This window comes from Pagrus pagrus, assembly GCF_965226575.1.
Source record: "Pagrus pagrus genome assembly, chromosome: 3".
Classification (NCBI taxonomy): domain Eukaryota; kingdom Metazoa; phylum Chordata; class Actinopteri; order Spariformes; family Sparidae; genus Pagrus; species Pagrus pagrus.
The window spans coordinates 17,385,151-17,636,531 of NC_140187.1; the positions used below are offsets into that span (position 1 = coordinate 17,385,151).

A 251,381-nucleotide genomic window follows, 5' to 3' on the forward strand; every position below is an offset into this window, starting at 1 on the left:
TCAGAGGTCAGCTTACGACAAGTGAGATCCCATAATGGTGAAGTAACTGGTTAAGCTTGTAGGTACGTACACAGTGTAACATGCTGTCGGAGTCGGGATCACTGTGATGTGTGATGTGCTATTAATAAGTCTCTACCAAACATGTTATCAAACCCTGAGTCAGACTGATGCTGAGTAACACACGCGATAATAATTATAAGTAAAACAAATGGTGTGTAATGTTTAAGACCTTTGAACAAACACATGACACACTGAGGTGTGATATAATCTCTGTGCAGTCACAGTTCACTGGATGAGAGTAAACTGACTGTTGTAGGTGGTCCAAACAGACTTACTCCCTGCTGCTGAGGGCAGGAGGTGAGGTTAAGCTCCCAGACTTAACGTGACAACAGGTGCCCGCTGTTTCACCTTCTAAGAGGGTTATGTCCAATCAAATCAAGACAGAGATTACAACTGTTTGGGTCGAGGGCTCAACAGCAGTCTGGCTCTGATTATAGAACAAAACCGTAACTTTGATTTATTTGAAATGACACATGACTTTTTGAACCGAGAGGCTCATTTACTTGACCATGACCCACTGTCATTTTTCAGCAGTTTGAACATTATCTGTCGTTTTGACTTAGCAATCCAAACAACGCTCCACTAGCTAACTCTTGGCACAGATTTAAGATGTTTCATTATTTTAAGACCTTTTTTCCAAAACACGTATTACAAGCCAATCTTTCTGATCTTTTTCGAACCCCAACCAGGTTTTTGTGGAACATTTGCACAGCGTTAACAACATAAGATATAAAATGTAAACTTTTTTTTTTTTAATTTGCAACATAAATAAGTGCTAAGTTTCAACACATCTGTCTGTGGTTTGCAGAAACGTACACTGCCAACATTTATTCTGGTGATTATGTTGAGAAACAGACGCTGCAGACCAAATTCAGCACCATGGAGAGCACCTGGAGGCCTGTGAGGTCTGGTTCAGGAGCTTTTGTTTCAGTTGATAATATGTGAGAGTTTCTCTGAGCTCAGACATCAGTTTAAGACGTGTTTGTATGAGCAGCAGCATGAGCAGCCAATCCTGTTCCTGTATGAAACTGCAGCACACACACTGAGGGCAGACTGTGACGATCTTGTATCCACTAGTTAAATAGTTCAAATATTAAAGGGTAACTCCACCAATTTTACACATTAAAGTGCATTCACAGGTCTTGGGGAGTACTCTGAGGAAGCTGCATGTACTTAATCTGATAAAGTGCCTCCAGTGATGTCACTCAATGGCTAAATTGCATTGTGGGTAATGTAGGCAGCAGGTTTGGAAAAGGAAGAAGACTGTGTGAAATATAAAAGGTGATATCTCTGGTTCTGCTAGCCCAGTGGACTGTGGTGGACGCATGTGGGCTCCCTGCTGTGTTTACTTGACCTGCTGCACTGTGCGGGTGGAGGTCACGTGTGGGTGGAGGTCGTGACATCGTTCAGGAGATCCAATCAAATGATGAGTGTGCGGTTTGTATCCTCGTGCGTAACGGTGAGGCTGGTGCAACGACCCGGAAGCAGGTAATACATCCCTTGCTCAAGGATACTTCAGCAGGATGAGAGTGGAGGACTTTCCTCGGTGTTTTATTCGCCGTCGATAGTTAATTAAAGCGTTGAGGGAGGCGGCGCAGGGAGAGGGGAGACCGGATGATATTGTCCGTCAGCCGACATGCGGGCAGCTTATCGGCACGTCCCAGACAGTACAGGCTCCTCACAACTTTGATGTACGATGCAATTACTAAACTAATAAAAGCCTCAAGTCGAAACACGGTTGCTGTGGTGGAGGAGGAGGTGGAGGGTGGAGGGGTGGCGCATCAGCCCGCCTGCTGCCTTGACAACATTATCGGCTCCTAATCAGCGGTCTGAGGTGGACGGCGGCTCCGCTGCTGCTTTATAGTCAGCAGCAAACTTTGTCTTCAGAGGTGAAGAGTTTATTCTGCTCCTTCACTTGTTCACTTCACCTCAGTGCGAGGGTATGAAGACAGTTCAGGAAATATAAAAAGAAGGAAAAAAATCCCATCGTCAATCACACTTACATAAAAAGTGTTTTATCTTTTACTTTTTATCTCATTTCTGACTTTTAATCTCAGAATTTTGACTTTTTTACTCATAATTTTGGTGTTTTATCTCATTTTTTTACTTTTTATCACAAATCTTTGACTTAATGATGCACAATTATGTCTTCTTATCTCATAACGTCCACGTTAAATTTTCATTTTTTGACTTTTTTATCTCATATTTTTTATTTTTGTCACATAGCTTCAACAATTTATCTCATTTTTTGAATTCTTATCTCATGATTATGCGTTTTTATCTAATATTTTCCACTTTTTAACTAATAATTATGGCTTTCATCTCATAATTTCAACTTTCTAACCCATAATTTCATCTTTCCAATTTATAATTTCGACCTTTTCACTAATTTCTTGACTTTTAATCTTTATCCATTTCTTAAATGGCAGAAATGTGCTTCCACATAAGAAATAATCTCAGGGGCCCACGTGGAAAAGTTGCGGGAGAGTGGCATGACGTCATTGGTCAAAGTGATCAATTGTTCAGCCAATCATAGACGAATGCGCAAAGTTAGCAGATTTTGAGTACAGAGAGCGACTCATTGACATGTGTCGCTCTGCTCTGAGTTGTCCTGCAGCAGCTTCACTCTCTGGACTCACAAACACACATGACTCCAGCAACTAACTGTGTGTTTGTGTTGTGTTGCGCTGCGGGCAGTGCGGAAGCCTTCATCAAATATCTGCAGTCTCATTATCGCCCACAGAGCCATTTCAGGGAAGTCATGAGTCCCCCTTCATCCTCTGCTTCTTATTTCACCCTCTATGCTACAAAATGATCTCACTGTGCAGGACGTGATCACATTTCAATCCCTGTAAGGACGCACGGCTCCAGATGTTTGCGTGTGTGTGTGTGCAGCACGGAGACTGGAGCACACATACAAACCATGAAGCGTGCACACAATAACGCAGCGTCAGCGTTCAAATTCAACAACTTTAGAGCAGCCGACGTGTGAGAAGTGTGTGTGTGGCACAGGACGACCGAAGTTCACTATTTGATTTTTCAGCATTTTGCACAAATGAATGTGATTGTTCTGCTCAGCTCAGCTCTGCGGGCGACACACCTGTCCGTGCTGCTCCTCTCGGCTGAATGAAAAAACCTTCCTTCGTCTCCAGGAGTCGTTTTCTGCCGACTTCAAGCTTTTCATTAAAGCTTTGTGGTGAAAGCTGGCGGCTCGTTCCCGGGAATAAAAAGCTTCGTGATTGTTGCAGCAGAGAAGCGACTGAGGGGGTTTTCCCTTTTCAGAGACGGAGCGGAGGATGGAGGCTGGAGGGTGACGCTCTCCCTCCCCCCCTCTCTCTCTCCCTCCCTCTCTGTCTGTCTGCATGTCTCTCTCTCACTCGCTCTACTATCAAATACAGTAAGCTACGTGCTGGCAGTGCCGCGGCTGGAGACGGTGCACCGGGGTCCAGCAGTCCTGCGCGCTGCTGCCTGGGACTGGATTTTACTGTACAGATATATTTTTATAAGCGGAGCTGAAGATGTTGGGGGACTGGAGCGTCCTGTTCTCGCACATGTGCAGCACCAGCCTCCTGCTGCTCTGGATCCTCGTCGGCCTGAATGTGGTGGAGGTGGCGGGGTCCCAGCAAGGGATCCCTCTGTCAGTGTGAGTGAGAAGCAGCTGTGCAACTTTTTTCTTTTTAGTAATATGTTGATCTCTCTGCAGCATTTTTTAGGTTTAGGTTTGTTTTTGTTTTTTTGAGAGAGATCTGGGATCTTTTTTAATGCATCTGACTCTTGTCTTGGTTAAGTTGAACACCATGTGCGGTTTAATTTAACCTCACAGGTCATATTACAGGTTTATTAGGTTTAACTCATCACTTAGTGGTGTAAAGTGATAGGCCTATTATTGTGGGAGGAAACAAGCAATTACAGATGGGATTTTGGTGAATAAGCAACATGATTTTCTTTTTTTTTAATTCACAGAAGATGGAAAAAATGTCAAAAGAGCATGCAGACTACATCTTAACTCTGTATCCCTTTGTTGTCTTATTTTGCTTTACGGTTTCATTAAATACAATCAGTGAATTGACAATAATAAATGTTTGTGTTATTATGAATAAGTCAGAAATGATAAGTGTTACCATCCATGAATAGTTTTGCTAAAAACAAGGCTGAAATGTTCTTATCTCATAGACTTTAGGGGCACATGTTTAGACCTTTTATCTTTTATCTTTTTTATCATTACATTTAATTCAAATTGATAAAGTGACGACCAGTTTTTTATTTACGTGTATATGATATCAGTAAATTGCCACAGTTGGAGTCACGTCTGCAGGCCTTTACAGGTGAAATCTAAATGCCAGTTCTTTACATAAAAGAGCAGCAAGCTGAACGCATAAATCATGTTTTTCTTTTCATTCAGTTTGTTTCTGCAGCAGGTCAGGAGTGTTGAGAAATTGCATATCATTTGTTTCCTCGTTCCACCTCCATCAATTTTAAAACAAAATTGTGGAAAATCCAAAATAAAAGTAAAAGATGTAATTGCAGATTTCGAAAGTTAATCTCACAGCGATAACATTCGTGTCAGAATGACATTTCTTCTAAATCAACATAAATTTCAAGTTCAGGTGTCAAAAATGTTTTTCTGTGCACCTTTAAAACAAGACGTTTTCTTGTAAGTTCATTTAATGGTCTGTTTGGTTTATAAAACACAATATTACATCACAAATCTATCAGATGTAGCAAACCAGTAGAAACTAGCATAAGATCAAGTGAAATGAAATGATTCCTGTACAGTTTTCCTGAATCCTCCGAACAGGCCACAGTCTTAAAGGACGGTCACATTCAACTTTGTTTTACATTTCAGGTACAGTTTTTGTCTGCCACGCTGAGTCAGATTCATTTACAGTTTAATAGGAGAAGCTCCAGTAACTACAGTATAGATCATCAAAATTGCAAGCAATCATCCGTCAGGAGAGTGAAGGTCAGGGTCGGCGGGCCTGGACGATTATCTTTTGACTGATCGTGTCAGAAATAAAGCTTTAAAAAATGACAGCTGAGGAGAGATGGAAGGAGGCGGGAGAGGTGAGGAGAGGACAGGGAGCACTCAGTGAGGAGAGGGTCAAACTCAAGCTCACATCATTTGTTATAAATAGTTTTAAATAGGTTCTTATTTGAATTTGGTTATTTTCATTTATTTAAATCGATCGCCCACCTTTCCATGTATTTCTTTTCTAAAAACTGCCTTTTTGTGTTCTAGCGTGAAGCTCTGGGCCTCCGCATTTGGTGGAGAAATTAAATCCATCTCTGCAAAATATTCTGGATCCCAACTACTGCAAAAGGTATTCTTCTTATTTCCCAGTCGTGTGCGAACGCAGATGCAGTTTCCCTTTGTCTGATGGCCATGTAGTTACACACATTGTACGCTGTAATGCTGTATTCCCTCTCTAATGGCTGCAGAGACATTTTGGTGTCTCAGCTGAATGCTGATGCGTTATTTTAGAGGAGACTCAGGTGTGTTTGGCACAGAAAGGGTTCTGTGTGTGTGTGTGTGTGTGTGTGTGTGTGTGTGTGTGTGTGTGTGTGTGTGTGTGTGTGTGTGTGTGTGTGCGCGCGCTGGCAAGAGCGTGTGTGTGCATGTGTGTTTGTACTCGACACGGCCCATTAACCACGGCTCTGATTCCTCTCCCATCTCATCTCTTCAGTTAACTCTCTGGAGTCAAGAGTTTCAACCTCTGGATATGAATGCGACAAGGAGACAAATTGAATTACAGCGTGGTGGGGTTCGATAGTGAGCGAGGGGGGTTATGATATGACGAACAAGTGAAATCAGCAGAGAGTGAACGATGACACAGCGCTGTAGATTTTACTTTCTGACTATTTAAAGGCAAACGTGTTCACAGAGTCAGGAGGATGGATGGCGAACTGTCCGCCAGCATGCTTATAATGTGTTTTAAATCTCATGTTTAATGTGTATGTATAGATGTGTGCAGTTACATTCATGTCTTTTGGCATTTTAAAAGGCATTTAATCCTAAAGAAGAAATCCACCCTGCTTTCATCCTTAGATGTAGTGAAAAGAAAGACAGGCTAAATGATTAAAAGGTGGACGCAAGCTGCACAAGTCATCATTCAAAATTATTATTACATTTAAGAAGCTCTACATTTCACTCACTGGGACAGTTTTACAGAAGGTATGTACTTATTACTTAGATCATGTTAACAGAAAAGGGAGATGGCTGGTTGCTCTATGTAACACAGCGTAGATGAAAATTGTGTTATGTGCTCTTGGAAAATGGGAATAAGGAAACTAAAGACAATCCAGGTACTCCAAAGTATCTGAACAAGGAAGAAAATATTTAAAAACCTCAGTGGCTAAATCATTTAAAGGGCAATCAATTAAAAAGCCAACGTGTTTCGACCATTAGGTCTTTATCAGGGCTCCAAACAACAGAAAACACGATGTGGCCCCACTTATATAATAGCAACAGCCAATATAGAGGCATTCACATGACCCACATGATGACATACTGTACCAGGTGAAGATCAGATGACACGAAAATGTACATGCTTACAACGTACAAAAAATAGACACCCAAATATGTAATGATACCCCAAAAGGCTGTAAAAAAAAAAAGGGCGAAGCCTATACAGAAAAAATGATTACAGAAAACATGTCAAATCTATGTCCTCATCTAAACCCAAAACGTGTTTTTATTGCTGCATCACTACATCGAAAATGAGTTAAACGATCTGGAAAAGTTGCACATTATTCCATCCACAGCTCCTCAAAATGCAGCCCGACATATTAAGTTTAATTTGAAAGTTTAAAGGGGATTTGCACTAGAATTCAGATTAAGTGGGGACATCAAAAGATCTGTGCGCTAAACCCGGATGAAGGGTTATATCCTTGCATATCTGTCTATTTACAGTAGCAGGTTAGCAGAACTTAGTTTGCAGCCAGAGGCAATAACGTCTTCTTAAGGTACAGTAATGGACTGCAGAGCCTCAGGTCTCTTCACTGTCTGCTCAGCGCTAAAAACAACTTTTTGTACTTCAGGCTGAACATCGTGCTTGTCTTTGTTTGGTCTTTAATATTGAGAGTTTACAGTAAAAAGAGTGTTTTGAAGAACACACAGTTACCCTGCAGTAAATATAAACCTAAATTGCAGGGGCGTCACTTTGTGTTAAAAAGCGGTGGGCGCAGAAGGGCTCAGATGGAAAAACATTTTGAAATGGTGTTCAACAAATGATTTTAGGCAATGCAACGGGGCGAAAAAAAAGGGAGGAGATGAAATGATTTATGTTTGCAAACCTAAGGCTTGTCTAGCCAGCTAATCAGTCCATCTAACGTATTTTATGCTGCTTTGACAGCATGTTGATCAAATTATGAATTACTTTTATAGTGTACTGTACATTTTAGTTCCTGGAGTAAAATGTTCTCATAATCTTTCACCAGAATATTCAGCAGCAAAGCGTTCTCATTTGTTCGTCAACATTTCTTAGTGCACACACTGTTTATATTTAATGAAATATGACATAAGTAATGGGGAAAAAACTGTCCATATCAAGAAGTGGTGGGATACGTCCTCAACGTCCCCAGTGTGAATGACACAGGCTAAAATGTTGAGTTTTAGTTTTCTTTTTCTTTTGGTTGCAGCTGTTTGCACAGTGACTCAGTTCCTCGTGTGGTGTTAAATTGAGCTGCATTGTGCTGAAAGGTGTTTTAAACACTGTGTGTTAGTCACATTTATATGTGTATCGTTCTAGGCACCTTTTAATGATTCATTTTAAGTCAAGAACACGACAATCAACACTTCTCTGACCACTGAGTAATACTGTTACAGGACTGCACTACAGTGGACAGTATCTTTCTGGTCACTTAGTTAACATGACATCCATTTTACTCATGTACAATATAAATCCTGTTTAGTCCATTTTTAACATGAGATACTCTTTATTTATTACCTGAACTTAATCCTCTGCATTTGACCCATCCTCACTATTCTAGGAGCTGTGGGCTATCACAGCACCGCGTCCAGGGACCAACTCGAGCTCTGAGGCCAGCACTACAATCAAGGTCAACAGCAGGCTTAACCCTAAAACTACGGCTGCATGTCTGTGGGAGGAAAGCGGAGGAGCCAGAAGTCCACGCAAACATGGGGAAAGCGTTCAAACTGCAATCAAGAGGCGGCTCCAGGCTCCAGGGCCTGCTTGCACCGAGGTGACACTTCTTTAATATAAAACATACAACTTCAAACGTGCGGTGGAAGCTGGAGCCTTCCATTTGTTGCCATGTGTGCATTTTGTCTTTGTGCAAAAACATTTTTCGCTGGATGCCCTGCAGATTTGTTCCTATTCTGTTTTTGTGTGCATGTAAGCACTTTGCTCGTGTTCCTGTTCATGGAGGCATGTCAGGAGAGAGCTGCGCCGAGCCAGTCAGCACAAAGCAGTGAGCTGTGAGGGAACTGACGGGTCGTTAGGGGCTGGTCATTAAGGCTGATCATTAGATGCTTTTATGGTGAATTACCCGATTTTTACTAAGATTTCTGCAAAAGTGGGGGGGAAACACGGGGCTCTATGGGCTCCCGGCAGGCAGGCCTCACTCCTGCACTGGTCATTACTCTAATCAATAATCATGATCAGTGCCTTTGATGGATGGGGCTTTACCTCCTCATGATGACTGGAGGAGTGTGAGGGAAGGGGAGTGAGGGGGGGACTGGGGGACACGGGGTGCTGAGGCGAGGAGGACAGGCGTGAAATGAACTGTTCTGCTCCACTGCGAGCCCACACTCTTCCTTTCAGTAGGTAATTTGTCGCCTCATGTACTGGAGTGTGTGTGTTTTTGTGTCCGCACAATGTGTAATATGTTTGAATGTGTGCTGCGAGCCCTGCGTGGCTCTTGTTTATTTTTAGATAAGGTTATTGGAAGTGTGTGTGACGTGGCTGACTGGACAGCGTGAGAGGATCAGGTTTTTATTTTTATTTGACAGGTGTGTGTGCGTGTTTGTGTGTGCGAGTCAGGTGTGGGATTATGTAATGTTATATTCCTCCGAGCTGTGGCGGTGCTTTGTTCTGTACCACTGGAGGTCCGGTGCATCCAGCAGCATCAGCATTATGTGAGGTGTAGTTCATTACCCAGAATCACCCGAGCTTGACACGTTATTATCTTTCTCCTGTGCTTTGACTCCATTTCAATTACCCTCTTACCATGCATAGCCTTCAGATCCAGCCCCGCCCCTCCCCACCGGCCACCCAACATGGCCATCTCCAGCCAATCAGAGAGGAAGAGGCAGCATGTGCAGCCAATGACTGAGACAGGATAAAGACTATCAATCATTCTGTGTTGCAGCGAGGGTTTTATCAAGCGTTCATCTGAGTCTGGCTGCATGCAGCTTGTCAGCCAACATGTTGACGGCTTATAAGCCTTGTTTAACAATTCCCCACCTCTCCGGGGTGAGACGCAGAGGAACTACAGTGCTCTAAAACGTTGCAGAACTCACATGCACACAGAAGAAGATGATTATCTTAATGTTTTAATGGGTTAATCAACTGCAGGAGCTCCATTAGTGTGCATTATGTTTTCCTACAGTCAGTGCCGTGTGATTTGTAGTTGTTCACGCTGTAAACGTTTGTTTATTTTCAGAAATATAAAGAATTTGAAAAGTCGGTCAGAGTGGAAGAAATTGATGGTGTGAAACTGGTGAAAAACCTGGCGGTGAAGATGGAGGAAGTCTTCCGGAAAAAAGCAGAGGCCACCAGGGTAGGTTTGAAAGCAGCCTTTTATTCTGTATTTATTTACGCATTCATTTATTTTTATTATTCTATTTCAGGGGAAAGAACATTTTATTTCTTCCAGCTAAAGGAAGGATCTTTGAAGGTTTTGAAATGCACTAATAGCATTCAACTTGTGTTTTTTGTATTTCATGGTGTGCTGTTTGGCACACTGCCCAGAGGAAACAGCCTCCTTCGAGTCTCCAGCACATCTGGTTATCTGGCACCAGTGATTGGTTTAATTATGATGGACAGTCATTTTATCAGACATCTGATCAAAACAGGCCAACAGCACTGGATCTAATTCATCTTTATGTTATTATTTGGATCAAAAGACTGCAGGCGTAAAACCCCTGAGAATCAACGAAGGCTGGAATATTTAATAAAAAAGGACGTAACGTTTTTTTGAGTTTGCAATTTTTTAAAATGATTTTGCTTTTATTTTGATGTCACAGATCTCTTTTTACAAGAGAGACCTGACAGAGAATGGCAGCAACACAGAGTCACAACAGTAAATTAACAGAAGAAACACAATGAAATGATCAGATAAAACCTTTGCACACAGACAACCTGGACTCAATGGATTTTACCACAGCTTTATAATTGTTCAGTGGGAGGGGGATTAAGATTTTAATAGAAAAACATAATTATATAATTTTAAGATATTAGAGGGTTTGGTGTTGCATTTTTTCTTAAAGGCTCCAAAGAAAATATTAATAGATATGCAGGAAGAGTTGTTTTTATTTAATGTTTTTTTAATTCAAGCAGAACCCTCTCCGCTCCACTACAGGCCTAATTTTCCTACAGTCCCTGAATGGAGCTGATGATTCTGGAGATAAAGCAGAATATTGTGCTGCGTTCAAAGATCAGATCTGTGCTCAGTGTTGATGTTAAAAGCTCCGTCATGAACACTGTCTCGCGTGTAAATATTACAGTCTGTCTGCGACCTCAGGAGCCTGCGACCATTTTAATGATGCAGCTCGCAGGGACTGCTGGGAAATGATAACGTTTATCTCCCCCTTACCTGATCGCACGTGCGCAATAAATGACACTTATATAGGGATATTAAAGTGTTGCTGTTTTTTTTAATTATACGCAGTCTCATATTTAAACCTGACCCGTCACACGTGTGATTAATCCCAATCTAATGACGTCATCACGCTTCCCTCCAAATTGAGTTTGCAAACGAGGCAGTGACCTCAGTGAAGCGCTGAAGGTGAGCTGTGTGACCGCTGCAGGTGCATTTCATAAGAAGCAACATTATGGACGAGAGAATTCAAACGTTATATTTATTTCATCATGTTTTTATTGTTATTATAATTATTATTTGCGGAGTGCTGACGACACGAAAACTCACCGTGAGGTCAATTGAATGTGTCCACCACCGCTCAGCAGTTATTTTGACACATGTGACAGATGTTAATTACCTGCGAGAGGGGGACCGGAACGTTTAGGTGGCGTTTCCCCCGGAAACACAGAGCCAAGCACATTTTACAGGAGCCAGTTATTATTACAGAAGCTATCGCTGCTTTGGTACACGGCGTGAAATCCCGCTTCAACCTGCCTCCATCAATCATTTTTACAGCGGCACTCTACAGTGCAGTGCCCTATATTTTATGCATATTATTTGGCCTTTAAAACAGTATAAGGATTGTCAAACTAGGAGAGACTGATTGTGAGTTTACTCTTAAAAAAAAAAAAAAAGAAAGAAGAAGAAGAAGAAGCTGGACATCGATTCCATCCAAGATTAATCTAAAGCCTGGAAACGGTGCTCGATCATGTTCGTCCGCAGAATGACATTTGTTGAGATTTGGAAAACAGCGAGGATGACAAATACAGAGCGCAGCAGAGGGTAACAGAAAACTTGTGGAGGTCCTGGAGAATTACGTGTATCACCTAATGTAAACACGCGTGTACGTTATGTAGGAATCGGGTGATTTTTTTGTGCGTAATAGTTATTTTCTTAACCAACTTCTGTTTCCTCTCAGCGGCTGGTGGAGGCAGCAGAGGAAGCGCACCATCAGCACGAAGAGAATCCAGACCTGCAGGTGAGGCTTGAAGGAAAGAAAAGAAAAGAAAAGAAAAGAAAAGAAAAGCGGAACGTAATAATTAAAAAAAGAAACGGTGCGTCATGGTGTGAGACCTGGGTGAATCACTTTTAGCTGGACTGTGGAGGAGGAGCGGCTGCAAGGTGAGAGAAGGGTACCAGGCCCTAAAGTCTTTAATTGCACCGGCAGCGTCCTTCAGGTCACACTGACGTCCTGCCAGCCTCCTGATACATCATGCCTCTCTGATAAGCACTGCAGCGCCATGTGCCATAACTCACACTGGCTGTTTTTTTAAGTGTAATCGCGGCTCACATGCAGGTCTGTGCAGCTGCTGCAGGACAGTAGGCTGATGACTGTAGTACAGTGTTACAGCCAGTGTTGCATGCAGAGTTGAAGGCTGCTGCAGGCTGTGATGGTTGAATGTGTGTGTTTAAGTGTGAGCGGTTTAGTGTTGGAGTCCGTGTGGTCACACAGGCTGGAGCAGAGAGACGAATGGGAGACAGAAGTCGGCCTGCAGTTCGTCTACTTTTAATTATATTTCACAGGATATGCTCGCTGCTCTGACTCTCCAGGACATTATTTAGCGGCTCTCATTGCGGATTTCCACCGAGCCTCCTCAGAGTCTGCAGAGGGAATGCAGTATTTCTCTCTCTCTCTCCCTCTCTCCCTCTCTCTCTCTCTCCCTCTCTGTCCAGTGGACAAAGATAAATGAAACTCTTTTGCGCGGCGCATTGTTTCACTTTCATGGCTCGAGATTGGAAAACCCAGTCGAGCAACAAAACACTGAAATAACGGCGGCACTTTACAGTTAATAGAAGCATTTACATCATGTGAATACATTTCAGTCACCTTGTTCCCTGGACGTTTCTCTGCTGTTCACACAGCCATAACAAGACAGGTGGACTGGACCTTTAAAGCAAAAACAAGTCGTATTTTATGCTAATAATAAGGAGACGCGTCTTTGTTTTAATGCTATCCTTACAATAAATCAGTTTGCTTACAAAAGCACAATTTACTGAAGGATTTATGCAGTTCTGTTTTATAACATGTTTCTATTCTATTAAATTTGGCCTGTTGTTACTATATGAAAACAATTTTTCATTTTTTTTTGTCTTTGACTTTCAGTCCATGGATGGACTCCACAAATCTAAAACAAAAACACCAGTATTAATTCAATTCTTTATAATATTTTTGTTTGCAGAAATCCATCTGTGAACATAATTTCATGGCTTTCTTTTTATATTTTGCCAAAGACAAATATCTGTGTATGTTGCATTTTAATAGCGTCATCACAACCATTAATGTGTTTTTATAGATCATATAAAAAATGAAAAAAACAAACAAATCTTATATACATTTGTTAAGCTCGAGCTCTTTAACAGCACACAGCACAGGCCTCTCACGCGCACGTTTCATCTTAAAGGCCATAAAAAATAATAAGGAAAATTCAATATCCACCTGCGATAATGATGTGATGTCATGATATTACTCCTCGTGGCATCATTTAGCCAACCTCGCCTCCCCTGACACCGCACATTTTTCACGCACCATTTCACTGACCACAATGAGATAAGCCGGCTGCTCTTATCTCAGCTGCTTCGTGTCAGGACAGTCGGGGGGGAGGGTTTGCATTGACCCCCGCGGTTCAAGGGTGTGCAGCTCAGGCCTGGTGATGGAGCAACACAAAGTTGGCTGTTACTTGATTAATTTAATTTAATTTAATTTAATCTAATGTGCCTTTAGTTTTGTGATGGCTTGGAGAGTGTTTGCGTTGAACTTACAACATTGATGTGGGCCTATAAAGCCTTCTGACAGATTTAGAAAATCAGGAACTTGCACAAACTCTTTTATTCCCACTGTAGCATCCATTTTAAATAGACTGTCACTACTTTTTAATGCAGCGTTGTACACCTGCTATTATTTATTTCAAACTCAAAGATGATTTAAGAAAGGAAAAGGGAAGAGACAAAAAGCAGAACAAACAACAAATGAAAAGCAGTTAAACAGGGTGTGATTCTTTCATTAGTTTATGTTTTTATGTTGGTTTTCAGCCCGAACACAGGACAATTTTCTGACATTATGTGATAGATAATCCAGTTTTTTCATCTTGAATCTTGAAGAACACTTCAGAAATTGGAATTTGAACATGAAAATCTTAACTCACATTTTAAATAAATGACGAGGCACACCAGCAGGCTGACATTTCTGCTTTTGTGGTTGCCCCTGAAACATTTGAAGCATAAGTAAAAAGCAAAACGTTGTGTACTTAAGGAATCATTGTTTTCTGTGTTTAATATTTTTTGTTTGAGAAGAAAAAATTAAAGAGAGTGAGAAGGATGTTGGAAAATATTAAAATTCATATTTTTAATCAGCTGCTGCTTACATGCAGGTTTTTAAACATAAATATTTGAGTTGAAAATACCACTGACACAAATGCTACAGAGTATTTAATGTGTTTTCCTCATATATTAATGTAACTGAACATCTTGAACAACGTGATCAGGGAAGCTTCAGATCAATTAGTTTGGATCCTATTAAGAAGTTAGAGTTAGAAAACAGCTACAGTGTGAGTCAGCGCCTGTTAAACCTTCAGCGTACAGAATAAAGCTTATTGAGACCCAGCATCTGCAGACATGTGACTGTGGTTACAGTAGGGCCCAGCAGCCTGTAATGGAGGGCACATCTCTGCAGTGGGGCCTCCAGCTAACTGCAGCGGTGTAAGAGTCAGCGGGGCGTCTCGGAGAGCTGCAGTGTCCCATGGCCTGCTCTACAGTAATAACCCTGGTGGTTAACGTGCCTCTCTACAGCACTATCAGTTCTGCTGAGGGTGCACGTTTCTCTCCCCTGCTGCTCCCCTCTCCGCAGCCCGTCTCCCCCCTCGTCCTCCTCCTCCTCCTCCTCCTCCTCCTCCTCCTCCTCCTCCCCCCCTCACCCCGCCGCAGCTCGTCAGAGAGCTGCTCAGGCGTGGTATGAGCTGTCAGGGGCTGCTTGATGGTGATGCCCGCGCGGCCTCCCCCGAGTGTGATGCTGTAGAGTCCATCACCCATCTCTCCCTCCCTCCATCTCTCCCTCCATCTCAGCCGCTCTTTCCCTCTCAGTGCAGACAATAAGGACCAGAGGCCACAGAGAGGCCGCTCAGACAGGATGAGCTAGTCTTTTCCTCCGCTGCAGCAGGCAGTGAAGGACAGGACAGACAAACTGTTGGCTTTCACTTCAGGGAGGCCCGACTTTTCACTGGCAGTCACAGGAGCGCAGGTCCTTCTTAGAATTTTTGCTGACGCACTGGTAAATTTTAAAACACTGAATAAAGAGTGTCAAATGCTTATGTAATATTTTATACACTGTGACAAGCCATCCTATAATTTGTATTTTTACCCAAATTTATCATCCCTTTCTTTTGTTTTATTGTGAAACTTTATTTTCTATCCCTTCATTTTGAAGGGATTTACTTCTCTGTTTTTTAGGATTTCAGATTTGATAGCTTGTAATGCTAGGACAACAGATTGAGACTTATCACCTGTTATTGTGCATTTTCCTAAATAATGTGCGTTAGAAAGGCACTTTGAAATAAAGGTTCACATTTCATGTGCACATTGAAACAGTTTTTGGTTGTTGTAGTTGTTCCTCCTCTTCTTATAGAGTGAACTGAGTCCTACAATCCTGTACTTAAAAACAATCCTTCATTTAAAAGCCTGAAATAGGGTCTGTGGTTACCACAGGCTTAAGATATTGTCACACTTCGTAAAGTAAATTTGAATTAAAAAGATTTTTAAGTGTCGTAAAAACAGCAGTTTGCTAACAACTGGCTAAATAAGACTACAGCAGTTGTCAGGAGCATTAAACGTCATCACACCGGACACGGAAACTCATCTACTGCGTCTTTACAGGCGGACCTCAGTCTAACTCTAACTTTTCAAAGTATAGAGTGATCAGTTTATAGTGAAGTGTAGTAGGAAGCTCAGTGGTGATGTTGAAGTCATGCGACTGTGATGTAGTTTTTAGTTTTTAGTCAAACATTAGCTTTTTACTTCTGGTGGGTTCATTTATGCTTCAAAAAGCACAAAAGTGTTTTTTCATATGTGAAGATTATCTTGCTGAACAGAACGTGTAAGTATCATAAACTTGTGCTCTCCACAGAGCTTTTCTGTAATAATCCAAAATCCAATCCAAAGGGAAAAATCTAACAGGCTTTGTTTTTGTGATTGAGAGCCAGGGCGATGCTAACTTCCGGGTTAGCCTACAAAAATACATCACCCCCTGCAGCACTGCAGCACATTGTGACTCCAACATAAGAGATCAGTCCTGGACTCCATCTTTGTGCTAGTAAGCCTCTGCTGCAGCAACAGTATCAGGAGAAAATAAATCAGTCCATCAATTTTGTACTAAAAAGACTGTAAATGGAAGACACTCATTTGATTTGACTGATTCAGACAGCTCAGATTTAGCTTCGACTGAACTTAAGAGAGAGGACGGCGGACTTTCCCCCCCATCTCTGACATTGAAAAAAAACTGTTATAAAGAGACATATGGGCATATTTATATTGTTTCAAGATAGGCTTCATATCAACATTGCTATTTTAGCTGTGCGATAAAAGAATAACACGGTTCACAACTGCACATTTACGTCTCTGCGGGCTGCAGTTAACATTTGCTGTGTTCGTTCTTCTCCACAGTATGAGTACTTCAACGCTGTGCTGATCAATGAAGTGGACGAGCAGGGCAATAACGTGGAGCTGGGAGGGGAGTTCCTCCTGGAGCCCAACGACCATTTCAATAACCTGTCAGTCAACCTGAGCCTCAGCGTGGTGCAGGTGCCCACCAACATGTACAACAAAGGTGAGAGCTCAGCCAGGATTGTGCGAGTGTTATTGTGAGCTGATGAACGGCGGTGAAAGTGAGGAATGGTGGCTCACGCTGGGAGAAGTGGAGTTAAGGGGATCGATAACAGTCCAGACGTAAACAGAGAGCAACTGCAGACCTCTCAAAGAGACTGGAGAGAGTGCAGATGGAAAAGATGTTTGTCATATGCTGGCTGTTCACTCGCTTCTTGTTTTATAACGGAGAGTGTCACCTCACCCTGTGTATGGCCTCGGCTGCTTTTGTTTGGCTATAATGGACTCCCCATAACTCTCTGTTCACGGCACAAAGGGAGGCTCGTCCAGCAGGAGGAGGGCAGGGGAGGATTTAGTCACAGGCTTTGTGTCTCCTTCAGGGGGGTCAATAAGGGACAAAGGTCAACCGCTCGCTCGGTAATGGTGACCAGAATGATTACCATTATCACCATTTAATTCACTTCTCTGTTTGTGTGTGTGTGTTTGCCCTCTTCCTCTTCAGATCCTGACATCGTGAACGGAGTTTACTGGTCCGAGGCTCTCAATAAAGTGTTTGTAGATAATTTCGAAAGAGATCCGACGCTGATCTGGCAGTACTTTGGGAGCGCCAAGGGTTTCTTCAGGCAGTACCCTGGTGAGTGCGGTCTGTCCGTGTGTGTGTGTGTGTGTGTGTGTGTGTGTGTGTGTGTGTGTGTGTGGGACAAGAAAGGCTGGTCTCAAGGGAGCCATCAGCCGTCAGCGCAGAGGGAAAAAAAACAGATCAGAACAAATGATTTAGAATTACTAAAAGGGTAATTTGGCTAATGTTGTAATTTTACAGACCATCAGAGAGGATGCATATATACAGGCTGTAATTAATCAGAATTTGTCGGAGTGGGTCCACAGTCGTACCGAGGAACAGTGCACGGCTGCTGTCTCCAACTGAAGTTATCAGACTGTTACAGTGATATAAAACAGGCGGTGGGCTCACTGCAGTGCTGGAGCGAAGCCGCAGAGATGAGATACAACTGATGATAATGTAACACAGATATAAACTCTGTATGTTTTATGTATTTGGAGCCATTCATATAAAATAGGTTTTTTACAATACACTTTTACTAATATATTTATCATTTATCTGGAAATCACACTTGACTGAACTCCTCTTGGTTTCTTATTTTGGTCATACTCCAAAGAGTGAGAAAATAAATAATAAAGATGTAGACCTCAATATGTAGTTTATATCCTAGACAGTGGTGGAAAGTACATTCACTCACTTCCTTTTCTCAAGTACAATTTTGAGTTTTTTCACTTTATGCTTCTCTACACTTTTATTCCATTAAATTGTTTAAATTGTTTTACCCCATTACATTTATTTTCCTTACATATACCTTTTAGATTAGGATTGCACATACAAAACATATTAGTATACGTCTATAAAATATGATGTATTTTGATAGATTTAGTCCCGGAAAACCTGTTTTTACCTTAAAATGTTAATTGTTCATGACAAAATAGGCAACAATCACATTTAAAGTTTGAAAAAAAACAAGTAACATTTTTTTTAATCAAGGGTTTAACAGTGTAATCTACTTCACCAGAACTGTGTTTGTGTGCTTTGATTTTTTAATTGAGGATGCTGGCAAAATGAGCCAACAACCTACCAGCTGTCATCACATTTTGTATTCAATGTTCCCTCACACTGATTGGTTGTCAGAACCAGGGAGAAGACCAGAGATAAAACAAAAAAATACAGACATCTCTGACATGAACTTCGTCTTCATGTAGATCCACCTCGCTGAAAAATGTTTTTCAAGGCCTCTGACGCATCAAATCACACACTGATAATAATATGATAATGCAGCACTGACAAAGACTGTTTTTGATTTACCTGAGTGAAATTTTAGATCCAAGTCGTTTACTCTATATATAGTATGTTATAGCATCGTAAACTTTCTCCTAATCGAGCGTCTGATCTGTTCCCCAGGAGTGAAGTGGCACCCAGATGAACATGGTGTCATCGGCTTTGACTGTAGAAACAGGAAGTGGTAAGCCTCTACATACAATAAAGATTGTTAATTAAGTCCCCAAGGTATCAAAATGTGTAATTGAATCTTTTGTCTCTCAGGTACATTCAGGCAGCAACGTCTCCGAAGGATGTTGTAATCTTAGTGGATGTTAGTGGAAGCATGAAGGGACTGAGGCTGACCATCGCCAGGCAGACTGTCTCCTCCATATTAGACACACTTGGTGATGACGACTTCTTCAACATCCTCGCAGTAAGTTTTCGTTGAACCGACCTGTCACCTTTTTCTCAGTTTGTTTCTGTAAATGTTTGTCTGTGTTCGTTTATACGCATCTCTCTGTCCTGTTTCTCTGTAATCTTCGTTTCAACATTTTCATTAATTTCTCAGGGAATAATGCATCAGTGTTGATGAAAATAAATCAGGCGTATATTGGAGACTCGTCCAGTATAAATGAGTGAAGGAGATTCTAATGAAAATCTGTATCTAGGAAATTTAAATATGTTTTCATAGCGGATAGTCTTTTTTTCAGCTGCTTTACATAAAAAACTGGGATACTGGATTGGGCTTTATTGAATTAATGGTAACTGTTGGTCCTTGGCGGAGGTATGCAATCTACTGAGTGCTATTCTACTTAAAAAGTGGTATTAAGGGAAAATAACTGTTCTAGTGGTAAGGCCTTATATAGCACATACTGAGCAAAGCATTTTAGGATCTTAATTCAATTATCAGTAAGCAGTAATGAGGAGGTTATGGACGGAGCACATGTTAATGGTGCAGTAGTTAGACATTAATAACTGCTTTATAATGACTAATAAAGACCCAGCATGTTACTGCATGGTAGTAGGCGACTAGTTAAAGGTTAATATGTGTTACCTAACGTAAAGTGTAACATAAATGTTATTTGTGTCTCCTCAGTACAACCAGGAGATCCACTACGTGGAGCCCTGTTTGAATGGCACGCTGGTCCGAGCCGACAGAACCAACAAAGACGTGAGTCTCCATGTGATGAATGTCTGTGGATCGCATCAGGTTGAATTTTTGTGATTAATGTTTAAAACCTTTCTTTTCCACTTCTGTCGTTATCTGTTAGCATTTCCGCGAACATCTGGACAAGCTGTTTGCCAAAGGGATCGGGCTGCTGGGTGAAGCTCTGGCTGAAGCGTTCACAATCCTGAGCGATGTGAGTTCCAGTGCTGCAGAGCTCTTTACACGAGCCTCGTCTGTATCTGTCACTGTCATCTTCATAGGGACGCTTTGCAAACATCAGTCTTCTCATGTATCATGAAGCAGATCAACTAAATTCTGTTTTACTGTTTACTGATTATGTGACAATGCTGCTGAGTATTCACGAGTTTCCTCAAAATGATTTATTTATTGATTGATTCATTTGACGTTTAAATAATGAATTTGTGCTCGACTATCGTAGATGCACTTTATTTTCATTTTAATTGACAGACTCCACTTGACCAGAACATTAAGAAAACTTTCATTTTACAAGCCACATTTGTTTTCGGTGACAGAAAGTGTTGGAGTACAACGCTCTGCATGTTCTCTGCTAATCATAAAAAGTCTCACACTCCAGTCGAATATATTTGAGCATTTGGGGGGTGTGTCGCCTGTCGAAACGCTCCAGTGCTATCCCTGTTCCGCCCTCCAAACACAGACACATCTATTCTGAAGCGTGATTAATGGCTCTAATTAATGTCAATGATTAATAACGTGGCTGATTGGAACACAAAGCAGATAAGGCCAGGAGCCACGCCGCACTCCTTTTATCTCCCTGTTTTCAGGCGAGCTTTGGCTGCGCCGCTGAAGCTGAGGGACGGCAGCTTTTACCTCTGCATTTGTCAGATTAATTAAAGCCCTGCAATGAATATGGTAATCGGGTAGCCAGTAGCCCACTCTTGAAATTCATTGTTACACCACTGGCCAGTGAATAAAGTCAGAATGTCTGCCTATCATCGAGGAAATCAAAAAGAAACACTTAAAGAGCACTGCAGCATTTTCACAGCCGGTCTTGCTCAGCCGAAGGAGAGCAGTGTCACAAAAAAACACAGTGTCCTCTCACAGGCCGACACGAAAGAAGAGTCACATATCTATACATATATAAATCACAACATTTAAGCCATCCCCTTGTTGGATGATCATTGATTTACCTCCCAAACAAAAGTGTTGGATTGATTAGATTTTATCATCATCAATTACCTAATTATCAAGGCTATTGATTATGTCTTTTATCATTAACATTTATATTCACTAATTCTTATTCACTTAAATTACTGAGACAAATAGCTTAATAAACCTTCAGACAAAAGGATAGCAGCACAGAATGCATGAACATCTGCAGTAATGACTTTTGACACTTCCACTCTCTTCCTGAAGATCCTCCTCTGTCCAAGAAAGAGATATTTTGATTAAAACAACATGATTTATTAAAATATGCAGGTTTAAGATGAACCATAGGATGTTGACATCAGCAATGAAAGCATGTATGGTTGTGTAGGGTATGTGGGTGCTGAGGAGGTGTTGAACGGTGCAGAGGAATAGAAACAGATGCAGGGTGGACGCCAGCTGCAGAGAGAGAGAGAAGAGCATATGAGCCACCGTTTACAGTCCAGGTGAACTGCATGAGCTGTGACCCTCCACTGTCAGCCAGTCGCCTCCTGGCGAGGACAGCCCACTGACCGTGGGAGGGAGGTCACACACTGATGTGACTTCTCACAGGCGTAAATTCACAATTGTCTGAATCCATTCTGAATCACTGTCACACTGTCATGGCTTACTGAGACGCTGAAATAGAGCAGAGCCATCGTTCCTGTCATTACTATCACCTGTGCTTTTCCTACGAGGACAAGTCCAAATGTCTAACAAACAACACATCATGCACAGTACAGAAAACAACAATGGTTTCAGTGGACGTGATGTTCACTAATTCATCAAAGCTATTTTATTATGTATGAAAGACTTTCTGTGAAAGTTCTTGTTGCTGAATTGGCTTCAGTTTTATGAATTCTTTAAAAGAGGGATTAACAGGATCAGACACAAGTCTCTGGGCTTTTTGTTTAACCTGCATTTTATATACACATCCCAGTTGTTTCTGCTCTTTCCCTGGCCATGTTTTTAATTCTGGGCAGTCTGCTTTTGTCCTTCACACTAATACCAAGTACATACAGTATATTAAAAGTTATAACACTTTTAACAAGACTTCTGTAAACAGTCTCTAAATTGTTCTTACTTTCATCACATGAATCCAGTTTGCTTTGGTGGTCTGTGTCAGAGATACGCCTCACCCCCTGTGAGGAACTCTTAATCCACCTGTTTAACATGAGTGTTGGTGTTAATGTCACAAAGCCTTTTGATCAGAGTGAATTTCTGGATACAATTAAAGCTTCTTCTGTTTCCTGTCCTATAATGTCACAACTTCATGGTCACTGATGCTTTCAGACAGCAGTGTATCAGTCAGAAATGAGTGAAGATTAATGTGTCTTTGACAACATCATGTTGTTTAATGTGCAACCCTCACAAACTTATAAAACGCAGCAGCAGATGTCAGAAGCTAGCATTTATATTACATTACAAACAAATGTGTGAACAGGACGTGATATTTTCTGTCATGTTTGTGTGTGTGTGTGTGTGTGTGTGTGTGTGTGTGTGTGTGTGTGTGTGTGTGTGTGTGTGTGTGCGAGAGCTCTGAAGGCCTTCTGATGCTCAGCTTGTGTGATCTGAGAGCATCGTTGCTCAGCAGGTTTTTATCCTGTGATCGTGTCACTTTGTGCTCCTCTTTCTGTCCACATTCACTGTTACAGGTCAATAAACCGCTTAATTACTGCGATGCATCTTCTGGCTTCTGAATAAAGTGTACCACTCTCCTCAGATTTACTTACTAAGACATTAATCTGTAGTTTATTGACTGATGGCTGCACAGCTGCCTTTATATCTTCATGTTCAGTGGAAACAGACATTTTTGGCTGTGTTTGTTTAATGTTTAAACAACAACTTTTTAATCTTCGTCTTCATGTGTTTTCTCTCTTTCTGCAGTTTAATCAAACTGGACGTGGCAGTGTGTGCAGCCAGGCCATAATGCTGGTGACCGACGGGGCGACTGCAATGTATGACGACGTCTTTGAAAAGTACAATTGGCCAGAAAGAAAGGTGAGTCTCTCTCTCTTCTCTTTCTCCTCGGTTCCACACGGTGTCTAATTTTAATGTTACATGTCCTTTTTTCTGAAGTTTCTGCTCGCTCTGCACTTTCATTCCAGCGGGGATAGATTTACATTTTAATACTTCATGTCAGGTGGAGCGCCGGTCTTGACGTTTTGAGGAATTGATTTCCTACTTCATTACCACTCATCAATCTCTGATATAAAATCCATGTCAATATGATGTTTTTCAACATGTTGACACATTACAGGGGGGTATTTTCTCCCCATGAGGATTAAAACATGGGAAATTAACTGTTCGAGGGCAGAGAGTGTACAAGCAGCTCGGTCTCAGAGGCTCTGGTCCTCGTCGCTGTCTTCACACTTCTTCCTGGAAGATCAAATCTTTTGTTCGCTTCCCTTTGAAAAACCTAAATGCAATTGAAATGAAATGGACTGCGGTGCCACTCACAAAGCAATAAAAACAACAGCTCAAGGGCTTTTGCTCAGTCCTCTCAAGCATATGTGTGTTGGCAGTGTTTGGCAGTGTGCAGGGCAGTATTTGGCAGGCTACCCACCCCCCCCGAATACACCCTCAGGGCTGTTATATGGCAGCCATTCAGTGTTTTCTATAGGCTTTATGCTTAGCAAAGCATCTGGAGCCAATGAGCCGTGCAGGTTTGGCAAAGTGTCACACAGCGTTCTTTAAAAGGACAGTGGGACATGCCCTCGTGCCCAACCCCCCACAGAAGAAAATAAACTGAATTTAACTGCATATAGAGCAAAGTGAAATAAAAAAAAAATCACAGCTCACTGTAAAAAAAAACGTGCAAAGACGGACTGAAAAAAGGGTGAAGAATAAAGCGAAGGAGCTGAAGAGAAGCTTAAAGCTCAGTGTTTTCTCATGAGGATGTAAAAACATGCAGCGACTTCTTGCACCAGAGCAGATAGAATCAGGACAGGAAGATAAAGCACCGAGGAGACGAATCACTTTGCATGTTTTTTTAATCCCTCCATCTATGTGTCCTCTGCACAGGTGCGAATATTCCCCTACCTGATTGGACGAGAGTCTGCATTTGCTGATAACCTCAAATGGATGGCCTGTGCCAACAAAGGTTTGGGACTTTTTTGATAAACACTTCTCAAGACAGCTTCCTATCAGAGTGTCGAGAACGCTCCGACGTGGCGTTTCTGTGGCGCGATATGAGGTTGAGGATGTGTGGGTGTCTGTGTGGTTTGGTCGTGTGTGTGTGTGTGTGACGTGTGTTTCCATGTGTGTATGTGCTGGCTCAGACTCTTTCTGCCAAGAGGCAATGAAGTGGCACTTGGGGGGGGTCAGAGGTCAATCCGCTCTAATCCCTCTTCCTGTCAGAGTGTCTCCCCCTTGGCTGCTCGCTGCTGATGGCTCCCACGTGTCAACGCTCCGGATGAGTGCCCTCTGGAAGGGAAAGTCGCAGCCAGGAAAACAGATCACAGAGCGACTGTGGGGAGACGAGCCCCAAACATCCTTCCCTATACAAACCCCCGCTGTGGGGTAACCTTACATGTCCAGTATGAAGCATTGTCAGCAACAGCAGGAGCTGACAGCAAGTCAAATGGCTCCTGTGTCGCTCTAAGCTGAGCCACTGGAAGCCTGTTTCCACTGTGGTTCACTAAAGCCAGGGACATTAGCAGGCATGGAAAGTAACTAAGTACATTAGTGCATGTAAGCAGGAAACAATGTACTTTGTCTCTATTATTTTACAGCCATCATGTCTGGTTATTATATGGATTAAACTGGATTATATCAAAGACTTGAGTTCCCAACTGTATGTACTGCAGCTGGTTAGAGCTCCATTGTGGAACTTTAAAGCTGTTAAAGGATCTTCAAATTATTCTGAGAGTGTATTGTTTGCAGAAAAATAAATCAATCCTATAGAAAATTGCTGCTATCTATGCTTTAAAGGAACTGTTCACACAAAAATTAAAACTCAGTCATTATCTGTCTATTTATCCATGAAATAGTCCACAAAACACATCTGGAGCTTCACAGCAAAACACTGTCGCAGCTGAAGTAGCTGGGGACTTGTTTTAAAACGTAAAAAACAACCCCTCAAAAAACATAAATGGCTCCATACAGCTCATCCAGTGTAATCCACATCTCCAGAAACCCGAAATCCCAAATGGACTTGAAAATACATTATTTACACCCTCAATGCACGGTTGAGTTCGCACTAGTTCTTTTAGCTTTTAGCAGCTACAGTAAAGATTTCAGCTTTAAAAATGGTGCAAGTCACATCTCTTCAAATTAATTTGGGTTCTTGGGCTTCTGGAGACTTGGATTATACTGGACACGCTGCATGGAGGCATTTCATGTTTTTGTTGTTGTTTTGGGTTATTAAATTACATTTTAAAACAAATCTCCATCTGCTACAGTTGTTTAAGGGAATGCTGCAACTCTGTTTTACTGTGAAGCTCCAGAAATGTTTTGTGGAATATGAAACTTCACCCAACTTTGCATTGGCATGAGGACGTGTAGATAATGACTGAATTTTCATGTTTGGGTGAAATGTTCCTTTAAGTTTTAGATGCAGCATTTTACATCAGCTGGTCTGAAACGTCTTCCACCGCTGGATATCAGTTTTTGATATTTTGGTGTGTAGTAAATGATGATGATGCATTACTCTGTGGAGGATGTGCCTCATGATAGGTTAATATGTGTGTGTTTTTAATTGCAGGATATTTCAGTCAGATCTCCACCTTGGCAGACGTTCAGGAGAACGTGATGAGGTATCTCCACGTCATGAGCCGCCCGAAGGTCATTGATCACGAGCACGACACAGTGTGGACTGAAGCCTACGTGGACAGTGCTGTAAGTACGATTTTCTTCATGACTTCCTGTGATTGTCCAAGTTATTAGTCCTCATCCCCAGTTTACATTTGTATATGAATGAGAGTGCATGCTTATATGTATAGTGCAGTAGCATGCTTTCAACAGAGGCTGGACAAAATAACAGGAATCTCTCATATATAATGCAATACAGTTCATTGTATTGTATCACAAAGATGTCCTGCATTACATCATATTGCAAGACCTTCATGTTATTTTGTCCATCTTTGTACTGTACAGTTAGTGTACATGTGTGTGCGTCTGCTTTCTCATCATTTTTCTTCATGCTGCTGGAATGATTCTTCATTATGAGCTTCATTAATCTGCATGGATCTTCCCCCCGCGACGTACATCTGCGTCCACAAATTCGATGCACAATGTGAAGGCTTTAACTCACGGATGATTCAATCTTTATGCGTCTCTTCTTTCATTTCAGCTGTCGCAGGCTTATAAGGTAAATATCAACATGTGAGCTTATCTTTCATCATTTATATAAAAAAAACATGATTTATTTATTTGTTTTCTTAATATAAGAGAATCAACCGCATGCTGTAGGAAGTAGTTCTGAACAAGCATCAGAAAGAAGATCATGGGAGGTAATTCAAGGTTTCCACTGGGACTCAGTGAACGTGAGTCATATCGTATAAAGCGGAGGTGACTTGTGAGGTTAAATAGCTGCTCATTGTTCCTACTTTTCTACATAATGCTTTAATATTTCCTTGGAAGTCTGAAGTGAGGAGAGGCTCGTCTCTCTGAGGGGCAGGAGGAGCAGAGGAGCATTTATTGTAGTACTTTTCACACACACACACACACACACACACACACACACACACACACACACACACACACACACACACAGAAGGGTTGGGAGATTGTCCTCTGGAGTGTGTGCTCTTGTAGCTCAGCCTCAGACACACCATTCATCATTCTGTGGATCATTGCATTTTATCTCCTAAAGCCCATAATAAAACTGACATTGGAGGGGCGATCAAGAAAGGGAGAGAGAGAAAAGGAGAACGAGAGAGAGAGAGAGCGGTGGAGGTGGTTAGACGTTTACCTGAATCTGTGTGTATGTGTGTGTGTGTGTGTGTGTGTGTGTGTGTGTGTGTGTGGACTGAAGCAGTCCAGTTTCCACTTCCATTGTGTGTTGTGATGAATTTAAGGACCCACCATTCTTCATGTTGTCAAGCTGGCCAGTACACACTGCAGCTCACAGCTCGTTTGCCTCATATGCATGCACATACACAAATGAACATCAACCACACACGCACACACACACTCACACTCAGCTGTGTCGATTCACGAGGTGAGGGAATAGCAGACCTACTTTAACGGCGCTCATGTGCTTAATTATGTCAGCTTTCATCCTGCTGAGCTGACCTCGTCTCCTCCTCGGAGGGCGTCAGACTCACACGGTTCAGGTTTGACAACAGGAAGGCTTCGAGCAGGATCCTGTGTCATTCTGCAGGAATTCATTTGGACGCTGCGTTTAAACATTTTGCGCAAGTAATAAATGTTGAATCTGTGTTCAGTAATACTCAATAATGAGTTACTCGAGCCAATGAGACTTTTTTATGTGTTATTTACTTACATTTGTAGCCACCTTTGGCTCATTAATGTCACTTCCTGAAGCCGTTATTCCCCACTCAATAAGTCACGCTCCTCTCTTTTCTATCTGGAAATTTTAATTGAATATCATGTCAGTTAGGCTGTCTGTTTACTGGTAATTGGCTGCTGAAGCTGTTCATTACTGTTAATTAATTTCCATGCCTGCTGTTTTGATTTTGATTTTACATTCACATATGATTTTGTTGAACAGTTTAGAGGTTTTGTTAAATGAAATGATTAATAGCATCACTTTGGAATTTCAATTTGTCTGAACAGTAAATACACTTGCAGGGTAATGTATTGCACGAGTTAGTGTGTCGGCTAACGTTCAGAATTTCTTGGTAATCTCATATCCTGAATAAAATTGTTTAAATGTTTGTCTTTTTCTCCACAATTTCTTATTTTTGTTTACAAACCTGATCACCGAACACGCTGACGCTCCTCTCATGGGGGATGATTCAGCTGAAATATCAGCATTCAACTGTTAGAAATTGCTTCTTTTCAGATGAAAGAGAAAGCCGGCCCAAGTCTGATGACCACAGTTGCCATGCCTGTGTTCAGCACAAAGAATGAAACGGTGAGTGACTGAGTGACAGTGATGAAGTAACTACAGTAAATACAGTTTTTGACATTCTTGTACTTTACTTGAGCACTTCCATTTTTTGCTGCTTTATACTTATTTGACGGCTATAGTTACTTTTCACTCCTCAGGTTGATATTTTACATTATAGAAAAATGTTATCAGCTGTTTTCAGGGCCAAAGAGCAGGATTAGTTTAGTGTTTTACAACCAGATTAATCAACACACAACCTGTATCGGTTGTAGTGGAACAGGTAGATCCGAAAGTTGATGCCAAACAGGGATTGCTGGCAGGTAGAGGTGGTAAGCTCGAGCGCAGGCAGGTGGCTCCCAGGCTGGCGCAGGTGGAGACTCCCAGTTACGCAGGTGGCTGGCTCAGGGGTTATGTGGGGTGGCAGGGGTGCAGGAGGTGGGGTGGCGAGTGGTAGAGGAGCTGGTCCACAGGAATGGTCCGGTCACATAATCTGGCACCGTGCAGAGGGAAGGTCTGGATATAAGAGCAGGTGCTGATTATATCCAACGCGCTGCAGGTGTGTGGACTGGCACAGCTCCGACCAGCAGCAAAGCCACGCCCAGCCTCACCAAGCACCTCTGAAGCACAGAAACACACCACAAAACAGGCCACCACACAGTCCAATCATAACAACGACCAATCGTTAAGAAGGGTCAAAAGCAGCTTTATTTCTTAAAGGTGCAATATGTAGGAATTTTGGTATAAACATTCACAAATTAACTAAATTATAAACAAAATGTGAACGAAAAATGTGAAGCAACAAATTTGACGTTATATCAAACATGTATGTATCGTATTGCAGAGATTTTTCTAATAAAGTTAAAGTTAGCATGCTAACCAGCTAGCCACAGCCCGCTCCTGTCTTGTTATACCTCCGAGCTCCAAGTCTGGATCGCTAGTTGCATGGCTAACAGAGCTAACTAGTTAACATCCACTACAGTTACTCTGGTGAAATGCTACCAGCTCTTTATTAGGAGTGACCTAAGCAGGAAGCCAATTCTTACATATTGCACCTTTAAGGAAACTTAAGCAAACAAAATTCCCGTTGTGTGTTTTTGATAACTTTTAAAGTGCAGCGATAGAAAGCATCCGAATTGGAAACATTACAAACTGCCATGGTTTGTGCGTGGCCCAGGACATGAAGGCTCTGCAGCGAGACGTAAATATGACCAGAACATACAGTACTCAGTATGCATCAGTGATGTGGGTGAGGTTTCTGCACAGAGCCCAAAAGATACTAAAAGACAACACCCACCCCAGCCACAGTCTGTTCACCCTGCTGCTGCCAGACTACGGCGCTCAGACTGTGAGAGTCCTGAACTCATCTTCAGCGCTCCACCATGAATAACAGTTTTGCCTGTGTAGAATAAAAAGACTACTACTTGCATTTTTATCGTGTAACCCTGTGTTTTTCAAGATCCATGCATTATTCCCTGAAAAATTAACGAAAATGCAGAAAAATCCCCTATGTTAAAGAAAGTAAGGAAAACATTCCTGGATCAGTCCTATTATCAGGATCTCCACTAAAAGTTAATGGGGTCTATTTTGGGCTGAGACCCATCCTCCATCCAAGGTTCATGGAAATCTGTTTGGTAGTCTGTGCAATCTTGCTCACAATCCAAAAAAACAACAAACAGACAAGGATGAAAACATAACCTCCTTGGCATTGGTAATATATAATTGATTGGGCCATTTTTTTATATTTAACACATGCTTTTATTTGATACTTCAAAGACATTTTAATGATAATACTTTAAATTACGTTGGAATTTGAATTCAGCACTTTTAATTGTATTGGAGTACTTCTTCCACCACTGCTGACTGACCGAATATTCATGCAGTTTTCCTCTAAAGTTTTGTGTGTTTTGAATCTTTTCATGCAGAAGAACCAGGGTATTCTGTTGGGGGTCGTAGGAACAGACATCCCTCTGCAGGAGCTGATGAAGCTCATCCCTAAACATATGGTACAGTCAGCTGTTCTTGTACTTTTGCTTTGCATAAACTAATTTACTATTATGTTATTTTTTTAAATGACTTCCTCATGTTTCTCATCTTGTGTCTCTAGTTAGGAATCCACGGGTACGCGTTCGCTATCACGAACAACGGCTACATCCTGACACACCCGGACCTCAGACCTTTGGTAACCCAGTTTCTTAACATTGCTTTAACACCAAACTGTCTCACTGCATTCCCTGATTTTACCCTGTTTTCTTTCTTTCTTTCTTTTTGTTTTGTCCGTGCAATTATATGCTTAACCGAAATGATGAACTGAACGCCTCCGTTAACGAGTGCACACAGAGACAAATGTGTTATCTGGTTGGGAGGCTTTGTGGGCTCGTATAGTCTGTAATCCCCACCTTTTCCTTTGATGTATGCATGCAGGGATAAAGGCCACTCATAGGGCTGGCTGGCCTGAGATTTCCCAGAGGTAACTTAACACTCGCTGGCAGAGACCACAGCCGCTCGCCCTGGGACCGCTGGTTCCTCAGGAGCTATGGCTGTGCTAGTGGATCTGTGTGTGCCAGTGTTAGTGCTATTCCTCTCTGTGCAACTGTGTGTGTGTGTTAGTCTGTGTTGGTTTTTCGTGATCTTTGTGGCTAAAACTGTGCTGTGGTTGTAGTCATTGACTTTCTTGTTTCTTGTCGAGTTTGACATGTAAAGTTAAGTGCATTGTTGTTGACTTTTTATGAGCGTGGATATCCTATCAATCATATTAATTATTTTTAATTTACCTGACAGTGTTAATTTCACAGACGACTTGTTAAATTATTAAACAGCAAAGTAACTCCTCCAAAACAACGCTTGATGAATAAGCGCATACAGCATCATTCTAGCACTGAAAGACAAAAGACAGATCCCTACATTGATTTATTTCTTTAATATCAAGCTCATAAATTTGAAAAACTATGTGTCACATGCAGATTTCACAGTTGGGTGAGGCTAGATTAGCAGACATGTTTAGGCCATTAAGTCAAAATGTACAGCATTACACAAAAGGGAGCACTGAATTGTGTATATTGTGTTCCTGTGTGCAGTATCAGGACGGTCAGAAGAGGAGGAAGCCCAACTACAGCAGCGTGGATCTCTCTGAGGTGGAGTGGGAAGACAAAGATGATATCGTACGTGTTCAACCGCTAAAATCCAGTGTTATAAAAGATATCATCCTTCATTACAAATGTATTGTGCATAATATGAAGCACTAGGGGCATGTCCAACTCCCTTTTGCTACTTAAACAGTGGATAATCTAGTGAGCGAGGTGCACGGCGCAAAGGAGTTGTATTATGCTCTTAACTAGTCACGGGTGTGTTTGGGGCATAACGTAAATTAAACCGATCCGAGTGTCATCTCCCATTCCCTTTAAGAGCCAAATTAATTCAGAGTTTCCTCTATCCTGTCGGGTTTATCTCTAAAGCTTCTAGTTTTGCTGATTAAATGTATTTGTTACAGTGACTTTACCGCCTGCAGGGAGACATTTTAAATCATTAAATCAGAGTGTACCCGCATTGTGAACCTGGCTGTGTCGGCACATCTCACTATCTGATTAATGCACATTTTAAATAACAAAGAAAAATACTTACATTGACTTTAGACCAGCTTTTTGTTGGTCTATGGTGCAGTTGCTCTCTGCTGCATAAAGATAGCGATGCGCCATCAGTGCGCCTGACCACACCACATTTTAAGAACAACACACCCAGGGGCGCACAGGAGGAAGCAAGTACATTTGCTATTTACACGACGAGGGCGATGGGCGTGAAAATAGCAACTGCCTCGGTTTGAAACTAGCACTGACACTTGCTCTGCGCTGCTTTCGGATTATCAGAGACTTATCAGAAGAATTATCAAGTATTATCAAGGTATGACTCTGTTTTCAATAAAATGGCCGCCACTTACAGGCTGCTAGATCAGTGACCCAGCCTTGACTACTCTGCTCTGTGTGCCTCTTTGTGTGCTTTATCTTTCAGCTGCGTAACGCTATGGTGAACAGGAGGACAGGGACTTTCTCTATGGAGGTGAAGAAGACTGTGGATAGAGGGGTGAGGCTGCAGATAAACATGTTTAGTGTCTCCGTATCAGATGAGGGTTGTTCTATCTCTGTTGTCTCTCGACTAAAGGAGCAAATCTCACCTGCACTTCTTCTGCTTCTCCTTCAGAGACGTGTCCTGAAGATGCACAATGACTATTACTACACTGACATTAAAGGGACACCATTCAGGTGAAGGAAGGGTTTTATTACATTCCCATAACGACTTTCTTCCAGTTTATGTCTTGGTTGCACTTAATGTTTACTTTCTTCTTTGTCTGTATCTCCAGTGTCGGAGTGGCTCTCTCCAGAGGTCATGGAAAGTACTTCTTCAGAGGAAATGTGTCAGTTGAAGCTGGTATGTCCCTCCAACTCTGCCTTTTACTCTATTAACAAAAGCCTCCATACAGTGAGACGCATGTCACTCTGACCTGCCTGTTTAGGAGACCTTATTGTATCGGTCTTCCCAGGCTGTCATTGCTGAAGCGTTACTGACTTGTGTTTTTCAGGGCTCCGTGATCTGGAACAGCCAGATGTCGCCCTGGCAGATGAATGGTAACGCCGGGGTTATGGAAGTGGGCATTCATGCGTTATGTAGGTTATCCCTCTGTGTTCATCGGGGATGTGGAGGCCTGTGATGTAACAGTGTTGGCTCTGTTTTGGACCACAGGACTTACTGCAACACGGAGGAACAGCACGAGCACCGTCACCTGACCCAGATTCAAGCCATCAAGCTCTTCATGACGGGCCGCAGGCCACACCTCAAATGTAAGAGACACTTGAGACAGATGAAATGACTACAGGGAGATTGTTATAAAACAGGTGGATGTTTTGGGTCATAAAGGTCTGTATTTGTTAAACTGGTCTGCAACGCTGTGCAGGTGATAGAGAGCTGATCCAGGAGGTGTTATTTGATGCAGTGGTCACGGCTCCACTGGAGGCCTACTGGACTGGACTGGCCCTCAACAAGTCAGAGTAAGAACATTTTGACCACTTTATAGGCTACAGTTACAACCTCGAATGTATTCTGATTAATAATTGTGATCTATAAAGCCTTATTTAACAAATCCATTAATTACAATCCCTTTATAAAGTATGCCTTTATAGAAAGTGGCAGCCACGTTTTATAAAGAAACACTAAAACTATATCTCTTTACCATGAATGATAGGTTTTGTAGGTTTTCAAGTTAAACGATACTCACTAGCTCACATGTACTTGAAAGCAGTGTTGGTCACTGTAATTGGATTTTTAAGTCGAAATGGTCTGTATTTGTTAAACGGGTCTTTTTAAAAGACATGATTACCATTAGCATTCCTTCTTAAAGCAATTTCCGGGCAATATATGAGTTCTACAGGCCTCGCTCTGTGCAAAAAAGCATTTCACAGTTCAGCTGAAGCTAATGTGATCATCAGTCTAAGTTACCAAATCAAGTATGTATCATCCAAAGTCAGTCTTTGTACTAACCCAGACACACTTTGTGGGTTTTTTTTTTTTTTGGTGCAGTCGTGCAGGAAAGAAGGAAAAGGAGAAGCTTTAGAGTCTGTAACTTTGAAGGACAGTCACTTTATTTCTTTAAATCAAACTACTGAAGCCTCATATTGGCTTCAGCTGAACTTTAAAAGTTAATTTCTGCACAAAATGAGGACTGTGTATTTTGTCCCCTATCACTTACAATAGAATTATGTTAGAGAGGAACCATCGAAGTGACCAAAAGCTGTTTTAATGCACACACGCACATTTGGACATCGAAACATGGAAACCGAACTTATCATCAAACTCTCCTATTACAATGCCTTGATGTACATTTTGTATAAGATCTGTCCTAGGATACATGTCATGTCAATGTGTATGTGTAACTTTGCAACTCAATGGTGTCTGGAGTCTGGAATGAGACTCAACAATCAACTATGCTACAAATTGGACCTTTTCACTAACATGCAAACCCTTAATATATGTTAACAAGAGACATTTGTTAATGTTACTTAATGGGTATTATTATATCAATTAACTGTTAGTTAATGACTATTACTGGATTAACCAATATTGTACCCTTATTATTTATTTATTTATTTAGTGTTTATTTGTGTGTGGATAAGTATGTAGTATAAACTGATGCCACACTCCACGTCATCTACTGTATAGCCTAAGCTAATTTGCATTCCTGTCCTTATGTGGTTCTTTAAAATGTGTAAAACCTAATAACAAATAGACAATACGAACACAAACGCAACAATAAATACGTACAAGAAAATAAAGACAGAGGAATGTAAACCCCAACTGTAAAACAATACAATAAAACCCTGTAAAACAAGAAGCACTGTTTTTGTTAAGTGTGACTAATCCAAAGGCCCAAAGTGATGTTCTGCTTATTGACTAATACAGCTATAAAGCTAAATAACCATGAAAAATAACAAATTAATAATATAATGTGAATAAATAAAAAGCACACTAGTTTGAGAAGATGTTACTTATCATATAATATAATTCTCTGAAGGTGGTATTTTTACATTATACCTCCAAAATAAAAGCTATATCAGCAACCAAAACTTCCCTCTATACACTATTCAATTTAATGATAAGCAACCTAGTCACACTGCATTTATAACATTATATATTGAATATGTATGTCCTACATCATATATGTAAAAGTACAGATGTGTTTATGTGGCCCTGCTCTGCATCACATCGACAGGAACTCAGACAAAGGAGTGGAGATTGCCTTCCTGGGTACACGCACCGGCCTGTCGAGAACCAACCTGTTTGTGCCCGCCGATCAGCTCTCCAATCAGTGAGTGCCGCTGCTCAACATCTCCGTAATCATTACTTACAGCTCAAGGTGCCGCTGTGATTGTGCTTGATGAATCTGATCCTCAACTCAGCTTCGCTGTGTGTGCGTCCTCAGAGACTTCCTGACAGCGGAGGACAAGGAGGGTGTGTTTAATGCCGATCACTTCCCTCTGTGGTACAAGAGAGCGGCAGAGCAGGTCCCCGGCACATTTGTCTACTCCATCCCCTTCAGCACAGGTATGCAGAACAAAAACCACATACAGTATGAGACCACAGCAAGCGTGCAGTACAGAATAAAAGTTCCCTGAGCCTGCACAAAGCTACTGATCGGCTGCTGCTAAATTATCTGCATTGTACATTATACAAGTCACTCTCAATATACTTTCAATTATCGAGTGCAGCATTATATAGGGTACTTTCAGGAAATCCATCTGGTTTCCTTAGTCACTCAGCATTTTAACATCTTAATCAGTCTTTTTCTATATCCCTCTTTCTGTTATGGATTGTGGCTTTTACTGGTTTCCACTGATAGGATCCGCAGCACAGCTCACCACCCTCACAGCTTTCCTGCAGTTAATGTGGCCCACGTTCAGTCTGCTGTTCGGGCGAGGGAGAATTCAGCGTCACTGTACAGGACATTTACCACCTTTCCTCTGTTAATGATGACTGCGTCCACTCAGGCTTTGCCATCATAACGTGAAATGTCCAATCACAGCACCCATTACAGAATTATTAGAGTCATCTGGCTGTAGAAAACCCTCGGACTGGACTCCATTAGTGTGAAGTAATGGACTGGTACTGCGGTTTCTTTTGAGGCTGCTGAGTAAATGGTGCCATCTAGTGAGCAGTAAGTGAAATCTGAACAAATCACTTCAAGTTTATTCTCTGCTTTTCCTCTCTAGCTTTAGAAAATAAGAGTGTGGTTTTGGCCAGCACTGCAATTCAGCTCCTCGATGACAGAAAGTCTCCAATTGTTGCAGGTAAAACCTCTAAACCGTCCGTCTTATAGTTACTTTTGGATACTGTGCCGTCTCTTATGTGCTTGGTTTTGTGCTCAGCTGTTGGGATCCAGATGAAGCTCGAGTTCTTTCAGAGGAAGTTCTGGACCGCCTGCAGACAGGTAACGACACAACAACTTCTGCAATATGTTTCACGATAAATGAGCTCCCTGATGAGGTGTGAAACTAAGCTACTCATGTTTTGTGCACAGTGTACGGCCCTGGATGGAAAATGTAGCATTAGCTGTGATAACGAGGTAAGAACAGTCACATGACTCTGGGTTTTTATTTTTTTCTCAGGTTGTTTTGTTAAAATTATCTGTTTATTCTCCTGACAGGACATTAACTGTTATCTCATTGACAACAATGGCTTCATTCTCGTCACAGAGGAGCAATCTCAGGTACTGTGTACTTATTTGTTTGTGTATACTTGTTTACATCTATGGACAAAATAATGGAAACATCTAAAAACATGTCTCACTTTACCAAAACTACTGAATTCTCTGAAGTGTGTGTAGAGCAGGACTGGACTGTTCTTTGACAAGGAAAGTAGATAGTAATAGTATAATTTAAGTGGTTACACACCGTTTGCACTACAGCATACATCTAACCCTGTAAAATGTCAGTTGACTTTTCAGACAAACATTAAATGTTATACTTTCCACTAAACAAAATTTCTTATTTAGACATTTTTAGCCAGTTGTCAGAACATGATTTTAATACCCTTCCTTTCCAGTAAATAACATGTATCTCTAAATTTGGTGATATGATTTTTTTCTGATAATGTGACAGAACAATTGTTCTTTCATGAGTTGAGAAATTCTCCTACTTCTTGAAATAAAACCTCCAATCCAGACAAAAGAAAATATCAGAAAACAAGGAAGGAAATACTGAGTAGTAAACTAAAGCTAAACTAAACTAAAGAAGTTAAATCGAAAGACACTGTCTGTCTCTGTAAGTGAGCTGCAGCTCGCTGCTGCTGCTTATCTGACAACACAGGTTTTTTTTTTTATTCTTTAAATTAAAAAAAAAAAAAATCTTTTTTTAGCCTACAACTCCAGTTACAAAATTAGATGAAGTCATTTTGGATTTTTCTGTTATTTTGTCCACCCAGTGTGTGTGTGTGTGTGTGTGTGTGTGTGTGTGTGTGTGTGTGTTAAGCTGTGTGCCTGTGTGCTTTGACGTAACTCCTCTCTCAGACAGGGCTCTTCTTTGGAGAGGTGGAGGGTGCTGTTATGAACAAACTTCTACAAATGGGGTCCTTCAAAAGGTGGGTGACGGGGTGTATCATTTCTCGGAGCTTGGACTGAAACATTAAACCTGACATTAAAAGCTTGTTGTAATAATGTCATATTTATGGTTGATTGCAACTTCTTCTGTTGTTCGTGTTTCAGGATCACACTGTATGATTACCAGGCCCTTTGCAAAGAGTACGCTGGGAGCAGCGACAGCGCTCGCACTTTATCAGACGTAAGTGACAACACATGAGCTGCTATATTTAGAGATGGAGACATTGAATAGTTTGAATCTGTGGTAGACTACTGTACGTCTACATTTGAATGACCCGAGTTAAAATCAGCAGCATAGATACCTCTCTCTGGGTTTGTGGTTAACACTGTTTGCATGCTGGTGGAACATTAGTTTACTCTAGAGCGGTCTCAAAATAAACAATGACATTTAAACCGCAGTAAACAATATTTCATTTCTGCCCCCAGAATGTAAAAGTATATGATTTTCTCTCTTTCAGCCCTTCACTGTTGTCAAGTGGCTCCTGACTGAACTCGTCATGTAAGAATAACACAAAAACATTTTAAAAAAATGTGTATTATATGGACTAATAAATGATAACTCTTTTTAACAAAAGTATATTAATTAGTATTACTATTACTTGATAACCCACATTTACATATTACATCCTTCAGCTATCTATAATATTGATAACTGAACATGTTAACCAGGAACAAGACACACAGGTTCATGGTTACATACTGCTTAAAACTTTTGGTTGATGTGCTTAATTCCCTTTTGTAAAGACAGAGTTTATTATTAGCTAATGCCTTAACTCATATTCATTTGTTCAACTGTCGCCGGAAATTCTCTTTTTAATATGCCGTTTGTGTTTTTCTCTTCAGCTTTCTGCTCGAATTTAACCTGTACAGCTGGTGGAATATCGACCTCTCAGTTAAAGGTAACTATAGTTTGTATATTTATATGTACATTACAGGCATGTACGAGTGTGTGAGCAAGTATGACATATGTGTACACAGGAAACCAATTTCTGCAGTTCAGTTAAACATGTTTTGTCACACATTCAGCTCAGAGGTCTCGGGGTAAACACATGATGGTGCCGTGTGATACAGAATACCCTGCCTTTGTCTCCGAACGCACCATCAAAGAAACAACAGGCAACATCGACTGTGAGGGCTGTTTCAGGTACTGTATCAGGTGCTTTAGGCCACCTTAAAGTACTTAATCACCCCCTTTGGTAATAATATATATATCCTTATCAATAGTAAATGTTCAGTAAATGTTCATCTCTGTTTGGGCTGCAGATCTTTTGTCATACAGCAGATTCCCAGTAGCAACCTCTTCATGGTGGTCGTGGACAATAAGTGTGACTGCAGCAGTGCTCCTCCAGTAACAATGGATCCTATCGAGATCATGTATATCCTTTCTAGATGAAACACAGATGTTTGATATGTAGAAACTTGGGAGCATCATAATAATATTTATAAATTACTATGAGAATGATTTTAAGTTGCACCACTTAAGTTTCACATCAGGCTAAAGGAGTTAATGTTGGTGACGCTCTGAACTTGATAGTGCATTTTCATCCTTGACGCCTTTGAACACAACGAGTCACTTAAATGTGACAGACTGAAGTTTCAGAAGGACAGGAAGAAGCCTGAGTCATGTCATCCTTTCCACCCTGAGGTATGAGAGTGTGTGTCTGCATGTACAGTTTTATACAGTGAAGTTGATACTTGAGCACAGGAACAGCCCAGTTTACAAATAGTGATTTAGAGATGCTCAAAGGCAGATTTTAACCCTTGGAGAGAGCCTCTCCGCCTGCTTCCAGTCTGTATGCTTAGCTAAGCTAATAAGCTGCAGTAGCTTCACATTAACTGTACAGGCTTCAGAGTGGTTACTCTTCTCATCTAGCTCTTGGCAAGGAAGCGACTAGGCATGTTAAAAATATGTTGAATAAAATGTTGAATAACAACTTCTGTCTTATTTTTGTAGTTTTGGCCACCATTACTATTGTTAATAATATGATAGTTCTCATCAATTTGAAATACTCAACATCAACTAACATCATTTGGCTCAACTGTTGGCTTGTTTACAACTTTTCTGAATATTTGACTGCTCATGTGTCTTACCCCTTCTTACTAAAGTGGTGATGCTGTTATGTTCCCAGATCTCACCCGTGTCCAATGGCTTGCTGGTTGGTTGGCTGGTTGGTTGGTTAACTGGTTAGTTGGTTGATTGACTGGCGAGCTGGCAGGCTGGTTGGTTGGTTGGTTGGTTGGTTGGTTGGTTGGTTGGTTGGCAGGCAGGTTGGCTGGTTGGCTGACTGGCTGGCTAGTTGGTTGGTTGGTTGGTTGGTTGGTTGGTCAGTCAGCTGGATTACACACAAACTAGTGAATGTATTTCCATGAAACTTGGATGGGTCTCAACCCAGAATAGAATAGACCCCATTAACTTTTGGTGCAGATCCGGTAGTCCAGAGTCCAGGTTTCTTTAACACTGCAAGATTATAAAAATAATTATTATATATATATATAATAATATTTTGTTAACTACTATCTATAAGTGAGTACATTTTGATGTGGATAAGGGAGCTGTTGGGCTTGGAGGAGGTTTGCGCTCTACTGAGTGCCATTGGAACTGTGTTATAATGATTGATCAATATGATGGCCAAAACTACAAGAATAAGACCCAATGTGTTCAACAACAGCAGCAGTTCATATCAATAAGCATCCATTACTGTCTTTCCCAGATAAAACAAGAGTATATTATCCACCCTGTTAATATTTAATATCATGCTCCATATGTATCACAAATTACTTTGTCCTCCACAGGAAAATGCCATGGAGTGCGGTTCAGCAACACGCCTCTCCAGCGCTCTAACAGCAGCTCTGCTCCCTCTGATAGCAGCGACCATCAGCAGGTGACCTTTAGCAGGAGAGCTGGACGTCAGTAAGGACTAAATCAACAGAAGGATGCTTACAGTATAAACACATAGAGAACATGGCCAAATGAATTTGCTCATACCTCTGCAACAGGCAGCGCTCTACTAAGAAAAAATCTTTACCTGTAGTACTGAGGCTCACATCCATTAAAGCAGAAAACATGAACAATGTGGTGCAGCTAAAGAAAATGAGAGAAATGGGAGTGTTCAGTGACTTTGCTCAGAGCATCACATCACTGACAGTTTGCCATATTGTCCTGAATGTGTGCTGAATTTAAGAGAAAGAAATGCAGTACGTCAGCAGTAAAAACAGATGCCTGCAGTAGGAGAACAGGTATTTCTTGTAAAAGTATAAAACAGGTCCTTTGTGCAAAGGATGATCATAAGAAAACAAATATGTTTGTTTCTTTGTTGTTAGGAAAAAATGAAGGCTAATATAAAAGTCTGCGGAATGTAAAATGCACTTTTGTCGTATGTGGAAAAAAAATGCAGAGCGGTCTATATTTTAAGTAAATTAGAAGTAAATTGCTAAAAACGATTGACAGTGCCGTCATATTTTTCTTTCTTCAAATAGTTTAAGTTTATTTTGTAACTAAAACTGTTTTTTCATGTTAATATGTGTCATGTAAAATACAAGAGAGACAACAGAACATTAAAACTTGCTTTATTCTGCCAGTTTTTAAGACATTTCAGACAAGCTAAAGATGCATGATGAAGAAGATGATACATTGATATATTCAGTCATAATTTGTCAAGGTGACCTCATACTCTGAACCACATGTTTAAGAAAGCTGATGAATAAATACAAAGAAATATTTTCCTTCCTTTATTTAACAGTTGTGTTATTTTGAGTGTGTGTGTGTGTGTGTGTGTGTGTGTGTGTGTGTGTGTGTGTGTGTGTGTGTGTGTGTGTGTGTGTGTCGATGTGGTGGTGATGCTAGTTTGTGTATGGAACATTAATGGGGCGAACAAATTAAATACATAATGATAAATGTTTTATACAGCATATAAAAATACAAAGCAATTCAAAGTAAGGTAATACTGGGAGACTGATGGCTAAAAAATACGGTTTATGTACAGTAGTAACAAGTTGGAAATGTATGTGGGTTTATTTAATATAGTCACAAAAGTCTCAAGCAAAAAAAAAGCATGTTACATAAAATATGATCGACAGATAAGAAGCAGGTTAGAACCCATACTGTGTTTTGTGTGTGACAAACCACAACTTAAAAATGGGACCTGGCGGCAAAACTTTGATAAAGGTTTGTTTTAATCTCACAGTTTATTTGACAACACTAGATTATTAAAAGGTTTACATTTCTAACAGTTCTTCAGGCTGTTTGCTTTCTCTTTCTGTACACAGAATAAAACAGTCTGAGTCTCAGTGTGCCTGCACGGTGCTGTAACTCATGTTCTTCAGGGCTGGTGCAGCCGGCTGCTCAGGGATGGTGTCATAAAAATGGTATGTTTCACGCTGGGGAAAAAAACAAACAACTGTAGCAACTATTAATAAATGGCAACTATTTAAAGGTGCACTATGTAGTTTTGGGGAAGAACTTTTGATCAGAAGAGAACGATCTTCACTGACTGATATTTTTGTCTAAACAAACTAAGTAAACAAATTCTTTGTTTTCATGACTGAATACACTGACCCTAAAGGACAACACAGTTTCATACTGTTTTACTTTGTTTATTTTTGGCCGACCCTGCCACCTTTCTAGCGTCAAACAGTGTTCTGAGGACCTTATTTTCCTCTGAGAACAGCTTGATTATTCAGTTATGGAAAAAATAAATATTTCTCATTTCGTATTATTATTATTATTTCATTGATATTATAAATATTTAAATTCTGAGTTTGAATTTATTCTCCAAAGACTACATAGTGTCCCTTTAATTTTTGTCCCACATGTCAGACTTACATTCTCATGTCGAGGCTCCCGCTTTTTTACTTGTGCATAAACTGCTGCTGAGAAAGACACACACAGTTAAATAATACTTTCCCATGAATGGAGTCTAATTGCAAAATCTGTAGAGAGAAAACGTGAATCTGAATAATGTGTCTTGGAGAGCGTTAGACTTTTAAATCAATCAAAAAAAAAATAAACCAGCAGTTAAGAGAACAAGATGGTAGAGAATGTCATGTGCTGCTCAACAACTTTGTTGTTGAACATTGTGGGCTATCATCTACACAATAGGATATTCAATTTCACAAATGCATAAGCATCTTCATATCCATCGCACACTATCAGAGTAACCAATCAACAACCATCACTTCAGTGTTTACTTGACATTCGGGATAATAACTTAACTCTCATAAACATATTAAATATTTTATTAAATTGTATCAACATTTATCAAATCAACATTTTCTAATCAGTTGGTGCAAATCATTGATTCATTACCTGATGGTAGTTTGACTGGGACTGTTGACTGGGCAGTAGAGGTGAAATCACCAGTATGATTTGACCTACCAGCAGACCAACCGGATGGACCTGTTGAAGTACATTTCAACACACCATCTGTTCTCATACAACATGTTTTCTCGTGTGAAAATGAGTGATAGACACAAGCGAAGGAGGTTATTTTTATCTCAGTGCAGTGGTGGTCTACCACTCGCGTGGTTTACTTTCTGTTTAAGATGCAGGTCCTGCGGGCTGTTAGTTCTTTTAGTAGCTGTGAGCATGAAGTCTGTTCAACTGCAAAAAATGTGAGGCTGCTTCAAGATCCAAGCTAAAATATGTGTATAGAACGACCATTTGGCCAGTGTCAGGTCAGGCATCAGCGTTCATCTCCCACAGTTATTTTACTGATACAATGATGTCAACAATGTTACTGCCACAGCTCCTTTCACCAACCTCATCCCCTTATGCTATACTGTATTTTTAGCATTGTTGATTTAACTAATATTTAATAATGTTGGATTCTTTGACGGCTCCCTCAGAGAGCACAACTCTTTTGCTAAATCTAACTGTAGCTACAACTAATTTCTGTAAATGGCCAACTCCTTTTTAAGTGTCTGACTGAAGACGTAGCTTTTATATCCTTTTCAGTACTGTTGAACCGGCTCAAACTGAGTTAATCTCAAGATCCAATGTGAAAGATGATTGTGAAAATGCAACTTCTACAGTTTACATACAATTAATTTTCAGACAAAGTGTTAAATGGCTTTTAGATTTTCTTCATAAAATTTTACACTACAGTTTGTGTGAACACCTGAATAAAAATAGATATTTGAATTTATTAGACACAGTTCTCACCAGCTCTTTTTCGGCTACAGCAAATTGCAGAAATGAGCAAGATGATGCCCACAGCTACTCCACAACCAGCCGTCACTGCTGCAAACTTCAATAGCGACAGTTCTGCTTTGAAACAACAGAAGTCATAAGCAACTGTCAGTTTTCCCTGCACAACTTTAACAAAAAGCAGACATGTCATGTACATGAATAGAGTATTTCAGCCACCAGTACGAGTGCATATCTAATATATAAAAAGGTAACAACTGCCTCGTTTCATCACCAGATTCTGGATTCATAGGTTTCATACTGGTATCTATTTCTTGAAGGCACAAAAAACCTGTTAACATTAAAACTACATACCGTCTTCCTTTGTACTAGGAGTACAAATATTAGGCAGCACATTGTTGTCTTGTGCTGCTTAAAAACTGTACTTCAACATGTGGGCTACCATCTGCACAGGAACAGGAACAGGAAGTCTAACTTCCCATACACATAAGTGTATGAACCAACTGTATATCTATCACATATGATCAGAGTAATTAATCAGCTAATATCACATAAGTATGTTATTTGACTGACATTCAGAATAATCTCTTTTTGAATTCATATCAAATGTTTTACTATATTTTACTAATTAAAATGTTCTAATCAGTCAGTTTGAATCATTAAGAAACTGAATAATTACATCACCTGGTGTTGGATTCACTGGTGTTGAATTCACTGGAGTTGGATTCACTGGTGCTGGATTCACTGGTGCTGGATTCACTGGTGTTGAATTCACTGGAGTTGGATTCACTGGTGCTGGATTCACTGGTGCTGGATTCACTGGTGTTGGATTCACTGGTGTTGGATTCACTGGTGTTGGGGAAGTAGAGGTGTATCCGCTGGGATGACCTGACGTATCAACAGGCCAACCTGAGGGAACAGCACAAGTACATTTTAACATACTGAACACACTGAAACATCTGGGGGAAAAAACCCACTTAAAATATCTCTTTTTATTACCTGATGTTAGTTTAACAGGAGTGGAAGCACCAGTGTCAACAGTAGTCCGACCTGGAGAATAAGAAAAAGACAGACCTTTAAAAAATTAAGTGCTTCATAATAATGTTCTGGACATAAAACTACCTTAATATATGAAATGTCCTACCTGTGGTCATTCTTGATATTGGTGTTGTCTGGATCATGCTTAACTCTTTCTCCACAATAGCTACATTAAGAGAACATGAATTATGGATGATACATTTCCCATGTGTACAAATGAATAAATATTTATGTAGCCAATATGGGCATCTGTTTATGGAGATGTTTCACAGTTAAACTTTTCACATTAAATTTAAGACAGACGCACTGTATAATGTACTGTAAGTAATATACGCATATGCTTAATACATTTATGTGTTTCATTGGATGTATTTTGTCACATTCATTTAAGTTATCATAGAATGTCTATTCATATCTTCTCTGACTTACCAGTCAAGCTGTATCGATCACTACGAGGAGACAAAGAGTTGGGTTCACTTTCAAAACTGTAATCACAGCTGGCATCACTTTGCTGAACTGATCGTAGACGTCTCAGCAAATCATCAGTTGTGACAGTAAACTGGCAGAACCACTGATTGTTTTTTGTGTCTCTTTTACTCCCGATGGTTGCTGTTGAAACTGGATCACTTGCTTCTCCAAAGTACAGGTTACATCTTGTGTCATTATTAGCAGATCCAGGCAGAGTGCAAATAAAGAGAACGTATTCACCAGGAAAGGGTTGAAGACTCAGTTGTGGTTTTTGATCTATAAGAGATTAATAAAAAGTCTCTTTCAAATAGTGTTGACAATTAAAGTCCAACTGTTATAAAATGCAACAAATATCATGTTTAACAAATAAAATAATAATTATGTGTCATCTGATGTGAGTCTGTAATTTGTAATACAATTAAAGTTTCATCATTAATCAGAGTAACAAATATTCTGACATTTAAACAATTATAATAATCAAACTAATAAAAAGCATAGCTGTATCACTTTCACCCACAGGTGGTTTTTAATGGAACTGGAGGTTGTTGAATCAGTGTTTGTCTCTTTATTTTGGTTTGTAACCCATTAAAGCAAGTTCACACCAAATATTGCACCAGTATGTAACATGACACAATAATATCAGTAGGAACAGTCACTCACTTTGAGTTTGGATGGTGATGGAGGCCATGTCACTGTTTGGAGATGCAGAGCTTTTCCCTCTGAGCTTTATCATATAAAAACAGTTGACTTTAACCTCAGCAGGTGAACTTTGACTTGACATCTTCAGCAGCTCAGTTCCTGTCAGTGTCTTCACACAAGAGAATTGTCTGACAGTTCTTCCACTTAAAGTGTAGAAATAACACTGAGACATGGAAACAGATGATGGCGTCTGACAGTTCAGTGTGACTGAGTCTGTCTTTGTGATCACCCGTGGATTCACTGTCAGTTTAGGTGGAAGCGATTCTGAAAAAGTATATGTTGGATTGAATTAATGAAAATTGTATTTGTTTAAGGTAACTGTGATGATGAATTCATAACAGTAGAGGATGCCCGGAGGCTGAGGATTCAATTATGAACATTTTTATCTACAGTATTTCCAAAACATTTCTGATGACAAGTTATAGCAGCAGAGGATGCCCATTGAAAATCATCTAACACTTTCTCTGAAGACCTGAGCCACTTTGCTGTTTGTGCTCATACTGTAGAAAGATATCCTAAAAATAGTCCATAGCAGTCATGCGTACTCACTTCGTATGATGATGGAGACTGGGTTACTGTCTGGAGAAGTTTTCTCTCCAAGCGTTACAGTGTTAAAACATTTGACTTCAACCTCAACAGGGGAACGTTGACTTGACATCTCCAGCAGTTCCACTCCTGTGAGTGTCCTCAGACAAGAGGAGCCTCTGACAATTCCTCCACTTAAAGTGCGGAAATAACACTGAGACACAGAAACAGATGGTGGAGCCTGACAGTTCAGTATAACTGAGTCTGTCTCTGTGATCACCAGTCGATTCACTGTCAGTTCAGGTGGAAGAAGAGCTGAAAATTTAGAGGTGAACATACAATTTATCATATACTTAATTGCTGCATTATTATGTTAATATTCCTATTGAGAAGTTGTGATTTGTCAAGAAGTAAAAGAAAATATACTGAATAACCAAACTTTGTGGAAAAAAATATATTCAAATTAAATACAGAGTAACATGAACTTCCTGTACAGTGTTAACAGAACAGTGTGACATGAAAGATAACACAGAGACTGACCTTGTGCTTCAATCTCATGAAAGGAATCTGTTGGAAATACAATTTGTTAACAATCGATATAATATTAATTCATTAATAACTTTAACAAAATGAAGAGAAAGACTGAAACTCCACCAATTGTATAATTCTGACAATCAGAGATAGAAGTCTCGATCAACATACTTCATTGATCCCAATGAGAGATTTAGCTTTGGCCTCTGCAGTTCTACAATAAGTTTACAAATAAACAGCACAGAGAATAACAACACATATAATATAACATCACCAACCATGACAAAGATGACAGAAGAGTCGTACATAACATGCTGATACTGGTTATACATTATTGTCATGTTGATGATGTTTAAAAGTACAAGAGGTTTAACTTACACATGAGCAGGAGAAACAACAGGCGTCCAGACATGATGAAGCTGAATACTGAGATGGTCCAGAATCCTCTGAAGAAGATACATGTGTCTGGGCTGCTGACCACACTTGTGTACTCGCTCTCAGAGCAAACCACAGCTAGCATCAGACGTGAATTATATTAATAAACAGGCCACAGAAAAACACACACGACATCCTTTGTAAAGTACCTAGTGTAGCCTGTGTGTTTTATAAGATCGAGAGGCTGACCTTTGAAAACTATGATTAGATGTCTTCATAAATTCATTGTTGTGTTTCTCACACATACAGCCGCTCTGTTTCAGCCTTGTCTTTTATAGGAAAGACAACGTTTTAGTTTATATACATTTTTGAAAACCGCTTACATTTGCAGTTTCTCTGTCAGCTCTAAGGAAACATGCAGTTATGACGACACATTGTGCTCTTCCATCTAGCTAATAAATCTACTGTCAGGCTGTGGGTAAAGAAAAGCTCGGGGACAACTTCCCCTCAGTAACTCTGTCACTTTACTGTCCACTTCTTTGTTGGACAGCTGAACACTCGGCAAGGTGATGCATCGCTTCACAATCTCTCATATCACTCCACCAATCTTAACCATCCTTAACATCCAAGGCAAAGTGCATCATATTATGTAGTTCCTGATTTTCACTTAGAGAACAGAATACAATATAATAGGTAAAATAACCATGAAGGAAATTAAGAATAAATGAATAAATCTCCTAATAGTATCTTACAATAGTTTAGAGTGATCATTAAAATGTTATTTTAAGAATAGTTATTGATTTAGTCTCTTTGATGGGTTCCCATCTTCATTGTATCATTATGTGTTAAATGTGTTGAAGTTGGTTTTCACTGTGTACAAGTGTGAGTCACTTCTCTTCTATAAATAAATGAGAACCTAAACTTCAAATTTTAACATGAATCAACTTTATTTATTAGTTGTGTATAATGTTTTTTATTATTTACAGCATTGCAACACATACAGTAATACATGTTTTATTCAGGACAAACTTCTGTTTCTATCAATTAAATAGAGTTCAATTAAACAGTTACACCAATCTAATGTCTGCTCTACGAGATAAAGTAAATATCAATGAACTCGTACATAAGAGAGCAAAGCGAAATAGCTGCAGGAAAAACATTTGTGTTGCAAATTAACATGTACACTACAGAAAAAGAAAACACTACAAGTGCTGTACACTGTATCTCTCAGGGCTGATGTAGCTGACTTCTCTGCTGCTGCTGTCACTCTGAAAAGAAACAAACACACGACTTAACTGATGTCAGCGAGGCGTAAATGTTTGAATTATCAAAATATAGACGTTGCACTTGCTCAGTTTCTGTCACATGTAGGGTTAATGGTACAAGACTTTCACAGTATGATAACCATCTCATAAAATATCACTGTTACACTGTATGTGTACTGGAGGGGTTTTTGGTTGAACAAACACTTATTTCATTAAATGTTATGTCCTGACAAACATGGAACTTGCATTAACTTTAAATGTAATGGCATGGACTGTGTTATGTGTTCAAATACTGGACACTTTTATGCATTTCAGCTGAAACTGCAACACCAAGTGGTGAATCAACCTGTTGACTCTACATTCAGGAAGAGAAAAGCAGCTCACCAGTGTTGTGCTCATAGGTGACGATACTGTAGGTTTCACCATAACCACCCTGCAAACCATTTGATAAAATGATAGAGGGAAGAGAGATCAGCCTCAACTAAGACTGAATAATCCCTGCAACACATTTTAGCAGAAGCAGCCGTTTTAAAATCACATTTTTTAACTGTTGAAACTTACCAGATATTTCCTGTAACCTAAAACAGAAACCAAAGCACAACTTAACACACTGTAGAAACAGTCATGTATGAGTAACACTGTCACATTAGCAAGATCATTGTAGATTCTGCACATAAGCAACATACCTTTTGATTCACCAGTGACGTTTGCTTTTGGTCTGAGTTGAAAAAATAGAAAAACAGGTTTTGTAAAGAGTGTATCTTCATGTCTTCAACATTTCCACATACGGTATTACTGTCCCCAGATATTTCTGGATGACATGACTGAAAAGTATGAATCTCCTGCTGGGACAATATGAGCTGGATCCTGTCTGACCTGAGAGTTTGTCACTATTATTCTGCCAAGTCACTCATGTCAAAACCACCTTGCAGCTTGTTCCAGCACCTCAAACCTCCTCACTCTTAAGCTTTTTGTTGAAGTTTTAGTCAAATTGATGAATTTAGAAAGATCTAGTGTGATGAAAGTTAACAATGAAATATTGTTTTTCTTACCTTTTGAAATCACATTTTCCTAGAAAACGTAGAGAAAGAAAAAAAAGATTAACCAGTATTGTTACCAGGATGCATCAATAATCCCTAAATAAATGGCGATACTGGATGAAGCAGTTATTCTTTTCTAAACTACTGTAATTGAAATGCATGTAAATATTTCCAACACCTACAGCTGGGTCCAGAATAAACAATTAAATAAACTTTATTGAGGATAACATTATTTCATTCTTACCAAACCTGCTTTGGATAACGAGAAGTACCAATCCAAGCAAGACGAAGCCCACAGTCAGAACTACTGCGATCATCAACATCATCTTACCTGCATCAAGAGAAGAGTATGGAAGCAAGTGAGAATTTAGTTTTTTTCTGGTGCTCCGTTTTCTAGGTTATATTTTTTTTTTCATGTGTGTAAAAAAAGAGTGAAAAAAAAATCACAAATAAACTTTTTTTTTCATGTGTCGAGTCGAATGAAAAAATAACTTTGAAGAAGAAAGAAAAATGCTTTTCTGTGTGTGTGAAACCCAGTGAAAAAAACTTTTTCAGATTAGTGCCAAGTATGATATATTCCTCGCCAAAATAAACATGACAGTCATGATACATAACCTGCTAATATATACTGTAATAGATGCATCCTGTGTTATTTTTTTTTTTTTCACTCCGTTATGCACATGAAAAAATATATATATTTTAGGACTTAGAAAATGAAGCACCAGAAAAAGTCAGGGCTTCCACAGAAGAGGCCATTAACATCTATCTAGTGTTAACATAACAAATTAAAGACGTGCAAAAAATCTGTCTACAATCACAGCAGTGCAGCGCAAACCCAGATACAAGACTACAAATCTTGGTTCCTGCTAAATCTACCTGTCATTTGATCACCAGATTCTGGATTCACAGGTTTCATACTGTTACATACTGTCGCCTTTTGTACTAGGAGTACAAATAGGCAGCACATTGTTGTCTTGTCCTGCTTAAAAACTTTACTTCCACAATGCAGGCTACCGTCTGCACAACAGGAGGTCTAACTTCAAATACACATACAGTAAGCACCTGCATCCATCACACACTATCAGAGTAACTAATCAGCAACCATGTAGGATGTACTGTGACTGACATTCAGGATAATCTCTTTTTAGATTCATATCAAATGTTTTACTATATTGTACAAATCAAAATGTTCTAATCAGTCAGTTTGAATCATTAAGAAACTGAAAATTACATCACCTGGTGCTGGATTCACTGTTGTTGGATTCACTGGTGCTGGATTCACTGGTGCTGGATTCACTGGTGTTGGATTCACTGGTGCTGGATTCACTGGTGTTGGATTCACTGGTGTTGGATTCATTGGTGTTGGGGAAGTAGAGGTGGATCCGCTGGTATGACCTGACGTATCAACAGGCCAACCTGATGGAACAGCACAAGTACATTTCAACATACTGAACACACTGAAACATCTGGGAAAAAACAAAAAATACTTTAAATATCTCCTCTTTTATTACCTGATGTTAGTTTAACAGAAGTGGAAGCACCAGTGTTACCAACAGTCCGAACTGGAGAATAAGAAAAAGACAGACCTTTAAAAAAATGTTCAAACTAATTGATACTGAAGTGCTTCATAATAATGTTCTGGACTTAAAATTATCTTGATATATGAAATGTCTTACCTGTGGTCATTCTTGATGTTGGTGTTGTCCGGATCATGTTCAACTCTTTCTCCACAATATCTACATTAAGAGAACATGAACTATGGATGTTACATTTCCCATGTATACAAATGAATAAATATTTATGTAGACAACTGTATGGGTATCTGTTTATGGAGATGTTTCACAGTTAAACTTTTCACATTAAATTTAAGACAGACTAAAAGGTGCAGTCGTCCTATAATGCTGTGTAAGTCTAATATACGCATATGCTTAATACATTTATCAGTTTCATTGGATGTATTTTGTCACATTCATTAAAGTCAATGTAGAATGTCTATTCATATTTTCTCTGACTTACCAGTCAAGCTGTATCGATCACTACGAGGAGACAAAGAGTTGGGTTCACTTCCCAAACTGTAATCACAGCTGGCATCACTTTGTTGAACTGAACGTAGACGTCTCAGCAAATCATCAGTTGTGACAGTAAACTGGCAGAACCACTGATTGTTTTTTGTGTCTCTTTTACTCCCGATGGTTTTTGTTGCAACTGGATCACTGGCTTCTCCAAAGTACAGGTTACATCTTGTGTCATGATTCGCAGATCCAGGCAGACAGCAAGTAAAGAGAACGAATTCACCAGGAAAGTGTTGAAGACTCAGCTGTGGTTTTTGATCTATAAAAGAGATTAATAAAAAGTCAGAATAATGTGCTATTCTACTATCATGTACACTTCAAAACAGCTCTTTCAAACATTGCTGACATTTAATGAAGTCCTACTGTTATAAAATGCAACAAACATCATGTTTAACAAATAAAATAATAATTCTGTGTCATCTGATGTGAGTCTGTAATTTGTAATACAAAGAAAGCGCAATCATTAATCAAAGTAACAAATATTCTGACATTAAAAAAAAATAATCAAACTAATAAAAAGCACAGCTGTATCACCTTCACCCACAGGTGGTTTGTTGATGGAACTGGAGGTTGTTGAATCAGTGTTTCTCTCTTTATTTTGGTTTGTAACACCTGAAGACAAGTCCACACATAAAATACTGCACCAGTTTGTTACATGACACAATAATATCAGTAGGAACCATCACTCACTTTGACTTTGGATGGTGATGGAGGCCATGTCACTGTTTGGAGATGCAGAGTTTTTCTCTCCAAGCTTTATCATATAAAAACAGTTGACTTTAACCTCAGCAGGTGATCTCTGATTTGACATCTTCAGCAGCTCAGTTCCTGTCAGTGTCTTCAGACAAGAGAATTCTTTGACATTTACTCCACGTAGAATGTAGAAATAACACTGAGACATGGAAACAGATGATGGAGTCTGACAGTTCAGTGTGACTGAGTCTGTCTCTGTGATCACCGGTGGATTCACTGTCAGTTTAGGTGGAAGAGATTCTGAAAAAGTATATGTTGGATTGAATTAATGAAAATTGCATTTGTTTAAGATAACTGTTATGATGAATTCATAACAGTAGAGGATGCCCAGAGGCTGAGGATTCAATTATGAACAGTTTTATTTATTTCCAAAACATTTCTAATGTCAAGTTATAGCAGCAGAGGATGCCCATTGAAGATCATCTAACACTTTCTCTGAAGACCTGAGCCACTTTGTTGTTTGTGCTCATACTGTAGAAAGATATCCTAAAAATAGTCCATAGCAGTCATGCGTACTCACTTCGTATGATGATGGAGACGGGGTTACTGTCTGGAGAAGTTTTCTCTCCAAGCGTTACAGTGTAATAACATTTGACTTCAACCTCAACAGGGGAACGTTGACTTGACATCTCCAGCAGTTCCACTCCTGTGAGTGTCCTCATACAAAAGGAGCCTCTGACAGTTCTTCCACGTAAAGTGCGGAAACCACACTGAGACACAGAAACAGATGATGGAGCATGACAGTTCAGTATAACTGAGTCTGTCTCTGTGATCACCAGTCGATTCACTGTCAGTTCAGGTGGAAGAAGAGCTGAAAATTTAGAGGTGCACACACAATTTATCAAATACTTAATTGCTGCATGATTATGTTCATATTCCTATTCAGAAGTTGTGCTTTATTTATAAGTAAAGCAAAATATATTGAATAACCAAACTTTGTGGGGAAAAAAATATATATTCAATTTAAATACAGAGTAACATGAACTTCCTGTACAGTGTTAACAGAACAGTGTGACATGAAAGATAACACAGAGACTGACCTTGTGCTTCAATCTCATGAAAGGAATCTGTTGGAAATACAATGTGTTAACAATCCATATAATAATTCATTTATAACGATAAGATAAGAAAAAGACTGAAACTTCACCAATTGTGTAATTCTGACAATCAGAGATGGAAGTCTCCATCAACATATACTTCATTGATCCCAATGAGACAATTAGCTTCGGCCTCTGCAGTTCCACAATGAGTTTACAAATAAACAGCACAGAGCAACAACAACACAGACAATAACAACACGTATAATATAACATCACCAACCATGAAAAAGATTAAAGAGTTGTATATAACATGCTGATACTGGTTATACATTGTCATGTTAATGATGTTTAAAAGTGTAAGAGGTTTAACTTACACATGAGCAGGAGAAACAACAGGCGTCCAGACATGATGAAGCTGAATACTGAGACTGTCCAGAATCCTCTGAAGAAGATACATGTGTCTGGGCTGCTGACCACACTTGTGTACTCGCTCTCAGAGCAAACCACAGCTAGCGTCAGACGTGAATTATATTAATAGACACGCCACAGAAACACACATACAACAGCCTCTGTAAAGTACTTAGTGTAGCCTGTGTGTTTTATAAGATCGAGAGGCTGACCTTTGAAAACTATGATTAGATGTCTTCATAAATTTATTGTTGTGTTTCTCACACATACAGCCGCTCTGTTTCAGCCTTGTCCTTTTCAGTAAAGACAACGTTTTAGTTTCTATACATTTTTGAAAACCGCTTACATTTGCAGTTTCTCTGTCAGCTCTAAGGAAACATGCAGTTATGACAACGACACATTGTGCTCTTCCATCTAGTTGATAAATCTACTCTCAGGCTGCGGGTAAAGAAAAGCTCGAGGACAACTTCCCCTCAGTAACTCCGTCACTTTACTGTCCACTTCTTTTGTTGGACAGCTGAACACTCAGCAAGGTGATGCATCACTTCACAATCTCTCATATCACTCCACCAATCTTAACCATCCTTAACATCCAAGGCAAAGTGCATCACATTATGTAGTTCCTGATTTTCACTTGGAGAAGAGAATACAATAGGTAAAATAACCATCAAGGAAATTAAGAATAAATTAATAAATCTCCTAGTATCTTACAATAGTTTAAGGTGATCATTAAAATGTTATTTTATAAATATAGTCATTATTGATTTAGTCTCTTTGATGGGTTCCCATCTTCATTGTATCATTATGTGTTTAATGCGTTGAAGTTAGTTTTCACTGTGTACATGTGTGAGTCACTTCTCTTCTATAAATAAACAAGAACCTAAACTTCAAATGTGAACATAAGTCAACTTTATTTATTAGTTGTGTAAAATGTTTTTTATTATTTACAGCATTGCAACACATACAGTAATACATGTTATATTCAGGCCGAACTTCTGTTTCTATCAGTTCAATAGAGTTCAGTTAAACAGTTACACCATGCTAATGTCTGCTCTAAGAGATAAAGATGTAAATAATGTATCAATGAACTCGTACATAAGAGGGCAAAGCGAAATAGCTGCAGGTAAAACATTTCTGTTGCAAATTAACTTGTACAGAAAAAGAAAACACTACAAGTGCTGTACACTGTATCTCTCAGGGCTGAAGTAGCTGACGTCTCTGCTGCTGCTGTCACTCTGAAAAGAAACAAACACACGACTTAACTGATGTCAGCGAGGTGTAACTGTTCGAATTATCAAAATATAGACATTGCACATGCTCAGTTTCTGTCACATGTAGGGTTAATGGTACAAGACTTTCACAGTATGATAACCATCTCATAAAATATCACTGTTACACTGTACAGTATGTGTACTGGAGGAGTTTTTGGTTAAACAAACACTTATTTCATTAAATGTTATGTCCTGACAAACATGGAACTAGCATTAACTTTAAATGTAATAGCATGGTCTGTGTTATGTGGTCAAGTACTGGACACTTTTATGCATTTCAGCTGAAACTGCAACACCAAGTGGTGAATCAACCTGTTGATTCTACATTCAGGAAGAGAAAAGCAGCTCACCAGTGTTGTGTTTATAGGTGACGATAGTGTAGGTTTCACCATAACCACCCTGCAAACCATTTGATAAAATGGTAGAGGGAAGAGAGATCAGCCTCAGCTAAGACAGAATAATCACTGCAACACATTTTAGCAGAAGCAGCAGTTTTAAAATCACAATTTTTTTAACTTACCAGATATTTCCTGTAACCTAAAACAGAAACCAAAGCACAACTTAACACACTGTAGAAACACTCATGTATGAATAACACTTTATCATTATTTCATTAAATGTTATGTCCTGACAAACATGGAACTTGCATTAACTTTAAATGTAATGGCATGGTCTGTGTTATGTGTTCAAGTACTGGACACGTTTACGCATTTCAGGAGAAACTGCAACACCAAGTGGTGAATGAATCTGTTGATTCTACATTCAGGAAGAGAAAAGCAGCTCACCAGTGTTGTGCTCATAGGTGACGATACTGTAGGTTTCACCATAACCATCCTGCAAAACAGTTGACAAAATGGTAGAGGGAAGAGAGATCAGCCTCAACTAAGACTGAATAATCACTGCAACACATTTTAGTAGAAGCAGCAGTTTTAAAATCACATTTTTTAACTGTTGAAACTTACCAGATATTTCCTGTAACCTAAAACAGAAACCAAAGTGCAACTTAACACACTGTAGAAACATTCATGTATGAGAAACACTGTCACATTAGCAAGATCATACCTTTTGATTCACCAGTGACGTTTGCTTTTGGTCTGAGTTGAAAAAATAGAAAGACAGGTTTTGTAAAGAGTGTATCTTCATGTCTTCAACATTTCCACATACGGTATTACTGTCCCCAAATATTTCTGGATGACATGACTGAAAAGTATGAATCTTCTGCTGGGACAATATGAGCTGGATCCTGTCTGACCTGAGAGTTTGTCACTATTATTCTGCCAAGTCACTTATGTCAAAACCACCTTGCAGCTTGTTCCAGCACCTCAAACCTCCTCACTCTTAAGCTTTTTGTTGAAGTTTTAGTCAAATTGATGAATTTAGAAAGAACTAGTGTGATGAAAGTTAACAGTGAAAAAGATTTTTCTTACCTTTTGAAATCACATTTTCCTAGAAAACATAGAGAAAGAAAAAAAAGATTAACCAGTATTGTTATCAGGATGCATCAATAATCCCCAAATAAATAGTGATACTGGATGAAGCAGTTATTCTTTTCTAAACTACTGTAATTGAAATGCATATAAATATTTCCAACACCTACAGCTGGGTCCAGAATAAACAATCAAATAAACTTTATTGAGGATAAAAATTTTTAATTCTTACCAAACCTGCTTTGGATAACGAGAAGTGCCAATCCAAGCAAGACGACGCCCACAGTCAGAACTATTACTATCATCAACATCATCTTACCTGCATTAAGAGAAGAGGCCATTAACAACTGTGTTTACATAGCAAATTAAAGACATGCACAGTCTACAGCAGTGCAGAGAAAACACAGATACAAGACTACAAATCTTGATTCCTGCTAAACCTACCTGGTTTTTCATCACCAGATGCTGGATTCCTAAGAGTTGTGTCAGCAGAGGTCAAAGTGCCTGCAGCTGTGAGAGTTATGGAAGACACAAAAACATTAACATTTAAAATGAAAATTATTCCATCATTTCCTGAGTGTCACTTGATGTACCGACAGTCTGACCTGCTGAATGAAGTAAAGCACACTTCAATATATTAAATAAAAATATTTACATTTTATGATTAACTCTTGATATCAGTGTTACCTGATGTGGATTTCACAAGGGTTACAGGAGTGGACGCATCAGGATTGGTAAAAGTCAGCTCTGTTATTTAAAAGCCAAAAGAAAAAAAAATCAACATAAGTCTTATGCTGTAATTTTTTTTAGATTGCTCTTTTCAGATGTGCAGCATGACGTACTTGTAGTCGTAGTGAATGTTGGCATCGTCTGGTTCATGCTTGATTCTAGTTCCACAATATCTACGATAGGAGAAGATTGATTTAGACATGTAGGTTTCATGTTTGCACAAATCAATATTTGGTCAATATTTAATCACAGCTCAATTAATTTAATTAATTTACACTGTAGAAACAAACAAAAATGAATACATAAAATGTAAAAATAAATCGTAGCGCGTGACTTACTAGTCAAGTTGTATGGATCACTACGAGGAGACAAAGAGTTGGGTTCACTTCCCAAACTGTAATCACAGCTCGCATCATTTTGTTGAACTGAATGTAGACCACTCAGCAAATCATCTATTGTAACAGTAAACTGGCAGAACCACTGATTGTTTTTTGTGGTCCTTTTAATCCTGATGGTTGTTGTTGAAACTGGATCACTGGCTTCTCCAAAGTACAGGTTGCATCTTGTATCATTATTAGCAACTCCAGGCAGAGAGCAAGTAAAGACAAAGTGGTCACCATGAAAGTGCTGAAGAGTCATATGTGGTTTGTGATCTATAAAAGAGATTCATAAAAAGTCTCATAATGTGCTATTCTTCTATCAAGTACACTTCAGAAGTCCTACTTTTATAAAATGCACAAACATCATGTAAGTACAATAATTAATTGTGTCATCTGATGTGAGTCTGTTATTTGTAACACAAAGAAAGTGTAATCATTTATCATTGACCAGAGTAACATTGAAAATCTAATACTCTCAATACTGGACCTCCATGTCGAGAGCCACTTTGACATCCTAATATGAGATGAAAGTAGCAGTGTTCACTCACTGTTTATGGTGATGGAGGCTGTGTCACTGTGTGAAGATGGAGAATCTAACCCTTCAGTCTTCACAATATAAAAACACGTCAGTTTAACCTCAGCAGGTGAACTTTGACTTGACATCTTCAGCAGCTCAGTTCCTGTCAGTGTCTTCAGACAAGAGAATTCTTTGACACTGACTCCGCTTAAAATGAAGAAATAACACTGAGACACAGATGGAGGAGTCTGACAGTTCAGTGTGACTGAGTCTGTCTCTATCATCACCGGTGGATTCACTGTCAGTTTAGGTGGAAGAAGAGCTGAAAATTTAGAGTATATACATATGTTAATATTACATACTTAATAGTTGTAGAAAAGAAATACTAAATTAATAACAGACTAATTATTTTCCTATACAGTGATATCAGCACAGCCGGGCATTGAAAGATAACAGATCAGACTGACCTTGTGCTTGAATCTTGTGAAAGGAACCTGTTGAAAATATGTGTTGAAAATAGACGCGATATTAATTATTCAATAATTTAACAACAAAATGTAGTGTAAGACTGAAAATCCACTCAGTGTTTTATCCTGTCAATCAGTGGTGAAAGTCCAAATGAAGAAATACTTACAAATAAACAACATAGAGCAACAACACAGGCAATAACAACACAGATAACATCAACTCACCAACCACAAAAGAGGGAAACATAAGTGAGGTGTTGTAAAAAAAAAAAAATGCTGATACACATGGCTGACATTACATAACAATGGCATGTTTGTTGTGTCTGAAATTGGCTTGATAAATAATGAAACAAAAAAGGTTTAACTTACACATTATGATGACAAACAACAGGTGTCCAGCCATAATAAAGCTGAATACTGAGACTGTCCAGAATCCTCTGAAGAAGTATGTGTGTGTCTGACTTTGACATACTATAAATGCTCTTTTTCACTTGTGAACTTTCTCAGTAAAACCACAGCTAGCGTCACAAATGAATTACATTAATAGACAGGCCACAGACACACTTGACCTCCGTTTTAAAATACTTGTATTGGTGTTTTATTTAGATAGAAACAACAATTTGAGAGGCTGACCTATGAAAGATAATTAAGTTTGTTCATTATTTCTGTTGCTTTTGTTGTAATGAAAGCACCAGAAACATTTGTTGTTTGAATCTCTTGAAAGGAACCTGTTGAAAAAAAAGTGTTAACAAGATAAATGGACATAATGATAATTCCAGCAAAATGCAGAAAGACACGTCACATAAAATCAACCATGAAAAACAAACAATAATTGCTGACATTACTTATTACAGTATTGTCATGTTTACAAGTGTGAACCTGCAGTGGTTTGTAATAGCCTACATTAATTAGTCCATATCAATACTGATCATTTACTTCGAATGATGATGGAGGATGTGTCACTGTCTGGAGACGGAGACATTTGAAGGTAAAAACATTTCACTTTAACCTCAGCAGGTGAACTCTGATGTGAGATTTTCAGCAGCTCAGTTCCTGTCAGTGTCTTCAGACAAGAGAAGCTTTTGGCTGGTTCTCCACTTACAATGCGGAAATAACACTGAGACACAGAAACAGATGATGGAGTCTGACAGTTCAGTGTGACTGAGTCTGACTCCGTGATCACCGGTCGATTCACTGTCAGTGTCGGTGGACGAAGAGCTGAAAATTTAGAGGTACACATATTACATGCTTTATAGTTGCATTAATATAATATTCCTAATGAGAATTGTGATTTTATTTTGCAGGTAAAGAAAAACAACATAACCAGACATATCTAATAGATCAGAGACCAACCTTTTGTTTGAATCTCTTGAAAGGAACCTGTTGAAAAAAAAGTGTTAACAAGATAAATGGACATAATGATAATTCAGCAAAACGCAGAAAGACGCATAACATAAAACCAACCATGAAAAACAAACAATAATTGCTGACATTACTTATTACAGTATTGTCATGTTTACAAGTGTGAACCTGCAGTGGTTTGTAATAGCCTACATTAATTATGAAAAAATATATATATATATATATCTATATATATATATAGATATATATATATAGATATATATTTTATAAGAGGCATACTTACACATGATGATAAACAACAGGCATCCAGCCATGATGGAGATGAATACAGAGACTGTACAGCAGCTCCAAAGAAGACTGACTACATGGACTTTGAAGCACTAACGTAAGAGTCATTGTGAACTTGCTGTCATAAAAACCACAGCTAGCATAAGGGTGAATCACATTAACACAGGCCACAGAAATACACCCACTTGTCATCCTTTTTAAAGTACATTGTACATGTGTTTTAATTTAGACTGAATCACAGCCCAGTCTCCAGGTTATAATATTACCAGTTTATGTTTCTGCAAACCACAGATACATCCAAGGTTGACATTTGTACCAAACGTGGCCTATCATGCTGACACTGTATGCATATTAGCCACCACAGCAAGAGGTGGAAGGCATGATGGTGGTGTTATTACAGCCAACAAGGCTGCCAAACGACTGGTCTTAGTTCAAGTCACACCACTGGATATGTTTAAGGACACCTGGGACATTTCCAGCCGTTTATGTGGAAACCAAAAGGAGATATTTTTCACAGGAAGTTGGAGGATGTCTGTCCGTGACAGGCACTGAAGCCAAACCATGATTTTTTCAAAACCCTAACCAAATGTTTTATGTGCTTGTTATGACCAGTATCTAGGGGAAACCCTGGACATTAAAACGAGACTCCCTTTTCCCATCTCCCAAGCACCAGCAGCAGCAAAGTCTTTTAAAGGTTTCATTTAAAAAAAAAAAAATAGGGTTAGTGTTAACAAAAATAATGTTGCTTTGCTTTGTTTTGTTTTGCAGACAGATGTCATATATGTGTGTGTGTGTGTGTGTGTGTGTGTGTGTAAAATACACACTTGAGTATAAGTTATTTTGAACTGCTCACATTTGTGGTCATGTTCATGGTCTCATTGAACATGTACTTATGACAACAAATTACGTTGCATAAAGCTGTGTGTTCTTCCACCTCATTGGTTAAATGTCACATTGACTGTTTGGATATGTATACATTTGATAATATTTCCATGCACTCAGTTGTGATTGATTTATCTCTTACGGTTTCCCCTTTTCATTGTATGGATCTGTGTTAAAGTATGTGTTGTAGTTGGTTTTGTATGTTTTCTGTGAGATCACTCCTCTTACGTAAAGCACATAGATATAAACATGTCTTGTGTTTAAAGCACCATATAAAGAAATGTGAATCTGTACTTCAACCTTTGGAATTAATGGGAATTTCTATTGTTGTGTATAATGTTTTATTTAAAGCATGGTGACACATGACAAGCATCAATCAAGTTCAATCAAACCATTACACGATTCTAATGTCTGCCTTTGGGCAATAAAGATGTAGATAGCTTAAACATCATATAATATGTATGTAAAATAGCAAAATGAAAAAGATGCAGAGGAAACAAGGCTATTTCAAATTTACTTCAGAGTGCTGCACACTGCATCTCTGGGCTGATGTAGTTGACTTCTCTGGGCTGTTGTCACTCTGTGAAAAGAAGGAAATACAAATGACTTGGCCTCCCTTAGTGACATGCAGAATTATGAATTCATCAAGACAAATTTTTAGTTTCTGTCACATGTAACAATATTAACTTTCTCAGAGAATACACACATTTTCATGACTGTAGCTCTGATGGCATGTTATTCCTGTTCAAATTCTGACCACTTTAAAGCATTTTAGCAGAAATAGCACCACCAAGTGGTAAATCCTGATGTTACATTCAGGATGAGAAAAGCAGCTCACCAGTGGTGCATTCATAGGTGACAATACTGTAGGTTTCATCATAACCACCCTGCAAATGACAGAGTGAACGGAGCGTGAGAGCAGCCTAACCTAAGACAGAATCATCACTGCAAAACCCAGGAGTTTTGAATTCACCACTCGTTCACTGTTGACACTTACCAGATATTTCCTGTAATCTGAAACAGACCAAAGCACAACTTAATACACTATAACAAAAAACTCTGAAACAATGTAGAAATACCACTGTCATATTGATTGGCATGATCATTGTTGTTAATAAAAGAAATTAGCCACATACCTTTTGATTTGCCAGTAACGTTTGCTTTTGGTCTAAACAGTAAAAATAGATAAACAGGTTTTATAAAGTGTGTGTCTTCAGTACAGATGAAAGAAGAAGCATAGTACACATTTCTGATTGTCAAGTTTGCATGTTAACATTTGAGAAATAAGATTTCTTACCTCTTGGAAGCACATTTTTCTAGAAAATGCAAAAAAATAATAATTATCAACCAATTATCAACTGATATCAGGAAGCTAAAACACAGGTACTGGATGTGCTACCAGATATGTTAGCTGCCTTTCATGAAAAAATGCAAAGAGACATATTTCCTACAACTGCAGCTGAGTTTCAGAATGAAAACTCAAACACTCTAATGAGGTTAATATTCTTTAATTCTTACCGATCCTGCTTTGAGTGAAGAGAAGTATCAATCCAAGCAAGACGACACCCACAGTCACAACTGCTCCAATCATCGATATCATCTTATCTGCATTAAGAGAAAAGGCTGTTAAAAAGTGTCTGTCTACAGTGTAAACATAAACTATTGAAGACATGCACAGTTTATCTCTACCACCACACTAGTGCAGCAGCAGTAGGATTAAGTACAAGGTCGAGAGCATTTATAAACATTCCCAAAGAAACATTTCAGTGTTTCGTTGCATTAATTAAAAATGAGGTCTACCTGTTATTTCGTCACTAATTGCTGGTTTCACAGGAGTTGTGTCAGCAGAGGTGAAAATACCTTCAGCAGTGAGAGTGTTACCAGGATCTGAAGACAGAAAAACATTAATATTAGAAAAGACAAATATCCCAACATTTTCTGAAAAGTCAATGTGAGTCATCGAGAACTTAAGTAATTATTTTACCTGTTGTTGGTTTTACCGATTTGAGAGAAGTAGAGACAGAACTACCAGTGTCACTTCTACCAACATGCCGACCTGCTGGAACAACAAACACACATTCGAAATACTGGATAAACTGAAACATGTACAATTTGTGATTACAGTAACTAATGTCAAACTTAATGTATCTGTTATTTTGCTACCTGATGTTGGTTTAACAGGAGTGAAACCAGCAGGCCTGCCAACAGTCAGATCTGGTCAATACAAAGACAGACAAATTAACTAACACTGAAGTGCTATGCTACTAACAATGTTCTGGACTGACACCTTGATTTATAAAATGTCCTACCCGCGGTCATCCCAAATGTTGGTATTCGCTGGGTCATTCTAGACTCACTCTCTACAATATCTACGGTAAGAGAAGATGGATTTAGGGAGAAATTTCTGCTATGTGTACAAATAAATATGTATGTAAACAGTTGTATGGGACATCATTGGTTTTTGTGTTTATGTATTTATGATCTGTGTTTTTTTAGAATCAACCCTGGTCTATTATAAGCATGTGTAAGGTCACGGTGAGCATACTTAAATGATTTTGATTCTGAAATCACAATTTAACCCTTAAAATGACAAGAAATTAAACAGACTTAATGTGCAGTTCTCCTATAATGTATGTCTAATTTAGGCATTCACAATCGACTTCAATAATGCATTTATAAGTTTCAGTGGATGTGTTGTGACATTCACAGTACAAAGTCATTGTATGTGCATTAATATTTTCTCTGACTTACCAGTCAAGCTGTATCGATCACTACGAGGAGACAAAGAGTTGGGTTCACTTCTCAAACTGTAATCACAGCTGGCATCACTTTGTTGGACTGAACGTAGACGACTCAGCAAATCATCAGTTGTGACAGTAAACTGGCAGAACCGCCAATTGTTTTTGGAGGTTCTTTTACTCCTGATGGTTGTTGAAACTGGATCACTGGCTTCTCCAAAGTACAGGTTGCATCTTGTGTCATGATTAGCAGATCCAGGCAGAGTGCAAATAAAGAGAAAATCTTCACCAGGAAAGTGCTGAAGACTGATCTGTGGTTTTTGATCTACAAAAAGATTGACAAAAAGTCATTATACACAATGTTACATTTTGTAGGACCTATACTGTTGCATTGTTGCACCAATTTCAAACAGTGCTCACATTCACAGAAGTACTACTGTCACACCTCAGTCATCATGTTTTACAATTAACATTCAACTTTATGATTCATTACGATATTTGTGTCATCTTAGTTGGCTGTGAATCACACTGTTATAAAAAAATTACCAGAATAAAGAGAAATCTGACAACAGAAAAGCAATTCATTAAAAATAACAAAAACACTGTAAAAATGGTAATGGAAGTTGTTGAATCTTTGTTTTTCTCCTTTTGTAGTCCTTGCAAAATACCTGAAATATGGGACCACTTACACTTTATGACATAAGACAGAATGAGAAAAGCAGTGACTCACCGTATATGGTGATTGTGGATGTGTCACTGTGTGGAGACGGAGATTGTAATGCGTCAAGCTCTACAGTATAATAACATTTCACTTTAACCTCAGCAGGTGAACTCTGACTTGCTGCCAACAGCAGATCAGTTCCTGTCACCGTCCTCAGACATGAGAAGCCTCTGATAATTTTTTGCCCTTCTCGTGTCATCGTGTAGATATAACACTGAGACACAGAAACAGATGATGGAGCCTGACAGTTCAGTGTGACTGAGTCTGCTGCTGTGATCACCAGTGGATTCACTGTCAGGTTAGGTGGAAGAAGAGCTGAAAATTAAGCATATGTTGGATTAAAAATAGCTAAATATGTGATTTATTTTAAAACATTTTCATGTTCAACTCATAATGGCACTTCTACTGCAGACAAGACCCCCATGCTAAGAGCACACTTTGCAGTGGTACTCATAAGGAGGCAAGATATTAAAATACAGTGCATAGCAGCATTGTTCACTCACTGTGTACGGTGATGGAAGTTGTGTGACTGTGTGGAGACTCTACATACTCAACAGTGTAGAAACATTCCACTTTGACCTCAGCAGGTGAACGCTGATGTGAGATCTGCAGAAGTTCAGTGGCTGTCAGTGTCTTCAGACAAGAGAAGACTCTGACAATTGATCCGATGTAGAAACTACACTGAGACACAGAAACAGATGATGGAGTCTGACAGTTCAGTGTGACTGAGTCTTCCTCTGTGATCACCACTTGAGTCACTGTCAGTGTAGGTGAAGGAAGAGCTGAAAATTTAGAGGTAAACATATATCAAACTGTAGATACTGTGATAAAAGAATAACCTGAACGTGAAAATTGAAGTTAAACTCGGAGACTGACCTTGTGCTTCAATTTCACAAAAGGAAACTGTTGGGAGTAAAAAAACAAGATGTAAATAGTAAATACTGTAGTTAGCATTTAATGTTAATGTTGCATTTCTCTACAAAATTATGTTAAAAGTGCTATACAACATACTGAGACCAGTACATAATGGGATAACATTTTATATTAAACTGGCATCTCCAAATAAAATGAACCTGTATTGGTGTAACTGCCTACATTCATATTGAAAGGAAGAGAAGAGAGGTTGAACTTACACATGAGGACGACTAACAGCAGGTGTCCAGCCATGATGAAGCTGAAGCTGAGATGTCCGAGACGATGTGTGTTTCACTAGATGGACTTTGACATACAGAGGTGACGTTTTGCAGCACAGGAAAACCACAGCAAGCATCAGACGAGACACTGGACAGGCCACAGTGTGTGTGTTCCTGTGTGTTTAGATCAAATCTACCTCAGTGTTGCTGGTTCAGAGAAATTCAAGTTTGTTCATCATTTCTGTTGCTTTCTTCCTGTTTTTGCTATCGTGTGCTTGACTTGTTGCTTTTTCGTAAATGGCAGGACTAACGGTCTATCTATGTCACATAAAGCAAAAATCCGACCTTTATTATTCTAAGTTGTCTCGTTAGTTTAGTTGAATTAACTTTATGTTACATTTAAAACCACTTGACTTGACAGAGATAGTAAAATTAGGGTCGATCTTAAAGGTCCATTGTCCTTTTGAAAAGAAAAGGCATTAAAGGCATTATGAGCTGTTATGGGCCACTTTTTTGTCAATAACAACACATTTCTCATAAGTCAGACCAACTTTTAATCCAACTGGGTCTCCAATCTACACAATCTGCAATTATTTTGAAGAAAGACATGCAACAATTCTGACCGCTCGTTCAGTAGCATGTTTATTCTGCAGCTCTTTCTAAATCTAGATATCTTTATTTAGTTTTTTCCACCCATACAGGTTTTGCTGTCCAGTGTTTGTACAAGGCCAAACTGAGTGTGACAATAAGGCTGAAAGGCCCTGTGATGTGAGAGACCAATGATTTCCTGTTTGTACCAAATATATTCATATGAACTGCAAAACGAGTTTACTTCTGATAGTATATTTAACAGTGTTGTCTGTTGAATAAAAAACTGACTGTAGCTTCAGCAAGAAGCAAGAGCAACATAATTATTCAATGTCGCACAACTATTTCTATATGTACATAGCTGTGGATATATTTTTGTTTTTATACACTGACCAGATGTTATAATGTTGCAATTTTACAATGCTGCTGAACGGGATTGCTGAAAAAACAAAATGTTGTGTTCTTTTATACAATGAAAATAAAGTGCCTATTCTATAAAACAGTTGTCTAATCAATATGCTCTGTATATGTGTGATGAACAATCATCTAAAACTCAAACAATTGTCTCTTCTTCTGTCTTTTGTTACAGACACTCTATTTGGAAATGTGCTATGTGTTGTTAAGACCTGCTATTAATTATTTGTTAGCTCACCACAGGGTGGCTGCGGTTAACTGTGACGTCACTAATTCAGTGTGGGGGCCATCTTTGGGCCAACTTGGACTGCTTAAGTTCTTCCTTCAGTCCACGTGGAGGGACCACAGATAGATGGAATAAATAAACATCTGACTGTTGCAGAAAATCACAGGATTTTGATCAGTAGATCAATTTTGAACTGATGAAAACTTTTACAGTTTCATCAAGGAAGAAATACAGTTGATTTAAGATATCTCTGTCTTATTACAAGACAGTTCAGTGTGTTAAGAAAACACAAAATCTGACTTCAGCACTCAGTGAAGAAAAAAAAAAGAATGCACAAATAAAATGCTCCACAGGTGAAGTAAGATTATGAATATTTACAGCGATTCAGATATTTCCTGCAAAGGAATTACTTTTGTCAGCCAACAGGTGGAGCTGCTGAACTGTGCAGCACTCTGGTGGTTGTGGAAGGACAAAGACAAACAAATTCACTCTGTCTCATTTCATTTTCAATGCTGCCGTTACTGCACTTGTTGGTCAGGTCTCAACCTGGGCTGCAGCTAGGCCACGGTGATGTGTTGCTGTACAGGGAGTTTTCCAGTCTGTCTATCTTCTTATTCAGGATTACTGGACACGCTGTAAGTTTTAATCGAGGCTGTCAACATACTGTAGTTTGTATAATTCTAATCTGATATTTTTTCAGCTTTATCGCTGAAACAAAGACTATATTTCTCCCCTTGATCTAACGGTCTAATGGACCGTGCTGATACCAATACATGATTGGATAATCTGGCACACTTAAGTGAAACTGTTTTAGTATGTAACTACTTAGATTTGCTGACAGACAATGACAATATGTTTAATTTACATGTAAACATGATGGTGACTAATAGCACTATACTAATGTGTCTGACTAGATAGACTTTGACACAGTGGTGACATTTTGCTGAACTTGCTCTCAGAAAAACCATAGCAAGCATCAGATGTGAACCACAGTGACAGACGGGCCACAGAAACACTCTTAACACCATTTAGAAAGCCTCAGTATGTGTGGTACTGTATATTTAGGTCCAGTCTACCACAGTGTTTGCTAACTGGTTCAGAATATTTAGTTCGTTAATTATTTCTGTATCTTTCTTACGGTCGTTTCTGTGGTTTGCTTTACTTTTCTAAAACATCACATGAAGCAAAAAACAACCTTTATTACTGAGTGTTTTTAAACAACCACTGACACTGACACTGACTCTAGTTTTTACTCGCTAATTATAGGGATACATGACATTAATTATATTATTTAGAATATTTCTGCTGGTAACATACATTTGTGAACACAGACCAAACTACAGTTTAATACATCAAAATTAATATCAAAACACCCTTACTTATATGACTGAGCAGGGTCCAGTTAAGTCACTTCTGGTATAATTGTAGGCATTTCACACAGACTTAGATGGACAAATATTAAAATGACGTGCAAAACAGCTGATAATAACAAACGAGTAACGTTAGCATAACGTTACAACAGCTAGCAACTTTACCTGCAAACAAAATAGCATTGTTAGCATTGGCTATGTTCTGAAGTTAACAGCTAACTACGTTCCTGGCAGGTCAACAGATTTAAAACAGTGTTTGGTTGAAGATGTTTGGTGGATAAGGTCAACAACAAAAAAGTTTGACTTACTTCATGATGACTGCAGCAGCAGCGGCTCAGTCTCCGTCTCAAACGGTGTGTTTACTTTGAAAATCCTGGTGATTATCTCTCTCAGTTGTGGGAAAGTGGCGGAAATATCACTGTATGACAGTTATGAATGATCTAAATGATCAGAGGCTATTTGTTGTTAGGTTGTATTTATTTCATTTCGCTCTCCTTAAACTGACAGCTGCGGCCAACACGCTTCAAAACGCCCAACTTTTACTTTGAAGGCTGTTTCTGACACTCGACTTCCTTTTTCAATGTTCATTGTACAAGTTGGATAAAGGAACAAGCTGCAATACACGTCTTAAGACAATGAAATAGGAAATACCCCCAAAAATGGGATGTTTCATTATACAACGTAAAAAATGGAGACTCATTATACTTCATGCACGGACCACCCACCCCTGTGTTACAGTATATCTGATTTGATCTGAAACATTTTAGCTGTTTAAATGTAAATTAACACATAAGCTTTTTTGTTTATTTAGTTTAATTTTGAACAGGGTACCTGTATCTTTTTAATAAAATATGCTTTAACGTGGTAATTATTTCTTTGATCGTGATTACTAGAACTTATAATGACTATAAATTCCTGGTACAAAGTGTTTGCTTGAACCAGTTGGAAAGACTAATTTCTTGTACTTTCCCCTGAATAAATTTGGTAGTGTGTTAAAATTTCACATCACATTTACATTGTCAACTTGCATTTAGCATTTTTTTTTACACACTAGCTTGAAATATTTTTTCTCTCAGGAGATTAAGTTAACCATATCATTTTTCTCCCTAGGATAATCTTGCTGCAGTTCAACTGAATTGCATTTATGTTTTCAAAAATAGATCACAACAAAAAACTTCTTGCTACTCATGCTACAGGAAAACCAGCAGGCTGCAATTGTGTTTAGCTGAATTGTGTGAAATTGTTATCATATCAGTAGCGTTTAGCGTTACTAATCAAAGATTTAGCGTTTTACGCACTGTCAGCTATCAACAACTACAGCCCGGGTCCACAAATATTCCCACAGCACTTAATAAACCTGCAGCTAACGTAGCACCGCAAACACAACTAGCAAAACTAGCATCACACAGCTAACGTTAGCTTACCGGGATAATAGACGGAGGAACAGGGGGACTCTCACAGTTACATGTTGCCTATTCTTTGGTTACCTTCTGGGTTGTTTAGTTAGCGTGTAGATACATTAAATTTTACTAACTCAACTTTTTCACGCTACTAATCCATGTTTATCCTTCTGGTCACCATCACACAAGAGTAGGACTCCTCTTGCTCTCATGCAGGTGCGTCGTGATCTGTCAATCAAGTTCAGTTGGAGGCGGGACTTAATCAAACTGTGTCTCTGAGTGGCTGATTCTTCTCTACTATTTCAAATGAAGACAGTGAGGTGATTATATGCAGTTTTAACCCTTTATTGACACTGAGTTGCATAAACTCACTGCATGACAAACACATCTATCATTTATTTTCCTTTTCTTCAACATTAGCTACATCGTCTACATATAGGAACAAAGACTTTGACCTGGCTGTTAAAGCAACAGGAGGGGGGCCAGGACAGTACCGTGTGGCACTCCACAATGAATGGACAAAGGCTCAGAGCACGCAGCAAGTTATTTTTTTTTCAGGTTAACACCAGACAACACATATTACCTACATCAACGTCCTTCCTTCCTTCCCTCCTAAATGATAAGATACAAATTAAAAGCTTTAAAATTCCACAAGACTTAAAAACAGCAGTTTAAACAAAGCTGTCTGCTTTCTGTTTCTCTTCACAGTATAAAAAAGTTTGTCTCAGTGTAGCTGCACGGTGCTGTACATGATGTCCTTCAGGGTTGATGGAGGTGGTTTTTTTGTCGCATGTGGAAAAAAAATGCAGAGCGGTCTATATTTTTGGCAGTAAATTGCTAAAATCGATTGAGAGTGCCGTCATAGTTTTCCCTCTTCAAATAGTTTAAGTTTATTTTGTAACTAAAAATGTTTTTTCATGTTAATATGTGTCATGTTAAATACAAGAAAGACAACAGAACATTAAAACTTGCTTTATTCTGCCAGTTTTTAAGACATTTCAGACAAGCTTAAGATGCATGATGAAGAAGATGATACATTGATATATTCAGTCATAATTTGTCAAGGTGACCTCATACTCTGAACCACATGTTTAAGAAAGCTGATGAATAAATACAAAGAAATATTTTCCTTCCTTTATTTAACAGTTGTGTTATTTTGAGTGTGTGTGTGTATGTGTATGTGTGTGTGTGTGTGTGTGTGTGTGTGTCAATGTGGTGGTGATGCTAGTTTGTGTAGTATCTGACATGGAGCATTAATGGGGCGAATGAGGCTACATCACACAACTAACAAATGAAATATATAATCATAAATGTTTTATACAGCATATACAAATACAAAGCAATTCAAAGTAAGGTAATATTGGGAGACTGAGGGCTAAAAATACGGTTTATGTACAGTAGTAACAAGTTGGAAATGTATGTGGATTTATTTAATATAGTCACAAAAGTCTCAAGCAAAAAAAAAAGCATGTTACATAAAATATGATCGACAGATAAGAAGTAGGTTAGAACCCATACTGTGTTTTGTATGTGATAAACCACAACTTAAAAATGGGACCTGGCGGCAAAACTTTGATAAAGGTTTGTTTTAATCTCACAGTTTATTAGGCAACACTAGATTATTAAAAGGTTTACATTTCTAACAGTTCTTCAGGCTGTTTGCTTTCTCTTTCTGTACACAAGATAAAACAGTTTGAGTCTCAGTGTGCCTGCACGGTGCTGTAAATCATGTTCTTCAGGGCTGGTGCAGCCGGCTGCTCAGGGATGGTGTCATAAAAATGGTATGTTTCCCACTGGGGAAAAAAACAAACAACTGTAGCATCTATTAATGAATGGCAACTATTTAAAGGTGCACTATGTAGTTATGAGGAAGAAATTTTGATCAGAAGAGAACAATCTTCACTGACTGATATTTTTGTCTAAACAAACTAAGTAAAAAAATTCTTTGTTTTCATGACTGAATACATTGACCTTAAAGGAAAATACAGTTCCACACTGTTTCACTTTTTCTATATGTGGCGGACCCTGCCACCTTTCTAGCTTCAAACAGTGTTCTGAGGACCCTATTTTCCTCTGAGAACAGCTTGATTATTTCTCATTTTGTATTATTATGTCAGACTTACATTCTCATGTCGAGGCTCCCGCTTTTTCACTTGGGCATAAACTGCTGCTGAGAAAGACACACACAGTTAAATAATACTTTCCCATAAACAGAGTCTAATAACAAAATCTGTAGAGATAAAACATGAATCTGAATAATGTGTCTTGAATAGCGTTAGACTTTTAAATCAATCTTTAAGCAAAAGAATGTCATGTGCTGCTCAACAACTTTATTGTTGAACATTGTGGGCTATCATCTACACAATAGGATATTCAACTTCACAAATGCATAAGCATCTTCATATCCATCGCACACTATCAGAGTAACTAATCAACAACCATCACTTCAGTGTTTACTTTGACATTTGGATAGTAACTTCTCATAAACATATTTTAAACAATATTTTATATTGATCATATATTTATCAACATTTATCTAATGAACATTTTCTAATCAATCGGTGTAAATCATTGATTCATTACCTGATGGTAGTTTGACTGGTGTTAACTGGGCAGTAGAGGTGAAATCACCAGTATGATTTGACCTACCAGCAGACCAACCTGATGGACCTGTTGAAGTACATTTCAACACACCATCTGTTCTCATACAATATGTTTTCACATGGGAAAGTGAGTGATAGACACAAGCGAAGGAGGTTATTTTTATCTCAGTGCAGTGGTGGTCTACCACTCGCGTGGTTTACTTTCCGTTTAAGATGCAGGTCCTGCGGGCTGTTAGTTCTTTTAGTAGCTGTGAGCAAAAAGTCTGTTCAACTGAAAAAAATGTGAGGCTGCTTCAAGATCCAAGCTAAAATATGTGTATAGAACAACCGTTTGGCCCATCTTAACCTAAATAAAGAACAGTGTCAGGTCAGGCATCAGTGTTCATCTTCCACAGTTATTTTACTGACACACTGATGTCAACAACGTTACGTTACATTGTTGATTTTACTTATATTTAATAATGTTGGATTCTTCGACAGCTCCCTCAGAGAGCACATCCCTTTTACTAAATCTAACTGTACAGCTAATTTCTGTAAATGGCCAATTCCTTTACAAGTGTCTGACTGAAGACAAAGCTTTTGTATCCTTTTCAGTAGTTGTTGAACTCAAACTGAGTTAATCTCAAGATCCAATGTGAAAGATGATTGTGAAAATGCAACTTCTACAGTTTACATACAATTAATTTTCAGACAAAGTGTTAAAAGGCTTTTAGATTTTCTTCATAAAATTTTTCACAACAGTTTGTGTGAACACCTATATAAAATATATATATATAAATATAGATTTTGAATTTATTAGACACAGTTCTCACCAGCTCTTTTTCGGTTACAGCAAATTGCAGAAATGAGCAAGATGATGCCCACAGCTACTCCACAACCAGCCGTCACTGCTGCAAACTTCAATAGCGACAGTTCTGCTTTGAAACAACAGAAGCCATAAGCAACTGTCAGTTTTCCCTGCACAACTTTAACAAAAAGCAGACATGTCATGTACATGAATATTCAGCCACCAGTACGAATGCATAGCTATTATATATAAAGGTAACAACTACCTCGTTTCATCACCAGATTCTGGATTCATAGGTTTCATACTGGTATCTATTTCTTGAAGGCACAAAAAACCTGTTAACATTAAAACTACATACCGTCTTCTCTTGTACTAGGAGTACAAATACTAGGCAGCACATTGTTGTCTTGTGCTGCTTAAAAACTTAACTTCAACAATGTGGGCTACCATCTGGACAGGAACAAGAAGTATAAGTTCCCATACATAAAAGTGTGTGCACCAACTGTATATCCATCACATATGATCAGAGTAACAACTAAAATTACATCAGTACATACTGTGACTGACATTCAGGATAATCTCTTTTTGAATTCATATCAAATGTTTTACTATATTTTACTAATCAAAATGTTCTAATCAGTCAGTTTGAATCATTAAGAAACTGAATAATTACATCACCTGGTGTTGGATTCACTGGTGTTGGATTCACTGGTGCTGAATTCACTGGAGTTGGATTCACTGGTGCTGGATTCACTGGTGTTGGATTCACTGGTGCTGGATTCACTGGTGCTGGATTCACTGGTGTTGGATTCACTGGTGCTGGATTCACTGGTGTTGAATTCACTGGTGTTGGATTCACTGGTGTTGGATTCACTGGTGCTGGATTCACTGGTGCTGGATTCACTGGTGTTGAGGAAGTAGAGGTGGATCCACTGGTATGACCTGGCGTATCAACAGGCCAACCTGATGGAACAACACAAGTACATTTCAACATACTGAACACACTGAAACATCTGGGGGGAAAAACCCACTTAAAATATCTCTTCTTTTATTACCTGATGTTAGTTTAACAGGAGTGGAAACACCAGTATCAACAGTAGTCCGACCTGGAGAATAAGAAAAAGACAGACCTTTAAAAAATGAAGTGCTTCGTGATGATGTTCTGGACTTCTACCTTAATATATAAAATGTCTTACCTGTGGTCATTCTTACTGTTGGTGTTGTCTGGATCATGCTTGACTCTTTCTCCACAATATCTACATTAAGAGAACATGAACTATGGATGATACATTTCCCATGTGTACAAATGAATAAATATTTATGGAGCCAACTTTATGGGTATCTGTTTATGGAGATGTTTCACAGTTAAACTTTTCACATTAAATTAAAGACAGACTCAAAGGTGCAATCGTCCTATAATGTAGTGTAAGTCTAACATAGACATATGATTAATACATTTATCAGTTTCATTCGATGTATTTTGTCACATTCATTAAAGTCAATTTAGAATGTCTATTCATATTTTCTCTGACTTACCAGTCAAGCTGTATCGATCACTACGAGGAGACAAAGAGTTGGGTTCACTTCCCAAACTGTAATCACAGCTGGCATCACTTTGTTGAACTGATCGTAGACGTCTCAGCAAATCATCAGTTGTGACAGTAAACTGGCAGAACCACTGATTGTTTTTTGTGTCTCTTTTACTCCCGATGGTTTTTGTTGCAACTGGATCACTGGCTTCTCCAAAGTACAGGTTACATCTTGTGTCATGATTCGCAGATCCAGGCAGAGTGCAAGTAAAGAGAACATCTTCACCAGGAAAGTGTTGAAGACTCAGCTGTGGTTTTTGATCTATAAAAGAGATTAATAAAAAGTCAGAATAATGTGCTATTCTTCTATCATGTACACTTCAAAACAGCTCTTTCAAACATTGCTGACATTTAATGAAGTCCTACTGTTATAAAATGCAACAAACATCATGTTTAACAAATAAAATAATAATTCTGTGTCATCTGATGTGAGTCTGTAATTTGTAATACAAAGAAAGCGCAATCATTAATCAAAGTAACACATATTCTGACATAAAAAAAAAAGAATAATCAAACTAATAAAAAGCATAGCTGTATCACCTTCACCCACAGGTGGTTTGTTGATGGAACTGGAGGTTGTTGAATCAGTGTTTCTCTCTTTATTTTGGTTTGTAACACCTGAAGACAAGTCCACACATAAAATACTGCACCAGTTTGTTACATGACACAATAATATCAGTAGGAACCATCACTCACTTTGACTTTGGATGGTGATGGAGGCCATGTCACTGTTTGGAGATGCAGAGTTTTTCTCTCCAAGCTTTATCGTATAAAAACAGTTGACTTTAACCTCAGCAGGTGATCTTTGATTTGACATCTTCAGCAGCTCAGTTCCTGTCAGTGTCTTCAGACAAGAGAATTCTTTGACATTTACTCCACGTAGAATGTAGAAATAACACTGAGACACAGATGGAGGAGTCTGACAGTTCAGTGTGACTGAGTCTGTCTCTGTGATCACCGGTGGATTCACTGTCAGTGTCGGTGGAAGCGATTCTGAAAAAGTATATGTTGGATTAAATTAATGAAAATTGCATTTGTTTAAGATAACTGTTATGATGAATTCATAACAGTAGAGGATGCCCGGAGGCTGAGGATTCAATTATGAACATTTTTATCTATTTCCAAAACATTTCTGATGTCAAGTTATAGCAGCAGAGGATGCCCATTGAAGATCATCTAACATTTTCTCTGAAGACCTGAGCCACTTTGCTGTTTGTGCTCATACTGTAGGAAGATATCCTAATAATAATCCATAGCAGTCATGTGTACTCACTTCGTATGATGATGAAGACTGGGTTACTGTCTGGAGAAGTTTTCTCTCCAAGCGTTACAGTGTAAAAACATTTGACTTCAACCTCAACAGGGGAACGTTGACTTGACATCTCCAGCAGGTCCACTCCTGTCAGTGTCCTCATACAAGAGGAACCTCTGACAGTTCTTCCACGTAAAGTGCGGAAACCACACTGAGACACAGAAACAGATGATGGAGCATGACAGTTCAGTATAACTGAGTCTGTCTCTGTGATCACCAGTCGATTCACTGTCAGTTCAGGTGGAAGAAGAGCTGAAAATTTAGAGGTGCACACACAATTTATCAAATACTTAATTGCTGCATGATTATGTTCATATTCCTATTCAGAAGTTGTGCTTTATTTATAAGTAAAGCAAAATATATTGAATAACCAAACTTTGTGGGAAAAAAGTATATATTCAATTTAAATACAGAGTAACATGAACTTCCTGTACAGTGTTAACAGAACAGTGTGACATGAAAGATAACACACAGACTGACCTTGTGCTTCAATCTCATGAAAGGAATCTGTTGGAAATACAATGTGTTAACAATCCATATAATAATTCATTTATAACGATAAGATAAGAAAAAGACTGAAACTTCACCAATTGTGTAATTCTGACATTCAGAGATGGAAGTCTCCATCAACATATACTTCATTGATCCCAATGAGACAATTAGCTTCGGCCTCTGCAGTTCCACAATGAGTTTACAAATAAACAGCACAGAGCAACAACAACACAGACAATAACAACACGTATAATATAACATCACCAACCATGAAAAAGATTAAAGAGCTGTATATAACATGCTGATACTGGTTATACATTGTCATGTTAATGATGTTTAAAAGTATAAGAGGTTTAACTTACACATGAGGAGGAGAAACAACAGGCGTCCAGACATGATGAAGCTGAATACTGAGACTGTCCAGAATCCTCTGAAGAAGATACATGTGTCTAGGCTGCTGACCACACTTGTGTACTCACAGACGTGACAGACATCAGACGTGAATTATATTAATAGACAGGCCACAGAAACACACATACAACAGCCTCTGTAAAGTACTTAGTGTAGCCTGTGTGTTTTATAAGATCGAGAGGCTGACCTTTGAAAACTATGATTAGATGTCTTCATAAATTTATTGTTGTGTTTCTCACACATACAGCCGCTCTGTTTCAGCCTTGTCCTTTTCAGTAAAGACAACGTTTTAGTTTCTATACATTTTTGAAAACCGCTTACATTTGCAGTTTCTCTGTCAGTTCTAAGGAAACATGCGGTTATGACAACGACACATTGTGCTCTTCCATCTAGTTAATAAATCTACAGTCAGGCTGCGGGTAAAGAAAAGCTCGAGGACAACTTCCCCTCAGTAACTCCGTCACTTTACTGTCCACTTCTTTTGTTGGACAGCTGAACACTCAGCAAGGTGATGCATCACTTCACAATCTCTCATATCACTCCACCAATCTTAACCATCCTTAACATCCAAGGCAAAGTGCATCACATTATGTAGTTCCTGATTTTCACTTGGAGAAGAGAATACAATATAATATAATAGGTAAAATAACCATGAAGGAAATTAAGAATAAATTAATAAATCTTCTAGTATCTTACAATAGTTTAAGGTGATCATTAAAATGTTATTTTATAAATATAGTCATTATTGATTTAGTCTCTTTGATGGGTTCCCATCTTCATTGTATCATTATGTGTTTAATGCGTTGAAGTTGGTTTTCACTGTGTACAAGTGTGAGTTACTTCTCTTCTATAAATAAACAAGAACCTAAACTTCAAATGTGAACATAAGTCAACTTTATTTATTAGTTGTGTATAATGTATTATTTACAGCATTGCAACACATACAGTAATACATGTTATATTCAGGCCGAACTTCTGTTTCTATCAGTTCAATAGAGTTCAGTTAAACAGTTACACCATTCTAATGTCTGCTCTACGAGATAAAGATGTACATAATGTAAATATCAATGAACTCGTACATAAGAGGGCAAAGCGAAATAGCTGCAGGTAAAACATTTGTGTTGCAAATTAACTTGTACAGAAAAAGAAAACACTACAAGTGCTGTACACTGTATCTCTCAGGGCTGAAGTAGCTGACGTCTCTTATTTCATAAAATGTTATGTCCTGACAAACATGGAACTTGCATTAACTTTAAATGTAATGGCATGGTCTGTGTTATGTGGTCAAGTACTGGACACTTTTATGCATTTCAGGAGAAACTGCAACACCAAGTGGTGAATCAACCTGTTGATTCTACATTCAGGAAGAGAAAAGCAGCTCACCAGTGCTGCGTTCACAGGTGACGATAGTGTAGGTTTCACCATAACCACCCTGCAAACCATTTGATAAAATGGTAGAGAGAAGAGAGATCAGCCTCAGCTAAGACAGAATAATCACTGCAACACATTTTAGCAGAAGCAGCAGTTTTAAAATCACAATTTTTTAACTGTTGAAACTTACCAGATATTTCCTGTAACCTAAAACAGAAACCAAAGCACAACTTAACACACTGTAGAAACACTCATGTATGAATAACACTTTATCATTATTTCATTAAATGTTATGTCCTGACAAACATGGAACTTGCATTAACTTTAAATGTAATGGCATGGACTGTGTGATGTGTTCAAGTACTGGACACTTTTATGCATTTCAGGAGAAACTGCAACACCAAGTGGTGAATCAACCTGTTGATTCTACATTCAGGAAGAGAAAAGCAGCTCACCAGTGCTGCGTTCACAGGTGACGATAGTGTAGGTTTCACCATAACCACCCTGCAAATTATTTGATAAAATGGTAGAGGGAAGAGAGATCAGCCTCAACTAAGACAGAATAATCCCTGCAACACATTTTAGTAGAAGCAGCAGTTTTAAAATCACAATTTTTTAACTGTTGAAACTTACCAGATATTTCCTGTAACCTAAAACAGAAACCAAAGCACAACTTAACACAGTGTATAAACATTCATGTATGAGTAACACTGTCACATAAGCAAGATCATTGTAGTTTCTGCGCATAAGCAACATACCTTTTGATTCACCAGTGACGTTTGCTTTTGGTCTGAGTTGAAAAAATAGAAAGACAGGTTTTGTAAAGAGTGTATCTTCATGTCTTCAACATTTCCACATACGGTATTACTGTCCCCAAATATTTCTGGATGACATGACTGAAAAGTGTGAATCTTCTGCTGGGACAATATGAGCTGGATCCTGTCTGACCTGAGAGTTTGTCACTATTATTCTGCCAAGTCACTCATGTCAAAACCACCCTGAGCTTGCTTCAGCACCTCAAACCTCCTCCCTCTTAAGCTTTTTGTTGAAGTTTTTGTCAAATTGATGAATTGAGGAAATGACGAACTAGTGTGATGAAAGTTAACAGTGAAAAAAGATTTTTCTTACCTTTTGAAATCACATTTTCCTAGAAAACGTAGAGAGAGAAATAAAAGATTAACCAGTATTGTTATCAGGATGCATCAATCAATAATCCCCCCAAAATAGCGATACTGGATGAAGCAGTTATTCTTTTAAACTACTGTAATTGAAATACATGTACATATTTTCAACACCTAGAGCTGGGTTCTTGAATAAACAATCAAATACAGTTTGAGGATAATATTTTTTAATTCTTACCAAACCTGCTTTGGATAACGAGAAGTGCCAATCCAAGCAAGACGACGCCCACAGTCAGAACTATTACAATCATCAACATCATCTTACCTGCATTAAGAGAAGAGTCCATTAACAACTGTGTTAACATAACAAATTAAAGACATGCAAAGTCTACAGCAGTGCAGAGCAAATACAGATACAACACTACAAATCTTGATTCCTGCTAAACCTACCTGGTTTTTCATCACCAGATGTTGGATTCCTAAGAGTTGTGTCAGCAGAGGTCAAAGTGCCTGCAGCTGTGAGAGTTATGGAAGACACAAAAACATTAACATTTAAAATGAAAATTATTCCATCATTTCCTGAGTGTCACTTGATGTACCAACAGTCTGACCTGGTGAATGAAGTAAAGCACACTTCAATATATTAAATAAAAACATTTACATTTTATGATTAACTCTTAATATCAGTGTTACCTGATGTGGATTTCACAAGAGTTACAGGAGTGGAAGCATCAGGATTGGTAAAAGTCAACTCTGTTATTTAAAAGCCAAAAAATAATAATAATAATAATAACATAAGTCTTATGCAATGATTTTTTTTTTTAGATTGCTCTTTTCGGATGTGCAGCATGACGTACTTGTAGTCGTGGTGAATGTTGGCATCGTCTGGTTCATGCTTGATTCCACAATATCTACGATAGGAGAAGATTGATTTAGACATGTAGGTTTCATGTGTGCACAGATCAATATTTGGTGAATATTTAATCACAGCTCAATTAATTTAATTAATTTACACCGTAGAAATAAACAAAAATAAATACATAGAATGTAAAGATAAATAGTAGCATGTGACTTACTAGTCAAGCTGTATGGATCACTACAAGCAGACAAAGAGTTGGGTTCACTTCCCAAACTGTAATCACAGCTGGCATCACTTTGTTGAACTGAATGTAGACGACTCAGCAAATCATCTATTGTAACAGTAAACTGGCAGAACTACTGATTGTTTTTTGTGGTCCTTTTAATCCTGATGGTTGTTGTTAGAACTGGATCATTGGCTTCTCCAAAGTACAGGTTGCATCTTGTATCATTATTAGCAACTCCAGGCAGAGAGCAAGTAAAGACAAAGTCGTCACCATAAAAGTGCTGAAGAGTCATATGTGGTTTGTGATCTATAAAAGAGATTCATAAAAAGTCAGAATAATGTGCTATTCTTCTATCAAGTACACTTCAGAAGTCCTACTTTTATAAAATGCACAAACATCATGTAAGTAAAATAATTCTGTGTGTCATCTGATGTGAGTCTGTTATTTGTAACACAAAGAAAGTGTAATCATTTATCATTGACCAGAGTGACAATTGAAAATCTAATACTCTCAATACTGGACCTCCATGTCGAGAGCCACTCTGACATCCTAATATTAGATGAAAGTAGCAGTGTTCACTCACTGTTTATGGTGATAGAGGCTGTGTCACTGTGTGAAGATGGAGAATCTAACCCTTCAGTCTTCACAATATAAAAACATGTCAGTTTAACCTCAGCAGGTGAACTTTGACTTGACATCTTCAGCAGCTCAGTTCCTGTCAGTGTCTTCAGGCAAGACAATTCTCTGACACTGACTCCACTTAAAATGAAGAAATAACACTGAGACACAGAAACAGATAGAGGAGTCTGACAGTTCAGTGTGACTGAGTCTGTCTCTATCATCACCGGTGGATTCACTGTCAGTTTAGGTGGAAGAAGAGCTGTTGTAATGAAAGCACCATAAACAGATAATTGTATACAACTGCTGTTTCAGCTGTTTTCCATATTAGTGGATATTCAAACTGGTACCTAATACCTTGTACAAAAAGGGAGGGGGGTGAATGGAAAACTCAATTTATTTAAACCTAGCCCTTTGGTGGTGGAGTCCAAACCTTTCAACACTGGAGTGGGGGCTATACCCTCTTCATACTTTCTCAAATCTTCTGCATTATGGTCCCTTAGGACTTAGACTTCTGCTGACCGAGCCAGCTAACTTCTGGTTTAGCCATCCACTAACTTGAATAGATATGAAGTAATTAAATTGTGTGGCTCAGCTAGACTTTCCAAATGGATTAGTGCAGGGTGATATGGCCTTACAATAATATTGCAGTTTCTATAGGCTGTATATCGCGATACACGATATACATCTCAACATTTTGAAAACGCCTAAAAAGCACTTCATAAATGCTTGTACTACGTGATAAAATGAGACATCACAATATTTTTGACAAAATACCTCAATAACATTATTGTGACAATATTGTAGGGATGACTCATGAAGCTCAGCATAAGTTTAATCAGGAAAACTATCTTTTCATTCACCTCTCTCCCTGCTCTCTCCATTCAACTGACCATGGGCGTTTCTTCATGTACTCTCTCTCCATTTAACCAACCAGATTCTGCCAACACTATCAGCCATTCATGTCTCTGCTGTCAAACTTAAAACCGCTCTCCTCTCTGCTGTCAGCTGTCATTTCAGGCATCTGTGCGTGTGTACATGTATATTTTTATACCAGACTTAAGAACATTAGGATTCAAAGGGTACAATTAAAAGCATTCATAAAAATTCCCAGCATAGCAGTTTAGCACTCTGATGCACTAGCTAAAATTAGGTTTACCTGTTATTTCGTCTGCAGGTGCTGGATTAAAGCTATCTGCAGCAGTGAGAGTTGTACCATTTATCACATTTGTCACAAAAACATTAACATTACAAATGACAAATATTCCAACATTTTCTAAAAGATTAAAAGTAGAATGATACATATTGAAGTGATATGTGGTGATTCTGTGGTTTGTTTTTTAGAAGTGTGCCATGTAATACCTGTGGTCATAATAAATGTTGGCATTGTATGGATCATCCTTGATTTTCTTTCTACAATATCTACATTAAACGGTATACTATGCAGGATTTGCCTAAAAAAAAACAATGTACAGACTCTCCAGCAATAATCACTTACAGTATGACACACTTAGCCTGCGGCAATGTCTGTAACTTTGGAGACCCTGCTCTCCGTCAGTATTTTTTTAGTAGTATTTTGCTTTGTTTGGGACATTTCTGGGCATCAAATTTTGGCAAGTGGCGTGTAACCCCCAGTCAATAACAGCTCCAGAGTCTGAGGGCATTACTTTATAAAAACATCACTGTCCCCAATCTCTTTCCTCTGTTCTTAGTCTGTTATGAATGTAAAACAAAGCCGCTGAGTTAAATATACACATATACAGCAGAGAGAAAAACATCGGACAGGACGAAGTATATACTTCAACATGCGGACATGTTTGTGCTCTCTCTTTGAATGGTGTTTACCCACAGCGATAACAAATCCTGCATAGTAGACTATGAAAAATAATCGCTAGATTTAGACCTGTAATTTTTAGGTACATACAAATGAATCAAGACTTTCTGTGTTTAACTACAGCCCCATTTTATTCTTCAGTTGATTTTTTCATTTGTATTGTTTTTGATGTGATGATTGGTGTGAGGATTTGATGTCTGAAATTGTAATCAAATGAAATTAAAATTGCAGCCAGTCAAATTATATTGTATTGTTCTTATATTTACAGAATAAACATGACTAACATCCTGCTGTCACAATTAAATTTGACCGAGTTGACTACTATGAAGTCTGAATTTGTGTAGCTGTAGTTAATAATTGTGTTTTGTCTGATGTGAGTTTCTAATATGTTATACAATAATTAAATAATATGTCATCAAATCAGTCAGTCATTGCTAGAATAACAAAGAATTAATCCCTAAACAAATCTGATGCCCATTCTTAATCTCCCAACACTTCTTTTGAAGAATTGGCCCCAATGTTTACAGCCACTTTTTTGCCGATACTCTAGAAAGATGTCCTAACATTAGTCCATATCAATACTGATCACTTACTTCGAATGATGATGGAGGATGTGTTGCTGTCTGGAGATGGAGACATTTGAAGGTAAAAACATTTTATTTTAACCTCAGCAGGTGACTTCTGATGCGAGATTTTCAGCAGCTCAGTTCCTGTCAGTGTCTTCAGACAAGAGAAGCTTTTAGCTGGTTCTCCACTTACAATGCGGAAATAACACCGAGATACAGAAACAGATGATGGAGTCTGACAGTTCAGTGTGACTGAGTCTGACTCCATGATCACCGGTCGATTCACTGTCAGTGTCGGTGGACGAAGAGCTGAAAATTTAGAGGTACACATATTACATGCTTTATAGTTGCATTAATATAATATTCCTAATGAGAATTGTGATTTTATTTTGCAGGTAAAGAAAAACAACATAACCAGACATATCTAATAGATCAGAGACCAACCTTTTGTTTGAATCTCATGAAAGGAACCTGTTGAAAAAAAAAGTGTTCACAAGATAAATGGACATAGAAAGACACGTCACATAAAATCAACCATGAAAAAGCAATAATAATGGCTGACATTACTTATTACAGTATTGTCATGTTTACAAGTGTGAACCTGCAGTGGTTTGTAATAGCCTACATTAATGATGTAAATATATACAGTACAGACCAAAAGTTTGGACACACCTTCTCATTCAATGAGTTTCCTTTCTTTTCATGACTATTGACATTGTAGATTCACACTGAAGGCATCAAAACTATGAATTAACACATGTGGAAATATGTACTTAACAAAAAAGTGTAAAACAACTGAAAATACGCTTTATATTCTAGTTTCTTCAAAGTAGCCACCTTTTGCTCTGATTACTGCTTTGCACACACTCTGCATTCTCTTGATGAGCTTCAAGAGGTAGTCACCTGAAATGGTTTTCACTTCACAGGTGTGCCCTGTCAGGTTTAATAAGTGGGATTTCTTGCCTTATAAATGGGGTTGGGACCATCAGTTGTGTTGTGCAGAAGTCAGGTGGATACACAGCTGATAGTCCTACTGAATAGACTGTTAGAATTTGTATTATGGCAAGAAAAAAGCAGCTAAGTAAAGAAAAACGAGTGGCCATCATTACTTTAAGAAATGAAGGTCAGTCAGTCCGAAAAATTGGGAAAACTTTGAAAGTGTCCCCAAGTGCAGTCGCAAAAACCATCAAGCGTTACAAAGAAACTGGCTCACATGAGGACCGCCCCAGGAAAGGAAGACCAAGAGTCACCTCTGCTGCGGAGGATAAGTTCATCCGAGTCACCAGCCTCAGAAATCGCAGGTTAACAGCAGCTCAGATTAGAGACCAGGTCAATGCCACACAGAGTTCTAGCAGCAGACACATCTCTAGAACAACTGTTAAGAGGAGACTGTGTGAATCAGGCCTTCATGGTAGAATAGCTGCTAGGAAACCACTGCTAAGGACAGGCAACAAGCAGAAGAGACTTGTTTGGGCTAAAGAACACAAGGAATGGACATTAGACCAGTGGAAATCTGTGCTTTGGTCTGATGAGTCCAAATTTGAGATCTTTGGTTCCAACCACCGTGTCTTTGTGCGACGCAGAAAAGGTGAACGGATGGACTCTACATGCCTGGTTCCCACCGTGAAGCATGGAGGAGGAGGTGTGATGGTGTGGGGTTGCTTTGCTGGTGACACTGTTGGGGATTTATTCAAAATTGAAGGCATACTGAACCAGCATGGCTACCACAGCATCTTGCAGCGGCATGCTATTCCATCCGGTTTGCGTTTAGTTGGACCATCATTTATTTTTCAACAGGACAATGACCCCAAACACACCTCCAGGCTGTGTAAGGGCTATTTGACCAAGAAGGAGAGTGCTGCGCCAGATGACCTGGCCTCCACAGTCACCGGACCTGAACCCAATCGAGATGGTTTGGGGTGAGCTGGACCGCAGAGTGAAGGCAAAAGGGCCAACAAGTGCTAAGCATCTCTGGGAACTCCTTCAAGACTGTTGGAAGACCATTTCAGGTGACTACCTCTTGAAGCTCATCAAGAGAATGCCAAGAGTGTGCGAAGCAGTAATCAAAGCAAAAGGTGGCTACTTTGAAGAAACTAGAATATAAGACATATTTTCAGTTGTTTCACACTTTTTTGTTAAGTATATAATTCCACATGTGTTAATTCATAGTTTTGATGCCTTCAGTGTGAATCTACAATTTTCATAGTCATGAAAATAAAGAAAACTCTTTGAATGAGAAGGTGTGTCCAAACTTTTGGTCTGTACTGTATATTTTATAAGAGGCATACTTACACATGATGATAAACAACAGGCATCTAGCCATGATGGAGATGAATACAGAGACTGTACAGCAGCTCCAAAGAAGACTGACTACATGGACTTTGAAGCACTAACGTAAGAGTCATTGTGAACTCTCTGTCATGAAAACCACAGCTAGCATAAGGGTGAATCACATTAACACAGGCCACAGAAATACACCCACTTGTCATCCTTTTTAAAGTACATTGTACACGTGTTTTACGTTTTACGTGTTTTAATTTAGACTAAATCATAGCCCAGTTGCCAGGTTATAATATTACCAGTTTATGTTTCTGCAAACCACAGATACATCCAAGGTTGACATTTGTACCAAATGTGGCCTATCATGCTGACACTGTATGCATATTAGCCACCTTTCACAGCAAGAGGTGGAAGGCATGATGGTGGTGTTATTACATCCCACAAGGCTGCCAAACGACTGGTCTTAGTTCAAGTCACACCACTGGATATGTTTAAGGACACCTGGGACATTTCCAGCCGTTTATGTGGAAACCAAAAGCAGATATTTTTCACAGGAAGTTGGAGGATGTCTGTCTGTGACAGGCATTGAAGCCAAACCATGATTTTTTCAAAACCCTAACCAAATGTTTTATGTGCTTGTTATGACCAGTATCCAGGTGAAACCCTGGCGCAACATTAAAACAAGACTCCCTCTTCCCATCTCCCAAGCACCAGCAGCAACAAAGTATTTTAAAGGTTTCATTTAAAAAAAAAAAATAGGGTTAGTGTTAACAAAAATAATGTTGCTTTGCTTTGTTTTGTTTTGTAGACATATGTGTGTGTGTGTGTGTGTGTGTGTGTGTGTGTGTGTGTGTGTGTGTGTGTGTGTAAAATATACACTTGAGTATAAGTTATTTTGAACTGCTCACATTTGTGGTCATGTTTATGGTCTCATTGAACATGTACTTATGACAACAAATTATGTTTCTCAAAGCTGTGTGTTCTTCCAACTCATTGGTTAAATGTCACATTGACTGTTTGGATATGTATACATTTGATAATATTTCCATGCACTCAGTTGTGATTGATTTATCTCTTACGGTTTCCCCTTTTCATTGTATGGATATGTGTTAAAGTATGTGTTGTAGTTGGTTTTGTATGTTTTCTGTGAGATCACTCCTCTTACGTAAAGCACATAGATATAAACATGTCTTGTGTTTAAAGCACCATATAAAGAAATGTGAATCTGTACTTCAACCTTTGGAATTAAAGCACCATATAAAGAAATGTGAATCTGTACTTCAACCTTTGGAATTAATGGGAATTTCTATTGTTGTGTATAATGTTTTATTTAAAGCATGGTGACACATGACAAGCATCAATCAAGTTCAATCAAACCATTACACGATTCTAATGTCTGCCTTTGGGCAATAAAGATGTAGATAGCTTAAACATCATATAATATGTATATAAAATAGCAAAATGAAAAAGATGCAGAATAAACAAGGCTATTTCAAATTGACTTCAGAGTGCTGCACACTGCATCTCTGGGCTGATGTAGTTGACTTCTCTGGGCTGTTGTCACTCTGTGAAAAGAAGGAAATACAAATGACTTGGCCTCCCTCAGTGACATGCAGAATTATGAATTCATCAAGACAAATTTTTAGTTTCTGTCACATGTAACAATATTAACTTTCTCAGAGAATACACACATTTTCATGACTGTAGCTCTGATGGCATGTTATTCCTGTTCAAATTCTGACCACTTTAAAGCATTTTAGCAGAAATAGCACCACCAAGTGGTAAATTAACATGTTTAAGCATCTGATGTTACATTCAGGATGAGAAAAGCAGCTCACCAGTGGTGCATTCATAGGTGACGATACTGTAGGTTTCATCATAACCACCCTGCAAATGACAGAGTGAAGGGAGCGTTAGAGCAGCCTTACCTAAGACAGAATCATCACTGCAAAACCCAGGAGTTTTGAATTCACCACTCGTTCACTGTTGACACTTACCAGATATTTCCTGTAATCTGAAACAGACCAAAGCACAACTTAATACACTATAACAAAAAACTCTGAAACAATGTAGAAATACCACTGTCATATCGATTGGCATGATCATTGTTGTTAATAAAAGAAATTAGCCACATACCTTTTGATTTGCCAGTGACGTTTGCTTTTGGTCTAAACAGTAAAAATAGATAAACAGGTTTTATAAAGTGTTTGTCTTCAGTACAGATGAAAGAAGAAGCATAGTACACATTTCGGATTGTCAAGTTTGCATGTTAACATTTGAGAAATAAGATTTCTTACCTCTTGGAAGCACATTTTTCTAGAAAATGCAAAAAAATAATAATTATCAACCAGTGATTAGTGATATCAGGAAGCTAAAACACAGGTACTGGATGTGCTACCAGATATGTTAGCTGCCTTTCATGAAAAAATGCAAAGAGACATATTTCCTACAACTGCAGCTGAGTTTCAGAATGAAAACTCAAACACTCTAATGAGGTTAATATTCTTTAATTCTTACCGATCCTGCTTTGAGTGAAGAGAAGTATCAATCCAAGCAAGACGACACCCACAGTCACAACTGCTCCAATCATTGATATCATCTTATCTGCATTAAGAGAAAAGGCTGTTAAAAAGTGTCTGTCTTCAGTGTAAACAAAAAGGATTGACGACATGCACAGTTTATCTCTATCACCACACTAGTGCAGTAGCAGTAGGATTAAGTACAAGGTCAAGAGCAGTTAAACATTCCCAACAAAAAACATTTCAGTGTTTCGTTGCATTAATTAAAAATTAGGTCTACCTGTTATTTCATCACTAATTGCTGGATTCACAGGAGTTGTGTCAGCAGAGGTGAAAATACCTTCAGCAGTGAGAGTGTTACCAGGATCTGAAGAGAGAACAACATTAATCATAAAAGACAAATATTACAACATTTTCTGAAAAGTCAATGTGAGTCATCAAGAACTTAAGTAATTATTTTACCTGTTGTTGTTTTTACCGATTTGAGGGAAGTAGAGACAGAACTACCAGTGTCACTTCTACCAACATGCCGACCTGCTGGAACAACAAACAAACAATTCGAAATACTGGATAAACTGAAACATGTACAATTTGTGATTAACTAATGTCAAACTTAATGTATCTGTTATTTTGCTACCTGATGCTGGTTTAGGAGTGAAAACCAAAGAGCTCTTAAAAAATGTCAAACTAATTAACACTAAAGTGCTATGCTACTTATAATGTTCTGGGCAGATATCTTGATATATAAAATGCTTGGATTTCTCTTAAAATATGTCCTACCTGTGGTCATAGTAAATATCGGTGTAATCATGCTTGACTCTATTTCCACGATATCTACAAAAGGAGAAGATTAATTTGTTAAGTTCAGTTTCATGTGCAGACAACTGTGTGGGACAGTGCTTTCAAAAAACTAGAAACTAGAGACCATAGAGCCTTTTTTATTACAATTGACATAGACATGCCTGTTTTTGATGCGATCGCTGTTTTATTTTATTTTATTTATTCATTTTATTTGTCAGGGACAGTGCATATTGATGAACATTGCTGTAAATATGCCAGAATTAGCCAAGAGGCTAGTTTTCATCTGTTATCCCTGGCCAGATATAAAGTGATGTAAAGTTTTGATTTAATTTTCAAAATTGTATGAGCTTCTATTACTGATCCTGGTCCTTGAATGTGTGACCATACTTCAACAACTACATCAAAAAACATAATTACCAGCTAGTGTGATCACATCACAAGATGGTCTCACGTTTTAATTCTAAATATTGAAACTAGAGACCATTAAACTGTCACAATTACAAATTTCTAATAACATTAATTTGAATACAGACACAACATGGGAGTCATTCTATTGCATCTGTATAATTTTACACAGTAATCACAAATCGATTTCAGTGGATGCATGAATCAACGTAAAATGTGTATGAACATGTCTTTTCTGACTTACCAGTCAAGCTGTATCGATCACTACGAGGAGACAAAGAGTTGGGTTCACTTCTCAAACTGTAATCACAGCTGGCATCACTTTGTTGAACTGAACGTAGACGACTCAGCAAATCATCAGTTGAGACAGTAAACTGGCAGAACCAGGTTCTGTTCCATCCAGTGTTTGTTGTTAGAACTGGACGACTTGCTTCTCCAAAGTACAGGTTACATCTTGTATCAGGATCAGCAGATCCAGGCAGAGAGCAATGAAAGAGAACGTGGTCACCACGAACATGTTGAAGACTCATCTGTGGTTTTAGGACTACAAAAGAATCATGAAAAGACATTAAATACAAAGCACTATTCTGCTATCAGGTACAAACAGATTGGTGATTTGAAACTGTGGAAATTTACAGAAGTCCCACATACAAAACTAAACACATCATGTGGTACTAAAACTAAAATAATTCTGTGTCATCTGATGTGAGTTTGCAATACATTAACGAATGCTGTCATTTGTGTTAAATGGATGTGTAAACAAACCCAATCAAAACAATCTATCAAAGTAACATTTCATTAACATTTCTGCATTGCTTTCACCCATAGGTGGCATTTTAATGTTAAATCAGGGTTTCTCTTTTGGTTTGCAACCCCTTAAAATAATTTTACCATGCAGCTTTTCTTATGTCTATACTCTATCAAGACATACCAATATGAGTAGATGGGAGTTAGTCACTCACTGTGTATGGTGATGGAGGCTGTGTCACTGTGTGGAGATGGAGAATCTGACTCTCCAAGCTTTACAGTATAAAAACAGGTCACTTCAACCTCAGCAGATGAACCCTGATGTGACATCTTCAGCAGCTCAGTTCCTGTCAGTGACTGCAGACAGGAGGAGTCTCTGAAATTTACTCCACTTGAAGTGTAGAAATGACACTGAGACACAGAAACAGATGATGGAGTCTGACAGTCCAGTTTGACCGAGTCTGTCTCTGTGATCACCAGTGGATTCACTCTCAGCTGAGGTGGAAGAGATGCTGAAAATTTAAAGGTGAATATAAATTTAAGTATAGGATTGGCTAAATAACTGACATTTGCATTTATTTTAGGTAATACTGATTATGAGTATATTACAGAGGATTCCCTGAGTTTAACGTATTAATTGTAGAGAAAATTTCAAATCTGATGCCTATTCTGAATCTCCCAACACTTCTTTGAAGACACAACCCCCTTGTGGAGAGCGATGTGTTGTTTGTGCTGATACTGTAGAAATATATCCTAATATCAGTCCATTACAATACTGTTCACTTACTTCGAATGATGACGGAGGATGTGTCACTGTCTGGAGATTGAGACCTTTGAAGGTAAAAACATTTCACTTTAACCTCAGCAGGTGAACTCTGATGTGAAATTTTCAGCAGCTCAGTTCCTGTCAGTGTCTTCAGACAAGAGAAGCTTTTGGCTGGTTCTCCACTTACAATGCGGAAATAACACTGAGGCACAGAGACAGATGATGGAGTCTGACAGTTCAGTGTGACTGAGTCTGACTCTGTGATCACCGGTCGATTCACTGTCAGTGTCGGTGGAGGAAGAGCTGAAAATTTAGAGGTACAAATATATTATATGTTGTTGTTAGTGTATTTCATACTAAACTGTACATAATGCAATAAAATAATAACCTGACCATGAAAATTGAAGTTAAACTCAGGGACTGACCTTGTGCTTCCATCTCACAAAAGGAATCTGTTGGAGAAAAAAACAAGAAACAGATGTAAATAGTAAATAGTTAGCGTTTAATGTTAATTGTAATTATGTTAAAAGTGTTATACAAGACACTGAGACCAGTACATAATGGGATAACATTTCATATTAAACTGGCATCTGCAAATAAAATGAACCTGTATTGGTGTGTAACTTCCTATATTTATATTGAAAATAACAGAGGAAAGACTGAACTTACATATGAGGACGACTAACAGCAGGTGTCCAGCCATGATGAAGCTGAATAATGTGAAATGTCCAAGACGATGATGTGTGTTTCACTAGATGGACTATGACATACAGACGTGACAGTTTTGCAGCACAGGAAAACCACAGCAAGCATCAGATGAGACACCGGACAGGCCACAGCGTGTGTGTTCCTGTGTTTTTAGATCAAATCTACCTCAGTGTTGCTGGTTCAGAGAAATTCAAGTTTGTTTATCATTTCTGTTGCTTTCTTCCTGTTTTTGCTATCGTGTGCTTGACTTGTTGCTTTTTCGTAAATGGCAGGACTAACGGTCTATCTACATCACATAAAGCAAAAATCCGACCTTTATTATTTTAAGTTGTCTCGTTAGTTTAGTTGAATTAACTTTATGTTACATTTAAAACCAAACCTGTGCTTGACTTGACAGAGATAGTAAAATTAGGGTCGATCTTAAAGGTCCATGCAACTTTGAGACAACAGAGCCTTTGAGAACTAAATTTGTCCTTTTGAAAATAAAAGGCATTAAAGGCATTATGAGCTGTTATGGGCCACTTTTTTGTCAATAACAACACATTTCTCATAAATCAGACCAACTTTTAATCCAACTGGGTCTCCAATCTACACAATCTGCAATTATTTTGAAGAAAGACATGCAACAATTCTGACCACTCGTTCAGTAGCATGTTTATTCTGCAGCTCTTTCTAAATCTAGATATCTTTATTTAGTTTTTTCCACCCATACAGGTTTTGCTGTCCAGTGTTTGTACAAGGCCAAACTGAGTGTGACGATAAGGCTGAAAGGCCCTGTGTGTGAGACCAATGATTTCCTGTTTGTACCAAATATATTCATATGAACTGCAAAACGAGTGCACTCTCACCGTCATTGCAGAGTTTACTTCTGATAGTATATTTAACAGTGTTGTCTGTTGAATAAAAAACTGACTGTAGCTTCAGCAAGAAGCAAGAGCAACATAATTATTCAATGTCGCACAACTATTTCTATATGTACATAGCTGTGGATATATTTTTGTTTTTATACACTGACCAGATGTTATAATGTTGCAATTTTACAATGCTGCTGAACGGGATTGCTGAAAAAACAAAATGTTGTTGTGTTCTTTTATACAATGAAAATAAAGTGCCTATTCTATAAAACAGTTGTCTAATCAATATGCTCTGTATGTGTGTGATGAACAATCATCTAAAACTCAAACAATTGTCTCTTCTTCTGTCTTTTGTTACAGACACTCTATTTGGAAATGTGCTATTAATTATTTGTTAGCTCACCACAGGGTGGCTGTGGTTAACTGTGACGTCACTAATTCAGTGTGGGGGCCATCTTTGGGCCAACTTGGACTGCTTAAGTTCTTCCTTCAGTCCACGTGGAGGGACCACAGATACATGGAATAACTAAACATCTGACTGTTGCAGAAAATCACAGGATTTTGATCAGTAGGTCGATTTTGAACAGATGAAAACTGATACAAACAGTTTCATCAAGGAAGAAATACAGGTGATTTAAGATATAAGAAAGAAAAAAAAGAATGCACAAATAAAATGCTCCACAGGTGAAGTAAGATTATGAATATTTACAGCGATTCAGATATTTCCTGCAAAGGAATTACTGTTGTCAGCCAACAGGTGGAGCTGCTGAACTGTGCAGCACTCTGGTGGTTGTGGAAGGACAAAGACAAACAAATTCACTCTGTCTCATTTCATTTTCAATGCTGCTGTTACTGCACTTGTTGGTCAGGACTCAACCTGGGCTGCAGGCCACGGTGATGTGCTGCTGTACAGGGAGTTTTCCAGTCCATCGTTATTCTTATTCAGGATTACTGGACACACTGCAAGTTTTAATTGAGGCTGTCAACACACTGTAGTTTGTATAATTCTAATCTGATATTTTTTCGGCTTTATCGCTGAAACAAAGACTATATTTCTCCCAACTTGATCTAACGGTCTAATGGACCATGCTGATACCAATACATGATTGGATAATCTGGCACACTTAAGTGAAACTGTATTAGTATGTAACTACTACTGATTTACTGACAGACAAAGACAATATGTCTAACTTAAACATGATGGTGACTAATAGCACTATACTAATGTGTCTGACTAGATAGACTTTGACACAGTGGTGACATTTTGCTGAACTTGCTCTCAGAAAAACCATAGCAAGCATCAGATGTGAACCACAGTGACAGACGGCTCACAGAAACACTCTTAACGCCATTTACAAAGCCTCAGTATGTGTGGTACTGTATATTTAGATCCAGTCTACCACAGTGAATGCTTACTGGTTCAGAATATTTAGTTTGTTCATTATTTCAGTATCTTTCTTACGGTCGTTCCTGTGGTTTGCTTTACTTGTTGCTTTTTCTAAAACATCATATGAAGCAAAAAACAACCTTTATTACTGAGTGTGTTTAAACTAACATTATGATTCAACTGAAGTTAAGTTGAACGATGCCATCACGTCTTTTTCTGTTAGGTGGGTTAAAATACAAATTATGTTTTGTTATTCAAATTCAGGTCCGTGACTCAAATATTACATTTTGATGTTTGCACTCACCAAGTTTATTGCTGAGACAGGGAAACACAGCGGAAGGAGACTAAGATAGACCAAATTAAGAAAAGAAAATACACATTATATTCATTCAGGAGAATAACACAAAGTCATTCAAAGTATGTACTGTATTTTTGAGAGTTCAAGGACTGACACATACCGTGTATGTACAGTGTCAGTAAGTTGTAAATGCATGGAAATGTATTTATCATTCATAGTAACGGAAGTCTCAAGGAAAATCTCTCCAGTTAGAAAAATATGATCAACATTAAATAGAAAAAACATCAGAAAACAAAATAATGGAGTTACAGACAGGAATAAAGTGAACCCTTGGCTTTCGTTGAGGAATATGAGTAAAGCTAAATACATTTTCCATCTTGATCTAAAAGAAACCAAACTGAATTGCAGGTTGAAACCTATGCTGTGCTTAATACATCATAGGTTCTAAGGTCTAGATTACACTAGCTAACTTTAAACACAAGGTTTACATTTCTAACAGTTATTAAGGCTGTTTGTTTTCTCGTTTTCTGAACAATATAAAAAACAGTTTGTGTTTCAGTGTGCCTGCACGGTGCTGTAAGTCATGTGCTTCAGGTCTGGTGCAGCTGGCTCATCAGGGATGGTGTCGTACAAATGGAACATTTCATGCTGAGAAAAGAAAAAAAAACAACTGCAGCTTCTATTAATATATATGGCAAATATATCTAATATTGTCAGACTTACACGCTCATCTTGAGGTTCCTGCTTCTTCACTTTCTCAGAACCTGCTGACGAGAAATACATACACAGTGAGATGATAGTTTCCTATTAAGTTTGGCATGTCGTTGTATGCTGAATTTCTTTTGTGGCTCAAAGTTACAGCCTTCCAACATCTCTCACTATCACGAGTCGGAACAGGGTGAAACTGCTTTTAGCTACAATGCTGCAAAGAGATGGAACCAACTACTTGATTATCTCAAATGTGCCTCTACTGTAGCTGCTTTGAAATCTAATTACAGAATTTCATTTGGTTAGTTCAGGAGTGAACCAGGGAGCCTAGTGTCATTATTATTTTACAAGATCGGTGGGATTATCAGAGAGCAGGGCAGAGAAGGCAGAAATTTTACGGGTGAGAAAGGCTGACAGAACTTAGGGGTTGATGGATTTGAGATTTCTAAATGACATTTTGCATTTGTCTTTTGGGACGGGGATAGAGATGTCGATATCCATGATGACTGCCAGGTGGTCTAAGATACTGGGGTTGAGGCAGACCAGATCAATCAGAGAAGTCGGAAAGAAAAGAGAGGTTTGACTTGGGAGGGTGATAGATGATGGTCAAGGAAGTGGGACCAGAGGGTTTGAAGGGCAAATGTTCAAAAAATTGAGCAGCAGGAGTGGAAATGGTGGTTATTTTAATGTCCTTCCTGTAGACAGCAGCAACACCACCTCCCCGTATCTTAAGGTGAAGTTAATAAATGTGTATGAAATCTGTGGGTGTGCTCTGGTTTAGTGAGAAATGGTCCAGGGGCAGTGGAAATCTAATTTATTGTCAGTCATTGTCATATTCAGGATGAGGCTTTTATTGTTGAGTGAATGAGTATCGAGCAAATCAAGTCTTAAAAACTGTCTCTCTATTCTATCATTCTATAATGACTGTCCAAGTTGTGTCTCTCTAAATATAGACAATACAACAACCATTTTGTCAATGTAAAAACTCAAACACTCCACATTCCAACATCATATTACACAACACATACTCTGAGTTTATTTGCCAATGATGCTCTGCAATGACGGTAACAGAGTATGATCACTGTGTGAACGTTCTTGACTCGTGTCTGTGACTGAAATAGTAGCTTTTCTTGAGCTTGTATCTTTTAAGCAGTTGTTGAAACTCTTAAACTGAGTAAATCTGAAAATGCACTAACTGTAAAAATGCAACTTCTACAGCTTACATTCATTTTATTATCAAATAAACTTTAAAAAGGCTTTTAGATTTTTTTGTCATGAAATTATTGTCCTCAGTATGTATGAACACCCATATAAAAATAGATTCTGACTTCATGAGGTAAACAAAGTGAGTTCTCACCACCTCTCCTTTGGTTACAGCAAATTGCAGAAATGAGCACAATACAACCCACAGTTACTCCACTACCAGCTGCAACTGCTACATACTTCCATATCCACAGTTCTGTTTTGAAACAACAGAAGCAATGAACAAGTGTCAGTTTCGCTTCTCGCAACATTAAAAAAAAAAAAAAAAATCATGAAGACATAAGAATACAAACACAATAGACACTGTTTTGTCATTGTATTTTTAAAAAAAAAAACACAACGAAACTGTTTGTAGCAATCCTGTTCCGCAGCGCTCTTAAAAACTCATCAGCAGCGTTCTTAAATCTATAAAAGTAAAAATATATACAAAGAGACATGTAGTGTGCATAACTACCATATCTCAACCCCTAATGCCAGTGCACAAGTAATAAATACAATTGAATGTAAAGTATTGCCTTGTGACTAATGTATAATTATAAGTAAATTACGCTGTAAACATGATTTAATCACAGTGGTGAGAAACTACACAAACTGTACTCACTTGAAGTTGTTTTCTGAGGGGTTGCAGACAAAGAGCTGCCTTTAGTGCCAGCTGTACTGACACTCGAACCTTGTATGAGCACATGCACAAATGTTTTTAAAACACTGACAGCTATACAATACAGACAGCATTTGGATTATTAGCGATAAAACTAATCTTTGGTCTACCTGTTATGTCATCACCAGGTCCTGGATTATTAGGGGTCATACTGGTTTCTGTTTTGTGAAGGCACACAAAACATAAAGATTAAAACAATATATTGTCTGCCTTTGTCTAAGGGGGCACAAATGTTTGTCATGTGCTGCTTTTCATTTTTAACGATGTGGACTAGCATCTGCACAACACGAAGTCTAACTTCACATATTCGTAAGAAACTGCATATTCATCACGCACAATCAGAATAACCAATCAGCAACCATCACTTTAGCATTAACTTCGACTGAATTTCAGGATAATCACTTTTTATAAACATATTCAGGTTTTACATATGAAAGTAACAATGCGTGTATCAACACAAGGGTCAGTGTGAAATGTTGAAAAACTGCATAATCACCTGATGTTGGGAAAGTTGGAAAGTTGGTACCAACCGGCCTACCTGCTGAATGAAGATAAGTACTGTTCAAAATAGTTACAGGACTCTTAATATACACTTAATTTATCTGTAATTCTGTTACCTGTTTGTTTTGTAGGGGTCACAGGATTCGAAGTATAAACGGTCAGACCTGGTAAATAAAAATATTTTAAAACCTTCAAAATAATAAATATTTTAAGTGATCTGTGATAATGTTATGAATTTTTCTTTAAATTTCTAACATGTCCTACCTGTGGTCAGAGTAAATGCCAGTGTAGTCATGCTTGACTCTATTTCCACAACATCTACAAAAAAGAAGATGGATTTGTTATGTTCAGTTTCATGTACAGACAACCGTGTGGGAAAGTATTTATGTGTAATCACTTGAGCAGTTTCACAAAACTAGAAACTAGAGGACATACAGTAGAACCTTTTTTTATATATATATGTTTTTGATGCAATGATCGCTATTTTCATAAAATTTAAAAACAATTGTGTAAACTTTTATTATGGACCCTGGTCCTTGTATGTGTGAATAGCTCTTGGTCAAAACCATAAATACCAGCTGGTATGATCACATTGGTGGTTTCTAGTTTAAATTCTAAATATTGAAACTAGAGACCATTAAACTGTAACAATTACAAATGACCAATGACATTAATTTGAATACAGACACAACATGGGAGTCGTTCTATTTTATCTGTATAATTTTACACAGTAATCACAAATTGATTTCAGTGGATGCGTGAATCAACGTAGAATGTGGATGAACATGTCTTTTCTGACTTACCAGTCAAGCTGTATCGATCACTACGAGGAGACAAAGAGTTGGGTTCACTTCTCAAACTGTAATCACAGCTGGCATCACTCTGTTGAACTGAACGTAGACGACTCAGCAAATCACCAGTTGAGATAGTAAACTGGCAGAACCAGGTTCTGTTCCATTCAGTGTTTGTTGTTAGAACTGGACGACTTGCTTCTCCAAAGTACAGGTTACATTTTGTATCAGGATCAGCAGATCCAGGCAGAGAGCAATGAAAGAGGACGTGGTCACCACGAACATGTTGAAGACTCATCTGTGGTTTTAGGACTACAAAAGAATCATGAAAAGACATTAAATACAAAGCACTATTCTGCTATCAGGTACAAACAGATTGGTGATTTCAAACAGTGTTTACAGAAGTCCCACATACAAAACTAAACACATCACGTGGAACTAAAACTAAAATAATTCTGTGTCATTTGATGTGAGTTTGCAATACATTAACGAATGCTGTCATTTGTGTTAAATGGATGTGTAAACAAACCCACCATTGCTCAGAATAATAAACAAACATTCTGACATCAAAACAATCTATCAAAGTAACAAAAATAATTTCTGCATTGCTTTCACCCATAGGTGGCATTTTAAAGTTAAATCAGGGTTTCTCTTTTGGTTTGAAACCCCTTAAAATAATTTTGCCATGCAGCTTTTCTTATGTCTATACTCTATCAAGATGCACCAATATGAGTAGATGGGAGTTACAGTCACTCACTGTGTATGGTGATGGAGGCTGTGTCACTGTGTGGAGATGGAGAATCTGACTCTCCAAGCTTTACAGTATAAAAACAGGTCACTTCAACCTCAGCAGATGAACCCTGATGTGACATCTTCAGCAGCTCAGTTCCTGTCAGTGACTGCAGACAAGAGGAGCCTCTGAAATTTACTCCACTTGAAGTGTAGAAATGACACTGAGACACAGAAACAGATGATGGAGTCTGACAGTCCAGTTTGACCGAGTCTGTCTCTGTGATCACCTGTGGATTCACTCTCAGTTGAGGTGGAAGAGATGCTGAAAATTCAAGTATACGTTGGATTAAATAACTGAAAATTGCATTCATTTAAAATAACTCATAACAGGCTATTCCATGAGGTTGATGCATTATTCTTATTTTTTGATTCCCATTCTCAATCTTCTTACACTTCCCCTGATGACCCAACCCCCTTGTTGAGAGACACTTTGTTGTTTGTACTCATACTCTAGCAAGATATCCTAAAACAAGCCAATAGCAGTAGGGTTCACTTACTTCGAACGATGATAGAGCATGTGTTACTGTCTGGAGATTGAGACATTTGAAGGTAAGTACATTTCACTTTAACCTCAGCAGGTGAACTCTGATGTGAGATTGTCAGCAGCTCAGTTCCTGTCAGTGTCTTCAGACAAGAGAAGCTTTTAGCTGGTTCTCCACTTACAATGCGGAAATAACACAGAGACACAGAAACAGATGATGGAGTCTGACAGTTCAGTGTGACTGAGTCTGACTCTGTGATCACCGGTCGATTCACTGTCAGTGTCGGCGGACGAAGAGCTGAAAATGTTGAGGTAGATGTTATATCACATACTTAACAGTTAAACTACGATAATAAAATTCATAATCAGCAACTGGATGCACAGTAAAAAGTACTGTACAGCTAAATGGTGTGTTAAAATTGGCAAAACTATAGCAGACAATTCAAAATTGTCCATACTATCATAACAGCATACCTGACCATTAAAACTAATATTAAACTTTGGGACTGACCTTGTGCTTCCATCTCACAAAAGGAATCTGTTGTGATAACAAAAGAAGCAGATGTAATATTAAATAGCAAACTGTTTATGTTAATGTTGTGTTTCTCTCAACCAGTGTAAAAGTCTAATAAAACATGCTGATAACAATACATAACAGGCTACATTTTAAATAAATAAAATGTAACTGTATTGGTGGTTCATTGCCTACATTTAAAATGAAAGAAGCAGACAAGAGGTTGAACTTACACATGAGCACGACTAACAGCAGGTGTCCTGCCATGATGAAGCTGAATCATGTGAAATGTCTGAGACTACACTTGCCTGGTTGACTACATGGACTTCCACATACAGATGTGACGTTTTGCAGAACAGGAAAACCTCAACTAGAATCAGAAGTCAATCACATTGACAGAGGGGCCACAGAAACACCCTTCATTTATCAAGGCCTAGTATGTGTGGTCCTGTATATTTAGATCCAATCTACCACATCATTTCTGTTGCTTCCTTGTGGCGTTTGTTTTATATAGCTTTTTCTTAAATGGCAGGACTAGTGATTAGTGTTGTGTTAAGCATAACAGCATTTAGGGTAATATATGTCTGGCCACAGTCAGAAGAGGAGGGAGGAGGCGGGCCTATGTGGGCACTGCGGCGGTGTGTGTATCAACTCACTGTCAGAGAGAGGAAAGAGTGAGAAAGCACAGCCAATAGCACTATCAATACTAGGGGTATCACAATCTCAATTGTAATTTCAGATATCGATCGAAATGACGCCACAATCTTGACCCTCGAAATCAGAGGTGGAATTGAGGATTTAGCCACGCCCCCAGAGTTACATCCGGCAGGCATGCCAAGAGGGAAAAAAGAAAACACACACAGCATGTCGTAGCGCATCAAGTGGATTCACATTGGATCTGGTGTTACTCCGAAACGCAGGTTTTCCCATTCATTTTAATGAGGATAGTCTGTTTTGACTGTGGCGGTGCGTTATGTCCATGTCTCGACAGGAACCTTCGCAATATTAGGCAGGTGGCCTGATCGGTGTAGGTATATATATATATACATATATACATTCATATTGGATGTTTTGTTGTGAACTTGAATGACATCTGCTGTGAAGAGTGCACACTGCAGTTACAAAAAATAGAAAACTAGATGGCAGGTACCCTCAAGGACTTCTCTTCTTTTGTTTACAGTTTGTTTCCAGTTGACTGCTGAAACAAGTTATTGTTACATTTACATTGTTAAGACATTTTTTTTTTTTATTTCAATTTGATGATAAGGCCTTAGTGTGGTACATTGTAAAAACGAATAATAGTGATAAGATCACTCATGACACCACGTAGAATCTTTTAAAATAAGCATTAAAAAATGTAATGAGTTATCATGGCTTAAAACCAATGATCCTAGACTAGACTACTCTAAAAATGGCACCGTCATCTGTGCTAAAAGAAAAAAACAGAAAAAGAATCGAAAATCAAAATCGAATCGAGGATTTGGAGAATCATGACACCCCTAATCAATACTGTGAAAAATGAGTATTGAAACAGTTTCAAATATTCATTATTGAGGGTTTTCAATATTTTTGACAACACTACTAGTGATATATGTCACATATGGGTGGTATATGTAACATCACATAAAGCTAAAGCCCAACCTTAAAATTTCAGTCTCATTTTTAGTGTTTTTTAAATAACCTCATGATATAACTGAAGCATCTCCTCTTAACTTCTTCTATTCAAAGTTTTTATGTAATTCAGCTTATATTTGATAGAAAAAGCAAGCATGTGGCCCCACTGACAGGATGTAATGTCAGACCCCATCTTGTTAACTACCTTCCAGTGTGTGTACTGAGGGGAGTTCACTGGGTGCTTCTCTAAATTAAAGAAAATATTTTAATGACCTCTAAGTAAAACAAAGACACATGTCATATGCATCACTGTAATCTTATGGTATGCAGGCCAAACAATGACGCTACAGCTGTTTCTTAATATTCAACTCCTACGTAACAGTAGACATCCCCAAAATCTACAAAATTGTCAATACCCCACATACATAGAAGGCACCTGTGAGGTGTAAAATAAAAAGGCATGGTTTGTTTAGATTTAGGATGCAACACTGCTGAGGAGAGCAGTGTGAGAGATGGATGGGACTGGAGCGCTCACTTATTTCATTGTATGGGCTCTTCACCCATAGAGCTCCACCATTACAATCAGCAATGCATCAATGACAAAGTGACTTCCAACAGTTGCATCCAAGCACAACATTTCAAGCCTCAACCCTCACACTCCCCTCAACAGGTCAGAGATTGTTGCCAACTACCACATGTGCAATAAAAGGAAAATGTCCATATGCAAACTTGACAGAAATAGTGCGTACGTTTTGAGTTTACGGCAATCTGTTTGTAAAGGGACATTTTGCCTCACTTTAAAGCCACAAGTTGCAGAAATAAGCTTGGATACATCCCCTCATCCAATCAGAAACTCAGTCTCACGGACCTGTCCTAGTCATGGCTCCAGTCCACCAGCAGAGGGTGTAGTTGTACCACAAATGACAGTGCTCAGAAGACTTACCACACAGCAGGGGTTGAGAAAGTTAAGGATACTGACTTTATGAGAGGCACTGCAGTCGGTTCGACCAGGGCACTAGATCATTACTCAAAGAATGTCGGTTTTTAATTCAATGCTGCCAAAACACATTTCAGACATTTATTGAGGAACAAAATCCACATACCAACTTCGGCCTTTTGGTTTATTACTTGCTCTTTATGTTTTCACCAAATCCTTTGAGGCAGCATTAGTGCTGATCAGAGGATGGAGCATACACGTTAGTTTCCTTGGCCTGGGTTTGGATTCAATAAACATTTAGGCATAGTTATTGTCCTGAAGTATAGCCAAATAGTATAGTATATAGTATAGTCTGTTGCTGTTTTAGCCTCATCACTTTGTGCTCAAGGGCTGGCTGAGGAGAAAATTGTGGGTTCAGGCAAGAAAGATTTTCTCCAATAAAAGAAAATCTCTGTTCCCATCAAGGGATTCAGCCTTTTTCTATCACAGAGGCATTTCTACAAGATGAGCCTGCTGACAAGTAGACATGGCATAAAAAAAATCCTGGTCAAAATACCTGCTAAGGTGTTAATGAATACAGTGAGCCTGCATTGCTATTTAGCTTTGACATACTCATAAGTTAGTTACATCCTTACAACATATGATAAATTAATATGGCCTTATACATGAAGTAACGTTCATATTAGCCTGATCTTTTCTTCATTTGATGCTGCATTTGGTACTGAGAATTAACTTAACATAATTCAGCACTATGTGTTTAATGTTTTGATTCAACTGCCAAATTGTGGCTCGTCACTTACTTTTTGTAAGTCAGTATGGCCCTCTGGAAAAACAAGGTTGCCCACCTGTGTTACAGTATATCTGATTTGATCTTAAACATTTCAGCTGTTTAAATGTAAATTAACACGTAAGCTTTTTTGTTTATTTAGTTTAATGTTGAACATGGTACCTGTATCTAAAATATGCTTTAACGTGGTAATTATTTCTTCGATCATGATTACTAGAACTTATAATGACTCTAAATTCCTGGTACAAAGTGTTTGCTTGGACCAGTTGAAAGCATGTTACACATGCTTATGTGTAACATGATCAGGATGGTACCACCTCTGCCTCATTCTGAACCAGGAAAAACTAATTTCTTGTTCTTTCCCCTGAATATCTTAGGTATTGTAGTGTGTTAAAATTTCACATCCCATTTACATTGTCAACTTGCATTTAGAGTTTTTTTTTACACACTAGCTTGAAATATTTTTTAAGTTAACCATACATTTTTCTCCCTAGGATAATTTTGCTGCACTTCACAAATAGATCACAACAACATACTTCTTGCTACTCATGCTACAGGAAAACCAGCAGGCTGCAATTGTGTTTAGCTGAATTGTGTGACATTGTTATATCAGTAGCGTTTAGCGTTACTAATCAAGGATTTAGCGTCTTACACACTGTCAGCTATCAACAACTCCAACCCTGGTCCACAAATAGTCCCACAACACTCAATAAACCTGCAGCCTAACGGGTCCGCCCGCTATTCCGACATGTCTCCGACATTGACAAAAAAAAATGTCGAAATAGTGGGACGCTTTAAAAATAACTTTAATGCCGCTATTCCGACAATTACAGGTCACTGTCTAAATAGCGGCATGTCAGAATAGCAGCATGTGACCGCACCTAACGTAGCACCGCAAACACAACTACCAAAACTAGCATCACATAGCTAACGTTAGCTTACCGGGATGATAAACGGAGGAACAGGGGGACTCTCACAGTTACATGTTGCCTATTCTTTGGTTACCTTCTGGGTTGTTTAGTTAGCGTGTAGATACATTCAATTTTACTAACTCTGTCAACTTTTTCAAGCTACTAATCCATGTTTATCCTTCTGGTCACCATCACACGAGTAGGACTCCTCTTTCTCTCACAGGTGCGTCGTGATCTGTCAATCAAGTTCAGTTGGAGGCGGGACTTAATCAAACTCTCTGAGTGGCTGATCCTTCTCTACTATTTCAAATGAAGACAGTGAGGTGATTATATTCATGCAGATTTAACCCTTTATTGACACTGAGTTCTACAGACTCTGACAAACACATCTATCATTTATTTTCTGTTTCTTCAACAATAGCTACATCGTCTACATATAGGAACAAAGACTTTGACTTGGCTGTTAAAGCAACAGGAGGGGGGCCAGGACAGTACCGTGTGGCACTCCACAATGAATGGACGAAGGCTCAGAGCATGCAAGTTATTTTTTTCAGGTAAACACCAGACAACCCATATTACCTACATCAACGTCCTTCCTTCCTTACTTCCTACCTTACCTCCTAGATAATAAGATACACATTACAAGCTTTAAAATTCCACACTGCTTAAAAACAACAGTTTAAAGAAAGCTGTCTGCTTTCTGTTTCTCTTAACAGTATAAAAAAGTTTGTGTTTCAGTGTAGCTGCACGGTGCTGTACATCATGTCCTTCAGGGCTGATGGAGGTGGCTGCTCAGAGATGGTGGAGTACACATGGTATACATCAGACTAGAAATGAAAGAAAACAACTGTGTGAGCTCATTAAATCTATAGCATCTTTAAACCTATAAAGCAAACACATTCAACACTGTGCCCCATGTGTCACTTACATCCTCATTTTGAGGACCCTTTTGCATGTTCATTTTCTTAGAACCTGTTAGGAAGAGAGAACCGCACAGTTAGATGACTGTTTTAGTCAAATTTAGTATCTTGCACCACCTGTATTATATAAGAATAGATTATTCAATGATAACTAGTGTCATATAGTTATAAAAGCATATAAATGAACTATATTAGTCATACTGCATGATACACCTTCTGGAATAACTAATATTACATACAGTATGAATAGCAGGAAATCTGTTCTCTATCCTTTACAAGAGCCTTACACTACATACAGGCAGGTGTGAAGCATAACAGCTGCTCACCAGTTGGACAGTCAGCACCAGGTACTGAGGTGATCTCACTGTAGACTGCACCATTACCTGCAGGTAACTTAACATAAAACGAAAGATGGGAGCCTTGTTATTCAAATGTTCAATTATTCAAGGTGACTTGAATGTTACATATTATGACAGAAACAAGTGTGTTTTTTTAAATTACCGATCCTCCATGGTTGAGACTTCTCATGGGCGTATAGTCATCTGCAACAGAAGATAAAACACACCTCAATACACTAAACCAAGGGTTCCAAACCACCGGGCCGTGGACCGGTACCGGGTCTTGGGTTGTTCAGTACTGGCCGGGAAAACCCAATAGGACCTTAAGGTGATCATGTAGTCAAAATGTATGTCCTGCATTGTGTTTTCTGTATTTATTTTCCTGGAGATGGCAACCTTTTTATTTCATATCACAATTAACATTAAAATGTCAAAAAAAAAAAAAATTACGTAAAAGTATAAATATGACGATGAAAATGTTTTGCTGTTCACGTCATGTATGGGTCAAAGGTGCACATGCACACCCAACCCCCAGGCCGAGAGACCCAAAAGAACCAAAGGGCCAAAAGGTAAATGCAATACTGTATACAGCCTATGTGAATAATACACTGAGGTTGCCTGACGACAAAATGTGTACATTACCTGTGACACTGGCTTGTGTCCTGTACAGAAATTAAGGGAAAGAAAGTTTTAATCATTTGTCCACATTACACAAGAAAAGCATAATAAACAATAAACACAATATCCAGAGGGATGTATTATGTAAATGGCCACTATTTTCAAGCCCATGGTTTAATGTGGAAATCAAACTTTATTAGAAAAAATGATTACTCAATCTATAACTGTCCAGTGGTTCTGCTCAGTAGCTCAATAGAAGTACAAGCTGCACTGGGCAGCTACTTGAACTGAATGAGTGTCTGTATGAAAAAGTTGCAACAGAAATGACTTAGTCAATTAGAAAATAAATGATTTCTTACCTCTTGTAAGAACGTTTTTCTGAAAATACATTAAAAAAAAGAGAGTGATACACAGCTCCTCTAATGCGAAATTTAAAGCAAGTAAGTGTGCTTACAGAAGTGCTTATAGACAATTATTTAACACATAAAAACCTAATCTTAAAATACAAATATGACAAATGTAAGAAGACAGAGACAAGGATTGCTGAGGACTGAAGTTGCACTTGGATTGGCTGATTGGCATCAGCTATTCCTGATATGCTTAACAACAATTGGCTCATTTACATGAGTATTATGTCCAATCATAGTGATGATGAACAGAGCAGGCCATATAAATTGACACTCGCATTGTTACTCTGCTGATTCGCCTGCTTGTGGTGCTGCAACTCCCTTCACCACCCCAACCTCCTCCTTCTGTGGTATATCGTATTGTTAACTAAGATTAATGTTCATGCTTGTGTTTAGGGGCATTAGCTCCCTCGGCCTAATCCTAGGCTTGGTTTCTTTGAGAGCTCCCTTAAACAGCAGGAAGGAAAAATACATTCAAGTATTACTGGACACATAAATCAAGTTCTCACCTGTTCCTCTTTTACAGATAAGTACCAGTCCCAGAAAGATAACGCCCACAGCTACTCCAAAACCAGCCGCGACTGCCAACTTCCACGTCCATGTTTCTGCTTTGGAGGCCACAAACAAGTGTCAGTCTCACTTCTGTCACAAAAACAAGAGACTGTGTGTACCAACAGTATTTCTTTAAGTGCATGGCATATACAAAATTTACAAATTTAACATTAAAAATAAATAAAATTATGAGCAGGATGAATCTGAAACACACGTGTCCATTTAAGGTGAGATGGTATACATTTTTAGCATTGAAATATTAAATCATGTATTTGTTTAGCTCAAACTAACTTAATGCAAAACATGTCATACACTTTACTAAATTAATCTTATTCTTAATATTAATAACAAGCAGTATGTGCTTTTTGGCTCACCTGTTGCTGGGTTTCGTGTGGTGTTAGTGAACAAGTTAGCTTCAGTGCTAGTCCCATGACGTGTCTGATCGACTGTAAAATATAAATAGTCAGAAATATTTAAACCATACACAGCAGTGCATCTTGGTATTTCTGATGCATTCAGAAAATGTCGACAGAAATTGTCATTGTGTCATTGTGTGTCATTTTATCTCTATAATGATCGAATATAGTGCCCCCAGAAACCAAGCAAAGGTCAGTGTGAATCATTGTGAAACTGAGTAGGCATATCACCTGATGTTGGTTTCACTGGTGTGGTGTGGGAAACAGAGAAAGAGCTACCAGTGTTACCAGCAGTCTGACCTGATGAATGAAGAAAAATACATTTGAAAATAGTCAAAATACTCACATGTATAATACATACATGATTTGTCAATAATTAAAGTCGCACTTAATACGTATATCAGTAATTCTGTTACCTGATGTGTGTTTTGCAGGAGTGGAAGAATGAAGCCTGCTAACTGTCAGACCGAGTGAATAAAAAATATTGCAAAACCTTCAAAATTACAAATATATTAAGTGATTTGTGATAGTATATTGAATTTCAGTTCAATTGTACAACATAACCTACCTGTGGTCATAGTAAATGCCGACATAGTCTCTGGCTTTACTTCCACATTATCTACAATACAAGAAGATTGATTCGAACCTGTAAATTTCATGAGTGGAAAACTGTCTGAGACAGAGTTTAACATTAGCAGCGTATATCCATAATTACAGACACAAAACAAAATTGTGTTGAAACGAGGCGTAACAGTCAAACTTTTATCAAAGTGATTTCTGATGTCCTGGATTGCTAATAGATGTACAGTATGTCCTACCTGTGGTAATAGTAACTGTCGATTGTATGGGAGCCTTGTTTGATCCTCTTTCTTTCTCCACAATATCTACAGTGAAAGGAAAGTTATTTGTGTCTGGCAGTTTTATATGTGTACAAATGAATAAACATTTTCACTGATTGTCTTATTTTTTGCAGTTAGTCCATTACTTTTGTCCAAACTGAAATATTTGGTCGATGCCATGAAATATTGTACAGACTGTCAGGATCCACAGAGGATGAACCCAAATAACTTTGGTCATTCCCGACATTTGCTCTGATGCCACCGTGTGGTTGACATTTTGGAGCATTTGTGAAATTTCTTGCTAAACTATTTAATAGATTGCTATGAAATTTGATATTGAACGGATGAAACCCACTGACTTCAGTGATTCCAAGACTTTTCATCTAGCACCACCAGCAGGTTAAAAGTTTTAAGTTGTCCTGTGAAATATCTCAACATTTGATATTTGATTTAATATATACTGTATATGTATGGCTGTATTGGTAATAACATACAATTAATATACATTAACACAAATATCAAGATAACAAAGGTAACTGAAGTGAATACTTCACAGAATGAACACCTTCATACAATAATATTCAAACTAACAGCTCAACAGTGTAAATGTTGGACTGCTCTTTTAATCTCCAGCCACAAGAGTATCCAAGCACCAGGCTCTCTGCAGAGAGCTACCAATGCACTTCACCAACATCAACATACATAATGCTCCTGTAGCAACAATATAAAGAGATAACTGCATAAAGCTTTTACTCAAGCCTTTTCACCTGAAAGAATTATATGTGCCACCAGATTATTCTGCAAAATATTTGGTCAAACTCGGCACACTTTTGCTTGTAAGCAACAAGTATCTAAACAAATCACTCTAAGTGACTCTCTTTCCACAATATCTGCAATGACAGAGGATGGATTTGATGTATTTCTGCAATCGCTTCACCAGTTTCTCTAACAAAACTAGAGACAGACTTGTTTATTACAACTGTGGCAATGTGCATACAATTGTCTATGTGACAGTGTGACAGTGCTAGGCCAATTAAAATGATAATGACCTAAATATCAAACTGACACAATGTAACATTTTGAAATGGCATTCATAGTAGCATGTGCATTCGTGTCTCGTCACACTTACCAGTCAAGCTGTATCGATCACTACGAGGAGACAAAGAGTTGGGCTCACTTCTCAAACTGTAATCACAGCTGGCATCACTTTGTTGAACTGATCGTAGACGTCTCAGCAAATCATCAGTTGTGACAGTAAACTGGCAGATCAACTGATTGTTTTTGGTTCTTTTGCTTCCGGTGGTTGTTGTTAGAACTGGATCACTGGCTTCTCCAAAGTACAGGTTACATCTTGTGTAATGATTTGCAGATCCAGGCAGAGTGCAAGTAAAGAGAAAATCTTCACCAGGAGGGTGGTGAAGACTCAACTCTGTTTTTTGATCTATAAAAGAGATTAATAAAAAGTCAGAATAATGTGTAATAATAAAGTTTCAAAATGACTCTTTCAAACAGTGCTGACATTTAAAGAAGTCAACAAACATCATGTTTAACAAATAAAATAATAATTCTGTGTGTATCTGATGTGAGTCTGTAATCTGTAATACAAAGATTCATCATCATTAATCATTGAGTAACAAATATTCTGACATTAAAAGAAAACTAATAAACTAATAAAAAGCATAGCTATATCACCTTCACCCACAGGTGATTTTTTAATGGAAGACTTAGGTGATAAGTACACTTTACGTTGTACCAGTGTAGTAACAATTTCAAACGGTGCTCAGATTCACAGAAGCACTTCTGTCACACCTCAGTCATCATGTTTTTACAACTAACATTCAACTTAAGATTCATAATGACAATTTTGTGTGTCATCTTAATAATCAAAAAGTACTGTAAAAATAATTATTATTCAGAAAAAAGCAGAATCTGGCAACACAAAAGCATCAAAAGCCTTAATCAATGGACAAAACTCTAAAAAAAAAAAAAGCTAAATGGGAATTGACATTGTTGAATCATCATTTTACTTTTCAAAACACCTGAAATATGACACCACTTACACTAAAAAACGTATGAAAGTATGAGGAAAGCAGTCACTCACTGTGTATGGTGATGGTGGATGTGTCACTGTGTGAAGACGGAGATTGTAATGCATCAAGCTTTACTGTATAATAACATTTGACTTTAACCTCAGCAGGTGAACTCTGACTTGCTGCCAACAGCAGATCAGTCCCTGTCACCGTCCTCAGACATGAGAAGCCGTGGATATTTTTTTGCCCTTCTCGTGTCATCGTGTAGATATGACACTGAGACACAGAAACAGATGATGGAGCCTGACACTTCAGTGTGACTGAGTCTGCTTCTGTGATCACCAGTCGATTCACTGTCAGTTTAGGTGGAAGAAGAGCTGAAATTGAAGCACATGTCTTTTAATAATTTAAATTTCAAATTTATCCAAAAACATTCTAATGATTAATTTATAGTGGCAGACGACACCCATTAAAAGTCTTCTAGCACCTGTGAAGACCTGAACTCTGTTGAGAGCCACTTTGCAGTTTGTGCTAACACCATAGCAAGATATTAAAATATGAGTTCATAGCAGCATTGTTCACTCACTGTGTACGTGGATGGAAGTCGTGTCACTGTGTGGAGACTCTGAATACTCAACAGTGTAGAAACATTCCACTTTGACCTCAGCAGGTGAACGCTGATGTGAGATCTGCAGAAGTTCAGTGGCTGTCAGTGTCTTCAGACAAGAGAAGACTCTGACGATTGATCCAATGTAGAAACTACACTGAGACACAGAAACAGATGACGGCGTCTGACAGTTCAGTGTGACTGAGTCTTTCTCTGTGATCACCGCTTGAGTCACTGTCAGTGTAGGTGGAAGAAGAGCTGAAAATTTAGAGGCAAACATATGTTACATGATGCACTTAATGGCTACACTTTTATGCTAATATTTCTAATGAGAAAATGATTTCATGTAGAAGTAGTAAAACATTTTTATTAAAATACAGTATATACTGTACAACACAGCCCAGCTGGAGTTGAAAGGTAACAGATCAGAGACTGACCTTGTGTTTGAATCTTATGAAAGGAATCTGTTGGAAATACAATCTGTTAATAAAGTAAATAAGTGTAACAATAATACATTAATTCATTAACCCTCAACGAAATGGTGAATGATCAAAAACTCCACCCCCATCAGAGGTGAGACTCCAGATGAAGATACGCTTTTTTTTCCAAATAAGGAAACCAGTTTTGGACTCTACACAGCAGTTCGACAAAGTTTACAAATAAACAACACAGAGCAACAACACAGGCAATAACAACACACATAACATAAAATCACATAATGGCTGACATTACTTATTAATGTCACGTTTGCTTGTAAGTGTGAACCTGCATTTGTTTGTGATCATCTACATTATCATGAAAAAATCTACAAGAAGTTTGACTTACACATGATGATGACGACAAACAACAGCCGTCCAGACATGATGAAGCTGAGAACTAAAACTGTCCAGAATCCTCCAGTGAAGAGATGTTTGTGTCTCGGCTGCTGACTACATTGACTTGAAACACTCACGAGTCAATTTGCAGAACTGGTTCACAGGAAAACCACAGCTAGCATTAGAAGTTCACACAGTCGGATAGTAAAGAGGCACACACACTTGACATGAATGTGCTTTGACACTTAGATTAAATCTACCTCGGTGTTAACTTCATCAGTTCTTCACAAACTGCTTGCACTAATATTTTCTTTGTCTGCATTGAAACCTACATGCAGTTATTCTAATTTTGTCAGGCCAATGAAACATACACACTTTACATTGATCATTTGTTCATAGATTGCTCACACGCACAAACACCCACCCACCCACACACACACACACACACACACACACACACACATCAAACGTAACATGGTTACTCTCTGCTCTCAGTAAACATGCAGTTTTTTTATTTTTGTCCTGAACATTCAACTCTTAAATCTGCATTTCACTTCATATTTACAGAGTTTTGCTGCACATGATGTTTTTTGTTTGTTTGTTTGTTTGTTTTGTGAAAGTCAGAACTGGAATAAAGTCAATGTCCCCATGTTTCAAATGGATTCTTTAACTAAACGTCTACTGCCTGAGGAAAATTAAGACTAAAAAAACAGAATATGACACATGTCAGCTCTGCATTGTACCCATTTATTTTAAGATGTTTAAGGAACTTCCCTGAGAGCAAAAGGTCAATAGTTTCACCAAGCTGGGGTGGAGCTGGTTTCCAAAGCACAGGGAAGCTATACTCTTTGCTGTAGATATCTTTGGCAGTAGCGACTAGCTGATGTTAGCAAATTAGTTCAGTTAGCTAAGTGGAGCTATAAGCTGACTGGAGTCTGCCAAGACCTCAACCTCCGATCAAGACGGAGTCACCGGGGGTCACAGGGCTCAGCTCAACCAGGCTTAGCAGCCTGTTAGCGAACATAGCTGGTCACTGGACTTGGACTGTTACATTCCCTTAGTCCACCAACGGAGGTCAGTGTGATGACAGGTACAGAGGTGATTTACAGCAGCTGCTATCAGGACTATGACTCCGGGAACAAGACGACATGGCAGGCAGGGACAGGGTGCAGCCAGAGGAGAGAGAGTACCAGGTGATACCAGGTGATATGTGAGATCAGAACTGCACAGATCCCAAGTTGTACATTTCATGTTATACCAGACTGGTTGATATTCCCTGTTTTCACTCTGTTGTGTATCTAATCTTTTCAAATTTCTTCAAATGGACCTACATTCATTAAATATGTTGTTTGCATCACACAAGTTGTCATGTTTTCTCTGACTTACCAGTCAAGCTATATCCATCACTACCAGGAGACAAAGAGTCAGGTTCAGTTCCTGTGATCTTAGCAATTTGAAAAGCAATTCCAAACATGGTTCAGACAGTTCAACATCATATACTGTGAGTGTCAGTACAAGTCTGTCATTCAGCAAAGTAGTTCTGGACAATGTTGTATTCACATTTATGACTGGGTCAAAACCCCGCACAAATTGTTGCCATGGTGACCCATTAGTGACATACCAGTGTGGCTCTTTTATTCATATCATCACCATCTTGTTGCCCCGGTTCACATTCACCCAGACACAAATTAAAAAATTGCACTACAGAATTATTTCCTGGGTGTATACGTTCAGCATGTATATAAATAACTGTAAATATTGCTCTATTTTATGTTTTTATCCTATTCTATTTTGATTCTATGTGTGATGCATGGAGGGGACAACAAACTTTCTTTTTGTTGTGCAACATTGTTACATGAATAAATAAATTACCTTGATCCTTGATCTGTTATTGTTTCATTGACAAATGGAATACAATTTCAACTTGTTTTTTTTTTACATTTAAGTAAATGTATTTATCATTTATGTCTTTATTAATCTCTCTCATTATATTACAACCTACAGACTTTATTAATGAAATGAAAGAGCAAGGTCATACTCTACACAGGAAATGCTGTCAGTTTTCAATGTGACAGTTGGGCTGTGCAAGGCTGCACGGGTGTGCAGACAGTTTTATCTACATTCAAGATCACACAGAGGGTACAAAAAAAGACAGACCACCTACTGCTTTTATTATCTGATAAGAATAGTAGACAGTGAGATTGTGTTTGTTTGTGAACCTTGTCCCTGACTATCTTTTAATACAATATTTCATTGTTTTTACAGCTTGAAGACCTCCAAAATTGTATGTTTGACTTTGCATTAGTGGAGGATTCATATATTTTGTCCACGTGAGATGCATTTCTCTAAAACAGACCTATTCTCTTAAAGACTGATTGGAATTTTGCAAGGTAAGAGGCCAGAAGTGGATCCCTGATTACTTTATCTACAGACACTAATACATTGCACCTGTGATCTGACGCAATCTCATTCACCTGGTCACATTTTACCGGAAGCAGCTGCATAAAGACGAAGACGTTGGGCGCGTAGGTGTTCAGCAACCACCTCTTAGACTTCAAGTGATCTGCGGCTTGTCGTGTCTGGTTTCGATTATTAAAGGTTTGACTCTCAGTAATGCCTCCTAAAAAGCCAGCAGCAGACTCTGCTGATCCGCCTGCGCCCTCCTCCAGTGACGCCCCGGTGAAAGAGACGAAATCAGGTCTGAGCGCACACGGATTAGACGTTTATCACTCAAACAGATGTAATGTTTGAGCATATTATTTATAACCATCGACATTCCCACAACTGTTGAAGCTTAATCAAAGTGTATAAATGGGGTATTTGTGTGCACGTTTGCCGCCTAGATGCTGGGACGCTGCGCAAACTTGCAGCTCATCCCTCCACAGCGATTATGGTGAAGGAGGCACTGAAAGAGTTGGACTCTCGCAAAGGAGTGTCATTCCAAGCCATACAGAACTACATCAAACAAAAATACCCCTCGGTGGATTTGGTGAGGTTGAAGTACTTGGTACGGAGAGCCCTTAAAAAGGGACTGGAGACGGGCACGTTGGTGCGGCCTGCCAACTCCAGCGCCAGCACGGGCGCGACGGGGAAATTCAGGGTAAGAAGTCAAGTTTCATCAAAAGGGGTTAAATGAAGTCATTAATCTGGTCTTTCTTTTTCATCCTGTATCTGAAGCTAGCACCAAAAGCCAAGGAGGCGAAGCCAAAAACTGAGAACACTGATCCCAATGTGCAGAAAGAGCCTAAAGCAGCCAAGGATGGAGCCAAGAAGGCCAAAAAAGCAGCAGGTATGAATAAAATGGGGAAATGACTACAACCTGTCATGTAAGGTGGTCTTGTGTCTAATGGTCTGTAACTTCTCAAAGGTGCCACAAAGAAGAAAGACGCTGCCAGTGAAAAGGGCAAGTCCGAAGAGGTGAGTTTGTTCTTGCCATGATTGTGAGACAGATTTAGGTGACAGGTAACTAGATACAGCTGTTTAAAGTCCCCATCCATCTTGTTGTACCTACAGTTGAATGTTTGAGCATCACAGAGTTTGACACTAGAAAGCTGTTTTCACATTCATTGCTAAATTGTCTGTGCTCACTGAAAAATCTGACAAGAGGCGGGCCTATGAGCATGATTTGTGACATCACATATCATTTGGAAGCCAATCCAGGTCCAATATTAAGGATACAAAAGACTTTACATGAAGTTGGAGATGTCATGTGTCCAGCAGTTAAACTTGTGAAATTAAAAATTTTAACGTTATACTACTACACTTTTTCTCTACAAAGCCAAGTCAGCCACGCTAGTTTTAATGTCTTAATGCATCTGTGAAGCTGACATTTATAGTATATTGTATCATTTATATAATGGAACGTGCATGCTGTACCTTAAGAGTTTAGTAGGACAACTTTAACCTAGACTTTTTTTTTTTTTTTACCATTTTAGGAGCCAAAGCCTCCCAAAAAGTCAAAGAAAGATGAAGGGGCTGCTACCTCTAAGGTTGCTCCAGCAAAGAAGCCCAAAGCTAAAAAAGCTGCAGAGAAAGAGGACAGTGAGAAAGAGGACGGTGAGGAAGCAACGGCTCCAGCCAAACCTAAAGCAACAAGGACCACCAAGGCAGGAAAGGCGTCCCAGAAAAAGGCTGATGCCCCTGCTGCTAAAGCAACTGGTCAACGCAGGAAGAAGAGCGCAGAGTAAATTTATAATTCTTAAATGTTTTAATACTGTTATGTTTTGCAATAAAATCTTTATTTTTGGAGCTCTTGAGTGCTTTCTAATCTCAATTTGGAATATGATGTATGTTTTGCTAGTCGATGTATATAGCCTACAGTATTTGAGCTTGAAATCCATCAGTTTCCCTCTTCAGCAGCACAATCTGCTATAGGCTGTTAGTAAGGTTGCCTAGTATACAACTGAATCATCACTATTTAAAGAGAAATACAGGAATTGAATATTGTTTGGCTTTCACAATCTAATGTCTAATCTGTCAATCTAATCTGATGTAGTGTGTGGACACAAATTGAGATGACATGTTTATCAGGAGGGATCTGAAATGTGGGACCCTAAACAATGTTATGATGCCCAGTCTCAACAATTTATTGGTCATCTCACTTTTCAGAGCATTTTGCTGCATACAAAGTAAAGCAGATTGTCTAAAATGGCATCCCAGTGCCTCCAGAGGAAGAGAACACAAAGCAGTGTAGAAAGTGTGCAGCTGCATGTTCTTATCAAGGGGACAACACAAGTGGACATGCATACTAGAAGCACTGCCATAACAGCCAGCAGAAAGTTGATTCGTTTTCCAAAGAGGGTCCATGCTGTGACATTGTCCAAAACTTCAAGCTCTACCACCTGCTGTTGCTGCTCCAGCTTGAAGAGACGCGTGTGACATGTCTTCAGCACCTCCTACAGGTCACAGACGAGACTGTCAGTGCAGATTCTCTAATGACTAAACTCTTTCCCATGGCAGATATTTGATATTGATATTCTTGCTATGACATGTCAAAATGTCTGTGGTACCAGTGAAGCTTACATAAATATCTGTTGCTCTTTTGTGTGACTGGTAAGCAATCTTGTCCTCCATGCTGGCCAGTTCTTCTTTCACGTTCAAAATCTCATTCTCGTACAGTTCTCTCAAGTCACTGTGCTGTTCACACCTGCAAAATAGTGACAATAGTGATAGTGTCACATACAAGACATGTTACTTCCTACCACATAGAGTACTATAGTTAGTATATCTTACCTGTATTGTCCCTCTTGTAAGTCCTCGAGTACAGCTGTGGAGTCTCGGTAAGAGTCTTTTACATTTTCAAAGTATTCCTCAAGTTGACTTTGGTCTTCTCTGAGCTTTTGGATCTCATGGACTAGTGCATCAAAAGCATGTGCCTGGGTGTAGTCCGGGGTATTGTCTCTGAAGCTAGGAGGTCCCGCTCCTGCAGAGCTATTACCAGCAGCAGAACAGTCATTATCACAGCCATACCTTGGGCTGGACTGTGGCTGCACTCTCCCAAGTGTCCACATTCCCCCAGGGACAACAGCCTCATCCCCCTGGGTCTCATCCAAGTTGTTCACGGCTGCAGTGTTATCAGTGCTGCCAAACTTGTTGCAGATGAGGAAATAGATTTTGCTCAGCTTCGACCCCATAGCTCAAGCTGCCGAAAAAGTGTCGCCTGTAATGTGCACGATTGGGTTAACACGCTGCTCAGGCCACTGAACCACTTTGCTGTTGTAACATGAAAATCAACACAAAGACATGTGGGCATGCTCAAGTGGAGTTAAACACAGAAATGCAGGAATTAAAAAAATGACATTCAATTCTACCAGGTGAGATTTTCATCACAAGCTTCTCTGAATTGGTTTGATGTGATATGAGACATCTTCATCAAGTGATCCAATAATATATCTCAGGACTTAATATTTTAACATGTGGTTTTTACCAGGGAAGCACAGACCTTGGCCCCAAAGTCTCAGGACCTAGTGCACGTCTTTAGGTTTGAGGGATGCTGTTACTTTGATATAAACTGTTTTATTGGAGCCATTTCTACCAGAAAGCCCTTTTAAAACTGTTGAAAATGGGTTTAGAGAGCCATGTTTTGACGTTTTCAAAATTGCCGGATGTATATTTGTGTTTTCATTATTTTGAGCATCACTCTGGGATGGAGGCAGAGACTTTAAACATCTCAACTGCAATTATATGCAAAAACTTTATGGCCACTTTCTACTAGAAGGAGGTGTAAGAATATTATTTTTGTCATTTGGGTGAAGTGACTTAAACTTAGTTATGATGTAGTATAAATACTTAACATACCTGACTTCAAATGAGGTTGTCTATTTCAGTGACTGACATCCAACCTGCCAGACGTCAACCACAGGCTACATCTATCAAGTTAGCCACTTGGATTCAATCAGTTCTTTCACTTCAGGCCAGATGCTAGCTAATTATTAACATCAATGGTTAATTGTAAACAATAACGCCACCGTTCTCTACGTGCTCGACAGTTTGTAAACAAAATTGTGCGCAAAATAAATCACAAGGTAAACAGTGACACAAATGCTAATGTGTCTCAGTTAGCCGTTTGCTAGCCAACATCCCACTGACCGCTAAGGTTTTCATGTTGCTTAGCAACCGTAGAGCGAACAGGCGACATTAGCACTGTCAGGAAGTGCTCAAGTTTGGATGCCACTGATATTGGCGTCACATTTGTACTTTTTAAAATGGTAAAAGTTGACAAAACGCTAGTTAAAATGTACTGTAGGCCTATAGTCAATCCACACAGGTGATTTTACTCATTGTGTGTGATTAGACCTCACCTCAGGGCTGTCTGTTGGTCACTCTACTCTCCTTCACTCTCCTCTTTGTAGCAGCTGTTAGCTAATAGTTGTTTGTTTACCCACAACACACTGGGCCTGATGAAAAGGCTCAAATGCACTCATAGGATATACCTTGTTCACAGCACACATTTTGACTTGTTAGCAGAAAAAGCACAGGTGGAATAACATGGATGGTTAAATTCCGTTAAATAATAAGCAGCCACTGTTAATGTCATTAAATAAACCTCTGCCTTTCCTGCTATGCTATGTGAAAATGTCAGCTGTGAAACAGGTCTGTTAATGCCTGTTGGTGGCCCCCTGATGTATCAAGATGTTGGAGGAATTAATGGTGAACATCCCATTTTAGGTACTGGGTTGATTTTTCGCCTTTGCAACAAGTAGGACACAAAAATGACTCATCTGAAGGATACTATACACTGTCATAAACTTCCTCAATTTGTCTGTTTTAACTCTTTATTGTTAAAGTTTTCTAGATTTTTGGGGAATTAAGGTCCGTCTCCTCCAAGTTGAGGCTTCACACTGGTGACTGCGTTCATAAAACCTGCAAGAACACAACCACTACCCAATTTAATACAGTCCATCCTACATATATGGCCAACAATGACCCATACAGGAGGCTTGATGACATTGAAAACAAACACAAGATTCACCTTTTAAAACAGCAAATTTATTTGTCTTTAAAAAATAAAAAAATCAACTAAAAAGTATTACTATTTCATTGTCACTAATAGAAACAGTACGGAAGCACTGAGTCTTTGAGCATTTTAACCGCTCTTCAAGTATGTTAATTAAGTTCTCATAGATTATCCTTCTGCAGTGGAAAGTCCACCAGGACAGTAGGATCCAGTTGGCCCAGAGGGCAGGGTCGCAACTCCAAATAAAAGTTCTTGATAGTAATATCCTGGTTGTGGCAGAACCAGTGTTACCGACTTCACACATCCAAAAGAAACAAGTCGAGAATCGACTACTGTTTGATCCAGTGACGAGTCTGTTTCCAGAGCAATGTAGCTGATGTGCAAGCACCCCATTCTCCAGAGTGTAGTGAGCAGGAAGAGGAAGAGTTGGTCACACAAGCTGAAATTTCAAAAGACTAAGTAAAAGGAGAAATAAAGAGCAGACTGAAAAACCAGAATGGCAAGACCAGAAGAGAGAGAACTCACAAAAAGAGAATGTGGACAACTAAATCAGCAGAACGGCTCATAACAGTTAAAATAAAATAAAAAGCCATCAATCAGTTGTATTAAAAATAGCAGTGACTTCAAAACAATACCACTTGAATCAGCTCAAAAGTAATAAAACTCTGAATTACAATTTCTTCTGTGGGGAAACAATGAAAAGTTTTCCACATGTAAACAAATTCACTCAGAAGAGAGAAATCAAGTGTGCAGTTCTCTCTGCCCCTCCTTCAACTATGCCCAGTTCACCCTTTTACTGTATGTGCTTGTGCCCCAATTGCACCAATGATAGCAAATCAATACCAAACATCAAGCCTTTTCGCCACCTTATTCTCTGTTTTACTCTTTTCAAAACGCATTTCAGAAAGTGATAAAGTGACAAACCTCTGATGCAATCCTCCTGAGTGTTTTGAGAAGCTGCTCAAGAGGAAGAAAAGCTAGGACTATTGAGTTTCAACTCCCTGTACGAGTCAATGTCCTCCTTTTACACATCAGCCCCAAACCCTGTCCCTTCATTATTAAAATATGCCTCCTCAAGCCGGTCATCTGGGGTGCAGGAGAAAGTGATGCAGATACTCTGAAATAGCATCCCAGTGCCTCCAGAGGAAGGCGAGGAGGATTACGAGGAGCAACGTAGAAAGCGTGCGGCTGCGTGTTTTCATCAAGGGGACGACACAATTGGCCACTGTGGACACAAACACCAAAAGCACTGCCATAACAGCTAGCAGCACGTTGATTAGTTTTCCAAGTAGAGTCCGTGCTGTGGCGTTCTCCAAACCCTCGAGCTGCACCACCTGCTGTTGCTGCTGCTGCAGCTCCATCTTGGAGATACGCGTCTGACATGCCTCCAGCGCCTCCTACAGGTCAGAGACAAAACTGTTGGTGAAATAGATCTAATGACGAGGCAGAAACATTTTGTTAATATTTGGCGAAGCTTACCTGAATGTCTCTCGCTCTTTCATAAGACTGGTAAGCAATCTTCTCCTCCATGCTGGCTAGTTCCTGTTTCAAGTTCAGAATTTCATTCTGGTGGAGTTCTGTCAAGTCATTGAGCTGCTCTTCTAAACGTTCACACCTGCAAAATAGTGACAACAACGGTACATCACAAATAGGACTTTTTCTTCCCAACTATACAGACCTACTATACTGCATTGCAAAGGGCATGATATGATACCTGTATCTTTCCTCTTGCAGGGCCTCCATGATCATCGTGTAGTCCCGCTGATAGTGGGCTTTCAAGTTTTCAAAGGACTCCTCAAGTCGACCTTGGTTGTCCCGCAGCTCTTGGATCTCATGGAGTATAGCGTCAAAGCCAGAGGCCTGGGCATAATCAAGTGTATTGCCCTTGGAGCTAGGCGGTCCTCCGGGGGCTTCAGTCGTGCTGTTGGCTCCAGCGGAGCCAGAAGTACTAGAACATTCTTCATCACTGTTAGCATTTGGGCTGGACTGCAACTGTCCTGTCCCGAGGGCCCTCGTTCCCCCAGGACCAACACCTTCATCTCCCTGGGTTTCATCCAAGGAATCTTTCAGGGCTGCAATGTTATCATCACTGCCAAACTTGTGGCGGCGGAGGAGAAAGGCGATTTCTCTCGGCTTGGACACGACAGCTCCAGCTGCAGAGTGAGTGGCTTGAGAGAAACTGGAGAGACCACCTGTCACCTGTAATGAAGGAGATCAAGTTAAAATGCATCCCCATTTCTGACAGTTAAACAAATCTCATTCGACTGATTTAAAGGCCTAAGATAGAAAACACATACTGCATTGGAAAAATAACATGCAAGTTGCCAGAAGAATATACTGTATTACTATACAGATTAATCTACTGTGGGAGCCATCTGTCATTTATGTGTAAGCATTTCTACCTCTCAGCACTCGGTGTGGTGTGATTTGTGTGGAAACTGCAGGGTGTTGTCAGGAACTGGATGAAATGAAACTTGCTGATCTAAAATAGTGTTCTGTTCAGCTGATAGATGTTAATGATATCACTAAGTTATGTGGCTGGTACATTGAAACTCTATGCAGCTGATTTTAATTAACTTCAACTTATGGCAATTGCCAATACGCCACTGTGAGACAACAACCACTTGTGTTTAACATTACTACACTAAAACTACAGGCCTATGGCTTTTAGCATGCTAACCACAACAAGCACAGATTCTCAATCGTATATAAATGGCATATAAAAAGATTAGTGTCACTTCACTGAACTAGAAAAAATAAATCCCAATCACCTGGTTCAAACATAGACGCATTTCCTGTTCACAATCAAACAATCACAGCACACCTCTATGCCATCATAGCTTAAATAAACACATTTACAGTATTCAGATAAACACGCACCTTGGCTCCAACATCTTTCAGCCCCTGGTGCATGTCTCGGAAAACATCTTTGGGCTGGCGAGGGATGCCGTTGTGCTCCACCTCTCGAAGCTTTCGGTGGTAATGCTCCAGCTTCCTCTGCAGTTGCTGGATGGTCTGCGCTGACTTTTGGTTCTTCTTCTCAAACACCTGTTTGATGCGTGCACTCTGCTGTTTGTCTGCATTATTAGCGAGTTTCAGGTATTCGGCCACGTTGTCGTCACGTGCTGTTTGTTCGATTTTGATTTGTTCAGTGAGCTTGAGGATCTTCTGTTGTAGTTGGGCAATGGCCTGCTTCGTTCGCTGGGGGTCCGGAGTACTGTCAACTACATCATATCCATCTGCACCGTAGGGGAGGGCGTTGGGCGACACAGCAGGTCCCGATCCATCATAACGATCCAGCTGTTGAAAAAAAGGAATGGTAAAAAACGGTGTTTATCATGTTTTCTTCCTGAAGTGCTGAGTTTTGTTTTTTTTTTAATGGGAACCTTTATAGAATCTAACGTGAACACTATTTAAAATCAGTTTATACTGTTAATACTGTGCTGTATTATCTCGAATCATCTCGCACTTGATGAAGATATATCCTTCACTATTCATTCAGAACAGCAGATGGCGCCTTTAAAAAAAAAAAAGCTCCCTTTTGAATGTCACTTCACAGCTTCATTTCAAGGATTGAAGGTGGAAAGATGCAGTGACTGTTGTGGGAAACACAGTCTCAAAAATGGGCCAAGTTAACTGAGGATTGAGAGAGAGTTTTTAACAATGATTTTAATTTTACCCTCAGGATGTACTTTAGCTAAAAAGCCCAGTAGTGCAAATGACTTGAAGCCATAAACAGTCATCATTGCTTTGAGGCTCAAAATGAGTCAACAAGAGGCGCGGTAAATATTAAATCTGTGTAATTAACAGACTAAACTGGGCCCATTATAAAAGCTACCAGCTCCTTTGAAACCTGCAAACTGTTGAGCTTTATGTACTCTATTGAACTGAAAGTTAAGTATGTCTGAGCCAGCTTCAGTATGAACAACAAAGCGTTGTTTGATAACTCACAGTACAGGAAGATTTAGTTTAAGATGTTTAGATTTTGTCCACCACCAACTAAAGAAATGTAAGAAGTCAGGATACTCAATACTTGGAACAATATGGTAGTGTTAAAAGAACAATCACGTGATCATTTTGGCAAACCTCAAAAGTGGGGACTGAAGAGGTTTGTAGTACTTACCATATCTATTTAATACTCATTTTCCCTCACAGCTCCAGTGATAATACTGAAACCAGTATTTTTACCCATCACAAGGCCCGATGGAACAGCCAGGTCAAAACAGATAACACAGCAGAGGACTCTGCAACATTGGCAGGCGATAACTAAGAGCTGCTAATGAATAACTTCACAGTCCTGTTACAAAGCTGTCTGGTTATATGCCAGCATAACCAATAAATTACCTATTTGATAGATGCGTTATTACGTAAGGTGATCGACAAGTTTGTTCACATATGTCTTTGTTTGATTGCACATAGAAAAGGCTATAAGACACCACCTGCATTTAGATTGGTTACCTATAAACCCCATTTACACTATGCAATTAAATTAAATCTCCCGGGAAATTGAAGGCTGACTAGTGATCCAGTCAGACTGGCAGCCTGGCCCCATTTCCATCTGCTTTTACGTCTCCATTATAGACTAAATAAATGAATAAAGAAATGTTTTTTCTTGTGTTGTTAGTAGTTGCTGCGATCCATTTGTTTTTGCGACAGCGGAGCCAAAAATAATGCCACTTGGAAACACTGAAGGGGAAAAAGTCGTCTGTTTCCGCGTTAAACTGTAGGCATTTCCACGGGTGATTTATAAACATCAGCTGAACATTGCCAATCACAAATAACAGGTCACAAGATGATTAACAGGAGCAGGGGGATGAAATGTTTCCATCTTGCTTATGACATCTGTTTATAAGCTTAATTTCAGCCTCCACTGAGGTGCCAAGAGCTGCAAAACAGTGTGACATGGCCCCTCGTCTTACGATGTCTGCTTTCTCCTGAATTGTCATTCCAGAGAGTCTTCTGTCATACTGCTGACATCGAGCCCCACTTCTTCAATGGCCCTATAGTGTGTTAACATTTTTTATCCCCTGCTCTAATTACTAATTTCTTTTTGTTAATGAAGCTATTTTTTTGATAAAAAACCTGTTTCAAGTGTATTTTTTATTTTCGGCTTTTAATCTGTCATGTCGTCAGCACGTGTACCCCCTCCTCCTTTAACAGTTTCACACTAGAGTTGTTTTTTTCCTCATTGTTTCAACAACAAAATCATCCCACAAGTTTGAGTTTGTTTGGCCCTGCAAGCCTTCTCTGACCTGAAGTACTCTCAGTGACAGCACAGGCTAAATTTAGAAGGGCTTAAAGCACATAGTGACCAACCACTCAAAGGCAATCTCTGACCTTCCACCGCTGACAGCTCATCTCCCCATTCACCGGTTCATCCAGGCACATCTAAGCCATTAACAGCCTTTTAACACGTTTGCACAATTCACTTAGTTTTGGCTTTCTCTCACATTTCTCTGGCATTTATGCATGACTCCATTTATCTTTTATTTTTACAGCCGGGTTGCAAACAAATATGCAGCATTTGTTTCCTCTTGAGTGCATAGTGTCTCTTTGTATTGCAATTTGAATCTGAATGTTTTATGTCCTGAAGCCAGCATTTCTATGAATAATAAATTTGCTCAAGGACAGATTCTATGAAAAAAGATATGTGAATTGTGTCAACAGGTTTTCAACCCAGCGAATGCATTTGAATTGAGGAGACTGTCAGTGTTCCAGGGACATAATGCTGACGGGACGTTATGAATAATTAATACAAATTTACTGAGTGCAGTAAGGAAAATCAAAAATTCATAGATTTAGTCATAGCTACCGTTTTTGTTTTTCTTAATAATATTTGGAACAAGTTATGCAGTTACAGCTCCTTCCATCAATGCTTTGGAGGATACAAAAAAAACAAAAACATGTTGCCATGGAGTTAGTGAGTTAACTGTTGGCAATACCTTGAGCCTAGTTATTGAACTACATTTATATACCGTTTGGCAAATTTGCATCTTGGAAATTGATACTGCGTTAGCTTTTTAGCAGTTCCTGAACCCTCAGTGTGCAGACTACAGATACTGGATTACTTTTGATACTGAAGAGAACCTGATGAATCCGTGGCAAGTTTAAAAATCCTAGGAAAAAAAGATGCCTCTTGTAATTTCCAAAGGGAAACTGTGAAATAGGGGGTATAAAGCCTTTTGTGGCTCCAGAGGAGGCTGCATGTAATCTGATAAACTGCCTCCAGTGATGTCACTCTGTGGTTGAGTTTCATTGTGGGTAATGTAGACACCGGGTTTTGAAAAGGAAGAAAAATGTATGGAATAAAAAAAGATAATATCTCTGGTACTTTATTATCTATAAAAGGCTTTATACTACTTTTCCCACATATGCTGTACTCTCAAAACCTTTAAACACACTTTAATGTTAAAAATTGGTGCAGTTACCCTTTAAGTAAATGTTATCTGTGACAGACAGACAGATAATACGCTGTAAAGTGCAAGTCACACAGATTCCAGCAGTGTGTATCATGTCTGTCTGTTATGACTCGTCGGAGGAATGTGAGGGGAAAAGCAAGTGATTTTGTTTTTATCCTCCACCAGTGCTGCCCAAAGTGGGGCCTGCAGGCCATAACTGGCCCACCATAAAGTTGGATTTGGCCTGACAGATGTTTCTAGTGAAAAATAAATAAATAATTAATCCGAAAAATATTATATAAATAGCTGTTTATGCAGTTTTGTTTGTTGTGAGGTAAAAATGCTCTTTGAATATGTAATTTTTTTTTTTCTCTTAATCTAAGCATGGCAAGCAGAGTGACACTTAACTGGGATCCTCATACCATTTTGCATTTAACAATACACTAGATTAGGCATTCGCTTTTGGCCTTTGGCCCACCATTAAATTTCAGTTTTGGCCCACTAAGGTAAAAAGCTTGTGCACTTGCTCTAGGTCAATGCCAATGTAACTTATATCAAAAACCTCTCTGTGCATCACTTTCATCCAGACTGGAATGTCTTCCTTCTCCATAGAGAATGTACTGATGCATGACCAATGTTTAATTTTTCACCTGGACTACTTGAAAGAACTGAGACGCTCACCTTATCAGGCTCCTCAGTTGAGTGGTAACCAGATGTTAGCAGCATGTCAGCCAGGGCTGGGCTGCTGGGTGTATCTGTGGTCGAGGAGGAGCGTGGGCGTCCAGCCTGCAGCAGGGCCTCATGGGTGCTGCGTCTGTGGATCTGTGGGCTACCTTTCTGGGGAGGATCCCCGGGGCCCCCCACCTTGCTGCGGCGGCTCTGCAGGCTGGTGCCTCTCTTCATCATCGGTGGAGCAGCTCGAATCTGCTGCAGAACGCGGCTCAGAGCTGCGGGAGGGACGGAAGCGGCAAGGTTGTCAGAATCCAAAGGGAGGGCCGAGGAGGCAGGAGCATCCCCTACTTCTGACCCTACTTCAGTGGGTTCGGAGGGAGGGGCGCCTGCGCAGGTAGAGACGGAGTCATGTGGGGAAACGGAGGAGCGTCGGCGCTGTGGCTGGAAGAAGTGCTTCAGGCCATGGCCCAACGCTCCCATGTTCTCCAGGGCATTATGGGTGATTTTGGACAAGCCGTGCTCTGACTCCGACGCCCTCCTGCCGACCTCCGTCTCCGCTCGGCCTCCCGCGTCCGGCTCCTCTGGACTCAGCTCACTACTACCCTGATCCATCAGAGACCTCCAGTTTCTACTAGGGGGTGCAGGGGACTAGCTACGCCCCGTCAACACCCCCCCCCTCTGAGCGACTGGTTGAAAGCCGGGGAGCAGAGGGGTTGGCGCTCAGTTGGGCCTTTTGAGTGCGCATGCATCTGTGGCTTGGCTCAATGTCATGCTTGTCTACCACAAAAGGAAAATAAAATGGATTATGACATGCAGCAGTGAGTGATGAACATAATAAGCAGAATATAAAACAACGACAAGCTACATTAACTGGGTTGACACAGACATGACCACTTTTTTGCAGTTTAATAGAAGAAGGTTTCTTGTTCATTTTGTCCAAAAATAATCTTTTTGCAAACAATTCATGATTGGAAAAAAAGCTTCTAAATGTTCTCTTTGCTGATGGAAAACAGCATGAGGCATATCTGATAGTGCCAACCCAGTAATGCAAAAACATAAAGTCTACAAAATAAACAGAACAGTTTCTGAAATGTCAAAGTCTGTTATACAGCACGACCTTTGGCTGTTTCTAAAATCACTCTCCATTGTTTATTTCTGGGCATTCAAGCCCAACTGTACAAAAGCTCTCATGATTACATTTCAGAAAGCATTCATTATGGAAATCAATAATCAACATAATTAAGAGTGCCCAGATGAAGCTAACAAAGAGACTACAGAGTGTGAAAAAAAAAACGCAAATGAAATACTAAATGGATAGAGATAGTGATCTAATTCTCAACTGATTAAGGAGTTCAACGATCCATGGCAGTCTCCTCTTTTGCATCTCATCTTATAACAAGGCTAAATCCTGCAATGTAAAAGGTCCAATCCAGCTCTGTGGCTCTCAGATGACAGGTTATATAAAAATTCTTTACCATCATGTAATGAGACAGTGAGAAAGAAACCAAGAGAGAGGAGGTGAGATAGAGTGTGACAAAGAGCTTACCATCAGCCCCGCTTCTCCTCTACTGACTCACAACGCAGGATTGGCTAAATGAAGCAGAAATAAAAAGAAAAAAAAACATATATAATATGCTCCATACGGCAGAGAGGAAAAGGGTTCCAGACTACGCATACTGCAGCACCATGCAGAAATAAACAGACTTGCACACAAACTTTTCACTCACTCAGTCATAACTGGTCATAATGGATGTGTAAAGGAATGCTGCACCAGATGAGCGTTAAAAGCTTCTAACATGCTGACGAGTAGAAATTATCCAACCCTAATGGACTAGCACACATGAAATGACAACATTAACATGACTGCAGCTCCAGACACTGTTCAATACAATAATACTACTTCTACACAGAACCAAACATCAAAACAAGGCATGAACACTGCTCAAAGGAGCTGTCACTGCGCGACTCATCTGTAGCACATACAGGGGGAGTGGGGGGACGTTAGCCTAGAAAGAGCCCTCCTGTCCTCCTTTTCTCCAACGAGCCAGCAAATGTGCACACCATCCTTGAACTATTTTTCCAATTTGTCCAAATGGACATGAGTTTAAAAAATGTTTTACAGCATCCGTTTATATTTGCCACAGTCTAGTTTATGGCCAAATCATTCCTAAAACCTAAACCCCAAACCTAAATGTCAGCCTTAGTTCTGTACTCAATTGTTCTGTGTGTTTATAATTGCAGATTTGCACAGTTATTATTGAAGGATTTAAAAAAACAACATTTTAACTGATGAAATTGATCACTTGAATCAACTTCAGTGTTCAAGCAGACCCAGATAAGGGCGTGCCTGTTCCCTGGCATTTGAAATGGGTATGCTTGAACACTGCCTCGGCATGGTTGAAGCACAAGGAATCAAGACCAAAGCACTGGCTGTCCCTGGTTGCAGTGCACAAGAACAGTAAAGTTGGGATGTTGCGAACCACTAAATCACCTGACATCTAAAAGGAAGTTTAAACTTCAGCCTCGACTTCCTATTGAGCACAATTTAGGTTAAAAATCGTCCAAAATAATATATCATATTAGAGCCATTTGAAAACAGTCATCACGATCTTCAACTAGAGAACATCTTGCAATTGGATCACACCAGCCATGACTAGGGTTGCAGGTTTCAAGGTATACCATGGTGTGAAAATGAATGGTAAATAGAAAGTAATAGTAATACAGGTAATAGTAATAGAAAGTTAAAAAATCTGTTTTAATTCCTTTGCAGGTCAATGTAACTAATAATGATAATATCATCTGTGTAATATTGCGTACCTTAACCGTGAAATTTTCTCAGATGGTTATCTCATACCGTTGCAACCCCAGCCACAACGCCTGTCAACATGCTCACATTCCAGCCCATGAGTACTCAGTAGATATTATTACATTATTAGATTAGTACCCAGTACTAATGAGTCCAACCACGGCCATCCTCAAACTCAGCCTTTATTTTGATCTCAACTACATACCTCTGAAGCACGTCCACAGACAGACAGACATATAAACACCTGGCAAAGCCCCCAAAACTGCTTCTGTGTTAGGTCCCACTACAAAAGGTGTTTCCGGGACCACATTTTGTCATGATGATACACACAGACTCACAAGGTGAACACATTGCAAGCTGCCGCTGTAATTTAAATGTGTACATTGATAAAATAATAGTTTTAACCAACTTGCATTTCTGGTGCCATCGAGTGAGAGAGACACGTTTAATCAACTAGCCATGCACATCCCTACAGCACAGCATAATTTGAAAGGTCTGATTTGTTTCCAGTGCATGCATTTGAATTTATGTATTCACATATTGCTAAATTAAACCTGAATTACACCCACTACGAAGCATTTATATGTAGTTCTTTAGTATATTGTCAACTGTAGCTCTCGCATTTGTCATAAAGAGAAAAAATGAATATTATTTCACAACAGTAAGTTTCCAGTCCTTTCCTCCTCCTGTGCGCACCTTGACAGGCTGTTTTACAAGGCATTCTGAGAAGCGTGTTTCTCCAAAGAGCCTAAAGTGATGGCTCTGACTATGTAGTACATGGATTATATTGCAGACAAACAGAAAAATGATTCCTCGAGTCAGCAGAGATATAAAGTATCACTTAACAAGCCAGCAGCACAATCTAGCACCAAAAACTCTATGAAATGCAGCATTAGTGATACACAGTGACTCATTACTGCTGGCCCTGCTGTTACATCTGCAGTGTTGGATAAGAAAGCTTTGTTGAAGGGTAGGTGGTAGTGAATGGTACAATAATGAAAAGCAAATCTTTGCCAATTCTTTCTGATCAACACGCTTAAACAAAGGCTGCTTCATGTTTAAACCGTGTTCACTTACTGCTGTCGCTCATTTCCCTCATTACTCAAAACAAAGTAAATCATCAATAGATTATATTCTTGAAGCTTCCCTCCCCACTTACTGGCCCTCTGATATACATGTCATATAATGTTATCTATCAATTATTATATAACCTTTATAACTAACTGATTAAACACTAAGCTTCTTCTATGGATGCCTCTGATCTTGTATGAAAAAACATTTTCTTCAGCCACATGAATCTGACTTAGCCACTCAGCAATTCAGTGTAACACGCGCTCCGTAAGCTCTAAAGTCAAGACAAGACACTGGAGCAGAAACTCCCACACAGACATGGAACTGTATCCTTCATCTACGATGAAAATACAATGGCACCCGACTCCTCTAGGCTGAGGGCAAAGTGTTCTCTTTGAAGTGGGTCAGCCAACACTCGCCTATCACTCTCAGTGCATGCAGTGCTGCAAGGTCACACCATCTACTGAGCGTTGTGCACGTCTAGCAGCGTTTAAGCATCTACTCGTGTCAAAGAAACATTTAAGTAGTCACTGCTACAGCATAGGCGTACATGCATTATTCCAGTAGTCCTACATCTGCATCACTTAGATTAACACTCATTAATTTCAGATGTAATGTGTGTTTTTTGTGTCAGATTGCCAAAAACACATTTGAAATGCATTATGATGGTTCTGATGCAGCGTTCTTTCTCTGTCCTGGTCACCAGTCTGTGGTCTCACTCAATGGCCTGCCCACAGCACTATCTGATTGGTTACAATCAACACTGAATAATTTGAATCTGAAAAGTAACTAGTAACTAAAGTTATTTAAATAAATGTAGTGTGGTAGAAGTATTAAGTAGCAGAAAATGAGAAAATGGAAATACACAAGATTTTATCATCTTACTGTAAATGTATATTGGTTCCAAATATTGGTTACCTTGATTACTAATAAGCGGTGTTGGTATTGGCCCTGAAAAAACCATGTCGGTCAATCCCTTGATAATAGTACTGAAAGATCTGTAAAAAACAAAACTGTTAGCTTCAATTACAACAGAGGTACACACAACTCAGCAGGAGTCCCAGTGCAAAAAAACATACCTTCAGGTGTGGTCATCAGCAGATGATTTGTGGATCTATTAACACAGGAAAAGGTATAATCCAAGCAAATTTCCAGCACTGCTTCCTCTGGATAATTGTTACAAATGGAAATCTGATGCGGTAGCTGTCGACCTTTAGTCAGCTGTTTCCATGGACATTTAGAAAAATCACATGCTGCAAAGAAAAACAGAAACAAAAGAGGCAGGACAGCATGAGAAACAGTTCGCTGTGAAAGACAACTTCAGACACACAGGAGACGTCTTTCTCACAAATATGTTGTGTATACAAATTATAAAGCCGTAATGCTGCACCAACAAAGTCTATGTCGCACTGTTGAGCAATGTTATTCACCTTGTACTCTTCTGTATGACATGGTAGTCTACTGAAAGGCTATATAAGCTACCTGAGATCATTACAACAGCATTTAAGGTTTAACCTCAGAATTAATTTAAGTATTTTCTGTGAAAATTTAGATAGATGAGGCTAGAGACTTGTATGAGGCAGCCATCACATCAATTTGCTGCTCTATATATCAGCTGCCCAAACTTAATTGCTTGGCCTGGCCCCCTCAACCTAAATACATTCAAAACATCAATCAATAGCTGAAACAAACAGGGAGAGGAAAGCAGATAAACAGGCCAATCATATATTTAGACAGTCAGGGCTTCTCATCAGATGTTATTTTTAGATTCCTTATGTCCCAATGGTTTTGTGTCCGCTCCATGATACTCAAGGAATTAAATAAGTAATATTCACATTGTAGACTAGAGCAATCACAGATTGTAATCAAATCATTCCATCGGATAAAGGACACGTTTCTGTAAAACATCTTGTTCTTTATCCAGTATCTCAACCAAACAGCACTTATATATGAGTGGAAGCGACGCATTTCCCATCATGCCCTAAAGTTTTGCAGTCAGTGAAGAGCAACTGTGGCGCCCAGCTCCAAAAACTGCAGCAGCCTCAACATCACGACATCAGTTCAAGATGAGAAATCTGACAGATCTGAGATCTACAGTAAACAGCCTGCAAAGCATACTGAAACCTAAAACCGAGATATAATATTGTTATCAGGAGCTGGTGCAGACCAAAACAGAGCTAAAAGTAGAGTGAATATTGGACTTATACTCATCAAGTGCACTGAAATGCCAATCGAAATAAATGATTATGTCCACCAAAGGTGTAATTAGGCAACTACTACCCAATATGTTAACCATAACAACTTTATAAAGCAATAATAAATTAGAATCTGTGCTGTTTGGGGAGCTATAGGGTTAATCTGAAAAAAACCAAGCGGGTATCTTTAGATATTTCCCTGATATGGACTATGGGTTCAGTCACAACTTAATATTCATTATGTTCATGCACCATAGTGTTAGATGTCGCTCCTACATTCACACGATGAAATAACCCACAGACTGTCCCTATAATGCAGCCCAGTGTAACCTGAAGAGATCACTCCAGCCAAACAAACCAGTGAAGGCATTTTTATTTTCCTCAAGCAGCTCATACAAGTCTGGAGGTTCATATCTAGGATGGTAAAATGAAAAACACGTGTTTTAATTTTGTACAGCACAGGCCTCCCAGGCCTTTTAGCTTAATTAATTGTGTAATGTTAATTAATAGTGCAAGATAGCCTCTAGAGAAAATCTGCAGGACATGAACCATTTACTGTCTTTTAGAGCCACAGCTGAGATACAACAATTCAACATGACAAATAAACAACAACAAGTGGTAAATACAACAATGTACAGGACACAAACAGAGCTCTCAGCAAGAATACAGTCATCCGTGCAATCCGATGAGATCATCACCACCGCTTCAGTAATAACACCTTGAGGCCTAACAATAAAGTTTCCTTTCTACTAGACTATAACGTGGAACAAAAACTTTCATCAAAACACCAACGTTAGAGCTCATTTCCAGCACAGAGCTTGCGTTACTTAATTAAATCACTCGATAGGTTACAGGTGCATTTGGTGTCATTACATGTAAGGTAACAGTAGTAACGCGTCTGACTGGAAATTTAAAAAGCAGACGCTGCGATAGAGTGAAACAATACACAAACACAATGGCGTATTTATGAGTAACGTTATTAAGTTACTGCAAATAGTCTGAGCCCAACGGTTTAACGTTAGCTAGAGATAAGAAGAGGATGGAATTAGCAGCTTGCTAGCCATCGCTCGCAGGCCCGGCCAATAAAATACACAGCAATAGGATATATTTACTGAAAACGTCAGGCTACATTAATGTTTTATCACAGGGTGGTGCTCACCGTTGTGGCAGATAAAGTCAGAACACATCCCTGTCCCCGTTTTGATGGCTCGTCTGCTCCTCTTGCTGCTAGCAGTGCAAGCTAACGTGGTGCACTGGAGGGCGCTCATTTTACTTCACAGTGCACACCGGTGCTGCTGTGCGGGGCGAGGTCACAGTGTTCATGTTGCTTTATGCTGGATGTTAAGCATTCATCACAGCTAGCCAGAGGTTAGCATGCCTAACATGTGCCTTTATCACCCCGGAGTAAATGTTTACAGTGTGAAGTAAGTTAGCAACCGCCCGCCTGGTTACCTGAGGACAAAATGTATGTTTAAATTTACACTGAAGCATCATGAGCTCCCTTGTACAGTGCCCTTGCTCCCATGGCTTTCCAGGGCAATACAACCACAACATTTAACCCTTTTCATCATCCGAGCAGTTAATGTTACTTTATAACATGTTTTGATACATAGCAGGCCATGTGTTACACATTATGCATGCTGCTAGGTTAGAGGACAGTGGGTAATCTTGATCTGATCACAGCTCTGCTCATGTGCTTCAAACTGTCAACCCTAACATTACTGATTTGAATGAAAATATCTGATAGTGGCCACCATGTAAAGTGATACACATGCGTGAGAAGCTTCCCAGTAGATTACTGTAGAGTAAATCTCACCAGTTTAAAACAGATTAAAGGAATATTTCTACACCAGGATCATGGAGGGTTATTGATCACCACATAGCCAGTTAAGTGGTACAATTAAAATCAATTAATCCCTCCATCTCAACCTGATTAATGTATAACCAACTTTCTGTCATACCTAAATGTCACGTTATTGATCGAGGTGTTGAATCACGAGTCATGACCACTGTGGCACCTGTTTGTATCTCCAAATATAGCATTAACCATTAAAATGAAACTCCATTTTACAAAACCCATCATGTAACGGCCCTCGCAGGTGTGAACAGCTCAAACGCACCGGGTGTTTTTAGACTGGAGGTATTGGGTAGCCATCTGTCACACACTCCCACTAGGCTTTCTTAATCACACCTTGGTGTCTTGTATTTCATGGTGGCGTATTTAGTCCTACAGTGTCTACAGTGTAGGTTTACATTTCAGTCCCCCATTTTTTTTGTGTGCATAACGACCAGTGGTCAGCTAACTGAGGATAAAGTCAGAAATGTTCAGTCAGCTGTAAGTAACGCTCGTTAAAACCGTTTAGCAGGTCGACCGCGGTGAGAATATCATCGCATCCGGCCTGGGTGTTGTCTCCAAAGTTCAACCTGCACAAATCGTCTCTACAGCCAAAGCTTTAATTCGCTATTCGTAATTACTCACATGTAAATACACTTGTCATCGCCCATGCAGACTATCCTGGGTGGCAAAACAGGCGCATACTGGCCGCCTGGCCACTCAGCCTGTCAGTTAGCCGCTTGGCTAGACTGTGTAGCTAAAAAACACCGCTCCGGCTGCAGCCGCGGTTAGCTACAGGCGCGCCGGGCAGCTCGCCAGGCGGCAGCGACAAAAGGATAAACAGCGTTAATCAACCGTAACCCCTGTGCGGAGCGGATAACAGCACATGGAAACACATATCCACCACAGACCAGTTCGTAAAATGTGTGTTTTGCTGGCTTCGACTTACATGGGCGCTGAGAGGATTGTGTTGATGACCATTCATTTCTCCCGATGGTGGAACACTCCCACGGTGACGTCAGATAGCGTGCTCGACGTCAGAGCAGCCGAGTACCACAGAGCTAACCGCCCATCTGACCCGTGCAGGTGATCCACTTACACAGCTTTATCACAGCTTTATCACCGTTTTATGCATTTATCACTGTGGACATGTGCTGTGAAAGTGACTTCAGGGCTGCAGCCTGTGGCGAGCAGGTTTAACGTTGAATAGAGCCACTATCATGTCTGTAAGTACATATGCGTAGACAGCCATAACAATTAATTATTAACTATAGATAGACTGGATATCTGTTATTCAATTGTGCTTGGTCAGAAGGGACATTTCCGATGATGTCCATAATATTATTATTCTTATCCACAATTGTCATCTCAGATATCCACATCATTCGTCTTGGGGCAAAGTGTATTGCATTGATTTTGATCAATGTCCATGTTTGCATTGCAAAAAAAAAAAAAAACCCCGAGATATCCATAATATCCAAAAATGCATCGTTACTAGTAACAATGTCATAATGAATATCCACAATTGGTATGACGACTAGTAAATATGCAGTTTCAGAAAGCTACAATCAGTCACTCAATAGATATTATAACTTCACTGATTTTAGGCCAACAAAATTATATACATCAGTATAGGCTATTTGCCCAACGTAATATTACCCCATGGTGTTGTAGAGAAGACTTGAATCAGGGAGGCAAAACTTTTAGTTGAATGGTGGATCGACGAAAAAAAAAAAATCATCAGCAACTATTTTGATAACAGATTAATCATTTAAGATATATTTAAAGCAAATAGTAGAAGCTTCCCACCTGTCAAAATGTGAGCATCAGCTAGTTTTCTTCCCTGATTGTAAAGTTTGAGACTGTTGGTTGGATAAAACTGTCAATTTAAAAATATTACTTTAGGTTCAGGGAAATTGTGATGAATTTTTACATTTTTAATTGACCTCACTGAATTAATCAAGAAAATAATTGCCAGCTTAAATGAATGATGGAACAGGCAGCCCTAGAAACAGGCTTTATCCTGAGAAATAACCACAAACATTAAGACAACAAACTCAAACAGTTATTGTGTAGCTAACCTTAGCCTTTTTTTTTCTTTTAATCAAGTAAATTTACATTTTGAATCCCTGCAAGAAACTCTGCTTGTCCTGCAACATTTATTATATTTCTATTGAGCAGAATCATTGGCGAGTTTGTTACAACTTTGCCGGCCAAATCTGACATTAACCAAGCCAAAACACATGAAGGAGAGTCTGTCATGTTCCTGGGAACAGTCAGCAGAACATTTACCAGTTCCTTGCAACTGATTTTGGCTTTTGATGAGAAGGGAAAGGATTAAATGGAGGCATGGCACGATAGACAGACTGACGTTCGTGCTGATCGGATGGAGCTGGTTTTGCAGGAGGATCAGGAAATGCCGGCATGGGAGCCGGCTGAGGAACATAATATGCCGGCATATAAGGGTGTGGGTAATAAAATGGCTGTTGAGCAGCAGGCTTCAGGGCGGTAGCTGCACTGATTGTTGAGGCGGTAGTTGGAGCAGCAGTTTGAGTGTTTTGTCTTTGAGAAGGATACTTCTGAGGAGGATACAGCACAGGGATCTGGTAGGTCTGAGGATACACCTGATATGGTTTGTGCTGCTGGATTACAGGTTTGGGACCCTGAAGAGGTCGAGTTTGACCTTCGGGAGGCTGTGGGAGTTCGGGGAATGGATGGAAAGGATACTGAGGAGGAATTGGAAACTGTGTCTGCAGGGGAACAACAGGCTTCCCGTCATGCTTAGTGGTGGGGGTAGGTGTGGTTACCAAAGCAGGAGGAGGGGTTGTTGGATGGAAAATTCCAGGTACCACGGGGAATTGTGGGAAAAAAGGAAATGTATACTGCGGAGACTGAGGCATCTGAGGTAATTGAGCCGGAGGAGCTGCAGGAGGTTTCATAGGTGGTACCGCTGTGGGAAACAGAGGATACTGGGGGAACTGTGGATACTGTGGCATGAATGGATAGGCAGGGTGCTGAGCTGCAGGTGATTCTTGTTTTCCAGTGTCTGTTGAAGCACCTGAGAGCAGCTGTGGATGTTGTGGCAAAGGTGCCACTGTACCGGGAGGGTACTGAGGAAACACTGGGAACTGGGGGTACTGGGGATACTGCAGGACAGGACGGTCAGTGGGAGGCGCAGCTGTCGTTGTGGTAGGCTTAATGTCCGGTGATGTAGGACATGTGACCAAGAGCTCAACTTCCGCCAGCAGAAGAGATAGTAAATACTTCTCCTTCTGCAGGGAAAAACACTGAGTAAATGAAAAAGTATGTCTACACTTCAGCTTCCATTTTTAACCACAAGAGGGCCCCACCATACCTCAGTCTCTATGCACAGGCCTCTGTTGTAGGGAGCAGAGAGCATCAGTCCTCCAGGGAGCACTTCAACAGCAAGTCCACAACTGCTACAGACTGATGGAAGGGGCTCCCACGTGCCAGACACTGCAACAGTTTTGAATATCAGATGAGAAGATAATGAAAGCAGTTTCCTAAAGCCAATATGTGACGTCGCTTACCTTTAACTTTGAGTTCATGTGCTGTAATACCACCAATCTTCACCACCATCCCAGATGGGAAGCAGGACACAGAGGGTGGTGGTAACACAGCAGGGCAGGACATTGTCATCGGTGCCCCCCATAAACGCAGTGGCAGTACATAATCGCCACCCTGCAGTGTGGAAATGGAGGAATGAGAGAAAGGCAGTCATATCCAAGAAGTTTAGATCAGTTGAAGGCAGCACAGAAAATGGCCAAAGACAAAGTTAGAGAGATGCTTCATGAACATCCAACTTTTGGGAAACTTCCATGCACCGTGCGGTTTGATTTCACAAGTGCAGCTTTTGCAAACCGATTTTAAAGACAATCACAAGACATCGTGAATATTGGTGAGTACTGACATTAAGCGCACCTGCTGTGTAACATGGCAGCCCTGGTAAGGTGCAGCAAACTGCACATCTCTGCGGGATCTCCTCACGGAGAAGCCACATTTAGAGGGCATTAGAGACAAAGGAGTAAGAGGTCCCTCACCTGTTTGACATTGCAGAGAAACGTTTAAAGAGTGAATTTGCCAAAAATAAAATAAACGCCACATATAGAACTTACCACTATCCACAAGTAAGTGAGGAGCTCTGACCCCTTTGACCTTCAGAGTCATCAAGTTGTCACTACATTGCACTGATGGATCAATGCGCTTCAGTTTTGCATTCATCAAATTGTGCTGCACTGAAAAAAAACAAGCACAAATTCAGCTTGTTGATTGAGAACATCAAATTCCTCAAACAGCCACTGCCATGAGAAAACTGTAACACTCTGCATCATGCTTCAGAGCAACCTCCACGTATTGTTTCTACCCTGCCAGCAACACAAGGACACGTTATGCAGCGTATGAGCATGTCAGGGACATAACATACATTTCTGTCCAACACAGAGGGCCACACATCGAGTCTCAAGGTACTATGTGGGATTGAATGTGTATAACACCATCCCCATGCACGTTCATGTGTACTGAACACATTCCTCTGCAGCTCTTCTAGTCATGACAAATCATACAGCATCTTTAAATTCAACATCACTTACTGTTGTTTTTATTTTTTTACGTGACGGAAACTGCGTACTTTTATTTTTTATTGTCTGGACAGATGTTTTACAGCTTTTGTTGTTGTTGTGGTTGTTGTTGTTTCTGTTTTGTTTGTTTGTTTTTCAGTTATTGTGTATTATGTGTTGTTAAACTTGTTTATATTATGTGAACAATTAATAAAACTGTTTAAAAATAAATGAGACTGAAATGGTTCGCAGGTTTTTATAATGAAAAAAAACTACATTTGCTTAAAAGCATGATGGCATTAACAGAGTAAACGCAGCTTTTACTGCAAGAAACACGAACATAATGGGTCCTGGCAATTCTCCAGCTTTTGGGAGACAGATATTGGGAAGGGTGATGCGTTTGTTCGCCCACTTTCCTTGATTAATCTGGATTATCAAGAAACAAGGATGAGAATTATATGCCCATTCTTAATCCCAGTTTGATACAGGTAAAGAGGGAAGGGTTGTGGTTGGAGGTATAGTTTATCTGGCAGTTTTCATGTCACTGTCTTGATGAGAAATTGTTATTTTAACTCACAGCTCATTTTTCCTCCCATTGTGTTCTCATTCAAACAAGATGATACTAAATGTATAGTATCCAACATATAAAAACATACATCCAAGACATATTCCAACAATCAACAGGAGCAAGCAATCATTAAAACATATCCTGCAAGTGTCATGAATTATGCAAATCTGGTGTCGGATCAATATGTCGATTCTTGTTTGATTCAACTACATATGGAGTAGTTACAGTATGTTGAGCACTTGGAGATCACACTTGACTCCAAGTCATGGAGGTAAACTATGTGGATCACGTTGATTATCTTATTATAAAACATGTGAGAGGGTGTGTAACTCACCATGAGTGGATGTTTGGTTAGACCTGAAGGTGAGTGAGCCCCGTCGTGTTGGAGCCACAGGTTCACGCTCTACACTCCTCAGGTGAACACTACCTGCTGGTGGGGGCCTCTGACCAACAGCCTCTGAATCCACAGCTGCTCCATAACAAAGCTGTGCGGACGTTACAGTCGCCAGCACTACGATATATAACATTATCCAAGTCATTGTGCTCCGATTATTGCAGTACGTTAGGCGTGTTTTTCTCTTAAACTTTTGTTGAGCTGATCGCGAGGACAGCCACTGTGTCGATGAGTCATACATATAGTGTTGCGAGCTTCTTAATTGATGGACCAATCACAGGCCAGCTCGATAAAAACACCTGTTTGGGGGACAAACAGGTGATGACGCCTCCTCTCAAATGAAAAGACCAGCTGACGGGAAGTAAACCTGAGCAAATTCAGTGTTACTAAAAGTAGAGGTGCATGTTAGACTTGAGAAAATAAGACAGGAATGAGACAAACAAATTGTTGTTTAAATTTTATTTGAACACATTTCACTTTATTGATACACGAGCAGTGTTGGTATAAAAGACAAATGAACCATCATTAGAACAATATAAATGTATTTATGCTTGCTAACACATGAAAGCATACTAATAAAATGGATCTAGCTGCAGGTCCAGGGGTTAAAATGCAGAATTTCTGCGCATGTTCTTCATCAAGGTTACTGATGATTCATATGAAATCCCTTTATTTAAAAATCCACACAATGAAAACATACAGTCATATTAATATTTTTTGAAGCTTCACGTTTTATCAAAAGTAAGCCAATGCTCCCATGACTTTCTAACCAGTGACAACACTACAGATGCAACCAGGAGAGAGGTTTTGATTCAGATGATAGAAATATAACACTTACTGACTAAAACTGGTCTATCGTGCATACACAAATAAAACTGTCATATATATATATATTTTTTTTTTTTAAAATGGTGATAGTATCCACTATCAACATAGAAACACATAGACATTAAAGAGGTCATATTATGCTAATTTTCAGGTTCATACTTTTATTTGGGGGTCCTAGTAGAATAAGTTTACATACTTCAATTTTCAAAAAACACTTTATTTTTCTCATGTGGTGCATTGCTGCAGCATCCCTTTTTAACACTGTGTCTTAAACGCTCCGTTTCAGCTACAGAGTGAGACATCTCGCCTATGTTCAATCTTTGGTGAGAGTTGCACATGTGCATTACTTAGCAGGCAGGATGTAACCAATCAGAGGCAGAGTAGGGCGGGTCATGCCGAGGAGGGTAGTGTGATCTAAAATAACACCGCAACACAAATAAGTTACGTAAGTAAAGGCTCAACTCCAAACCAGGTGTTTCAGGCAGTGCAGGAGCAGTGTTTCCTGTGGGAGAGAGTAACTCCCTTTGCCGTGGATTTTTTTTACTTTGCAGACCTTTTACATGAACAAAAATGCTACATAACACAATAAAGGAAAAACATAACTGACCTCTCTAAAATATTTCAGAATATCCAGTGGAAGTCAAATCCGCATGAATAGATGAATGGTGCATGTATGTATGGATTTTTAGTTAAACATTCAAAAAATAATAAAATGTATCAACAGAATGTGACAAAATGCAAGTTTTGACTTTTTGTCAAATACGTCTATGTACTGTGCTAAGAGATAACTTGGCAGGTTAGTATGCTACCCAGCTACTCCCGGGTCGTAAAACCTCTGTCTCCCAGCAGTCCAAAGCTCCCTGCAAGCGGTTTAAACACAGACACTCCCCTGGTATTCCTGTTAGCTGCACGGCTAACTGAGCTAACAGTAGCTACAGTCATGGATGTAGAAGTTACTTTGCTGATATGCTGCCCCCATTAGTCGGGAGTATGAATTCAACAGGTGGTCATTCTTACATATTGCATCTTTAAGTAATTGGTTCAGTCATTCATTACCAGGTTTCACCCAAATCTTTTCCAAGACATACACGTCTTGACAGAAAAGGATTTTTGTGTAACACTGACTTATCGAGGGGCTATTGTGCTGAATTTGTGAAACTGGTAGCTTTCAATAAAAGCAGTTTTTACTTAGCTGACTTGTGAGAACATTACTGTCCAGATTGATTGTCCCATTTTACAAAGAGAGTAGGAAGCTTGTAGACAGCTTAGAGATCAGTGACGTCGTCCTCAGACCAGTCCAGCTGTTGCGTCACTGCTGGGAGTGCTGGATTAAGATCTTCTCTCTGATGCGCAGTAGCTGGAGACCAATCACCACCCTTATTATCAGAGGTAGCACTGGGTGACTGTATCGGCTCTTTAGCTTGAAAATGGTCTAACGATGGGCAAATAGACTCTGTATCCAGTGTCCACCTGTAACCAACAAAAGCTGGAGGGAATGCGGCTGTACCACCATCTCCGTCAGCGGTGTCTGTGCCCAGAGAGTGAGTCCAAGAGGGAGGTGGAGGTGTGAACAGACCTCCTGCTACAAGCTGTCCATGATGAAGGGCATTGTCAATGCTGCGCCTGAGGTTGATAGGAGACGGTGGCCGCATGTCAAATTCTATAAGTGAAAGAATACATTCGCGTTCACCAACTTTCTGCCACAGCACGGCGGCCTGAGAGTCGGAGCAGCTGATGCTAACAGCATCAGGCATGTATTCTGGTATAGTGGTGGATGTTGGATCATCGTATGGACACATGATGTTGTTGCTGCTGAAACCTGTTTTAGAGAGGTTACACATTACCCAGTTTTTTGGCATCAGGTCCTCCCAGGTTTTCTCTGATTTTCTGAGCGGCCCTTTCCGTATGCCGGCCGTGAGCCTGCGCCACAAGCTTGTCTCCTCCCCTCCTTTAAACAGCTCACTTCTGCTCTGCCCTAGATCACCCTTTGAAAAACTTCTAGATGGCATCCAGAAGATCCAGGAGCCCAGGACAAGCAGAGAGAACCCCCAAGCTAACTCAAGTATTCTTGCCCAGAACTGACTGAGCCACCAGCCCCAACCAAAGCGCCTCCAGTTCCCCAGCAGCCCATAAAGCCAGAGGAGACTATACATCTGAAGGCTGCAGCAGAGGACTCCGAGGAAGGCGCACACTGCTGTTACTCGCTTTCCACACTTTTCAATCCTCTGTGAGGGAGCCCACTGAGGTACGGACGACCTGAGGAAGGGATGTAGATTAGAACAAGACTTAGGGAGGATTCCCATGCAGAACGGGAGACCCCAGCAGAGAGAGAGGGTCTGTAGCATCAGAGGGAGAGCAGGGGAGAAAGTTGGAGACAAAAGGTCTGCTACAACTAACTGGGTGCAATGTAAAACAGCCAGCCCTCCAACCAACCACGTGTGCTGCAGCTTTAGTGGGAATAGCAATAAATTGAACTCTCTGAGTGTGACCAGAGCGAGGGCAACCTGCGCCCACAGAAGGAGCTGCAGGGGAACATTATGGAGCGCTGCCAGAGTAGCACGAGACAGGATCTGACGGGTCCCATAAGGATCGAGAAGAAGGAGGACGCCGCGCAGAGTACCACTCAGGATCAGAAGACCGTTTGCCAGAATCAGGGCGTCACAGAACGGACGAGGAAGAGTACATGCACCGGCCATTCCCACAACTGCCAGGACGGCCAACAGGATGAAAAGGCTGGCAGATCCAAAGACGTGAAGTTCCCAGGCAAATGCCAGGGTGCGCCTCATGTCGTCCCAGAGCAGATTGGTGCCATTAAAGTTTGGAAGGAAAACACAAGGACTGAGTCCGAGCACACAGGGGCCACCGGGTCCTGACTGGTTCTGGTTTGTCATGGAAGTAAAGACATTGGTTTGGACGGGCAGCTTCTGCCTGTCTTTACCTGAGAGCTGACCTGAGGGACAAAAAGAGGGAGAAAGGAAAGTCTTATTATTAATGCAGGGGGAGTCAATGAGGGAATTAAGAGCTGACAATATTTTGTATTCGACCTCTGTTTTGACTTCAATTAACCACCGCATGCTCACTTACCATCCAGAAAATCATCATTTACTGCGGATGCATGACTCTCTTTGAACTGTTCTTCAGACGTGACATGGCTGAGAGCTTCCTCTGAGATAATGTGCACACTGGACTGTGTATGTCCTGTAATTGAAGTATTAGCTCTGTCAGCTCCTTGGCCCTGAGCCCCTGAGTGGTGTAGACTAAGTGCTGGTTTTGTAGACCCAGAGCGCTTTTCACTGCCAGCTCTCCACGATGCTTTACTGTCAACACTCTGTCCGCTGCCCTCCACAGAGTCACTGCTGCTCACTGAATGGAAGATTAATTCACTGGACAAGCTGTCCGGGGCATTGTTGTTTCTGCTTATGCTCCGAGTCAGTGGGACTGAATCAGAGTCCAGTGAATGCAAAGTCTGAATGAGGCTTCCAAGTGAAGACAGACACACGATGAGGAGAAAAGATGAACTCCCCATTTTTGTTGAGATCCTAAACGCCTGTAGAACAACAAAGACAGAGAAGAAGAGTTGAAATATGTATAGGGTAGGCATTTCTGATCAGACTGACATGGACTACACAAACTTTATGTCGAGTAACACAAATTATCGGATAATTAATCTTGCGTTCAAATCCTATGAGAGACAATAACTCCCTGGTATAATCCCATGTGTTTGCACTCCCTACAGCACTGTGGAGGGTTTGTCTGAGCAAATATACAACACTGCTTGGCAGAAACATGGCACAGCTTGAGTCGGTCTGATCTGTGTTTGACCTTTGGGTCACAAATGTCAAGCTGCCACTTTAAATGATATACATGATATGAACAAACATGGATCATATATGACTAAAAAACACAATGGAACAGGTATTATGCACGATAATGTTATTTTTAGCATTGCACAAACATTTCTCACAGTGACCTGATTTCCCAATTGCCACCTCAGCTGATAAATTAGATGATAAATGAGTTTATCTGTTTGTTTCTTCTGTTTATATTTATTTTAACTCTTGAAACATCCTAGATTTAAAAATGCCTTGTTGAAAAGTTCACTCTTCGACTGTTAACAGTTATATTACAACACCGTCAAAAGTCAAAACATCCCATTGCTGAAACAATCTCTCCCAAAACATTAACCAAAGATTTTAAAATGCTCGATAAAGTCAGATTTACCTGTGATTCCTCGTGCTCTGCTTCCTTTCAGTGCGTCACGGGCAGCACTCTGTCTGTAGCTGCAGCACGAGTATATGCAACATCTGATTTCTGATGTAGCTACAGGAGGCACATCACAGCGAGGGTTGAACACAGTGGATTTACAGCACTGACATGCTCACAGCCATCTAGCCTTCGAAGCTGACGTCTTATTCCTAATACTGCACCGGCTGGTTACTTGGCAGCCTCCCATCTTTTTATTTCACCTGCAGAGACGAACCACAACATCAAGGAAAAACTCTGAGAATGTTTTGAATAAACACCATCCAGGCTTTTGTGCTCACATGCAGACTTTAAAAAAGAAAAAGAAAAGTGTTAAAAGTAGGCTATTAATCAAATCCCACACGCCTCGCCAGCTTGTTTCTACAACAGTTGTGTTAAGGTTAAGGTTAAATCCCTTCGCTAAAGGATTACATTAAGATTCTTACAGTAGTCACATGAAGTGATAATGTGTAGCCAACTAGACACGAGTGCCCTAGTACCGTTTCATGCCAACTCACCGTGTTATTGCTTTGAGGGCACATGCCATACATGACATCACACACGGACAGTAGATGATAAACATGCTGTATAAAATCCAAACTTGTCTTTTTGTATCATCTTCATCTTAAGATTTTTTTCTCTACCAAAATTATTTATGAATAAAGTATTAACATACATGTATAACTCCCACCACCACCTCCAGCAGAGAGCCCTCACAGAGTCCCAGTGTGCAGCGAGTGTGGGAATTAACTCTTCCCTCTCCAGTGTGCAGAGGCCACAGCCTATGCAGGCAGCACATCTGCGCTGGTCCACCTTAAGATGGACGAGAGGCAGTTTGTTGTGGGGAGAACAGGGGGAGGCCCTCAGCAGCACATGCCTGGCTCTTTAAGGCAGACTGGGGAAGTTAGGTTTTGTTAAAGGTACATGCATTCAAATGTGAAGCAGGCATCAGCAGAGCATCCTGGAGAGCATTTTGACACCGCTTCAGTTCATACAGAGTATGTGTTCAGTTTAAATGATCGAGCCTGGAGCCAGTCAGACAAAATAAGATGCGTTAACTGACTTTTCCCAGAGCTTTGAACCACATCCTACATGTATTGTGACCTACAGAGATCGCCATGAGGCCAATAAACAGCCAAATTGAGCAATAAATAAATAAATAAATAACTGAGGTGTACATTTGGGTTTCTTCTTCTTCTAGGGAATATAATGAATGCTTTTCAATCAGATCTTAATCAATCTATTTGGTTATATATGGCTGCACATTTCTCACTCCTGTTATTTCCCCTCTCTGCCTTCCAGTTCCAGTTTCCAAGAAAGTAAAGGGTATTTTAAAAATAATAGTTCATGTAGGCTGCAGGTAATGTTTCCAAAAATTACCCAATAATTTAACTTTATAAACCACATCTTGTTACCTGGTGTACATGGCACTACACGCTCATGCCTGTGTGTTGTCTCCATGTCCTCTCGCAGGGATGGAGCCCACATACATAACAGTGCTGGTGTGAGGATGGGAACTCTTGTGAGCGGAGCAGCGCGGCAGGCCGGTGCCTGACAGCAACCTGGAGAGGACTCGAGCTGTTTTCGGGGCCTATACTTCCGTCATTTTATATCTCACTGGATAAACACAGTGGAGGTGTTTTTTTTTCGGGTACCCGTGTGTAATACCGATCGTGTTTCAGTTGGATAATTAAATCAGCGCTTTGCTGGAGCTGGGGAACTTTGTTTTACCCCGAAGCCGTGTCTGGATGTGTGTCTCTGAAATAAGCAGACGTCAGACCTCGCCCGCTCGCCGCTGCTGTTACATTTTTATCGCAATCTAATCACAGCATTGTTTTCGGGATTACACTGCCGCTACATGCACTATGTAGCCAAGTGAACGGCATGCTGGTGGCTAGCTGTTAGACGTTTATCGGCTTTTTAGTTTTAAACACCGTGCCTTGGCGGAAAGGAGAGGATTTCGTTTTATTTAAGGTAGCATGACAGGATCCAGAGCCATCGAGCTAGCTAGCTAGCTTTAGCACAACGGTTAGCTAGCGTGTTGTTACTGCAATGGGTGGACTGTGGCTTTAATGTTTGTCGTCCGACGGGCAAAATGTGTGGCTAACTTGCATAATTTACAGTAGACATCACATTTGTGTACAACGGTGTTAAATACAACCAGCGGTTACTAGCTAACATATGGGCTGTGGCAACACAGTGCCTTGCTAACGTGAAGCTAGCATGCTAACCACGTAGACACTATTAGTAGACAGTGCTGAAAGTCAGCAAACATATTGACGGTGTCTTGAAACATTTAACCAACACTGTCTTCCAGAGTGTGATAATGTATACTCAGCAATGAGTTATATGTGACTATAATGTGAAAGTTAGCTGCTAGAAAAAAGTTGAAGCCTAGCACATTCATTGTATTACGAGCTAAAATGCACTTTGTCCTGTGTGCTTACAATGTTGTTTCAGCTTCCCTCTATTCAACCAGCAAGGGTTTAAATTACAATATTTAGCTAATATAATGAAAGAGAAAACGAAAGCCCCCTCTTTATTATATTATCCATTGTACATGTGTGTGCTTTCACTGCCCTGCATTGTAAATGTGATGTTTGTGAATGTCTTCTCTTGTTTCCAGGTCATTTGAGGATGAATGAGCAGGAGAGTGGGGTGGTCTCCTTTGATGAGTATGTGCGGCAGAAAGCCCGCACTGTGCCTCAGCACAGGATGAAGGAGTTCCTGGAGTCTCTCGCCAAGGGCCCAGAGGTGCTGCAGGAGTTCAGCCAACAGGGAGGGGCAGCGGCCACCACCACAGCCATGGTGTACCAGCAGCAGGGTACCAACTGCATCTACACAGACAGCACTGAGGTGGCTGGCTCTCTCCTGGAGCTGGCTTGTCCGGTAAGAACGGGTCCCTGTTTATCCCTGATCCCCCCTTTTTTTCCCTCCTCTTTTTATTTAGTCGTTGAATTATATTATGATGCGGTTAAATGTCAGGCAATCTGCTGTACTTCATTTATATGTTTTATGGCAGGTACAGGTGACCTCGTCAGACATTTCACCTCATCTGTCTGTGCATCAAGAGTCAGAACAGCAACTTCAAGTGCAGGTTAGTTTATACATGGGGGGGTAGACTGATTATTGGCCCTTGCCGATTATTGGGCCGATACTCAGTATTTTCAGATTATCGGTAAAAGTGATTTCTCTGTCAGATTGATGATAAAATGAACTAATTCAAAAATGTGCTACTTTGGTTCTGATGCAACATCCTCGTACACAATGTCCCGCCTACAACAATAGGGACTAAGCAGTGATGGTAGAAGGCCAGCTAAGGTGTCGTAGTAGTAAAAAACAACTATCACTAAGCAACATTTAACTCGCACAACGTCTGTTACTACCATCTAACACTTTTGACGTTCTTCTACAGCAAACCAGGCCTTCTCCCACAGTAGACCGTTGTGCTACAGTGTCAGGATGTGTCGCGACAGAATCGTGCATGTGCAGTGTGGAGCTTTTTGTTCTCGAACGCTGTAGCCATCCCCTCAAGCGTTGCTGCTTAGAGTCCCTAATATCTGATTGGTAACACGTCACCATTAATAGCCAATAAACACTGAATAATCTGAAACTGCAAAGCAACTAGTAACTAATTGTATCAAATAAATGTAGTGGAGAGGAAGTATAACGTATCAGAAACTTAAAATACTTAAGTACTTCAAATTTGTACTTAAGAACCGTATTTGTCGACCCGTAGTTTATATACCTGACATCAGATAGGATTTCAGACCTAGGAGGTTTGTATGATGAGGCCCCTTGCTCTGTATTTACTTTTTCATTCTCTACCTCTGTGCCAGGTTCAGATTGAGGAGCAGCATGGCCAAGCAGTTGGCCAGGTTCTTCAGGTGGCCTCCCCCTCTCAGCAGGACCTGCAGGGAATCTCAGCAGCCCACCTCGTCCAGCAGGGAGAGCTCACAGAGGAGCAGCAGCAGCAGGTACGAGATGTATTTAAACAGTTACACATATCAAGTGCATCTATGTGACGCACTGTTGTTGGTTTGTGACTGTCGGCTGTGTTCCACAGATTCAGGCGCAGTTGGTTGCAGCTGTAGCTGGAGGTCAACAGATCCAGTTGTCAAGTGGCCAACAAATTCAGTTACAAGGAACACAGCATATTCAGCTGCCAGGGGGCCAGCAAATTCAACTTCAGGCTGGCCAACACATACAACTACAAGGTGGCCAACAGATTCAACTACAAGGTGGCCAACAGATTCAACTACAAGGTGGCCAACAGATTCAACAAATCCAACTACAGGGTGGCCAGCAGATTCAGTTACAGGGTGGTCAGCAGATACAACTACAGGGTGGCCAGCAGATTCAACTACAGGGTGGCCACCAAATTCAGCTACAGGGTGGCCAGCAGATTCAACTACCAGGGGGCCAACAGATCCAGATTCAGACCATAGAAGCCATGTCTCCTTCACAGCAACAGGACTCTCTCAGAGAGGCAGAGAGGAGGTCCGCCACTGTTCTGCAACCTGCCAAGAAGCGTAAGGTGGATGTCCCTCTCGCTGTGTCGTATGCCGTTCCACAGGGCCAGCAGGTGGCCACAGTTCTAGCCATCCCTCAAGGGCAGCAGCAAAGCTACGTGTCCCTACGACCAGATTTGCTCACTGTTGACAGCGCTCAACTGTACAGTACTACAGGAACAATCACAGGTCCCACAGGTGAGACTTGGACCATCCCTGTGTACTCCACTCCACAGCAGCAGGGTGTAACTCACATTGCCATACCACAGGAGACATACAGCACAGTGCAGGTTACCACGGCCAACGGTAAGGACAGACTGTCCCCCAGCTCCTCGTCCAGGTCTATAGACGTGCAGTCGGCCTCCGCTGGGACACAGGAGGAAATAGTACAGACGCTGTTCCCAGCGCAGTTCATGAACGGGAACATTCACATCCCTGTGGCAGTGCAGACTGTAGGAGGGACTTACAACACCACACAGTCTGTACACATATGGGACCCAAATCAACAGCAGGGCCAAGGAGAAGAGGGACAAGAACAGCAGCTCCATCTGCAGGTTCGACCTGACTTTGCCTTATAGCTACACAGTAGAAATAGATCAGTATGTTTAGCGCTGAATTTGTCCAATGCTTTGTACCCCGTTTCTCCATAGTTCAATGTATAAAATGGATGAAGAATTAATCTTGAAGAGATTAATGAGAATATATTAATGAGAGAAATTGGAAGAAGAAGAATAATACCTGAAATCCACCAATTTCTACCAAATCTTCCAAAAAAATCTTCCAATAGTGATTGAAAACATGCAAATACATCTTCGTGTTAGAGCTGGAGAAGCTTTCTGTTTTGTTTTTTTCTGTCTTTAAAACTTAATTATACCATTATCTAGCTGCATTATCATCATTGAATTAATATGCATTTTATCTTCGCTTCCCTCTTTCCAAGAAAGCATAACTTTGGCCTTTTTGTTTTTGTCTTGTGCAGGGTCACATAGAGACGGAGGCTCATGCTGAACCTCCTGCAGAGATTCTGGTTCCCGTCTGTCTGAAGCCGGAGGAAGGCCTCGAGGTCTGGCGCCTTTGGGCGCAGCGAAAAAATGCGGAGATGAATAAGCAGGAAAAGACGAAGCTTGCACCTATAGGACGTAAGTCAACAAATAGATGTTTGAACCAAAGTTATTATGGTAAATAAAAACTAAATCAGAATCAGAATACTTTATTTATCCCCGGGGGGAAATTGTTTTGAACTTAAACTTAAAATTTAAACTTGGTGTGATTCCTGGTGTCAGCTGTTTATGTAGTAACATTGACTAACTTTTATTGTGCTTGAAACTAAGAAATAAGCAAGTAAACTTTATAGCACAAATAATATTTCTCTCATCTCTCTGTTGCTGCGTCCAGGTCGTCAGCCGCTGCGCTTTCAAGAAGACTTGTTGTCCAGCGCCGTAGCCGAGCTGAACTTGGGTCTTTCCCTGATGACTCAGGAGGCACGAGGATCAGAGGAGGAACAATTTGCATCCGATGTTCTATATTATGTTTTCTTGTGTATACAAAAGGTCAGTATCCACATCCTTTAACTGTGTACCATGCCAAAAGGCTTTAAGCTTCTAAGTTACTGTAAGGATTAACATGTATGTTTTTTCTCTTTGTAGTATCTCTGTGAAAATGGACGTGTGGATGATATTTTCTCTGATCCGTATTACACACGTTTTTGTGGGTGTTTACACAAAATCCTGGAGGGTTGGAAACCCAGTGTCCATCCTTTAGGTAAGAAGTGATCGACATTTACAGTTGAATTTAGCTGTTTAATTAAAAAAAACGTAACACATTGTGTGTTGTCATCTTAGGTTATGTCATTCCAAGTCACGTGACAGAGGAGATGCTGTGGGAGTGTAAACAGCTTGGTGCACATTCACCATCCACATTGCTCACAACTCTAATGTATTTCAACACTAAGTGAGTAACCACTTCTCAGGATGACCTGAATCTGTTCTCTTCAATAACAACATCTTTGAGATATATTTTAAATGTATCTTTTATCACAGGCATTTCCGCCTGACGACACCTGAACAGCACCTGAAAGTGGCTTTCACAAAGGTCCTGAGGCACACGAGGAAGAACCCTGCGAATGCCAAGGACAAAGCCACCAGTATACGCCTTCTTAAAGGACAAGGTGCACACGGCGGACAGAAAGGTGCTCAATACATTTGGTCACACTACATGACTTTTGAAGTCTTCAGATGGTTGATCTGTTCACACTACATGGTCTCACAGTCTTGCACACAACAAGATAACACACGAGACGTGACATGGGATTGACCAAGCAGTCCGTGTTGTTTGTGCACTGATTTACAGCGGTTAAACGAGGGATAAAAAGAAAAGAATATGCGTGGGAAAACGGGTTAGGTGCACGGACAGCAAGGATTAGTTTTGCAATGAAAATGTATAACTGCCTGCTTGTATTGTGGTTAAGTGAGGACAACACGGTAACAAATACTGACAAGCTGTCGGCAAGCTCCTGGATCCCGTCTTTTATCCTTTCACACTTGGCGGTCATTGTTCACGGGTGCGCGCACTGATTTGCCTCTGATCTGCGATTTCCAAAAACTGTCAGTAAGTAGGAGATCAGGGCCAAAATGTAGTGTGAACGTGGCTTTCATTCTCATGTTTAAGTCTTGCTATGAATCACAGCCTTTGACGGCAGAATTTTCTGTGTGACGTCTGTTTCAGGAACTGATGAAATGTTTGAAGAGCAGATCGAGGATCCTGAAAATCCTCTTCGCTGCCCCATCAAACTTTATGACTTTTATCTCTTCAAATGGTGAGTTACACTCCATCACATAAATCCAAGGGTATTGAATTTCATTCTTCTATTGAATTTGATATTGAATTCTACTGTAAAACATATAGGATATAATTAATACAGTGTTTGTTCAACCAAACAAACCCTGTTCTCAATCCATTGTAACTGATCATAATAATTGTGATACTGTGATATTTTCTGAGTGTCCTGTACAGTGAAGTCTCATACTGTTGCAACCCTGATAAATCCTGTGTAATTGGATAATTCTTCTGACATAACTTCTTCTTCCTTCTCCAGCCCTCAGAGCGTTAAGGGACGCAACGATGCGTATTACATGACTCCGGAGCCCGTCGTCGCGCCCAACAGCCCAATGTGGTACTCATCTCAGCCCCTCACAAGTCAGCAGGTGGAGCACATGCTGACCCGCATCATCGTGGTCCGAGAGATTCAGGAGATCATCGGCGCAGGTCCAGACATCATGAGCTAAAGTGAGAGGACTGACTGGACCGATGGGAACTCGTTCTGTTGACTATGCAGTATCCATCCGGACTCTAAAAACCTCAATGACCATCTCAAATCAAATGAAGCAACTTCTGAAACAATCATCATCTCTCTCTGAGGAGTGTCTCATTACAGCAAAGATTTTTTTTCTCTTCTTACATTTTCTGTTTTCATCTGATGTGGTGGGCTGTTCTTTCTCTTGACTACCTTTGTAAGCCATTGCCTCTGTGACCTGAACTGGACTGTAGGGGAGGCTTTGGTCTCACCACTGCTGGACTGTGATTGACCTCCTGGGCCACAGCTCACCACAGGTGGTAGATATTCCTGTCAGTCTTATCAATATATGAGGATATTTAACCCTTCACTACTTAACCTCACAGACCTTTAACCACCTCTTACTTCTCTTCAGGCCAGAGAGTCCCATTATGATACGTCACATCTTACTGGACAATTACAGGGACCACTTCCCACCACTTTGTTTTGTATACAGACTGCATTTTGGATCATTTATCGATTTGTTCAAAGCTGAAGAACTTGTGCCTGTTTTTCAAAAAACGACGTCATAATTTATGCTTGTGGATCAACGAGTGAGCCGAACCTCAGATATTCACAAGGTCAAGTGCTATATTGTAGTCGTTCAGGAGATTGGAAACATATTTCTCAGGTCAAAGCTAGTGATTGAAACACCCATCAAGGATATTTGCCAACGTACTCCTGTATGTATAGTAGGTTATTAAACAGGATCTGCAGATGGAAACATCTTTCGTTCAGCTAACACAATATTAATCCTTGTATCAAAAGTCATGTCAAGCAATTCGAAAAAATGACAAGTATTTAGCGCTGTGTTGTCTGTGAAAATGTTGACATTTGAGATAAGGATTAGTTGTTGGCCTTCTCAAAATGATTTGTGTCACCAACAGCATCCATTAGCCTAGTGGTGCCTCCCTTGAAATGACATGTACATTTGATTTGAACTGCATTGAAAGAAATAGTTGTGATAAAGTTCTGCTTCTTTTGTTTATTACTAAAAATGAGTTGTATAGCACTGTACAGTCATTTCCCACACAGTCTCTTCTGTTTCATCATTTTGCAAAACCTCACAACAAGCCAACTTTGTATAACTCCATATCTCATTTGACTTAAATCATACACGTTACGGACCAACCGATCCTCTATTTTTCGGGCCGATGCCAATTTTGGGGAGTGAAAAAACTCCAATAACGATATATCAGCCGATACACACATTATACACACATTATAGCAATAATCCCTCGTGTCGTCATCAAACACACAAATTAATGGAGGCAGGAGATTTTACAGTTTAACAAACTTTATTGTCCAAAATAACATCAGCGCACTTAAACAAGAAACTTCACTGAGAATTTAATAATTATAAATTATCCCAAGCATGTTTTTCTACATTGTGTTCTGGAAAATGGAAACTATAGTGCATATCAGGCAACTCATACACTGGTACCAGTGTATCTGTGATAATCCAATATCGGATGATAATATCTGATATATTAGTTGGATTCTACACTTTTCCCTCATGTAGCAGTCTAAAATCTTCACAAACTGAAGAAATTAACAAAAGAAGAAAAGAAGATATGATCTTCAGTCCTTTTTATTAGGAAGAGTTAACTGCAGTCTGTTCAACGTTTGCAAGAAGTATTTCGGGAGGGGGCATGACACGCTAATGTCTGCTTGACTGGTTCCTGGCAGTGTGAGCTGTTGAGCGAGCAGATGAAGTGGAAGATACCGGATCTTGCTCTGTTCCAGTCCAAGCTTTCCAAGAACACGGTCCGATAATTTCTGTGTGGCAGAATGAAGAAATTGGTGATTTTATTTATAAAACGGAAAGAAAAACAGAAACTGAGCTCTTGCAGAAATGCCGGCCCTCCTGTCTCACTTGTTTTATTAATATACCCAAATGCAAACAAGCAAAACTCTATTTCCACTTTTGAGGTGTTTGTAGATTGTTTCTAAATTGAAGTAGATTTTTAAAAAAAGGCACTGTTTGTTATGTCTGTGCAGTAGGTTTTAGGATCAGTAACACTAAGACACATAATGACATTGTTTGCTATGTGGGAGGGAGATGAAGTACAGTATGAGATGCTTGTTGGCTCAGGCAGTTAGGGTTAAGTTACCCCCTAGTGTGACAGTTAACATTACAATACATTTAAAAAGGACATATTTGGAAAACAAAGAATCAAACCAGCTGCTGTTGAGTGGATCTGTAACAGCATAAAAACACAAACGACAGCTAATATCCGATCTGATAAATCCTGGTTTCAGCTGCACTACCTCAACTGTTGAATCAGTGTCTTAATCCCTATTCACACGGGACTAGTATCACCTCAGGCCCTGTAGTATTTTGTAATAACTGGAGGATGTCTGATCTTAATCCGTCATATTATCTACCATATTTCGCCAAACACAGAGGTCATGTGATAATTAGTCTGATGTGAATTGAGGTTGTATTTCTTTTTAAACATCTGTCAACTGAGCAAGTAAAAAATGTATCGCATACCATTACAATGAATGAATTAATGAATATTTAATATTTGTGTCTAGTCATTTACCTACGGAAGCCCTAAAGGGCCATGCATTCATACATTTTATTTCCTCCGTTTTCCCGTGGGTTAGGGTTAGGGTTAGCCCGGGACCTCGAAGCTGGTCAGCTATGTAGTTAACGAAGACATCAGGCTCACTTAGATTGCGCCGCCGGTATAGCTGAAGCCTTGCTAACCGTCTTTTTAGATTACGGACACTAATGTGTATATTATCTGTAATAGCAAGGCATAATGCTATTTCAGCCTGTGTCAGGCCTTGATTGAAAAGATATGTAACGCGGTGATCGATATGCTCCTGCTCCTCTGACATTGCTACAGTTGTTATTTCGAAGATAATATCTCGAGAAAACAAATGAAATTAACTTATCACGGGAAAACAGAGGAAATAAAGTGTATGAATGCATGGCCCTTTAGGGCTTCTGTATTTACATGACCCATCCCTCATGGAATTATTCAGACACACTAAATTACAATAAATCAAAGATTCCAGCGTGTTAACCCTCCTTCATCTAGTAGCACAATACATCGGCATCGCAACAGAGACGTCATCCAACTCAGTAGACCTCCACCAAATAAAATCATTCCAGGGGTTAACACAAACACAGCACCCCGAGCACAAGACACGTTACAAATTGAAAAAGATTGGCATACTAGTAGCCAGTTTTTAAGGCTTGTGCTGCTATTTTACTCATGTACCTATATTTAATAATTTACCTGGGGGGCCAGTTTGTTCCAGTGGGAATATTTGTGGTCACCTACAATGGGGCACCCGAGAGCAAATGCCATGTGAACCCTCATCTGGTGCTTCACTCCTGTGGACGCGAGAGCAGACAAGTAGAATATGTGTCCAGTCCTCTTAAAATCAGATTTAACAAACTGATTTGTGAGTCATTTCCTGTGACAAAAAAAGGACAGTCTCACCAGTACAAGGCTGGAGCTCCACAAGGCTGCAACCATTGCTGCTGTCCAGGACTCTGTACTTGGTCACTGCAGGATGGGCCTGCCGATGGGCACGCACTTTGGTCACACCGTCGCCTGCATCATTCATTTTGAAAATAGGACTTAGAGCCATCTGGAATTTTAAAAAAAAAGAAGTTATGAGATTGGAGAAACTATACGAACAGTCTTATAGTAACACCTAAATACTACGGTCTTAAAACCACAGAAGAAGAAACACCTTGAAGTGTGGCTGTGAGCCTGTGACCTGTCGCTCTATGATGGGGATGTCAATCACTCCTTCTGATGGAACAGGTACACCAGCTGTGACGACCCTGAGGAGGGAAATTGAATACATGGATATTAATTGTAGCGTGTAACGTGGTGATAAGGATGCATGATCTTCTTTCAACGCCATCGTCTACTGTCCCTGTACCACGCCTTACCAGTACTTTCTCTGAACTTGGTTATTTCTGTGAAGGTTGAGTATGTGCTCCACTACTTCTTCCCTCCTGGCCAGCAGGAGAGCTCCTGTCGTTTCCTTCTCCAGTCCCAGACAGGGGAGCAGCTGAGAATCAGACTTCATCTTCATCCCATCCATCATTTTAGAGAGAACAGGAAGCACCGAGGAGATGGACATGACCCCAGAGTCATCTGAGAGACAGCAACAGCAAATGTGTTCAGATGCAGGTAATCCAGCATATTCTGACATTTCTGACCATTAATGTCCAATAATGTTATTTTTCTCACTGTAGTACTGCAGCCTGTTCGAATACGACAATGTACTTAGTTACTGTCATTGGAATAGAGCCCTGCTAATAAATCAGCAGACTCATTTTATTGGCCAATATTCGTAAATCATCTGCACATTCAGTATGTTGGCACTGTAAAAAGAAAGTAAGGTCTGCCATCCAAGACTTTGTTTCAGTGTCCATTAACAAATACAGAAAAATGTCCATCACAATTCCCCACAGTCAAAAGGTCACAATTTAAAATCGCCTGTTTTGTCCAACCAAGAGTCTGAAAGACAAAGATATTGAATTTCCACTAAACCGATGAAGCTGAAACAGTTGAGTGATCGACAGAATGTTCATCAGCAACAATTTTAACAATTAATCCTCAGAAGTTAATTAATCAAATATTTGCTGCCATCAACTTATCAAATGTGTGGATTTGCTGTTTTCCTGTGTTTTTTAAGACCTAATCTTAAGACAAAAACCAAATATTTATTTTATAAAGGGTGATATTCAATGTTTACAACAGTCTTTCTGCTGTACTCTTCATGTTATAAATATATTTTTACAATAGAGATAACATTTTTATGTCCTCAGTGTTGTTTCAGTTGTTTCTCATGGTATTGAAAATGGATATTTTCAAGATACTGAATCGAAGTTAGACATTTCATTATTGTGACAACACTAGTTGAATATCTGTCTTGTGGACTGTTGGTTGGACAAACTACGACATTTGGGTCTCGGAGCTTGTGATGGGCTTTTTCTTAAACATTTAATTGATCAATTTCATTAAAAAAAAAAGACAGATCAACTTAAAAACTATCGTCAGATGTGGACCTAAACCAAGAAATAAGGAAATACTTCACATTGATGAAACTGGAACCAGAGTATAGCATTTTTACTTGAATCAACTAATTGATTAATGACCTAACCACCTAAAGAAATGACCAAACATTAGGCCCAATTATCTTTACTAACAATATTCAACACATCCTTCTCTGTTGAACTGTAACTCAAAAGTGAATCAGTGTAATCAGTTGACTGTCTTCAGTCAGCTTGTCCTGTTGGTTTACCTCTGACAGGAACACCATAGGGTTTATTGATGACAACTACATCTTTATCCTGGTACAGCACGCTTCGGTGCAGGTGTTTGGCCAGCACGTTAGGATGGACGTTTTGCAGCTGCAGACTGAACCGCTTCAGCTCCGTCACCCTCTTCTGCTGAGCGGACACCGGAGGCTCTGCCGCCGCTGGCTTCTCCCCCTCCTGCCGGACCTTCCGGGCCAGGTCGATGGCTCTCAGCCGGGGTTTCTCTCCCGTGTCGGTGCCCGGAGCTTGTTTGTGTGCGGTGGACTGACTCCTGCTGAGGGACGCTGCTGTCCCCGGGCCCCGGCGGCAGTGTGTCCGCTGTCTGACCCGAGAGAAGACGGTGTTCAGGCCGGCGCTCCAGTCACTACAAACTAGTCTCCTACAGCCGTTCATTGTGGTGTGTCTGATAGTTCATATCGACTCGGATACATAAAAACAAACGGTAGAGGACGCATGGTCGCCATTTAACTACTTCCGGGGCCGCACCTTTCAGAGTAAAATGTACGCGCTCTATTTCAACACAACTATTAAAGCGTCAAAATACAATAATCGAAATAATCTGAAGGTTTAATAGTGGTTTTGGTGAAACATACACGCTTTTAGTCAAATAAGTTTTTAATAAGCCATTTTCGGTTGGTTTGTGTTTTATTAAACATGACAAAACATTTGCAAACACATGACATTTTTGTCAAACCGCTTCAAAAATTACGCTTTGACAAACAATAAGGCAGACAAAATAAATCTGACCATCAAAACCAGTTGTGTACAACAAAACAGAGGAACTATCCGTGTAGCAACAGCTTCCGGTGGTGGTGTGTCGTAATTTCCGTTTTCTAACAGTAGGTATGCTCGATTGTGTTACCGTCACTGCCCTGATTGTTAAAGCTACCGAATGTAATGCTGATTGGGAAACACCGCCCACCCGGTCGATGATGAGAGGAAAACCGAGTGTATCATTGTCACTCCAAGTTCCTCCATGGTCGCTTTTGTAAATAACACACCACTTTGGGTTTTATTGTCGATTTTTCTGAAAATGTGAGCTTTTATCTCTCACCGGGGATCACACATGATATCGCTCATGCTTTGACTCGCAGGCTTCATTGAACCATACACAAAGAGGGGCTGGTGAGGACAAGAGGAGGGCAGCCTTTCAGTTTTTATTTATTTGCATGACAAATAAAGTCGCTGCAGACATGAAGCTCACAGACGGCGTGTTACGAAGTTTCAGGGTTGCCAGAACATATCGAGAAACTGCCGAGAAAGTCAACTGTGTGGACTTCAGCCCAGATGGCGAAAATGCAGTGTCAAGCAGCGACGACGACTGCATTGTGTTATATGACATGCGAGAGGGAAGGTAAGTGGCCACTACTATAACATTAAATACCTGTGTAATTAACTTTATGACTAAACTCACACTGCAGTGCCTTTATGCTTCACATGTGTGAAAATAATGAGCAATTTCCACACTTTTTCCAGTATATTGGAATGATTTGATCCATATTAAGTGTTTATTAACACAACACCTCAGGTGTAACATTGTCATTGTGGTTCATAGGGTGGTCAAATGGTTTACAGGTTTGTTTTCTGTCCTTTTGTAGACATAAAAGGACCCTGTTCAGCAAGAAGTATGGAGTAGACCTCATCCGCTACACACACGGAGATTCACACACAGTGGTCTACAGCTCCAACAAGCAAGATGGTAATACTTCAGTCCCGCCAGTCAAACCCAAACAAGACATAAAATACAAGTTTTATTTTATTTTTTAAAACTAAATTGTAAATATATATATTTTGTCTTGTAGATACCATCCGATACCTGTCACTCACTGACAACAAGTTCATCAGGTATTTCCCAGGTCACACTGCAAGGTGAGTAAACGCACCCACATGGACCCGTGTTGTTCATTTAAACCCTTAAAGTGCCCAAGAAGCTATGAAGAGAACAAAATATACACAACCCCCTGGCAGGTGCTTGCTGGATTGTGAAACACCAACATAGTTAACACTTTCTTATTCTCTAACTATTCCCTAAATTGTTTACTGGAGAGTATTTCAAGCCCAGTTTCCCTACAATTAAATTAAATGAGGAAGCTACAACTTGCTTTCTTATTAAGTTGAATTCCATCAAAATGGTCACAAAAGTACATTTTTATAATATCTTCATCTTTGACATTAAGTAGGTACTCTAATCCATCCATTATCCATACCTTAGCTAATATCTTATCCTAATATGCTAATACAAATATAAAAACAAATATAATCATATTTACAGTCAATGAAAGAATATTTCTCTTCTCACCATTTGTCTTATCTGCTCTTTTTTTGTCTTTTATAACTTCATCTAAACTGATGGCGTTTTCCTTCATGGTTAAAGTTAATTTGTTTAATGTGACTCCTTTTTTTCTGCAGAGTCATCGCTCTCTCCATGTCACCAGTGGACGACACGTTCATCTCAGGCTCGTTGGATAAGACGATCCGGATCTGGGACCTGCGCTCTCAGAACTGTCAAGTGAGTAGTCTGTGACATGACACTTCCTCTGTTCTCTGGAGGCAGCTACTCAAATGTGCAATTACATGTGCTGCTGTAACTGTTAGTGCTTTAGACCAGGACCTCCCAGATTACTGCACGCTACTGATCAGTAATTACCAAATCCCCTATTTAATACTTTTTCTATTATAAACATTTGTCCTGTGTCCACTGGGTGTCACCAGACCTGCTTTAGGAACCACTGCATCACAGACCACCACACAGAAGCTCAAACGCAACACTGTAAAATATTATCCTACAAACAAACACTAAATGGAAAGAGAGAAATCAAAATGAACAATGCATGACACAAAAACTGGACATGAAAGGTCCTTTTTAATGTTCTTTTCCAGGTTGTTACTTTTATTTTCGGCGTGTACCAGAAAATTGCTCTATACTTTAAAGGGGCTCTGCTGAACTTCTGTGTTGTGTTGGAAGCCGGTTGTTAGTTTATGTTAACGGACTCCATATCTTAACTAAAATATGGAGGTTAAGTCCAGACTTCCTGTTGCAACCTGTCACTCCTTCTCTTTGGATTTATGTGTGTGTTTTTGTGTTTCAGGGTTTGACTAATCCTCTGGGGAAGCCTGTGTGTTCCTTTGACCCTGAGGGGCTGATATTTGCTGCAGGCGTGGAATCACAAGCCATTAAGTTATACGACCTCCGTGCTTTTGACAAGGTAAAATGCAAATTGGTGTGTGCACTTGTATTCATGGTGGAGTCAACCTTCTTGCACCTGCTTTAGTGTTTTCTCTCTTATACTGGATCTATAATGCATTTAATGTTTTTGTGAAAAGGGTCCCTTTGCCTCCTTCGAGTCGAGGTTTAATCGTGTCTGTGACTGGACTGGACTCAAATTCAGCAACGACGGTAAACAGATTCTCATCACCACCAATGGAGGGATGATTCGCATCCTGAATGCTTTCAGCGGATCAGTGCTGCACACTTTTTCTGTAAGAGACAAACACATCGCCTAAAACCTGCTGAATTACATCCATCTGTATATTTGTGTAATCACTTGAAGGTGTTTCTTGTCTTTGCTGATTTTAAGGGCTACAACAACAGTAAAGGGATCTCCCTGGAGGCCTGCTTCACTCCCGACTCACAGTTTGTCATGATAGGTGAGCCTATAGACGTCTATATTTTTGTTTCTTCCTGTAAGATCTGTGTTAAAATATGTCCTGTTGTGCAGGCTCAGAGGACGGGAGAGTCCACGTTTGGAGCACTGAGAGTGGGATGAAGGTGGCTGTGCTGGACGGGAAACATCCAGGACCCATCAACACTCTGCAGTTTAACCCCAGATACATGACGTTTGCCAGTGCCTGCACCAACATGGTGAGAACAAACGTATCACACAGATGTCTCATGTACAGTCGGTGCTATTGGACAAACTGCTGTCAACAGAGTGCTCATTCATAATTTCTTCTTCTCTTAACAGACGTTTTGGCTCCCGTGTGTTGAGGACTCGTAGAGGGATGTTGGTTCCTTCAAGTGTTCGTGGAACCAGTAGATCATGTTTTTTTATACATACCTTACCTTCAGTGTTTTTAAACACAAGTGTTGATGCAGCTGTGAAAGCACACATACCTCCTGTTAAAAGTGTTTGATTATGCATTTCAGGTACATCACAGTCTGTTAATGTTTTTACCTTGTATCTTGATATTTAATGTTTCATTTGACTGATTAATAATCAGTGTTTTTACCGTGTAAATATTTAATAATAAACATTTTTTAGACATCTTTTTAAACACCTTACACCCTTTTTGTCATCATACATCAGATAAATCTTGATATGCAGCACAAGGTCTCGGATGCCTCCATGACAGCGATAGTTGTGGCCAGAGGCATTAAGACACGATGTCTCAAGAACGCCTTGAAGGAATTTCTTCAAATTTGGCTGAAATGTCCTCGTGGACTCAAGGATGAACTGATTAGATTTTGCCTTTTAAAACAGGATTTAAAAAAAAAACTTTAACAGAAAAGCAAAAGCCGGAAACTCTTGGAAGTCAAGCTAAACACAAGGAAGACCGTGTTTGTTGTAGGCACAAAACAAACAAGTTTCCGTAAAAGCTGTCATCAGCGCTGATGATGGTTTCCAGCTGAATGCTTTTGCAGCTTTATACAGTACCAATAAATGGGACACATTTTTACAATTTCTTGAATACAAACTGACACTAACACACTTCCACATGTCTTTTATTCCACATGAATAAGTGGAGCCGTAAACACAGTGAATAATACAGAGTCTTTATAAATGTGTCTTTTATAGATAATTACAGGATTAGTGTATCGGTGGTTTTCACAACAATGAAGCTTACACAAGCTCACTTAACAGAAGCACACGCAAGTTGACTCTGTCTGTAAACCAATCTGTGAACACACATCCGAGCGTGAGAGAAACGCAGGCAGTTTTAATCAAATTGATGAATGGGTGTTTGTCTTGTCCTTTTTTACTGTGCACATAAAGTGTGTCTTCCCGAAGTCGAGGAGGGGGGTGGGGGGTTCTTTTGAATAATGTATAGATGCTTGGGTTGTGTACTCACCACTGAATGAATAATGGATGATCCCATCACAGGTAACCTCACAGGTACACACTTATCTTTCTCTCACCTCCCTCTGCGCGTGTGTGTGCACTGAAGAGGTGTGGAAGGAGAGATGGAGGAATAAAGGATGATAGTTTAAGCAGCCGGCACTCACACTTGCTAAATTAACACTTTTTTCACCCTTATTCACTCCCCTCTGCTGTGCAGTGCGCTGATGAGTTTGTTTTTGTCAGGGAGCAGTAATGGATCTATCAGGACTGGCTGAGCAGCAGCCATTTGGAGCTCTTTACATCACATGTTGGCATAAAAGGGGGCTTATATCTCACCGCACATTCTCATATTTCCATAGCGTACAGATGTTCCTGCCCTATTCTTTCTTTTTCATTAACTATTAAAGGTCACTTTGCTGATCGAAATGCACAAAAGGTATGAACCACAAATACATTCTTGAACAATGTTGAAATGAAGCGGTCAGATTCTTGCTCAGTGTCACATTTCTGTGACCAGGTGGCTGGAATTTGAGATCATGCCCGAGCTTGATCGGCCGCTCTGTGAATGAGTGATAAAATGTCGTTACACGACAGCATCTGAGAACACTGTACTGACCACTGATGTCAGGAGCGCTGGATTTCAGGACAGCCTGATCTCCCCCATCACACGCACAGGACAGTATGTGACCCGGGAGACGCTCCCCCACCAAGACTTTTTAAAGTTGTGGTCATCGATACGCAAAGAGGTTTTAGATCAGTGGTCAGGGTGGCATATCCACTGACAGGCACGTTATTACTCATCAGCCACAGTTCCGCAGATTGTATTTCAAGTTGTTAGGAGTCTCCCGAGTCACCCTCAAGGCGTTTATGTCACTGGTGCGCGTGGGTCCATCTGTCTGCCATCAGTGTAGAGGCAGCCTACCTGCTGAGCAAGAAGAGCGAGGACACAGACCTGGACCTGGTCCTTCTTGCATGAGAGGAGTGTGAAGCGACTGCCAAAAGATGTCACACCAAACTGGAATTAACGGTGAGTTTATTTGATTAAAGGAAAAGTCTGTAAACTTTAGTAAAGCAGGGTGCTTTTGTGTATTAGTTAGATTGTCTCCATAGTCAGTTCAGGTGCTTTTTAAATTTTCTTTTGCGCTTTTGAGCTTTGTCATGACATTTAACACATCGTCACACTCTTGCTGATATTTAAGATCAACTTGAAGTGGATGTTGAATAATTCTGGACTATAGGTTACACATTTATAAAATTACAAGCCTGAATATGACTGATTTACAGTCAAAACATCTGTCTTTAATGTTGTGATACCATTAATGAAGATATTTAGCACCTGCAGACATTTATGGGTAGTTTACCTATATGTGTGTTATGGCATTTGGTAATTGGAGCGTAGGGGGACAGGTTGGCAGAAGCGTACCTCTCTCACCTTTCTCACCTGGTCTTACATCATTTATGAGACCGCTGTGTTTGGTAACCATGGTGAGAGGTTCGGAGGGAGTGTAATAAGCAGCTGAATGTAGTTTTTAGTACCAAACTACATTCATTGGTGTGAAATATCAAGGAGAGATGAGGTCATTTTATCCCTCAGACTCAAAGTTCTCAGTGGTTCTTTGTTGTATCCGTCCCGTCTGAGTCACTTTAGGTGATGGCGTGACTATCTGGCAGCGGATCAAATTTTCTCCCTGAAGTGGAGTCTCAGGTTCTTACCTAACCCAACTCTGTCTTGCCTGCTTTCAACCCCCCCATCCTCAGTTTTGACTTCTCTGCCTTATATCTGGTTACTTTAGCAACATCTGAGCTGAGAGAGTTTCTGGCCCAAGCAAGAGGAGGTGCCATCCGAATAATGAAGATAGTCATCAGAAATGGTAAACGCGCACTCAAAGATTCGACACGAGTGAGCTTTTTACTGACTCGTTGTAAAACCCAGGATGAGATGAGCTGATGCATGTTTTGTCTGCAGAGGAGTTGGTGTTAGATTGGTACAGAGAGCCAGCACAGAGCTGGGACAAGGATTACGATCAGTTCCTGCTTCCTCTGCTCACGCCTCAGGAGCCCTGCTACATCCTCTACCGCCTGGACTCCCAGAATGCACAGGGATACGAGTGGATCTTCATCGCCTGGTCACCTGACCAGTCACCAGTATGTCTGGAACGGCTGATTAACATGTTGTGACTGACGAGTGATAGTGTCAAATTGAGTCTGCAGCCAGATTCTTACAATTAAAAACAAAACAGAAGTGATATGACTGAAGTGAACTGAAAATAAGGATACAAACAGGAGCCTATGTGAAAACATCAACTGAATTAAATGAACCCTAACCCTAACTCTTCTGTAAGACTTCCATGAAACTAAAACTAATGTAGCATTTTAATGTTATCTTTCTTGTGCAAGCAACCAAAAAAAAAAACAGGTTTAGATTTAGATTGTAACTGCTGTTATTGAAAACATAATAACAGTTACTACGATTTACAAGTTAACATCAGTTAATTTGGCTTTATGACTAATTGTTTAAAGGCATTACACAGAACCTGCCTTTAAAACATTTAACATGTTTGTTCTGTCACAGTGATGAAATATTATTAAGTACATTTACTTTTGAGGTACTTGAGTAATTCCATTTTCCGTAATACTTTCACTCCTCTATAGGCAAATATTGTACTTTTCACTCACTACATTTATTTGATAACTTCAGTTACTAGTTAATTTCTAGATTACATGCTGCATCACAGCCAAAGCAGCACATTAAATTGATTGATTCTTATATTTTTATACAGTTTACACATATATTTAAATACATGTGTTATTTACTTTTATTTGTACTTTTGATATTTAAGTGCATTTAGTGTCAGACAGTTTAAGACTTTTACTCAGCTACTACTTGTGTGGGTGACTTTCAGTTTCACCAAAGTAATATTTTAACGTGATATCTTTACTTTTACTCAAGTATGACTTGGGTACTTTTTACAACACTGTTCAATAGTTTCTTCAATAACTTCAAATTACTACTCCCAGAAGTTATTAAAACACACGAGGGACTAAATGAAGACTCAACTAAAAAAACAATGTAGAAATCGCCATCATAAGAACATACAACCACGTTATAAGACAAATAAGTACTCATGGTTATTACCTACTCCTCCTCTCTCACTGAAAAACCCATCATCTAAGAATATGCAGATATTGTTCAATTCAAAAGTTTAACACAAGATGTCTCCTATTTCAATAAAAGGTCCATTCTCTGTAAGTGCACTGGAGGTCTCAAGTTTCCACAGCACATTATATAAGCTGCAAACTGGATACTGGGCCAGTAATGTACATGTTTGTGTGTTAAACTCAGGTTTAAGACGGTGAGCACAGAGAAAGTTTCCTCCTTCAGCAGATGAATGTGAAAACAGCCTTCTAATGCAACAATCAGCAAAACACTTTGTTTTTAGTTCATCGAACACAACACAGAAAAAGTCCAAATATAATATGTTTAAGGACTGCAGAGACAATAATAACCATGGTAAATGTTCATTACATCCTCCTGTGTGTCAGGTGAGGCAGAAGATGGTGTATGCAGCCACCCGTGCCACGCTGAAGAAAGAGTTTGGAGGAGGTCACATTAAGGATGAAATATTTGGCACAGTCGAGGTTGGTAAAATCCCTCCAGCATGACGCCTGATCAGTGAAACCGCTGGTGATTAATCCTGTTTGTGTGTCCGTTCTGCAGGACGACCTGTGCTTCCAGGGGTACCTGCGACACATGTCCTCCTGCTGCTCCCCGGCTCCACTCACAGCAGCCGAGCAGGAATTACAACGAATTAAAGTCACGGAGGTAAAGTTTAAACAACATAAACTGTGAACCACATACTAAGTGTCTTATGTTCATCACGTGTACTCATATATGTTTCTACTTTTCTCCTGCAGGATAAAGTCGTATGGGTATGTAGATTTTCCTCCTAATACAAATTCAACTGTGTGTGCATGAAGAGGAGATGAGGGACAGATTTAAAACTGTCTCATGTCCGCAGGATGAACGTAGACGAATTGGGACTCCAACAGCACGAGCGAGGGTTTGTTACAATCTGTTTGACTCACTGATGTGATTTTTTCCGTCTTGTGTTGGGACCTATCAGCACTGAGATTTGTTTCCATCCTGTAGGTTACAATGGAGTTTGGCTTAGACAAAAGGGCGCAGACTCTTCAAGGTCTTGCTTTTCCGTTACAAGAAGAGGCCAAACGAGCTCTGCAGCAACTCAAGCAGAGACGCATCAACTACATCCAGCTGGTGAGCCCGGACAGAAAACCTTTATCACTGATTACATGGCGTGCAACATATATTCAATGAAAAAAAAAAAAAAAAAACAAGCTGCTGGGATCTATTTTCGAAACAAACTGTGTTGATGTTTTCAGTGAAAGGCGCTCTGCGTGACTTGACCTGTGAACAAAGCTTGTTTGTGTGTGTTGTGTCGCAGAGGCTGGATGTAGAGAAAGAGACCATTGAGCTGGTTCACACCAAACCTACAGAGACCCAGGAGCTTCCCTACCGGATTCCCACAGACTCACCCAGATACCACTTCTTCATCTTCAAGCATTCCCACCAGGGTCAGCTGCAGGAGGCGCTGGGTCAGTACACAGTCTCATTAAAGTCCAATATGATTCCTCTATTTCCTATTTTCAAGGAACTGAAGGGAGATCCACATGCAGAAATGATGACGTACTTACAGTCAAATTAATAAAGTATAAATAAATGCTACAGACAACAGAGAGATATTTCACATGATGTTGCACAGAAAAATTGAACAATGCAGTTGAATAGTTGTATTATAGCATGCACCTGTTTTCAGTGACAAACCAACTGTACACTTAATTAGCGATAAGCAAGCAACATACTAAACCATTAATCTGCTCAAGAACCAGATATTTCCCTCAGGAGTTGGTGGAGACCAAAACAGAGCTAAAAAGAGAGTGAATATGGGACCTTCGTTCATCAGGTGGACACAAGAATTGATTCAAATGATTGATAATGTTGCCCCGTATCTTTTTAGTGGGTAATGAGACAACTTTTCACTGACAGTGTTGTGTTTTCAGCTTGTTCCACTTCCCCCAAGTGGCTCAAAAAATGTAATGCAGCTTTCAGACTCTGGCGTTTTCAAAGTGACCACAGAGATTAGTTTCAAATGGCGAATGCTGACTAGTCATCAACACAAGTACTTTTACCTTCTTTTTTTTTTTTTATTAAACTGAATTCTCAGCCAGATATGGCAATAATTTTGAATAAATTAAATTAAAAATAAATAAATAGCACAAAGTAGTTTTGCTGATGATCACCTGTGTGCCACATTGAACTAATTATGTGGACTCTCTGGGATAATGTACCTGTTCCTGCTCCTGATCTGAATTATTATTGTTTTATAATTTTTCTTTTCAATAAAGTCATATACATATGTACACATATTTTGTTATTATCCTCTTCATTTTCTGTCTTGTCTTTTCTTGGCCTTTGTCATTTATACTTTCGATGTTTTGTTTGTGTAAGGTATGTCTATTAAAAATAATAATAATAATAAGCTCAGTTGATGACACCTCTGTTTGAGGACTGTATATTCTAGTATTCTGCCTACTCGTGATGTAGTATATAGTTTAGAGAAGGTGGTTGTGGATGTGAGTTTAGCTCCTGAACCATTTTTTTTACGTCATAGCTGATGTTTCATCTGATCCAGTAAAGAAGCAAATATCCGCTGCTTAAGTGATGACTTTATATCTCTTCCAGTGTTCATATACTCGATGCCTGGGTACACCTGTAGTATCAAAGAAAGGATGTTGTATTCCAGCTGTAAGAACAGACTCCTGGATGAGGTGGAGAGAGACTACCAGCTGGAGGTCACCAAAAAGGTACTAATTACCCAAATCACATAGAAATACAGTAAAAATCACACTCAAATCATTTAAAATCAACTGTTATGTTATTGTTGGAAGAGAGCAGTCATTGGTCTGTGCATTATTCTGTGTGTAGATGGAGATAGACAGCGGCGACGGCCTGACAGAAGACTTCCTGTATGAGGAGGTCCACCCAATGGAGCACACCTTGAAACAGGCCTTCGCCAAGCCTCGCGGACCAGGAGGGAAGAGGGGCAACAAACGCCTCATCAAGGGTGCAGGGGAGAACGGGGAAGACAGTTAGACATTATACACACACATAAGACATTATACACAAGCACACACGCAAACCAACACGATATCTATGAATTGACTTCTTATTTGACTGTTTAGCTTCTAGCCATTTCTTCTTTTTACCGGCAGACATAGATTTCACACTGAAAACAGGACAAAATAGATCCAACAGAAAGCAGAATTCATGCTCATTCATCCCCTTTCCTCGCACGCAAGCATAGGAACATAATCATTTTTGTTGATTTGTGCTACAGGCCTGAGCTTAGTAAACACATAAATATAAAGTAAACTAATAAAAGAAAAAAAAATACACAATTAAAGGGGCACTTTGTATTTTTGGAGAAGAACTGAGCTTTTTAATATTTACAATTTTAATGAGGTAATAATACAAACTCTGAAATATTTTTTTTCTCCACAACTGAATAAACAAGTCCCAGAACTTTGTTTGACGCTAGAAAGGTGGCAGGGTCCGCCACATATGAACAAAGTAAAACAGTATGAAATCATGTAGTCCTTTAAGGTCAGTTTATTCAGTCGTGGAAGCAAAGACAGTTTGTTTATTTAGTTTGTTTCAGCATGAAAGAAATTGGAAGTAAAGCTGCATTATACATCCATGTGCTAATGAGCTAACGGTAGCTACAGTTAGCAGGAGTTAGCATTGGTGATATGCTGCCCCTTTTTGTTGTTTTAATTGGACAGGTGGCCAATTCATACATATTGCACCTTTAATTATTTTCTGTCACCTGGGAAATGGCCCTGAAACGTCTGCTTTATGGTGGATTTCCCTTTAAATTGCCTACAAACAGGCCCAAGCTGTTCACTCTCTGAACCACATGCAAATGCAAATTCTCCCACATCACATTTACAGCCGACTTCTTCAGTCGCCTGAGCTGAAGTCTGTTGTTTTACATGGTCCTACAATAAAATATTTTCTTTATTTTCTAGCGTTTGTGCCCTCATTCCTCTTTCTTGCTCTGTGTGCGTGTGTGTGTGTGTGTGATATCCTATAGTCATGCAGGCCAGCAGCAGGGATCACAGCTCAGCAGCAGAGGTCAATTTGTTGTGTGTGTTTTCCAGGAAGGCTGTGTACTCAGAAGCCTTCAGCTCTGCTGCTTTCAGACCTCACGGGAAAGACGAGTGATGCGAACATTTTTCTCAGAAACGCGGTTCAGGGCTGAATGGCAGCTTTCAAGTGGTCATTATCTTTGTACGTGGGAACTGTGGGCTGGGTGATGATGATGAACCCTGACTCTGTGAAGACACACTGACTTCTGGCACGACACATTCAGTTCTTTTCCAGGAAAACAAGTCAAGCACACAGGTAATTTTCTTCAAGATCACGTAGCGAGAAAAATCAAAGGCTGACAAGTTATTGTTCAGAGGATGGCGATGATCCTGCAGAGAGGGAGAGCGGCTTATTAAGGGAATAAATATTAAGGGATTTGGTGTTAAATATTACTGTTTCACTTCTCAGTATTAACCAAATGATCCTCACTCGTATGCATGTGTGCTGAAAGTGAACTGTAAGCTTTATATGAAGTCAGAAACAGCTGTGTTTTAATGTTGAAGCTATACACGCCTTAAATAGCGTGATTCAGATATTTAATAGTTGAAAGAAGCCGTATTTCGACTGCACGCAAATGCATCACTAAACGCATTACTACCAGCAGCTGCGTCAAGACGGACAGAGGTAACACCGACCGTACAGGAAGGACTGCTGCTTCCCTTCAAAATAAAGAGATGAAGAGTCGCTGTTCAGAAATCAGAAATCAACATTTGCCCCGTCTAGAATAGAAATGTATAAAGTTTTAATTGAAGTTTTTAAAAAAAATTATAATAATATAAAGAGATTTTAAGAAATACAAATAGAAAAAATGATACTAAGAAATAAAAGTAAGTAGGAATAAGATATATAAAATACAATATAAGATAACCTGGGAAAAATATGTGTATTAAAACTTATACAACTATATAGACCCACATATATACATAGAAATAAAAATACCACTAGAAACAGACATGTAAGATGTGTGCCTTTAACTACAGTGTAGATAATATTGCATAACACCGCAATAGGAAATGATGGAAATGACAAAAGCTTACAGTGTAAGTAAATGCGACAAACAACAGTAGAGTATCATCCTCAAACAACAACAGCTGAGCTGCATTAGTTTAGATAGGTGCAGCGGCAACTGGGTATATTTAACAATATATAAAAGTGAGATTGTGATAAAAGCCGAGAAAGGTTTGAAACTCGTTTTATAATCATGAATTGTTTAATTCTGCTTCTTTTGACAATAACCAAACTTATTCCCAGTCATTTTTGTTCTTTTATTTAGTTCCACTTTTTTTGTGATTTGAGATAAGATAAAAGATAAGATGTGACTTTATTGACCCCTCACTGGGATTATTTACCTGTTGCAGCAGCGGTTGAGTGATAGATTAAGAAATTAAAAACAGACCAAAAGCAAGAGAAAGTAAAACAAAATACACAATAATATAGTAAAATTAAAGAATGAAAATACTACTGCTAATTAAACATAATAAAGATACACTCTATTAACTTTCTACATACAAATGACCAAGAAGGACAACTGCACAGTTTAACTGCTCCCATTAAAAACTGGCACTGTGAAATAGAGCTGTAAAAATTCAAATAGGCTTTTGTTTTATTATCTAAACAGATATTTAAGAGACATGGGTGTGATATTTGCTGATGACACTGATATAACCCTGTTATATTTGATCATTTTAACCACTTTTAAGGCACAAACTTTGACCTCTTTCTTCAGTTTCCTATTCAGATCTTATTTTGAAAGGAGCGCAGGAAGTGGTGTGTGTTGCCGCTGTGTGTTGACGGGGCGCAGTGAGGCTGCAGGCAGCAGCTTGTCTGTCACTGCGGGCGCTGAAACACAAAACCTTTCTTGGAAACAGATTCCGGGAAGCTCAGTCAGTCAGTCAGTCAGTCAGTCCGGGCTGAACTGAGCTGTTTTCTGCCTGCAGTTTACTGAGTAAAGAGCTCCGGTCAGGCTCACAGCTCCGCTCTCTGCAGGTGACTCACACAGATTTATTCTTCTTTTATTATCACCACACGACACAGAGTTAGAAGAAATGTTTCCTTTCTCTCCACCCGAGACTGTTCAACCATGGTAATTAATTATTCACTGTGAGAGACTGCTGGATTATTTCCTGGACTGCTCTTTGGTGGAGATCCTTATGATTTTCCTCGCTTTAAGGTAAGAATGACAGAAATATGTGTTCAGCTGTTGTTTCATGGAGCTCAAATATTTGGATGAAAAGGCCAGAATGAATATCAGACAGTCAGCCTGAGTCCCTCTGTAGCTGTTTAAACCTGTTAATGACTTTATTTATAGTCAACGTCTCAGCTTGTTACTTTTAAATTGGCTACTGAACACTAGTGGTTGGACTCCATGGGTGCTGCTTGCCGTGTTATTTTGAGTTTAATGTCTCTTTTCTAGTATCGATTTTTATTTAAATTCTTATTTTTATTTTTAATTATTGATCTTTAGCCTGTCTGTCGTTATTTTTGCTGCTGCAACACCTGAATCTCCTCTTATCTGGTCTCAGGCTTATCTTATCTATTTTTTTAATTCTGTGTTGTATATAATTTGATATAATTCAATATATAAATCATCAACCTGTCATATAATATAATGTTTAATATAATATAATTTTATGTTTTCATTTTATTCAGTATATTTTTCCATTAACATTTCTGCAAATATGCCAGAATTAGACAAGAGGCTAGTTTTTGTCTGTAGTTTTTAGTCTCTGGCCTGCAGTAAAGCTGGCAGCCTGAAATCAAGTGAGTGTTGAGTTTCAAACAGCAATTACATGTAAACATGTAAAACTTGTCACTTACAATAAAAGCAGGACGAAGATATGGGCAGCAATAAAAGAAGAGGAAGTTAATGGTGAGACAAAGGAAAAACAGACAATACACATAAAGCCAACAGGAGCGAGCACAGATAAAACATAAAGTTTGATGGTTTTCAGATGATACCAACAATAATCAGCAGCCACAGAGCTAAACTTACTTCGATCCATCATGTAAGATGTATATAGCACATAATATACTCCATAAACTTGAAGCATAAATTGGGAAAACATCACAGCGTCTCAGTCCCATTACAGTCGAAAGTGATGCAACAACTTAACACATAAACATCTAACCATCTGGAGATGTTTTTATAATAACCGTCTATTAATAAATGGTACATTTATAGTTAATTAAACTCTATTGTACAGTTTTTCACTGTTAGCAAACAATGAAATGTTCTGTAAACCATTTATTAAGCATTTATTGAGGTTAACACATCAGTTGCAACTTTATAATGTCCGTCCAAATAATGTTTATAGATGAAGTAGACAGTATTATAATATTATATATATATTATAAACATCTACAGTATTTATAAACATCAGCTGTGACTTTACAACAAACACTTGCATAATGAATGGTTTATAAAGCATTTTATTGTTTGTTAACAGTGAAAAAACATTAACTAAAGTTTAATTAACTATAACTTTACTATTTATTGATGATTTTTATAAAATAAAAATATATAATGTTTGTTTCTTGGGTTTGTTGGTTTGGTCGGCTGCTTGTTTGCGTCGAAGTCTGTTTTGGACAATGACCGTCAATAGTTGTGATGAAATCTCAAATAAAATTGCGCAACCGACTCGTTTCTCAGACATTTTTTGTCGGTTTTTGCTCGGTATGTTGTAAGCATGTTAACTTCTGTGTCATCTGTTGTTATTTCATTGTTTCAACATATATTTTGCTTTTATATTTGTTATTTTATATTTGTTTTACCTTTTATTTTATTATCTGGCTCATGTTAATGCTCCTCTTAGCTGTGGCTACTGTAAAGGTGAGGCCACATCTTGTTGTTTGTTGTGTGGAGGCCTGATGACGGCCTAGTGGTCCAAACATGTCGGCTTTTTTAATGGTTTAGCTACTTACTTAAGGCTTTTTAATATATTCTTCCTTGTTTTGATACGTTTTCTCATTTGGATTGCCTTTATCATGAAATATTGTATCACTTTGAGCAGTATACAATATAAACCTGCACCTAGCATGTAAACGAATACTTTACTGATGCCCTAATGTTATTATTATAATATTATTATTATTGTTATTATTATGTCAACAGGGCTGCTGTCAGTCAGACATGGTTGCCCGGACAGTAACCATTTTCCATCATGAAGGAGGTTCATGCTGCCCACATCCCTCTCCTCCACCCTGGGACCCAGCAGAGGACCTCCGCTGCATCACCACCACCTTCCAGTATCTCCAGACCTCAGGTACGTCAGCAGGACTCACTGATTTTGACTGAAAATACAAAATCTGACTGTTTATGTTGACTCCATCTTACTTATGAATCATTTATTTCATATGGTAGACATTTAGAGAGAATTGGAGTGAGTTGAAAAAAAACTGATATCCAAACCATCTGTCTGGTCGCAGGCTGGTACTGGGGGTCCATCTCAGCCAGTGAGGCTAGGGAGGCTCTCCTGAAAAAGCCTGAAGGCACGTTTCTGATGCGGGACAGCAGTCACCCTCAGTACATGCTGGCCCTGTCTGTGAAGACCCGCAGCGGACCAACCAGCGTACGCATCGAGTACAGCAAGGGCTCCTTCTGGCTGGACTCCATTTCCCCCGGCCTGCCTCACCTGCAGTCCTTCCCAGACATTCTCAGCCTCATACAGCACTACATGGGCTCGGGCCACACGCCGCAGGGTCAGGCGTCTAATGACATCCACCCCAAAACCAAGCCCGACCCTGCCAAGCACACAGCGAAAGACAGCAGCGTGCCTCTGAAGCTGATGCAGCCCCTGCACAAACCAGAAGCCTTCCCTTCTCTGCAGCACCTGGCGCGCCTCACTATCAACAGACACACCGACTGCCCCGAGCAGCTGCCACTCCCAAAGCCTCTGCTGCGCTACCTGCAGGACTACCCTTTCCACATATGAGGGTCTCTGTGGCTCTGGTGCAGGACACAGGGACAGGGTCACACTCCATGAACACACACTGTGAATCTGGGACAGTGTGACGCCCCGGGCCACCGATGAGCCCAGCAGGAGAATACTGAAATCCTCACATGTACGTCACTACTGGAGAATGAGCTCAGTCTCACTACAGAGCTACTGTTGTTCTCCAGAATAATGTTTTTTTTTAATTATTATTTTTTTTCTTATGTGTGTGTGTTTAAGCCACGGTAAAATCCACTTTATCTCCATGATGCCAACGCGAGTTTTTCTCCCTTCCTTTGCTCGGAAAGGTTTTTTGCACGTCCAAGCCCAGCGGTCCCGGCTGCTTTTTTTTCACAAGACAGCTGAAACATTAGAGATCATTTTGGTTTCCATCTTATGATCTCCGGTTTGTCTGCGCTCATTGTGAAGACAAAGAGCGTCCGACAAAGCAATGTTTATGAAATCAGTGAAGCTGAGGCCAACGGTGATCTCATCCAACAACTTTTTAGCACCACAAAATCTCTTAAATATGTTTTCGCGTCCTGTTTTTCAGTGCCGTGTCGCAGCATGCGTGTTTTAATCGTTATTTTGGACAACACTCAACAGAGTTCAGAGCCGAACAAGAGGTTTGTTTCCTGCTGGGTGTCAGTGTAATGACTCTCTTCTTCTTCCTGCGTGTCAGGGTTTTATCGGTCAGATCCAGTCACAGTGTAAATAAGAATGGAAACAGTCGAGGGTAACATCGATAACACATGAGGTAACCATATTATGAGTGTGAAGGATGGAGTACAGTGTGTATTTTGTATGTCGTTTCTGTGCAGAATCCTTTTAAAATCAGATATCTTCCACTTGAAGAGGTAAAACACACCCTTTCACAAAATTATTACCATCATGGGCACCGACGGCTGTTCGTAGAAATCTGTTGTTAGTTATTAAAGGACATCTGTTTACAAACTGGTTTTATTCCCAGAAGAGAGTCACACATGCCTGTGGATTTTCAGAGAAATAAACCTCAGAAATGTTTTTCTCTTTTTTTTCTCCCCCCCAAAGTGTTTTATTTTTTCACTGTTGAATGACTGCCCACGTGAACATGCGGATGAATGTGAGGTATTAGTATTGCTGTTTTCATGGAAACACGCCTGAGTTGTTTCCAGGAGGTGGAACTGAGCAGTGCTGAGAAAACCTCTTATCAGGATTAGAGTAAAGAGCTGCAGTTATTAATACACTGCTGCCACAAGTGAGAACAGGCTATCTCTGTGTGTGTGTGCGTGTGTGTGTGTGTGTGTGTGTGTGTGTCTTTCTGCTTCAACCTGTCAGTCTGAGATGTTTCAATCATTTTTCTGTCCAGATACAAACGATCAGGATCTTCACAACACTTTTCTCATGAGGACAGTTCAGACATCTTTACATCATCTCTGTTCCGGCTGACGGACGGTTCGGTGTTGATTATGATCACATGATTTTAACGTCTCTCGTGCAGATTTAATGCAGCATTAGACTAAATGCATATGTCAGCTTTGTACCACATACACACAGCAGTGAAAGCGGTGCTCAGATCCTGCACTTCAATGTAGCAGCACCACATTGTAAAGTCAAGTTAAAGTGCTTAAGGTATTAAACCCTAAAGGTCTCGTAATCCAATTGATCCTTCCAGAGTGTTGTATTATTATTATATTGGATTATTGAATTAGAATTACAACCTGTTGTACATGTTTTCACCCGTCAGTGTTTGTTTGTTTGTTGCTTGGTTGGTCGGTTTGTCGGCATGATTACACAAAAATGACTCGATGGATTTCCACGAAACTTAGACGGAGGATTGATCTCAGGCCAGAATGAACCCCGTTAACTTTTGGTGCAGATTTAGATAGAGGGGATTTTCCAGGATTATTTTTCTCACTGTCTTTAACATTATGAGTTAAGGCGTTTTTTGACATTTTCATTAATTTCGCATGGATCTCGATGAAAGAACAATCAGGCAATTATGGTTAAGCAGTTCTGGGTGGTTTAAATGTTAGAGTAATGCAGGCCTGTCGAGTTTAATATTGGATTATGGCTTCACTGAATTAAAGGGGACTGTTGGGCCTTGGCGGAGGTATTCACTCTACAAATTGCCACAATAAACAGCATTTCAATCTGCTCATAATGGGCCTAATTGTATTTTATTTTTTTTAATCTTCTGGGTAGTAGTGCAACATTTTTTACAAGATCAGTAAATGTTTAATAAAATCTAAATTTGAAAAGTAACGTCAGTTTTCTGCTAAAATAAATTAAGTGGAGTTAAAATGTAAAATATTTCCCTCAAAAATATGGAGTTGTAATTGCTTAAAATGGAAAGTATCTCACATGGCTGGATTACAAGCCTCCAAGTTCACTGCACCTCAGCTGGGTTTTAGTAATTTTACTAGCTAGAGAATTTGCACCACAACAGTTCAATATCATCCAGGGTGGGTCCTGCACCCTCTGTCTGAGAACAGGCACTGCTAAAGCACAATATCCACTGATAACTAAACAAGATTAGACTTGAGACCCTGTGTCAAAGCTTTTAAGATATATTTTTTAACATTTTAGCTGCAATAGGCCTTTTAACAGAATACATTTTGACATGTCACAGTAGGAAAAGCACAAGTATGAATAATACAATTAATGATGGCTGAATTGCATCGAGCTGCTTCAGGTTCAAGGCCCTTAAACTGTGCTTTCTGCTTCACACTACTAGTGTCACACCTTCATGACTCAGTTGAGACACTTGGACTCGAGGTTATTAGTGGCGCCTGTGCTGTGAAAAAGTCAAAATGTATTTTTTGTGATTCATCAAAGTCATCAAATTACCAATCAGTAATCAGTTACCAAAAAAAATATTTAAAAAACAACCAGGTGTATTTAGTACAACTCCAGGGATAATGTACACTGCTCAGAGAGGGGAGGGACCGGGCTGTTAAAAGGGCAGCAGATAATTTTTTGCCCTGGATCATAAAAGCCGGTTACTTTCAGCCATGTCACTTTTGAATTGTACTTAAGTGCAGTAAATTTGACCTTCCAGCGCTGATGGGCCAATATACTGTCATTTACAGCAGCTCCTACCATAGACTGTACAGTGTGTTGTTTATATGAAAGGGACAAAATACATAAACATTAATATTTAACAAAGTGTGTTAAAGCGCGCAATAAACGGAGGACTGAAACTGCAGAATGCAGAAATAAATAAAGAAAAAATATATAAATGGCTCCATAAATAAATGAATATGCCATTAAATGAACTGAAGTTGAGTCCATGATACAATTTGAGTGACGGTCCTCTTATTTACATACTGAAGCAGGTTTCTCAAACACAGTGTGATGCATGAAGACACATCTTCAGCATGAGCCTGGGTCACAGGGTATTTTGGGTCTTTGATCATCAGACACCCTCACCTGGGCGACCCAGTCGGGCCCTGACTTGTGTCCAAGTAGCGCACTACACCACATATCACCCCTCTTGATCCACAGCCACCTTAATGCTTTTTCCAGCTGTGTTGATGATGTTTTGGTGGCTCTCCTCTCCTGCAACCCCCCGATTCCAAGGAGGAAGTCCCTACAACCAACCTCAATGGGCTGAGACTGAAATAGATACATGATTCAGTAAATAAATGTAAAAATAAAAATAAATGAAATAGAAATCGAAAATTAAATGGGAAAGTAAATATATATATGCAATATAATGTATCAATTAATTTATTAAAAGCAGAAATACGTATTTATGTCACATTTTATATTTTAATCAATGGATACTTGTACTTTTAATATCATTTTTGGTGTATTTCATGACAAATATATTAATTTCTGATTGTAACACTTTCAGTCCTCCATAGAAAGACAGGACTTATAGATATCACCATTACTAATAAGAATACAAATAATAATGATGATGAACATAATTACAATATGCATGACAGTAAAAACGATAAGCCCTCCTCACATTGATGAAGTATAATGTAATGTTGCTCTGACAGTGTATTGTTGTCCTCTCCCCACCCCCTCACTTCCCTCCTGTTAATCCTCCAGCAGCAGCAGCGCAGTCAGGGAGCAGCGACGGAGGCCAACAAAGCACTACTTGGAAATCAATTGGATAGATTTTAAACCAATCATTTGGTAAGCATGTGATATTTACAAGCAAAGAGAGGGTCGTAGTACCCTGTCAGTGTATCTATTGGCAGTAATATGGTTGTATATATTTCGTAAAGCTATATTTTCGTCCGATCTTCTGCTTACGCTAGCCAGCTAGCTCTGGCTAACGGACCGATAAAGTCGAAGTGACTTCCGTTATGCTAAGCTAAGCCTGGGTAGCTAGTTAGCTAGCTGTACCGGGTTTGACTCAAAGGAAAAAGGCGAGGCTTGGCTTAGTAGTTAGATGGAAACCAAAAACAACACCGTGGGATTGTATGTGCCTCACCATAAATATCGCACATGTATCCGGCTCTATCTTTAAATATTACCACAAAGATGAAAACTTAACGCACCAGTCACATATCCGGCTAAAGCTAGCTTGTTAGCTACAGTAGCTAGCGTCAAGTCTTTTGTAAACAGAACCTCTTAGCTCATTACAATCTAGGTCAGCCCCCACTGTAATGGTTCCCAATTATATTTTAGTGTCCCCTGCCAATATGTTAAGGTTTGTCTTAGTTTATTCTGCTTTAATGGTGACATAGAAGCAACGTATAGAATAATTTGTCAGGGCTTGACGCCGGGATGGGTCAGAGACACCGGAGCGGAAATGTATCATCATGGACGAGAGTTCCTAGTCTGACTTAAATTTCAAGCCAAAGTCAACATTAAAGTCGTGTGCGCTCAACTTTTTAAGCTGTCCGTGTGTGTTTCCTTATATAAAACCCGCAGTGTAGTTGCCTGACTGACTGTAAACAGCCGTGATGTCGATGCTGCTACATGAAGCTAAATTGTTAGCCTCGGGTGTTGGTTTCAGATGTGTTGGCGTTGTGTCAACACAGCTGAAGGTTACTGGCTGCTCATCGTTTCTCACAGTACACTACAGTGGTGGTGGTAGTTGCACAATGCCTGAATGCAATAAAATGGCCCTCCCTGTTGTTATAGATAAAGTGTTCTCGCGTTGTAACCTTTGCTGTTTTCTGTCCGTAATCTGTTTTCTTGTCTGCAGCTATGGCAGCGATCAGGAAAAAGCTGGTCATAGTGGGAGATGGAGCCTGTGGGAAGACCTGCCTGCTCATTGTGTTCAGTAAGGACCAGTTTCCAGAGGTCTACGTGCCCACAGTGTTTGAGAACTACGTCGCTGACATTGAAGTCGATAGCAAACAGGTAAGAGTGCATTTGGTCTTCCCACACTTCAAAACCAGAATCTGCATTATGTAACTTGGCATCTGCTTGCAACAACATCTGGAGGCTGGTTGTATCGTCTTCCTCATTCCTCTCACCAACAACAGTGCAGGTCATATGTGATCTGATGTGTTGATTAAATGAACAGTTTAAGCTTTGTTAAGGGTTTTGTTGGATTGATGAAAGGCTTGTTGAGAATTTAACAAAGCTAGTTAGTCTTAATAATAGCTCTTACTCAATGTGTGCGTCTACTCTGGTTAATTAATCTATCTGCTCTGCCTGGCTGTGACTGAAGTCAGTCTAACAATACACACTGTAGACCTGCAGCCAGCGATTATTCTTCATTATTGATTAATCTGTCGGTTTTTTTTTCTTCGATTAATGGATAGTTAATAGTTGTTGTTTGGTCTGTAAAATGCCAGAAATGGTTAAAAATAGTTGGAAATTCATTGAATAGTTGGCAACTTATTGATTAATCACTGCAGCTAATATGTTGCATTTTATCTACTGTCCACCATTTAACAGTTCTCACAGTGGAACAAAAAAACAGTCTCCATAGCATGTAAACGTCTCTCTCTTGACGATGTGTGGCATTAACACGTCTGATTTTATAGATGCAAACATCGCATTTGTACAAAACCTGTCAGTGATTATGTGAAACTCTCTATTGCATAGGCAGTGGTGATGAATAACAAGAGAATGATTTCTGTCAGTGCTAGCAATAAAATGTAACTTCAGTCCAAAGCAACATTCAAATTTAAGATTTGTTGCCAGACGTTTTATTGAAAACATGGATTTCAGCCATGAAATTGTTTGTCTTCACATCCTGATTATCGGTGTCCCAGTCTTAATTAAAGGGCGAGCAGAAAGACTTGCTTACTGCAACTTTAAAAAGGAAAGTTGCATGACTATTATCCCACAGAGCAGCAATGAGAGAACATGTCTTCCTGTCTAGTAAAGTTATTGTATCTCTGACAAGGCACTGTTTCATTAAAATGGTTAACCAGTGTCATTATTAATGAGGTGTAGTTGGGATGGGATCAGTATCTCTGAATACAGGATGTTGGTTCGTATGCACTCATTTGGTCCAAATAATCTCTAACCTGTAGACTTGAAGCACACTGAACGTGGTTCAGCTTCACGTGGTTTATAACATGTTCACTCTTATGGCAGGTCGAGTTAGCACTCTGGGATACAGCGGGTCAAGAAGACTATGACAGGCTGCGCCCGCTCTCCTATCCAGACACTGATGTCATTCTCATGTGCTTCTCCATCGACAGCCCTGACAGTCTTGGTAAGTTGAGACAGAGAGCCGACTGTGTGTGTGTGTGTTAATGTGTGTGGTACATATCTTCTCGTTTACATGTACATTTCATGATTTAGAAAGCCTAAAGAAAACACGTTATATAAGTTTTCATATGTAACTCGTAACCTGTTGAATAAACTGGAGAGATGTAGACGGACCAGTTGGATATTTAAAAATAGCACTAATGGTGATATGTTTAAGAAACAACTACAAACAAAGTTGTTAAACAGGTACAGCTACTGGACATGAGGAAGCATATTAGCACACTCATCCTCTGACGGTTTTATCACACCATGTTTCTTTTTTTTGTTCATTCCTGTATATCACAACTGCACACACACACACTTAACAAGGCATTTATCATGTACTGAACTTTACGAGGAACCTGTCCAACATCAAGGAAGAGATACAGTGCATCTCTGCTCTGTTTGATCCACCTCACCTTCATGTGTCTTGTAGCCGTGTCTCTGCTCTGACCGGTGGTGTCTTTTGTCGCCTTATTTAGAGAACATTCCTGAGAAGTGGACTCCTGAGGTGAAACACTTCTGCCCTAATGTTCCCATTATCCTGGTGGGAAATAAAAAGGACCTGCGCAATGATGAGCACACTCGGAGGGAGCTTGCCAAAATGAAGCAGGTAAAAAATGTCAAAACAAACACATCAACAGCCTCCCAGTGATGAACACCTGTTTCCTAAAACTCCTCCCGACCTTTGTCTTTAGGAACCCGTGAAACCAGAGGATGGGCGGGACATGGCTAACAGGATCGGTGCCTTTGGATACATGGAGTGCTCTGCAAAAACAAAGGATGGTGTGAGGGAAGTGTTCGAGATGGCCACCAGGGCTGCACTACAGGCCCGGCGGGGAAAGAAGAGCAGTAAATGTGTCCTACTGTAAACGAGGACTGCTTCCTGCAGGGGGGGAAGAAGAAGAAGAAGGAGCATTAGGTCAAACCTACCCCCAAACACACCCACACAAAGGACTGTTCTCCCCCAGTTTTTACTAAAGGTGTAATGCTTTTACTTTTTTTGTCTTAAGCAAAAGTAGTCAGGTTCTGTCAGTATTCAATTTTGAGGTTATGGAAAATACTTTTTTGTACTTTAACATGAGTAAATTTGCCATACTGAAACCTCCTTTATCAACATGTACTATGTAATCAAAGAGATCAGCCAGGGGACCTGTTGTGTCATACCTGCCAACTACAGTTACGTGCTTAAGCCCTGCCTGCTGATCTGAGGAATGTCTCCACAGCCATCTAGGGTGAAGTACCTGTACACTGTGACCCATAGTCCTTTAATTATTTCAGCAAACAGATGCACACATGAAGTCGAAATTTGTTTGTGTGCTTCAGATACAAATCCAATGTGCATTATGACCACATGCACAATATGAGACTGGAAACTCATTTTGTTAAAACGCAAATGGAAACTTAGTGTTTTGTGTAATAAATTACTTTGTAAGAATCTTGATCATTTGTATCACTTGCTCTATAAACACTGAACGAGTTATAGTGCTGCTTGGATACAGAATAAAGATATTAAGCAGCGCCCGGGTGAAACATTTCCAAGGACAGAACTTTTTCAGCATGCACAGCCAGTTTTACACGGTCAGTCTTTTTGCGAATGAATCTAATGCTGCTCTTCAGACAACTCAAAATTCCCACCGGTCAACTCGGGGCCGGATCCATCTACCCCAACTCCATGAGGGAGCAGTTGTGTGGCTTCACACAACAATGGTAGTACCCATGGAGGAGGCGGGATGTATTTGTATTGGGTTAGTGAATGGAATATTTAGATTTGTTTCCAAGTATAAAGGTGGCGTCTGGTACCTTGTGTAACTTTCCCTTCTCTATTTTATTTATATATAGTATGTAAGGAGGCTGCACTGCTGATGGTTCACTTGTCTGTATACTTGCCAAGGACACATTATTTTGTTGTGGTCAGCCCGCTTTTGGTGTTGTGCACCTGTAACACTTAAAGGTTGGAAACTCTGACCCCTGATGTTCACGCAGCATTGGTAACTACATGTCTGTATTTGAGAGTTTGACTCAGTTGGAGTCATCGAAAGTGCACATTCAAGGGCACTCAGCAGACATGATTGACACTGTAGATTAATGTAGGCCGACATCATCAATACAGTCCAACAGAGACCGATTATTTAATGCTGATGTCGCTATTTGAAAGGTCAGAAGTCTGATTAATCTACTTCGTCAACAATTTTCATAAAGACACAGTTCCTAAATTAGCAGGGTCTTTGGCATTTCTGTGACAAGCTAATGTTCAGGCTTGACTTGAATTTCATACTGACTGGAAACATGAGCAGAGTCTCACACAAAAAGTACTTTATTTAACACACACTGCATACAAACAATAAGATTGCCTTTCTCCATTTCTTTGGTATTTAACCAAGATTGGTGTATTTTTCCACACGCAGTACTTTGTAAAAGCACCAACATTCATCATTTTCCAAATGAAAACTGAATTTTATTACCTCATATCATTCAGTTTTTTATTAATGGCCAAAACCCTGATGATATGAGCAACTTGAGTCAATGTTCCCCTTACGTGTTGCAGATCAGAGGGAAATGCTAGCTAAATGTAGTCTGATAAACCCTTGTTCAGTTTTTACTGAAACTTATTTTGTGCAAACATTTTACATGGAGTGTCGACTAAATATTAGAATCACCTTTTGGTATAAAACAATACAATTCAACAGCCCCACAAACTGCAACATTCAAAATGGACAAAGTTGAAACGTCTCTGTAAACTCTTCAGCTAGCTAGGTGTACATAAGGAAATGGCAACTGAGGTTAAGCTTTTTGTAGAGGGAGCAAGTCTTTGGCAAGTTATATTTACAGTTAAAATGAGACTTCAGAAATCCTGCATTGCAACAAAACATCAAGATGAATTTGGATGAAAACACAGTGGGGCTTGCTGTCTGAAGATGTCTGATAGGACAACATCAGCAGTGGTCATTTCCTTTTATCCATAAATATGTTTCCAGGGTGATCAAATGATGCCCACTATGAATGTTAAATAAAAAAATATATAATGTTCAAGTCTATGTTGTGAACTAAACCAATTAGATCAGAATACATTATTGCTGTAGAATGTCTGTTTTACCCAGGAAAGCCGGTCATATATGCGGTTTGTCACCCAGCAGTGGACGAAAGCAGCTGCACACACTGTCTCACCTCTGCTTGGACGCCTACAGCCAGGCACCAGAAACTGTTGTGATAATAATCAGTTTACAAGTCATTCGTTCTTTTTGGCTGGAAGTCCTGAGCGGGCGAGGAACACTGGAAGCAGAGCTAATGCTCCGAGAGCCGCAGCCACTAACGGTCGGTAAAAAAGCCAACCGACTCCGATGACGAGAAGAGACAGAGAGCAGGAGACGCACATGGCGAAGATCTTCAGCCCCACGGACACGAGCTCTCTGAGAACAGGAACCCAATCCACTGTAGACACACAGCAGAGAGGAAGATGAATGAGATGCAGGGAAAGAAATCCTTGTATGACGTGGATGTACAGCAGCAGTAAGTGTTTGTTTACCCAATGTGTAGATGATTCGCATGGTCAGCTGAATACTCAGGAACATGAGGGCCCAGCCTGCAGCCCTGAGTCCCCACGTCTTCATACTGTTGTACTGGTGTTCTTTGGCAAAAACCTCCTACAGGAAACAATACAAGTGGAAGTATTAGTTAAAACATACTTATTTTACAACAAATCTGATTCAATTGACAAAAATCAAGAATTGAGCTGAAGTCCACAGTGACCTCTGGAGTGAGCTCCTCCAGGTACAGGATCTCCAGAGTGTCTCCTGACTTGGTCTTAAAAGGCATCAGCTGCTCTCCTCTCTGCATGGCCACAATACTGACCTGAAAAACAGTTATCGTTCATACCAGCATCTCAAAAGGAATATCACAGTTTAAGCTTTAAAATAATGTCCACTGTAGAAACTAACCCTTAAATTAGGCCTGAAATAATGAGACGATTATCTGCAGCACTTACAGTTTGAGGCTGGCCAAGGCGGGATGTCTCACCGCTCAGTCCGGCGAAGGAGAATCTCACACGTACGTCCCCGACCTTATAAAAACAAAAAAAACAACTCAATAACTGCACCACTGTGGAGTACGTAACCCATCAGAGGAAAGGTTTATGTATGTGAGAGAAATTCACATTATGATGCTCACCTCTGGCCTGCGTGGGTACTGGGTGTGGTAGAAATAATCATCATCGATGCTGAGAAAAGGGTCCAAGTTAAAGGCAGTAAAATCCCTCAAGCTCAGTGTCTGGAAGTTATTGATCTGCTCCACCAGACCTGAGGACGACCAAACAACCAACTGATGAATTAGTAGTAAAATCTGAAGAGTGTGATAAACAATACAGCCTCTGTTTAAGCTCTATAGTGTGTTTACGTCAGATACCTTTAGAGAGAATGAAAGGTCCAACTCCGACTTCAGGAGCCACCACTGTGACACTCTCAACCGCCATGGCACTAAAATTCAGAGATTAAATTAGTACACAAAAATGTTATTTCTAATGCCAGAAAATACAACAGGATAATCTTAGAAACATCAGAGTACCTCGGGTTCTGGTGACCGATCTCCTTATCAAAATTACGACTGTTGATCAACTCTGATTTCCACTCGGTGTCTAAAGAAAGGGAGTCATATCAAAACAACCCAGCTTCAACCAGTCAAGCTTGACATGTCATCAAATACTAACAGGTCACAGTATTGAAACAATAACTCACTGTAGTTGTAGGTCGTCTCAGTCTTGGTCTCACCGTCCTCCTGGTAGTCCCTGAAAAGAGTTGCAAAACAAACTCACTTCAGGCGAACAATACTCAGTATTCCAGTCGAAGTTTTAACACCTGCCCTCATCCTGAATGTTGACATGCAGGCAACAGACTCACTTGCTCTCCCGGTACTCCACCCACTGGTACATCTCCACCTGCCTCTTCAGCTTCACTGCCTGTACCACCACTCTGTAGTTTGGGTCATGCAGAGGCTACACAAACACAGGTGCACATTAATTAGCTGACGTAGGTCTCATATCATCCAAAAGACAGCTAGACAAGGGAAAAAAATGCTCCACAATGCACATTACAATGTCTGAGATAAATACAGATTATAGGTTTTAAGTGGAGACTAAAAACAAGGGTGGATTTGTGGTGTTTAAGGTGTTCAGTCAGATTTGTGGGAAGTTATTATAAATGTGTCATCTGAAAGAGCAGTTTGGCACAACAGAGTCAAATATACAAGTACAGCCTACCTGTGAGGTTCGCAGCTTTGCAGACAGATGAACCAAACGGTTGTTGTTCTGCAGGTCGAGGCTGGAGAGAGAATCCAACGGCACAACCAGAGAAAGACCCTCATCCAGGGACAATGCTGTTTGCAGAGCCCGTCCCTGAGCACAGACACAGAGTTAACAATTTGACTTTGTCTTCAATAGTGTGCAATTTGGCTTAGATGTGACCTTCATGAATAAAACTGTTCCCTCTCTGAGTGTGTGTCTTACCTCATTGGTGAAGAGAACATAAATGGACAGGAAAAACAGCCCGACACCAACGAGCGTCCCTCCTGCAGTTTCACTCAGTCGCTCCAGGAAGCCAGGGTTGGACTGAGAAGACACACGCTTGTGTTGGTTTGGGCCTGTCCCTGAAAACTGAGACAGTCATGCAAAAACAACTCAGGTTTAATGCCAGAAACAACCACAGCTCTGTATCCAGAAGACAGATGGATGATATTTTTGAATGTAAGGGGAACATTTAATGAACTCCTCTTGTGAATGTCTTGTTACTCTGGATTGTGAGTTTGTATTTGCCTCCACTAAAGGAACAGGTGAGACGTGCCCTGGCAGCAACATCAATGTTTGTCATGATAACTCAAATTATCCATTATACTATATTTAATCATAGTATGACTCACTAAAAGACAATGACTGGTAATATAAATGAATGACCTAGATGTCAGTCTGGCACAGTATATTAACTATTAACCCCCCTTTAAACTGTCAAAAGTATTACTTCTCTCACATGAAACACTAACTCATTCAGTGTGGATGGTGGAGCAAAACTAGATGCAACAATTCACACTTTTTAGGCTCATTTTAAGTTTTAGTTTATACATATGTCCATGTTTTACCATTGTATAAACTTTAAAAGGTTTAAACTAAGCTTTTCTTTTAAGTTATGTTGAACATTACTCGCAGACAGATTTGCAACTCTGCTGTGAACAATAAGTGAAGAATGAGAGATTAGTTGTGTCCCTTGACACAGGGTGTGAACAGCTGACACACCTCTTTTGTCCTGTGCTCATTTTACTTCCTAACCTCGTTTAGCAACATGTCTCGATGAATGCTGCTACATGCTATTTCCAGTACTGAAGAAGTTTAACAGTCTGGGGTATCAGCTAGCTAATGTTATGTAGCAATACAGAATCAAGGAAGTTAGCTAGCGTGTGTCAGTTAAACCTGAAGGACTGACGACAGGAAAAGGCGGTAATTAAATTGTTAACATTTCGGTAACGTTAATTTCACACCAAAGTCCTGGAACAGCTATGTTTAGCATTTATAGCACTTTAACTGCACTCACTGTCTGTGCTGAAGACATTTCTCTGACTTCTTTAACTCCACAGTCACTTGAAAAACATGAAGATGCAAACGACAGGACGTTCACACATCACCGGTACAACACAGCACAGTCAAGCCCCGCCCTACTCGGCCTCTGATTGGCTAGTAGTTGTCGCTTCGTTGATTGGGTTGGTTAGTTTAACGCATGAGGACTGAGATTGGTTAGAGCACGGGTAAGAATATGAAGATAAGCCAATCAGAGGCGGAGCAGGGCGGGTCATGCCTTCGGATGCGCTGTCATTCTCACCCGGCGTAGACCGGAACTCGCGCCGGAGTCAGTGTTAGTTATGAAAACTATTCTCCACCTTCGCTGCCTGAGTGCCCCGGTGAGGATAACAAGCTCAACCTTATAGAAACTTCCCCCGACACGGACCTTCGTCTCAAGGCATGATGGGTAACTGAGATGTTGTAGCAGGTTGACGTCAGAGGGGAGATATCTGGAGATTTAGCTGATCTTACATCATTTTATCATCAACATGTTGGTGCTCTGTCAAACAATGTAACTATATAAACAAACATATTTTATTAGTTGATCATCCAACTGCACTATTGACTCCAGTTTTAAGAGAATATTGAGGAGAAAAGAAAAACATCTTCCAACTCCAAACTCTATTTCTGACAGATTTTAAGTATGTTTGTTGGACCAGTTTACTCAGTTAATCCAGTTAGGTATCTTGTTGTGTAACAGCAGTTCCACTTCAAAAAAGGCACTTCCTCTTAAACTCCTCACATGTTTTATTTTATTTTAATAAAAATCTGTTCAAGGCCCAAAGAAGTCAAATGTATCCAATATTTAACAGAAACGAAAAGATTAAATCTAAACAAATGAATACATATTTGTGTAGCAGAAGTATATTTTTCCTTCTTTCATCTTCTTTTAATTATCTCTTGACCTCTCTGGGAAACACTGATTTACACTAGTATATCAAGTAGTATAACTACAATTGTAATATGCTACTTGATGCATCAGTAAGTGCATGGGCTAATAATATATCAGTCACAGGGGAAATTATATTATTTTTAGTACAGTCTGCTGTTGATTACTTTTTAAACAAATATTTTATTTTGATTTGTTCAAACATAACAGACAATAAGACACACTGACAATACAAAAACACTCACTTTATGCTCAAAAATAAAATAACAACAAAATAACTCAGCATGCAACAATTAAAATAAGTATGTGAACAATAAAAATTTAAGGCGTGATAAACATTTCTTCATTCATTCACCATCTTCATTTTATACCTCAATCTGCAGTAACTCAGAAACTCCACCCCTTCTACCAATCTCTCTCTCTCTCTCTCTCTCTCTCTCTCTCTCTCTCTCACACACACACATACACACACACACACACACACACACACACACACACACATATATGTGCCAGTCTTAAGCAGATTATAGAAAATGGGAACACAAAGCAGTTAGTCACTTATCATACCTGTCTCTCTCTGTGTGTACAAATATGCACATGCCCCCTCACACACACCTTCTTAACCACCCACCCACACACACACACACACACACACAAACACACAAACACAGACAAACAGTCGCACGTACGCATTCTCAATACTGCAACAGGCTGCGCTGAGGAAAAGCCCTGGGACTCCGTGAGGCAGTGAGAAACAAGTGGACAGACTGTCAGGATGCAGGAATATGATATTATTGTGCTTGGCACTGGACTGAAGGTAAGAAAAGTTGTATTTATTATAAACTACCTGCTGTACAATGAACATGAGGGACATTAAAAGTGTCAAGGCATTATTCCTTCTGTAGTATCTATTGTGACAGAGTTGGGTTTATTATTTACCACAACTTTTACGTGACCAAAGATTGGATTAGTGTCTACGTTTTTACCAAAGTTTTATTTGCATGTGCAAAGAAATGAATAATCCCCCAGAATAATAAAAGAATCAAAACACTTTGTACAGAGAAGCTAAAAATATACTAAATAACCTGTTCTTCAGTGTGTTACTTAAACTATTCTTGACGGTGGTAAAGATTGTCTGTGAGTTTAATGTTCACACTTTTACTGATCATTCACATGCGCTCTTCGGGGCTCCTGTTGGCCGATTAAGGGATTTACAACAATTAGATGATGTCATTATGCTAGCCTTGATCCTTGTCCTGACGGCGCACTTTACTGTCTGTCTCAGGAATGCATCCTGTCTGGTTTAATGTCTCAAAGTGGGAAAAAGGTTCTTCACATTGACAAGAATCCTTATTATGGAGGAGAGAGTGCGTCCATCTCTCCCCTGGAGCAGGTGTGTCCACACAAACACAACCAACATGAGTAGACATCCATAGCTTTTATTTTACAAAGCTGCTGCTACGTCACTTTGTGTTTACTTGTTTATTTGTATTTTTTTCTACATTTTACAGCTGTACAAGAAGTTTAAGGTCCCAGGTCCTGGTAAGTCTATGGGTCAGGGAAAAGAGTGGAACATCGACCTCATCCCCAAATTCTTTCTTGCCAACGGTGAGAGCCCGCTGCTGTTCGTCCTGACGTCTGTTTTGCATTTTGTTTACATTATTTCAGTGTAAATTATTGCATTTTCTGTACTCTCTGTTTTGTGTTCGCATCAGGTGAGCTGGTGAAAATCTTGGTGCACACTGAGGTCACTCGGTATCTGGACTTCAAAGTCATTGAAGGCAGCTATGTGTACAAAGCAGGCAAAGTGCACAAAGTCCCCGGCACAGAGGAAGAGGCCCATGCTTCAGGTGATGAGCAAAGGTTTTCCAAAATTGTCCAACTTAATTTAACGATATTAACAGAAACCTTCCTGTTTTTAGATCTGATGGGCATGTTTGACAAGAGAAGGTTCAAGAAGCTGCTGCTCTTTGCCTTGAACTTTGACGTGAGAAACCCTCGGACCTACCATGACGTGGATCCCAAAAAGACGACCACACGTGACCTGTTCTGCCGCTTCGACCTGGGACTAGATGTCATTGAGTTCACAGGTCATGCCTTAGCCTTACACAACAGTGACAGGTCAGTCACAGGAACTTAATAACCTGATAAGAAATGATGGCAGATGATCCTTTGAGATAAAACCTGCCTGGTCTCATGCACTGTCTCCTTGTGACTGTAGTTACCTGGACCAGCCGTGTTTGGAGACCATCAATCGGATAAAGGTGTACTCGGACTCTCTGTCCCGCCACACTTGCAGTCCATATATCTACCCTGTGTACGGGCTGGGAGAACTGCCACAGGGATTTGCCAGGTGACAAAATAACTACTCAAGACTAGGACCTGTTTATCTTCTTGCTACATTCAGGGCAATGAAATCAATCATGCATGCAGAAGCAGAAATATCCGTGTCTGAAGATGCCTTCCAGATGTTCAATGTCTATTTTTTTTCACAAGGTTGTGTTTAATGTTCAGTGATGCAGTCAGAGATTACAGTCACTATGGATCATGTTCACATTATCCAACCTGCCTCTGTGTGTTTCAGACTGAGTGCAGAGTACGGAGGAACCTTCCTGTTGAACAGAGGAGTGGATGAGATCGTGATGGACAACGGCAAAGTGCAAGCTGTGAAATCTGATGGGAAAGTAAGTGCTTTTACGTGTCGACTAGTTGTTATAAGCACATTCTACTTAATTACAAGTTACTAGTCTTGCAAAAAGCACCCAAAGGTCATAAAGATAAAGATATTGTGTCATATCATTACTTTGGTAAAAGTGAGCGTCACCTTTATGTATAGTACTTGAATTAAAGTATCTGATATTAAAATTACTTAAAATCAAAAGTACAAGTAAAAGTAATTCATACATATATTATTATGTATGTATTTACTGTATCTACAACTTTGGCTGACTTTAGGCCAACTGTGGCTCTGATGCAGCATGTAATATGCAAAGTAACTAGTAACTTAAGTTATCAAATGCATGTATTGAAGTAAAATACAATATTTCCCTCCCAGATGTAGTGAACTAGCACAATAAAGTAGCAGAAAATGAAAAGTACAAGTACCTCAAAGTTCTACTTAAGTACAGCACTTAGGTAAGGTATAACATATGAACCCTTATAAAATATATTGTTTTGTTATAAATTAAACTGCCCTACAGCTGAAACAATTAGTTGATGAATCAATAATCTGATTGACAGAAGTAATTTTATGCAAAAGCACTTTATTGTTTCAGTTTCACAAATGTGAAGATTTTCTTGCTTTTTTAAAAAAATATAAGTTTGAGAATTTTAATTTATTTTTTAATAATATTGAAGTTTGTATAGTTAATTGGATGAAATAAGCATTGTTAAGACATTTCTGCATTGAGTAACAGTATATTTACAGTGTTACATATATATATATATACTATAGCCTACTTACTATACACTTGAGAAAATCTTACCAAGTCTACTTGTCAAATTTCTCGTCATATCTCATTATCACCAAGAAAGGAGCCTTTCAGTGAGATATAGGACACCACTTGTTTTCAGACAAATGATCTGAATGCTTCCTCCACCACTGACAAATGTGCACTCAGGGATTTTGTGTTTGTGTGTCTTGAACAGCTGTTCCAGTGTAAACAGCTCATCTGCGACCCGAGCTACGTTCCTAATCGAGTGAGGAAAGTGGGGCGTGTAATAAGAGTCATCTGTTTATTAAATCATCCAGTTAAAAACACCCACGAGGCCAAATCCTGCCAAATCATCATCCCTCAAGCACAACTCAACAGGAAATCAGGTGTTTGTTTCTTCCCTGCCAAAGCATTTGTAGGCCTAAATTACATCATTTCACTATCACATGTGTGTGTGTGTGTGTGTGTGTGTGTGTGTGTGTGTGGTGGGAGTCCACAGATTCTCTGTAAACAAGTCATTAATCCTGTCTATAAAAAGTCGCTCATGCTGACTCTCTCTCTCTTCCCTCTCTTGTCCATGCAGACATTTACATCTCCGTAGTGTCTTACGCCCACAACGTGGCTACAGACGGGGTGTACATCGCCACAGTGAGCACGACTGTAGAGACCAACAACCCAGAGAAAGAAGTCCAACCAGGGCTGGAGCTCCTCGAGCCCATCATGCAAAAGTCAGTGACACTTTTTAAAGTCTGTAATTTTACTGTCGTAACATGTCAAACTACATTTCAAACAACATCTAATTGATGTTATTTCCTGTCACCTTGAATCTAGATTTGTTTCAGTCCACCACCTGCTAGTTCCCAACGAAGATGGAAAAAAGAGCCAGGTAATGAGACTCTCTGTACAACATCAAATAAAATGGGATGAAGTGTGGTGGCTCAGACTTCTCTCTTCTCCATCCTCACTATAGATATTTGTGTCCCGCTCATATGACGCAACAAACCACTTTGAGTCCGAGTGCGAGGACATCAGGGACATGTACCAGCGGATCACAGGAGCAGAGCTCAGCTTCGGAGGATCACAGAGACACCAGTCTCAGACCTCTGATGATGACTGAGGAAGACTTTTAATATTACAGGACCAAATAATTCAACAGCTGGAGGCCATAATGACATTATGGATGATTTTATACAGCAGAGGGTGTTATGTAGCATGTAGAGTGAAGCTGAGTGTACTATGTAAGTGTTGGGTGTCTTTTTCCTCTAATTTGTTTGCTATAATTCTTCCCCTTTGTGAATTTCTGCTGTTGAGTAACAGTGTTGAAAACATCTTTTTCTTTTGTCAATCCTTTAAAACGTGATTTGTGTCCATTTGCAGTGTTTTAGTTGGAGACAAGGTGATATTGTGATAATCAATACAACTTCTTTGCTCCACGATTCTTACATTTTATTTCTTACACCGCCATCGTAAAATCCTGATCACTGACTGAAGTTATGGCTTAATTATTACTTTATCTGGTAGAAAACTTCATATTCAATATTCAATATGATTTCAGCTGCTTACATAATTATTTGCTTATTAATTTGTCAATGTAATTATCTCTAAAGTAACTGAACAACCTAACTGGAGCCAGTTCGATTGGAAGTTAGGGCTGCGACTAACAAATATTTTCATCATCACTTAATTTGTTCGATTATTTTCACAATTAATCAATAAATAGTGTCTGTGTCTATAAAATGAGAAAAATGCTCATCACAGCCTAGTGTGATGTATTTAAATTGCTTCTTTTGTCCAAACAATCCTAAACCCAGACTCTTCATTTATTATTATAAATGTCAAAAAGCAGCAGCAAATCCTTACATTCAAGAAGGTGCAACCAGAAATGTTTGACATTTCTGTTGAAAAATCAATCCATCAATTTCTCAAAATATTTGGAAATTCATTTTCTTTCAATCGACTAATTGAATAATTGAGAAAAAGTTGCAGATCTATTTGAATTCCTGATTATCAGTGCCACTCATGTGTGACAGCAGCAGGTTAAAGTAATCACGCAGCGCCCTGCATGTGAACGACAGGGATTTAAACATTCTGGGCATGTGGCACAGAGGCAGATGATTAGAGATGAATCACAGTGATGTGCAGAGGATTTGTGGATTCTCTTATCTATGGAGCTTATGTGTGAGAAGGACAAAGCCACTGAATTGTGTCATGTGCTGCACACACAGGCAGCTTGTTGGTGGCGGCACCACGGACGGACAGACGCACGGAGTAAAGAGGCTTAACGTAATGAAGGACAGGCACCACGAACACCTCGGGGTGGAGGGCAGAAACATATTCCTACACAAATAATTCTTACTTTTTTATTTACAGATAACTTTAAGCTGCTGCACAGATGTCTTTTATAGGCATAAATAAAGAATATTCTATTATTAAACATCTGTGCTACACATGAAAACACATCATATTCATGAAAGATATTGTTGGTTGAATGTAAAGCTTTTAAATATATATTTTATACACAAGAATACTGTTACACTTTATTACAGTCCAATTCTCCATCATAAGCGTCCTCACTATATTCACGTGAGCACATGTACACTATGTGCCTCCTGAAATGGCGACAGAAAAACCCAACATCACCAGTTCATCGTCAGCTCCTGCTCGGCTGACTGGGAAACACCTTAAAGGTCTGATGTGTAGGATTTAGTGGCATCTTGTGGTGACAGATTGCAACCAACTGAACACCCCTCGCTCATCCTCCCTTACAGTGGCCCTCTCTAGAGCCAGCATCTGGTTTGTCTGTTCTGGGCTTCAGTAGAAACACGGCTGTAACATGACAGACTACGTGGAAGATGACTCGCTCCCTCTGTCATTCTAAGGTAACAAAAACACAGCCATTCTTAGTTTCAGGTGATTATACACTAATGAAAGCATAATTGTGAATATAATATTCTATTTCTGCCAATAGATCCCCCTTAAATCCTACACACTGGACTGTTAATATCCAAAAAAAACAAACAGTTGTAACCAAATATAAAGATGGTTTCTTCAGAGCTGGTGATCACAGAGTTTGTTCCTTTGGAAACACATCCCACAGATCGTTCCTCAACCTCTGACCTCCAGCTGCAGAGATCAGCCAAGTTTCTGTTGCCATCACAACACTTATTTCTTCACTTCCAGTGCCGTGCTGATGGGTGGAGGAATCAGACCAGCGGCTGCCAGTCTTCGCTCACTCGTCAGGAAGTTGAAGGTTGCACATGCATTTGGCTGCAACACAGCAGAGATAAAAAAGAAAGAGGTAAATACCAAGACCACTGAACACACTTTAATGTGAATAATTGGTGGAGTTACCCTTTAAAGTGTTGCTGGTTAGGCAGTCAGAAAGTCCGTCTGCCTTTACTAAAGTCTGTTATGCTGTCGGGAAGGGCATATGCACTTTACTCCACTAAAGCACTGAGCATACTTTACCGTGTCTTGCACCTCCACAGCGATGCCTTTCTTCTTCAGCAGAGCCAGGACTGAGGGGTTGATTCGTTCAAGTCGTGCGCCTGTGCCCAGCACAAGAATTTCTGCATAGACAACAAGTAACAGGAAGTGTTTCTCTCAGTTAAATACGCCATAAATGGACCTAGATGAGTGACGAAAATCAAGGCAAAACCAGAATTACTACATGGAAAAACACAAGTGAATCATGTGTTACGGCCTTCAGTCACAAGAAGGATGATTTTGAATTATTTTCTTCATCAAATAAGTGAAAATCTTTTGAAGGAAGTACGATCATGACACTTTCTTGTTGTTTTTTCTTTTAATTTGTCGCCCATCTGTGTGTCAGTGTGCTTTTACTTTTACCTATTCTTGGTTCAAGCATGAGGAAAAGTGAGACACTTTCCTCAGTGATGTCTTTGTAATTGCCGACCTGCAGAGAGACATTCAAAACAATAAACACCAAGATTAGAAGTTTAAATGTCATACAAAGCAGGGCACGACACAACAAACAAAGAGCTGTGACAGTATTTTCTGGATATCGGTCTCACTTTCCACTGGAGGATAGCAGGAGGCAGCACAGCGCAGGGCCCAAACACTCTGTTTCCGTCAATGTTGAATCCTTGAGGACTGTAGCTGAGGATCATGGCCCCGCTGCCCGGCTCCTTCTGCATGACGGACACGGTGGTGCGCTGGTACATTTCATCATCACTGGGACCTAATCTATGTGCACGAGACAGAAACGGGCTGGAACCAAAGACAGGTAAACTGAGTTAGAACCAATTCTGCATTAAGTGTGAAAGACTGATCATTTTTTATTATTTATTGTGAGCATTGATATTGTAAAGAGGGCTTGTGGCCTGAAAAGCTGTGGGCAGTCTCTCCACTGCTTTACATCTCACAAAAAACAGACTGCACTGTGGCGCTGTTGCCATGTGGCCTAGTTTAAAAGCCAAAAAACTAACGCCAACCTACTGACAGGGCTCACAGCCAAAAGCTTTAGGGCTATTCCTGCAGCAAAGAGGCTGTCAAGAAACAAACATTTCTGCTTGTCTAAGGAAGTACAGCACATTTCAGCCCGTTCTCACACTTTTCCTCCTGACTGTTACAAAAATCTGAGCACGTTCAGCAATCTTTTGTTTTGAAATGTGAAGCACTGCACTTTCTAGTCAACTTGCTGTCTCGCCAGATGGTTTTTAAGCAGCACAGCAAAAGGACTCGTGAGGGGACCTGGCCTGAAGACAATGTGAATGGATCGACTGACTCCAGCAGATGGAGCCAGAGCGGCTTTTTTACACAAGCTGATATAATAGAGATAATATTGTTATAACAGAGAGAAAACATAAAAGTAAACACCACTTCCCAAAAAATCATTCATTCAGATATGGTGGACCTCCACAGTTATTACATCATCACTACTGCCAGTAAAAACTGGAAATTACACATTATAATCTGGACAACAATACAAAATAAAACAAAACAATAAGTATGAGCCTTTGTGCACAGAGGGAGACCTTTAATCATGAAGGGTTAGCCAAAATCAGTCAATGGCTTCACTATTATCTGTAATTTTTAGACGTTAATCATTTTTAGACTGTAATTATTACCAGATTAATCAAAAAGTGACACATTTATCATGGGGAAAAATGGTTATTCACATCTCTACTCCCATGGCATAATATGACCTACAGAGTAAACGCACACATCACATGACTGCACCTGTTATAATGTAATTTTCTGGGAATAACGCTAAATGCAAATCATGGCTCATAAACAATATCGCCTCTGTTGAATAGAGGATCTCAAACTCGTGACAGAACAGGTATTTCACCAATAACGTGATGTTTCAATGCCCTCGTCTGGCTCCACACAGAGGGGAGGAGGGGAGCCAAAATAAAGGACAGCTGCCTAAATCAACGTAGTGAGTATAAATATTCACCTTAAAACACTCACACACCTAACATACCTTGAGAAAGCGGGCACAGCCCTGGAGGAGACGAGAAACCCCTGTGTTGTTCTCTGAAGGAGGAATCTGGCACACACCGCACTGGCCATGTTGACGGCGTGATAACCGGTGACAGACACGGGGGACAGAATTCTGTGTGACACCAGCAGCCGCTCGTTTCCGGTGTTGTGTAAGGCAAAGTCGGACAGATTTGACTTCCGGTTTGACAAACTTCAACTGAATGTTAAGTCGTCGGGTTTTGTGAGATTTGTATTTATGATTATTCACACTTGTATCCATCATAGACATGTGCATTATATTGCGTGAAAGGAAAAGATAGTTAAATAACTCATATCACCAGCTATCAGCTAAATGCTATGCTAACTGTTAGCTAGTGCAACTGAAGCCCTAGCTAACGTAGCTTATGTTAAACTGTGATTTTCTTTCTCCTTAAACATCATAATGAGCTTCTGTATGGTTTTTAGTATTAACAGAGCACTATGGCTGAAATATTATTACAACTGAAGTCTACACGACTGGAAATAACACCCATCTACGAAGAATTACACAATTATAACACATTTGATAGCAAAATAATTGTATAATATACAAATCAAATGTGTATTTAAAAACTTTTTTTTCTTTTAAGTCTTATTTCTATCATATTTTACAAAATCTTGTGATGTACCGGCTCTGCCTTTGATTAAAATGCCTGGGGGGCGTGTTGATGGAGTAACAGCGCCCCCTGCGGTGTTTACTGGCATCAGTCACAGGTCAGATGATCCGAGAGCTACATTGTAAATAGACAGCAGCGATCCGCCGTGGCCATGCCTTCATAGCCTCTTTAAATCACCTCCAGCAGAGCAGATATCCCCCACTCGGAGACGCCCTATCTTCCGACACCGGTTCTCTCTCCGTCTCGGCTCGTTTCGGCGTGTTAAAGTGCAGATAAAAGTATGTACCGGTCTCTGTACGCCTTCCGATCCGCGGAGCCCAACTCTCTGCACTTCGCGGCCGGAGAAAGCTTCCTAATCCTGGAGAGGAGCAACAAACACTGGTGGCTGGGGTCCCGCTGCAGCTCGGGGGAAACCGGCTACATCCCAGCTTCATACATCGAGAAAATCCAGGTAAACACCTCCTCTCTGACATGGGTGTGTTTCTCTCCATTTGCCCCAATGAATACAAGTGGTGACCATGTCGCAGCCCGGGGTGAAGTGAGACCAGTGAATGCGTAGCAAGGGGAGGACTGATGAGATCGAGGGAGACAGAGCCCGTGTAACTGTACTGTGTGTGCTGCAGCGCAGGCCATGTTGAAGCTGACTGCTTGTTACTTTCAGGAAAGGAGAAAATGCATGCTTGCAGAAGAAGCCATGAATTATTGGAAAGGTTGCATGATGTGGAGACTTGGCCTTCTGCACTGCAGCTGCTCACTGCGACAGAGAGGAGGTATAGGATAGGACAGGAAAGGATGGGACATGATGACAGGATAGGATGATACAGGATAGGATATGAGACAGGACAGATCCAGAGACAGAAAGCCTTTGTTTTTCATGCGCAAACTAGTATCATCTGCTCCTGTGAATCCCTGTTATCATTCTCAGCTATCCTTGGCATTGTTTAATAAGTAGTTACTTCCTTCCACAAGGCTGTTTTTCTCCCAGTCACACCCACAAGTGCTCTGCAGCGAGGGGACTCTGTTTTCCAAGGATCCTGAACTAGTCACAGCATGTATTTTGTGGAAACACAGGCTCAGAGTAGGAATGCTCTCTCTCCGTCTCTCACTCTTGTTGTTAATGACATTGGCTGTGGAGGTTTAATGAGCCTGAATGTGAGGCCTCGCTGAGCACGTGTGTCACTTGGTTAAAAGGCTCTTTTTTGTTAGATAACTGCCCCAGTTTGTTTCTGCCCGGAGTCACACATGTCCCCGAGCCACAGTTCAGCTCGGTTTTTGCTTAAAGTTTAATAATTATGCTAATGAATGTTTAATGCGTTCATCCCCTCCTCCCTCTGTTTACTCTCTCTCAGGCTCCAGAGCAGGATGAGGTGCTGCAGTCTATTGACAGAGCAATCGAAGGAATCCATAATGTGGCCTTAAAAAATGGAGGCAAATATAATCTGGAGCAGCGAGATGTTCTACAGTGAGTCGTAAAAGCACGTAAAGAACATCAGATATTATACTGATGAGGAATCTGAATGTTAATCCTTATTCTCCTCCATTGTAGGAAGTTGATCCATCACAGAAAGGAGACCCTCGCACGACGAAGTTCCTCGTCCGCCAGTCACAAACAAGGCCTCCCATCTTCCAGCAGTGAAATATCTCTCAGTCAGACCCCCCCTCCACCCAATGGCCTTACCCGAGACTACGGACGACAGGGCAGCATGCCGTTATCAGGAAGCATGGACAATATGCAGGGAGACCAGGGCTTTTACCAGGTAACACACCCACATGGTGCACATTTAAATGTTTTATTTGAAGCAAATATACAGGATTAAACATTTACAGCTGTTATTTATATTCTTTGATGCTTGTGAGTCTGCTTTATGCAGGCTTACAAAAAATTAAAGCTTCTTGAGATTCATTTTTTGGGACTTTGACATTATGGACTACTGACTTATTCTCCTTGTTTTTTATTTTGTTTTCATAAAAAGCTAAAATGATTGGTCAGTTAGGTGACAACTATTAAATTAAGTGCTAACTACAGTATTTTAATAATGAATTAATAGTTTTTAATGTCAAAAATGTTCTGATTGAACTAATTGATTAATCAAGAAAATGATGTACATATTAATTGATAATTCAAATTATCATTAGTTGCAGCCCTATTTTCATCTCCCTCTTTCTCTGCGCGCTTCTAATTTCTGTTATGAAAAGCCCTTTTTGAATTAAGTTTGCTTGCTTTGTTAATTATAACCCACTAATGATCAGGTTGTGAACATGCTCCACTAACATCCTCCCTCACAGGTATTTGCATGCAGCAGCTGTTGATCAGTTTATCAGAAAAAAGTTTCATCATGTCCTGGTGAAAAAAGTTTCTTTGGCCTTCATTGATAAATTAACATCCGGATGTTACAGAATCGATCATGAGAGGCAACAAACAACTTATCAATAGTGATGTCTCTTGGCAGCACCTCTCTGGAGGCAGTGTCAATTACATCGACAACATGCTCATGTTGTACACATGCGCAATATTCAAATCTGTTCAATTTCACTTCCCTGTTTCCTCCTGCAGGTGCCTCCTCAGGCTCGACGCGCGGCTCCGATCACCCCTCCTCCCCCCGAGAAACAGCGAAACAGCCGGCGTTCAGGTTAGAACTCAGAGAATCGTTTTTTTTCCCTTCGTATTTCTTTATTTAGCTTAGAAATGTACAAACAATCAGTCAAACCAGTTCAATTAATACAAGTAGAGAAACAAAGGTCACAAGAGGCTGTGGCTACTAAACTTTAGCTACTGACATGCATATCTTGTTTGTTACCAGTTTAAGACAAGGAAACTAAAAAAGAGGAAGGGTCATCACATCCCTGAGTCTTGCTTTGGTGCCAGACTGTGGTGACAGCTGTATTGAAGTCTATGGGAGATGCATGGTCGTTAACCTACTCTCTGAATGGTGTTTCTTCATTTTCTGGAGGCTTTTCTTCATCAGCAGTCATATGACGAAGCTATGTGGGGCTTTAGTGGGTTTCTTCTTGCATCTCCCATAGACTTCAATACAGCTGTCACCACAGTCTGGCACCGAAGCAGGATTCGGTGACATAATGACCCTTCCTTCTTCTTTAGTTTCCTTGGTTTTAGAGACTCAAAGTTTTAATTAAAAACAATTTAAAAGGAGATTTAAAAGGTTAACAGTTGTCCATAAATTGTTCCAGTAATAACGTGTTGTTTTGCATCGTATGTAATTCTCAAAGTCTCTCCAGAATACGAGCAGCCATACAACAGATGAGCCACATTTTCTTGTTCACTCTTGCAAAAAGTTATCGACATTTAAAGATCAGGAGCAGCAGTGTGTATTCACAACATTACTCACATCGTCATCACGGCTTACAGTTTCTGCTGCTTCTTTTAGCCGATGCTACCTGCTGCTGCAGCTTCGTGCTTCACAAACACACTCTATTCTTAGTCAGGTCATTCCTGCTCGCTCTCCTCTCTGTAACTGGAGCTCTCTCTCCCTCTCTTTCACAGCAGAGCCGGAGGTCCCCTCCAGAGTGTCCTCTCTCCCTCCGTCCCCTGCTCCCTCCCTCACTATCAGCACCACCTCCATAGAGTCTGGCTCCTCCCACTCACCGGTCTCCTCAGATGTCAGCTTGCCAAGTGTTTCCAGCACCCCCCCTCCTCCTGTGCCATCCCGTGTGAAGCCCACCGCGCCGCCTCTCGACGGGCCTCCCTCGGACTCCCCTCCTCAGCCGGCCCCTGGGAAGAAGAGCCCGGCTCCACAGCCTCCCCAGCCCACCCCTCCTTCACAGCCTGCTGTGGAGGAGCAGCCAGAGAGTGAATGGCCCATCGCCCCCCCGTCTATCGCTGAAAGCCCTCCCGGCAGCCCCACTACCTCTGAGCCGGTTCCCATGACGATCGGGGCCGAGCTGATCGAGCTGGTACGGAAGAACACGAGCTTGAGTTACGAGCTGTCACGGGTCGCTGTCGGTGTGGTGGTGGGCCACCTGCAGACGGCCTTACCTCAGGCCTCGTCCGCTCTGGAGCAGGTTCTCCTCTCGCTGGTGGAGAGCAAGGTCAGATTTGTTTTCATTACATCATGATTCAGCATCCTGGAGCCTTGCCAGCTTAAAGGAGAATACTGGTGTCGTTTAGAGTTACTGCTCAGTCTGCATTTAGCCGACATTTCTCGGCATGGTGTTGAGACTCAGGGGACACTAGTCACAGTATCACTCACTCACTTCCTGTTTTTAAATTCAATCACTGCAGCAACAAACCGAGCATGAAACGAGCTGCCGATTCTTTCCTGGCATATGTTTCTGTTTCTCTCTCTGGGTGTAAGATGGTTAATAGGGTGTAATATAACCTTAAACAGGGATCGCTGAGAGCTTCTGGCTGCATCCCGTGTTTACATGGTGACACGTGCGCACACTCACGCTCATCCAATTAAAAAGCCTTATATACTCTGTGGTCTATTAAAGGTCTCGTCCGTGTGTTTTTAAATAGAGAACCCGCAACTTGAGCTTCAGAAAACACTCATAATACAAACCGAGGGTAGTAGCTCAGATGATTTTCAAGTCCGTATTTGTTGTTTTGAATACTTCTTAAATGAATAACAGAGAATAGTGCAGACTAACTATTGAACAGCAGAGAAAAAACACCGGTATTATCCTTTAAAGCTGCTCTAATCAATGTTTTTATGTTACCAGAAGATGAAATTACCAGTTATGATGTAAAAGGGTCATTCATTGTGACGAACCTAGAGAAAATTATCAACCGACTCTGTGATTCAGAGTTTTGTAGCATCTCTTAGCTCATTGTTTGGGTTTTAATGATAATTGCAGGTTTAAAGACGCAAAACATGGCGGGTGTTTGTATTAGAGCTCTCTGTACTGGTATTTCAGGTTGAAGCAGAAGTAGGTGTGTCACAGGGTTTTATTTATGTCTCTGTAGGATCTGAGTGCAGGGCTGCCGCAGGGTCAGGTGTGTCATGACGAACAGAGGTTGGAGGTGATCTTCAGCGACCTCGCGCGTCACCGGGACGATTCTCAGCAGCGCAGCTGGGCGCTTCATGAAGACCACGCTCTCATCGCCTGCTACCTGGAGGAGCTGCTGAAGATACTGGTATGATGATATTATGATAGTGATGGACGGAGCTGTTGACCTCTGTCCTGGAAATAAGCATATTTATAACAATCTGCTGATTTCATAGATATTCATATCATTTATATATAGGGCTGCAATAACGATCATCAAAGAATTGTGAAAAAGTGACATCTTTAAATTGCTTCTTTTGTCCAACCAACAGTCCAAAACCCAAAGACTCTTCATTTACTGTCATAAATGACAAAGAAATAAAATAGTTGGCAATTTATTTCCTTTGGTTCGATTAATCAACTAATCAATGCAGCTCTTTTTATAGAGCAAATAAAAGTTGCCAAGCACTTAAAAAAGTATTAAATATCAAGGAAGCAGGATAGTAACAAACACAGGAAACACACTTTATGAAACAGGAATAACATCAACAAAAAGCAAAATATCAGCTTACACAAGAACTCTTTTGATCAAACATGAATCATTTCGTATTAATATGCCACAGTAAAGTTACCTGTTTAGAGGACGTGAGTCTGGAGGGACAGTATTCAGTGAGAGCTGTAAAAATATGAGGCCACTAATTCAACACACATTATAAGTGTCTTGTTAATGCTACATCATTATCCCCATCGTCATCATTATAACATGAAAAGTTTTCTGTTGGGATGAGCCCGTGATGTGTCCACAGGACATGTCCAGATGTTGTGCTGTAAATACCAGACATGTTTGATAGGATCAGAGCGGCTCAGACGACTTTACAAATCCAACAGTGTGGTTACAGGCTGAATCTGTAAACTCTGCCAAATATTCTTTGTTGGCAGTTTGTCCTGAACCCTCAGACACTCAGATCAGGGTCGGGACGTCCAGTTGGGTTGTTTTTAATGGGCCCTGTAATCCTCTGCTGTGTCCTGGGACCACAACTGTCCAACAGATTATGAAGTTCTGATGTTATTAAATCATTGCTGTTACAACTAAAAGCTTTTTTTTTTTCAGACTGATGCAGATCCAGAGGTGTCTAAGAGATTGTGCAAGGCCAACGACTATGAGAATGTGCAGTCTCTGGTTTCATATTATCAGATGGTGAGACGTTATAATAACAAATCATTTTATTTTTCACAAACCTGCGTTCAAGAAAAACATCCTTAGCATCATTTTACTTACAGAGTATGTTATTGTGATACCTCTTAAAGGACTTTTTTCACTTTTTTTCCTTGTATGAATTCTTAAAAATGTTGTTGCTGAATGAAGCATCTTGCAGAGCCACGAGTCCATCCAGTTTTTAGTCTGGATGTTTAATCTGCAGCATTATTATGTCAGTGATGTTCAGCGTACGTTCGGTCTGTGTTGCCTCATTGTTGCCACCGTGTGACCGTGCAGGAGCATCGTGTGTCTCTGCGCCTGCTGCTGCTCAAAGTGTTCGGGGCCATGTGCAGCCTGGACGCCGCTCTCATCTCCAACCTCCTCAACTCCATCCTCCCCATGGAGCTGGCCCGGGACCTTCAGACTGACACGCAGGGTGAATATATTAAACTGTAGTCACACTCCCCAAGTTTAAGATTATTTTGCTACTTTAATTGAGTGTTTCCTGTCTGTTTTTCTTTCCTCAGAGCACCAGAAGATGTGTTACACAGCTTTGGTTCTCACTATGATCTTCTCAATGGGTGAACAGGTGCCATATCATCACTATGGTATGGATAAAGCGTAAAGTGTTATACCAGATTTAATGCATCACAAACGCTCCAGCACATAATTTAGGTGCACCCAATAATACACTTTAATATAATATCTATGTAAATGATTGTAAACAGGAATAAAGGTGCAGATAACTGTTTTTCTTTATTTAAATTTCAGCACACGCAACAAGAAATTGCAATAACCTTAAAAACATTTCTTTAGGCTACATTTATCTTCTAAAATCAGACCTGGAAAAATTTCAGGCGTATCGGTGCAACAGATGAAAATGTTTTGTAGCACTTCACAGGTTACTGAGCGCATCTACGACCAAAACAGTTGCACCCTGGAGCTCTGATCGCTGATGAACAATGTTGATTCTTTCCAAAATAGTGAAAAACAACTGTGTTTACCTTCATGACGATGCATTTTCACTTTTTTTCACTCTTCACTCGCTTATACAGGCTTTTCCACAGCTAAACTGATCTAGAAGTTTGACATGCTTGTATTAAAAGGTGCATTAAAGGGATAATGTGTTCTTTAATTAAGATAATCCCTGCTTTCAGAACACTTGAATGCTGACTTTGTTGAGTTTCTGCTGGGTGTGGTGGAGGACGGACTTCCCTCTGATCCCACTGAGCAGCTGCCCGACATCTTCCTGAACCTCGTGCTGTCCTTCAACCTTCACCACACAGGTGAGAATGGAGCTTTTCACAGCATTTTGTTGACATTTTGCTTTGTCGTAGCAGGAAACGCACAGAAAAAGTAAAAGAGCTTGTATTGTTTCACCATAAATACTTTTCTGTCTGTGTCACCCAGCACCCAGCAACAATGTGATCATGCAGGAGCTGAAGAAGAAAAATGTCAAAATCCTGTCAGAGAAAGTGCTGCTGCTTCTGAACAGAGGCGGTAAAAGAACATTTTTGTCTGTCACATTTCTCATTCTGCATCGAAGCTTTCAGCCTGCTGACGTTGTTACTCGCTGTTTGTCTCCACCTCCTAGACGACCCTGTGTGTATGTTCAAACACACCCCGCCTGCTCCACATGCGGTGCTCAAGTTCCTGCAGGATGTTTTCGCCAACGGAGAGACGGCCGACATCTTCTACCGCACTGACATGATGGTGATGATCGACATCGCGGTTCGACAAATATCTGACCTTTCACCTGGAGACAAGGTGAGACCCGGACACGCCGCACAGCTACTGATTGTTCTCAGTCTTTAAAGGAATAGTTTGACATTTTAGGAAACACTTCTTTTTGCTGTAGAACTGTAACGATTAGTCGATCAGATTAACTATTTTATCATCCGCCAACTCTTTTTATAATCGATTAATTGGTTGAAGAATCTTTTAAGAAAAAAAAGAGTAAAAATTCTCTGATTCCAGCGTCTTTAATGTGAATATTTTCTGGTTTCTTTATTCCTCTATGACAATAAACCAAATATGTTCAGGTTGTGGACAAAACAAGACATTTCAGGATGTCATCTTGGGCTTTGGAAAAAAAAAGATCAACATTTGACACTCTTTTCTAACATTTTATAGACCAAACTAATCAATTAATCGAGAAAATAATCGGCAGATTAAGTTAATGGCAGCCCTACTCTTGTGTCGAAACTAGAGCCAGAGGCCGGTTAGCTTAGCTTAGCCCAGAGATACAGGTGGAAACATCGGACCTGGCTCTGTCCAAAGATAACGAAAAACTCCTACCAGCACCTCTAAAGCTCGTAAGAGTAATGTAAGATCTTGTTTGTTTAATTCACACAAAAAGTGTGAAAGCTTTGGAGAAAAGTTTGGTTTATTTGCACATTTCCCAAAATGTTGAATTATTCCTTTAATGGTGTATCAACAATTTGTTGCCATGTCTGATTATAATCTCCTCTCTCGCCCTCCCTGTGAAGCTGCGGATGGAGTATCTCTCCCTCATGCACTCTATAATGCGCTCGACGGACTACCTTGAGCACCAGCACCGCCTGTCCGACCTGCAGGGGGCGCTGCAGAGGATTCTCAGGGAGGAGGAAGACCCGGGGGAGGACGAAGGGAGCGCTACGGCGAAACAGATGGATAAGCTAATTGTACAGCAGATCTACAAAGAGTTCCCACAGATCAGTGAGAACCAGGACTAACCATATCAGTATCACGCTCACACACTGTAGTCTGCTCCTGTCTACTGCAGGGAGGTACAACAAAAGGAGAAGAACTGACGTATTCTGTGCCAGCCTGTAATGAGAGAAGCTAGTCAGTCTTGCCAATGTTTTCTTGGACTCGTAGTCCAGGGCTGCAGCATGAACATGATGTTGTTTTTCTCTTTTCACATGAACTTCAGTTGAAAAAAGAGTTGGAGGTTTTTCAAGAAGGGGAAAAATGTGACAAATGTAAGAAGAACCTGAGGTTTAGTCATATATGGAGATTAAAAATAGCCACGATAAAGGCCAAACCTTGGAGCTGTTACACAGTCAATTCTGAGCAATAATTACCTTAAAAGTCACACATAAAATATATGTACTCTTAGTATTTTGAATATTAAAGGGTAACTCCACCAATTTTACACATTAAAGTGTGTTTACAGGTCTCGGGGAGTTCGACTGCATGTGTGAAGAAAGTAGTAGAAAGCCTTTTGTGGCTCCAGAGGAAACTGTATGTAATCTAATTAATTGCCTCCAATGATGTCAGTCAGTAGCTGTCAGTATTGCATTGTGGGTCATGTAGGCACCGGATTTTGAAAGGCAGTCGACTGGTCTGCATCACACCCCAATAACACCGTTGGACTCATTATGGACAGTTTAAAGACAAATGATGAAAATCGGTACAGCAGAACCAGAAATATGACCATTTTTATTCCACATTCTTCTTCCTTTTTATAACCTGGTGCCTACATTACCCATGATGCAATTTAGCTGCTGAGTGACATCGCCGGAGGCAATTCATCGGATCACATGCAGCTTCCTCTGGAGCCACAAAAGACTTTATCCTTTTCTTTCCTCATATTCAGTAGTACTCACCGAGACCCGTAAACACACTTCAATGTGTAAAAAAACACGACTAAACTTTATTCTGACCAAAATAACTTTAACCAAATTGATTTTTAGAACAAATTCAAAGATTGTTTTAATGAAAAAGGGCAGATGTAAGTGATGTCACAGATAACAGTGCCATTAGGAACCTTTATGTGCTCCCCTGTTAGTGGGACCAAACTACTGTGTGTTATTGAGAGCATCATTTTCTTTATAGAGGATACAACTCTTAAAACTGACTTCCTCTCTCATTCACCCTCTCAATCATTATGATTCAAATTAAAGTTGAACAAGTTTACTATTCTAGTGAAAAAAGCACACTCATGCGACTCCTGTATTATCATTACGAAGCTTTTAGCTGAGTAACTTTTGCTGCTACATATCGAGTCCCTCCTGTGGCTCCGCCTGCAGTATTCTCAGTCTGGTACTTTTGTGTCTTTCCGCTCTACAAACACTTCAAATGATCACTCTGTACTTACATATGCAAAGCTTCTCGAGCATCAAAAGTCACTGACTGTTGAAGGTCAGAAGGGTTTTTGTCCGTATGCTGCGTTCATATTCAAACTAACTGTGCTGCAATAAGGCTTTATAGCAACTTGTAATATCGCTGTATAATACTGAGTCTTGGCTGATCATGGAGGGTAAACATGTTCTGCACTTATTATCTGAGATCATACATTAGTCAGTGTTGTTGGTTTCCAGTTATTATCTGATGCTTCTGCTAAAAATCAAGACGGTGGAGAGGAAAAACAGGGCATTTCTTTTATCTCCTCGTGGTTTTAATACTTTAACAGCGACACTTACCTTTCCTTATTTCTTCCCCATGATGTCGTGATTGATGTTCTCCCATCTTCCAATTTACTTATCTGTTTTTGTCCCTGGCATGGCTTCCCTGACTGGAAACTTGATTCTGAGAAGTGGTATCAGTTTTGAATTAATGTCTGAGTGTTCATTCATTGATTATTTGTGTGTCTGTTTACAGTGTGTGAGAGAGGTGAGTGTCTCTTCTTTCCATGGATTAACATTGTCTGCAGAAGTGCTACGACTGTGTTATAATAAGACTAATAAAGCTATATTTTAACAGTGGAAGTGCTCGGGGTGGTTGTTGAGAGGGTGATTGCATCACCGCACAATTTTGTTTGTAGTTCACAATGTAATAAAACCTTAATTCAAAGATTTCCAAACATGTTAGGCCACACTGATACTGTGAGATCAAACAAGAGAAGAGTGAAGTGTGACTGTTGGCAGCAGACAAAAGCAGCTTAGGGGATCCAGTACATCTGAAGTTTAGTATGAAAGTCTCTTCAAAACCACTACTTGTTAACGCATACATATGTGCTTTTGTTTTCCTTTAAACCTTTTCTTCCTTTATTTATATAAATACATATACACATTTTTTTAAATATGTATATTGATGCAATTCTGTATATACACGTGTGGAAAACACTATAAATGAAACATCACAAGATAGATCATTTAAGATTCATTAAAGCAAAATTATGTAGAAATTAGCATTTTGTGCGATTTGTCAATTTGTCAGATGTAATGTAGGTGCTAACAACAAACAAAACTCATTACTTCATAACAATGTTATATGTTGAAGTAAACATGTATATAACGCTGTGATCCTCTCACTGAAGTTACATAGTGCAGAAACAAGTGACAGCTGTGACAGAGACACCATTCACCCTGTTACAAGACACTGTACCATCAACATGATTTTGAAGCTGTTGCTTTAAGGTAAAGAAGTTACATAATGTTGCTTTAAAGTGAGCACTGACTGGCAGTAATATGAATGTGAAATCTTAAGACATACACACTCCTCATAAGCTTGATAAATACTGATATTTTGATTTCTATATATATGATATTAAGTATTTATAAGCCTATTGTGCTGAGACCTCAGTTATTTCCTCTCATCTTCATTATTCTAACTCTCTTCTCTACTGTCTCAGCAAGACAAGTGGTTCAAAATGTTGTCACCAAGCTTCCGACCAAGTCAGCCCAAAGAGCTCATGTTACACCAACCTTTATGTCTTTACACTGGCTGCCCATCAAATTCAAAATCCAATTCAAGATCCTTGTCCTCACATTTAGAGCCTTGCATGGTCACACACTCTCTTGAAACTCTCTTCCATTGGACTTACGTCCTGTGAAACTATCGACAACTTTAAAAAGCAGATAAAGACCCATTTGTTTGGACTTGCTTTTGTTTTATTTATGTTGCTTAATTTTTGTTTTGCCTCTTGTTTTAGCCGATTGTCTGCTTTTACAGTCTGTTGCTTTGTCTCTCTCTCTCTCTCTGTTTTTTTTTCTTTTTGTTTTCCTCATTAATGTTGTGAAGCACTTTGTTACGTCTGTTCTTAAAAAGGTTCTATATGAATAAACATGTTATTAATATTATTATTATTATTGTTGTTGTTGTTGTTGTTGTTGTTGTTATCATTATTATAAAGTCATAGATATCTACAGCAAATGGGCTCCTACTGTATACTGTATCTATAGTTTATCTGTATATCTGTATGTCACAGATTGTTAATTATAATGTTAATATTACTTTACATAAGAATGTTACAACTTATTTTTCCGCTTCTTTTTAATTTAAATATACACCAATTAAGTTACAATATATATATATATATATATACATATACGTTTTAAATAATAAAGTTGAAATATTACATCAGCACAGAATTATATACATAATAAAATGAAGTATTCGTAGTGTCTCAGGTATGTATTTATAAATATATATATATATATATTTAAAAGAAAAATAACTTTTAACTTTAATTGTTCATTCAAGTTTCAAACTAAAGTTTTGAGTTTCCACCCGGATAGCAAACAGAGACGGACCAGAGTAAAGCGGTGTGGCAGTCAGACCGGTCCGGGTAGTAAGTGGGGCAAAGGTCCAACAGGCAGCAGCAGTGACAGCAGCTACAAACACCTCTCACATCTCCACAGTCGACCAGGTGAGATCTTATTTCTCTGTTTTCGATTCATCGGCGTGTCTGAGTTTATTTCCGGTGTCGCTTTCATTCAGTCTCTGCTGTTGTTTGTTTTTTTCTTCTTCCATCAAAGCGCAAAGTCAAAATGTCCAAACAGCCGCAGCCGATCAGCCCGATGAAGAACTTCTTCGCTGGAGGCTTTGGAGGGGTTTGCCTCGTCTTCGCCGGACATCCACTCGACACCATTAAAGTGAATATTGCACTTTTATGCACCGTGTTACGTTAGGAAACAACCGAGCGAGTCCATCCGGGGTGACCTGCTGCACACAGCAGAACCAGAACCAGAGACATATGTCAGATATTTGTTACTGGGCAGAGTTATAACAAACTGCTGTATTCAGAGAGCTCAGGCTGCTGCAGCCCTTTGACCCACATTCAGTCTGTGTTATGACTCAGCTCACTGCTGCAGTTATGGCCTCCTGCACGCACACACACGCACACACACACACACACAGATCTCACCTGAATGCACCTGCAGTAATTAGTTAAATAGAGCCAGACTGACCAATCAACCAGCTGAACAATATTTTTTTTAGAAATTGGAAATTGCAGGTCAGAAAAGCCAGAAATAAATTTGAGGAAGTTCTTTCATGTTTATTTGTAACGTGTCCTGCTCAGTTCATATCATGGTTGTGTTTATTTAATCCAGACTGTTTCCGACACTTGAGAGCAGAGTAACAAACTCTGAACACAACACAACGGTGTCATCACCTTATCAAGTAGTAATGACAGTTCCCTCCAAAATATCACGATAGACGATATTATCGTCTTAGACAACATGTAGCATCATTCAAATCACTTGGCTCACCGTCTTCTCCCGCTTTGAACCCCAAATATTGCCAAACTTTTGAGCTACATCAGGCCCATAAACCTGAAGTATCCTCCACCAGCCCGGTCTCATTCCCACCTCGTCAAATATTGATGCGCGTCACCTTCTCAAATTTCCCAATGCTCAGCTCAGAATGATTTTTCTTTTCAGAATAAAAGCCTAAAGATGCGGTAACAGCTGGTGATATTTGATATTGTGAAAAACATTTTGAATATTCAATAATATCTAATATTGTCTAAGTCTATTACAGGGCTCCAGATTAACTTCTCACGCTGGTTGCACTGGTGCACCTAACTTTATCATTTAGGTTCACCGATAGTACATTTAAGTTTAATTTATTTAACATCATGTAAATGATTGAAAACAGGAATAAAAGTGCAGATAAATGTTTTTCTTCATTAAAATCACAGCAAGCGCAACAGAAAATTGCAATAACCTAAACTGTGCTCGACAAACTCAAATTAATAAATCAACCCAAAACCATTAACTGATGTACACGTTTACAAACTAATCTACAGAAAAAATGATTATAGGCTAATATTTGTTCAAAGGAAAATAAAAATGTTTTTGAGATTTTATTCAGTCTGACGTGCTGAATATCAGGCGCACCGGTGGAACCAATGAAAATGTTACGTTGTGCGACCAAAATAGTCGCACCCCGGAGCCTTGAGTCAGCCTATTTACACAGAGCACCATTAACCGTTCATTTATAGTCGTGTTTCTGGCCGCCACATGAATGTAAGTCCGATATCGACTCTCTGATAATATATAGGACTTATTCAGTCAAGTTCATCCACATCAGACTCTGAGAAAAACAAAACATTTCTCTATGGATATTTCCACACTGCTGCTACTGTGATCATGATTCTTTGTGTGTGAGCTCAATTCAAAGTGTGTGTTCTTCTTCTCTCAGGTGCGTTTACAGACTCAGCCCAAAGCCAAACCAGGAGAGACGCTCCTGTATAAGGGAACCATTGATTGTTTCAAAAAGACCTTAGCCCAAGAGGTGAGGATGCTGGAGTGATCAGCATTATCCACAGTGTCTCTACTCCCTCACCCTGATGTTTCCTCATCATCCTCTTCTCTGGCAGGGCATGAAGGGTCTCTATAAAGGCATGGCCGCCCCCATCATTGGAGTCACACCCATGTTCGCTGTCTGTTTCTTTGGATTCGGATTGGGCAAGAAGCTACAACAGAGAACCCCTGATGATATCCTGACGTAGGTGACTGCTCTGTCTCAGGTGGTGCTGCTCTTTGTCTCAGACGCTCTGTTGGTGATCGTTTGTGATGACGCTGTCTCCTGCAGGTATCCACAGCTGTTTGCTGCAGGGATGTTGTCGGGCATTTTCACCACGGCCATCATGACTCCTGGAGAGCGCATCAAATGTCTCCTACAGGTCAGAGGTCATGTGTTTGTACATGTATACACGATCTAATCACTGTCTGCCGTGCTATTGAATAATAGATTACTTAATGTGTGTGTGTGTGTGTGTGTGTGTGTGTGTGTGTGTGTGTGTGTGTGTGTGTGTGTGTGCAGATCCAGGCATCATCAGGAAAGGTGAAGTATGCAGGACCCATGGACTGTGTCAAACAGCTTTACCGTGAGTCTGGGATCAGAGGAATCTACAAAGGCACCGCTCTGACCCTAATGAGAGGTTCGTCTCTACTCTGACAACACAGAAGTCTTAAACCTGCCATGTGGAGTTTTACTGCAAACAAACAAATGTACTGTTTAACTGTGTGTATCCCTGAGGTCCAACAAACATGGTGCACGCCCCTCCCGTCTCTATAAAACATTTCAGAGCTGATTTGTTCTGAAAGTATTTCTTATAACATTCTGAATCCTGCATTTGTCACGACCCCACGTTGGTCTAGGGGAGAGTGGAGTTACGTCAAACTAGATGAAGAATATGAGGAGTCAGATATGGAAGCTTAAATGTCATGTCAGCAAGAGCGCTAGTCAAAACAACGAAACCCACCAGTTGAAATACAACAACAATACTGAAAAACCAAAAGAAAAGTTGCTTCTTCAAACCTCTTAAACCTTTTTAAAGAGGGGACACAGATGTGGCTTGCTCATATGGGAAGTGTTGTTATCACAGCTTCTCTGTTAATGTTTCTTCTTGTAAAGACGAGAACAACACACTGTGAACATGGAGGTCATCTGATTAGATTAACTTTTCTGCTACAGAGTTCATATTAAACTGCTCGTGTCTTCAGAAGTAAAGTAGTGAATGTTCACATAGACCTTTATCCATTCAGTTACTGATCATTTAACTATTATTCATCTTTTGTACCTCAGATGTTCCAGCGAGTGGGATGTACTTCACGTCCTACGAGTGGTTGAAGAACCTCCTCACACCACCAGGAAAAAGGTGAATATTTGCTCTTTCCATCCTGTATTTATTACTGTCTGTTTCATCGTAAAAACTCCTCTGACCTGTCGAACCTGTCGTCTTTTCCCCTGCAGCCATAATGAACTCAGCGTTCCCAGCGTGCTGTTTGCTGGAGGGATGGCCGGCATCTTTAACTGGGCTGTTGCGATTCCAGCGGACGTACTCAAGTCTCGTTTCCAAACAGGTTCGTTTTTTAGATTCAACAGTTTGATGACGACTGTTAGTTTCATCCAGAACAGTTATTTATTCAGTCTTTAACCTGCCTGCTTTACTTGTCAGACATTATTACCATTGATTCACTTTCTGGAGACTCTTTCTGAATTCTGCTACTTCACAGTTTCAGAGATCGCAGTACTTGGCTGGTTTTGCTGGGTGTGTTTCTGTGTTTTGGTTTTAAATTCCACTCTGTGAGGTAATAAAGAGATTTTACCTGAATGTAGGAAACTGGAAAAAGCCTGTGAAAAGTTCAGTGTTTAGTGTTGTTGAAGATTCTCCATCATTCAGGCAGTAGGTAAATATCTAAAAGTACAAGTATATCTAAAAGTGGCTTTTTGGTTCTCCTAAGAATAAAACACGTTGAATTTCCTTTGAGTCTTTTCTTCTATAAAAATGTTTTCTTTCTTTGTGTCCATACTGCTGAAGACTCTTTAACACGTGTGTCTCTGTCGTGTCTCGTCCAGCGCCTGAAGGAAAATATCCCAACGGTTTCCGGGACGTTCTGCGGGAGCTGATCAGGGAGGAGGGCGTGGCCTCTCTCTATAAGGGCTTTAATGCCGTCATGCTTAGAGCGTTCCCCGCAAACGCAGTGAGTGACAGCGCTTAATCTTCAGCTCAGCAACACTGTGAATCCACTGTGACGACTGTGATGTCATTCATTAGCAAGTATTTGTAATTTGCATTCCTAATGTGTTTCTTGTCTTTTATTTCCAGGCTTGCTTCTTAGGTTTTGAGTGTGCGATGAAGTTCCTGAACTGGTTAGCACCGAACCTGTGATGAAGGCTCAGCGTCGCCTCGCTTGTGAATCCCAGGAACTCTTGAAGACACCGGAGTTATCAGCAGTACAAACACACACAGTGAATCAAAACCAAGAGATTTTAACCTTTTTCCAATAACGTACTTGATTATGTTTGAGACCAGGCGGCACTTCAGAGCACGGCGGATCACTTAGAGCTGCTGAGAGCTCAGAGCAGAGATGTTGTGACGACTCTGCACCTGTGCCAGTACACACACACAGACGCGCACACACAGACAGTCGAATGTTCTCACTCTTTTATGCTTTACCGGTGTTTGGTTTGTTTAAATTGTGTTATTTTTGTACAAGAAGAGGAGTGACCTGAACATGCCGTGCCTTACCTTTTGTTATCTGTGAGCAGGTGTACATATCAGGGAAAAGGTGCATTTTGTTGTACTGTGTGTGTTCAGTCTCTCAGCAGCAATACACGCCTCTCAACCTGTCTGCTGCCTCCCGTGTGTCACGCTAACTACACCTCCTGTTTGTTTAAACGTGTAATTATGAGAGTAGTCGTAATGAGATTGATTGAACAGTATGTGAATGTCAGCATGTATAGAAATAAAAAAGCAGAATCCATATTTAGAAAAGTTGTCTCCCACTTTTTTCTAAATTCTCTTTTCATTTGAGTTGTTTGGAGTTCGGCCCGCAACGGTTAGCTAGTTGATCGAAAGTCAGCTGTTTTGATAATCCGCTATCATTTCAGTCATTTTTCAAGCAAAAATGTCAAGCATTAAATGTCAGAACTTGCTGCTTTTCTTTGTCTTGATGATAGTAAATGAAGAGTCTTTGAGTTTTTGCGTTGCTGGTTGGACAGAAGAAGCAGTTTGAAGATGGCACTTTGGGCTCCGGGATACTGTGATGATTGTTTATTGGAAGTTTTTCTTTTTTCATGATTAATCAATTTATTGTAAAAACAAATAATCAGCAGATGAATTGATAATTAAAATAGTCGGCAGTTGCAGCACTATTTGGAGTAACTTACAATATAAAAAATAAAGTAGTCATGGTCATAAACGTAGAAGCCTTGACTGTCCATGCTTTTCAAAACAACTGCAAAAAAAGATAATAGTAAAGTGAGTCATATAAATGTTTACAAAAGCAAAAAAGTCAAAGGAAAGAAATACTGAAACAAAAAACAAGCATAAGAATTTCAAATGTGTAACACACAGCACTTAGTAAGTAGAACCAGTTACTCTAACCATTATTCAGATTAAAAGGTTTGAGGTCACCCAAAAAACATGTTTTCCAAGAAACATGGACAGAAAATACTAAGTGTATAATAAGTTAGAAATAATGATTTTCACTTGAAATAATAACAAACTCACAAATGCTGTTGCACCACATACTCAACCAGCCAAAGAAGAGTTTTCTTATCATCAATTAGGCTGCGTCACCTAGTATATATAGACCATATAGTGAGTTTGCATTGTTTTTGGTGTTATCCGAATGTATAATGGGATTTTTCATACCCATACATATATTTGACTCAAAGTATCCCACAATGCATTGTGAAAAGTAGTGTACAGCCAATGCTCACTAACCAAGCATTATATGCCATCATGCATCGCGCTGGAGGGGAAAAAATGACCCCAGTGGTGCCCAAAAGTGTTTTTTGTTTGTTTGTTTTTTCTTTTCATTTCACAGATAAACTCATCATAAAGTCCTCTAACAGACCTCCTGGTAGTGAGTAGAGAGTAGTGAATGAGACACAGCCCTCGCCGTTTAACACGATGAGAGTGAAGGCTGCTGAAAACTGTCCTCTATACACTGATGTAGATATTTTATTAAAAATCAGCCATTTCCAGCTAAAGTTGTCCTTCACCAGAATAATGACTCAACTGTATTTCTGATCACTATATTTTGAAAAAGAAAATAGCTTTTCTGTCATAAATAAGGACATTTCTAAATGTAAACATTTTCTGAGGACAGGTCAGAGTCCCTAAGTTTAAATGGGATTTCTAACCAGAGTTCTCTTTGCAAAACTTTATAAACTTCCAGCCCAAAGGCCAAAACCAAACTATACACGCAACGATTCGCCTCATTGTCTCTGGCAGCCGCAGGATTTCATGTGACAAGTCTTTTGAACGGCTTAAATGAGGTTTTTCCAACAAAATCTCTCCATAAATCTGAATGTCATGCTCGGCTGTATGTTTTCCATTGTGAGTCACATCATTTCTTCCCTTTGGGTTTTCCTTAAATGACCCTCCCTTTCCCATTTCAGTTTCATATGCAGTGAGTTACTTTTTTGAGATGGTTTTATAGTTTGAATTTAAAAACATCGTTCCTGCAGCTGTCTGACACCAGGCCTCTGTCTCTCACTCAGTGTTGTTGCTTTGCCAAATCATCAAGTTCTGAAGCGTAATCCATCAGACAGCCTTTAATTACATCTGATGTGAAAAGTCCTGGTCAATACTTTCCGACAGGCCGTGCTAAATAAAGAAATCAATAAGCTGCTGGATGTTAGAGAGAGTGGGCCGAGAGGAGGAGTCAGGGTGCTCCTGCGATGACGGTCAGAACTATGTTCAACAAATCTGTGGGACAAGCTGATGCTGAGATTTGACATTTGAAGATCTAAATGTCTGATATTTAGTTAACTGTGAACTATCGGACTCCGACCCGTGACCTTTGAACCTGTTGCAGGATGAGCGCTGTTGAGATACCGGCTGGTTTGAAAGAGCTGCTGCAGGGATACACAGTGGAGGTGCTTCGCTCCAGGCCGCCAGACTTGGTCGAGTTTGCAGTGCAGCATTTTACACAAATCCTGGAGGGCCAAAGAAACGATCAGAGAGCGAAGAAACGCAGCGCCAAACCTGCACGGAAAGGAGTGACCTTTGAAACAAAGTCAAATAAGGTCAACAAGGAAGACGAGGAAGAGGAGGAAGAAGACACTATTAGTGAGTGGTCTTACATTATTTTATGTTTGCTTCGGCTCCAAATTAAAGACTTAACTAAAAAAAAAAATGCCATTTTGTAGATGATTCATACTCCAAAACTTTATAGTGTCAACATCACACAAAGAAAAGGGAGAAATTGTCCTCTGAAGCTCCCAAAAATGTTATATCAATGAAAAGTTTTGACCTAAAAGTCAGGCAAACATTCATGTGAACAGAAAACAGACCAGCTCTACTCACAAAGAGTAGGTCACATGATACCAAATACCACTCAATAACCCAAACAATCCATAATGCATAAAAAAACACAAAGAGAATATGTGCACAATGTAGAAATGAGAAGACACATCACACACATGCCACTTCCATATTATTTGACTAATACATTCACCACTTCCTCTCTGTTTCTATCTGCAGAGTCCACCACCGGTAAATACAACCGCAGGGTTTCAGGTCAGTAACTGGAACAATATGTCTAATAAATATTAATACACTCTGACCACAGTTCGGTATTCAAATATGTTTGTTCTGCTGCAGTCTGTGCAGAGGCGTACGACCCTGATGACGACGAGGACGAGGACGATGACGCAGAGCCTCGGGTCGTGTATCCCAAAACAGACGAGCAGCGTCGCAGACTTCAGGACGCCTGCAGAGACATTTTACTGTTTAAAACTCTGGAGCAGGTACAAAAACACGAATCAGCCTCTGGAGGACGGATGTGAAGAACTGGCTGTCCTTTTTGACTTTTCTTTTTCAGGGCAGACTTTCTAACATGAATTTTAGGGTCATACACACACACAGGCACGTTATGTAAGTGTACTTTATCAAAGGTTTAACAACATCAGACAGTGAAACACATCACTCCAGTTCTCAGATCTTTACTCAATATTCCTCTGTTCAGTTTTTTCCCTCAAAGGTTAACTCCACCGATTTTTCACATTCAAGTGTGTTTACAGGTGTTTACTGTGTTTGTGAAACAAGTAGTAGAAAGGCTTTTTTGGCTCCAGAGGAAGCTGTATGTAATCTGATAAATTGCCTCCAGGGATGTCCCTCAGTGGCTAAGCTGCATTGTGGGTAATGTAGGCACCAGGTCAAAGCAGTCAACTCGTCTAGCGTTGAACTCTGACAACACCGCTGGACTCATTATGGACAGTTTGAAAACAAATGATCAATATTGACACAGCAGAACCAGAGATATTACTTTTTTTCCCTGCACATTCTTCTTCATGTTCAAAACCTGAAGCCTACAATACCCACAATGCAACTCAGCCACTGAGTGACATCACTGGAGGCATTTTATCAGAAGATAAACTATATTGTACTTAAACCATATTTACTAAATTCAAAGTGGTGAAAGTGATGTACACATGAATGCATCAATAATTATAATCCAGTCACATAAGACACGTTTTTCTGAAATATGCCATGAAGCGTAATGAGTACTTTTACTTGTGGTACTTTAAAGGTGCAACATGTAAGAATTCACACTCCAAACAAATATGAGACCAGAGTAACTGCTAACTGCTGCTAACTGTAGCTGTAAGCTCAGTTAGCCATCAGCTAGCGGTCGTGTTAGCTATAACAAAACTGTTATTTCTTCACATTTTATTGATAAGTTTAGTTCAGATCTTTTACTTAAGTACAAGATCTGAATACTTCTTCAACTGCTGGTTTTATGTCCTCCTACCTGATGTCTTCCAGGAGCAGTTCTCTGAGGTTTTGGACGGCATGTTCGAGGTGTTGGTCAAACCCCAGGAACACATCATAGACCAAGGAGACGATGGAGACAATTTCTATGTGATAGAGAAGTGAGTGACAGGTTTCAGGTTGCTTTCTTTATAATGTTTAAGGAACATTTAGCTCAGTTTGGGAAAATACGGCATCTTGTCCTTTGCGGGGACCCCTGTCTGAGCCATGCAAAAGGTCCTAGGACACCACTAGGACATTAAAGAATTAGTGATGTCCAGTTTATTTCAGGATGAAACTCCAGAATCTGGTAAAACTGTTGATTATCTCCAGATGTGGCTGGAAAAGCAAACAACAAAGAAACTGTACTGACAAGAACTGTACATATTCATATATTTACTCTGGAAAAGGTTCCAACAGATAAACAAGTCCAGGTCAAAGGGCCAATCCTGTCTTTAGCACCCACATGTTGAAACTAGAGGACACTTTATCCATTGTATAATAAGTTCTTCTCCTTGTCTGTTCGTCATATCATTTCCAGGGGTGTGTATGATATTTTAGTGGACAAGGACGGAGCGAGTCTGTGCGTCGGAAAGTACGATAATAAGGGAAGTTTTGGTGAGCTGGCTCTCATGTACAACACGCCGCGAGCTGCCACAATCGTTGCAACACAGGAGGGCGCCCTGTGGGGCCTGGTGAGTCCCAGAAAGCATGGTGGTCTTCAGTGCTTCACAGTGTGTGAAATAAGGTGCTCGATATGGACACATTAAATCCTTGTTTTTCTTTCAGGATCGAGCCACATTTCACAGACTGATTGTTAAAAATAACGCAAAAAAGAGGAGGATGTATGAGGCCTTCATCGAGTGTGTTCCTCTTCTGAAGTCACTTGAGGTTTGTGTGAGAAGCACAAACTGCACAAACAATATCGTCATAGAATAGCTGGATATTTAGTCACAGTGTTGTATCTTGTGTTTGTTGCGTCAGGTCTCTGAGAGGATGAAGATCGTAGATGTTTTGGGAGCCCGAGCGTTCAAAGATGGAGATTGCATAATAACACAGGTGAACTGTTGGGACATTTGGCTTCCTTTGTATTGATCAATGACAGGCTGGACTTGATAAAAGTGGTGCTTCGACTGCTTTCTGTGCTCACAGGGGGAGGAGGCCGACTGTTTCTACATCGTGGAATCAGGAGAGGTGAAGATAATGATAAAAAGCAAAGTGAGTACAGTGTCCAGTTTTATATAACTGGATCTGATTTAGTTGCCACCTTAAAAAGAAAATGTAAATTTTTATTCCTCCCCTTTTATCCTTGAAATTGATAGCTAGTTATTACAATTAGATATAAAGTAGTATTCACCCAAAAATGAAAATTCAGTCATCATGTACTCACCCCCATGCTGATGGAAAGTCAGGTGACGTTTTGTCGTCCACAAAACATTTCTGGAGTTTCACAGCAAAACAGCGTTGCAGCTTTCGCCTAAACAACTAAAGTAGATGGGGACTTGTTTAAGACGTAAAAAAACAACTGAAAAAGAAACCCATACAGCTTGTCCAAATTGATTTGAAAACATGTTATTTACACCCTTGAAGTACGGTCGAGCTCGTGCACCCACTACAGACGGGGTGTGTGCTAATGCCTTTTGGTTGGCAGCTACAGTGAAGATTACATGTTGATGAAGGTTCTCAGTCATCCAGGTCATGGTAAAAGTGAAGATTACAGCTTTTAAAAGGTTGTAAATAAAGTCTTACGACATTAATTTGGGGTATCTGGTCCTCTGGAGGCTTGGTTTAAGTATTTTTACATTTTAAAACAAGTCCCCATCTACTCTAGTTGTTCAGGAGGATGATGCAACGCCGTTTTGTGGACTGCCTGACTTTCCAATGGCATAGAGATGAAAAGACTTCTTTTTTGGGTGAATTGATCCTTTAATATCAGTGTACTAAATGATAGCAGGACTCACAGACTCCTTTGCGTCTGTTACAGACGAAGGCGGGCCAGCAGGACAACGCAGAGGTGGAGGTGGCTCGTTGCTCCAGAGGGCAGTATTTTGGGGAGCTGGCTCTGGTCACCAACAAACCTCGTGCAGCATCAGTTTATGCTGTGGGAGAAACCAAATGTTTAGGTATGTTGAAGTCTGAAGCCGTACAGTGTTTGTCTTACTTCGTTTCAGGAGTAACAGTCATTTTTAGCTTTCTGCACCTCATTTCAGTGACTCTGGTTGGGCTGTTAATTGTAGGTGTGGTGGTGCAGCGAGCCTACAGGGGAATCACAGTAATTCATAATGTGCACACAGCCGCTGGCCGTTTCATCATCCTACATGTTTCCATCACAAACAGCCAGCACATCGTATAATGCACCAGTCCTGACTGAATATCACACTCGGGAATTCATAGATCTTGTCCTTTGAAGTGGTGCTCTCTAGTGGTCTGCTCAGTCTCCTGATCAGACAGACTTCATGATGAGGAGAAGCAGGCTGACAGGAGGATAAATGCCTGGCAGAATAATCTACTCGGTATAAGGCAGGTACATGACTGCATTTAAAGAGGGAAGTTTTGACTTGATTTCTCCTCTTATCCATCGGCTGGAATAATCTGGAGACGTAACTGTAACAAAACAAACTGTTTAAGAGGTTGACACACATAGAGAATTAAGTCTGAAGCTTTAAGAACCTGATGATTTCTTTGATTTCCATTTTCAAAGACTAAAGCTGTACAGTTTGCAGAGGATTACAGAGCTCAAGTTTTGACTTAAGCCGATTGGACAAATCAGTACATTTAATCTGTATTTCTGTTGTTTCACTTTGATTTAAAAAAAAAAAAAAATCTACCATATATACTGTTTATTCCCTCTTTAGCCAGCTGTTTAACCTCACATCAATCATCTACATGTCAACTCCATCTGTGAGACAGGTGAACAAAACCCTTTAACAGCATGACATAATCTAAGTTTACTTTCTATTTCTTTCAGTAATTGACATCCAGGCTTTCGAGCGGTTGCTGGGACCCTGTATGGACATCATGAAGAGGAACATTTCCCAGTATGAAGACCAGCGGGCGGCTCTGTTTGGCTCCAGTGACGATTTAAAACACTAGAACGTGTCATTTTAAAATGAAGTAGTATTTAAGTCAAACATAGTGACAGTGTAACACATGATTATCTTCCTCCTTGATGTAAATGTAACATACAGCCTTCTGTTTTATATTCAGTAAAATATGCTGTTCCTTCTACGACTATGCAGCAAGTTAAAAATGTTTAGATTGTGGATAAGATGCATTATGGGGTTTTTTTGTGTCACAATCCCAATAATTAACCAAAGGAAATCCACACAGCTTTTAGGGTTGTGGTTAAATATACCTCACTGATAAAAATAAGTCAGTTTACAGCAGGTGAGCTTCAGTTAATCAGAGGACCACCCATCATACTGTACCTTAACCTTAGCTGAACTCGACAAGTCTCCTTTGATACAGTTCCTGATTTATAATTTCATGTGTTGTTCCTTTTCTAGAGGTCACCATTTTAACATTGTACTTATATAACATTGTCAGACATACGATTACGTTTTTTAAAAATATATCAAGATAAATGCAGCTTAACCAAAGATATTGTCTTTTTTTAGTCCATCCAATTGTGTTCATTGTGAAAACTGGTGCCTACATTACCTACAATACAACTCAACCACTGACAGATCAGAGAGATTCTTGCGTTATGCTGGCAGCTTATGTAGCCTCAAACAGAGATGAGGAACAGCTACAGAGGTCTGCTAATTTCTTTCTAATGTTGCGTTCTAGACAAATGTCCGACCTCCAACCAGAAAAAGTCAAATGGAGCGCCACTCAAAGTCGGAATCTTTACTTGTTTACTCGGAGTAGATCAATCTACCCCGACTTCATGAGAGAGCAGTTGTCTGACGTCTCACAACAACAGCAGCACCCATGGGAACAGGGTAGGGTGTATTTGTAGACTAAAGTATTTGTTTAAGGCGAGTAAATTAAATGTTTAGATACGTTTCCGGGTATAAATGTTCCTGAGGCTGCAGCGCTGAGGGTTCAATTGTGTGTACACGTGCCAAAGGGACAATTTTGTTGCCATCAGCCAAGTTTTTTGTTAACCTTTGGCGTTGTGCACAAGCAATGCTTGGAGATCAGAAATTGGAAATTTAATTTAGGACACTCTGACCTCAAACGTTGGCTGGAACGCAGCGCATCTCCACAACCCCACATTTTTACAATTTTTTGTTTTTGCCGACTCAATTGGCATCACTTGAGAAAATGTATCAGACTTCACGCAGCTCCCTCAGGAGCCACAAAAGGCTTTTTACAACACAAGTCCTTCCTGAGACCTGTTTAAGACAGATGTGTAAAATCAGTGGTTTCAGTTTTTTTTTTAAGTTAAACAAAAATGTTAAAATTACACTTTATGATCAAGATTTCATTAGGACAAGCTTCAGAACTGTCAAACTAAAATACAGCGAAATCAAACAGCCAGACTTAAGCACAATAGTTTTCATATATGAACATTTGTTATGCAGCTGAGATGTTAATTCCTTTGCCACTATAGCTTCCAAATTATGTGCAGAATGTATTATAATTGTGGTTCACATACACACAATTCATGTTAATTTGGTCAATAACTTAATACAAAGTGCTGTTTTCAAATTGGACTCAACAAACCTTTAGCAGACTCTTCTGTTGTTTGCATAAACCTTTGTTGTATAGTACGAAATGTGTGTAACTTTGTTTTAAATGGCATGACTTTAGTATTGATGTTAGTGAAATCCCACATTACATGAAGAGCTCATTAAAAAAAGGAACAGTCTACTGGATAAAACACGTCATAAAAAAATAAAGGATTATATCTTAAATATTCAAGTTTTCTGGAGTTTGTTTTATTTGAGTTACAAAATATGAAGTGCCATCAGCAGACTCCACAGGAGAGTTTGCCAACCTTCTTGTGTTACAAGTATTTACACCCAAAAATCATCCGTCTAAATTTCCACACTCTGCGTTCTGGTATGTCCCAGAGTTCAAGTCTCTGTCAAGTTCCATTGTCAAAGTTTAAATATTTAAAATATTTACAAAGTACTGTATTCAAAAACTCCCAAATCAAACTGTAGCTTGTTCGATGCAAAGGCAGGTGTGACTGCTTCAGTAGTGTGAGAAAATGAGCAGAGCTGGTGGAATTAAAGGAGCTGTTAAACGAAGTGGTCCTCTACAGGGTCTCCATAGTTTTACAATTCTTTCTCCTCTAAAGAAAGCCTGGGCGAGGAAGTCTGTACAGTTATTTAAAATTTCATGTTGAAATGTCTCCTTAGCCATTGTGGTACAACAGCTTACATGATCCTCTCTTGAGAAGAAATTAATGACAATCAATAAAAGACAGATGGAAAAAAAAAGGCCACCCAGATAGTCACTCATTCTTGTTCATCAAACATCCTGATTTTTCTTCAGAGCATCTCCGAACATTAAAATAAAACTCCAATAAATAGAAATACAGCAGAGAAATGGTCGAATAAGACTGATTCTGGTTTGGTCCATCCCTGAGTTCTTTTGAGAAGGACAAAAATACCAGAGTGACAAAAGAAAAAAAGACTGATGGGGAGAAAAAGCAAAAAGTTGATAGGGTACATCCTACACATTCCCATTGTGTCCAGGAGAAAAAAAATATTCTCATATTCCTCTGGTTTCCTGAGGCTCATCAGCAAGAACATCCATCGCTAGGATGGTTCCCAGCAGTGACAGTTACACAGAGGTGATGACAATCATGAGGTGTGGTGAGATGCTGGAGATCCTGTTGAGAAGGTCGGGGGCGAGCTGGGATAAGTGGCTCTCTGAAAACTCGCACGGTGGGAATATCTGTAGCACATAGGCAGGCTGGAAAAACAGAAAACATGAATTAAACACATGAAGTTTAACAGATTTTAAACCAGAGGGGGGAGTTTGGACAGTTTTTCATGAAGTTTAATTGGCTAATTTAAATAAAGGAGACTGTAAAGGTCACACATTAATAACACATACAAGTTATATTGGTTTAAAGAATGAAATAATCAAACATTTAAAATTAATGATTAAAAACACATGAAACATCTTTACACATATCAATGATCATGTCTCACCTGATTGGAACCTGGGTTGGGGATATTGATGATTCCAGCAGCCAACTTTGTCTGCAAGTAGTTGATAAATGCAGCCTTTAGAGCTTGGGTTTGGTTTAGGACATCATCTTGATCTCGTCCACATGGCAGAGCGAGGAGAAGACAGAAGTCAGTGTCCCCCTGTGGAGGGAAAAAAGGCAAATGTTGTCAACTGCCCCACTGGATCATTTTTCATCAAATGGAGTCTGAGACAAAAGACATACCGTCATTCTTCGGGCTACACTTTCCAGTTGTGAAGCCTCTAGTCTCATTCTCTGTACAATCCTAAGCAATGCGCCTCCTTCTTGAAGGGGCAGTGATCGATGAGCCAAAGCTTTGTTGCCACAGACAAAATGCAACTGGACTGCAGCTGTGTCATTCTTCAGTGCCAGCAGGCCTTGCCACACAATGGGGTATTTCTGGTTAAATGTGGGAGAAAACAAGGACAAGTATGTCAGACAAAGCCAGTTCTTGTTCAGACCAATAACCCTAAACACAATTCAAACTGTTGAGGTGAGTTTGTCTTACCTTAAGCAACTGCACCATATTAACAGGCTGCGTCATCTTGCCATCTGGTTTTGGCTGGAGGTCTGCACCCTAGGGATTCAAGAAAATAATCCATGTGTCATGAACAGTTTCTGTTACATGAAGATATCAAAACTCACATCACAACCTTAATGAAGATTGGATTTATTGCAGAACTGTTGTATCAGACTGATTTATTTTTAGTGAAGTGCAATTTATAATCTGGAATGTTAATTGCAATGAACTCACCATGGTTGGTGTGACACTCAGTGGTGGCTGGTTAAGTCCAACAGAAGACGTCTCTGGCATTTGAGAATGGATGCCTCTTGGGTTTGAGTACATCCCCGAGTACTCTGGGAATGACCCACTAGGTCCTGGTGTTAGTAGCTGAACTCTCTGGGGAGATGCCATCGCTTGCCCAGATTGTCGGATTGCCATCATTCCATCTTTAGGAAGAGGGGAGTGTGGCCTCTTTGCTTCCAATGGCTTTGTTATATCCTTCTCAGAAACACCTTTAGGCAAATGTGCTCTTGGAGACAAGGATAACGGTAGGCTAGAAGGTGCTGAAGAGGGGGGAAGAGTCTCTTGAATGTGTCCAGAATGAGCATCTGTGGCCAAACGCTCCCCCTGTTGGTGCAAAAGCACACGCATATCTCTTTGTGTCATGTATGTTTCTAACTGGACACTACTCCGCAATGGCCCGCGAGGATCTGACTGCATAGTGTCCGGTTTTAGCTGTGTGGCAGCTTGTCTTCCTGGAGCCTGGTGGAAACGTCTGGTTTCTTCCTGTTCCTGCTCAAGACTCCTCAATGAACTGGGGTTTACCTTGAGAACTTTGTCTCTGCCAACAGCCTGGGGTGAGGTGGGCCGTGGCTGCATGGGACCAGACCAAGCAGAGGCAAGAGACTCACTATGCATCCCGTAGCTCATCACAGAGAGGGGTGGAGTATTGACCCGTACATCTCCTTGGACAAGATGTCCCACTGGAATTGATTGGCTAACACGATGAGGAGACATACGTCCCAAGCCTCCAGGCACACTGTGAGGTGGCATGATAACGGACTGTTCTGGATGATGTACACCAGTAATAAACTGTTGCATGGCAGGGAGGCCACTGGGCAGCATCACTTGTATGCCCTTGGGTGATGAGGATCCTATGGGCGAGGACACTTTAGTAAAGGGAGAGTGTGGATGACCCGACTTGCGAGGGGATCGTGGTTCTTGTTTGATTCCACTGATATGCGAGGGAGCTCTGTCACCAGCTGTTGTAACAAAACCTACATGGTTGCCAGGTGGAGAGGGCAAATGGGGGCTTATTGCCGGACTTATAGCGGATGTCCAAGATGGTTTGGCTCCATCAGTACTGTGAGAATCAACGCTGTCCATTTTCTTTTGATGCTTCATGTACTCTTGATGGTAACTCATTACTTGCTGGTTACCCTGTGTGAGACGCTTCACTACTCCTTGAGGTCCAGATTGGTAAACAGACTCCATCTTTTCTAAACCAGTGCTTTCTTGTTTAATAGAAGACAAAGTTGACTGCATCTTACCAGGATGCCCATGATCGGTCTGTGATGAGGGCCCCTTTTGAAGTGCCGAATGAGAATGACCATACATTTCCTGTTTTATCTGGGGCATGGATACTAACTGCTGAGATTCCATGTCACCTGCCGTTGCTTGTGGGATCTGACTTATTTTTGCACTTATCCTCTGTGGTCCCTCTATTTTCTGGCCTGAGTGGCTCAACACTACCACTCCTTCAGATGTATTTACTCTCAGACCTGGGCAAGATCCTGTACCAAGAGTGGGGCTCTCAACAATGAAACGTGCAGCACTTCCCACCTCCTCACCAACCGACTGCCCATGGTATGATCCAGTATCGTCTTTGCTGGGCCTATAGGTTGGTTTGGGCAGAGCCATGTCCACACAGGGGTTTGCAATGTTCATGTTAACTTTGTCCTCAGGCTCAGGAGGGTTGCAAACACGACTGATAACAGAGGTTGCAGTGGATGCAATAACAGAGATTACAGACTTTGTTTCAGGAGATGGCAGAGAGGTTGGAGGTCGAACAACAGATGGAGCTGGATGAACTGGCATTCTACCATCAGGTAGTGGTGACTTATTTGGCACAACAGCTGATGGAGTATTACTTTCAGGGGGGTTTTGATCTCGTAAGGTGAGTAGATTACCAGGAATAGGACTACTGCTTGGCAGTGACATGTTTTTGTGTTTCATAAGAATCTGTCTCAAGTCACTTGTGCCATGATCAATAACCATGTTTTCAGAGTCTGAGGGTAAAGGCTGGTTTTCCTTGGATGCCATAGGCATGACAGGTGAAGAGCAGACTCCAGTATCTTTAGACTGGTGGCGCCAATCTGGTGGAGAAACAGGATTTCTTATTGTTGGAGGGGTCGGTCTGATATTTGGCCTGTTGGCAAGTGGAGACAGGGAAGGAGAGATGCACTCAGGTGGCACCTGTTGAGGCTTTGGGCATATTGGACTCTTTGACTGGGGGATAACAGATTTAAAATGTTGAACGTGTTCTTCTGAAGATGTCTCTGGCTCTGCGTTTATTTCTTTGTCCTTGACAGCTGAAGGCTCAGGTTCTGACTTCCAAGTAGTAGGAGTAATTACCGCAGCAGTTGCTGATGATGGAGTTGTTTCAGGAATAGTCTTTTCACCTGAAGCTGTGCTATCTGTTAAGGGAGTTGCCAATTCCTCACTTATTAAATTCTCTTCCTTTACATCTTTTTTAGCTTGCTTTTGGGCTTTAGGACGTTTAGGTGTTTTAGGTCTTCCCTTGGTGCCCTTTTTAGGTGTGGTTTGGAAGACAGGTTCCTCCTGTATAGCAGGTGTATTTGTTTCAGGTTCTTCTTCTTTTGCAGGCTGATTGAAGTCTTGCATTTCAGGTTCTGAAGCTACATCTGCACTTGGTGGAGGTGCTTGGGGTAAGGGCACAGTTGCTTCCCCGGCAGTTATTGAGTCAATAGCCGCCATGAGTTCTGTCTCATTAGCAGGATAAGGTTTTTCTTCCTCTGGGTCACTTCTTACTTCTGTAGGTGGGACAGGTGGAGTTGGTGGTTCTGTTGGAAAAGCTGGATCGGTGAATTTAGCAATGTTTTCCACAGCCTGCTCCAATTCCAGCTCCTGTGAAATTACGCTTTTTGGTGCTTCCGGGAGCTCCTTTATCTCCAAAGCAGGATTTTCCTTTTCTACACTGTTGGAGCCTCCTCTGTTGGCATTAGTGCACTTTGAAACATTATCACTTTGCTCACCGAGGCCTGACTTTTTTGTGGAATCCTCTTGATTCCCAAGCTCATCATCCCCCAACTGAAGAAGCTCTTTGACTTCTGTGACATTTAGTCTGATTTTGAGATTCTTGAGGACAGGAGATTTAGGATTTCTTGTCAACTTGGTTTTTCCTCTAACAATCCTGTCTTTTTCCAAGCTGGGTTTCTCTTCTAAGACTGGGGAATCAGTCTCTTTCCCATTGGATTTACCCTCACAATCTTTCTCTCTGCCTGATTCTCTTCCTTGTTTGTCTTTCTCCTCCTTCTTTTGGTCAACTTTGACTAATGGATCTTCTTTACATGAACTTGATGAATCTTGCAAAGCCAAGGAATCCTCATCTGTGAAATCCATATCCTGATCATCATCCTCAGTTGCCTCAGTTTTTTCCCCCTTCTTAGTTGATCCAGATCCTAGTACTGTGGACATCTGATTCAATGAACTCTTTGTGCCATGAGGGGACGTTTTCCCTTTTGACACTCTTGGAATTCGTTCACCACTTTCTGATTCATTTGAATCAGTGTCTTTGTTGTCAATTTTTGATTTTTCTACTTTAGCAGTTGAACTCTCGTCACCTTGTCTGCGATTTTTGGGAGGGCGGCCTCGTTTAGGGTTAGGGGTTGGGGCAGGTGGCTCCTGTTCGATATTTTGTTGTTGTGTTGCATCTTTGTCTGTGGCTCGCTTTCGTGCAGAGCGTGGTGACTCCGTCATTTCCTTCCCAGAACGAATAGGTGCATCATCTTCAACTGGAGTGGCATACACAGATTTAACATTTCTTCGTCTTGCTCTGCCTAATGGTATGCTCTGCTCCAATGGATCAGGATCTGATCCATGAATAGGAGACTTGCCTGTGGACTTCAAGTCAGCTCTAGGAGATGAGCCACGTTTCAGCTTCTCTTTGTCAATGCGCTCACTCTTGCGTGTTGCTGGTTTCTCAGAACCAGAGGTAGACATGACAGGAACTGGAGCAATTTGAGCAGGGGATTGTTTGCCCTTTTTGTTTTTCATTTCTTTTGTTTTATGCTCTTTTTGCGGTGAGATTGGCTCGTCAATTGTGTCATTATCGCTAGGCATCTGCACTTTACTAACTTGAAGTTTCTTCTCTCCCTCAGGCTCAGCTATTGTTTTAGAAGTGGAATGGGTCTCTTTCTTGACAATATCCACTTCCTCTGCATGACTAGGTGGCATGAGACTACTACTGGCTTCAGGCACTTCTGTTTGTGTGGTCTCAGGATCCAGCTCTGCTTCTGAACTGCTAACAAACTCATGAGAATCACGGCGACATGGTTTTTCTGTAGAGCGAGGTTTTACATCCTCACCAACAATTTCCAATTTCCCTTTAGATGGAGAAAGTTTACATCTATCCACTGAGTGACTGGGTTCAGGGACTACTATTGGTGCATTTTCGCAGTCAGATGACATCTCAGTTTGTGGGTGGTGCACGGGTGCAAGAGGTTCATTTTCTTTTGCATCATCCTTTACCTCTTCCTTTATGAAAGACCCAGTGGGATATGGATCAGGGGCTGGATTTAACGCAACACATTTCTCTTCTGGTGGAGGAACGTCCTTGACTACAGACTGGGGGACAGAAGAAGATGTGAGTTGGGGTTCAGATATCAGGGTTTCAGCAGGACTAATGGGTTTAATTTCCGGTTCCATGACTGATTCTGTTGTTTCAGGTGACTGCAAAGCTGGTTGCTCTTGAATGGGTGATTTTTCCACTTTATTCTCATCCATGAGCACCATGTCTCCTTTTGCCTCTTGCAGTTGATGGGTTTTATTCTTCTGCTGTTGTAGTCGCATGAGTTCCATAAAACGACTATGGAAAAGAACAACTGGCCCTGAGTCAGGTTCACCATCTACTGTCCCCTGCTGACCAGGAGGCTGGTTTTGTGTAGACTCTGGTTCTTCATGTTTGCGTTCCAAGTGTTGAAGTCGTCGAGAGTCCAGCTCAAAGACGGGGCTGTGAAGGAAGCGGGATGCAAATAGTTCCCTGCGTTCTGGTTCCTCTGGCTTAGGCTCCTCCTTCCTGTCGTCAAGTTTGTCTTCAGATCCACTTCGAATCTTTTTCTTTTTCATGTACCAGGAGGGTGTAGGTCGTGGTGCTGCTTCTACCTTCTCAGTGTCCTTTCTGTTACGGAAGCTTGCAAAGTGAGAATCATAATCTAAAAATGACCAGTTATCTTCCCTGGAAGATGAGAGAGATTTTGCACGTTCAAGCAGAGCCTTTGTATCAGGTGTGATGGTTTGATCAAGTGCAAAAGAGTAGAATTTGTTCCTTTCGAGATGTGCTAGTTTGGGGTCTGAAAACCTGTCAACCCTTGGCCTCTCAGAAAAAGGCATAGATGTTGAGGGCATAGGAGAGCGGGGTTTGGTCTCTCTGTCATCCTCAGGGTCAGATCGTACTTCCCCCGGCTCCAAATCGTGCCAAATACCATATTCCAAATGTTTGCGATTGTGAATGTTTTTACCAAGACTTCTAGAAAAGTTCAGGTCGGGTAACAAGTCTTGTTTTACTCTGCTCTCCCATCTCTTTTGTTGCTCTTCTTCCACACTAAGTACAGGTGTGTTCTGCTTGTTTACCTGTGTGTTATGGGTCCTTTTGACTAAAAGCTCCAGATCTGGGTGAATTTTTTCTTCATTTCTACTCAACTCTTTCTGACAAGGATCCACAAAGTCCTCATCTACATGGTGAGGGAAGTGCTGATGTCCAGGAGAGGCGGTGTTGTTCCAGTCAGGATCTTCGCTTTTTTGTCTGAAACTCCTGTAGACACGTTCCCTCTTAATCCCCATGTCAGTGTCAAATTCTAGTTTCTTTAGTTTGTGAGATGGAAAATTATCTGTGACATCCTCAGGTGGTTTACCAACCTCATGCACAAGACTACGATGTTCCAAGTCATCTGTTTCACTTCCTTCGGGACTTATTGGTTTGTCAGGTTTGTCAGACTCGCGCTGCTGTTGCTGCTGGTGCAATCGTCTATTTTGTTCCATTTGCTTGCGGTAACTTTGAGAGAGGTCAATGTCAACATGGTCCTCTTTGTTTTTAGCACTCTTGTCAGTATCAGCATTCTGAGCACCAAATTTGAAAGCAGCTTGGTGTTCTTGTTCTCTGATACTGCTTTGGTCTGTAATCCCCTCGTGGGAAAACCTTCTGGATGAAGTGTGCCCTGGATGCCGTTTTGACTCCAGTGGGTCCATAGATCCCTCTGATTTCTCTCTTTGTCCTCTGACATCCTCTTGACCATCCTTCGGAGTGGCACCTTTATCAGTTTTGAGTCTTGAATCTCTCCGCTGGGAGTCTTTGTGTTTTTCAGTGTCTGCCTCTTTCAAATATGTGGCACTGGGGCCAAAGTCAGAGGACTGAATACCATCCTCTTCTTCGTGCCTGCTCCTTTTCTGGCGAATAGTTCTTCCACCAGATTCAGCAAAGCGTCTCTTTCTTGCAGCAAGGCGATCTGAATCTACAGATGAATCTTTCCCATCATTTCCAGTATCAGACTTCAGATGTTTCTTGAGTCGACTTTTTCCATCCAAGTCTGAATTCTCACTTTTACTCACTTCAGGTCTTTCACTTTTAACAGAGTCATGATGAGCAGTTGACAGCGGATTTGCAGTAAGAGAGTCACCATCCCCCTTACATTTCTGCCTCTCATGAGTATCTTGGTCTGATCCCCTTCCTCTTCCAGGCGTACCATCAAAACTGGTCTCAAGCTCTGATTCAGGCAGTGGGTTGGATGGGGACTGCCCCTTTGCTTTCCTTGATTTAATCTTCTCAGCTTTGTCTTTGTCACCTTTCTCTTTTCGTTTTGCACGTTTGGTTTTCTCAGCACCTGCCACACGATCTGGTTGACTGCTCTTGTCACTCTTGTCACTCTTTGAGGCATGTTCCAGCGGGGTCTTTTCAGATTTGTCAAAGTGTGGTGGTGACATTGAGCTCACACTTCCACTTCGCTCAGAGGACTGGCTGTAAACCCGTCGTTCTGAGTCTCTGGGAGCACGCTCAGATGGTGAAGGCGATGCTGTAGGAGAAGCAGGTCGCCTGGGGTGCGAAGGGCTCCACCTGCTGCGGTCAGCCTCAAAACGCTCTCGTTCTCTTTCTCGCTCCCTTTGAATATATGTGTATTTTCGAATGTCTTGCTCAAATGGGTCTCTGTAATCCCTGTAGTCTCTTGGGTCTTCATGATAACGTGGGTCAAAGTGCTCCCCCTGATAGTGTTCCAGTTCAGGAAAACGTTCTCTGCTGCGAGCAGCATAGTCTCTTCGAGCTTCCTCTGGATAGAGGCCAGGGGTTCGTATATTCTCATAGTAAGCCCTTTCTGCTGTAAATTCATGGTATGGAGGTCTACGTTCCTCTCTGTAGAGTGAATGGAAACAATAGAAAGAGACAAGTAATAAACTCTGTCAGCCTGAATAATTTCATTAACAGTAAGTGTTCAAAAATAGCAATCGTAAAGATTATTTTAATTTACATATTTGTGACAAAATATATTCAGTTGAGGACATTATCAATACATGCAATTAACAATATGGGGAATTTACCTTCGTTCAGGAGGAATTTCATAGAAGTCTCTAATGTCTTGACCAGATGTCTGCATAGATCGATAGAAAGCCATCTGACTCTCTTGACTTGCAAAATCCACCTTTCATAAATAATTAAGTTGTTAAAACACATAAATACATACAAACACACATGAAAAACATCATCCAAATAACTGTCATTGATTACCTTTATTTTGTTGCCACCAATCTTCCAACCTTTGGTCTCCCTTACAGCTGCCTGGGCAAAATCTGTGTTGTTGTACAAAATGAGGGCCATCCCTTTCAATCTATCAAACACAACCTTAAACAAAAGGACAAAAAGACATTTAGAATTTTGAAAACTACACAGCATTCAAATCTAAAGCTGCAAAATAAACAAGATATAATATAAAACCTTACCTTAACTACATGTCCATACCGGCAGAAATGCCGAGTGAGGTATTGCTCTGTAATACTGGTTGCCAAACCATCTAGCCAAACACAAGTTGTCGGCATACTTTTCCCAAAACCAAGCTACAGGGAGAAATAGAAAAACGTGCGCATTATATTGACAGTTACATTAGCTTAAAACCTACATAGACCACAAATGTTGCCTCCGCTTATTGTAAAAACACTACCTTCAGTCTGTTGCTCCCCAGATACTCTCCATCCATCTTCTTAATGGCTTTGCAGACACTGGCAATGTCAGAATACTGCACAAAAGCATATTGGGGAACTCCATTTACTTTCTTGATGTCAATGTCCTTGAGGAAAAAAGATAGAACAATTAGTAACCCATATCAAATGTAAAACGTACCAATTTGCAGTCAAGCCAAATGGCAGCATACCACAATTTCTCCGAAACGCTGAAAAATGTCGAGGAGTTGTTGGTAACTGGTGGTCTTCTCAAGGTTGCCAATAAACAGTGTCCTTGTGGCTTTTGGATGGAACTCATCTATCCGTCCATCTAAGGGCCTGAACTCATTTTCACTCTCTGTTTCTGAGGAAAGGGAGGGCTTATCATTAATATTACTGACATGTTACTACATGTGAAGCTCATATGAAAACAAAAAACACTTGTTGAATCAATTTGCTGGCACCAAGTATTCATCACAATAGTATATTTTTTCGTCACTTACCAGGACCATTCCAGGCAGTTACTTCAATCATCATGCCAAAGAACAGCTTCCCTTTGGAGACAGTAAGGGCTTTCTCTTGATCCTCCTGCTGTCTGAAGAACACCAAACCATAACGGTCTTCTGATGCTCCGTGGATCTGGACTGAGGTCACTTTGCCATGTTTCTTGAATTCGTGGAAAAGCCCATCTTTTAAACTTGTGTCTGTGGTGGGAAAAACAAAACAACCCACATAATAATTATAACTAAGGCTAAATATATATTTTCATAATAATTCATATAAACTACTTTTTTATATTCCCAATTTCTTATTGAAACCAGTTAAGGTTTTGTTGTAGGGGGTGTCAAAGTTTGAACCAAAAATATGTTATTTCTGTATGTTTCTAAAGCAGTGACTCAAGCTGGATGTTTTACTTTTTCAACTCCTAACGCGATGTTACAGAACTTGAGATTGAGGTCTGGGAACGTTTGCTATAAATACTAAAGTAAGCAGGCAACAGCACATGTGGAAATATTAGAAGCAGAGTGACCTGTACACCAGTAGGCTCACATCCAAACTAAATATCTATCAACGCACCAAATAGTAGTAAAAGATTTGTATATATGGAGCAACAAAAACCAAAACAAAGTGAAGTTTAGGACCAAAAAAAGAGAACGACCCGTTCTTTTGAATGATTAATTAAGATTTCATGATATATTTTGCCTCGTTATTGCACATTTGATATAGAACCCAATTCCAAACATGGGATTGGGCTGAAAAGGAATAAAACAATACACTTCTAATATCTTAATTACCTTAGTTGAAAAAAACACTCACACCATATACAAATGAACAGCACATGATAGGACACTATTGCTGTATATAATCTTCATTAGAATTACAGATAGTCCAGGAGATTGATCTCTATTCTCAATTTTAGACAATAAAAACACGTCTTGAAGAGGCTGACTTGAAACGTGTAAGACATGTAGAAACTCACCTGTGGAGCGCACTGGTAGGTTTTGCACTTTAATTCCAAAGCTCCTGCGTGGCTCATCTGAGTCAAGCACCATAGAAGACTGATTAGGTGCATGTGTAGCTGACGACTGAACAGAACGTGCCCGAGACCCATCACTTGAACTGCTGTTTGAATCGCTGTCATGAAAAAACAAACAAAAAATCAGAAAACCAGATGGTTGGTCAGCTGTCTTTCTTCTTTCTTAGGAGTATTTCCTAGCACATGTTGATGGTTTGTGCAGTGGCAAAAAGTATTCATCCAGTCAGTAAACCTATGAAACATGATGCATTAATATCATAACAAAATAAATGTCACACCTGCCGCTGCCCGTGCTGCTAGTGCTGCTGACAGAATCAGAGCTTGAAGATCTGCTCCTGGATCGAGATCGCGGGCCTCTTCCAGGGGACAAAGGAGCTCTTTTAGGGGAATGAGGAGTTTTGGGGGTTTGTCCCGTGGTCCGTTGTGGGGAGGGGTGCCTTGACGCAGAGGAATGAGATGATCGGCTCCGACGGTGATGGTAGGTTCTGTCAACACGTCGTCCTCTGTCATCTCTGTATAGGTCACGTCGTGTCGAATTAGTAAGAGTAAAGGGGTCTCGAATTCTAGAGTCAAAATGTGGGTCCGATGCCTCAAAGCTTCCCGCAATAGCACTGCTCCCTGGGCCAGCAGCAGCAAACATTGAGCGATCTCTGTAATAATCAGCGTTGTAGTGACGCTGTCTGTCGAAAGTGCCGCTGCGTTCATGGTGTCCATATGGGCTGTGATCATATGCACGTTCACGGGTCTCTGAGCTACTGTAAAATAAGAACAGGGTAGAGAGGGAGAAAGAATTACTATGATTCTAAACAAAGAAAGGGGAAAAATAACCTACAATGAACATATACTGGCATTGAAATTCACGATAGTGAAATGCCAAATGGCCAGTACAGCAAGGACACAGCTGAGAGCAGACCAGATAAAATGTGGGGTCAATTTAAGTAGCTTAATATGGGTATAAAGAGCAGTGCCAGTATTGTTATTCTTTACTTGGAAAAATTATACGTTGCCATCAAAAACAAACACTAGGGTTCCAGTTTGTCCAGTAAGAGAAAAGTGTCTGCTCTGAGATATGTTGAGGAAATGCTTTTTAACTTTTCAGCATCAAGTTTCACAGCAAAAGTTGCAGGAAATGTTCTTCAAATGTCACATGTTGGAGTTTATATGGTTTTAGGCACAGGAGAAGAGAAGCATTTTAACAAATGCTGGAAAGACAAAACCAAATTTCTCTCAAGTAGACAAATAAGATAAATAATTTGTCTTTTCAAGACATGACGTAATGGGGTCAACCGATCAAATGCTGGCACTGTCTGGCTGCTCCAAACCCTAAACAGTCAGCAGCCTAATAAATGACATTTCATTTTTAGGAGCAACAAAACCACTAACAAGCACAATTTTCTATACTGTAGATTCATAAACAGTCGCATGAAACAAAGCAGCTCCAGACTATAATAGTCACTACTACTCTCATTGTAGATCTACTTTTGAACACACATAATTCAGCAATGTTGAAATGCTGTTCACGGTCCTCTATTAATTTCATTTGCAAAAGCAGCACTGAGCAGTTTTGGCTCCAGTGGGTGCCCAAGGGAGCTGATTTCAGAGGCTGACTGTTCATGAACTATTGCTGGTAGGAAAAAGAAAATATGATAATGAAACATTTCTCTTTACATTTAACAGGACAAGTCTCCTATTGAGGAGCTCTGTGGTACTGAAATTTAAAATGCCATGCAGAGCTCAGATCAATGTATTAAAAATCAAAACAATCCTTTGTAGTACTTATGCTGTAAAAAGATGCACTAAGATAAAGATATAATATTCAATACATATATTTCATATATGCATTTTATAAAATATATTTTTCTCTCATCAAAGTAACCTTTTCCCTAAAAGCAGTGCAAAACTATTAGACAAAGCACTAAGGAAGGTTAGAGAAAGAAAATATGCACAGGGCAGAGCAATACCAACCTTTTGGGAAAGAAGTTACCGAATCTAATCCAAATAAAATCTAGGTGGTCAGAATGTGAGAGCCCGAATGAAAAACCAAGGGGAAAAATCAATTGATCTAATTAGGCAAAAAACGGTTCTCTTGAATCGCACTGCACGTAATCTTCAAATACTGTGGAGCACCAGGCCAGTAGATTGTTGAGGTATAATCCACAGTTAGGCTACTTATTTCTCTTCACTGGATGGAAAAGGGAAAAAAACAAAACAATCACAGAAATGGACCTTTTTATGGATTTCACGACATGTGGTGCAAAAAACACTATAGGAAGATGAGACCTGAATAAATAAATATGGATTTAAAAAAAAAAAAAGATGATGAACTTCAGGGTAATTCAGCGCATTCCAGGTTGTCTATACCAGTAAACTGATGCCCGAAACGAAAATACATCCGACTGGATCAGTCTTGTCTTGTGGTATGATGAAGTGGTATGTTCCAACAGTTAGGCTTCACGTAAATATAAAAAGGTAAAAAAAAATGTATTCCACTGGTGAACATCAAGAAGTTTAACATCACACAAGCTTGTAGACTCGCAGACACTACGATCACAGGGAATAAAATCCTCATGGGCTCATAGGATGACATAATTCCACAATCCATGGATATTATCAGGTCTACGTATGTGAAGGTTTCTTCTTTTTGTAGTAACATTTCAAGTTCCTTTGATAAAGTTGTCTTCAGCTCTCTTTAACATACTTGGAGCGCTCTTCTCCTCACTGAGGCTTCGCACAGCTACATCCACTCTCGAGTAATCCCAATCAATGGCAGCTACACCTATCCATACTAGGGTCCACATCAGTACATCCAACATGGGGTATCGGTAGTGCATACATCCAGGGGTGTACATCCCAACTATGCGGTCTTCATGTGTCTTCATGGCCATCTATCCAAAACAAGGATAGCTCCACAAACATTGCTGGTTGGTTGTTTGGATCCTAGGGTGGTCTTGCAACATCTTCTTGGTATAGCTTCCATAACTGGGACAAAACGCGTTAATTATATATAGTTAATCTCATCCTAAAATGACTGAGATAGCCTAGGAAATGCGCATTATATCTGTCTTTCTTGTGATGTGTAAAAAAGTTTTCCCATCCACTTCTTCAAAAACTTAAATCCAGTGCAGGCCGTATCCACAGATGCAAAAAATGGTAAAAGTAGTCCAACCATCAGCTGTTGCCAAGAGGAAAAAACAATTGACAACCCGAGATGGGAGATCCTCTAAGTAATTTGAATAATTTCTTCAAAGAAAAGTACATCCTTCATAATAGGGATTTACTTCCAGTTTAAAGGCGATTCCAAGTAAAAATCAAGGTTAGATCCGATTTTTTAGGAGAAAAATGTTTTTAAAAATATCCAAAAGCTCCCCAAGGTAGTTCCCCACAAAATGTAATAAATCCAAACTCACCAGGATATTCCTTGCAGATGTAATATCCAACCCAGATGTCAAACCTTGAATTAGTTACCTTACCAAATGATAATGTGTAGTTAATTTACTTAGATCCCGTGGGAAAGGCGAGTCATTTATGATGAAAAGTGGAACGATCCCTAATTACCTTTGTGTAACCCCCTTGAGGCACATATCCCTTTAGAATAACCCCCACTATGTGTTTAGGTGTTACACCTATCCAATACTAGATTCCCCTGGATTTTAAGGGGAGGCCGTGTCCACTTACCCATCTATTCTCCGTTCATAACGTCCCTCTCTGGTGTGAAGGGACACAGGTGGGCCAAACACTGGACCAACTGTTCCCCTAGAGAATCCTGTAACGTCTCGACTGCTCGAGGGGGAGCTGTCTTCAAGGCCCCGAACAGCACTAGGCACTGACCCGGGTTCATTGTAGTCAGTCCGAAGGTCCCTGTCTCCCATCTTGTTGACAGCATTGTGAGCCTTCTGTGCACTTTTGATATCCACAAAATCCACAAAGGCTGCAACACCACCCTCTGACCCTCGCTTCCGCAGCACTTTAACACTTTCCACACGCCCATACCTGAGAATTACAATAAAAACAAAGGGGAAATTACATATACATGATCTAAAAATAGGCTAAGTGCAGTTTCTCTGTATGCCAGAGTGAGTCACATAAACAACAGAAGAGGTACTGGTATTATAAGCAAACAGTAATGATTCGTCTCCAATTCTACACCAAAGCAAATTTCCACTGTTTCCTTTTAGACACTAGAATAACGGTCTGAACATAAGGAAGTCTTCAGCAGTGTCTGCAATCATAACAATGGATGATTTAGCTTGTTGTTGCAATCTTGAGGTTTCTTAACGACTTCAACACTAATGCTATTCAAACATCCCTGCAGGACCTAACTCATTACCAGTGTTAACTATAAAAAGCCTATCCTCGTACACATAGCTGTCATCAGATCACTAGTAAAGCAAGGCAGCAGTAGCTCCCATAAACTGTGACTGGATGTAATGTTTGTTGTGTTACAGATGAGTTTGTCGATGAGTGACTCGAGTAGGTTTAGCTTAAGTAGCAAATTACATGGATTTAAATTACTTCTTTGAACACGGGGAAGCAGGAGTTTATACTGTTAGCTCTCGTGCTTACTAGCGGGAGCAAAACCTAGTTTGCAAATACTTGTAATTTAACCAAATTAGAAGCTACACTGAGTATCTTGGCCGAGTTTACTGGTGTAGTGATGGCTACCGACGACAGGCAGCCCAAGTATTTGCTAACAACATTATCAGCCCAGTGGGATCACTGATCGGTGGCAGATTTTGGATTGCATACATTTAAGTATTTCTCCAACATCTACTTTAATCAGAGAAATTACATTATGTGCGAGGCGTCTCCAGTGGCATAGAGAAGTCGTCAAATGTTATCTGACCTGCTGTCCAGCTAACACTAGCTGCCTTTTGGCTTGTGCTGATTATGAAAACGTCTTGACTTCCCACAAAATGGTTGGTTGGTTGGGTGGTAGCTCGGTGGCTAGCAAACCTAGCTACTTGCCTCTTGGTTTTAGCAAAAGTTAGCCAAATATTTTAAACCGAAAACATCTAAACTTAAGTGGTTCTATTGTCGACATCTTGATTTAACAAATATTGCTGTACTGCAATATAGCACATGCAGCACATACGAAACAGCCAGACTTTTAAAACTTGAAAAATGCTAACGTTAGCTGCATTAGCATCGGTCGCAGGCTACCCAGCGAGCTCGCACTGCACCTAGCGCGCGCTGCTCCGCCAACAGAGGGTCCCTCTTGCGTAACCTACCGTTTAAAATGCTCCACAATTTTCTCCTCTCGAACATGTTCGGGTAAATTTCCCACCCAAAGGTGTCTGGTTTCCCGAACCATCTTGCGCTATTCTTCCCCCCTTCTCACACATATGATCTCGCACGTTTCTAATCCCTGCCGGTCGGAGGTCCGCCTGAACAAAATGAACGACGGTGGATTCCGTGAATAATCTGGGCCTGGTAGCCTGCTGTCCGTTTAGCTTTAGCTGCTGCGTCCTCGATCCGTGCACGTGAACGCGCCGGATCCTCGCTCCCGGTGGTCTTGGGTGCGAGCTGCGCGCCTCTGGGGCCCGGCGTGTTGCGCGTGCTCGACGGTGACGAACATGCACAGTGACAGTGAGCACGTGATTTCTGCAATAGGATCAAACTGCAGCCCTCGAGGAGGAAATGTCTGCGGTGTTGACTGCAAGGTGATCAAGATAATGGATGGAAAACTTTCTATTAAAAGCAGATCACATTATATTTTAATGTGCCAGGATTGGAAATGCTGAACACTGATGAATCATTACGGTATAATGAAGATACAAGTTGAAGAAGGCCTTTTCTTTAAAGATGATTAATATAAACGTACAAGTTAAAAACACCACAATCAACCATTGTAAAGTGAGTATTGCAATACTGGTCTCTGAGGATACACTTATGGCTCAGGCCTCGTGAGGTGGGCACTGATGACCCTCATGCCAGTCTGATGATGCCCGACCTCCTTCTCGCTCCTCTCCTGCTTCATGCCTCCCTTGTCCTCGCTTAAACCTGCTGCGTCTACAGCATCCCTTCTGTAAATCACCTCCGTTCTGTACTCCCTGTCATCAAACTGGCCTCCCCTCGGTCTCAGAGGATGTGAGTGGTCCCAGTCCAGCCTTGTTCACTGGGAGGCTGCTGGATGGCTGCTACAGTTAGTGGTTACTCTGGCGATATGCTTTAGAGTATGTTTTTGACGGGTGGACAATTCGTCCATATTGCACCTTTAAGTTTTGTTATGGATTCAGTTAAAGGGACAGATTCAGGGGCCTTGGCGGAGGTATGTGCTCTACCAAGAGCTACTCTAGTTCTTATTCCTGTCTTTGTATGTTTACATCAGCTGGTCAGAAAAGCACATCCAAAATGGTTCCCACCCTCATTTGACACCCAGCCCTCCCTAAAGAATCCTGGATGTGCCAGTGATAAATAGGTATGTTTTTGCTTTGTGGGCAGGTGTCCACATCAGCCTCAGTGTTTGTGTAGATCAGCAAGACGTGTCAATTCAGCAGATTTTCTTGGATAAAACGTACATTCAGAAACACCTTGCAACAGGTTACTGCTTCGTCCAATAATGTGCACTGATGGCACTGTTTAAGTGTTCATTGAGGTATAATGGTAAATACTAAAACATAGACACTCATAAAGTCGGCAAACTGACTCATAAATGTCAGGATTATCTACATGACTTTGCCAACATTAGCACATATCAGCCATAATAAGCCACTAGTCAAAAAAAATCAGGCAAACAGGAAGTTGGTATCTATGAGTGAATACAGTTGGATGCAGTTTTCATTTCTTTCAATAGTAATGAATCTTACTTTTAAAGAGCAGGCAGAACAGAGCAGCTAACCTTGCTACAAACTGCCATCCATATTTATCTAATAAAATAAGGTGTGGTGAATAAACGACACAATAATTTTTTTCCAGGAAATGTTTTAATAAATGATTTTGATACAAAGAAATATGATTCCACAAACATGTAATTTTGAGATACAGAATATAAATAACAAAATAATTCAGCTGGGATCTGAATGAGACTTTAATATTGTAATACAAATTAATGTGAATAATTCTATTATTGTTGAGGCAAAAGACAAGATATAGGCCTCCACTGAGGTCCAGTGAAGGTCTTTCGGGTGTAATCACATTCACATCAAAAGCACCTTCAAGTTTTGGTCCATAATGAGTGCCTTAGGGTGTGTTTTTGTGCTCTGGTAAACATTATTTCATAAAAGCTTTAATGTCTGTATTTAACATTGGTGCTTTAGTGATTTTCCACAAATGTGTTAAAATTGTTTGCCTCAAGGTTATTTCTTTAACTTTTATGTGTATGTAACAAACGTTATGCAGGCCTACATTGGAACCTGTTTAAAGATAAAATATATTAGTTTATTTTTATGTAAACATTTTTATAAAGAGTTTTATTTTTTATATAAAGGGTTAAAGTGATTGAGATTTTACTGATTGAGATTTACACACAAAAAAAAAATCAAGAAATGTTTGCTGTACGCTTTTACAAAGTCTGCTGCATAAATATATTTGGTGCATTTTGTAGTTTATTGAGTGCAAAATTATCAAGTATAAAAGAAGAATTTGAGGATCTTCAGAAAGCATGATATGTAAAAAAAAAATGAAAATGAAAATGAAAAAAATGAATATTTCATTATTGTTCTACTGGAAAAAGATGTGTGACGTTTGAATTCCAGAGTCCTGAATGCACATGCGAAGTCTCCCGTCTCTTTGAAGCTGGACTCGTGGCACCTTTCCATCAATTTATCCGGGGCTATAAGGGCCAGGGTTAGTGCTGGCCAGAAACCAGGCTCAGATGGCAAGATTTGCAAAGCATCTTCCCATCCAAAGGATAGCAGCCGTGCTCATTTGGTTCAGGAGAGAGCTGGATGGCACAGACCTGCGGACAATATCAAAGACTTCTTAACTCAGGCTGATTAATGTTGTCTCTGTGTGTGTTTGCATACGTATAAGTGTGTCTGTACAGTTTGCTGTCAGATCACCTACCTCACATCTGTAGCAGTTCTCGTGGTAGGAGCGCCCCAGGCATTCAACGTTATAGCTGTCGGTACCATCTTCTTTTGGAATGATTAGCTTGCTGCAGGCGTTACACCTCGGAGCATACTTCCTTTACGGACAACATTTTAGAGGAAAGAAAATATAAGGGGAGGCGAGATAACTTCAGCTGTAGCACCATTCAAACAGAGACAATTCAAGTTGGATTTCAGTGACGTAAAGGTACTATAAAAAGGAAAATAAAACAAATAAAAATCTCTCCTCTTTAGTGAATGTGTAAAGGTTATTTTTGCTTGCCGTCATTGTTCACTTTCATACCTGTAATAGTCCTGGAGGCAGTAAACCTCTCCGACTTCCCCCTGAGCAAAAGGTAGCTCTCCAATTTGCTGTTTACATGTTGCACAGGTGAAACAGGAAAGGTGGTATGCTCGCTCCAGTGCACGGATCACATGATCTTTAATAGCCTCCCCACACGCCCAGCAAAGTTCAAGACTGGCCTAGAAAGAGACACAAATGCATGATGAATGGTAAAACAAGGAAGATACCAACAATCTACCACAGCTGTACATCATCTGTGGGATAGCATAGTGTTTACATTTTTATCTTCCACCAAGGAGGTCATGCTTTCACCCGTGTCAGTTTGTTGGTTTGTGAGCACGATTACACAAAAACTACTGAATGGATTTCCAGGAAACTTGAATGGAGGATGGGTCTCAGTCCGGAATAGACCTCATTAACTTTTGGTGCAGATCCAGATAAAGGGACGGATCCAGGAATGTTTTCTCCCTGTCTTTTACAATGTGAGACAGGGCACTTGTCAACATTTTCATTATTTTCTCAGGGAATAATGCAGGGATTTTGATGAAAAAAAAATCAGGCGTTTTTAGGTGGCTGGTATCTGTGAGTGAGTACAAAAGGAGACGGTTGAGCCTTGGCGGAGGTATGCTCTCTATTGAGTGCCATTCTAGTTTGAATTGTGTTTTCCCCACTTTCCAAGCAGATATTGGCTGCCATTAATTTTGTGAAGAATACAAATCAACTTGCAGAGACTGGAAACTTGGTTGAGAAAGGTAAACCCACCACAATGAACATCATTGCTACCTTAATTTTTACATTACATTCAGACTTAAACATAATGTGCAATTGCTACTACACTGTGCTACAATAACAACACTGACAGTAAAAGCAGGTGTAAAAATGTTGATGGATGAAAAAAGTAAAGGAAACCACTGGCTACCTGGAAAGTAAATGTAAAACATGATAGCAGTCTTTGGAAAACATTCTACATGGCATGCATAAACACTGGTATGGTCCATTACAAAGATTTGCATACAATGTCCTGTAGTGGAAGCTGCTTTGACTTTACCTGGTAGCAGTCTTCACACAGGGGGATCCCAGCTTTATTGTAGTACTGTTTACCAGCCAGGGGAATGTGACAAGATCTACACTGGAAGCAACCTTCGTGGTACGTCCTGTTTAAGGCCTCTATCGCAGGTTCGGAGAAAGCCACAGGTTTCCGACAGAAGCCACACACGTCTGCATTGTACACAAAGCAGGTTATAATAATATGTGTGTTGTCAAAGTGGAACCACTTAAAGCCTCGGTGGTAAAATGTGTAAATAGAGATCATGTTACCTTTACTCTCCCCGCTTGTGTCTTGGCCATTTTTATGGATCCCATGAGACTGTTCGTCTTGTTTTAACCCACTAGATGGTGTGCTTGTTTCCACCTGGAATGTAAAGCACATTGTTAAAGTGAAACTAAACTTTGAAGTGGCATGTTTGATGGTAGAAGTAGAAAGGCAGCAGAGTGGCTGTAAAGGCTAAAGGCTGAAACGTAAGAGTCATCCAATAAAATTAGGGAACAAAGCAACCATTTGTAACTTTTTAGACAAAGGTGGTTGATTGTTGAGTCTCACACGAGGGTCTTCAAATACTGCCGGATTGGATCGGCGGCTCGAGTCATACGCCAAGTGTCAGCGTTTGACAACCTGGGGATGAAACCTGAACAATCACCCACCTTTCTCCAGAATCGCTGTAAAACATACACTGTTATTTTAACACCATGAAGCCCTAAATCTGTAACATTTTCCCAAACTGGATAGGAAGTGGGGACTAGGTCAAACCTAAAAAAAAGCTTTGTAGAAAAACAACCTCTGCCTCTGAAGGAATTATATAAATAAGAGATTCAGGTTTTACAAATCACTCACTAAATCCCTTTCCAAAATAATGAAAACACAAACAATACATGTGTTAAACACTGGATACCTTGTATAGGTACACACACTGTGGAATAAGATTGGTCCATGATCAAGAAAGGGAAGGCCTGCATATTGTCAGACCACCTGTTGTAACTCAGCCCACTTTCCTGATCTGTACTTTCATTGCTTCTGCACTGAGATGGGGCTGTGATGATGGGAACTAAAAGTCTGGAAAGTTATCTGCTCTTGAATGAGAAATGTGTACAGTTCATAAAGTGTTTTGATCATTATTCATATCTAAAAGACAGCTGTTTTTTCCCTTCATAATGTGTTTTGCAGATGAGCCTTTACAACCACTGCACAACATAATACAGTATCTGTAAAAGTTGTGGAAAGTTGTAATCCTTCACTGTGGGAAAAAATGACTTGAGTGCTCCAAGAGAAATCTTTCAGGAAAACGTGGATCAAGTGACAATGGTGGCATATACACAAAGAGTAGGTTGATTCAAATATGACTTTTTAGCAGCAGTGTGAGAGAAGTGTGCATACCTCTCTGTTGTAAACTGGCTGCTGGCCTGGGGTCGGAGGGTGGGAGAGAGGCGTCTGGGCAGGAGGAGGAGGTGGAAGTGGTGACTCTTCAGAGAGCGATGGTCCTAGAGATGAAGGCAGTGCAGCAGCAGCAGCAGGAGGTGGAGGAGGTAAGAGCTCTGTTTGGGCAAGAGAAGACTCATTTCAAGCCACTTCATAGTAACTTACACAGAGAAATATTTGTTTTATTCCATGCCTTTTATTTAAGTTTCCAGTAAACACTGAAGTATCTTAAAATCCAGGTTAATAATATGAAACACAGAATAAAAATATAATTACAGATGCATACTCATGCATAAATGTAGATACATATACAGAAAAAATATGAAATTAGTGAGTTAAAAGGACAAAAGAGAACGAATAATAATATAATATATTTCAAAAACATTGAACTAAGGAGAGAATTGAAGCTCATGGGGTTATTGCTTTTGTTCCTCATCAGTAGTCAAACTAAAGAGGAACGTTTTCTGCATGTTCCTAAAAAAGAAAGTCAAATGTAGCAGCTGTTCCTCACAGATAATACAATCCTTTCCAACCTGATACCATACTATACATCCGGTAAGTGTGAGAGGAGGGTTATTTATTTTTTCAAATTAAAAGACTCCTCCAGCGATTTAGCATCGCACTGTGATAACATTGTTCTACTCACAATAGACCATTTAAAAATATATCAAAATTGATGCAGCAGAACCAGACATGTTGTCTGTCATGTTCTTGTCAATATGTGACGCCTACATTACCCACGATGCAACTCTAACACTGGCCATTCAATCAGAGTTTTAGGTGTGGTATGCTAGCAGCAAAGATGAGGAGGGGGCTACAGAGGTTACAGGTACAGATGCTGCCTCAAGTAATTTCACATAAGTCAGTTTATCAGACTTCACATGGTGCCAAGTGGAGCCTCAAAATGCTTCAAACTTCAACAAGTCAACTTTGTTTACTTATGTTGTTGTGTTCCCCAAGATAGTTCCTTAAACAGTATCATAAAGCTTGTAATAGATCACATTCTCATGGCGGCCATTTTCCTCTGACAGTATTGCTTAGTACCAGTTTGCTAGTTCGATCAACATTGAGAATCCGACACATTGTTACCCATTAACTACTTCATCATTGATCAGCAACTGAAAAGACGATGGAAAGTGAAAACTTGGAGGGGACCTGGGCCATATTTAAAGGTAACACTTCATATTTGATAACATATTCGCTAACGATAGACAACAGCTAACCTTAGCATTCAACCACTTCCTAGCTTCCTATACACAATTGGAAATGTGAAAATTATTCTGAAATATCAACACACATCTTGGACACATTAATTTAAGCCTGTAAGTGAAACACACTGGATGTAATCAAACACTAATGTTAGCTAGGTAGTGGCTGAATGCTAATAAGTTATCAAATATGTTGTTTTAACTTGAAATAGGACCTGATGTGCCTCCAGATTTTTAATATCAATCGTGTTTTCAGTTGCTGATCAATCAAGAAGCAGTGCAATGATAAGAATTTGTCAGATTGTCTACATTTATGTGATTTACAACCTGGAATACAGCATCATAACATTATCCCAACATCCGAGCTTTGCATCCAGAGGAAAATGGCCGCCGTGTGAATATGTTCTTTTAAAATCAGGATGCAATAAAGATGAATTAATCAGGTTATCTAAGTTTGGTCAAGTGCACTTTTTTTGCATTGAACATTTTGCCATGAATACCTGCAGCACCTCTGTCACCTCCTTGCAGCTTTCCTCTGCTGGGTCCAGGCTGGAATGGTTTTGGGCTCTGAGGGTCTGCAGCTTGGACCGAGGCCCCCGCGTGAACCCGGCTTTTGCTGTCTGCACCGCCATAAGACTCTGCTGGTGAGTGGTCCTCCTTCTTATGTCTGAGGGAGGGGATGGTGTCACTTGGACTGACTCGTACAGCTGTGTGCTGCTTGTCTCTAGCCGGGGAAGTGTGGGCTTGGAGGGCGGGCTGCTGCTGCTGTGTCACAGTGGCTCGATGAGGAGTCGCCAGAGTGATGAAGCAAGAGGACACCATCCTTTTTGGTGGAGCTGCTGATGCCATGACTGTATAAAACCCACATACAGCCTAAAACAAGGAGAGAACAACTATCACTGTCCAATCATCAGGAACATAGAAACACATCATAGACTCAACACTGCGTTTGATCTTTTTAAGGAGGACTGGAATATGAAAATAAAACATACTAGGATTACATGACTTGACTTGACTTATGCTTATCATCTCAACAATATTTAAGTGTACACGCCCTCTCAGTAAACTTTGTGGGAGCGCTCACTCTCACTTTAGAGGGGTAAATTCACACACTCACAGCTCTCATTATCCATAATGAATGGCTTAAGAGGCAGAGAGCACAAATCTGAATCATCTGTTTCCTTTAAACCCACTCAGTCTGGCTGTGAGCTGCCATTACATACCTGAGAGAAACTGTGGTTTGAAGACAGCTCTGTCTTTTCTTCTGTTCTGTATCTCAAAACGTCTGGTTTGTTTTCCCTCCTGTAGGCTGCCACTGAGAGAAGACTTTACTCCGGCAGAGAGGGCGACTATCAGCAGAAGGCCACTCCTTTTCCTTCAGCACCTCCCTCGTCCGCCGACCCCTCCTCCTTCTCTGGCTGAATGACAATACCACCTCCCTCCCCGACCGTAAAAGGTGAACAGTTAATCTCGGGCAAAGTGCAGTAAAAAACATGACACATTCATCTACTATGAAAAATTGGCAAGCACGCACACACACTGGCTTGCATGCACGTAGACACGGACACACAAAGAAAGGCATGCAACTGTTGAGCAATCTAACCAAAAGCTCACAGTCAGACGTTTTTTGTATAATGTAATATAGAGAATCGTGAAGCATCTCATAAGGTTTTCGCCCTTAAATAGACAAGCAGAGTCACACAGCCGCCTCCCACTTCTTTATCTTTTTGCATGCCAGCAGGATGTGACTGTACCTGCCTTTTTCCAGCAGCTCTCTATCTCAAACTGTCCCTCTTTCTCTCTCCTGTGCAGCTCTGCCTTATTGTTCTGTCAGCTTTATTTTCCCTACCTCCCTCATTGAGTCTGCCTCCTTTTTTCTTCTCCCTCTTTCCTTCTTCTTCCCTTCCCCCCACTACATTATATCACTTTAGCCTTGACTCACTATCAGTGTCCATGCTTCCATTTGGGCCTCCCCAGCGTCTGATACTATGTGGTGGACTCCGTCGGACTGCTGAGAGCGACTACAAAGGAGCAGCAGCATTACAGTGCAATGAATCAGGGCATTGTGCAAGAGGAGATATTGGTTTATTAGGAAGGGAAGGGGGGGGGGGGGGGGGGCAACAGTGAGTGATGTCTGAGAGAGCTATGAAAAAGCTGCTTTGTTGTGTTTGCCGCTCTCCACCAGAGTGCGTCTGAGCAATATCAGGTCCGCTGATCAGCAAAAATATTGTGGTTAGTTTGCAGAGCCAAACCTTGTGAGGTCTACTCCCCTCCTCAACAGGGAGGATGGAGCGAGAAGCTAAATGTTGAATCAAACTTTCCCGATCGATGTGGGTCAGCGTGAAAGAAGAGCGAGGCAGGAATGTGTGAGAGAGGGCGAACAGGAGACATAGATGAGGAGAGTGATGGGGGTCTCTGTTGTTCCAGCTCTGTGGAAAGGAATGCTGCAGTGATGTCACGGTTGCAGGAGGGAGCTTGCCTTCTGATGACACAATCCCCAGACCTCCACGCTCCGCCCCCCAACAGCCAAAATCCTCATTAAACTCTCTGAACTTCTTCACTGCTTCAGCAGCATGACCTCTCATTTTACTCACCAACATCACGGTTGAAGATTTTTTACTCCTCGGTTTGGGTGAGCAGGGCAACAATGGAAAAGGGAATGAAGGGAAATGGAGGGAAAGTAACAGGAAGAAACAGGAAAAGCAGTGACAATTGCACGTTCATGAAAACGTTGATGTTGACTTCCTAACTGTAAAC

General features: G+C 40.1%; 23 protein-coding genes across 47 annotated transcripts; 11 read left to right on the plus strand and 12 right to left on the minus strand.

The window, feature by feature from the left end:
• Positions 1 to 3,578: 3,578 nt before the first annotated feature.
• Positions 3,579 to 38,396, plus strand: LOC311254848 (voltage-dependent calcium channel subunit alpha-2/delta-3-like; the record flags this gene model as incomplete). Its single annotated transcript, XM_084348848.1, has 37 exons — positions 3,579 to 3,703; positions 5,300 to 5,381; positions 8,050 to 8,262; positions 9,685 to 9,801; positions 11,801 to 11,860; positions 16,534 to 16,696; positions 17,195 to 17,326; positions 18,659 to 18,719; positions 18,800 to 18,950; positions 19,614 to 19,688; positions 19,789 to 19,878; positions 22,737 to 22,850; positions 23,874 to 23,952; positions 25,555 to 25,688; positions 26,143 to 26,160; positions 27,820 to 27,891; positions 29,790 to 29,870; positions 29,972 to 30,046; positions 30,942 to 31,025; positions 31,870 to 31,941; positions 32,059 to 32,120; positions 32,219 to 32,286; positions 32,438 to 32,483; positions 32,599 to 32,696; positions 32,810 to 32,903; positions 34,622 to 34,717; positions 34,832 to 34,953; positions 35,619 to 35,696; positions 35,775 to 35,836; positions 35,927 to 35,971; positions 36,053 to 36,115; positions 36,914 to 36,984; positions 37,109 to 37,184; positions 37,462 to 37,502; positions 37,847 to 37,902; positions 38,030 to 38,147; positions 38,267 to 38,396. The coding sequence occupies 37 exons, from the start codon at positions 3,579 to 3,581 to the stop codon at positions 38,394 to 38,396; spliced, it is 3,324 nt and encodes a 1,107-aa protein (XP_084204974.1).
• A 22,817-nt stretch (positions 38,397 to 61,213) lies between these two features.
• Positions 61,214 to 63,512, minus strand: LOC311254689 (uncharacterized protein). The gene is made up of 11 exons (XM_084348572.1): positions 63,437 to 63,512; positions 62,995 to 63,054; positions 62,849 to 62,899; positions 62,670 to 62,741; positions 62,486 to 62,572; positions 62,204 to 62,290; positions 61,983 to 62,001; positions 61,822 to 61,853; positions 61,683 to 61,699; positions 61,524 to 61,572; positions 61,214 to 61,265 (listed from the first exon to the last, which is right to left on the minus strand). The coding sequence occupies exons 2-11, from the start codon at positions 63,029 to 63,031 to the stop codon at positions 61,261 to 61,263; spliced, it is 456 nt and encodes a 151-aa protein (XP_084204698.1). The 5' UTR covers positions 63,032 to 63,054; positions 63,437 to 63,512; the 3' UTR covers positions 61,214 to 61,260.
• Positions 63,513 to 86,651: 23,139 nt separating this feature from the next.
• On the minus strand, positions 86,652 to 91,285 carry LOC311254849 (uncharacterized protein; the record flags this gene model as incomplete). Its single annotated transcript, XM_084348849.1, has 14 exons — positions 86,652 to 86,909; positions 87,183 to 87,231; positions 87,342 to 87,358; positions 87,481 to 87,512; positions 87,642 to 87,660; positions 87,862 to 87,948; positions 88,144 to 88,230; positions 88,326 to 88,400; positions 88,644 to 88,697; positions 89,314 to 89,613; positions 90,032 to 90,328; positions 90,604 to 90,885; positions 91,008 to 91,034; positions 91,252 to 91,285. The coding sequence occupies 14 exons, from the start codon at positions 91,283 to 91,285 to the stop codon at positions 86,905 to 86,907; spliced, it is 1,365 nt and encodes a 454-aa protein (XP_084204975.1). The 3' UTR covers positions 86,652 to 86,904.
• A 2,503-nt stretch (positions 91,286 to 93,788) lies between these two features.
• LOC311255273 (uncharacterized protein) lies at positions 93,789 to 104,011 on the minus strand. 6 transcript variants are annotated; one of them, XM_084349615.1, is made up of 14 exons: positions 99,771 to 103,799; positions 99,535 to 99,561; positions 99,040 to 99,321; positions 98,770 to 98,804; positions 98,508 to 98,649; positions 97,763 to 98,062; positions 97,224 to 97,277; positions 97,076 to 97,123; positions 96,955 to 96,999; positions 96,569 to 96,616; positions 96,402 to 96,470; positions 95,895 to 95,999; positions 94,553 to 94,596; positions 93,790 to 94,477 (listed from the first exon to the last, which is right to left on the minus strand). In XM_084349615.1, exons 1-14 carry the CDS (start codon positions 99,802 to 99,804, stop codon positions 94,385 to 94,387), a joined length of 1,326 nt encoding a protein of 441 aa, XP_084205741.1. In that variant the 5' UTR covers positions 99,805 to 103,799; the 3' UTR covers positions 93,790 to 94,384. The 6 variants fall into 6 exon arrangements, with proteins under 6 accessions (XP_084205739.1, XP_084205741.1, XP_084205738.1 ...); XM_084349613.1 differs by having other exon boundaries at positions 93,789 to 94,477; positions 96,955 to 96,996; positions 98,508 to 98,804; positions 99,771 to 103,800; XM_084349612.1 differs by having other exon boundaries at positions 94,553 to 94,593; positions 98,508 to 98,804.
• A 121-nt stretch (positions 104,012 to 104,132) lies between these two features.
• Positions 104,133 to 113,733, minus strand: LOC311254250 (uncharacterized protein). Of its 6 annotated transcripts, none has more exons than XM_084347902.1 (18): positions 112,715 to 113,733; positions 111,339 to 111,481; positions 110,951 to 110,977; positions 110,493 to 110,771; positions 109,978 to 110,283; positions 109,006 to 109,317; positions 107,856 to 107,921; positions 107,606 to 107,656; positions 107,454 to 107,495; positions 107,269 to 107,337; positions 106,996 to 107,067; positions 106,579 to 106,677; positions 106,022 to 106,040; positions 105,687 to 105,706; positions 105,208 to 105,248; positions 105,033 to 105,099; positions 104,715 to 104,758; positions 104,133 to 104,613 (listed from the first exon to the last, which is right to left on the minus strand). In XM_084347902.1, exons 2-18 carry the CDS (start codon positions 111,373 to 111,375, stop codon positions 104,521 to 104,523), a joined length of 1,644 nt encoding a protein of 547 aa, XP_084204028.1. In that variant the 5' UTR covers positions 111,376 to 111,481; positions 112,715 to 113,733; the 3' UTR covers positions 104,133 to 104,520. The 6 variants fall into 6 exon arrangements, 5 of the variants coding, with proteins under 5 accessions (XP_084204028.1, XP_084204026.1, XP_084204025.1 ...); XM_084347900.1 differs by having other exon boundaries at positions 107,606 to 107,683; XM_084347899.1 differs by having other exon boundaries at positions 106,579 to 106,674; positions 107,606 to 107,710.
• A 116-nt stretch (positions 113,734 to 113,849) lies between these two features.
• Positions 113,850 to 115,576, plus strand: h1m (linker histone H1M). Its single transcript, XM_084347905.1, has 5 exons — positions 113,850 to 114,026; positions 114,172 to 114,428; positions 114,506 to 114,617; positions 114,696 to 114,745; positions 115,264 to 115,576. Exons 1-5 carry the CDS (start codon positions 113,942 to 113,944, stop codon positions 115,513 to 115,515), a joined length of 756 nt encoding a protein of 251 aa, XP_084204031.1. The 5' UTR covers positions 113,850 to 113,941; the 3' UTR covers positions 115,516 to 115,576.
• Positions 115,577 to 115,898: 322 nt separating this feature from the next.
• On the minus strand, positions 115,899 to 134,768 carry tmcc1b (transmembrane and coiled-coil domain family 1b). Of its 6 annotated transcripts, none has more exons than XM_084347894.1 (12): positions 134,710 to 134,768; positions 130,811 to 130,984; positions 130,650 to 130,729; positions 127,401 to 127,444; positions 125,864 to 126,631; positions 121,665 to 122,084; positions 120,499 to 120,983; positions 120,264 to 120,399; positions 118,129 to 120,181; positions 116,561 to 116,987; positions 116,351 to 116,474; positions 115,899 to 116,223 (listed from the first exon to the last, which is right to left on the minus strand). In XM_084347894.1, the coding sequence occupies exons 5-9, from the start codon at positions 126,464 to 126,466 to the stop codon at positions 119,867 to 119,869; spliced, it is 1,959 nt and encodes a 652-aa protein (XP_084204020.1). In that variant the 5' UTR covers positions 126,467 to 126,631; positions 127,401 to 127,444; positions 130,650 to 130,729; positions 130,811 to 130,984; positions 134,710 to 134,768; the 3' UTR covers positions 115,899 to 116,223; positions 116,351 to 116,474; positions 116,561 to 116,987; positions 118,129 to 119,866. The 6 variants fall into 6 exon arrangements, with proteins under 6 accessions (XP_084204020.1, XP_084204018.1, XP_084204021.1 ...); XM_084347892.1 differs by lacking the exon at positions 134,710 to 134,768 and adding an exon at positions 133,086 to 133,319; XM_084347895.1 differs by lacking the exon at positions 134,710 to 134,768 and adding an exon at positions 133,086 to 133,319 and having other exon boundaries at positions 115,899 to 116,242.
• A 1,039-nt stretch (positions 134,769 to 135,807) lies between these two features.
• On the minus strand, positions 135,808 to 139,524 carry LOC311254303 (uncharacterized protein). Its single transcript, XM_084348006.1, has 6 exons — positions 139,240 to 139,524; positions 137,897 to 138,016; positions 137,703 to 137,821; positions 137,312 to 137,462; positions 137,116 to 137,237; positions 135,808 to 137,032 (listed from the first exon to the last, which is right to left on the minus strand). Exons 1-6 carry the CDS (start codon positions 139,442 to 139,444, stop codon positions 136,049 to 136,051), a joined length of 1,701 nt encoding a protein of 566 aa, XP_084204132.1. The 5' UTR covers positions 139,445 to 139,524; the 3' UTR covers positions 135,808 to 136,048.
• A 645-nt stretch (positions 139,525 to 140,169) lies between these two features.
• LOC311254850 (proline-rich transmembrane protein 3) lies at positions 140,170 to 143,653 on the minus strand (the record flags this gene model as incomplete). Its single annotated transcript, XM_084348850.1, has 2 exons — positions 140,170 to 143,077; positions 143,212 to 143,653. 2 exons carry the CDS (start codon positions 143,651 to 143,653, stop codon positions 141,393 to 141,395), a joined length of 2,127 nt encoding a protein of 708 aa, XP_084204976.1. The 3' UTR covers positions 140,170 to 141,392.
• Positions 143,654 to 145,861: 2,208 nt separating this feature from the next.
• qrich1 (glutamine-rich 1) lies at positions 145,862 to 153,241 on the plus strand. Of its 4 annotated transcripts, none has more exons than XM_084347890.1 (12): positions 145,862 to 146,343; positions 146,996 to 147,258; positions 147,392 to 147,466; positions 148,209 to 148,346; positions 148,436 to 149,434; positions 149,860 to 150,019; positions 150,276 to 150,430; positions 150,527 to 150,641; positions 150,722 to 150,830; positions 150,920 to 151,068; positions 151,605 to 151,695; positions 151,975 to 153,241. In XM_084347890.1, exons 2-12 carry the CDS (start codon positions 147,007 to 147,009, stop codon positions 152,162 to 152,164), a joined length of 2,433 nt encoding a protein of 810 aa, XP_084204016.1. In that variant the 5' UTR covers positions 145,862 to 146,343; positions 146,996 to 147,006; the 3' UTR covers positions 152,165 to 153,241. The 4 variants fall into 4 exon arrangements, with proteins under 4 accessions (XP_084204016.1, XP_084204014.1, XP_084204015.1 ...); XM_084347888.1 differs by lacking the exon at positions 145,862 to 146,343 and adding an exon at positions 146,359 to 146,466; XM_084347889.1 differs by lacking the exon at positions 145,862 to 146,343 and adding an exon at positions 146,359 to 146,466 and having other exon boundaries at positions 147,398 to 147,466.
• Positions 153,242 to 153,786: 545 nt separating this feature from the next.
• rpusd4 (RNA pseudouridine synthase D4) lies at positions 153,787 to 158,004 on the minus strand. The gene is made up of 6 exons (XM_084347904.1): positions 157,495 to 158,004; positions 156,134 to 156,341; positions 155,929 to 156,022; positions 155,673 to 155,823; positions 155,466 to 155,563; positions 153,787 to 153,990 (listed from the first exon to the last, which is right to left on the minus strand). The coding sequence occupies exons 1-6, from the start codon at positions 157,901 to 157,903 to the stop codon at positions 153,793 to 153,795; spliced, it is 1,158 nt and encodes a 385-aa protein (XP_084204030.1). The 5' UTR covers positions 157,904 to 158,004; the 3' UTR covers positions 153,787 to 153,792.
• Positions 158,005 to 158,459: 455 nt separating this feature from the next.
• On the plus strand, positions 158,460 to 161,785 carry LOC311255033 (WD repeat-containing protein 82-like). 2 transcript variants are annotated; one of them, XM_084349161.1, is made up of 10 exons: positions 158,460 to 158,635; positions 158,733 to 158,864; positions 159,109 to 159,209; positions 159,313 to 159,379; positions 159,920 to 160,019; positions 160,600 to 160,716; positions 160,835 to 160,990; positions 161,089 to 161,158; positions 161,230 to 161,372; positions 161,476 to 161,785. In XM_084349161.1, the coding sequence occupies exons 2-10, from the start codon at positions 158,851 to 158,853 to the stop codon at positions 161,506 to 161,508; spliced, it is 801 nt and encodes a 266-aa protein (XP_084205287.1). In that variant the 5' UTR covers positions 158,460 to 158,635; positions 158,733 to 158,850; the 3' UTR covers positions 161,509 to 161,785. The 2 variants fall into 2 exon arrangements, with proteins under 2 accessions (XP_084205287.1, XP_084205286.1); XM_084349160.1 differs by having other exon boundaries at positions 158,460 to 158,864.
• A 1,676-nt stretch (positions 161,786 to 163,461) lies between these two features.
• Positions 163,462 to 169,584, plus strand: twf2b (twinfilin actin-binding protein 2b). The gene is made up of 11 exons (XM_084347380.1): positions 163,462 to 163,597; positions 164,364 to 164,441; positions 164,537 to 164,715; positions 166,114 to 166,209; positions 166,289 to 166,393; positions 166,486 to 166,500; positions 166,590 to 166,631; positions 166,721 to 166,846; positions 167,034 to 167,184; positions 168,332 to 168,453; positions 168,575 to 169,584. Exons 1-11 carry the CDS (start codon positions 163,573 to 163,575, stop codon positions 168,740 to 168,742), a joined length of 1,107 nt encoding a protein of 368 aa, XP_084203506.1. The 5' UTR covers positions 163,462 to 163,572; the 3' UTR covers positions 168,743 to 169,584.
• A 2,125-nt stretch (positions 169,585 to 171,709) lies between these two features.
• Positions 171,710 to 175,760, plus strand: cishb (cytokine inducible SH2-containing protein b). Its single transcript, XM_084348566.1, has 3 exons — positions 171,710 to 171,968; positions 173,910 to 174,060; positions 174,224 to 175,760. The coding sequence occupies exons 2-3, from the start codon at positions 173,928 to 173,930 to the stop codon at positions 174,727 to 174,729; spliced, it is 639 nt and encodes a 212-aa protein (XP_084204692.1). The 5' UTR covers positions 171,710 to 171,968; positions 173,910 to 173,927; the 3' UTR covers positions 174,730 to 175,760.
• A 2,983-nt stretch (positions 175,761 to 178,743) lies between these two features.
• On the plus strand, positions 178,744 to 182,827 carry LOC311255004 (transforming protein RhoA). The gene is made up of 5 exons (XM_084349124.1): positions 178,744 to 178,857; positions 179,879 to 180,036; positions 181,228 to 181,348; positions 181,866 to 181,996; positions 182,082 to 182,827. Exons 2-5 carry the CDS (start codon positions 179,881 to 179,883, stop codon positions 182,253 to 182,255), a joined length of 582 nt encoding a protein of 193 aa, XP_084205250.1. The 5' UTR covers positions 178,744 to 178,857; positions 179,879 to 179,880; the 3' UTR covers positions 182,256 to 182,827.
• An 855-nt stretch (positions 182,828 to 183,682) lies between these two features.
• On the minus strand, positions 183,683 to 188,081 carry tmem43 (transmembrane protein 43). Its single transcript, XM_084348301.1, has 12 exons — positions 187,956 to 188,081; positions 186,881 to 187,027; positions 186,635 to 186,769; positions 186,276 to 186,370; positions 186,114 to 186,163; positions 185,944 to 186,013; positions 185,785 to 185,855; positions 185,551 to 185,678; positions 185,369 to 185,443; positions 185,134 to 185,235; positions 184,910 to 185,027; positions 183,683 to 184,815 (listed from the first exon to the last, which is right to left on the minus strand). Exons 1-12 carry the CDS (start codon positions 187,971 to 187,973, stop codon positions 184,613 to 184,615), a joined length of 1,212 nt encoding a protein of 403 aa, XP_084204427.1. The 5' UTR covers positions 187,974 to 188,081; the 3' UTR covers positions 183,683 to 184,612.
• Positions 188,082 to 189,625: 1,544 nt separating this feature from the next.
• Positions 189,626 to 193,740, plus strand: LOC311255028 (rab GDP dissociation inhibitor beta). Its single transcript, XM_084349153.1, has 11 exons — positions 189,626 to 189,687; positions 190,156 to 190,263; positions 190,382 to 190,478; positions 190,586 to 190,720; positions 190,793 to 190,991; positions 191,092 to 191,223; positions 191,455 to 191,554; positions 192,519 to 192,690; positions 192,888 to 193,032; positions 193,136 to 193,190; positions 193,275 to 193,740. The coding sequence occupies exons 1-11, from the start codon at positions 189,646 to 189,648 to the stop codon at positions 193,419 to 193,421; spliced, it is 1,332 nt and encodes a 443-aa protein (XP_084205279.1). The 5' UTR covers positions 189,626 to 189,645; the 3' UTR covers positions 193,422 to 193,740.
• A 910-nt stretch (positions 193,741 to 194,650) lies between these two features.
• ndufaf3 (NADH:ubiquinone oxidoreductase complex assembly factor) lies at positions 194,651 to 197,927 on the minus strand. Its single transcript, XM_084348929.1, has 5 exons — positions 197,754 to 197,927; positions 196,339 to 196,534; positions 196,154 to 196,220; positions 195,773 to 195,873; positions 194,651 to 195,571 (listed from the first exon to the last, which is right to left on the minus strand). The coding sequence occupies exons 1-5, from the start codon at positions 197,840 to 197,842 to the stop codon at positions 195,467 to 195,469; spliced, it is 558 nt and encodes a 185-aa protein (XP_084205055.1). The 5' UTR covers positions 197,843 to 197,927; the 3' UTR covers positions 194,651 to 195,466.
• A 491-nt stretch (positions 197,928 to 198,418) lies between these two features.
• Positions 198,419 to 210,558, plus strand: nckipsd (NCK interacting protein with SH3 domain). 2 transcript variants are annotated; one of them, XM_084348927.1, is made up of 14 exons: positions 198,419 to 198,505; positions 198,595 to 198,859; positions 199,758 to 199,870; positions 199,955 to 200,165; positions 200,963 to 201,038; positions 201,911 to 202,455; positions 203,333 to 203,503; positions 204,467 to 204,553; positions 204,851 to 204,989; positions 205,081 to 205,161; positions 205,711 to 205,839; positions 205,964 to 206,053; positions 206,148 to 206,320; positions 207,043 to 210,558. In XM_084348927.1, exons 2-14 carry the CDS (start codon positions 198,689 to 198,691, stop codon positions 207,265 to 207,267), a joined length of 2,211 nt encoding a protein of 736 aa, XP_084205053.1. In that variant the 5' UTR covers positions 198,419 to 198,505; positions 198,595 to 198,688; the 3' UTR covers positions 207,268 to 210,558. The 2 variants fall into 2 exon arrangements, with proteins under 2 accessions (XP_084205053.1, XP_084205054.1); XM_084348928.1 differs by having other exon boundaries at positions 198,426 to 198,859; positions 201,914 to 202,455.
• Positions 210,559 to 211,003: 445 nt separating this feature from the next.
• slc25a20 (solute carrier family 25 member 20) lies at positions 211,004 to 215,978 on the plus strand. Its single transcript, XM_084349768.1, has 10 exons — positions 211,004 to 211,127; positions 211,237 to 211,353; positions 212,906 to 212,998; positions 213,084 to 213,211; positions 213,299 to 213,389; positions 213,530 to 213,647; positions 214,295 to 214,367; positions 214,463 to 214,572; positions 215,069 to 215,193; positions 215,319 to 215,978. Exons 2-10 carry the CDS (start codon positions 211,249 to 211,251, stop codon positions 215,379 to 215,381), a joined length of 906 nt encoding a protein of 301 aa, XP_084205894.1. The 5' UTR covers positions 211,004 to 211,127; positions 211,237 to 211,248; the 3' UTR covers positions 215,382 to 215,978.
• A 2,001-nt stretch (positions 215,979 to 217,979) lies between these two features.
• Positions 217,980 to 224,291, plus strand: prkar2ab (protein kinase, cAMP-dependent, regulatory, type II, alpha, B). The gene is made up of 10 exons (XM_084347984.1): positions 217,980 to 218,294; positions 218,709 to 218,744; positions 218,829 to 218,974; positions 219,993 to 220,099; positions 220,519 to 220,672; positions 220,767 to 220,868; positions 220,962 to 221,036; positions 221,130 to 221,195; positions 221,962 to 222,100; positions 222,946 to 224,291. The coding sequence occupies exons 1-10, from the start codon at positions 218,042 to 218,044 to the stop codon at positions 223,068 to 223,070; spliced, it is 1,203 nt and encodes a 400-aa protein (XP_084204110.1). The 5' UTR covers positions 217,980 to 218,041; the 3' UTR covers positions 223,071 to 224,291.
• A 550-nt stretch (positions 224,292 to 224,841) lies between these two features.
• On the minus strand, positions 224,842 to 242,127 carry LOC311254883 (msx2-interacting protein). Of its 5 annotated transcripts, none has more exons than XM_084348894.1 (15): positions 241,841 to 242,127; positions 240,288 to 240,602; positions 236,891 to 237,364; positions 236,556 to 236,710; positions 235,579 to 235,779; positions 235,288 to 235,439; positions 235,078 to 235,203; positions 234,860 to 234,973; positions 234,648 to 234,761; positions 234,461 to 234,561; positions 226,883 to 234,275; positions 226,637 to 226,705; positions 226,333 to 226,527; positions 226,091 to 226,249; positions 224,842 to 225,848 (listed from the first exon to the last, which is right to left on the minus strand). In XM_084348894.1, exons 1-15 carry the CDS (start codon positions 241,921 to 241,923, stop codon positions 225,717 to 225,719), a joined length of 9,783 nt encoding a protein of 3,260 aa, XP_084205020.1. In that variant the 5' UTR covers positions 241,924 to 242,127; the 3' UTR covers positions 224,842 to 225,716. The 5 variants fall into 5 exon arrangements, with proteins under 5 accessions (XP_084205020.1, XP_084205021.1, XP_084205019.1 ...); XM_084348895.1 differs by having other exon boundaries at positions 235,288 to 235,433; positions 236,891 to 237,367; XM_084348893.1 differs by having other exon boundaries at positions 236,891 to 237,367.
• A 1,395-nt stretch (positions 242,128 to 243,522) lies between these two features.
• fblim1 (filamin binding LIM protein 1) lies at positions 243,523 to 250,030 on the minus strand. Its single transcript, XM_084348250.1, has 8 exons — positions 249,848 to 250,030; positions 249,125 to 249,497; positions 247,375 to 247,532; positions 246,261 to 246,354; positions 245,992 to 246,161; positions 244,944 to 245,122; positions 244,617 to 244,737; positions 243,523 to 244,509 (listed from the first exon to the last, which is right to left on the minus strand). Exons 2-8 carry the CDS (start codon positions 249,471 to 249,473, stop codon positions 244,399 to 244,401), a joined length of 1,182 nt encoding a protein of 393 aa, XP_084204376.1. The 5' UTR covers positions 249,474 to 249,497; positions 249,848 to 250,030; the 3' UTR covers positions 243,523 to 244,398.
• Between the last annotated feature and the right edge of the window lie 1,351 nt (positions 250,031 to 251,381).

Excerpts from the sequence above, each read along its gene's own strand:
- LOC311254250 (XM_084347898.1), bottom strand. The coding sequence starts at position 111,375 with ATGTCTGGACGGCTGTTGTTTGTCGTCATCATCATGT. Across the intron at positions 110,284-110,492 it reads GACTTCCATCCACGTACACA|CTCTTCTTCCACCTAAACTG; the intron begins GTGAGTGAACAA and ends CTTCAATTTCAG. Across the intron at positions 104,614-104,714 it reads AGGGTCCTCAAAATGAGGAT|TCTGATGTATACCATGTGTA; the intron begins GTAAGTGACACA and ends TTTCATTTCTAG.
- slc25a20 (XM_084349768.1), top strand. The coding sequence starts at position 211,249 with ATGTCCAAACAGCCGCAGCCGATCAGCCCGATGAAGAACTTCTTCGCT. Across the intron at positions 213,212-213,298 it reads ACCCCTGATGATATCCTGAC|GTATCCACAGCTGTTTGCTG; the intron begins GTAGGTGACTGC and ends TGTCTCCTGCAG. Across the intron at positions 215,194-215,318 it reads GAGCGTTCCCCGCAAACGCA|GCTTGCTTCTTAGGTTTTGA; the intron begins GTGAGTGACAGC and ends TTTTATTTCCAG.
- fblim1 (XM_084348250.1), bottom strand. The coding sequence starts at position 249,473 with ATGGCATCAGCAGCTCCACCAAAAAGGATGGTGTCCTCTTGCTTCATC. Across the intron at positions 246,355-247,374 it reads AGCCAGTTTACAACAGAGAG|GTGGAAACAAGCACACCATC; the intron begins GTATGCACACTT and ends TTTACATTCCAG. Across the intron at positions 244,738-244,943 it reads TGCCTCCAGGACTATTACAG|GAAGTATGCTCCGAGGTGTA; the intron begins GTATGAAAGTGA and ends TTGTCCGTAAAG.
- h1m (XM_084347905.1), top strand. The coding sequence starts at position 113,942 with ATGCCTCCTAAAAAGCCAGCAGCAGACTCTGCTGATCCGCCTGCGCCC. Across the intron at positions 114,618-114,695 it reads GAAGGCCAAAAAAGCAGCAG|GTGCCACAAAGAAGAAAGAC; the intron begins GTATGAATAAAA and ends AACTTCTCAAAG. Across the intron at positions 114,746-115,263 it reads AAAAGGGCAAGTCCGAAGAG|GAGCCAAAGCCTCCCAAAAA; the intron begins GTGAGTTTGTTC and ends TTACCATTTTAG.
- LOC311254883 (XM_084348893.1), bottom strand. The coding sequence starts at position 241,923 with ATGGTTCGGGAAACCAGACACCTTTGGGTGGGAAATTTACCCGAACAT. Across the intron at positions 236,711-236,890 it reads AGCAGCACGGGCAGCGGCAG|CGATTCAAACAGCAGTTCAA; the intron begins GTGTGACATTTA and ends TTTTCATGACAG. Across the intron at positions 234,276-234,460 it reads GAAATTCCTCCTGAACGAAG|AGAGGAACGTAGACCTCCAT; the intron begins GTAAATTCCCCA and ends TTCACTCTACAG.
- cishb (XM_084348566.1), top strand. The coding sequence starts at position 173,928 with ATGGTTGCCCGGACAGTAACCATTTTCCATCATGAAGGAGGTTCATGC. Across the intron at positions 174,061-174,223 it reads CCAGTATCTCCAGACCTCAG|GCTGGTACTGGGGGTCCATC; the intron begins GTACGTCAGCAG and ends GTCTGGTCGCAG.
- LOC311254303 (XM_084348006.1), bottom strand. The coding sequence starts at position 139,444 with ATGACTTGGATAATGTTATATATCGTAGTGCTGGCGACTGTAACGTCC. Across the intron at positions 138,017-139,239 it reads TAACCAAACATCCACTCATG|TGCAGCACAATTTGATGAAT; the intron begins GTGAGTTACACA and ends GTTTTTTTTCAG. Across the intron at positions 137,238-137,311 it reads ACATGAACTCAAAGTTAAAG|TGTCTGGCACGTGGGAGCCC; the intron begins GTAAGCGACGTC and ends AAACTGTTGCAG.
- LOC311254689 (XM_084348572.1), bottom strand. The coding sequence starts at position 63,031 with ATGACCCAGCGAATACCAACATTTGGGATGACCGCGG. Across the intron at positions 62,900-62,994 it reads AACATTTGGGATGACCGCGG|ATCTGACTGTTGGCAGGCCT; the intron begins GTAGGACATTTT and ends TGTATTGACCAG. Across the intron at positions 62,291-62,485 it reads AATTAGTGACGAAATAACAG|ATAAGATGATATCGATGATT; the intron begins GTAGACCTCATT and ends CTCTTAATGCAG.
- nckipsd (XM_084348927.1), top strand. The coding sequence starts at position 198,689 with ATGTACCGGTCTCTGTACGCCTTCCGATCCGCGGAGCCCAACTCTCTG. Across the intron at positions 198,860-199,757 it reads CATACATCGAGAAAATCCAG|GCTCCAGAGCAGGATGAGGT; the intron begins GTAAACACCTCC and ends ACTCTCTCTCAG. Across the intron at positions 201,039-201,910 it reads GCGAAACAGCCGGCGTTCAG|CAGAGCCGGAGGTCCCCTCC; the intron begins GTTAGAACTCAG and ends TCTCTTTCACAG.
- tmem43 (XM_084348301.1), bottom strand. Across the intron at positions 185,856-185,943 it reads ATCGGTCACCAGAACCCGAG|TGCCATGGCGGTTGAGAGTG; the intron begins GTACTCTGATGT and ends TCTGAATTTTAG. Across the intron at positions 185,679-185,784 it reads ACCTTTCATTCTCTCTAAAG|GTCTGGTGGAGCAGATCAAT; the intron begins GTATCTGACGTA and ends GGTCGTCCTCAG.
- tmcc1b (XM_084347894.1), bottom strand. The coding sequence starts at position 126,466 with ATGGATCAGGGTAGTAGTGAGCTGAGTCCAGAGGAGCCGGACGCGGGA. Across the intron at positions 120,984-121,664 it reads TGAAAGATGTTGGAGCCAAG|GTGACAGGTGGTCTCTCCAG; the intron begins GTGCGTGTTTAT and ends CCTTCATTACAG. Across the intron at positions 120,182-120,263 it reads AAAGAGCGAGAGACATTCAG|GAGGCGCTGGAGGCATGTCA; the intron begins GTAAGCTTCGCC and ends TCTGACCTGTAG.
- LOC311255033 (XM_084349160.1), top strand. The coding sequence starts at position 158,680 with ATGACAAATAAAGTCGCTGCAGACATGAAGCTCACAGACGGCGTGTTA. Across the intron at positions 159,380-159,919 it reads TTCCCAGGTCACACTGCAAG|AGTCATCGCTCTCTCCATGT; the intron begins GTGAGTAAACGC and ends TTTTTTCTGCAG. Across the intron at positions 160,020-160,599 it reads TGCGCTCTCAGAACTGTCAA|GGTTTGACTAATCCTCTGGG; the intron begins GTGAGTAGTCTG and ends TTTGTGTTTCAG.
- LOC311255004 (XM_084349124.1), top strand. The coding sequence starts at position 179,881 with ATGGCAGCGATCAGGAAAAAGCTGGTCATAGTGGGAGATGGAGCCTGT. Across the intron at positions 180,037-181,227 it reads TTGAAGTCGATAGCAAACAG|GTCGAGTTAGCACTCTGGGA; the intron begins GTAAGAGTGCAT and ends CTCTTATGGCAG. Across the intron at positions 181,997-182,081 it reads AGCTTGCCAAAATGAAGCAG|GAACCCGTGAAACCAGAGGA; the intron begins GTAAAAAATGTC and ends CTTTGTCTTTAG.
- prkar2ab (XM_084347984.1), top strand. The coding sequence starts at position 218,042 with ATGAGCGCTGTTGAGATACCGGCTGGTTTGAAAGAGCTGCTGCAGGGA. Across the intron at positions 218,295-218,708 it reads GGAGGAAGAAGACACTATTA|AGTCCACCACCGGTAAATAC; the intron begins GTGAGTGGTCTT and ends TTCTATCTGCAG. Across the intron at positions 221,196-221,961 it reads AGATAATGATAAAAAGCAAA|ACGAAGGCGGGCCAGCAGGA; the intron begins GTGAGTACAGTG and ends CGTCTGTTACAG.
- ndufaf3 (XM_084348929.1), bottom strand. The coding sequence starts at position 197,842 with ATGGCCAGTGCGGTGTGTGCCAGATTCCTCCTTCAGAGAACAACACAG. Across the intron at positions 196,221-196,338 it reads CTGCTATCCTCCAGTGGAAA|GTCGGCAATTACAAAGACAT; the intron begins GTGAGACCGATA and ends GTCTCTCTGCAG. Across the intron at positions 195,572-195,772 it reads CTGTGGAGGTGCAAGACACG|CCAAATGCATGTGCAACCTT; the intron begins GTAAAGTATGCT and ends GCTGTGTTGCAG.
- rpusd4 (XM_084347904.1), bottom strand. The coding sequence starts at position 157,903 with ATGAACGGCTGTAGGAGACTAGTTTGTAGTGACTGGAGCGCCGGCCTG. Across the intron at positions 156,342-157,494 it reads CTATGGTGTTCCTGTCAGAG|ATGACTCTGGGGTCATGTCC; the intron begins GTAAACCAACAG and ends GCTGTCTCTCAG. Across the intron at positions 155,824-155,928 it reads GCTCACAGCCACACTTCAAG|ATGGCTCTAAGTCCTATTTT; the intron begins GTGTTTCTTCTT and ends TTAAAATTCCAG.
- twf2b (XM_084347380.1), top strand. The coding sequence starts at position 163,573 with ATGTCACACCAAACTGGAATTAACG. Across the intron at positions 164,716-166,113 it reads GGTCACCTGACCAGTCACCA|GTGAGGCAGAAGATGGTGTA; the intron begins GTATGTCTGGAA and ends CCTGTGTGTCAG. Across the intron at positions 167,185-168,331 it reads TCAGCTGCAGGAGGCGCTGG|TGTTCATATACTCGATGCCT; the intron begins GTCAGTACACAG and ends TATCTCTTCCAG.
- LOC311255028 (XM_084349153.1), top strand. The coding sequence starts at position 189,646 with ATGCAGGAATATGATATTATTGTGCTTGGCACTGGACTGAAG. Across the intron at positions 190,264-190,381 it reads CCATCTCTCCCCTGGAGCAG|CTGTACAAGAAGTTTAAGGT; the intron begins GTGTGTCCACAC and ends TACATTTTACAG. Across the intron at positions 190,721-190,792 it reads GGAAGAGGCCCATGCTTCAG|ATCTGATGGGCATGTTTGAC; the intron begins GTGATGAGCAAA and ends TCCTGTTTTTAG.
- qrich1 (XM_084347888.1), top strand. The coding sequence starts at position 146,442 with ATGTTTGTCGTCCGACGGGCAAAAT. Across the intron at positions 146,467-146,995 it reads TGTCGTCCGACGGGCAAAAT|GTCATTTGAGGATGAATGAG; the intron begins GTGTGGCTAACT and ends TCTTGTTTCCAG. Across the intron at positions 147,467-148,208 it reads AACAGCAACTTCAAGTGCAG|GTTCAGATTGAGGAGCAGCA; the intron begins GTTAGTTTATAC and ends CCTCTGTGCCAG.
- LOC311255273 (XM_084349610.1), bottom strand. The coding sequence starts at position 99,804 with ATGGCAGGACACCTGCTGTTAGTCGTGCTCATGT. Across the intron at positions 99,562-99,770 it reads GCTGTTAGTCGTGCTCATGT|ATTCCTTTTGTGAGATGGAA; the intron begins GTAAGTTCAACC and ends TTATCACAACAG. Across the intron at positions 96,617-96,954 it reads TCCAACTTTCCCAACATCAG|AAACCAGTATGACCCCTAAT; the intron begins GTGATTATGCAG and ends TTCACAAAACAG.